The 279,668-nt window shown below is 35.7% G+C and overlaps 26 protein-coding genes, 3 long non-coding RNA genes and 1 other non-coding gene across 66 annotated transcripts; 14 read left to right on the forward strand and 16 right to left on the reverse strand.

Moving 5' to 3' along the window:
• Window positions 1-10,659: 10,659 nt before the first annotated feature.
• On the forward strand, window positions 10,660-86,985 carry Grd (GABA-gated ion channel). 3 transcript variants are annotated; one of them, XM_076520834.1, is made up of 9 exons: window positions 10,660-10,970; window positions 43,235-43,382; window positions 51,585-51,777; window positions 52,302-52,522; window positions 75,874-75,956; window positions 77,284-77,424; window positions 82,617-82,769; window positions 84,656-84,915; window positions 86,124-86,984. In XM_076520834.1, the coding sequence occupies exons 2-9, from the start codon at window positions 43,276-43,278 to the stop codon at window positions 86,514-86,516; spliced, it is 1,551 nt and encodes a 516-aa protein (XP_076376949.1). In that variant the 5' UTR covers window positions 10,660-10,970; window positions 43,235-43,275; the 3' UTR covers window positions 86,517-86,984. The 3 variants fall into 3 exon arrangements, with proteins under 3 accessions (XP_076376949.1, XP_076376950.1, XP_076376951.1); XM_076520835.1 differs by having other exon boundaries at window positions 86,130-86,984; XM_076520836.1 differs by lacking the exon at window positions 10,660-10,970 and having other exon boundaries at window positions 43,258-43,382; window positions 86,130-86,985.
• Window positions 17,930-22,712, reverse strand: LOC143259298 (farnesol dehydrogenase-like). Its single transcript, XM_076520832.1, has 5 exons — window positions 22,383-22,712; window positions 21,201-21,327; window positions 21,007-21,139; window positions 18,851-18,991; window positions 17,930-18,626 (listed from the first exon to the last, which is right to left on the reverse strand). Exons 1-5 carry the CDS (start codon window positions 22,675-22,677, stop codon window positions 18,561-18,563), a joined length of 762 nt encoding a protein of 253 aa, XP_076376947.1. The 5' UTR covers window positions 22,678-22,712; the 3' UTR covers window positions 17,930-18,560.
• Window positions 32,211-39,107, reverse strand: LOC143259299 (uncharacterized). The gene is made up of 5 exons (XM_076520833.1): window positions 36,439-39,107; window positions 36,138-36,372; window positions 34,784-34,992; window positions 33,150-33,463; window positions 32,211-32,566 (listed from the first exon to the last, which is right to left on the reverse strand). Exons 2-5 carry the CDS (start codon window positions 36,282-36,284, stop codon window positions 32,310-32,312), a joined length of 927 nt encoding a protein of 308 aa, XP_076376948.1. The 5' UTR covers window positions 36,285-36,372; window positions 36,439-39,107; the 3' UTR covers window positions 32,211-32,309.
• Window positions 86,986-91,217: 4,232 nt separating the features above from the next.
• LOC143259303 (glycerol-3-phosphate phosphatase) lies at window positions 91,218-94,800 on the reverse strand. The gene is made up of 6 exons (XM_076520844.1): window positions 93,030-94,800; window positions 92,727-92,887; window positions 92,504-92,641; window positions 92,213-92,420; window positions 92,004-92,145; window positions 91,218-91,927 (listed from the first exon to the last, which is right to left on the reverse strand). Exons 1-6 carry the CDS (start codon window positions 93,115-93,117, stop codon window positions 91,741-91,743), a joined length of 924 nt encoding a protein of 307 aa, XP_076376959.1. The 5' UTR covers window positions 93,118-94,800; the 3' UTR covers window positions 91,218-91,740.
• Window positions 94,801-95,620: 820 nt separating this feature from the next.
• Window positions 95,621-97,785, reverse strand: LOC143259302 (glycerol-3-phosphate phosphatase-like). Its single transcript, XM_076520843.1, has 6 exons — window positions 97,632-97,785; window positions 97,471-97,547; window positions 96,880-96,968; window positions 96,564-96,812; window positions 96,232-96,483; window positions 95,621-96,159 (listed from the first exon to the last, which is right to left on the reverse strand). Exons 3-6 carry the CDS (start codon window positions 96,965-96,967, stop codon window positions 95,822-95,824), a joined length of 927 nt encoding a protein of 308 aa, XP_076376958.1. The 5' UTR covers window position 96,968; window positions 97,471-97,547; window positions 97,632-97,785; the 3' UTR covers window positions 95,621-95,821.
• Window positions 97,786-97,985: 200 nt separating this feature from the next.
• Window positions 97,986-113,117, reverse strand: LOC143259301 (uncharacterized). Of its 6 annotated transcripts, XM_076520838.1 has the most exons (13): window positions 112,961-113,038; window positions 112,719-112,839; window positions 111,870-112,056; window positions 110,021-111,772; window positions 109,656-109,932; window positions 109,006-109,421; window positions 108,715-108,938; window positions 107,131-108,630; window positions 106,597-106,760; window positions 106,062-106,252; window positions 102,032-105,980; window positions 101,052-101,134; window positions 97,986-100,979 (listed from the first exon to the last, which is right to left on the reverse strand). In XM_076520838.1, exons 3-13 carry the CDS (start codon window positions 111,969-111,971, stop codon window positions 100,254-100,256), a joined length of 9,384 nt encoding a protein of 3,127 aa, XP_076376953.1. In that variant the 5' UTR covers window positions 111,972-112,056; window positions 112,719-112,839; window positions 112,961-113,038; the 3' UTR covers window positions 97,986-100,253. The 6 variants fall into 6 exon arrangements, with proteins under 6 accessions (XP_076376953.1, XP_076376955.1, XP_076376952.1 ...); XM_076520840.1 differs by lacking the exon at window positions 112,719-112,839 and having other exon boundaries at window positions 112,961-113,117; XM_076520837.1 differs by lacking the exon at window positions 112,961-113,038 and having other exon boundaries at window positions 112,719-112,915.
• Window positions 112,712-113,238, forward strand: LOC143259304 (uncharacterized). Its single transcript, XR_013033115.1, has 2 exons — window positions 112,712-112,831; window positions 112,909-113,238. It is a non-coding gene; the product is annotated as an uncharacterized LOC143259304 (long non-coding RNA).
• A 762-nt stretch (window positions 113,239-114,000) lies between these two features.
• Window positions 114,001-118,205, forward strand: par-6 (partitioning defective protein 6). Of its 4 annotated transcripts, none has more exons than XM_076520865.1 (6): window positions 114,001-114,303; window positions 114,376-114,499; window positions 114,642-114,870; window positions 115,014-115,141; window positions 115,226-115,504; window positions 115,609-118,205. In XM_076520865.1, the coding sequence occupies exons 2-6, from the start codon at window positions 114,440-114,442 to the stop codon at window positions 115,915-115,917; spliced, it is 1,005 nt and encodes a 334-aa protein (XP_076376980.1). In that variant the 5' UTR covers window positions 114,001-114,303; window positions 114,376-114,439; the 3' UTR covers window positions 115,918-118,205. The 4 variants fall into 4 exon arrangements, with proteins under 4 accessions (XP_076376980.1, XP_076376979.1, XP_076376981.1 ...); XM_076520864.1 differs by having other exon boundaries at window positions 114,001-114,287; XM_076520866.1 differs by having other exon boundaries at window positions 114,001-114,238.
• A 128-nt stretch (window positions 118,206-118,333) lies between these two features.
• LOC143259320 (uncharacterized) lies at window positions 118,334-120,602 on the forward strand. The gene is made up of 10 exons (XM_076520875.1): window positions 118,334-118,645; window positions 118,711-118,863; window positions 118,930-119,212; window positions 119,286-119,353; window positions 119,433-119,510; window positions 119,574-119,816; window positions 119,880-119,984; window positions 120,080-120,148; window positions 120,212-120,361; window positions 120,432-120,602. The coding sequence occupies exons 1-10, from the start codon at window positions 118,436-118,438 to the stop codon at window positions 120,600-120,602; spliced, it is 1,530 nt and encodes a 509-aa protein (XP_076376990.1). The 5' UTR covers window positions 118,334-118,435.
• A 107-nt stretch (window positions 120,603-120,709) lies between these two features.
• On the forward strand, window positions 120,710-124,647 carry LOC143259347 (uncharacterized). Its single transcript, XM_076521018.1, is given in 12 exon segments — window positions 120,710-121,040; window positions 121,099-121,223; window positions 121,313-121,532; window positions 121,597-121,863; window positions 121,985-122,393; window positions 122,467-123,034; window positions 123,107-123,388; window positions 123,428-123,631; window positions 123,701-123,881; window positions 123,964-124,111; window positions 124,177-124,258; window positions 124,342-124,647. Coding segments are annotated over 12 exon segments (2,913 nt in total). The 3' UTR covers window positions 124,438-124,647.
• Window positions 124,648-124,703: 56 nt separating this feature from the next.
• Window positions 124,704-129,771, reverse strand: Haspin (haspin). 3 transcript variants are annotated; one of them, XM_076520848.1, is made up of 11 exons: window positions 129,571-129,768; window positions 129,217-129,483; window positions 128,918-129,158; window positions 127,124-128,798; window positions 126,452-126,712; window positions 126,234-126,384; window positions 125,992-126,165; window positions 125,650-125,917; window positions 125,396-125,548; window positions 125,171-125,313; window positions 124,704-125,104 (listed from the first exon to the last, which is right to left on the reverse strand). In XM_076520848.1, exons 2-11 carry the CDS (start codon window positions 129,435-129,437, stop codon window positions 124,834-124,836), a joined length of 3,558 nt encoding a protein of 1,185 aa, XP_076376963.1. In that variant the 5' UTR covers window positions 129,438-129,483; window positions 129,571-129,768; the 3' UTR covers window positions 124,704-124,833. The 3 variants fall into 3 exon arrangements, with proteins under 3 accessions (XP_076376963.1, XP_076376964.1, XP_076376965.1); XM_076520849.1 differs by having other exon boundaries at window positions 126,494-126,712; window positions 129,217-129,769; XM_076520850.1 differs by having other exon boundaries at window positions 124,961-125,104; window positions 125,217-125,313; window positions 129,217-129,771.
• A 219-nt stretch (window positions 129,772-129,990) lies between these two features.
• On the reverse strand, window positions 129,991-131,028 carry LOC143259318 (uncharacterized). 2 transcript variants are annotated; one of them, XR_013033117.1, is made up of 4 exons: window positions 130,911-131,028; window positions 130,618-130,679; window positions 130,389-130,438; window positions 129,991-130,311 (listed from the first exon to the last, which is right to left on the reverse strand). It is a non-coding gene; the product is annotated as an uncharacterized LOC143259318 (long non-coding RNA). The 2 variants fall into 2 exon arrangements; XR_013033118.1 differs by lacking the exon at window positions 130,911-131,028 and having other exon boundaries at window positions 129,991-130,114; window positions 130,237-130,311; window positions 130,618-130,904.
• A 54-nt stretch (window positions 131,029-131,082) lies between these two features.
• Window positions 131,083-133,421, forward strand: Dpck (Dephospho-CoA kinase). Its single transcript, XM_076520872.1, has 3 exons — window positions 131,083-131,896; window positions 132,118-132,409; window positions 132,498-133,421. The coding sequence occupies exons 1-3, from the start codon at window positions 131,785-131,787 to the stop codon at window positions 132,799-132,801; spliced, it is 708 nt and encodes a 235-aa protein (XP_076376987.1). The 5' UTR covers window positions 131,083-131,784; the 3' UTR covers window positions 132,802-133,421.
• Window positions 133,422-134,687: 1,266 nt separating this feature from the next.
• On the reverse strand, window positions 134,688-136,942 carry LOC143259348 (zinc finger CCCH domain-containing protein 10). Its single transcript, XM_076521019.1, has 3 exons — window positions 136,413-136,942; window positions 135,268-135,553; window positions 134,688-135,158 (listed from the first exon to the last, which is right to left on the reverse strand). Exons 1-3 carry the CDS (start codon window positions 136,940-136,942, stop codon window positions 134,688-134,690), a joined length of 1,287 nt encoding a protein of 428 aa, XP_076377134.1.
• Window positions 136,943-137,517: 575 nt separating this feature from the next.
• Slmap (Sarcolemma associated protein) lies at window positions 137,518-148,258 on the reverse strand. Of its 2 annotated transcripts, XR_013033116.1 has the most exons (4): window positions 148,120-148,258; window positions 147,572-147,734; window positions 139,023-142,660; window positions 137,518-137,643 (listed from the first exon to the last, which is right to left on the reverse strand). XR_013033116.1 is itself a non-coding variant. In XM_076520851.1 (3 exons), exon 3 carries the CDS (start codon window positions 141,898-141,900, stop codon window positions 139,525-139,527), a length of 2,376 nt encoding a protein of 791 aa, XP_076376966.1. In that variant the 5' UTR covers window positions 141,901-142,660; window positions 147,572-147,734; window positions 148,120-148,258; the 3' UTR covers window positions 137,835-139,524. The 2 variants fall into 2 exon arrangements, 1 of the variants encoding a protein (XP_076376966.1); XM_076520851.1 differs by lacking the exon at window positions 137,518-137,643 and having other exon boundaries at window positions 137,835-142,660.
• Window positions 142,556-145,506, forward strand: LOC143259314 (G patch domain-containing protein 11). 3 transcript variants are annotated; one of them, XM_076520869.1, is made up of 5 exons: window positions 142,556-142,693; window positions 143,167-143,977; window positions 144,047-144,345; window positions 144,415-144,988; window positions 145,366-145,506. In XM_076520869.1, the coding sequence occupies exons 3-4, from the start codon at window positions 144,060-144,062 to the stop codon at window positions 144,954-144,956; spliced, it is 828 nt and encodes a 275-aa protein (XP_076376984.1). In that variant the 5' UTR covers window positions 142,556-142,693; window positions 143,167-143,977; window positions 144,047-144,059; the 3' UTR covers window positions 144,957-144,988; window positions 145,366-145,506. The 3 variants fall into 3 exon arrangements, with proteins under 3 accessions (XP_076376984.1, XP_076376985.1, XP_076376983.1); XM_076520870.1 differs by lacking the exon at window positions 145,366-145,506 and having other exon boundaries at window positions 144,047-144,102; window positions 144,166-144,345; window positions 144,415-145,016; XM_076520868.1 differs by lacking the exon at window positions 145,366-145,506 and having other exon boundaries at window positions 144,415-145,016.
• Window positions 145,434-148,924, forward strand: Burs (Cuticle-tanning hormone bursicon). Its single transcript, XM_076520876.1, has 6 exons — window positions 145,434-145,567; window positions 145,641-145,765; window positions 145,841-145,995; window positions 147,629-147,740; window positions 148,132-148,257; window positions 148,610-148,924. The coding sequence occupies exons 1-6, from the start codon at window positions 145,447-145,449 to the stop codon at window positions 148,757-148,759; spliced, it is 789 nt and encodes a 262-aa protein (XP_076376991.1). The 5' UTR covers window positions 145,434-145,446; the 3' UTR covers window positions 148,760-148,924.
• Window positions 148,925-149,529: 605 nt separating this feature from the next.
• Eif4g (eukaryotic translation initiation factor 4 gamma) lies at window positions 149,530-193,869 on the reverse strand. 3 transcript variants are annotated; one of them, XM_076520846.1, is made up of 25 exons: window positions 193,098-193,869; window positions 172,633-172,991; window positions 172,004-172,258; window positions 171,692-171,824; window positions 171,406-171,606; window positions 166,571-166,767; window positions 165,097-165,931; window positions 157,360-158,162; window positions 157,177-157,281; window positions 156,675-156,986; window positions 156,341-156,565; window positions 156,178-156,254; window positions 155,888-156,047; window positions 155,449-155,713; window positions 155,144-155,241; window positions 154,902-155,059; window positions 154,641-154,693; window positions 154,214-154,437; window positions 153,745-153,914; window positions 153,272-153,351; window positions 152,851-153,077; window positions 152,627-152,764; window positions 152,478-152,553; window positions 152,236-152,385; window positions 149,530-152,143 (listed from the first exon to the last, which is right to left on the reverse strand). In XM_076520846.1, exons 1-25 carry the CDS (start codon window positions 193,294-193,296, stop codon window positions 151,929-151,931), a joined length of 5,715 nt encoding a protein of 1,904 aa, XP_076376961.1. In that variant the 5' UTR covers window positions 193,297-193,869; the 3' UTR covers window positions 149,530-151,928. The 3 variants fall into 3 exon arrangements, with proteins under 3 accessions (XP_076376961.1, XP_076376962.1, XP_076376960.1); XM_076520847.1 differs by lacking the exon at window positions 193,098-193,869 and adding an exon at window positions 190,284-191,339; XM_076520845.1 differs by lacking the exon at window positions 193,098-193,869 and adding an exon at window positions 178,223-180,499.
• On the reverse strand, window positions 154,000-154,165 carry LOC143259402 (small nucleolar RNA SNORA53). Its single transcript, XR_013033232.1, has one exon. It is a non-coding gene; the product is annotated as a small nucleolar RNA SNORA53 (small nucleolar RNA).
• LOC143259319 (uncharacterized) lies at window positions 173,950-177,703 on the forward strand. 10 transcript variants are annotated; one of them, XR_013033123.1, is made up of 5 exons: window positions 173,950-175,253; window positions 175,331-175,392; window positions 176,326-176,401; window positions 176,520-176,630; window positions 176,719-177,703. It is a non-coding gene; the product is annotated as an uncharacterized LOC143259319 (long non-coding RNA). The 10 variants fall into 10 exon arrangements; XR_013033119.1 differs by having other exon boundaries at window positions 173,950-175,427; XR_013033121.1 differs by having other exon boundaries at window positions 175,331-175,427; window positions 176,520-177,703.
• A 1,085-nt stretch (window positions 193,870-194,954) lies between the features above and the next one.
• On the forward strand, window positions 194,955-197,551 carry LOC143259317 (protein LZIC). 2 transcript variants are annotated; one of them, XM_076520873.1, is made up of 5 exons: window positions 194,956-195,273; window positions 195,343-195,415; window positions 195,479-195,610; window positions 195,672-195,807; window positions 195,894-197,551. In XM_076520873.1, the coding sequence occupies exons 3-5, from the start codon at window positions 195,510-195,512 to the stop codon at window positions 196,236-196,238; spliced, it is 582 nt and encodes a 193-aa protein (XP_076376988.1). In that variant the 5' UTR covers window positions 194,956-195,273; window positions 195,343-195,415; window positions 195,479-195,509; the 3' UTR covers window positions 196,239-197,551. The 2 variants fall into 2 exon arrangements, with proteins under 2 accessions (XP_076376989.1, XP_076376988.1); XM_076520874.1 differs by having other exon boundaries at window positions 194,955-195,415.
• LOC143259309 (zinc finger MYND domain-containing protein 11) lies at window positions 196,658-203,601 on the reverse strand. 5 transcript variants are annotated; one of them, XM_076520855.1, is made up of 8 exons: window positions 203,445-203,601; window positions 199,463-199,873; window positions 199,066-199,393; window positions 198,677-198,990; window positions 198,437-198,469; window positions 197,819-198,322; window positions 197,548-197,730; window positions 196,658-197,470 (listed from the first exon to the last, which is right to left on the reverse strand). In XM_076520855.1, the coding sequence occupies exons 2-8, from the start codon at window positions 199,856-199,858 to the stop codon at window positions 197,348-197,350; spliced, it is 1,881 nt and encodes a 626-aa protein (XP_076376970.1). In that variant the 5' UTR covers window positions 199,859-199,873; window positions 203,445-203,601; the 3' UTR covers window positions 196,658-197,347. The 5 variants fall into 5 exon arrangements, with proteins under 5 accessions (XP_076376970.1, XP_076376968.1, XP_076376971.1 ...); XM_076520853.1 differs by lacking the exon at window positions 203,445-203,601 and adding an exon at window positions 203,224-203,409; XM_076520856.1 differs by lacking the exon at window positions 203,445-203,601 and adding an exon at window positions 203,228-203,408.
• Window positions 203,602-204,077: 476 nt separating this feature from the next.
• On the reverse strand, window positions 204,078-205,794 carry LOC143259315 (putative phosphatase phospho2). The gene is made up of 2 exons (XM_076520871.1): window positions 205,656-205,794; window positions 204,078-204,917 (listed from the first exon to the last, which is right to left on the reverse strand). Exon 2 carries the CDS (start codon window positions 204,915-204,917, stop codon window positions 204,177-204,179), a length of 741 nt encoding a protein of 246 aa, XP_076376986.1. The 5' UTR covers window positions 205,656-205,794; the 3' UTR covers window positions 204,078-204,176.
• Window positions 205,795-205,812: 18 nt separating this feature from the next.
• Window positions 205,813-208,767, forward strand: LOC143259310 (uncharacterized). Of its 4 annotated transcripts, XM_076520858.1 has the most exons (11): window positions 205,813-205,952; window positions 206,170-206,227; window positions 206,448-206,650; window positions 206,836-206,959; window positions 207,059-207,181; window positions 207,252-207,372; window positions 207,437-207,542; window positions 207,612-207,746; window positions 207,814-208,160; window positions 208,235-208,457; window positions 208,529-208,767. In XM_076520858.1, exons 3-11 carry the CDS (start codon window positions 206,570-206,572, stop codon window positions 208,676-208,678), a joined length of 1,410 nt encoding a protein of 469 aa, XP_076376973.1. In that variant the 5' UTR covers window positions 205,813-205,952; window positions 206,170-206,227; window positions 206,448-206,569; the 3' UTR covers window positions 208,679-208,767. The 4 variants fall into 4 exon arrangements, with proteins under 4 accessions (XP_076376973.1, XP_076376975.1, XP_076376976.1 ...); XM_076520860.1 differs by lacking the exon at window positions 206,448-206,650; XM_076520861.1 differs by lacking the exons at window positions 206,170-206,227; window positions 206,448-206,650 and having other exon boundaries at window positions 205,815-205,952.
• Window positions 208,712-212,518, reverse strand: fws (Conserved oligomeric Golgi complex subunit 5 four way stop). Its single transcript, XM_076520852.1, has 14 exons — window positions 212,277-212,518; window positions 212,111-212,203; window positions 211,913-212,037; window positions 211,610-211,829; window positions 211,394-211,536; window positions 211,031-211,297; window positions 210,819-210,939; window positions 210,643-210,760; window positions 210,429-210,569; window positions 209,972-210,355; window positions 209,771-209,896; window positions 209,591-209,699; window positions 209,303-209,524; window positions 208,712-209,190 (listed from the first exon to the last, which is right to left on the reverse strand). The coding sequence occupies exons 1-14, from the start codon at window positions 212,314-212,316 to the stop codon at window positions 209,005-209,007; spliced, it is 2,295 nt and encodes a 764-aa protein (XP_076376967.1). The 5' UTR covers window positions 212,317-212,518; the 3' UTR covers window positions 208,712-209,004.
• A 77-nt stretch (window positions 212,519-212,595) lies between these two features.
• Window positions 212,596-214,816, forward strand: carmine (AP-3 complex subunit carmine). Its single transcript, XM_076520862.1, has 9 exons — window positions 212,596-212,773; window positions 212,957-213,141; window positions 213,220-213,454; window positions 213,538-213,697; window positions 213,778-213,891; window positions 213,961-214,140; window positions 214,206-214,364; window positions 214,434-214,484; window positions 214,562-214,816. Exons 1-9 carry the CDS (start codon window positions 212,739-212,741, stop codon window positions 214,694-214,696), a joined length of 1,254 nt encoding a protein of 417 aa, XP_076376977.1. The 5' UTR covers window positions 212,596-212,738; the 3' UTR covers window positions 214,697-214,816.
• A 146-nt stretch (window positions 214,817-214,962) lies between these two features.
• Window positions 214,963-216,669, reverse strand: LOC143259313 (transcriptional adapter 1). Its single transcript, XM_076520867.1, has 5 exons — window positions 216,365-216,669; window positions 216,154-216,190; window positions 215,874-216,083; window positions 215,290-215,802; window positions 214,963-215,207 (listed from the first exon to the last, which is right to left on the reverse strand). Exons 1-5 carry the CDS (start codon window positions 216,433-216,435, stop codon window positions 215,076-215,078), a joined length of 963 nt encoding a protein of 320 aa, XP_076376982.1. The 5' UTR covers window positions 216,436-216,669; the 3' UTR covers window positions 214,963-215,075.
• Window positions 216,670-217,734: 1,065 nt separating this feature from the next.
• On the forward strand, window positions 217,735-218,659 carry RpL24-like (ribosomal protein L24-like). The gene is made up of 2 exons (XM_076520879.1): window positions 217,735-217,895; window positions 218,017-218,659. The coding sequence occupies exons 1-2, from the start codon at window positions 217,815-217,817 to the stop codon at window positions 218,452-218,454; spliced, it is 519 nt and encodes a 172-aa protein (XP_076376994.1). The 5' UTR covers window positions 217,735-217,814; the 3' UTR covers window positions 218,455-218,659.
• A 332-nt stretch (window positions 218,660-218,991) lies between these two features.
• Window positions 218,992-221,483, forward strand: Dredd (Caspase-8 Dredd). The gene is made up of 6 exons (XM_076520878.1): window positions 218,992-219,834; window positions 219,924-220,183; window positions 220,268-220,460; window positions 220,571-220,696; window positions 220,763-220,894; window positions 220,980-221,483. The coding sequence occupies exons 1-6, from the start codon at window positions 219,282-219,284 to the stop codon at window positions 221,186-221,188; spliced, it is 1,473 nt and encodes a 490-aa protein (XP_076376993.1). The 5' UTR covers window positions 218,992-219,281; the 3' UTR covers window positions 221,189-221,483.
• Window positions 221,244-228,161, reverse strand: LOC143259322 (sodium channel protein Nach). 2 transcript variants are annotated; one of them, XM_076520877.1, is made up of 10 exons: window positions 227,278-228,152; window positions 225,676-225,882; window positions 224,853-225,018; window positions 224,234-224,385; window positions 223,042-223,150; window positions 222,642-222,945; window positions 222,434-222,484; window positions 222,125-222,317; window positions 221,738-221,844; window positions 221,244-221,663 (listed from the first exon to the last, which is right to left on the reverse strand). In XM_076520877.1, exons 1-10 carry the CDS (start codon window positions 227,433-227,435, stop codon window positions 221,518-221,520), a joined length of 1,593 nt encoding a protein of 530 aa, XP_076376992.1. In that variant the 5' UTR covers window positions 227,436-228,152; the 3' UTR covers window positions 221,244-221,517. The 2 variants fall into 2 exon arrangements, 1 of the variants encoding a protein (XP_076376992.1); XR_013033129.1 differs by having other exon boundaries at window positions 221,525-221,663; window positions 222,180-222,317; window positions 227,278-228,161.
• Between the last annotated feature and the right edge of the window lie 51,507 nt (window positions 228,162-279,668).

Consider the following 279,668-nt stretch of genomic DNA (forward strand, 5'->3'; position numbering starts at 1 on the left):
TGACCAATGAGAGGTGAGCGCGACTGGCGTAAGGCGGCTGAGCCAACAAGCGCCCGAGGCACAGTTCCGCTGATTGACTAGGCCGTCTCGTGCCAACCGAGCTCGCCTCTTATTGGTCAATGTTTTTCGTTAATAACTCGTAAACGAAGCCTCGTAGAATATTTTTGCTAAGGAAAGAGTTGCTTCAAATGACCTCAGGAATTACCCATTTGCGGATCGCGAGATATTTTTGGGACATCCTGTACATGTACACGCGATATCTACAATAGACTACGAGAATATATACGCATACATAAATAGAACATACACGTAAATAGATCAAAAATAGCAAATACAAATGCGAACACAAGGAAACTATTAACGTTTGTACGAGTTATTCGAACTGGAGCGAAATAAAATGTGATATAATAACCATAATTTGTGCATGTGGTAGTTGCACTATACTTTTATTGTTGGAGAAGATTCGTAAAGACAATTTCGATGTATATTTTATTACCAGATTTTTTTTATGAAGGTGGAATTCTGAGATAAGAAACCAGGTGACAAGGTCGATTTCAAAAATCCTGGAACGCGTCTCGCGATCAATCCTCACAGAATTATCTCTATTTCGCTAGGCTGCGTTCTCAACTTACGATCGGGGTGTGTGTGTGTGTGTACGTGGGAAATGTGTGGGAGTAGGAGGTTTAGGGGATCGTGGACCACCTGCGAGATAAACGCGGCGAAGAGTTGGAAAAATATAGGCACAAAGAAGATATCAAATCTGGAGACGAATCGACAAGCTTGAAATTTCTGATCTCAGTTACAAAGGAATAGCATTTTCAATATTTCGATATCCAATGTGAAGTAAGATATGTAAATAAATATTTAATAATTAAACTATTCACCGTGAATTTGAACTTTGACCGATTAACTGTGGCGCCTTCTTTTCAGAGCGCGCACCTACATGTGTCGCGAGAATCAAACGATGACGAGTATACTCGACAAATGTTGAAATATTGGATCAAAAAGACGGTTTTATTTCATAAAATTAACAATTTTATTACTAACATTTACTTATTCACTTAAGATCAAAATATACTGCATACATAATAAACGAAAAACCCAGGAGAAATCAAATACTTATAAAAGTAAAATATTCAGCAAAGCAAGGGACGATATAGCACGTAGAACACCACTATTATGATTCTTTTCTAATCTCATTTTTATAACAATGTAAACACCTTCGTGTAGAATTGGCCTCAAAATATTCTAAACATCTTGAAATTTGAGAATATGTTTTTGCTTTCACTAAAATTACAATTTAAATAGCCAATGGTCACTACTTTCTACGCACGACGAGTATACTCGTCGTGACAGGAAATATACGTGACGAATATACTCGTGAAACACAGCTAACTGGTTAAACGATGTATGTCAAGGTAACAGGATACGACGAACCGATATTTTCAGCTATTTTCAGCAGTTTTAATTTCTGCTCTCCTACATTTTAGCTTAATCACGTCGTGTTCCGGTTCGACGTTCTACCGATTACTTCTTGAATCGTAACAGAATAACAACACTGTTACATCAACACGTTCAACACATTTTATCGTGGTTTGCCGAGGTAGTTTTCTGTCAAACGTTCAAGGATTCATTTCGCCAGATGATGAAGCAACCCGGGATTGAGAGTTTCCTGGAAAGTAGAAGACTTTCGTGAGCATCGCGGGCCAAGCAAACATGGAATATTGCAAATTAAACTCGGCTTCGTATCCGGCCTGCCTATACCTTTTTCTTATCCCTCGCGAATGGCGAGAATGTTTATTTATGCGGGCCCATACCATGTCAATTTTTCGTCGCTGACAAGCATCGTTCAGCCTAGGCTTTTCGTCAGAATGACAATATCGTGTATTTAACAATTGCGTGACAAATTATTTCATTGCCAAAACTAGTCCACCACGTGCAATTCACTTCATTTTGTTATATAATATCCCAGAGACATTGTTATTACAACATACCGGAGTACTATCAATTCAATAGAACAATTGAATTAGAAAACATTTTTTGAGGTGAAATAATATTTGAGGAACACGTATGTTAACAACAAACTTGTACATCATTTTGCATGCTATTAATCTTTTCTGGTAGAAAAAAAACATTCTCATTTTGGTAAAAAAGGTATTATCTTTTATTATGCTGTTAATCATACGCGTATCATTATCCTCAGTTAGAATTACCAGAATTTTTGCGATTGTAATAATTTCTCATAATATAAGATAAAAAGAATATGTTTATTGCATGCCTGCGTCAGATATTCACAACGTAGAACCAGAATTTTATTCGGACTTGAAAGTACCGCAAGGGGTTAAGGTCATCACCCTGCGGGATGACGAGGCTTTTACTTATTCATCGATGGCCTTGTGATATTAAAATGTCATCGATTACGGAAGATGGTAGCCTATCGTAAACCATTACCTTTGCATTTATCAAGATCTTCGTGATCGATTAATCTTTGGAGGACGGACATGTTTGAGCATTTCTGGCAGCCGCGGCTAGACCCATTCCAATCTTTACGATTTGTATGTTATTAATTATTAGTATTAATAAAATAAAATAATTAATTTTTCATTAGTTATTATATTAATTATTTATAATAATAATATAATATAATAAAATTATTACTTTTTATTAATTATTATTAATTATTATATTAATATTATATTAACCCTCTGCACTCGAAGCCATTTTAACCGTAAATCTAAAATAATGAAATTGTAATAAATGAAATTGAAATAAATAATGAAATTGAGTCTTGCGATGACTTGTGATGACAGTTACACTTTTAACAATTTTTTAAATTTAAACTTCGTTAATATAAAAATTATCTTGGAACGTGAACTAACAATGTTAGTGGTGCCTCAGAGTCCCCACTCGAATGCAAAGGTTATATTAATAATTAATTATTATATTAATTATAATAATTATTACAATATTATATTAATTATTATATCAAGATTACATTAATTATAATAATAATTATAATATTATTATTTGTATATTATTAAAACCTCTTTGTTGAGCTCAAAGTCGTAACTCTGGGTCGAAATGGACCCGGCGCCCGTCGTCCGAGAATTAATGCTCCAAAAGCCCCCAAAAGCAAAACGACAAAGTAAACAATAAAATCGAATAAACCCGATCCGCTGGAACCGTCGCCGATTCGCGCAGGTAAAATTGTTCCACCGGCGAGAAATAGTTAGGTCAGGTATTACGCCCGTACGGGGACGTGGGTGGCGGGAGGAGGGGGGGGAGGGTATATGCTGACAGCGAATTCCTAAGAAATTTCCAAGTTCATTCCACCGCCGACGACGGGAATCAACGACTGGCGTTACTCTATGCAGGTTAAGAGAGGAATTCTTTCCTTGAAGTTCCGCGGCCGCACCGCCGTCGAAATATAGGTTATCGGGGATGTAAGGCGGAAGAGGAGGGTGGGCTGCGTTGGAGGTCGAAGTCAAAGTGTAGGGGAGGCAGGCAGAGGAAGAGCTAAAAATCGGAAAAGGGAGAGACCGGTGGAAGGGAAAGAGACGGCGAGGGATGGGGAGGACGGTAGGACAAAGAAGATCCTGAATATTGCTGACGGGGCCATCTTGGAGTACTCTTCATGCGGAGTTTCTCCGTTTAACTCGCCGTCCCCTTCTCATCCTTGTTTTTCATCATCCATCTTTTATCGTGGATCACCCGATTCTCGCGACTCTGATTCGATCGCCGATGGAGAGCCACCGAACGCGTGGCTGATCGAGGAACCACGGCGACGCTTCCCCCTCTGGCACACACGCGAACGTACCTTACCGTTTTATGAGCCATTTACGATTATGTTCGACTTATGCGCGCTACGATGGCTCACAGTGAATCTGCGCGCCGTTTGCGGAGAAGTTGATGCCTCGAATTCGGTTGCGAACGAAACGCGTTCTTTATTAACCAGTTGGCTGTGTTTCACGAGTATACTCGTCACGGAGAAGTGGCGATATTTTGTGTCACGACGAGTATACTCGTCGCGCGTAGAAAACAGTGATAATTGGCTAATTTAGATTGTAATTTTAGCGGAAACAAAAACGTATTATCAAATTTGAAGATACTTAGAATATTTTGAGGCCAATTCTCTACACGAAGGTGTTTACATTGTTATAAAAATGAGATTAGAACAGAATTACGATAGTGATGTTCTACGTGCTATATCGTCCCTTGCTTCGCTGAATTTTTAACTTTTATAAGTATTTGATTTTTCCTGGGATTCTTCGTATATTATGTATGCAGTATATATTGTTGTTAAGTGAATAAGTAAATATTAGTAATAAAATTGTTCATTTTATTAAGTAAAACCGTCTTTTTGATTCAATATTTCAACAGCAACGCTTACTCTGTTTCACGAGTATATTCGTCACGGTGAGAGAAGTGGCAATATTTTGTGTCACGACGAGTATACTCGTCGTGCGTAGAAAGCAGTAACCATTGGCTATTTAAATTGTAATTTTAGTGAAAACAAAAACATATTCTCAAATTTTAAGATATTTAGAATATTTTGAGGCCAATTCTCTACACGAAGGTGTTTACATTGTTATAAAAATGAGATTAGAAAAGAATCATAATAGTGGTGTTCTACGTGCTATATCGTCCCTTGCTTCGCTGAATTTGTTACGTTTATAAATATTTGATTTTTCCTGAGATTTTTCGCATATTATGTATGTAGTATATGTTGATGTTAAGTGAATAAGTAAATATTAGTAATAAAATTGTTAATTTTATTAAGTAAAACCGCCTTTTTAATCTAATATTTCAACAGCAACGCTTACTCTGTGCTTGACGAGTATACTCGTCATGGAGAAGTGGCAGTATTTTGTGTCACGACGAGTATACTCGTCGCGCGTAGAAAGCAGTGACCATTGGCTATTTAGATTGTAATTTTAGCGAAAACAAAAACATATTCTCAAATTTTAAGATATTTAGAATATTTTTAATCCAGTCCTACACAAAGATGTTTACATTTCTATGAAAGTAAGATTAGAAAAGAATCGCGATATCGGTTGCTTTGCCGAATACCACTTTACAGCAGCAATTTGAATTTTTAACTTTTATAAGTATTTGATTTTTCCTGCATTTTTCTCTTATTATGTATGCAGTATACGTTAATGTTAAGCGAATAAGTAAATATTAGTGATAAAATTGTTAATTTTATAAAATAAAACCGTTTCTTTGATCCAATATTTTAATAGCCGCGTTTACTTTGTGTTCGACGAGTATACTCGTCAACGCTTGATTCTCGCGACACAAATAGGCGCGCGCTCTGAAAAGGAGGCGCCACAGCTAACTGGTTAAAGTATTGGGTGCTTGTCTGCAAATTTCACGTAAAAGAGAATAGTCCCTTTAATCTATTGACCTTGAGACAAGCAGGCGTTACTGATAATTGCAGAATTGGCGATGATTAGATCCAGTCAGATCCATTGCTAATGAAATGTTATCGATACTTTGATCTTCGTGGGCTGAAACCGATCCGGACATCATTGTTCTGTAAAAAGTTTATCTATCTCTAAACTGGAAAATATCAATTTTTGCATATAAATTAGCAGCGAAATAACAAATTTGAAGTAACAGTTGAATGTCATGATGCACAATGTCCTCCGTTATGATCGAGGACGGATAAGATATCTTTGATACATTGTGATTAAAAAACATAAATTTGGTTAAAAACACACAATAAATTGGTATGCGACGTGAAAGTTACCCCGAACTGCATACGGTAAAAACCGCTTCGGTTAAAAATTGCAAGAATCGTACAAACATATAATTTACGGCCGATATTATCAATTTATTTCGATAAAATAAAGAGAATGTTTCCATTCTTGAAGATTTACAGTGACAATAATCAATTATTGGAGGTGGTTTACGTCACGCGGAAGAACCGATATGTTTTCAATCTCTAACAGCTAACGAACTCGAGCAACCACCCCTTAGTTTCTTCAGGGCCGAAATAACGATGGTGCGATATTTCGACTAGAAACTGGTAGATTATTAATCGAGCGGTCGATGAATTTCTCAATCTCGCGTGACTGATTGAAAAATCAGTCGATTCGAGAAATACTCGGAGGTAGGACGTTTTTAATGGCGTAGTTACTTGAAACGTGACGAAATCCTAAATTACGTCTTGCGGTTTCGCAGTTAAATCTAGCACCAAGCTATCAGCGAAGAAGAAAAATATGATGAAAGTAGATCAGGGTTCTATTTCTTCAGGGACGACAGACGTAAGATCGATTTCTGGATTTAATTACCGATTCCCAGGGACCTTGGTCGAGGTAAAGATGTAAATGTGAGAACATTTTCACCTGCGAGTATTGGTCTCTTGTCGATGATAATGAGCTTAACCCTTTCACGGGCACAATATGAATTTTCAAAAAATTGGAATATTCACTTACCATAATTTTATCATATAGTGATACAACTGTTACTCGTTTTCCTATTATTTTTAATTTTTCACCCCTCAATATTGGGGATGGTGGGACCTATATATAGACTGAACTCTTTCATGAGCACAATATGAATTTTCAAAAAATTGGAATATTCACTTACCATAATTTTATCATATAGTGATACAACTGTTACTCGTTTTCTTGTTATCTTTAATTTTTCACCCTTCAATATTAGGGATGGTGGGACCTTGTATAGACTTAACCCTTTCATGAGCACAATATGAATTTTCAAAAAATTGGAATATTCCCTTACCATAATTTTATCATATAGTGATACAACTGTTACTCGTTTTCCTATTATTTTTAATTTTTCACCCCTCAATATTGGGGATGGTGGGACCTATATATAGACTGAACTCTTTCATGAGCACAATATGAATTTTCAAAAAATTGGAATATTCACTTACCATAATTTTATCATATAGTGATACAACTGTTACTCGTTTTCTTGTTATCTTTAATTTTTCACCCTTCAATATTAGGGATGGTGGGACCTTGTATAGACTTAACCCTTTCATGAGCACAATATGAATTTTCAAAAAATTGGAATATTCACTTACCATAATTTTATCATATAGAGTAATACAGCTGTTATTCGTTTTCCTGTTATTCTTAATTTTTCACCCCTTAATATTAGGGATGGTGAGAGCTTGTATAGATTTAACCCTTTCATGAGCACAATATGAATTTTCAAAAAATTGGAATATTCACTTACCATAATTTTATAATATAGTGATACATTATATTTCCCGTTATCTTTAATTTTTCACCCCTCAATATTAGGGATGGTGGGACCTATATATAGATGGCAGCACATTTCAACGGTGGGAATATTTGAGCCTGGCGTCCATATGCGCACTAAAAGTGGGTGGGAAGCTTAGTTCCCAGTGCCCATGAAAGGGTTAAAATACGTAATCCGACAGTTTAACAGAATTCGATATCATCGCAAATATTTTTGAATATCACTATGACTGTGTCAAGATTAAGAATGCAGCCAAAGTTTCTTTCATCTAATAATTTTGTAGTTTTATAAAGTACATCGTGCATACACTAATTCTACGAAAGTCTCAGAAAATCGTTTTTCGACATTCGCGATGGATCAGGATGTTTTCGAACGAACCTATCCTTGGTCTTCGTCTTCGAGCAAGTACCAGCATACTTGACCAAGGTATTTAACGATTTAATTACATAAAGCGACGGGGAAACGGGCGTCACAAAAGGGTAATGATAAGAGGGCTATTGAGGGGAAAGTAGACAAAAAAAGGATATCAGCGATTTTAGTAGGCGATAACCGCGCTATGAACTATCCAATACTGAAGTAGGTACACCTCTGGCTCGACAATTAGCTTTTAAACTCCTCATAGAAGTTTGTCGAGGAAAAGCAGTTTCAAAATTCCAAAGTTCCAAGTGCTTCTTCGATTCGAGGACCACTTAATGTTTCCGTAAAAATTTCATTCCGAATCGATCTGTTGTCGACGTTCGTCGATGAAAAACGATGCACACAGCCAGAAGAACTTCCCCATAAATGAGTTCGAAATGAATTTTGTTACCAATTAGAGATCTCCGAGTTTCTAGGTGAACCTGAATTACTGGGGCGCAGCAGTATAAATAGAAAATATCCCGACGCCTTACACATGGGTATTAGAACGTTCAGAGACGAGGGAACCTTCGTCGAATAGCAGGGAATGCGAATGACAGAAATTCCGATAATGAGAGATTCTACCGAACCTAAGATTTATACGGCGGACGCTTTTTACCAACGCATTAAACTTCCCATATGAGCTGTTCGGAATCGTCGTCTCAATTTTCAATCGAAGTGTCAGCGGTCCGAAAGTTCAGATTTTTGTTATTTTCTCCTTTTCTCGTTTTTGTTATTCCACGCGATCCTCACTTCCGGGCGAGGTTTGTCCGATCCTAATAACTTCCGTTCAAGGCCTGGTATCGATAATCCCATTGTCGAGTGGGTATCGAGAAAACTCCCGGGTTGAATGGAGTGCGGTAGCACCGCAGGAGACTGCTAATGCACTGTCAACAATGGATCTCGCACCAGGAAATCTCTTCCTACCTCTGCAATGAATTCAAGCTGTACTGACTTCGATTACTCCGCGGCCGGATGTTATGACACTTTCGTGCGGCGCAATTTTCAATGAAATTCCTCGCGCACTTTATACCGGCTCTCTTTCCTAGATCCGCCAATGAATAATTCGCTGTTCCGTCTCGTAAGCTGGCGATTCACTGCAAATTGCGAGCCTTTTCAGCTTTTTTTTCCTTTTTCAATATGACGTCGTCGCACCGCGTAAAATGATATTCGAGTCGACTTCTTTGGAGAAGGTTCTATTCAGTTTACAAAATCGTATTTAATGTAAGTAAATCAGGTTTGCCGTTTTACCATGTTTAGAAAGTGTGTGAACAATTTTCTTGGCGATCGAGCACAAATTGCGAGCATTTTACTTTTTCAAAATAGCGAAGCGTGTTGTATCGTGAGCCATATTATCCGTGTCATGCGATAGTTCTATTGGAAAGTTCTGTTTTCGGAACTACATGTTCGGCTGAAATTATGTTTGTTATTTTGTTATTTGGTTACTTGCTTTAGATTATTATTATTTTGTTATTTGGTTACTTGCTTTAGATTATTATTATTTTGTTATTTGGTTACTTGATTTAGATTATTATTATTTTGTTAATTGGTTACTTGCTTTAGATTATTATTATTTTGTTATTTGGTTACTTTCTTTAGATCATTATTATTTTGTTATTTGGTTACTTGCTTTAGATTATTATTATTTTGTTATTTGGTTACTTGCTTTAGATTATTATTATTTTGTTATTTGGTTACTTGCTTTAGATTATAATTATTTTGTTAATTGGTTACTTACTTTAGATTATTATTATTTTGTTACTTGGTTACTTACTTTAGATTATTATTATTTTGTTACTTGGTTACTTGCTTTAGATTATTATTATTTTGTTAATTGGTTACTTGCTTTAGATTATTATTATTTTGTTAATTGGTTACTTGCTTTAGATTATTATTATTTTGTTACTTGGTTACTTGCTTTAGATTATTATTATTTTGTTAATTGGTTACTTGCTTTAGATTATTATTATTTTGTTACTTGGTTACTTACTTTAGATTATTATTATTTTGTTAATTGGTTACTTGCTTTAGATTATTATTATTTTGTTAATTGGTTACTTGCTTTAGATTATTATTATTTTGTTAATTGGTTACTTGCTTTAGATTATTATTATTTTGTTATTTGCTTACTTACTTTCCATTGTTCAAATTCCTACGTGTCGATTTTCTCTTACTCATTCAGCAACGTAATTCTTTGAAATCGATTTCTCTCTAAAATAAATATTAAATCGTAAACTAAACTCTTAAAATTCGTCGCTATATTTCTTGTAAACATAAAGAATACATAGATATTTCCTAGCCGATCGTATATCTTTTATCGATCCCGTTCTTCAACCAAGATTTTATTTCGTACAAAACAGTCATCCAAACTCACAAATTGACAAACCAATAACAGAAAAATCACACCGAAGAATCGAAAAGACGGCAACAGAAATTACAAGTAGAAGACGAATTAGATGAAAATCTTTCACACTCAAATACCGTAAACTGGTATTTGACGACATAAAGATCGACGAACTGAGAAATCGAAACAAGAATAACAAAAATTACAAATAAAATAGTAAAACATGCGAGATCGAAACAGAAACTGAAGATAATACAATTTAGCAAACATCGACTGCAGAAAGTTTGAAACGGTAACTAAGCCCATCTAAAAACCAGCCGTCGACTGCCCCATTAATTTATTTCGATCGAGGCTTTTTATGACGGCATAAACTACCCGCTCCATCTAGGAAGGAAGAAAAAAAATCTTAAAGCCCCTGATACTTCGCGAACTTCCTCTGTAAGAGGCGCGAAAGCTTTTTGCCTGGGAGACGTTTAACACTTTCGTTATTAGGTGTAGCCGGCCGGAAAGAAATATGTAATTACGAGTGAAATATGTGTTTGATTAACTTCCGAAAACGGAGTGGCGGTAGTGGGGCTCGGCAGTGATAGGGGGTCGGGGATAGTAGGGGGCCGAGCGCGAAGAAGAGGATCAAGGTTCGGGAGAAAGAGGGAAAGCGCAGGGTGGCAAGTGCGGAGTTGCCACCCTTCGTCAGCTGTCCTGTACGAGGCAGTCAGTACGCGTCGTGGCTTCGCCACGTGCTTCTCGTGTCTTCGGAAAGTTCGAAGTTCGGTGTGAACGGCGATCCCGCGATATCTCTTCGGTGATAATAAATTCTACGACATCCTCGGAAGCCCTCGCACCCCCGCCCAAACTTTCTTTTTCCGTGACTTCAGAATGCGACTGATCGAAAGACTGACAATTTTAATGGCATTCGTTATCTCCGCGTCGTGATGAAGGGATCGTTTGAGAGACGTCAATGGAGGCTCGAATGTGCGAAGATCGAGCGTAATCGGTGAGTTTGTTCGATTTTCGTGGACTTCTTAATTTCTGATCCTTCCCGATGACAAATATTTTCGATCGAAGTGTATCTGGAATTTCGTCTTTCATTTGTCAATGGAAGTTAGGCGTTGTTGTCGCTCTTTATAATGATCGTGGTGAACTTTACATCGTTCCATGGTCGTGGGAAAATTATCTTTTTCAATGTGTTCCGATGATCCCCGAAGCTGTTCTTCTGTGGATTACTCTTTTCATTCTAACGTTTTTAATACCGAGAACCTATTAAAAGGATTAATAATAATTGTGTTACATGAAAGGACTTTTTTCCGAATAATAATGCAAAATGAAGTGATTAAATTATGTTATTGAAGATGATTCGTTGACATACGTCAGTTGAAAGAATTTATTAGAAAATCCGTAATTGTCAATCACAGTTTTTAAATACTATTAATTAACCGCTATTGATTACCCGTGCTATGTTGTGCAGTGTAGTCATTATCTATGCTGGTTTGTGCCCAAATTTCGAAATTTGGGTACAGTGTCGATAGTAATTTGAAACTGGAAAGAACGCGTAATTCTGTGTATAAAAGGATAAATCAATAATTAAAATGAGTAGTACTTGAAGAATCGTAACGATCGGAGTTAATCGTCGTAACAGTTGCTGAAAAATTTAATGATGGTGATGAATTACGAATTACATCGAATTCACTTGTTAATTGTTCTGGACAGAGAGCTGGTTAAAAGAGTGAAATGAAGGTTGATTTTTCCGCAATTCGGTATTTGATGTGTAACTCATACAGCAAAGCAAATCGTTTTTGTTTCTTTTGTCGTTATTGTCATGCGAACCACTTGGAAAATTGCAGGGCTCTGCTAGCGAAATTTGTTTAGGATTAATGTAATTTTTATTGTGGTGCTTTTGAAGTTGTCGACGAGTGTCGAAACTATGAAAAACCATCTTTGAGTTTCAAGATAAATTTGCCAATGAAATTTCAAAAACTTCGCACTCGTTTTTGGCGTGGAAATCCGGAAAACGGAATTTCTCCTTTTTTTTTAGGTAACAAAATTTTATTTACAGTTTATACTATGCATACTTCATAGGATACGTCGTAAAATATTTTATATTTGAAAGAAGATTAACACCGTTCGCACCCAAAAGCCTGTTACTAAATTTCTTTTATACAATAACAACGAAAGAAACGATTGATAGTTAATATTGTGGATAAGTATTCTAAATAATACTATAAATAATTTACTGAGATATTATTGGGTTCGTGGAACAAAAAATTGAGCTTATATTTTTTGAAGGAAACAGAATATGGTAGAACTTTGATTACATAGAATCCTTGGTATCCAAATAATCTAGTGTGACACATTGTGCGTTCTACGCTCGCAAAGCATAGAATGTCCCAACTTCCATTAAACTATAGAACTATTTCTAGAATACAATAGCTTGATTTAACTTCGAACAGCTTTATCGTATATACATATAGAATGATCTATACACATATCCGTGCTGTTGCGAGATCTGTTATCTCGAAACACACATCGATAAACAGCCTTTCCAACGTGTCAACTACATCATGATCTAACAAGCAAAAATCGCATTAAATCGAGGAAGCGGAAAGTCTTGAAATATGATCTAATAGTTTCTTCTGAGATTATTATTTAAGTAAAAATTATATCGAGCTTCTTGCTTACATAGTTATTAAAATCATATTATTAAAAATATCGAAGTGTGAAAAATGGCACGCAAAATATAAATACTTAATTCCACGAATTTCACAACACTAACTTTTTGCAAAGTACGGCAGAGACTCTCTTATCTGGAGATTTATTTTTGCAAAATTCGGATACCAAAACATTATATTATCTAAAAATTTCATTCAAATTCTCTACTGAGTGATAATGTATAATATGATTAGAGATAACAGCTTTGTAAAAATAAGCGTTCGGGTAAAAGAGTCTCAATTGTACATAAATTAAACTCTATTTTCAGTAAATACACAAATTCCTTGCTACCTCTATTTTTTTATCTGCGAAATGGTGAAAGTGTAGCGGTTGAAATCTCCTGAATAGCTGAACGCTTACTCCGCCATTTTGAATATGAAGTATCAAAACTTCATACACAAGAAATTCACGCAATGAGACTAAATGTCCTCAAACTATTTCATCGAAATGGAATAGCAGTGAAATGTATTTTCTCTGTTTAGAGCTCTGGTAATATCTAAGTAAAATGTAAATTCATCTATTAACATGTTTATCATAACAAACAATTTATAAACGGTCTGTGATAACAGAAAGTTTCCCTATCGTACACGCACATATACGGAAACATGTGTTCGATTATAATGTAATGTAATGTAATGTTTGCACTTTGAACAATTGCGATTATTAATTTTAGTTTTACCGTTTTAAGCACATTAACGTTTCTTTTGACGTGCACGGTTTCCGTCGTGCACTGATTAGCAATCATTAACACATTTGTCTAGTACACATGTATTCGAATTCACAGCATTTATACAGGATAGAGCATTTGAAACAGTTTTTTTTTTTGAGGTTAACTCGTTTGTCTTGAAACACTTGCGCTGGAAAAACGTGTCACGCACGCCGAGATGACGTTCTGGACAAAAGTTGCTTGGTGACAATAATATATAATATAATATATAATATAATAATAATATATATAAATATATATATAAATATAATATATATAAATAATAATATATAATATATAATATATAATATGGTGACAATAATTTTGTGATGGGTGGAGGCATAGATGACATATAAAGGTCAAACCTATTGCCTTAAATACAATGGTGTACTTTTTATTCTAGAATCTTATTCTACGTGAAAACGGAGTAAAATTTTTGTCCGAAGCATTTTTCTGTAGGAACTTTAGCTTTTATGATATTGATGTTTGATAACACTTTTGTTAATATACTTACACCGACGCTGTTAACGAAGATGTTCAAGTTTGCACCTGTGCCCCTCGATATCATAAAAGCTAAAGCTCCTACAAGAAAATGCTTCGGACAAAAATTACTCCGATTTTACGTAGAATAGGCTTACAGATCAGAAGGTATACCAATGTATTTAAACAATCCCATCACAAAAATATTATTAACATATAATATGCTCCTTGATACCGAGCAACTTTTGTCTGCAACATTTTTTTCTATCGTTAAAGACGAACTCTTTTTTCAGTTATTTAGGTGAGCTAAAATCTGTTTTAAATGACTCACTCTGTATAATATAGTATTATCACTATTTTATGAAATAGAAACGAATGAACGGAGATATTGTAACATATATATATATATATATATATATATATATATATATATATATATCACTAAATTTCATAAAATAGTGATATTATTATATTATACAGAGTGATATATATATAGTTATATTATATTATTATATAATTATTTTATTATTATATATTATATTATACATAGTGATATATATATATATATATATATATATATATATATATATAAAATATAATAATATCACTATTTTATGAAATTTAGTGATATATACATATATGTTACAATATCTCCATCATTCGTTTCTATTTCATAAAATAGTGATATTATATTACATATAAATAATTATACATATGTGTATATGTATAATTAGAACAAACAGTAGATAAACATAGTATAAATAGCACATGAAATGATGGGTGATAATATAGTGTAACTCTTGTAAGTTGGGTGACATAGGCGTCTGTTGCCCCGAAAAGATCATCGAAAATTTGAAGATGGTTGGGGATTATTCATTGGCGACGCTGATGAAATATTGATGGCGTCGAGGCTCGCCTCAGGAAGAAAGAGTGCTATTTAGTTCGTTGTAAACCGGCGCTGATTTATCGTGTCAGGAGTAAAGACGTTTCGTTATGCGAAAAAGAGTGCCACTTAGGTGTTACCAAGCAATTCCCTACGAGACTTATCGTCCTTCGATGCGGTGACAGTAATTCGCCAGAGGGAAATAAATTCGCGGCATCTTCTCCCGTTACACATCGTTCCCGGGGCAAAAAATGACCGAGTGCATGTAAAATATTTTATTAATTCGACTACGCGAGGCACTTTGCTAGCGGCATGCGCTTAATAACGTAACATATTTTCTAAAAGAACGTTGTCCCGAAGACCATTTTAAGATAGATAAATTGTTAACAACACACGGCATCTAGCCTCGCATAATTTCATAGTTATAGGATAAACCTAACTTTATTTTTAACGTTTACTTCGTTGAATTATCGTTCGAATTCGAAATTCATCGTAATTATCGTTCGAACGTTTTCTGAACTTTCTGTTCAAGCACATAGGATTATTATAATTAAATTCCATTAATACGATTGCCGTTATAATTACAAATCCCGCATGAAATGTGTAATAATTAATATTTTGCGGATCAAACGCTTCGAGTTGAAACTCCGATTTTGTTCTATGGAGAACGATCGAATACATTGTGACTATATTATCAATCGATGAAAGGTGGTTCTTTTATACAGTTACGAATAAACTATAGATTTCGAGTATTAATGTCGAAGAAAAGGAAACTACTGTATACATTTCATTATGTACTTTAATTTCGTTCCTAATTGCTCCAAATTAGGAATACAGTAAATTCTCCCCAATCTTCCTTCAGCTTCTAAAGAAAAATGGACAATTTTGGAAGAGGCGATACGATTATTCGAGCCACGCGGCTCACTTTTATAGTTGCCGATTGTTAACAATTATAAAAACCAGTTGCAAGACTCGAATAATCGTATCTTCTCTGACCAAATTGTCATTTTTTGTTTACAAGCTGAGGACAAATTAGAGAGAATTTACTGTACACAAATTCGTTACACGATTAATAAAAACGGATTTAAATTTTCCTAAAAGTTCCTTCAATTTTACTGAATGCTAGTACTGAAAAAGAAACGAAGTTACTTTTCAATTTCTGGGTTAGCGTCTATATGACAACTTTTATCAGGAATAGTATGGAAAATATATACGAACCGCCCGTATTCGGTCAAACGAAACGAAGACGTGGGTTACACCAGTAATTAGAAAGTTTTATTATAAAAGTTGTATTCGCCATTGAGAGATCTTTCTGTATTGTCAAGAATTAGGTCGGGGTACCCTATTCGGTCCCTTCGGCGATCAGTTTTAAAGCGCACTTTTCGCTCGCAACACATCGACGTTGCTCAACCGAACTTTCAGTTTCCATGCAGTTCAATTAAACGACATCGGGACATCCCCCCCTCGCGTTCTAAGATTTTACTGCGATGAATTTCTTTTAATGGACAAAGTTTCCACAATCGTGACGAAATAAACATCCACCAGTTATCTCCGCGTAGGTACATTAATGTGGCCCTCAACTGCGAGCAACGAAAATCTATTTCTGAAACACTTTCCCTGTTCTCTTTTCGGTATACAAATTCTTCCTAATTTTCCTTCAGCTTGTAAACAAAAATCGACAACTTGGGAAGAGGGGATACGATTATTCGAGCCTCGCGAGTCCGTCAAATTATGCAAAATGCTACCTTCTATTCGTTTGTAGGTTTGTAGATAAAATAATTTTTCATGCAGAAAGTCTATTTTATAATTGTTGACGATCGGTAACTATAAAAACAAGCCGCAAGGCTCGAATAATCCTATCTCTTATTTCCAAATTGTCCATTTTTGTGCACGATCTGAGCATCAATTGGGGAGAATTTACTGTAATTGTAGCTATTAAGACTCCAGAAAACAATACGTGTAATAATTCAAACTTACACAATTAACCAATAATTTCGTCTCGAAATCTTTGTAGATTTAATTAAGTTATGATCCTGAAGTTCAAAACAATCGGGTTAGTGAGATACCGTACAATTTTTTCATCGAGTAATTATAAAGAATTGCTAGCAGTTAAATTAGCGTTAGAGTCATTGGCAGGCAATTTCCATGATCGTCAAATTTTTTTAACGATTAACGACACCGTCAGCTTTGTCATATATAAGTAAAATAGGTGGTATACGAATTGTACGATAGTCAGCTTACAGTAAGTTATCAAACGACATTTGGCAATGGACAGTGGAAAGAAAAATTTGTATGTTGCGTCTTATATCGTGTCATCGAACAACATGCGCACGGGATCGGCTGTCGAGGATACAAAAATGGGGACACAAAAATCGATTTATTCACTTCACAAAAACGCAGGAGATGTGAACAATTTGAACGAAAATCCATCCTCAAGCCAAGTACCTACGTTTGATAGTAGGCAAAATACCAGGGAAGCCTTCATAAAGAGGGATATACTACCCATTGTAGCAGTGAACATTGTTCTATCAACTTTAGCTACGGAAACGGTTAAACAATATAATTTAGTCTTGCTGAAACAGTGGCAGCACTGTGAAGCGACTAATTCGGAATTTTATGAATCTGCAAGAAGTAGCCTGCTTAAGTTTTTATCACAGAGGTTTGAGATTTCTCAAAGATTTCTCAAGATTTCTGTTCCAAGCAATTTTCAGTATTTCGAAGCAATTTTATTTGTATACATTAGAATGCAATGCGGTACAAAAAAGGTCCGCCAGGCAACATTTAACATTGCTATCCTCTCTAAACAACTATATTTGTCATCGAACGAACGAGGCGAATGAAATATAATTAACCGATCGAACAAATCTACCAGCGTGTATCTGTTTTATTATTTATATTAATTTAACCTGCAAGAAGCAGTCTCCTTAAGTTTTTATCACAAAGGTTTGAGATTTCTCAAAGATTTCTCCAGATTTCTGTTCCAAGCAATTTTCAGTATTTCGAAGCAATTTTATTTGTATACATTAGAATGCAATGCGGTACAAAAAAGGTCCGCCAGGCATCATTTAACATTGCTATCCTCTCTAAACAACTATATTTGTCATCGAACGAACGAGGCGAATGAAATATAATTAACCGATCGAACAAATCTACCAGCGTGTATCTGTTTTATTATTTATATTAATTTAACCTGCAAGAAGTAGTCTCCTTAAGTTTTTATCACAAAGGTTTGAGATTTCTCAAAGATTTCTCAAGATTTCTGTTCCAAGCAATTTTCAGTATTTCGAAGCAATTTTATTTGTATACATTAAAATGCAATGCGATACAATGAAGTTCGACAGGCAACAAATCTACATGCGTGTATCTGTTTTATTATATTAACGCGCGTATCTTATGGAAGCATGCGTTGTTATATTGTATCGAAAGTGCGTAGTTTTCTTACAATGTGTACAGTAATGTCTCCCTTACTGACGCTCAGATTGTCCACTAAAATGGATACTTTGGGAAGAGGAGATACGATTATTCGAGCCTTACGGCTCGTTTTTATAATTGTGGACAATTTATAACTATAAAAATAAACCGCAAGGCTCGAATAATCGTATCTCCTCTTCCCAAATTCTCCATTTTTGTGGTTAATCTGGACGTCAATTAGAGAGACATTATTGTACATCAAACATGTTATCGCGAAATTGTTTCTTCTCGTAGAAAGATAGATCGGCGCATATTTCGAACTTGCTCCTAATCGTCGAAGTTGTGGAACTGCAACTTAGATAACTGTTATTAAGTCACGTTGAATGATACTTCTAGTTTTATGAAAGTTTAGGTGCTCTTAACATTTTTCTTCCGAGCATCGGCATGATGATAACATCGTAAACCTGCAAAGAATATATATCGTTATTTATTTACTATTACTACCACTACTATTACTACTACTACTTTACTGCTACTGGAACATCGACTATCGTGTATTTATGAATAAATGGTAAACCGAACGTTAATTACTTCGAAGTAAGCGATTAAATTTTGGAAACGAGGGAAGCGTTAGAGAGCCGATGTATTGCAGCTTTTGGGCATTGTTATTTCTTATATTTGCACTTACTTCTGCTAATGGCGAGGTTCCTAACGCATATGTTATTGCATTAACAACGTCGGCGACACGTAAAGTTCTCGCATCGTTAAGATCACGAAGGTCCAATCCCTTTATTAGCATATCAGTCATCACTGGTCCAGGGCTGATATTCTACTCAAATATAAAGAACACATTATACGTAACCTTGACATAACACATTATATCTACTGAAATTCTTATAATATCATAGGTTCTTCTTGAAGTTAGGATATCGGTAGTTGCTACTATAAACTGCGAGAAATACAGTAACGTCTCTCTAATTGACGCTTAGATTGTCCACAAAAGTGGACAATTTAGGGAGGAAGAGATGCGATTATTCTCGATCCTTGCGGGTCATTTTTATAGTCACGAATTGTCAACAACTATAAAAACGAGTTTGCAAGGCTCGAATAATCGTATCTCTTATTCCCAAATTGTCCATTTTTGTGCACAATCTGAGCGTCAGTTAGGGAGATATTACTGTAGATCGAACGTACACAATGCCGAAATATCTTTGATACCCCTCGGAGATGACAGAAACAGCGTTGGTTGAAAACAGTTCGGTATTACGCTACGTTAACGATGAAAGTAAACAAAACAGAGACAGTTCGATCAAATTCGGCGTTTCAGGAGACATCAACCATCGCTACATCCGGTATCTCGAAGAAGGAACTTCGTGATTCAGAATGTTAAAAATGTCAAAACTATGTATACGATGCGTTAAAATGTTGAAAATAATTGAGCAGGAGATTAAATTCGAGCGAGTTCGCCGAACGAATATTAGGAGGATCAAATGAGCTGTTTATTTTGCAAGTGGCATAAGTCACTTTTTTTTTTTTAAATGAAAAGAAACCGTTCAATTGTAATTAGTGTTACCATTAACGCGATTTTTTTGAAAAAGTGACTTATGCCACTTTCAAAATAAACGGCTCAAATATCACGTTAGTTCGCACCGCAGCTTGTTTCCATTTCCTTATGAGCAGAAGACCATTTTACGATGTAATCTTTATGGAAAATGATGGCCAGGGGTTATATGATTGTAATTAATCTATAGCGATTTTGTAATGCTCGTATGAAATGAAATAATTAAGTTCGATTTATTTTCATACACTTTAAATAAGATTTTTAAATAAAACGGCTCAAGATATATTCTGGGATTCTTATTGCGACATATTCGTCAGATAGTACATTTTGATACTGTTGAAACATCTTTTGCAAAAAGTTGCGAACTTCAGGGTCATTCAACAAAATATGTAGCCATAGCCGGTCAACAACTTTGTATACGCGGACATTCACTTATAGAAACAAGAATTTCTTTTATGAAATCATATAAATCTTTTATGCAAATCGATGAATCTTCCTTGACAAATTATTAACCGGTTAGCTGTGGTTGACGAGTATACTCGTCCTGGAGAAATGACAATATTTTGTGACACGACGAGTATACTCGTCGTGCATAAGAAATAGTGACCATTGGCTATTGAAACTGTAATTTTATGGAAAACAAAAACATGTTCTCAAATTTCAAGATGTTCAGAATATTTTTAGGCCAATCCTGCACGAAGTTGTTTACATTGTTATAAAAATAAAATTCGAAAAGAATCAAGGTATCGGTGTTCGACGTGCAAAGTGCCATTATATATTGTTCCTTGCTCTGCTAAATACCACTCTCTCTACAGCAGCAATTTGAATTTTTAACTTTTATAAGTATTCGATTATCCCTGGGTTTTTCGTTTATTATGTATATGGTATATGTTAACGTCAAGTGAATAAGTAAATATTAGTAATAAAATTGTTAATTTTATCAAATAAAACCGTCTTTTTCACCCAATATTTTAACAGCGACACTTACATTGTGTTCGACGAGTATACTCGTCGTCGCTTGATTCTCGCGACACATATAGGTGCCGCGCTCTGAAATGGAGGCGCCACAGCTAACTGGTTAAGGCATTTTGGTCGAAAATTGATTAGCTTAGAAGTTACGATTTTTGTCCCGGATGCTCGTATAAGCGCCGCACTGTGCGCCGACAGCTATTAACGGAACATTTACTGACGACCGGTTGTGCCGGTCTTCTCACTTTGCTTCGATACGTTTTCAGTGAAACAATGAATCCGATCCCATTCGGACAAATGAATTGAAATCTTACCGTTACTTTGATCTTTAAATCAGCCAATTCAATTTCGTGACGAAGTTCGATAGCTAAAGCAGTCAAGGCATATTTACTAGCACAGTACATGCCAACTGGAATCGATACCATCTCCGCATTGTGACCAGCGATGCTAGAAATAGTAACACAGAGATTTGATTTTACGCATTTTTTGTATACGCATCATTACGTACCTACTGATGTTAACGATATGTCCGTCTATACCGCGTTTCTTCATCAATTTTATAGCTTCTCGTGCACAGACACCAGGGGCTACAATATTCGTGTCCAATATTCTGTGATATTCATCCGCAGTCGTGTCTGTAACATAATATTCATTGTTCATTTCGGCGTTCGTCGATCAAAAATTTTCTATCGAAACTGTAAATCTTGCGAATTTTCCACAAACGTTTTCTAGGACACACAGTTTCTATCTTTCGCGGAGGAAATTACATTAACGTCTCTCTAATTGACGCTCACATTGTGCAGAAAAATGGACAATTTGGGAAGAGGAGATACGACTATTCGAGCCTCGCGGCTCGTTTTTGTAGTCGCCGATTGTTAATATACATGAATTTATACCAATGAAAAGACTATATTTATGTAGGCATCTCGCCTTCTGCATTATAATATACACATGGATTAAGATATTTATTGACTCATTTTCTATGAGAGAGCCACTATAGTTTCAGCAACTTTAAAGCAAAAAATGCGAAGATTATGTAGAAGTAATTTTGACAGGCTGGATAGCTTCAGTATTAAAAGAACGGTTGATTGACACCTTAACAGTGGTACGACATGATTAGAGCAATAAGTATCGCTTTGTTTTGGTCCGAACACGTTTTGAACAAAGTGTATACAGTAATGACTCTCTAATTGACGCTCGGATTATCCACAAAACTGGACAATTTGGGAAGAGGAGATACGATTATTCGAGCCTTGCAGTTAGTTTTTATAATTACCGTTTGTCAACAATTATAAAAATCAAGTCGCAAGGCTCGAACAATCGTATCTCCTCTTCCCAAATCGACCATTTTTGTGGACAATCTGAGCGTCAATTAGAGAGACATTACCGTATAGCGACGTCGAGAAATTCGCAAGTTTCGAACGAGGCTGTGCATCCTTGAGTTAAAATGAAGATCATCATCAGTGCAGCGGTTATTGACCGTGACTTCTGCGAAGATGCATCAACCTACGAGCCAATTTGTTATACAGTGTGTCCAGTATCGAACAGCGAAGTTTTGGTAGCAAAAAAGCTTACAATTTCTCCATATTTCACATCTCATCAAATGAAATTCACACTTTCGAAATTTGCGATGCTGAGAAACGATTCGCCGAAATGAAAAGATAGCGATTCGGGGAACGGTGAATTTTACCAATGATCTTCGACACATCGGCAACTCCGGCATTGTTAATCAAGATATCCGCTCCGTCAAGTTTCTCGTCGATCCATTTGAACGCTTTTACGATGTCTTCTTCTTTCCGGAGATCGCACACGATCGGGAAGAATTTATCCTTGCCGAGTTGGTCGGTTAGCTCCTCAAGTCTCTGTCCTCTTCTCGCGAGGCCCACCACCTTGACGGACTCCTTGGTGAGTGCCCTTGAAATCGCAGCCCCTATGCCGGCGCTCGCGCCTGTCACCACCGCTACTTTGCTGGCCCAACGATTCATGCTTCTTGATTCTGTATTACAGACTGTCCAACTCCGCTGTTCATCGACCCGTTTTATGGACACGCCATACTTTCTGAATATCGTGCATCCAACTACTGTCATTGCGTCATTGAGATTACTCATTACGATAAGGGATGTCCGTCAAATTATGCAAAATGCTACCTTCTATTTGTTTGTAGGTTTGTAGATAAAATAATTTTTCATGCAGAAAGACTATTTTATAATTGTTGACGATCGGTAACTATAAAAACGAGCCGTAAGGCTCGAATAATCGTAATCTCCTCTTCCCAAATTGTCCATTTTTGTGCACGATTTGAGCATCAATTAGGGAGAATTTACTGTAATTGTAGCTATTAAGACTCCAGAAAACAATTCGTGTAATAATTCAAACTTACACAATTAACCAATAATTTCGCCTCGAAATCTTTGTAGATTTAATTAAATTATGATCCTGAAGTTCAAAATAATCAAGTTAGTGAAATACCGTACAATTTTTTCATCGAGTAATTATAAAGAATTGCTAGCAGTTAAATTAGCGTTAGAGTCATTGGCAGGCAATTTCCATGATCGTCAAATTTTTTTAACGATTAACGACACCGTCAGCTTTGTCATATATAAATAAAATAGGTGGTATACGAATTGTACGATACTCAGCTTACAGTAAGTTATCGAACGACATTTGGCAATGGACAGTGGAAAGAAAAATTTGTATTGTTGTCTTATAGCGTGTCATCGAACAACATGCACACGGGATCGGCTGTCACGCATTCCTTTGAGTTATTGAAATTACTCTGCGATAAGAGATGGCCGTCAAATTATGCAAAATTCTACCTTCTTATCGCTCACGGGTAAAAATAATCCTGTACAATTTATGCTAATTCCTCAATTTTAATTACTTCATAAATATGAAGATCTACATGATGGAAATACTTTTTTTTTATATCGATAGAAACAGAATCTCCCTAGGATAACAAAATTGTGCGGCTAAAATAGCTAGAACTGTCAACGATCTAAGTGACCATTTTGATAACCTAAATATGAGCCGTTTATTTTGAAAGTGGCATAAGTCACTTTGTTTTTAAGTCGAGATATTTAAGGGTTTGCGTTTTAACACGTTTAAAAATATGGATGCTAACTTTCGAGAAGATTTACTTGTATTTGTTATCTCAGGATACTGATATTTTTCTCAGTATAAATAATTACGTATAAACATTAAAAAATCACCACTTTTCATTACGGTAAAGTGACTTGAGCCGCTTTCAAAATAAATAGTTTAGAAAAATGACTGACATATATTAATTTTGTCCGACGTATTTTACTGAAGTGATGTTTTGAAAGGACAGTGATTTACTAAAATTGTTGAATAAATTACATATATAATAATAATTTATACCATGAACATATTTAATATAAAGGTTTGATTTAAGTATTTTTTATTTTAATATTCATAAAATACAAAAATAATTAGTACATTTTGAAACATAAGTATAAATAATTTATATGAAAATACATCAGTTCAATTTAATTTTCGTCATCAATAGGAGTGATTAAGTCCTCGGAAATCGTGTTTTGTTTCAAATTTTTAAAATAACTGTGGTATATTGGGAGTATATAATTAAGCAAGTCCATCATGTCTTTGTATTTTGCTGAAGAAACAGGACGAGGTGCAGCGTATAACGGATCCATTTCTATTTGTGAATAACGCCTAGGTCTTCCACTTTTTGGTGACAAATCCAACGTTAGAAATTCATCTTTTTTTTCACATCACAACTTTTTTAAAAATACTGAAAATAATTCGAAACAATACTTCACACACGCTTATCACACGTTTCTATTTCTTTTACACTAAGCCCCGCAATTAATTTCCTGAGTACAGCGACTTACGCCACTTTCAAAATAAACATGTTTGTTATACCGTTAATTAGCAAAACTTCTCTCGAACAAATCTGAATAGTTCTCAACTTATTGATTGCAAATTTTTTTTAAATGAAAAGATACCGTTCGATCGTAATTAGCGTTACCATTAACTCGATTTTTTTGAAAAAGTGACTTATGCCACTTTCAAAATAAACGGCTCATATTCCTCTGCCGTGTCTTAGGACCTTATGTATCTCTGTACTGTAAAAGGGTTTACGATGCTCGGAAACGAATAATAATAATTTCTTGCGAAAATCGAATCTCTCGTGACTTGACGATGATGAACATTGGTGACTTGAACATTGGTTAGCCGAATCCGGTATCCATTAATTGAAAAGACCGCAGGACCTCGCCGTTTTCTTTACGACGTAATTGTTCGCGGCTAAGTGTCGTGGCTAAATGCATGGACGATTTCGAGTTTTCCTCATTTCGTCGGTGGCCGCGTGTAAACCGTGCGACGGGCTATTGCGAAAACACAAAAGCCACTCCAGCATCGCGATAAACTGGAGGTCCCCTTTGAAAAGCGCGAAGAAAGTCGGTATCATTATTTACCGCGACATTTTCACGGGGAGAGGGGGAGAGATCTTGTCGGCGACGTAGATTTCGCTTTCTGGAGGATCGTTGTGGCCAAACGATGCATCTTGTGTTCACGAGCGTGCAATGCAATTTCTCGTTGACCCACCTGAGATGTTGTTTCATTTTATGACATTAAAGGGAACGAATTTAAACGGGCAGGCACGCGCGACGAGACTGTCTTGTCGAACGCTTCACACACTGTTCCCCCGCATTCGAACGAACTTTTGTGCAATTCTTCTTCGATTGTGTACATTTTCACGAGTTCCAAAGGTGTACTAAAAATTGGCAAGCGAACCTACGTGAAAGTTTGTAATTCTTATGGTAAAATTTCATCATTTCGTCATTTCGCGTTCTGAATTTATGTTTGCTCTACATTGAAGCATTTTATCCGATCGTTCTTCGGGTATGCACGTTCTGCATCCTGGTAACACACGATCGATTAGGTTCCCGAGTGTATAAAAAATTGTCACCGTCGGAGCTTGCACAACGCTTTTGTTACAAAATTCCAATAATTCTTTCAATTTTACAGGCGTATATTATTTTGTTGCAAATTTATTATTACGTTTCTCTCGCACTTGGAAAATATCTGAAAACCGTCAGTGTAAATTGACTGAGAAAGAATTTAGTAGAGTTTTAATAGTTTGTTATCAGAACAAAAGTGACATTGACATATTGACGTATTGCATATGTCAATGTCACTTTTGTTCTGATAACAAACTATTAAAACTCTACTAAATTCTTTCTCAGTCAATTTACACTGACGGTTTTCAGATATTTTCCAAGTGCGAGAGAAACGTAATAATAAATATAAATTATATATATATATATATATATATATATCTATAATTATATAATTATATCTCCCCTAATTTCACAAGTTTATCGAAATTCTTTATATATATATATAATATAATTATATATATTATTAATTATGTATATTATATATATATAATTATAGATATAATTATATAATATAATAATCAAATTTATTTACAAAAATAGTTCATTACAGCGTACTTAGAGCCAGTACAAGGAAGAAGAATTATACTCTCCTCGTGCTAGTTAGAAAAATCTGCTTCCAATCAATCTAGCAACTAATTTTGTTGGAGGCTAACATCTCGAAAATGTTCATCCGTGTTATCGATCATGTTAGGCCTCGGTTAAAAGAAATCTAGATTTAATGCAAATAGCATGCATGTTGCGAAGCTCCTCTAATGAAATAAAGGGTTCGAGGATTTACACGCGAGAAAAAAAAGGAAGGTGTTGCCGTCGCATTCAATTTAATCTTGTTAGCTGAGAACCGATTAAAAATGAATGGAGACGAGGACGTCTCACTTTCAACGGGGACATTCAAACTTTAATTCAACGACGGCCGCCGCCGGTTCCCGGGCGACGTCTACGTGAATTCTTAATTTTAAATGAAATAAAGCCACACTGGCTCTGTTTTCAGTGAATTATACGGCAACCTGAAACTTTCGCCTGGCTCTTGGCTAACGCGTAACAAAAAAATATCCGGACGTTATGATTTTTTTAGGAACCACGGAGCATGAATTTCGGGTCTATATTCGCAAGGAGATTCTTATTGGCCATTTAGCAACTCCTTCAGCAACTTCATTTTTCATCACAGGGTCTCCTAGGGGTCTCCGGCGGAAGTTACTCTCCTTGCTGAAGGCACCGCGTCGCGGAGAAAAATGTTCTCTTAACCCTTGTAATTCGTGTCTTGCCACTAGAATTACGAGACCCGTCTAAATGACTGACACCAAATCTTTAGTTAACAATGATCGAAATTAAGCAAATATTCCAGCTTCTAGTAGGTCATCTAGCTTCTTCCGAATTTCATAAATTTTAGATAGGATAAATTAGTTCGTTCCAGTTAAAACGAGATAACGAAATAATTTTTAGTTACTGGACAGTAATTTTCGAAACAGCGAATAATGAATGTAAAGCAAGACGATTGCAAATTTTTCATGAATAATGCAAAATAAAGATGCCGATAATTTTCGTTACTAGATAACGAAAAAAGTTCAAGTGCTGCCGAATGCTTCATAGTTTATTTCTGTAGACCTACGAAAAAGTTATAGTTGAACAGAATTCTGTCAGACAAATACAGAGAACGTGGCATTTAATTGTACGGAATATTTTGTGGTTCGTTTTGGATTACATACTTTTCTAAGTTTAATACTACGTGACAGCGAAACGTTTCAAGTGGCAGATCGTTTTAACAAAAAGTTATGTAACGGCGACGATGGTTGATCAGAGTGAATGAATTTAGCGGAGCGGCAGCCGCCAGTAACTCTGCGTTGTTTGGATACAAGCTGTTTGGTGGCAATATAGCTAGAGATATCAGTTTAACAGCGACGATAAATCTGATCGTGCGAAAGCCTCGATACCGAGGATTTATAGAAAGTCTCTGCGTTTTACGATATTGCCGATGCTTTTTCCACCGATTTGAAACTGATCGTCGATATTTTCGCGTAGCTTTTTTGCGAACACAATGAGCCGAAAGTGCTTTTACGCAGTTATTTAGTATTGCCGTGCACAGGATAGTATCGTTCGGAAATCTTTTCACGTTCGATCGATGAACTTTTGGCACGCGATGCGAAGAATTTCGATAAACTTGTGAAATTAGGGGAGATATAATGCCATCGGCTTATATCGACTTCAAATTTATTTACAAAAATACGGTACGCGAATCGCGTGTTCGCGCGGACACCGAAACTATTATATTATTATACTTGTAAAATATTTTACAAGTATATGAAGCCAATAATGTTCTTGCCTTAATTATATAATATTATATTTACAATATTATTCTATCACAATAATGGAACAATGCTTAACCCTTTGCGCTCGGAACAGATTTTGCCAACATTGAGATTTTGTTATGTGGAGTCGAATTGAAAGAAAAATCAGTATACCGTAATTTTATAGGAACTGACAAATAGAAGATTTTGCGTTTTGAATTATGCATTTTACGCGATGACCTTACAGTATGAAGGAAAATTATATTAATTATATTTACAATATTATTCTGTTACAATAATGGAACAATGCTTAACCCTTTGCGCTCGGAACAGATTTTGCAAACATTGAGATTTTGTTATGTAGAGTCGAATTGAAAGAAAAATCAGTATACCGTAATTTTATAGGAAGTGACAAATAGAAGATTTTGCGTTTTGAATTATGCATTTTACGCGATTACCTTACAGTATGATGGAAAATTATATTAATTATATTTACAATATTATTCTGTTACAATAATGGAACGATGCTTAACCCTTTGCGCTCGGAACAGATTTTGCAAACATTGAGATTTTGTTATGCAGAGTCGAATTGAAAGAAAAATCAGTATACCGTAATTTTATAGGAACTGACAAATAGAAGATTTTGCGTTTTGAATTATGCATTTTACGCGATGACCTTACAGTATGAAGGAAAATTATATTAATTATATTTACAATATTATTCTATTACAATAATGTAATAATGCTTAACCCTTTGCGCTCGGAACAGATTTTGCCAACATTGAGATTTTGTTATGCAGAGTCGAATTGAAAGAAAAATCAGTATACCGTAATTTTATAGGAAGTGACAAATAGAAGATTTTGCGTCTTGAATTATGCATTTTACCTTACAGTATGAAGGAAAATAATAATTAAAAAGAGATGTCACTTTGGCATGAATATCCGAGTGCAGAGGATTAAAGCAATAATCAATGCGCGAATGTTTATGCATTTGTATGTAAAAAGGAAAGTATGTAATCCAAGCGAACCACAAAATATACCGTACAATTAAATGCCACGTTCTGTATTTGTCTGACAGAATTCTGTTCAACTATAACTTTTTCGTAGGCCTACAGAAATAAGCTATAAAGCATTCAGCAACACTTGATATAAACAATTACTACAGTATGTACATCAGATCTCATAATCTGTTTATTACATCGTTGCTTCCCTAAACGAATCGAATTAAAAAATCAAAAATAATGATATAAATTCGAAGTGAATGTCAGCTCGACGCGACGACGCACGCACGATCTAATTTTCCCCGCAGGATCTTGAAAGAGGTTGGATGAATGCGCTACTTTTCAAAGATGCTTAACCGAAGCCAAGCAACACGAAGACGAAAAATAAGGGAATCGGAGCAAACGTAAAAAGCCGACTCGGTGGAGAAGCTTTCGAAGTAGTGAAAAGGGGAACTTGCGAGAGAGAAAAAAGGAGAAAGAAGTGGAGAAACATCGAAGCAGCCGTTGTTGATCAACAAATAAAGGAGGACTGGATAGGCGGCAGAGGTCGGGTGGCGATATTCTTATCTTTGCACGGAGGCAACCCTAATGGTCTACCGAGTTGCAATAGCTCTTCGTTTCCCAGCTTTTCTTTTTCTGTGTACACAATTCAACGCTGCGGAAAAATTACGCTCGTTAAAGGCGAGATTATCGCGGAGCAATTTTTCCAACACTTGCGCCGCCGCGCCGCGCCGCGCCGTCGTGGTTTTATTTCGTGTGTCGAACAATAGCTTCGGTATTTGAGAGTTCACGATATTAGTACGGCCAGGAATTTTTTTTCTGTCGAATAATCACAGGCGAATTCGCGCGAGCGAGCGAGCTGAACGAGTTCTAGAAAAATTGTTTTTACCTACCGTCGAACAATGCATATACGTGTAGCCTACGCGGGTATACCGATCTTAAACTGGCTGAAACTGGCTAGGTAATAAATTAGTTTCGCGAGAGCATTGTATGCATACGTGCGTGGCAGAGACATTCTCATTCACGAGATCCTCCGTGTAACAGGATTTCTGTGAGATCTACGAAGTCTTTTGACACGGAATTGTTGGTAATACACTAATGTCTCCCTTACTGACGTTCAGGTTCTGTACAGAAATGGACAACTTGGGAAGAGGAGATACGATTATTCGAACTTTGCGACTCGTTTTTATACAGGGTGTCCCAAAAATGTCTCGCAATACGGAAGTAGGGGACTCCTGAGATCATTTGAAGCAACTTTTTCCTTTGCGAAAATTTTCTCCGAGGCTTCGTTTACGAGTTAGTAACGAAAAACAGTGATCAATAAGAATCGAGTACGGCTGACGCGAGGCGGCCCAGCCGCTCGGCCGCCTCGCGCCAGCTGAGCTGGGATTCGACCACCTCGACCGCTGGCGCCGTTGGCTCGGCCACCTCACGGCAGCTGATCTCGCCTCTCATTGGTCACTGTTTTTCGTTAATAACTCGTAAACGAAGCCTCGGAGAAAATTTTCGCAAAGGAAAAAGTTGCTTCAAATGACCTCAGGAACTTCCCATTTCCGGATTACGAGACATTTTCGGGACACCCTGTAGTTGTTAACCATCGATAACCATAAAAAACGAGCAACAAGGCTTCGAACAATCGTATCTCCTCTTCCCAAATTGTCCATTTTTGGGCACAATCTGTAGTTCTGGTGTCTCGAATGAATAAACTCGTCTTGTAAAAAAAGAGAAGTTTTGAAAAAATTCTGTTTGACAAAAACAGACACAACATTTACAGGTAATAAAAATCCGACGTTCCATGTACGCCAACCTGGTACTAAGAAACGCTAGATTTTCGATAGACCTAATACAGTAATGTCTCCCTAACTGACGCATCAGATTGTGCATAAAAATGGAGAATTTGGGAAGAGAAGATACGATTATTCGAGCCTTGCGGCTCGTTTTTATAATTGTTGACAATTCGAAACTATAAAAACAAATCGCAAGGCTCGAATGGTCGTATCTCCTCTTCCCAAATTCTCCATTTTTCTGCACAATCTGATGCGTCAGTTAGAGAGACATTACTATAGTAATATAGATCTAATAATAATTTCGTCAGTCCTATACTATAATTTTCGATAGACAGATCATCACAGGTAATTAAAGCGTGTCAAACGCGTGTTTCTGCTATCAAAAACAATTCATTGCACCTGTTCTACGGCAGCATCGCGATCTCGTCCGAGCACCCTTTAATATCGGCTTATGGACGACATAAAAATTGTCTGAGTAGCTGATGTGATATACGGTTGTGAAGAGGACGACGAGGAGGTCGCACGTTCCGTGTCGGAGGGAAGTTTCGCAGCGGTGGAAACGCCATTGGCTAAACCGATAAACAGCAGAAAGCTTTAGCGATGCAACTACGTTGAAAAATATTTTGCTTCGAGGCTTCCGGCGGGCTCGAGCTAGAAAAATTCTCGCAGAGGACAGTTTCCGCAATCGTAGATCCGCCGCTGGAGAAGAATCTCCATTCGTCCTATCTGTGATACATTGCTTCGACCCCCTTTGTGCTGTTCCTCCAGCGATTTTTTATTGATCATCGCGAAAGATTCGTCGAGAGACTCATCGATCCTGCGTTACTCTCGTCTCGGAGGTGTCGCGACGTCAAGCGAATGCATTTTCTATGCTGCACGTTTTTCCTATCTTCTTATCCCTTTGTGTTTCGCTGGCGCACGTACGGGGTGTCCTGTGTAAAGTTTCCCACCTAATTACAGTAAATTCTCCCTAATTCGCGCTCAAATAGTCCAATTTTGTACACAATCTGAGCGCGAATTAGGGAGAATTTACTGTATAATCTGAGCGTCAATTAGGGAGAATTTACCGTATTTCCCTCGGTACAGTCCTATTCTAAAAACGTTTCGTAATAAACAGTGTCTCGGGCGACTCGTCTCATGGTAATCGCAAGACTGTTAACGTTCATGCAAAGTGAACATTATTCAAGACTATTGTGAAAAATTATTATATTATATTATATTATATTATATTATATTATATTATATTATATTATATTATATTATATTATATTATATTATATTATATTATATATAATTATTATTTATTATTAAGTTTTAATAATTTCGATATAAGCAGAAAACGCGGTGTAACGATATTATCGAATTCTGTCTTCTCGCAATTTTATATTCTTTGCTATTCATTTTTGCCATAAATGCATAAAATTCGCAGTCTTGCTACGATAGTGGAAACTGCAATGAAGTAACTATAATTAACGAAAATAAACGAAGAAGAAAAGAAGATAGCTGACTCAGAGTAGTAATATAATATAATTGCTTATACATTCCGTACATGAGATCCGAAAGACAAAAACATAATTGTAAATAATGACTTGCGGGGACGAAAAATTTCACAAAGTGCTGCCGCTCGCGCTGTTATCAGGCTCATGCTCGTTCTCCATGTCCTGTTCTGGCAAATCGTTTCGATCAACGGTTCTGTGACCATCGCTGTCATTTTTGCTGCGTTTGACATCTTCGCGAGACCGTTTCGGCTGCAGCTGCTGCGATTGCTGCCGTTGCGGGCTCCGAGTTCGCGAGCACGATCGTCTCTGTACCTTTCCACCGTCGGTGGGCTTGCATTCATGACGCAAGGAGGACTTTTTCTTTGCTGAAAGAAAACGCGATCGTTTTGACGTAAAAATATGTATCTAGTATATAATATTATGATATGTATAGTTATAGAACATTGTGGTAAATTCTCAAATAAAAAGGAAAAAACAATTCGGACCACGAAGGGTTAAATTCTTGAAATAATTTTATATAAAATTTCTTTTACAAACAATTGAAAATATCGAAACAACGATAGGACTTGGTTCACAGAATGTAAACCAAATTTCAAATTTGTATTAGGTTTCTGTTCATTCAAGATTGATATTACAACTGTGTGCTGTAGAAGGCGAACAAGATTAATTAACAAGGTTAATTATTAAGGCTAATTCAAAGCTTCAAGTAATCTAATACGATATTGCAAACTTATATTTCCGTATGTATCTCTGAAACTCAAGATAATTCTTTCGAGCAAAATAATTACTATAATTGTAATTTATTTCAGTTAGAAAAATAAGTTTATTTTATTTTTTATTTTACGTCACATTCGATAAATTCGTTCCGTTCCGTGTGACGACTCGCGGAATGATGGCATCGTTTGCGAACAATTGTAATTAGCTTGATTAGAAAAAAGTATAATATACCTTTAGGTTTTCTGTCTTCGTGCTCGCTATCCGATAAGTCGGAATAGTATTCTTGGTCTTTCGGCTTCGGCTTCCCCCTTTTGTGACCCGAAGAGGACTCCGCATTTCCGATATCAGCTTTCGCGTTGCTATCGGAGATCCTATGACGCGGTGACCGATCTCTTTGTTCATTGTCTTTGCGCTTATACTTTCGCACCGGTCCCATGTCTTCCACCGGGCTATTGCTAGATTCGCTTCGGCGTCTTCGTCTTCTTTGTCGGCTCCGGCTGCGTTTGCGTTTCCTTTCCTGCTGCCGTGGCTTCTTACGTTTCCCGCTGAACAAGTTTACGATTACGCGAAGTGAACCCTTTCATTCTATTTATCACGGTCGAACGGGTTAGAACGGTGCACGGAGTTAATTAATAAAAGTATTTAAACAGCGGAGAAAAATTGTCGCTCCACCGTCATAATGAAAGAAGAATCTGAAGAATCTTTCTTCGATATGTTAGCTGTCTCGTTAGCATTTATAAAAATCCCTCGTACATCATTCCTTGCTAGAAGTAATTAAACAAATGATTTTCGGACGACATTTCGTCGATCGTCTGCTACGTATATTGGCTTGGTCAATTTTGTCTCATTCGCGATTTCCTATCTTGGACAAGCACGTCGCAGTGCATCAGAGAAAAACAAGTGTCGCTATACAGTAAATTCTTCCCAATTGTCCCTCAGCTTGTAAACAAAACTAGACAACTTGAGAAGAGGCTTGCGGCTGGTTTTTATAATTACCGATTGTCAACGATTACAAAAACGAGTCGCGAGGCTCGAATAATCGTATCCCCCCTTCCCAAGTTGTCGGTTCTTTTTTAGAAGCTCAGGGACAATTGAGGAGACTTTACTGTAGTTAGAGAATTAAAAATTGGGATGAAAAATTGATTTTTCATCTGACCGGTGTACGAAAATTAAGAAACGTAATTCACTTCATATATATTTCTATCAAAATTCATACATCAACCCTTTCAATGTTGATCCAATTGATCAAGGTCTACTAAAATCATTATATAATTTATAACGTGCATATAATGCAAGTGCATCTGAAGTGATCTGAATAGCGTTCACATAACAGGAATATAATATAAAGTCACAAAAACAACATCTTATTTCAGTCAACGGTGAAAAGGTTAATTCGGGCAAAGATTTGGATCAGCTTTTCAACTACAATGACAAACAAGATAAAGAGTTCTCCGATTTGGTTGGCCGCTAGCTCAAATATTCTGTTAGATCGGTCCTTTGCAGACATTCGGCTAACTCCGACAATGTTAACCCCGTACTCCGTAGTTAACATCGTTTTAAGAGGACAGGAACTAGCCGTAACTGTATTATCGCGGCGGATATTAATTGGATCGCAGACTCGCGCCGCGGTAAAGTTCCAGATGCGTTGAAGCGTAATTAGACAGAGAGAGAGGGAGAGAGAGAAAGAAAGAGGGAGAGAGAGAGAGAAAGGGGGAGAGAGAGAGAAAAGGAGAGAGGGAGAGAGAGAAAGGGAGAGAGGGAGAGAGAGAGAGAGAGAAAGGGGGAGAGAGGGAGAGAGAGAAAGGGAGAGAGGGAGAGAGAGAGAGAGAAAGGGAGAGAGAGAGAGAGAAAGAGAAAAAGTCTACCTTGTGCTCTCTTTGCGATCCGAGCTGACCTTCCTGGCCGGCTGCTGTTCGCTGTCAAGAGTGGTCGGTTCATCGACCGATTTTTCATCGTTAGTCTCATTCACCGGCTGCTTAGTCGGTGTTGGATTCAGCGTGAACAGTGCCTTGTAACGACCGCTTCTATGCCGCAGAAGACCGGCGTTTACAGCGTGCTTCAACGCCCGGTGAACCTGAATCGTGGATTCTATGTAAAAACTCTTCGACAAGCATTCCACGCAGCATTCTATAATATCATTTCTTTCTTTTAATCCTTCTGGGATTTTTGTTTAAGAAAAACAAAGATGCTGTTTCGTGTAGACCCTTTGCACGTGTGTACTTGGAGCATGCAATACAAGGTCGTGCATAAAGCTCTAGTGCATAAAGCTCTTTGCACTCGAGTGGTGACTCTGAGGCACCACTGAAATTGTTAGTTCACGTTTCAAAATAATTTTTATATTAACGAAGTTCAAATTTAAGAAATTGTTGAAAGTGTAACTGTCATCACAAATCATCGCAAGACTCAATTTCATATGCATAAAATGCACTTTGTCATATAAAATGGAGAAAAATATAAGTCAGAAAAATTATTTTAGATTTACGGTTAAGATGGCTTCGAGTGCAAAGGGTTAAAATACCGTTACACAAAGAGCATGATACTTTAGAATCATTAGATGACATCGCTGTCAGGTTAAATTCTAGATCCAAGCATTTATTAATTTTTTAAACCATATCATCTTTGTCATTTATTTAACAGGAGCGGGTCTGAAAGTACATTTTGGAAGAATAGCGGTATTTTTTATAAAATGTTCGGTTCCGGAGCGTGTCGAGTCATCCGATATTTATTCGAGGATATTTAAAACGATATAACACGATTTACACGAATCATGAACATTTTTAAACGTGAACGGATCGGTTTGAAACCGAATTTAGTACATCGAACTAATTCCTTCTTAATTCGTAGAATTTTAATTGCCCAAAGTTTGGCTCGCTGTACGAAATACTTTCTCCCAGAGATAACACGAAGCGTGGCCTGTATCGTTTATCAAAATGTTCACAAGAAAGAGAATGTTCGAAAAGCCTTGCACCAAGAATGCTAGCCGCGCCGCTGCGTTTCATCGATTACTAAATCGTTCGCAAGTTCCCCGAATACTTGGAATACTTTGACAACTGCTTGCAACCTTGGAAGTGAGAACATTGCAGATTGGCGATCGATTTTTAACAACTAAAGCGCTCCATAATTAATAGAAACTCCGTGGATTGAAAACTCACGGTTGCAATCATTTCGGTGAAAATCATTTAATGATGTTACGTCAACGTTGCAAGTTGACGATGTTACCTGCATCGTCAGATTCCTGTGTGTGCTCTTCGAAGAATGTCGCAGAAAATCGAGGACATCTCGAGCAGTAGATCCTTTACCAACACCGAGAAGCGCCACCGCGTCAACAACGCGATTCATTAGGCGCGGATTCGACGGGTGAATCATGTCGAATGTTTGCACTGTTCTTCATCCAACGAAATTTAAGCTTTTGATTGTCATGTGGGTTATTATGTTGTTCTATGATTCGGTGTTCCTGCAAATTAGTTTACCATAACGAATGTTTTCATAAAAATTGGTCGATGGAAGAATGACAAGTTACCTGTCGATGTTAGACAATTTTGCGGAAAATCTGTCGAAACCGTAATTCCGAGTGTCAAAAGATGCTCATTACTAGATGCAAGGAAAGAGCTTTCCAAAAGGTCGCGGCATGCGACAAATCAGGATTCCCGGAAACCACGAATTTAATCAAAACATTGAATTCAACTCAGACCGCCGGCAAATTAACATGTAACATAAATTCGTTGCCTGGCATCTCTACTGTCTTCTGTTTTCATCTCTCGGTTCATAAAATCGAATATCTAACTTCGTTAGGTTCCGATCAACAGGTCTCATTTCCTGTAAAATTGCCTACAAGGCATATTTCAATTCTGCATTTATGATATATCCTGCTTCTTTTATTCGCAATAGTCTCGATCAAAGAAAAATCAAAGTAGAACGGAACCATCAGTTTTTGGTCAAAATCGTGACAGAACTGCGAGTTTTGCCATCTTTAATTTGTTATAACTTATAACAACGTCACCTGATCTCGATCAAATTTTCAGCACGCGTATAGATTACCGAGATCTGCGAGAGGCATTTTTATAAATTTTCGTTATAGGCTCAGATAAAACAGTTAAAAACGAGAGTTCATTTTTTATTTTTTTTTTTGTCATTCCAAGTAATAGCAAAATTTAAGAAAAGTATTTTGATCATCGTCTGGTAGACAAGTCCCGTTATCAGCTAAAAAAAAATTCAAGTCACTTAGTCCAGTTTCAAAAAAGTTATTGCGTTTTGAAAGGTGTACTTTTGTATGGGCCACTGTATCTCGCGACGTATGTATCTCTTGCGCGATGCCGCGGGCGCGTCATCCCGCGACGCAATACCGTTCGTGCGGTGTCGCAGACGAGTAAACACGCGCTTCTGTTTTTGCTCCGTCTGCGGCCACTTAGCTTGCGCCTCTGTTGTGTCAATAGAGTCAAATTTTTCGAATTAAAGCGTGTTCACTCGCTGTGGCACCGCACGAACTGTATTGCGTCGCGGGATAACCTCATGTCGCGAGATATCTCGTCTGTTACCTTATACAAGTATATATACAGGGTGTCCCAAAATTATGGTATTTCCGGGAAATGAGAGGTTCCTGAGGTTATCCGAAACAACTTTTTCCTTTACAAAAATTTTCTACGAGGCATCGTTAACAAATTATTAACGAAAAACACTGACCAATGAGAGGCGAGCTCGGCAGGCGCGCGGCGGCCAAGCCAACGAGCGGTCGATGCCCAGCTCCGCTTTATTGGCTCGGCCGCCTAGCGCCAAGCGAGCTCGCCCCTCATTGGTCACTGTTTTTCGTTAATAACTCGTGAACGAAGGCTCGTAGAATATTTTCGCTAAGGAAAGAGTTGCTTCAAATCACCTCAGGAATGACCCTGTATATATGACCTTATACAGTATCGACCTTGCGACATAACATATCAGAGAGAGAGAGAGAGAGAGAGAGAGAGAGAGAGAGAGAGAGAGCGAAGCGGTTAAACGCAGGAAACAATTATCCACCATGAAAAAGGGTTAATGGTTCGAACCGGTCTTCACAAGTCGTTTCTTTCCGCCGAAGACGATAGCATAAGTTTCGCATCCTCCATAGACCATTTCGGTAAAATCATGAATGCTCCAGGAACCGGAAGTTAGCATCGAAAAACATTACCAGCGATCCGACACTTAGCCCCCAAGGCTCGGCGAAACCGGGTCTGGCGCAAAAAGCAGCGCTAACAGAATCCGGCTGATCCTTTTACCGGGTTGCTACGAGTCCGTCAGAGTTGGAAAAGAAAATCGGATGTGTCAGGTTAGCGAAGTTTGTCCGTGAGATAATCCGGCTGGCGGATGCCGGGCTCGAACTTAGGAGAGATTCGGCGGCGTGATCAGCCGCGCACTCTTTCCCCCCGGAAACGGTTCGCCGCAATCTCACGCACGGTCGTTTTCTCCGAGCAACTTGGTACCGCGATCGAGAGAACCGGGCAAGCTTGAGAAATAGAGAGGAAGAGGGAGGGGGAAGCGCGCGAGCGTGTCTGTGAAAGTTGATTGCCTGGCGAATCGCGCGTTTAGAGGATGATCCCGGTTCGACGCGGCAGAGAATTTTCGAAGGGCTGCTGCCTGTGCACGCCGTCCTGCTGCGTTTAACGAAGAACGTGGCGCGACGTGGCGTTCGGATGAAAGCGACCTGATTATCGCCGTGAACCGCGGCAAATTAAATTGCAAGTCAAACGCATCCTCGGAAGTACGTTTCTCGTGGGAAGGTTTTGCGTGAGCACCGGTCCGGGCAGGTGTTTGCGAGCCCGACTTGTTTGCCGGAATTGCGGCCTGCTCGTTTCACGACATCCATCCCACACGGCTGCCTCCGAGCCGAGTCAAACCGAGCCGAACCGAACCGGACCGAGCGGCGCGGCGCGGGGAGGAGCGAGGAGAAGCGAGGAGCAGAGTCGAGTCAAGAGTACGCGCTCGATGTTTTGTGTCTCGTTGAACGACGGCGGGACCGAGTTTCCCCTGGAAACGCTGGTTTCCCGCACAAAGGAACACCCGTCACGAACGAATTAGTCCACTAATTCGATTCCTTTCTACGGCAACCGATTGGCCGTACCCGCACGTCCGCCGAACCGCGCACATAAAATAGTATTAATTATCGTCGATCTACCATATAATTGAAGCACCGTCGCCGCCGCCGCCGCCGCGCCACCGGGCTGTTTGCCGTAATGCCAGAGAACGATGTGTTCCGCTGCCGTGAAATTCTATCGGATAGCTGGAGTTTTCTTTGTCGAGCACTTAATGTACGATACTAGTTCTATATTCTCTCGTTGATTTAGAAAACTGTCGATATACGGTAATGTCTCCCTAACTGACGCTCAGATTGTGCACAAAAATGAACAATTTAGAAAGAGGAGATACGATTATACGGGCCTTGTAGCTTGTCTTTTTATAGTTGTTGAGAATTCGTAACTATAATATATTATATATATTACTCATTACGATTAGAGATGTCCGTCAAATTATGCAAAATGCTACCTTCTATTCGTTTGTAGGTTTGTAGGGAAAATAATTTTTCATGCAGAAAGATTATTTTATAACTGTTGACAATCGGTGACTATAAAAACGAGCTGTAAGGCTCGGATAAGCGAATCTTCTCTTCCCAAATTGTACATTTTTGAGGACAATCTGAGCGTCAATTAGAGAGACATTACTGTACCCTCCTGTTCCTCGATATGTTTGTAACAACAACGGAATATTGTATGTTCATAACGTTCAACCGCCAAATTTTGGCGGTGGTGATGCGACCGTGCATCGATTCCCGGGTTAATTAACGCGCGCGTCTTAGTGACGTGATTCGACGATCACGAGCTCCATTAACCTCTAACATACAAATGTCATTTCAGCACTGCAAATTCATTTTTTAAATTATTTTCGCTCGAAGTAATTCGATTTTAATAGTTTATACGGTTTATAACTGTTCTAGACGGCGGACCTTTGTGACAAGAATATAACCGAGCATGCTTAGGATCGTCTGTGATCCTAACCTGATAACATGTATATCGTATGATAACATACGTGTTGTATGATAACATACAAATGTCATTCCAGAACTGCGAATCCATTTTTTAAATTATTTTCGCTCGAAGTAATTCGATTTTAATAGTTTATACGGTTTATAACTGTTTTAAAACGGCGGACCTTTGTGACAAGAATATTTGGCGGTGATTGATGCGGTGACTGAGTTAAGGAGAGGAGAGGGGAAGACGTTTCGTCCGGGACCCGCTAGAAGACTCGTCGGTAAGGCTATCCTAGCGGGCCCTTGCCTTAGACGTTGGGATGTCGGTAGGAAGGACGAAGTCTGTATATATACAAATTTAGGCGGATCGGTTACTTGCGGGAAAAGGAGCCATCTGCTGGCGGGTCTGGAGGTAGCCGCCACATCACTATAATATAATTTACAAAACTGCACTATTCTTTCGCACTTATAAAAATAAGTGTAGTGATCACAACTTTTTTAAAAATACTGAAAATAATTCAAAACAATACTTCACACACACTTATCACACGTTTCTATTTCTTTTACACTAAGCCCCGCAATTAATTTCCTGAGTACAGCGACTTACGCCACTTTCAAAATAAACATGTTTGTTATACCGTTAATTAGCAAAACTTCTCTCGAACAAATCTCAATAGTTCTCAACTTATTGATTGCAAATTTTTAAAAAATGGAAAGATACCATTTTTTTAGTGTTACCATTAACTCGATTTTTTTTTACGAAATGACTTATGCCACTTTCAATTTAAACGGCTCATATACATATACAAATTGAGGCGGATCGGTTACTTGCGGGAAGAGGAGCCATCTGCTGGCGGGTCTGGAGGTAGCCGCCACAAAATATTTAGAAAGATCCGGTGCAATGATCATATCCTGCACAGATCAGAGTTCAATATAGTTTTAAAATCAATACTTGTCGAAGATAGGAAAAGCGGATCACTGAATGTATTATAGTTGTTGTAGCGTTCACTCACTGCCTGATCATGGCATAACTTATCTACTGAATTCAAGAATGAGATCGATGAAATGCTACCTTTCGCAACGCAAATTTTTCGAGGCGCTTTATCAAGAAATAATTTTACGTTTGCGAAAGTATCGTAGAACATTTTAAAAGTAAAGATTGTATTCTTTATTTTTAAATAGTATAATACATATACAATATTAGTACAATATGCAATACAATACAATACAATATACAATATACAATACAATAGTATAATTTACATCAGTATAATGGTCACATCGTGCCATGAATATACAAAAGTTGCATTTATAAATTTATTACGGGAAAACTAAGTAACGTAAGGCTGAAAGCTATTCTCGAATTTTTCATACATGCTGTACTTAATAGCGATTATTATAGACAGATTGATACTGCCTGATCATGGCATACCTTATCTACTGAATTCAAGCATGAGATCGCTGAAATGCTACCTTTCGCAACGCTAATTTTTCGAGGCGCTTTACCAAAAAATAGTTTTACGTTTGCAAAAGTATCGTAGACCATTTTAAAAATAAAGATTGTATTCTTTATTTTTAAATAGTATAATACATATTAATACAATATATAATACAATACAATATACAATACAATAGTATAATTTATATCAGTATAATGGTCACATCACACCACGAATATATAAGTTACATTTATAAATTTATCACGGGAGAACTAAGTAACGTAAGGCTGAAAGCTATTCTCGAATTGTTCATACATGCTGTACTTAATAGCGATTATTATAGACAGCCTTCACTGGCTTTTAATAAAACAAACTTCTTTTAAGAAACTGTCTCAAAGGAAAAAGCAGAAAAAGTTCTCCGAGCGAATGAAATTGTTCATACGATTGAAAATCTATCTTAGTTTTTTAATTCTAGATAATTTATTCCCCGGAGCAACATACCGCCGGAATTCGGGGTCAATTGCATTGGACGCCCCCATTTGGTTAAACGGGTGCAGGAACGCAGCAAATTTTTCGTGAATTACGAAATCCCCTTTTTTTCTTCGAGTGCGTAACACGTAACTCGATTCGACGATTGCGCAACGCGCGTTTTGTTATTTATTCCCTTCGGGCCCAAGCATTTACTTTACTAGTTGTCGCTTGAGAGCTCATCGGACCATCAGCATATCATTCATCGGGTCGCTAACGAACTTTCGATCTGTATTCCTACTCGCTTTTTTCCACGGTTCTTGCACATCGTTCACCACGAAATTTCGAGTGGAATTTCGACCTACATTTTTGCTCGTCGATATAAATCATCATCGATGACTGGCGGAACGAAGTTTCATCGGTCGCATTGTACCCCAAATAACAGAGGCGACGATCAGGGACGTATATCGCGAGCCGAAACCTGCAAAATCATCGTGCAGTGAAAAATTAATTACAGAAAAAAAAAGATTCTAGGATCACTGGTTGGCACGAATTTCGTCGTAAGGAACATATCTTTACCGTTTTCACTGATTAGTTTTGTCTTGTTGTTCATTTCAATCAATGTTTTAGAACAGTTTTGTACAACATGCGAAACAAGGTTCATTCCTTCGCATAGCTTGAATAGGGTATTGGGTATTAACCCTTTGCGCTCGAGTGGTGACTCCGAGGCACCGCTAAAAAATGTTTGTATCACATTCCAAAATAATTCTTACATCGAGAAAATTTCGATTTGAAAAATTGTTAAAAGTATAACTGTTGTATAAGTCACAAGACTCAATTTCGCACGCGTAAAATGCGCTCTGTTATATAAAATACAGGGTGTCCCAAAAATGTCTCGCAATCCGAAAGTAGGGGACTCCCGAGGTCGTTTGAAGCATCTTTTTCCTTAGCGAAAATGCAATCCGCGGCTTCGTTTACGAGTTATTAACGAGTAAACAGTGACCAATCAGAGGCGAGATCATTTGGCGCGAGACTGCCGAGCCAATGAGCGGAACTGGGCTTTGTGCATTCGTTGGCTGGGCCGCCGCGCGCCAACCGAGCTCGCCTCTTATTGGTCAGTGTTTTTCGTTAATAACTCGTAAACGAAGCCTCGGAGAAAATTTTCGCAAAGGAAAAAGTTGCTTCAAATGACCTCAGGAACCTCCCATTTCCAGATTCCGAGACATTTTCGGTACACCCTGTAGAGACAGCGTAGGTCAGAAAAATTATTTTAGATTTACAGTTAAAATGGCTTCGAGTGCAACGAGTTAATGTTTAAATGAGATCTTTGAAAGAGGTGCTTAACCGAAGCAATACGAAATATTATTGGACCACGTGTCTGTAATACGATAATGCTAAACGAATGGTGTTCTCCGTTTCAGAAGCAAAAATCGTGGCAACGCTTGGCGTTTGAAGCGAATTGATGAACGAGCCAGGACACGTTTCAGGCGAGGATCAATCCCAGGACATCATGAAGCAACGAGTCCTACTGGCCCTCGCCAACTTGATCACTTCTTATGCATCTTTCCTGTAAGCACACGTTAAATCCAATTTTTAACAGGTCCCTTAACGACTGTACGCGCATCTGAAACAAATAATAATATATATAATTAATATATATAATATAATTATATATATTATATAAATAATATAATTATAATAATAATAATTTCTTTTGCAATAACAAGCAATTATTAAACTGATTTTTAGAGAATATGACTAGACTCCTAAATTGTTACATAAAGATCTAAGAACAAGCGCCGATGGAAGTATTTCCCTCTTATCGTACCTCTTTAAATTTACCGAATGAAAAACTAACTTATTTTTCTATCAGCATGAGTTAATTGATCTTTTTTACGAGATCACTTTGAATGCTTTTAATTGGACGTTCGTTCACGATTCGCTCCCGCGACTCACAGAGTATCAAGTGTGTTCTGAACGAATCGTTTTAAGTATCATTTCACGGTTCCATTTACCGAAATGTATCGCTATTGAAGCTGAGATTAAAACTGCGCAGCATCTCTCGATGTTCAATTTTCGTAAAAATGCGCCGTCTTCGCCGAAGTCCGTGGAACAGCATCGATTCGCAATCGGTGGCCTATCAAATTCTTCGTATACAAATGCCGAGGACAACGGAAGAGAAACCGTAATCTTAGAATCTCCAATTAAGCCCAGTGCGTGAACAAATGATTAAAATCTGAAATTCAGAAATTCGAACACTCGAATGAGACAAAACTAATTGCTGGAGAAAAAAGAACAAGGCGTCGACAAGAAAGCCGTGCTGGAAGAAAGAACGAGAAGCGAAGAGCCGAACAAAGGAAAAAAAAATTGGACGAGTAGGTTAACGTTAAAAATGAAGCACAGTCTGAAAGAAGGGCGTACAAAGGTATAAGTGGATGGTGCAGATAGAAATGCAGGAACCGTGTGAAGACGTAAGTGCGTCGCAGTATAAGAAGATTGTGAACCAGCGAGGTGGAAAGCAGTGAAATATTATTATGACGAGTGCTCCAATCCGTCGAAGACTCATTAAAAAGTCAGCGTAACTCCTGAGGAGCTCTCCTCGAACTGATTAAGTTGTAGGTGAAGCTCTCCGGGGCTGGAGTGCGAGCCAAAGCGAATTCACCGGCATCCCTTCGCCGTGGAACCATAAATGCACCCATAGAATATTCGACGAAGGACGACCGTCCGAATACAGATCGTCGACAACCGGTTCGATTCGAATCCTCTTGTCAGACAATTAACCCAATTCGAACCGGTTGCTGAACAATCCTTCCTTCTTTGCTGTTCTTGTCATAATTGTTGACTCTCCCGCCGCTGGTACGCGCCGGTAGACTTAATTGAGAGCTTTAAAACGACAAAAACAATCGCACGGTAACTTGCCTCGCCAGCATTTACATGAGAATGGAAACCGGCTGCCTTCATGTTTTATCTCGAGAACGGGCTGACAGCCTTCTGAACTTGAGTCTCATGTACCGCCGTAGTATTCAATCCGCTTTTTTCACGAGCGCTCGAAAGGCTGGCTGATGCTGCGTTAATTGTTCAGGCTGTTTTACAGGTTTTGCCGAAACGTTCTGCAACAAAAAGTCGATCTTCTTTTTCTCGCAAGTTGACCGACTTATGCAATATCAGAATTGTGCGCGTTAATTGCGAGATAAGCGAGCTATGCGTACACAATTATTTCCTTTCTTAATAATTTCGATAATTAAAAATAATATAGCAGCTATTTGGCAGAGATTTAAAATCGAATATGTATGAAATTTTGTGCACTATTTATGCGTAATTAGTATGCGGCTGCATATCTTTTTCGCGGTGTTTAAGGAACATGATCATGTTTTTAGAACCTTGCACATTTCGGCTACCGATTAAGATTTCTGTTTGAAGAAGCAATTGGAATTGAAGTTCTTCAGTTTGTTCACGAAATTGTGCAACAAAAAGTCCATCTTCTTTTTCTCGCAAGTAGACCGACTTATGCAATATCAGAATTGTGCGCGTTAATTGCGAGATAAGCGAGCTATGCGTACACAATTATTTCCTTTCTTAATAATTTCGATAATGAAAAATAATATAGCAGCTATTTGGCAGAGGTTAAAAATCGGATATGTATGAAATTTTGTGCACTATTTGTATGCGTAATTAGTGTGCGGCTGCATATCTTTTTCGCGGTGTTTAAGGAACATGATCATGTCTTTAGAACCTTGCACATTTCGGCCGCCAATTAAGATTTCTATTTGAAGAAGCAATTGGAATTGAAGTTCTTCAGTTTGTTCACGAAATCTTAAGAGTTTACATTTATACCCAATATTGACCGAGTCTCTATCGATACTAGTATAATATCAACGTGTTGTTGATTTTACTGTGGAGCTAATCTTATCGTTATTGACTTTTATAATTAATCCATTTCGAGCATGCATTTCGGTAACTTTGAATGCTGTGTAAATGAAATGCAACATTTATCAGATTTTAGACTCGCTCGGGCCCCAGAGACTTGTCCCTGTTTAAATAAATCAATAGTTCATAGACGAACGGAGCAACACAAACGAACGAATGATTTCTAGCTGATTCCGGAATGAATCAATTAAAACTACCACCTGTGTCGATGATAATTTATCACTCTTGTTCTGCAATGTTTGCTTTGCAATTTTCTTCGTTTCCATGTCAATGTTTACCGAATTGACAAAGGAGAAAAATCATTTCAGAAAGTTTTACGTAAAGAGAAGAAATAATCTAAGAATATATATTTTTTCTATTTATAAATATATTTTTCTAGTAAAATTAGTGTATCTGCTGTCTTTTTACTCATTCGCTATGCTAATCCAATATCGTTTGTTTTTTTTTAGAAAAAAAGTTACTGAAACATGTAATCTAATAAATTTATATATAAATCTGACGAGAAATTTATTTTCTGATGTATAAACAAAGAAATTTTGTTTTTAGTGGAACGCTAAATCCTCAGTTATCCTACAGTTAAATACAGAAGGTGTCGAAATAAATGAAGGGAGCTGGGAGTTTCGTCGCGTTGTCGCGAACAGGTCAGCTGATCTCTAATAAATAGCACATTGTCGCGACTCTAGCATTTGTCCAGGCAGCGTGGACGTATCGTCCGAAGAAACTATTGGACTATCCCACTCGGTGAAGAGGACACGGGAAAGAATCGAGAAGATCGAAAGCCACCGCTGTCAGCAAACAATAGCGGCGACGATATAGGCACACCCGGAAAATAGACTAGGTAGCCCGGCATTGGGCAGACAACGTGTCCGATCAAGCAGCTGTTTTCATCGTGACCTAAAAGTACGCGGGGAGAGGGAACGGTCATTAAAACACCGCTTTATTCCCCTTTAAAAAGAGAAATAAAGTATCCCGTGCCTCAATTTTCGTTCCCCCGTCGAAATTCTCTACCATTCCAATTTCCAGGCCGGCCCCGAGTGTGCACTCCAGGCACGTGTACACATCATACTTGGGCTGTGAAACATAAATAAAACACTGTCGAATGCGCTGCTGAAAAACAATGAAAGGGAGGATGCAGAGGGCCGAAAAAGCTCCGCTGTTTTAACATTCGAAGCGAAAGCCGCGCCGCGCCGCTTCGATTTGCAAAAGTACGAATCTTTCGGGAGGCGTCCTGTTCGCGGAGGCGTTCAGTCGGACCAAATAGGGAATATATGTACGTCGGTATCAAGATGAACGTTGCCCACGTGTTTCTTCTCTTGGAAAGCAGCACGGAGCAAGAATAGCGTCGCCGGAGTTCTCGTTCGTATATGACTTCGATTTTGCTTTTGATTTGTATAATACTTACAGTGACTCGCATTAATATTCGGACACGATATTGTTAAGAGAATTATTGCTCCTTTCTATTGTTTATGATAATATTATTGAATCAGTTGTTTTCTCGTGTAATAAAGCACTTCTTAAAGTAAGTAGAAACATGGATTTTGTTTATTTATTGCACATGTTCTTTTGTATAATAAGCGATAAACAAGATTGTGACCGTAGGTATAGGTGAACTAGTTTTTATCGATGGTATTATGGACAAAATGAAGTATTTGGACATTTAAAAAAAAATTTAATTACAAGTGCTATAAATATGGGTATACGTACAGTTTTAAGTTTTATCTGGACAATGATCCTAAACACAAGGCCAGAATTGTACAGGAATATTTATTATACAATTGTCCGAAAGTACTGCATCCTCCTCCTCGATCGTCTGATTTAAATCCAATTGAAAATTTATGGGATCAATTGGACCGCAAAATTCGTACAACATCTACAAAGACAACAACAGAGATAAAACAACGTTTGTTAGACGAATGGAAACGGATTTCGCCGGATTATTTAAATAAAATCATCTGTAACATGTCCAAACGATTACACGAAGTAATAAAACAAAAGGGTCAACCGACGAAATATTATTATGATAACATGATTAAAAAGATTTTCATTTGATATAAAATTAATGTAATTCATTCACTGTCCGAATATTTTTGCGACGTTAAATTTTGTCACAATCTTGTTTATCGCTTATTATACAAAAGAACATGTGCAATAAATGAACAAAATTTACGTTTCTACTTACTTTAAGAAATGCTTTATTATATGAGAAAACAATTGATTCAACAATACTATCATAAACAATAAAAAGGAGCAATAATTCTTCTAACAATATATTGTGTTCGAATATTAATACGAGTCACTGTATTTTATGGCTCGCGATGGACAATCTTTACCTCCTGGAAGAACAGCATTGCTTGGTTCTATGGTAGAAGCTCGATTATCCGAGCTTCAATAGCAGAATTCTCTTTTGTCCAAATACGCGTCACACGTAATTAGCTCAATCCGAGATGATCCATATGCGAAAGAATTTAGTGTGTAAATCAATGAACATGAAATCTGCTACTGCGACAAAGTAACTATTATTATCGATTTTCTGTCACTGTACTTAGCCCGCATAATCGAAATTTCATGAAGTTGTATGAACTGTATCGTCATTGATTCGAGCGATTATACTATGACAATAGAAGAGAAACTTTTTAGCAATTAATTTCGATTATTAGCTATTGAAATCTAATAAGAGAATTAATATTTGTCAGAGATAGTCAATAAAAGTATAAGCGTACGAGTTTCATTGGCAGCAAATTTTCTATACATTACTATTTCCTTTGTGATTCGCGAAAGGATTTCGCAGCGGGAATCCGATAAAGCGCGCGGACAACAAACAATTTGTCGATACAAATATTCGTCATAAGACTCGAATGACGATGAATATCCTCCAAGCTCCTGATTTACAAAATATAAAAAGGCTGTTGCGTTTTTCATCTGGAACAAATATTATTTACCAGCATCTAAAACTTCAAAATTGCAGTTGAAAAATTGTTTTTATTGCGTTCGTTGCATGCGTTATACATGCGCGACGATCACGATTTTCTGTTTCGCGCGAATTTATTATTTAAAATTGTAACGCACAGCACGATATTCAGAGAATATACAACTTTTCGGTGACAATATTTTTTTGGTATTTTATGAGAGTATTCGTTGCATTTGATAGAATATTGTACCCGTGGAGATCGTTGCCGAAATAAACTCTCGTAACGAACGCGTCGGTTTAGTGAACGTATTTTGCACTAATAAATACGTATGTACATGAACGATTATTTCGATGAACGAGTTAATCGATTCGATTTCGAAATTAATATATCGTGAAATTAATACTAATTAATTGAAATTAATTAATACGATTCTAAACAATAGTTACAGCAAATGTTCTTGGGTACGAGTTCTCTTTCAATTTTGAAGAGGTAAATGGCATTTTATATTTCGAAGAAACACATTATTTCGCAACACGATTTCGAGGGAAATTACACATTTTCAAAGTATTACTGCGGAGAGAAAATGGATGAATTTTCATTGGAGGAACGTACGATGGTTAAGCTAATGGTTCGGGTGACTGGTTCAAATGACTGATCAGTACATGATAACGGCATAATAACACTATTATCATTTCAAGTCGATTCACGAATGCCGGATACACGTGTGCATACCTACATTATGGGCGCAGATAGTACAGAGATCTAAACGACACACCAAATGGAAGTAAAGCTTGTCGGGGGCGTTGGATGAGTTTACACAGGCATACAAGGGTAGGGCACCCGTGCAAATGGATCGAAGGCGTATGACATACCACCGGTACGAGTATCCGAACCACGATCAGCAGCTGGCCGTTCCGTAGACGAAAATCGACCCGTGAAATCAGACCAGCTAAAACAATTCATTGTAATCCCGCAAGTGCCAATTAAAAACACGAAAGCACTCGATCCTTGAAACGTTTCGCGGACCGAAAATATTTATTGCTATTAATTAAGAGGATGATTGGAACGGCGACCAACTGGGTCGTGTAACATTTTCGCTCCGGCGGGCGCGTAAGGCGTTCCGTGTGATAGTAGCTGAAACATCGGACTAATCGCGAAGATATTTTCGAAATTCCGCTTGTTCAAATTTTCTAGGTCACTTCCAATGTCTTGGAAGACTAGCTTCATCGAAATTTATGTGAGATGTAATTCTTGGAGAAATATTGGACCCGCGTCTCTCTCTCTCTCTCTCTCTCTCTCTCTCTCTCTCTCTTGTCGTCAAATAGTCACGATGGTAACCTATGGCAACAAATCAATATTATAGAAATTTAAATGATTCGACTTTGTGGATTTCTTCTTTGAGAATCGCGGAAGTTAGAAAATATAGGAACATAATTTATCGGAAGCTTTAACAATATTATCTCAACATGTTAACGACTAGGTATTAGGTTAATAAATTTTGTTCTAAGTATTAATCTGAAAAATAATTATCATCGGCACTGATAAAGCGAGTCTTGAAGAACCACATTGCTTTTATGTACTTATGATAAGAATGAATGGACGAAAGACACAGTAGTAAAAAATGCCATAAAACTTTGTAGATCTGTAAATGTCACATTGCTTCACGCTACACAAGATTGTTCATAATCTGACACTAACCGTAAATCATTTTTAGCTTCCGCAAAGATCCGCGGACTAACATTGTGCAATAATCAATCCAAATGTGAAGTGTCTTCATAAAATCAGTGCATACGAGACTTAAAGAACAAATAAGTAAATACCATTCGCTGAAAACATCTAAGACTGTTGATTCGATAATATTCTGCAGCTTGTTCCCTGCCTGGTTAAGATCCTTCACAAATACAATAAACGTTTGTTCGACTGACTTAACCCTTAGCGCTCCACGCGTTTCTCGAGTACCGCCTACCAGCAACTCCGGCACACTTTTGGAGCGAAGCGCCTGAGATAAAGGAAGTCTTATTTTGAGCGGAAAAGATTACACGTCCTTGCGAATGCATTTGATTTTATTTATTTTATAAATATACATTTTCCTATTGTAAATAAAAGATAAATTTTAAATTCTGTAATTCACCATGGTGCGATATCTTTGGTAACAATCTCCCATGTGCAGTCTGGGTTTACTTGGACAAGTGTCACAGTATTCGCTTTGCCAAATAGAGTTACCAGATATTTCTTTCAAGTTTAGAATATTTTCTGCGTAATTGTTGGTTTCCTTTATAATTTCATTTACCAATTCGTCCGTGAAAAATAATTTAAAATATTGTATCGGCTGTTCAACGTTTGTAGGAACTTGTGGTCCAATGACCTGTGGCAATACACTAAAAGGTATTCTGTCTGGAATATGTAATTCTTCCGTAACATCGCGCCATTCATCTATGTCTTGCAACGAATCTTCGCTTTCACTTTCAATAATTCTCATTCTTCGTCTCTTTGGTAGTATAATTTCGCTACTACTACTCGAAGTATCAGAATCATAACCAACATTGCCTTCCACGATGTCTTTTAACTCTTCAAAATCAAACACGTCTTCGGTATCGCTCGGCTCTAAATTCTCATCGTAATATTTATTTTTCTCCATGTTGCTAACCATAGAAAAGGTCAAAAAATGGTTTAATCGTAATGGTACAGACTTGGCACGTTTTAACTACAGATAACAATTGCTAACGCCGACGATAACGTATGCTAAAAACATTTGGATCCGCAGCGGAGCCTTCGGAGTTACGGAGCAAATGACAAATGTCTCCGTAGCGGAGCCTTCGGAGCGCTAAGGGTTGAACAATAGCTGCGTTATTCAATCTTAATTAGACGTTTTCAGAGACGGTGCTCGCCTGCGTCTTCTCTGCGTAAAAGGTGGACCGTCTTGTTTATGTTTCAGAGCAGCCACAGGGGCAAAAACCTCCACAAGACAGAGGACACAGAGCAACAATCACAGCAACATCAGCGAGCTGCTGGACAATCTGCTTCGCGGTTACGACAACAGCGTCAGACCAGACTTCGGCGGGCCACCGGCCACCGTTGAGGTCGACATCATGGTGCGCAGCATGGGTCCGATCTCAGAAGTCGATATGGTCCGTATATTTTCCCGTTCGCTTTTGTGTTCGCCTCGCAAAAACATCCGACGCGTAAATTCAACAACTAACGAAAGACTCCTCCGCCGATCTTATCGAGCACGTTCCGAATTCCATTTCGTTCCCTGGCAATTCTCACATGCTTGCTGTTTCCGTTAGCCCTGAACACTATCTTCGCTGAAATTTCATCCTAGGCAACCTTCCCGCGATATCATCGAGAAGATACAACAATGGTAACGCTACATTCTTCGGTATTCGTTCGTGCCTCGATGCAAATCGCAACGTTCGTAGATCATTTTATAGATATCGAAATGGAAATTCGTCGGCTGCGTCTCGTTTCAGAGATCAATCTCGATCAGAATTGATCAGTTTTGTCGGCTTGATTTTAGAGCACGTAAGGAACCTAGTTGCGATCCTAGTCGCGGCTAAATAGATTATTGAAAATTTAGAATAATAATAAGCGAAAAATAATTTCGTTAAAAAGTGAATATGGCACGTTAGATCAATGGAAATCTGTTCCTCAGACATACTCGATGGACTGTTACTTCCGGCAGTCGTGGGTAGACAGACGTCTGGCGTTCCAAGGCGGCATGGAAACACTGGCGCTTAGTATATCGATGCTGGCGAGAATCTGGAAACCGGACACCTACTTTTACAACGGCAAGCACAGCTATCTGCACACTATAACCAGCCCGAATAAATTCGTCAGGCTGTTTCAAGACGGCCGAGTCCTTTACAGCTCTAGGTACGTGAATAATTCATCGGAACAATGCAGTTTCACGGGCCTGCGTTACATCGGGAGATTATAGCGAGATTAAAACGCCGGAGACCCTGGTTTCTGAAACTGAATATTCATATCTTGACTTCGAGACAGCTTCGCGGCTTTTTTTCGTTCCAACATTCCGTCGCGTTTCTTAAATTCCGCCCCGAAACTTCCTGGACGACGAGCGCCGCGAGATGCTTGAAAAGACGAGGATCGGATTAACAATGCGCGAAAGCTGGCACTTTCGTACTTCGCATTCGCGACACATACAATAAAACTAAAAGGAAAGATGAATCGAATGGAAAATATAAATCACGAATGAAGAATAACTTCGCAGCGTGAAAGCCAAGACTTTTCTCGACGATAACTTCCAGACGTTTACCGCGTTATCCGAGTTCTCTGTTTTACTGTCCTTCCAAGCAATCGTCCTACGGTCGATTCGCGATTCGTCGACCATGATATTGCAAACTGTGTCCACCTCCTCCGACTCGGATTCATGTTAAACAAGCATGTCCCGTTTGTGCTGGAAAAACATCGCTATCGCGGCTGAAGAACGATTGATGAATTTTTCCTGTGTCCGCCGCGCTCGGATAGTGTTCAGAAAATCTGTTCAGCTTAGTCACGTGGATTGGCAAGGGAATTTGTTATAATTAGATACAGTTGTCGTGTAAACATTTGAAAAACGAAGAACAATTGTCGCCGACAAAAATTTAACACAAACTATTGGGTTGGCAACTAAGTAATTGCCGATTTCAGTTATAGATGTCTCTCACTCCCATTATTATGATATCCGTAAATGTTATATTATAAAATTATTATTATTATTATTATTATGTTATCTTTTATTATCCGTGAATGTTAGCAACTGGACAAATTGAATGCAGCGGTCAAGGAAAAGCCGCACACGTCTTTGTCCACTCGGCAAAAATTGATGGATATTGGTTGGGAATCAATGTTACACCCACCATATAGCCCTGATCTTGCGCCATCAGATTATCACTTATTTCGATCCCTGGACAACTCCCTTCGTGGTAAAACTTTTAATGATGATGACGCTGTAAAATCTCACTTTACTCAATTTTTGGCCTAAAAGGATCAGACTTTCTACGAGCGTGGAATTTTCAAGTTGTCAGAGAGATGGCAAAAGGTCATCGAACAAAATGGAAAATACATTACAGATTAAACTTCATTCCAAGTAAAAAAAACTTTTTATTTCATTGAACAAATCGGCAATTACTTAGTTGCCAACCCAATATTTTCTATTTATTTCAACTATCTATTTATTTAAAACTTCGCTGTCTACAAACATAAAAGTTCATGCAAATATTACTGCAAATTAACATTAAATTTTAACATGTGCGTATACGATGTACAATTAACTAAAAAGCAACGAAATATTTTTTACGAATTTCTACCGTTCAAGCTTCTAATACCGCTGCAGAAATCTATGAAATAAATGATTTCACGTCTACGAATCGATACCGATCAGTCTCTTTGAGAACAAGGATTATGAAAAGCCCCGGAATCCACCATTAATTTTATATTTCGAGGGTAACATAGCTCCCGATTGTCACCGGCCGAAGCTATAGTAACCAGTTCGCGAAGAAAATGGAAAGTTCATAACCGCTGGAACATGAATAACCGAATAAGTGACCGGATTAATACCTGTGCATACTTCATTATGCAGGCTTTCATTGTCTCTTAAAAAGCTTTCACGTTTCCGTATTAACGAAGATTTCAATAGAAAATTGTATCGCATCGTTTGCGATACCGGACTACAATTAAAAAGATACCGAGTCGATGATCGATTATCACGCGATAAGACCTCACAACACAAACAATTATATCGTCGTTATTTATCTCCATTACGTAAAATGACACAGCAGCTTCTCTCTAATGACGGTGCATGATCATCCGTTTTGAAGGAATGATGGCATTTGATGGAATGAAGGCATTTCATCATCTTCGATCGTTGCATTTCTAAACGCTAAAACTGATTTCACCTGTCTTCGGAATAATTTAACTCGATTAACTTCGTCCACGTGTTACCAGATGTAAAAAATAGTAATTCCTTATTTTTGAGAGTTTTCTCTTATCGAGAAAAGTTGACAATTTCAAACTTGATATAGTAAGTGTAATTGTTGTTCTTTCGATTTAGAGATAAATTATTCGCATATCCATACGATTTTATACGAGGATTAATGTTGTCAGAAATAGTAAATAAAAGTATAAGCGTACGAGTTTCACGAAAATTTGCAAACAATTGTGCTCGATATGTAGACAGCAAATTTTCTATACATTACTATTTCTTTTGTGATTCGTGAAAGAAGGATTTCACAGCGGGAATCCGATAGAACGCGCGGACAACAAACAATTTGTCGATACAAATATTCGTCATCAAGAAAAGTTGACGATTTCGAACTGATATAATAAGTATAATTGTTGTTCTTTCAATTTAGGGAGAAATTATTCACACATCCATACGATTTTATACGAAGATTAATGTTGTCAGAAATAATAAATATAAGTATAAGCGTACGAGTTTCACGAAAATTTGCAAACAATTGTGCTCGATATGTTGACAGCAAATTTTCTATACAGTAATATTTCTTTTGTGATTCGCGAAAGAAGGATTTTGCAGCGGGAATCGGATAGAACGCGCGGACAACAAACAATTTGTCGATACAAATATTCGTCATCAAGAAAAGTTGACTATTTCAAACTGGATATAATAAATGTAATTGTTGTTCTTTCGATTTAGAGATAAATTATTCGCACATCCATACGATTTTATACGAGGATTAATGTTGTCAGAAATAGTAAATAGAAGTATAAGCGTACGAGTTTCACGAAAATTTGCAAACAATTGTGCTCGATATGTTGACAGCAAATTTTCTATACATTACTATTTCTTTTGTGATTCGTGAAAGAAGGATTTCGCAGCGGGAATCCGATAAAACGCGCGGACAACAAACAATTTGTCGATACAAATATTCGTAATCGAGAAAAGTTGACGATTTCGAACTGGATATAATAAATGTAATTGTTGTTCTTTTGATTTGGGGAGAAATTATTCGCACATCCATACGATTTTATACTTCTGTCGCATTCCCATCTCTAAACTCTGCTCTGTCATACCCTCCATGCATACACGCGCATATTTACATTTAGTTCTTCTACCAGGATTTCTTCTATTTCCCCAGTGTATTTCTCGATTCAGCTAACCCGCCTGGTATCTTGCTGCTGATTCCTTCGCATTTCCACACGTTCTTCCATAGTTCCACCTTACCGCCGCATACTCTACAGCTCTCATATTCTTCATCTCTGTACACGCTATTTCCTACATTATCACGCCTAAGCCGGGCCCACTCTTCTCTGTCCTTTCTTTTAGCTCTTTTATCCTTCCAATATGCCTCTTGTCCTAGTTCCTTTTTTCTTTCCTCGTATGTCAAAGACATCGAATATATTGAAAAAGTTTGAGAGCAACTCAAATGTAAATGAAACACGAAGGTAAGCCGAGAAATGAAATAATTTCTAAAAAAAAAGAAACGGAGAACGCAAAATTTGTCATCCGTTGTTTTAACCTTAGCCTACTCGGGGCGTATAGTTCTCAGGTGGGATGTACTTTTTGAAGAACGATTCGTGTCGGACACATGATTCTTAACAAGACCACGGAGAGGCGTACCGGTGTGCACGTGTATAGAGGCACCTTGAGCTCAAGGGTTAATTCTGGCGCGCACAATAGAGCCGATCCAGTAGACTAGGTCAAGAGAAAGGGAATGGCTTAACAAAGGGGAAACGTACATCGCTCGAGTCTCTGCTCCCGTGTATTTCTATTTGTCTTGTCGGACAATTCGGAATAGCCGAATCGTCGAACCTTTCGTCCTGCCAAACCCCAGAAACTTGGCCGTCATATTCCGGCACCCTACGCGACAGAAACACCGACTCTATCGAATGGGTTACTCTTTGTGCCGTTCAATGAAATACTGGAAACGTTTAAAGGCAGCCCGCCGCCGATGCGTGGACCCCGAACGCTTTTGGCAATTCGAAAGTTCGCATTATTTGCGATTCGATCTGGCCATGGCGAAAAATAGCAAAAAGGAAGAGTTTAGCGCGTTCACTGGTACGCTTGGTAATCACACAAAATTAACCCTTTGCACTCGAGCGGCGACTCTAAGGCGCCATTAAAAGTTGTTATTATCACGTTTCAAAGTAATTTTAACATCATCAAATCGCTTTGTACTAAGAAAAAGACTGTAAAATGTATAGCTGTTGCATGGGTCACAAAATTCAATTTCATATGTATAAAATGCACTAGGTTGCATAAAATGGAAATACTATAGATCGAAATAACTATTTCGAATTTCGAGTTAAAATGGCTCCGACTGCAAAGGGTTAAACGAAGTCGGAGCAGTTCATTCAACTCTTTGAGCTTGCTAATACTATGGAAGTATTGCTAGTAATTATGGTATTTGCAGGATCTACAATTTTTATTTCATCAAATCGGTATTAATAGTATCGATATAATTTTACGCTAAAGTCTATTAGTATAGATATTTCTAATCGATATTTTTAATAAATATAATAGATATTTCTATATTAGATATAAATAATTAGATATTTTCAGATATTTTTATTATGCTATATATACATAGTTAGATATTTTTAGATATTTTTATTATACTATATTATATAATATAATTTAATATATAATATAACATATTTATTATACTATATTCTATCAGTCGTAAGGACTACATCGTTTTATATTTTATTTTTCAATATCAGCGGAATTAAATTTTCATGTCCGAACAATAATTTTATCACTAAAATATGGATAGCAAGATGGCCGCTGAAGATAGTCCATCGTTGAATCTTGAACCTCGAATACTGTTAACATTTCTACCAGTGGTGAAATCGTAATCGTGTCATTGCAAGAGTTTGCCTGATCAATGAGATTCTACACTACTTTGGCAATGCACTCGCTGCATTTCTCTGGATCTTGACAATAGGAAACATTGTTGTAGAAGTCCCTATTTAAATTAAAGTTCGAAATTATATACTGTAGAAACTCGATTATCCGGGCCTGCAATATCAGAATATCATCCGTTATTTAAATACTTTTAACCTGTAATCAGCTCGATGAAAGGCGAAACATATAGAAAACGATTTATTGCACGAATCAATAAAGAAGACGTCCGGCACTTGAACTAACAATAAGCAACTGTTCTATTGTCTGTATATTTATGTCACTCCGCTTAGCCTGAATAATCGAGGTTCTACCGTGTATTTACACATTCGCCTAGCTAAACTGAATTTATCATAAAAACTAAACGTAAAATACAATGACATTCACTTTTATCGTTCGTGTTTGACGTTATAATTCGATCGGTTCGGTTACTTTGTGCAATCGCATTGCAAAACGATCATCTAAAAATAATCTCCGACATTAAAACTTTCCACGAGTCCAATTATGAGACGAGTAATCTCACCCAGCGCTCTTGGTACGATCCTGAAAATCGAATTTCTGCGGAAACTTTCCTCGCACCCTCCCGTGGCCGATTGCTAACTATTAAATGTCGATCACGTCGAACTATTTACACAGCACTTTATTAGCTGCTACTACAGCTCTCCGCCAAATATTGACCCAAGCAGCTCCTACTTACTTTGCCGAGATTCAACATAGTTAAGTATTTTTCCTCTCGGTGAAATCTTAGAACAGAGGACCGCGCGCAATTAAATCACCCCTTGCGCCATCTTGAAACCATGAATAGTAAAATTGTGTTCGCAACTTCGTAAACAGCTTTAAATGCTTTATATCTTTCTCAGAAAAATATAATCGTTATTCATGTACAGTAGGTAATATAGATGTTTATATAATACATATAGATAATTAGATATTTTTAGATATTTTTATTATACTATATTATATAATATAATTTAATATATAATATATTTATTTATAATATTATTTATAATATAATATATTTATTATACTATATTATCCAATTATCTATATAGTACATTATATTATACTATATAATTTAATATACTATATAGATAATGATAATAATTATAATAAGAATAATTAATAATAAATAGATAATTAGATAATATATTATATTAGTAGTATAATATATATATTTTTATTATACTATATAATATAATATGCTATATAGATAACTATAATAATTATAATAAGAATAATTAATAACAAATAGATAATTAGATAATATATTATATTAGTAGTATAATATATATATAATATTATATATTAATATTATATATAATTATCTATATAGTATATTACATTATATACTATATAGATAATTAGATATTTCGAAAGTTTACAAACCAAGTAGAGCTTTATATAAAGATGAATAAATAGTACTATTATCTTCTTATTACTGCGACGTAAGAAACTTTTCTCTTGTTTCTGACTTTATAAAATTCAATTCAAACATCTTCAGAATCTGCGAAATAAAATTCTTCTTAAATACTTTTCATTTTCTGAAATTTCTGTTGAAGTATGAGAATTTGCATGAACATCGCCAGAGTCTTTGCAATAATGATTCTGTCGCGTTCGGTATGATAACACCTTAAGAGAATCATTTGTTCCATGCTCTGCCCCGTATAAAAAAATGATGAACGTAAAAGTTTACGAACGCCTTTTTCTACGGATTTAACGCATTCCTGATCGCGCGTGAATCGACCTTGCTTGCTCCGGACGCGCTGGTATGCGTCCATATAACGGCATCGATGCATAAATGGGTCGACCATCTTTTACCTGTAAACTTTGACTTCGTCAGCTCGACCGAGAACTCGTCTGTCCGTTTATCGCGCGCGAAAATGTTTACACACTTATCTCCGTTAGGTTTTTATGATCTGGTACAAGTGGACCGCGGATTTTATCTACTTATGGGATTTTTCATATTTTAAATCTTGATTTACAAGAAGATCTTTGCGCAAACTGCGCGCAAAGATTACAACGAAACTGTCGTGGTGTAATTGCAGAACTATAAACTAATTAGTCGAGTAACTAAATTACTGGAGCAGTGTTACGAATTAGCAAAAAAAAAAAAAAAGAAAAGAAAATCGAATGACCACGTGCTCCAATATCGAGTTTTCGGAACACTCTCTCCAATAATATCATACCGTACACCGAGTCAATTTAATTAAAGGCGATCCAGCGATGTTCGAACGAGACTAAGCTGTTAATTTACCGTGAAAATATCGGGAAGCAAGAGATCGCGGCCTCGTCAAGCAACAGACACATTCCTCGAGGAAATTAAATAAATAGTTTTGCGGTCGAGCTTCTCGATCCTTCGATCCTCGAAACTTTTCGTATGACCTACTTAAGGCAAAGTTTGTTAATAAAGTGCATCGCCTAGCCATACAAAATGAATGATTTTCTGCACGTTATTGATCGCGGCGCCCGGTATTGTGTACCATAGAAATATTACCAAATTGATTGGCACGCGAATACATGGCGCGGACAACACGGCGAGGCAGACCTTTCGCGGGCATGCATATCATTAAGAATATTAAAACACGAACACTTGGGACCGATGCCAGATGCACCCCAAAGTAATGACTCAGACCTAACGCGAGGAGCATTTTTGCATCGCGTTTTATTTTACGGTTCTCAAAATCGATCCGGAACGTATGTACCATAAGTTTTGATAATCGTAGCTCTTCGCTCTAAAAATTAGAAAAATCTAATCCTTTTACGATTTAATTGACTCGTCGATAATAGTTCTTGCAAAATCATGCCGTGTTTCAACTCTGATGCGCTCCTCGATCGAATGACACCTTCGAAACAAGTTTTATTATAATATAATATAATAAATAATAATATATTATTATTATAATATAATATAATATATTATTATTATTATATTATAATAATATATTATATAATATATTATTATTATTATATTATAATAATATATATATTATAATATATTATATTCCCGAAAACTATGTCTAAAAAAAATATGAGAATCTGATAAGATATAATTACGTAAAAATTCCGTTCAATCGCGCCCCGATCGTCTCGTATACTTATTTATGACGCTCGGAGAGATATCCTTTAGCTCTGAATGAATCAAAAATGCCTATTCTTTATCAGCAGTAAAGACTGAAAAATATTTTTAAAAGAGTATAAACATAAAGAATAAAATATATCAGATCTCAATCGCGAAAAGAGAGAGAAAAATATTTAGCTAGCGATAACACGCGGTTACATGCGTTTTTCCCAGCACGTTTGAGAAAAACACCACTTAACCGAACAACGTGTAACTGATAACAAATCCGCCGTTTCACGTTGCACAACCTAACAGCGTGACGGTCGTTGAAGGTTTCGAAGAAATAAAGAGAGAGAGAGAGAGAGAGAGCCACAAATCGAAATTATCGATGTCATGCAATCGCACGAGCTATCCCGACAGTGTACACACGCGTAGAACGTAATTTCGAGTATTATGGTCTTCATAGGAACGTTGTGCCTGGAAACACCTGCAGGATTTTGATCGTTCGCGCGACGAACTCGCGAAATCACGGCACGATTTCACGGATGGCCGGGTAAGTAGTCGGATGTACCCTTGGTGGTAGGGTACTATCCGCTCATTTCCAGACGGAATAGACCTAAAACGCGGTGCTATCCGTCACAGATAATCTGCTGCGTTCCCCGGGATCCGGCAGCCCGGAGGATTCGCCTCGGAAAATCCATGATTTTAGATTCTGCCTACGTGGTACAGGGGAAAACTACGTGATCCGGACCGTTCCGCGGGCCAAAGTAGTTTTAGGATTTCATCGTGTCTGTATGCTAATCGGGTTCGTTATTTTCATGCAAACGAGAGAGAGACCGGCCCGCGAGAGACCGGCTAAAGAATACGTCATAATAAACGCGACCCAACAAAGCTCTCCGCTTTACGAGCCGATGTACAGCGGCTCGTGCACAAGAGCCAGCCAGCGTGTTTCACCAACTTTTCTTTGTCCCGATAATATGCATCGCGGATAGGTACCATTCCGTGGACAATGGCTAATGAAAGCACTCGAACAGTATATCTACGCCGTTATAATTTATTTCTTTTACAAATGCAAAACTTCCGCCGAGTTAACTCGCTTTTTACGCGATTGTGCAGAGGCTCCGGAGCCTCCAGTCCGATTTCTTTCGATTTCGGATACGTTGTACAACCGGTGGGACCCGAGCAAATACGGTAATATCTCCAAAAATTGACGCTCAGATTGTCCACAAAAATGGACAATTTTGGAAGAGGAGATACGATCGTTCGAGCCTCGTGGCTCTTTTGTTATGGTTATCGATTGTCAACAAGTAGAAAAACGAGCTGCAAGGTTCGAATAATCGTATCTCTTCTTCCCAAATTGTGCATTTCTCTGCACAGTCTGAGCGTCAATTAGGAAGACATTACTGTACACACTTTATTCAAAACGTGTTCGGACCAAAACAAAGTGATACTTATTGCTCTAATCACGTCGTACCATTGTTAAGGTAGCAATCAGCCGTTCTTTTAATACTGAAGCTATCCAGCCTGTCAAAATCGCGGGCTTCGCATTTTTTGACCGAAAGTTACTGAAACTATAGAGACTCTCTCATAGAAAATAATTCGATAAATATCTTAATCCATGTGTATATTATAACGAAAATGGCGAGATGCCTGCACAAATACAGTCTTTTCATTGGTATAAATTCATGTATATTAACAATCGGCGACTACAAAAACGAACCGCTTGTATAGTCGTATCTCCTCTTCCCAAATTGTCCATTTTTGTTTACAAGCTGAGCGACAATTGGCGAGAATTTACTGTAATGTGAAATTGTGCAGGATTTAACCAAACTCTGCTTCTTTCGATTAGATCTACCTTGTCAATAATACTGTCATCAGAACGCCTACCAATTTCTCAAAGTATCCGCAAATAAACAAGACGAGAAACTTTGTCTAAAAACTAAGTCGACCGCACCGTTGCAGCGCGGCGGCAACTATTTAGCAGCGGGGAGGGCGGGTCAAGCGCCGGGCCACGAACGCCGTTAGAACGCGTGGATCGGAAGCTTTGAGCATTAGCGTGTGCAAATATAGCCGTCGCGGGTGTTCCAGGAATCCTCGAACCGCTAGAAAAGGGTCGAAACGTCGATCCGCGAAGAAACGGGGATGGGCGGCTGGGGACGCGCGTCTGAGGTAAATGGCGCGATTTCCAAAAAGTAGGTGACGGGTAGAAATTTTCCTTTGAGCCCGGGGGAACAAGTTCGCAAATAGCTAGCCCGAGGAGGAACCGAGGAGCCTGCGAATGCTCCGGCTATCCAGAAGGATGTTGGCAAATGTGAAGGGGCTTCGTAACGCGGAGCATGTGTACACTTCACGCTCGAGATGATTTATACCCTCTTGGACGGAATCGAGGATCTCAAAATGCCGGGGTTGCTGCAGCGTTTCACCCTCGGCCGTGCGTACAACGGGGCAAGGATTCACCGCGCCAGCAGGCAGTTTCCAATATCTCCGCTCGTCTGACCTGCCCCGATGTTTATTCTGACGATTATTCGGGTTACCTGAACTTACGCCGGCATTTAATCAAGTAAATCAGCGCTCGACCGATTCAATCCGCGATTCCCGCGCCCGGCTTCACGGGTCCGCCATTAGACAGACGTTCGCCGAACTGTTTGAACATACTTTGCCCGTAGTATTATCCTACTTTAATAATCGTTCCATTTCTCCTGTAACCCGTGACCATTCGTCTACACTCGCTGGTGAATGGTAGTCGATCAAACAGACCCTCGGCGTTAAGTATTAAATTAATGCGTTACAGCAATGTCTCTCTAATTGACGCTCAGATTGTCCACAAAAATGGACAATTTTGGAAGAGAAGATACGATTGTTCGAGCCTTGTTGCTCGTTCTTTTATGGTTATCGATCGTCAACAACTGTAAAAACGAGTCGCAAGGTTCGTATAATCGTATCTCCTCTTCCCAGATTGTCCATTTCTGTGCACAACCTGAGCGTCAGTAAGGGAGACATTACTGTACTGATAAATGGTACTCGCTATGCGATCGCCAATAAAGTAATGATCATCACATTTCTAAAAGAACCATCTTGAAAACGATGATTTTCCTTGCTAAATTTTGTTATTGCACCGATGAGTTCTATTTTTCTAGGATGTAGAAGATTTTACTGGAGTCATATCGTAGAGGTGCACCGTTGATTTTTTTCAGAATATACAATACATATTTAAGTTTTATCACATTTTGAAGGTTCTCGGTTACGTTCTTTTAGATCTTGTCCATTTCTGTGCACAACCTGAGCGTCAGTATGGGAGACATTTCTGTAGTTCCGTTGCTCATCCTTCAACCACGATTTCATCTTGAAAATAGACAATTGACGTGTACGCTTTGTGTCTTAACTGAAGACATAACGTAGAACACGCGAAGAAGACGTAACGACAAACATTGTACAACAACATTCTTTTCTTCAGTCAATTACGATTCGAAATGTACGTAGAATGAATTTTTCCGACGAATTTAAAATAAAAATTGTTGTATATACGTATCTTGAAATTATCGGGGCGTTATTTACGTTATTTGATTTACATAATCCTCGTTATATAAAGCAAACATATGAAAAAAAATGTCCCCGACGCGCAACGTACGTCATCCCGTATCAATATTTGAACAGCAACAAAAATTTATTCGCGATATCTGCGCTAAAATTTCGCAATTAATTACAATGTTCCGCGTATGGATGAGGACCTGCGGTCAGATTCAATTTCAAACGATCCAGCTGATATACCTGTTGGGTTGGGCAGATATGCTCGACTCTCCACTTCACCCTTGTATATGCGCTTGTCTTGCTCCCTAATACGAGTTGATTTGTGACTGAAGAGATGGACGTTAACCCCGTTACATTCTGAATTAGTGCCGCGCAGCATCGCAGCAAAAATCGCGGTATCTGATCCATCGAGGAAGAAGGAATTCGTTTAAATTGAATAAGAAACAACTGCTATAGTGTTTTTTGAACACTGGTAACAACTGAACCGGTACAATTGTGGATTAAAGTGTGGATGTTCGTGCAGTTATGGCATACGCATATTTCTAAAATATAAAAGAAAATGCGTATCAATTAAAGATGAACGAAAAACTGATTTCTAGATTCGCGAAACTCGAATCCGAAACTCTCGAAATCTGGAATACTTAATCTTTTCTTTTTTTTCTGAGGAGCATTTATTTTGTCAGGAACTAAACACTCGACAGATTCTTTTCAGAAAATCAAATTGTTTATTAGATATTATTAGATGAAAATAAAAACTCTCAAGTCTCACTCTCAACTCGTAAATCTTAAGTGTTATTATCGACACTTCGTGTATAAAAAATGTAGCCGTTGCCGACAACATATTAGAACAACCATTAAACGGTGAACCACCTCGAACAAGATGAAGAAAAGATGAAAGAAAAGAAAAAAAGAATTCAAAAAATACTACAAAATCGTAAAACTTACACATAAATGAATATCCTTAAAGCATTAGTAGATAATGTATCTTTATAATTCGATTTATGACTAATGAAATAGTTAATAGTTCTTTCTCGCAAGCACAATTAACGTATAATTTATAACAATCAACTAATTAACGTTAAGAAATATATATTTTATATGTACAAGTACAAGTACAAGCTTAAATTCCTTTAACTTTGTTAACATCGACGTTTAATCTATGACAATTAATAAAAATGTTGATTAATATAGTACTAATATAAACTATACTAATATAAACATATCAGTATTGTCTCTATTTCTACATTCCTTATACACGAAGTGTCGATAAAAACATTTATCGGTGAAACGAGGATCGATGCAAACATTTGTCAGTAATTTCAACGTGTCGATATATAAACAATGTCGATGAGATGCGGTATCGCTGAAATCGTGTCGATGAAAACATTGTCAGTGAATTCAAGGTAACCCTACGGCATGTGCCGACAAGTTTCAAATAACTAGACTTACGCAAGCAGAGCTGTAACATTAGGCACGTAATAAATTAAGGAAGTATTCGAACGACAGGATTCCGGAGATTCCAGGAAGTCGACTGTTATTTTAGAGCGTAATCTTCTCATTGGTGTCGACGGGAGGTGTCCCATATGATCTCCGAAATCGGCTTTATCTCCGACAACATTAGTTTCTCCAGCACTATTGTCCAGTCTTATTTTATAGCTGACGCAGAGTCCGCTTATCAAGTCCAGAACGATGCCAAATGTCGGAGGCTGCTATACGGATTGGCCAGGAGACGCGAAAACATAGAAACCGCGAGAAGGCCGACAAAGAAAATGCCGTTCTTCTTTTCTCACGGCCTGGTGAACAGGGTGTTCCGTTGCTTTTGATGTTCCAACGAGCTCCTTCCAACTTCCAAAACGTTTCTGGGTTCCGGCGTGGCAATTAAGGCGAAAGTTCGCCGCTATAAACGTCGTTTAATCTTCCGTCAGACGACGCGAGATACGTTTGTAACTGGCACCAGATTCGCCCAACGAACTTTCGGGACGCTGACAGTAAGCAGTTATCGTAGAACAATCATAATTATTAGACGGTGCAGCGCTAAGTAAATTCCTCGGTTCATTTTATGGAAGTCGGAGCAGCGGAAACGTCTTATTTCGTCGGCTGGAAGGCTCTCCGTACGAAAAATGAAACAATATTGCTGCTCGTTTTCTGTGGCGCGAAGGTGCACTCGTGTTTCAAGGATTTGCAAATACCAAGGATCGTCACTTTCGTGAAAATATTTGATGTCAGATAAAATACTCGTTCAAATGTTCAACAAAAGTTAGCGGTTCGATTTTAAAGGAAATGTTTCTTTAACCACTCGAGTGGAAATGACGGGTCTCGCCCGCGAACATTTTGCTGTGCCAAACTCGAATGTTGACGGGCGACGCTCGTCGCATACTTAAATGTTTAAAAACCATATAAATTTCTCCTCACTGTTGAACAAAATTATTACAATATTTGCACATTTTCTCGACTTCTTTTTCTATCTAAACTTATGTCATTATAGGTCTAACGAATGATTATTGTAAATTGAAAAGGACACTTTTCAATTTTTATTTAATACGAGCATTACTTTATTAATCCTTAGCGCTCCGAAGGCTCCGCTACGGAGACATTTGTCATTTGTCCCGTAACTCCGAAGGCTCCGCTGCGGAGCCAAATGTTTTTAGCATCGTTATCGTCGGCGTTAGCAATTATTATCTGTAGTTAAAACGTGCTAAGTCTGTACCATTACGATTGAACCATTTTTTGACCTTTTCTATGGTTAGCAACATGGAGAAAAATAAATATTACGATGAGAATTTAGAGCCGAGCGATACCGAAGACGCATTTGATTTTGAAGAGTTAAAAGACATTGTGGAAGACAATGTTGGTTATGATTTTGACACTTCGAGTAGTGGTAGCGAAATTATACTACCAAAGAGATGAATGGCACGATGTTACGGAAGAATTACATATTCCAGATAGAATACCTTTTAGTGTATTACCACAGGACATTGGACCACAAATTCCTACAAATGTTGAACAGCCGATACAATATTTTAAATTATTTTTCACGGACGAATTGGTAAATGAAATTATAAAGGAAACTGACAATTGCGCAGAAAATGTTCTAAACTCGAAAGAAATATCTAGTAACTCTATTTGGCAAAGTGAATACTGTGACACTTGTCCAAGTAAACCCACCATGGTGAATTACAAAATTTAAAATTGATCTTTTATTTACAATAGGAAAATGTATATTTATAAAATAAATAAAATCAAATGCATTCACAAGGACGTGTAATCTTTTCCGCTGAAAATAAGACTTCCTTTATCTCAGGCGCTCCGCTCCAAAAATGTGCCGGAGTTGCTGGTAGGCAGTACTCGAGAAACTCGCGGAGCACCTAAGGGTTAATCGGTTCTATTGCAAACGAAGTAGAGTGTCCACATTTATATAAATATACTAAATAAAAACTGAAATATTTTAGTTTATTTTGTGATAACTCCTCGCATAGAGTTGCCCTAAACTAAATTGTCTGCACACGCACGTTTCTTTGTTAATAAATCGTAAGACAAGAGTTGTATATGATTGAATGAATTGAATCGGCTCCGGCAAAATGGTAACCGATTCGTGAGAGGATATCAGGCGACAGTAATCGCTTCGGTTTAACGAGCGAAATAGAGAAAAAGATCGTGGTCTATATGTCGACCGGTTTGAATATTTTCCGGAGGTTCGTTTGAATAATACCCAGTATGTTTCGTGTGTGGAACAAGGCGTGAGGCGGAAATAATTTTCACCGTTCATCAGAATGGATTTCATTGTTGACCGTACGCGCGGCTGAAGAGGAGCGTGACGTTTGAATCGTGCTGCAACACGTCGGGAATTATTCGTTTACGAATGCCTCTGAAAAGAGGTGAGACTGTGCAAAAAAATTGCGGCGAGACGCGTGCTCTGCTGCGACGGATTGGAAATTGCATATCGTACAGGACACGTCGCGTCGCCGCGCCTTTCGCTGTATCTGTCAATTGTTAGCTCCTTTATTCGTGCTGTAACGCGGGATTCGATCAAACATAAATAGAATTGATCGACAACATTTTTATTGGACCGATTGCTTTGCCAATAGTACGTTAAAATTACTTTTCTATACAATGCCAACGAATGGTTTGTCTCAAATAGCTGCTTGGATACGGTTTTAGTTTAGGTCATATCCCCTTTACGCAAATTCTTCATTGATCTTTATACAAAATCTTATTTTCATACTTATTTTTATGAAAACGAAAATAGTGGAAATACATTTTCAATTTTTTACAAGATGGGACACTCGAATCCTCGAAAGCCCTCGAAACTGGGAAATTAGGAAGTTTGCACGTCTCGCGGGAAAGAGGGAGAGAGAGAAAGGGAGAGAGAGAGAGAGAGAGAGAGAGAAAGAGACAGAGAAAGAGATGAGAACTGAGAGCTCAGCTCTCAACTCTCAGCTCTCAAATCTTAGCTCTCAGCCCTCAGCTCTCAACTCTCAGCTCTCAAATCTTAGCTCTCAGCTCTCAGCACTCAACTCTCAGAGATCTCAAATCTCAGTTCTCAAATTCCAGCTCTCAACATTTAACTCTCAACTCTCGACGCTTCCTGTATAAAAAACTTAGCCGTTATCGACAACATATTAGAACAGTCATTACACAGTGAACCTCCTCTCAAAATGAAGAAGAAAAGATGAAAATAAAGGAAGAAAGAATTCAAAAAATACTACAAAATCGTGAAACTTACACAGAAATGAATTTCCTTAAAACACTAGCAAATAATGTATCTTTATAATTCGATTTATAACTAATGAAATACTTAATAGTTCTTTCTCGCAAGCACAATTAACGTATTAATTGTATAAATAACACAACGACGTTTAATGTATGACAATTAACAAAAATATTGGTCAATAAATTATTAATATAAACATATCATTATTGTCTCAAATTTCTACATTTCTTGTGTTCGAAGTGTCGATAACAACATTTGCGGTGAAACGGGAATCGATGAAAACATCGTCGATGAAATAATTATTGCTGATTTCAAGATAACCCCATACCGTGGCAGAGTCGCCGCTATCATTAAACCCAATATAAGCAGCAGATTTGTGCTGAAACATCAACTTTTTATCAGTACTTTACGCAAGAGTTCCATTTCTCGAATGTTTAAACAAGGTAAACCTTTGTTATATTTGATATTTAATAATCTGCTGTGTTTGTTAGTATATTGACAAGCCGTGGTTGTGCCTCGAGCTTGAAAAATATGTCACAAGAAATTATTCGTGAGCGGACGCGCGCGTTATCGAAGAGGTTCCGAACACCGTCCGCAAACAGCTAAAGGTCTGACATAATGCGCAAGAGATAATCCTAACTAAACTGCTTACGTTTCAGAACGAAAGCCAAGAATGTGATCGCAGTATATTAGACCTGATGCGGCTTCGAAGTAGACATTAGCTTCGAGCTCTATCTCGATTTATTCTTAATACGATGGGAACCGATATCTTATTTGAGGGGATATGAATTTTGCCGATGGATTACTTCCGTTTCGCGTGATACACTTCCAGCTGATGCACACCGAAACAAAATGAAATATCCTTTCGTTCCCCCGGAACGAAGTCTGCGAAACCTACTCGCTATTTAATTGGAGCTTTCTATCCGCTATCCAATTTAATTAACGAAATGATCAACTTGCATTTATTTCTCTAGCCACTGTCGCTCCTCGTAATACATCGTTTTAGTAGAGAACAGGCTATACAAGCGATAATTATAAAATTGTTATTAACCATTTGCACTCGAGTGGCAACTCTGAGGCGCCACTAAAAATTGATATACTATTTTTCATAATCATTCTGAGAGCATCGGACTCGTTTATACGCAAAAGAAGCTATTAAAATTGCATTGTATTTGCCAATAGGCTCGACTTCATGTGCATAAATCGCAATAAATTATATAAAATAGAAATACCGTAGATCGGAAATCATGTTTTGGATTTCGAATTCAAATAGCTTCGACTGCAAAGGGTTATAATTAACACACGCTCAACACTTTTAGAAATCTGTTCTGTAGGGAAAAAATGTCGAATTCGTAAAGAACATAACGTTTCCACCATTTTCGTAGTCGCCAACGATCAGACCTCGCAAACATCCTCTTTAACAATACGGCTGCTGTTCGATAAACAATCACGTTCATTCGATGGCCCAACGGTTTAAGCGCGTTTGCTACCTCGTCTCGCGAAAAATACATCGATAAATCTTTCAAGCGACCAGAAAACGCCCGTAATCCGGCTCCGCCGCGAAAACGACTTGTTCAGCGGATTTCGAAGTTAATCTGAGCAGCGATATGGCTGCTTGTAAGTTTCGATCGGTTTCCCTGCTGCTACAAATTGACCGATCGAGAGTGTCAGAATGATTGATCCGATTAGTCACGGATCGCGTCGTATTTCGCGGCTTCTCGCGCCCCTTAACTCGGCGAAGTTGAATCGTTCGCCGAGAACGCGGCAACTCGGCCAAACCTTAAATGATTTTCCGCGCTCTCGACGTGTGTCTGTGTGTCTGTTAAAGCGAAAGCTATGCAGAGAGCACGCCAGGATGTGCTAGAATGGCAACTAAATTGAGGGTTGACAGCCATATTTCGCGGCTGTAACGCGGCGGCAAGCTGAGCTGGACGATAGTGGTAGAAAACGCTGAAAAACAGGTTATTCGCTTCATTGTTCTCGTTGTATCTCGTTTTTTGTTCGTTCCAGGCTCCTTCGTGACCGAAACTTTAATTAACAAACATATTATTTCAGCTATTAATCGTATCTTCTTTATCGAACACGAACATATTTCGATTTAATCTTGAATTCATAGAAATATGTGTGCGGTATCGAAAATTATGCGAACGAAGAATCAAATGATGAGATTCGTACTACGGTAAAATTTAATATTGACCGTGGACCAATAATGTCCGCAAAGGTTTAATACTTCCTATGCCCAGAGGCCATCGATGTACCATGGTAAATTCGTCGCATCGTAATAACGTAATAATGATCAAATATCGAAAGCTCGATCGGTTAGGGGTTAACCACGCGGCGAATACATAGACCAATTTTCAAAGTCCATTTGTATCATTAAGCACGTGTTGTTACGTTGTTTAACACTTACAAAAGTTAGACTGCGGTTTCGATGCGTTTTAGGCATTAACATTTCAACCGCGCGCGTAAGAGGATTTATAGGAAATAAAGAGAAACGTAAAGACACAGGGTCCACGAGAATGCTTGATGTTTTATTAATAAATTCTATAAGAAAGGTTTATTATATTAAAGTATATTAAATTCTATAAGAAAGGCTTGTATTCTATAAGACGCGTCTTGTGGGAACGCTATCTTAGCCAGTTAGCTGTGGCGCCTCCATTTCAGAGCGCGCACCTATATGTGTCGCGAGAATCAAGCGATAACAAGTATACTCGTCAAACACAATGTAAGTGTCGCTGTTAAAATGTTGGGTCAAAAAGACGGTTTTATTATTTATTGATAATTATTATTTATTTATTGATAAAATTAACATATTTTATTACCAATATTTACTTATTCGCGTGACGTTAGCATATACCATATACATAATAAACGAAAAACCCAGGGATAATCAAATATTTATAAAAGTTAAAAATTCAAATTGCTGCTGTAGAGAGAGTGGTATTTAGCAAAACAAGGAACAATATACAGGGTGTCCCAGGTTTTAATGTTCAAAAATTTTGTCAGTGTATTCTGTGGCACAAAGTAAGAAAAAAATGTTATGTAAACATAGGTCATATAGAGCTTTATTAAGAAGTTATAACAAAAATTCAGAATAGGAATAGTAACCAACTTGCTGTTACTGCGAGCATTGGCTTGAATAGATCAGCACATGCCGTGTGTTTATGTAAGCTGTGTTTATTAATACATTTCAAAATGTCTACCGTTGTTGACAAATGCATGATTGACATCGATCGAAGATCGAATTTATGACCGTGCGAATTTCGTTTCTATTCTCTTCCATTTCATTGAACGAATTTTTGTTATAACTTCTTAATAAAGCTCTATATGACCTATGTTTGCATAACATTTTTTTCTTACTTTGTGCCATAGAATATACTGACAAAGTTTGAACACTAAAACCTGGGACACCCTGTATAATGGCACTTTGCACGTCGAACACCAATACCGTGATTCTTTTCGAATTTTATTTTCATAACAATGTAAACAACTTCGTGCAGGATTGGCCTCGAAATATTCTGAACATCTTGAAATTTGAGAATATGTTTTTGTTTTCCTTAAAATTACAATTTCAATAGCCAATGATTACTACTTCTTATGCACGACGAGGATACTCGTCGTGTCACAAAATATTGCCATTTCTCCATGACGAGTATACTCGTCAAACACAGCTAACTGGTTAGTTGCTTCAAACATTCGCGTTACAGAATTACTTTTAACATGGCTGATCTACGAAGCTAATAAACAGAATATAATATATAATCAATTCCAAGGAGAAACGTAAACGAAGCATCTCGATTACGAATGCAACGTTTTCGGATACAGAGTGCAGCGAATATGTTTCATATCGGAAAAACAAAAGCTCCGATGCTCGAAGAAATGCTCCAGACCTCCTGCGGTCGCCGAAGAGAACCCCGGGTCTGTTTACAAGTAATTCAAATAAAATCTATCGATCTCTTTTTTTTCCTCGAGATCTTGGGAAGAAATCTTTGATTGTCCGGGAGTCTCGGCGAGGTCTCCCGCAACTTTAAGTCCCGGTTCAAAGCGGTCGTTAGAACAGAGGCTGATCACTTCGAGGAGTATTCCACTGCGATGCCTGAACAATTGTTCTTTATGCCGCGCCACTTGGCTCTGATTCTCCCCCTTCATTAAAATATTGTAAATAGACTGCCGATCCGTATACAAATATAAGTATTTTTCGTATCGTTTTGTGAAAAGCAAGTGTCACAGTCGAACTGCCCCTTTTTTTTGTTTATACTTTGAACGTTTATATTTCGTGAAAATCAGCGGTAGACAGCAATCGAGTCGAGTATCGATCCTCAACACTAAACCTGCCGAACTCTACAAGTGACAATCGTGTTATAAGAAAAATCGATTATAAGAATGACAAGAATTTTCATAATTTCAACGATTCGAAAATGAAAAATGTGAGATCGATTATTTTGAGCGACACACGGTAGGTGTAACGTTAATTCAGGTGATTTTATATTATTAATAATAATTAAATCGGAATAGCTTGTATAAAATTGATTTTGATTGTCTCGCCTTCGATTCTCCCCTGCAATTGTACCGCTCGGCGATGAATAGGTGTAATTCGAATATCTTCACGATTTACGAGACGATTTGGTTTAACATGTATCCGTCATTAGGCTTTTAATATGTATCCTCAACACTAAATCTGTCGAACTCTAAGAGTGACAATTATGTATCGATTATAAGAATAACAGGAATTTTCATAATTTCAACAATTCGAAAATGAAAAATGTGAGATCGATTATTTTGACCGACACATGGTAGGTGTAATGTTAATTCAGGTGATTTTATATTATTAATAATAATTAAATCGAAATAGCTTGTATAAAATTGATTTTAATTGTCTCGCCTTCGATTGTCCCCTTCAACTGTACCGCTCGGCGATGAATAGGTGTAATTCGAATATCTTCACGATTTACGAGACGATTTGGTTTAACATGTATCCGTCATTAGGCTTTTAATATGTATCCTCAACACTAAATCTGTCGAACTCTAAGAGTGACAATTATGTATCGATTATAAGAATAACAGGAATTTTCATAATTTCAACGATTCGAAAATGAAAAATGTGAGATCGATTATTTTGACCGACACATGGTAGGTGTAATGTTAATTCAGGTGATTTTATATTATTAATAATAATTCAATCGAAATAGCTTGTATAAAATTGATTTTAATTGTCTCGCCTTCGATTGTCCCCTTCAACTGTACCGCTCGACGATGAATAGGTGTAATTCGAATATCTTCACGATTTCCGAGACGATTTGGTTTAACATGTATCCGTCATTAGGCTTTTAATATGTATCCTCAACACTAAATCTGTCGATCTCTAAGAGTGACAATTATGTATCGATTATAAGAATAACAGGAATTTTCATAATTTCAAGAATTCGAAAATGAAAAATGTGAGATCGATTATTTTGACCGACACATGGTAGGTGTAATGTTAATTCAGGTGATTTTATATTATTAATAATAATTCAATCGAAATAGCTTGTATAAAATTGATTTTAATTGTCTCGCCTTCGATTGTCCCCTTCAACTGTACCGCTCGGCGATGAATAGGTGTAATTCGAATATCTTCACGATTTCCGAGACGATTTGGTTTAACATGTATCCGTCATTAGGCTTATCCCGTCGTCGCGCCGAACACCGTCAACGGATAGTAGATGGCCAATCGTCTCCGTCGGAGAACCACGTCGAGCAAATGAATTATCCTAATGAATTCGCGATCGATTACGGTGCAGTCTGTTCACCTAAATCGATGTACGAATGAGAGATAAATTAGATCGAAACGGCGTGTTTGCTGCTTTTATTAACGCGAATAAATTGCCGCTATTTGCCCGAAATTACGCGGCGGATGTTTACGCTGGTAAGCATCGCGCGCCGTAGGCGTCAGCCGTAATTATACGTATAGAAAACGCGTTTTCTCCGCGGAACCGACGATCTCGATTAAACTACTTTTAATTTTAGCACGGTATGCTTTTAATATACGTATTCGCATCGGATCGGTATCTCGGAAACGTCATAACAGAGATTGTACGAATTATTATGGTGCAGAAATGAACCGACGAGTGTTTAATGAAGTCACTGCAAATGTTCATCCGCCAGACTCAATAATATAAACAGCCACGTTTATCGGAACACGCGAAATAATTCCCGTATTTGCAAAAGCTATTTTAGGTTTTTATTTGAGATTAGATCGAAACAAACTTGTCGCTTTAAAACGACATCGTGAAATTCTCAGCGAGTTTCATCGAAATATTTCATTGTAGATTTAATATAAATAAAATATTATACGAATATATATTATATAACAAATATATATACAGGCTGTTCCAAAAATGTCTCGCAATCCGAAAATGGGGAGTTCCTGAGGTCATTTGATGTAACTTTTTCCTTAGCAAAAATGCAATTCGCGGCTTTGTTTACTAGTTATTAACGAAAAACAGTGACCAATGAGAGCTGGCGCGAGGCGTCCGAGTCAATTAGCGGAACTGGGATTCGACCGCTCGACCGCTGGCGCCGTTGGCTCGGCCGCCTAGCGCCAGCTGAGCTGGGATTCGACCGCTCGACCGCTGGCGCCGTTGGCTCGGCCGCCTCGCGCCAACTGAGCTGGGATTCGACCGCTCGACCGCTGGCGCCGTTGGCTCGGCCGCCTCGCGCCAACTGAGCTGGGATTCGACCGCTCGACCTCTGGCGCTGTTGGCTCGGCCGCCTAGCGCCAGCTGAGCTCGCCTCTCGTTGGTCACTGTTTTTCGTTAATAACTCGTTAACGGTACCTCGGAGAACATTTTTGTAAAGGAAGAAGCTGCTTCAAATAATCCGAGGAACCCGCCATTTCCGGATTGCGAGACATTTTTGGGACACCCTGTATATATACAGGGACATACATTATACGAATATACAATATTATAAAAATTTCAGAATAAGAAACGTATTTTAAAGCAACGCCTGTCTATCAAACGATTGACGATATCTTTTTACTTTCAGTAATCGAAATCGACAATAATTGCACCGGTGTTTGATTGCAGACTCACCATCAAGGCAGGATGTCCAATGAACCTTGAAAATTTCCCGATGGACACGCAGAGATGTCCGTTACAATTCGGAAGCTGTAAGTGCACATCACGACAAGATTTGCAAATTATTTCAGAGAACCCGAGAATGAAGTTTGCTATCGAAGAATAGGTCTATTCTAGTACTGTTATATTTAGCCTCGGATCTTTGATTTTAAGGTAAGATTTCCTATAAGCGTCAGATGTAAACGACTGAACACATGCTTCGCACATGTCTATTACCAACTATCAGATAGAACGGTCTGCCTAGAGAAGGTGAAAGTAACCATTGTGATGGATCGAAATTAACTTGCACTTTCGCTACTTTTAAAAGAAGACGACGACGATGATGATGAAGAAATTATGTCAAGAATTTTGACGGAAGGAAAAAGAAAGAATATTAGAGATAAGTATACAAAAAGCGGGATGAAAAGAGAGATTATTTTAATAAGAAAACATAACACCGAATAAAAGGGGGAGACTTGTAGACAGCCTTTTTAGATCGAGTAAAGAACAGGTAATTTTTATCTTAACTACCGTTGGCAATAATTCGGACATTTTCATACGTAAACGTTGGAATTCACTACAATGCGTTTGTGTCCAGTCTGCTTTCGAAGCAGACGATCATCGGACGCGTACATTTCCAGCATTTGGAAATCGCTTAGCATTGGTTTTCGTTACATCTGTATAAATGCGTCTGACGCATTTTCGACGGACGCATATAGAAAATCCCGCCTTAGCAGTTGCTGTCACGTCGGATAATCAAAAAGTGTCGCGAGTCGAGCAGCTGAATTCGATTTAACGACGGTGATTGTGATTATCGATGACGATTACGGTGACAGAAAGATCGAGTTCCGCATACCTCGGGGACAGCAACGTAACTACCCCTCTTTTGTGAGAACGTGTTTCTGGGGAAAAATACAGGGGAGAGAGAAAAACAGAGAGAAAGAGAGAGAGAGAGCGTAAGAGAGGGAGAGAGAGAGCGTAATAGAGAGAGAGAGAGAGAGAGAGAGAGAGAGAGAGCGTAAGAGAGAGAGAGAAAGCGTAAGAGAGGAAGAGAGAGCGTAAGAGAGAGAGAGAGAGAAAGCGTAAGAGAGGGAGAGAGAGCGTAAGAGAGAGAGAGCATAAGAGACGGAGAGAGAGCGTAAGAAAGAGAGAGAGCATAAGAGACGGAGAGAGAGCGTTAGAGAGAGAGCGTTAGAGAGAGAGAGAGAGAGAGAGAGAGAGAGAGCGTAAGAGAGATATTTGTGCTCCGTAACAGATACGTACTGCTCCCTTGAGCAGCCTTCTGCCGAAGGAGAAAAGTAGCGCTTATTCGCGAGCGAATTCGTTCTGTTTTACGACTCTTCTGCGACTGCCGAGCAAGAAATATTCTCTTGATTGCAGTCGGTTACACGAAGCGGGACGTGATCTACAAATGGAACAGCGCTCGACAAGTAGCAATCGCCGACGACATGAAATTATCCCAATTCGATTTAGTTGCCAATCCGACTGCAAATTATTCTGCATCGCCGACCCTTCCTCACGGTAAGTTCGGTAACTTCGCTACTCTCTGTAGATCGACACTTCGTGACTTACCGTCGCGCGACCGAGTTTCCGTTGCACTTATTCCATGCTTCCTGTTTTCGATCAGTGAAACGCGGCAAATCAAAAGGAATTAAAAATATCGTTGGAGGAAACACAGTTTTCCAGTGAGGAATCATCGAATGCTCTTTTAAAGAAACGTAATTTTCAGCGAATTAATTATTTCATTATTACGAACATTATGGTACAACGGAATATCACTTAAGCGTGCAAACAATTAGACATCCATAGAAATTATTCATTTAAACTTGCAGTGCTCACTTCGGGATTAATGTTTTTATTTTCTCGTATACCACTACCCATCGGTTGAACATTTGGCTTTATAAAAATTATAATATTTGATCGATGTTCTGTAAAAGTCGCTTTTCTGATTACTGTATATCGACGAAAGGGGGCACAAAGGAATTAAAAATATCGTTGGAGGAAACACAGTTTTCCAGTGAGGAATCATCGAATGCTCTTTTAAAGAAACGTACTTTCCAGCGAATTAATTATTTCATTATTACGAACATTATGGTACAACGAAATATCACTTAAGCGTGCAAACAATTAGACATGCATAGAAATTATTCATTTCAACTTGCAGTGCACACTTCGGGATTAATGTTTTTATTTTCTCGTATACCACCGCCCATCGGTTAAACATTTGGCTTTATAAAAATTATAATATTTGATCGATGTTCTGTAAAAGTCGCTATTTTAAATGACTGTATATCGACGAAAGGGGGAGGCAATTTCTTTGCATCCGATCGGTAAGGTTCGTATAGGTGATATAGAGCTGGTAAGAACATGAAACATAGCTTCTTATAAATATTTTAAGTGCCAGCCAGAAATAGAACGGTCTGTAGACGACAAATGCAGTTATCGAGAATTTATCGCGGCACCGCAAACATAATCTAAAACGATCCAGTGGTTCCGGTTGGAAAAGCTCGTAAATGGCGGAATTGTTCCGCGATAGAACGAAGCAGTTTGATTTCACTTCGTATTCCGGAAACGGAATATTCCTTGGCCGTGTCTACAGAGATCTCGTGGTACAGGCCGCAGGATTAATATCTGCACTCGAAATGCGCGGGAAACGAAGAAGTGGAATAACAATCGTAATGAAATCGTGACTTCTCGTCGCCTCGCATACCGATTATGCTCGTTCCTAATTGCGGCGAATCGTGGATCCGAATCCGTTGTCATTTACGTTTATGGTCCGTCGACTCGATTCCCAAGACTATCGAGAACAGTGTCCAAAAATATCACGTAACAGAAAAAGTTGCATCTCCACAGTGACGATACTCTTGTTGCTTTGGTATCTGTTTGTACGAAAAAAGGGATCGTACGTGCTTCAATTAAGCGCGGTATGTTACGATCGCCGTCGATTGATGTGACACGGTCGATGAAAAATACTTAAAAGTGCACCGTCGCGGTGCAAAAAGCAATAACCCCCGTGAAATAAAAACGGAGGCGGATAGATGGAACCGATGCTTTTCCGAGGGAACAAATTGAAGACGTGCTGCGTACTTTCGATGGCAGGATAAAAAAAATTCAACAATGGTTCGCCCGAGACGAGAGAACGGCTCGCGATCGCCACACGAAAGGACGCAAATGGAAATACAGTAATGTCTCTCCAATTGACGCCCAGATTGACCAGAAAAATGGACAATTTGGGAAGAGGAGATACGATTATTCGAGCCTTGCGGTTTGTTTTTATAGTTATAAATTATCAACAATTATAAAAACGAACCGCAAGGCTCGAATAATCGTATCTCCTCTTCCCAAATTACAGTAATGTCTCCCTTACTGACGCTCAGATTCTGCACAAAAATTGACAATTTGGAAAGAGGGGACACGATTATTCGAGCCTTGCAGCTCGTTTTTATAATTGTTGACAATCAACTGACAATCAATTGTTGACAACTAACTGCAAGGCTCGGATAATCGTATCTCCTCTTCCCAAATTACAGTAATGTCTCCGTTACTGACGCTCAGATTCTGCACAAAAATTGACAATTTGGAAAGAGGGGACACGATTATTCGAGCCTTGCAGCTCGTTTTTATAATTGTTGACAATCAACTGACAATCAATTGTTGACAACTAACTGCAAGGCTCGGATAATCGTATCTCCTCTTCCCAAATTGTCCATTTTTCTGCGCAATCTCAGCGTCAATAAGGGAGACATTACTGTATCCATTTTAGTGGACAATCTAAGCGTCAGTAAGGGAGACATTACTGTATCCATTTTAGTGGACAATCTAAGCGTCGGTACTGTGCATTGTTTGTACAACTGTAGCACACACACACACGCGCGCGCGCGCGCACACACTTGTAGAACTAATTTGCACAATTCGAACTGTAAATGTTTACATCTTATGGAACCTGATGTCGGAAGACATCAGACGGCATTGAAAAATATTTCAAATCGCAGCTAATCGAACTCGATGGTCATACAATTGTTTATAGCCTACGGACGATACAAACTTCTAAATACTTTTAACCGTTTGAGTCCCAAGCAGCGCGATCGCGCTGTTGAGATTTTATGTCGAGAAAACCCAGCACATTTCGAACATTATGGACAACTGACGGTGCGTTACCAATTGTCGAAGCGCGCTCAGATTTACCGAAGCAAGTACATCGCGCAGCTCCTTTTAATGCAAATAGTACATTTTACAATAGGTAGAATATAATACTATAATAATGCAATAATACATTACGAAATAAACATTTTTAATTCATCATTATCGCGCCGCTTGGTATTTCTCGACATAAAATAAAACAAGCGCTATCGCTTTGCTTGAGTCTTTTCGTACTCATTTAGAGAAAGCGCGGTCGCGCTGTTTGGGATTCTTCGACAGTGTTTTTTTTCAATACCCCCTGGGACTCAAACGGTTAATCAAGTCCGCGTGCTTCCCAGTCTATCTATTTATCCGAATGCAGCTACATAGAATCAATGTACAGATAACGATTGGGCGAGATGGATTAAACGGATGAAAGGCAGAGTACGCGGATTCGTTTGTGTGCAGGAAACGCGCGGAACGTTTCGTGGAAACGCGAAAGACATTGGTCGGTGAATTGGAAACGATATCTCATTAGCAAACGCGCCGAGCTGAAGAGACGGCGGGACCGAAGGGAACGTACCGCGTGAGAAGTCGTTTGAGACAAAGAGCCCCGCCGACGAGGGCGAGGGCGAGGGCTTGTTCAGATCGGGCCGGGCGAGGTGTGCAAAAGAGGAGGAATGATCCTATAACGACTGCAAAGAGAGACGGCTCGAAAGTTCGACTGGCTCTGCGGATTCCGCAGGAATATCGGCGCGGGGAATGATGCGGCCCGGAAACGGCGGGTGCAGCGAAGGAGACCGGAAGTGGTGCGGCAGGATTGAAGCCTTGAGGAAGCGGTGCGGGAAATCGAGGGCCGCGAAGAAACGAGCCAGGGCTCCCGACGTTCAACGTTGGCAACGGAGCGACGACTAATTGCAGCATCCATCGGCAGAAAACTCGTTCCACTTGCATTTCCATTCTAGCCCCTCGCCCCGTCGCCCCCTGCCCCTTGGATGGGAAGACGTTCCGCCACGGAGACTTCGACTTTTTAATTGGATTAGCATCGATTAACACTCAACCGACAAACAAGTGTCGCGCCGAGCAATTGTGATTACACGCCGGGGGGAGGGAAACCTCGTTGTGTTTTTAACGTCAACGTGATTACGCGACAGAAGCGCCCTACGCTGTCACGTTTCTTCGTCGCCGAGAGAATAAACAAACAAACACCTCTCGCGATATACAGTCACCTTTAAAAGAGACGTAGGGTTCCCTCGAGGACCAACAAAGGCTCCCTTCAGATGTTCCATAAAGAGTTCAGGAAACGCTTCTGTGATGCTTAGGGATGAAGGACGTTTGCTATCTTTGTCAACATTTCTTTTTTTTTTTTGTAACAGAAACTGTTAATTCTTCGGCAAAAACGGTACTTTTAGTTTTATAGCATACAGCAAATAATATATTATAGCATATAACGTTAAACGAACGTTGAAGTTAAATATATATATTTTCCGATTTTTCTTTCTTGCGTCTTGAAATCGTGCAATTGTGTAGACATTCGCAGTCCGCTGATAATTTTGAACACGTTCAAAACTACGTTGCCCCCCGCGTTCCTGGAAAGGATTTCACGAGATAATGCCGAAAACTAAGAGTGTAGTTCATGTTTCCTTGTAAATTCCTTATTACTTCTAGTTTTATAGTATATAGCGTTAAACGAATGTTGAAGTTAAATAAGCCGTTTATTTTGAAAGTGGCATAAGTCACTTTTTCAAAAAAATCGAATTAATGGTAACACTAATTGCAATTGAACGGTATCTTTTCATTTAAAAAAAAAAAGGAAAAAAGTGACTTATGCCACTTTCAAAATAAACGGCTCAAATATTTTCCAATTTTCCTTTCTTGCGTCTTGAAATCGTGCAATTGTGTAAACATTCGCAGTCCGTTGATAATTTTGAACACGTTAAAAACTACGTTGCCCCTCGCGTTCCTGGAAGGGATTTTACGAGATAATGCCGAAAACTAAGAGAGTAGTTCATGTTTTCTTGTAAATTCCTTATTACTTTTAGTTTTATAGCATATAGCGTTAAACGAACGTTGAAGTTAAATATTTTCCGATTTTTCTTTCTTGCGTCTTGAAATCGTGCAATTGTGTAAAACATTCGTAGTCTGCTGATAATTTTGAACACGTTCAAAACTACGTTGCCCCTCGCGTTCCTGGAAAGGATTTCACGAGATAATGCCGAAAACTAAGAGAGTAGTTCATGTTTTCTTGTAAATTCCTTATTACTTTTAGTTTTATAGCATATAGCGTTAAACGAACGTTGAAGTTAAATATTTTCCGATTTTTCTTTCTTGCGTCTTGAAATCGTGCAATTGTGTAAAACATTCGTAGTCTGCTGATAATTTTGAACACGTTCAAAACTACGTTGCCCCTCGCGTTCCTGGAAAGGATTTCACGAGATAATGCCGAAAACTAAGAGAGTAGTTCGTGTTTCCTTGTAAATTCGGGCCACATCCTTGGATACACCGGCGCACAAACTTTGGAAACCTCGAGCTAAATGATAAAGAAACGTGTCGGGGATCTGCGCGGATAACCGTGAAATATTGTCTGGTTCTAGCTGACTACTCGATGCTGCTGGTATACTTTCATTTACAAAGGCACATGGGTAATTTCCTCATACAAGTGTACGGACCCTGCGTTCTGCTGGTGGTTCTCTCCTGGGTATCATTTTGGTTGAATCGAGAGGCCACCGCTGATCGCGTGTCACTCGGTAAGTTCGTCATCGATTTTAAATCAGTGACATAACGTCCAAATATCTGCTTACTATGTCCTTTGAAGACTTAACGTAGCCTGAACTCTACAGTCTAGGTCGTTTCACGAATACTTTTCACTTATATATTTGCAAGAGTTAATATTGGGTCTGGGAAAAAGTTCGTGGCGTTTTGTTAATAAAATTCAACTGGATTTCTTATATTGTGAAAATGAATTTATTTAAACCAAATATGCTCCGTTATTATCGACAATGTCTCGCCATTTTTCGGGTAGGACCATGATGCCATCGGCGAAGAACTTCTGTGGTTTCTGGTTAAAAAACTGAATCAAGTGGTTTTCGCAGGCTTTTTTTGAAGCCAGTTTAATTCCATTGAGAGAGTTCTGCAGAGATCGGAACAAGTGATAGTCAGAGGGTGCTATGTCTGGACTATAAGGTGGGTGCATCAAAATTTCCCAACCAAACTCTCGTAATTTTTTACGGGTCGTCAAAGAAATGTGTGATCGGGCGTTGTCGTGATAGAAGACAACATTTCTCCTATTATACAATTCGGGCCGTTTTTTTTCAATTGCGTGGCGTAATCTCTCCAGTTGTTCACAGTAGAGTTGAGAATTAATCGTCTGACCAACTGGAAGTACCTCATGGTGGGCGATTCCCTTCCAGTCCTACCATACACACAGCATCACCTTTTTTAGCGTCAATCCTAGCTTCGCGAACGCTTGTGACGTCACACCATCTTTTGTCCACGATCTTTGGCGCTTCCGATCGTCGTACGTGATCCATTTTTCATCACCGGTTATGACACATTTCAGAAATGGCTCGATTTCATTACGTTTCAGCAGCGCATCACAGATGTTGATTCGATTCATCGTGTTTTCCGCGCTCAATTCATGAGAAACCCAAACATCCAGCTTCTGTTTGTATCCAGTTTTGTGTAAATGGTTCAAAACAGTTTTGTGGTCAATGCCTAGTTCCATACCAATATCGACACTGCTAATATGCTTATCTTGCTGGACTTTTTCAACAATTTCATTAGCTTTTTCAGTAACTGGACGACCAGAGCGTGACTCATCTTTCACATCAAAATTACCAGAACAAAAGCGAGCGAACCATTTTCGCGCAGCTGATTTTGATAATGTACCTTCACCATACACAGCACAAATTTGTTCACAAGTCTGCGCAGCGTTCTTCCCTTTGTCGTAATAATATTATAAAATATAGCAAAATTTCTCATTATTTCTCTCCATTTTCAAACGCCAACAACTTTCCAAGTACTGCACCACCACGACGTTTATACGCTCAAAATTACGTTCAATGTGTTACCTTTAAATGAAGCATTTAGTGCAGGGGTGTCAAACATAAAAGCTAACATGGGCCGAATAAACAATGCTTAACTTTAGGTGGGCCGCAAAAAAGAAATCAATGTTCATAGAAACAAATATTTTTATTTTGACTAGTACATCGTAATAAACATATATAAAGTTAAATTATTGTTTACGTCCTGATACTTGACATCAGAAATGTTCATCTCGGGCCGCGAGTTTGACACCCCTGATTTAGTGGTATCGTTGCAATAAGTTGTTCGTGAGTTATTAACAATTGACGACATCTATCGGGAAAACGCCACGAACATTTTCCCAGACCCAATGTATTATGCGATTCGTGAAAAAAGATGTCGCGTTCTTTCGAGAAAATGGTCCCTTTGGAAAGTGCCATTGCCTGCACTTAGGCTGTATATCCTTCTAAGTTCCAAGTTTCAAGTTCAAATGTCAGAGATTTCGTTCGACCACATTATTGAGATACTTTCTGTAACACAATTTCCCTCTGATAATGATCTCCCATTTAGAAGAATGACTATGAAAGAAAGTTGTCCGCGTTTGTTTAAGGAATAACGACCGTGTTGACGATGACATTTTTGGGATTGGAGGCACGAACCGATCTGCCGAAAGTTCCTTACCCCACTGCCCTAGATTTCTTCGTTTTCCTTTCGTTCGCGTTCATATTCGCCACTATTATACAATTCGCGGTGGTCCATTACTTTACGAAGTACGGCTCCGGGGAGTGTTATTTCAGTTCCGACCTGATCGAAAGCGAGAGTTCCAGCGAGGAGGAGGAATCGAATCCACGGCCACTGGAGAAGGAACAGGTAATTTTCAATCTCTAAACTCGAAACTATGACAACGATCATCGTCCCGCCGTTTGTGCCGCGGGCAACATTTTATTTAAAAGATCAAACGTCCGTTCCGTACGTGTTTCATATCAGCTGCAAGTCCTGCTCTTGTTCGAAATCAAAATCGCGTTACAGTAATTTCTCCCGGAAATGCCAAATTTCGGGTTTCTGCGAATTTCCCTGTGCTAGTCCCACGCCTATGTAGTTTATTGCTACGTCGATGCTAAAGATCGAAACCGCGGAGCCACAAGGTACAGTAATGTCTCCCTAATTGTACAAAAGTGGACAATTTGGGAAGAGGAGATACGATTGTTCGAGCCTTGCGGCTCGTTTTTACAATCGTTGACAATCGGTAACTATAAAAACTAACTGCAAGGCTCGAACAATCGTATCTCCTCTTCCCAAATTGTTCACTTTTGTGCAATTAGGGAGACAATTAGGGAGACATGCCACATCGTGGCACGTGGCCTCCGAATTGCCTTCGAATTGTGGCAAAGAAAGAAAATAGAAATAAAAAAGTTAAGTCATCGTGTGCGAGGCTTGAAAAATCCTCGAACATTTCTGGAAGAAATTACTGTATATCGTGACGCATCCCCCGAGTTAATGATCATTCTTTTATTAGCATTGCTGATATCACGTATTGCTTATAGCAGTGCAATAAATGCGAAGCGTACCGTTGCACCTCTTGGAGCATCGTATTGGCAGGGCGACGATTCCAATTTTTGCATTCATAATAGAAATCAAGTTTCCCGATATGACTGTGGGAACGATGCCAAGATAGAAGATGGTAGTCTCGCATAAATCCTTAAGAAGCGCGTCTTCAAGTCGAGCTCCCCGAATTGCGATCTTAGAACATCGAATGAGCCACCGAATTCTCGCAACTTTAATACGTGTATCTACTCGATTATCTTCCGTTAATAAGTGAAACAACCCGAAAACGGGGAACAAGATTTATTACACTGCCGAGGAAAAGAAGCAAAGTCTTCGATCACTGGCTTATTCGATACTTTCTGGAATTTTAGCGTCCTCCGCAATTAAAAAAAATTTCAATTTCCCTCGTCGACGCTCTATTTTCCTTATCTCCTTCTACTCAAGCTGTCGACATCTTCTTGTTCACCTATAAAAGAATGATCCAATTGGCCAAACGCGAGTGAGTGTTAAGTTCGATGAAAAAAGTAATTCAGTTGCAGGCCCCCCAGGTCCATAGAAAAGCCTCGAACGCTCCAGCGGTCAAGGGGCACCCGAATCGGAATTTCACGATGAACGAGGACGGTATGATCGAGGTGATACCGCTGTCAGCAATTCCGCATCCCAACAAGGATCCTGGTGTCGGGAACTGGCAGATGTCCTGCGTGGCCTGCAGTCCGCCCCCGCGACCCCCGTCGCCGGTTCGGAAGACAAACGGCAGAAGACGACGCAGGAGAACGCCGCGATACAACTCGGTCTCGAAGATCGATCAGGCAAGCCGCGTCGTTTTCCCGTTGTTCTTCTTGGCGATCAACGTCTTCTATTGGTGCGCCTACCTGTCGCGCAGCGAACGCATAAACTATTACAACGCGAACTCGAACGGCACGTGAGACCGGCGGTGATCGAACAGAAACAACAAGCCTAATCTCGTCGAGGTGACTCGGGGGAACGTCCGTCTTCGTGGTCGACCAATCTACAATACTTTAAGCGAGCATGTGCGTGATCCGAATTATCCGATTGTTCCGGCGCGGGATGACAGCGAGGCTTGCGAGGGATGATGTTCTCTGCGAGGACGACAATTGCCGTAAAGGGTAGCGACGTAATGAGGGAACACGACACCGGTGAAGACTTAGATCGAGACTCTACAGGGTGTCCCAAAAATGTCTCGCAATCCGAAAGTGGCGGGTTCCTCGGGTCGTTTGAAGCAACTTTTTTCTTTACAACAATTTTCTCCGAGGCACCATTAGCGAGTTATTAACGAGAAACAGTGACCAATGAGAGGCGAGCTCGGCTGGCGCGAGGCGACCGAGCTAATGAGCGGCACTGGGCTTCGTGCGCTGGTTGGCTGGACCGCCTCGCGTCAGCCGTACTCGATCCTTATTGGTCACTGTTTTTCGTTAATAACTCGTTAACGGTGCCTCGGAGAACATTTTTGTAAAGGAAGAAGCTGCTTCAAATGATCTGAGGAACCCGCCATTTCCGAATTGCGATTATTATATATAATATATATATATAATATTATAATATTAATATTATTAATAATTATTATTATAATAATTATTATATATATATATATAAATAATTATAAATATATATTTATATATATATATATAAATATTATATATAAATTATATATATATATATATATATATATATATATATATATAGATATATAATAATTTATATATTATATAGATATATATATAATATTTTTTTGGACACCCTGTATATTGCGGGTCGAGCTCCGCAGAACTCTTGGGTGCAGAACTGCTGCGTAATAACAAGGTATAACGAAGTCGCAAAGTTTGGCTTCGAATAATGTGATCGTATCCGTGCGGCTAAGAACATGGGTAACAGGATATGTCGACTTGGAAAAAAACAAGAGAGATTAACGAGCAAACCTTTCTAGTTAAATTACGTATACGTGATATATTGTATAAGCACAATATGATCATAGCCAGTTAAAGAGGTCGAAACAACCCCTGAGATACGAACGAGGAATGTATTAATTTTGTTCTCTATAGAATATCTGTAGTTACACAGAATCTTCCGCGAATTACGTAATTAATTGGAAGCATAAACATGCTACGGTGTCCCTGAAGAATTGCAAGAATTAACAGGACTATTTACTTTCTTTGATATGGGAAAGCGAAACAGCTAGACAATCCGTCTGCTAATTTGCACACCCACATTAGTAGCTCGAGCAAACAACTTCTTACACGTGTTGGCCCGCTTTAATTATGTATAGATAGCGTCGAAAAATTTCTCTATATCGATTTAGCCGGGTGTTTTCCTACCTCTGTCCATTCAACGGACCTTATGTAAACCTCGTATTAGGGTGGACAGAATCTAAATCCACACACGGTGTCCCTTTATAAACGACCCGAGTTTTATAGGGAAGTTTACGGACAGATTTTCATCTCGAATGTCTAGGACGTTGATCGTAGCGAATTGTGAAAAAGACGTCGGAGATCGTCTGAAAAATTTTACGAGTGCGCTATATCTTGTGCAGTGAGAAGAAGGGCGTAAAATATAGATTATGGATGCATACTTTGTACCGGACGAGGCGTCAGTTCCTTACTGCCATAATATTCTTTATTGACCGCCGGAACCAAACCTCGAGCGAACCTCTATTTCTGGTTCCGTTGGGTGTTTCCTCAATATATCGTTACCATCTAGCAAACAGTCTGTCTAATAAGAGCAGCAGAATCTTTCGCTGGATTTGCTTATACCGCGATGAGTTTCTTGGAAAAATCTGGCAGTTCAACTTTCGAGTTACGATGCACTGTTTGTTGTAATTTTTTCAGCAATTGTTTGACGCGAAGGAACTACGAGTATCGAACTAATTTTGATGATATTTGTTGAGAACGAATGAAAGGTGAATTGTTAGGAAAGATTTAGTCAGGGATCCATCGGAAAATCAGCTTAGCTATGCTATGCTGAAACAGAGTACAGTAATGTCTCCCTAATTGACGCTCGGATTATCCACAAAAATAGACAATTTGGGAAGAGGAGCCTTGCGAATTCGAGCCTTGCGACTTGTTTTTATAGTTACCGATTGTCAACGATTATAAAAACATAGTGCAAAGCCGGAACAATCGTATCTCCTGTTCCCAAATTGTCCATTTTTCTGCACAATCTAAGCGTCAGTTAGGGAGACATTACTGTATTGGGCATTGATTCGATAGAACGACACGGTCTGTTTTTACTTAACATATAACGACTATTATCAGGGATGATAGTTTAAAACGCAGGCACTATTTTTAATTAGAGTGAGAAATAATTGAAAACTCGGAGTAAAATAAATACCTATAAGTGATTTGTAGTAGTTCGAATTATATTTTCGGCACACTCTTATCAGACAGACTAAATTTGTATGTAATTGTGTAGTATGTAGATACGCGTGTATGTGGGGACGATTTTAATCATTACAATGAGGCTTTTGAGGCATGTGTAATTGAGATTCGAACGTGTGGTTCGATGAAAGGAAGTCGAATCTGTTGGATCTTAATAATGACCCGAAAAAAAACATAAAAGTTTGAAGTAACGAAAAGTAAGTTAAAAGAGACAAACTAGTTATCGCCCCCGTACACAAATGAATGTCAACCGAAAGTATGAAATCAAACTTTGCCGAAAGTATTTATCCGTGTTTATACCTAATTATCCGGGTTCGTTTGAACATTGCGCATGGTAATTGTGCACTTGAACTTCGCCGTTTTCTCCATCAACTTGAAGAAACGCCAAAACTAATTCTACAATGTGTTACAACTTTATCTTATCTCAAATTATTCTTTGGAAAACATTTTTTAATTGTCATTTTCTTTGCGATACATCGTAGTCGTCAGTTTCTTAAACAAAACAAACATTCTCAAACGTTCTATTTTATTTAATATTATATTTTATATTTATATTATATATTATATTTTTGCTGTAAATAGTACCATTAAGACGGTTTGTTTCATACTTTCGGCTAATCGCGCGTCCCTAGCGCTAGTATCATCCCTCACTATGTAAACACAGTGTTCAAGTTAGTCGACTATTTTTAAAAAGAATTCAAACTTCAATATTTTCCTGAAAGGTGAAAATTTTGTCATAACAGTAAGTATGAGCTTCGCGAAGAGAAAGAAAATGGTTGCGTTATATCGAGTGTTGTTGAGAAACGTTACATATATTCAAAACAAATACTTGCCAAATGTATGCTTGTGAGAAGACATGTTTAAAGTACAAATGAAGTAACGTGTATGATAAGACTATTAACGTTTTAATTGGGTGTAGTCCAATTATCCGGCATATTTGATTATCCGGCACTATCTCGGTTCCGTGCATGTCGGATAATCGGAATCCTACTGTATTTGAATCTTTTTTTATCAGGGAAATTTAACGGCTAAAGAAATTCTGAAGATATACAAATATTTTAAGAATACAGGTATGTTCGGTTGAATTTTCTTCATCCATATATGTTAAAAACATAAAGAAACGTGCATTATTATCTATTTACAGATAATTCTTTCCGATTTCTCCATAAGAAACTGTGTTAAAAACGGCACGTATTATCTGCTCCGTAAAATAAGGAAAATAACGTCATAACACATGACAGCAAAACATTTAAACCGTTAAACAAAATTAATGTGTAATTTTGTGTACCAGTTTTAGCGTTTCACCACCATATTTCGCTACAAGAGATATCACTGCGGCTGGTGTAATTTACCCTGTCGGTATCATTTGGATAGCACTTTGAGCATTTTGTCATTTACTAATTGGCGCTGTACGGACCCGTGATTATAACTTCCAATTTTCATCACAAGAGGTGTAACTATCGCAAAACTTGGGTTGATCGGTCACGTCAGTCACGTTGTCCAACAATTTGAGCGTTTTGCCACTATATCTAATGGTGTTATTTTTATATTCTAAGCAACAAATGAATCGTACCGGATTTTACATTACACCTTATGGTGAAAATGGCAAGAATCATCCGTTCTCCATATTTACAATAATAAATAAACTTCTTTGGAATGTTATAGATACAGGAGAATTCCTGAACATTTCTATACCTTCAGAATATTTGTTTTCTTTTTTGGCATGGAGTGGGTGCAAACAATTTCCCTGAACATTTCTGTACCCCTGTATGGAAATATTCTTTTAGCTCCTTTATTATATTTTAGTCGAAGTAGTTCTGTATAGTGCTGTAGTCCAATTATCCTGAATATTTGATTATCCGACACTGCCTCAGTTCCGAGCATGTTCGATAATCGGAATTCTATTGTAATTCGATTTTGAAAGAAACCATCAACGAGAGATATGAAATATGTTTTAACCCCTAGAGGAGTGTTTAGTGAATGCAGATAGAAGGTAATGCGTATTAGGTGCGACAATAAAAATCAATTGCAAAAATAGATCTTTGTTATTTCTTGTAAATTTTGTACAAATTATGAAAATTTCAATCCAAAAAAAGACAATGAAATCCTTGCATTATTTTGTATATACATTCAATTTTTTGAGCGCATTTATTTAATTTTCTTCACATTTAGGCAAAGAACAAATAAAGATTTTGCCAGGATTGAATTTACAAAAGTAATTATTAATGTTGCAAGTTACTTTTTTCTTCGTTTATTAACATAATTTTTACATACGTTAATAAATTAATGATTACACGAATTATTAACATTTATCCTTGTTATCTTAATAACTGACTTACATTGTGAATTAATGTAACCGTAATTAATAAAAGCACGCAACAACATTTATTCTTACAAGTTATCCATGTAATGGCTTAATTACCATTCACGGACTTCCTTATACTATTCATCTTTGGCATATATTCAAGACTTCTACGCAGAATTATAAAAATAGAAGAACTGAAAAATAGCATTCAAAAGTATTTTTATGCGTTTGTACTGTATCATTCTGTTTCTAACACAATACTGTTTTATTTAATGGAAGCATAGTTTTATCCACTATTATAGCATTACAATATGGCAATACTCATTTAGATTCAATTATTAGATCAAAGCTTCAACCGATATCGCCATTATAAAACAGAAATTAACGTACACAAGCTACATTTTTACACATATTATATTCACTTTTTATAGAGATGATTTACTCAAATAATTATCAAGATGAATCGATCATTTTTAGTACATCACTCAATTGGTCTGTATAAAAGTCGGGAACTATCAAATCTTTAGGATTCGCGCTGGTTGCATTCATAGCATCCACATCATTCTGCGTTGTAATTCCTGTTAATACAAGCAATGTTTTAAATCCGCAACGTTTTCCAAGAAGAATATCAGTATCACGACTGTAATATAAGAATTGAAATGTGTTAGAGAGCTAATTGGCACAGATTCCTAATATACATAATGTGCAACGCTTACTTGTCACCAATCATTAGTGTCCTTTCAGGACTCAAATTATATTTTTTGACTATATATTCAATCAAGAAAGGCTCTGGTTTTCCAAGCATCACTGCATTTCTATTAGTTGCCGATTCTATTATCTTTATGAAGCAGCCAGTACCTGTACAATTCATACATTTAGTTATGATCTTCAGACTCATTTCAATTAAATAAGCTAATTGTTAAACCTGGGAATTTGTTAGAATTTGGTGAAGGTCTCTCTGTGTCACAATTTGTTCCTATGAAGTGAATATCTGGATCTCGTAAATAAGTAGCAGCTTTCATAAGCTTTGGATAACTAAAATGTTTATCAAATCCCACAACTACTGCTCCTACTTCTGGATCAGGCTTAAAGTTTATGACTGTCTCAACTTCATCACCATTCATAATATCAGGCTGTAATAAGATAACATAAACATTGCAAATTTATCTTAGAAAAGACATAAAACAATAAATGAATTCTTATGTAAAATACTCACTCCAATGCCATAATGTCTTATCCCTTCAGCTTCCAGCTCTTTAGCAATACCCACACTTCCAATTATATATACCTTTTTGTCAAATTTCTTTTCTTTAAGGTATACGGCAGCCAAGAAGGAAGTGCACACTATTTCATCCTAAAATTACAATGATATATTATCATTAATGAATGACTGAAAAATATTAAAATTACATTAAAAATTTGAATTAAATTTTATTCACCACTTCTGCATCATATTTAAGATTTTTACATTTTTCCACAAATTCAGGCCTGGTTTTTGTATTATTATTTGTTATATAAAAGAACTTTTTACCTAACTGTTTAAATTTATTTACAGTTTCAGGTGAGCCTTCTATTACTTCGTTTTCTCTCCATAGTACGCCTAAGGTTTACTGAGATTAAAATACCATTTATAACATTATACACATATAATCATACACTCTATTAATATTTATATTTATTATCAAAAGAGATTATTCATGATTCGTATGATATACATTATTTAATTCAGAATGATTACTCACCATCACAATCAGATAAAATTACATCAATAGATTCTATGAAATTTTTAAATTCTTCTTTAGATAATGATGTTATTTTTTTGGTTGCCATTTTTTAATAATCTATAAGTCGACTTTCTTGTAAAATCTTCTGTCACTCGCACACCGATATGTACTTTATGAATAAATCACTGGGACAGCTCGGGAGACGATATTCAACAGAGTTTGCTTCTAGATGACAGCCACGCATTTGTAACGTGAGTGACCTTGCTTGCGTATTACATAATACGTACATAATAGAGACACTTCATTCACAACTACCAATAAACACAATTGATGATACATGAAGTATATTACGTGTGCAATAGCGGAAACAATACAACATATTTTTTCATTTTTGATAAACTATATTGTCGATTTTGATTACGGACAAACTAACAAAATAAGGTTATACATTAGTACTACATATACATATGTACTGTTCTGTACTGAAATACATACATACAGTGAGTCTCAGGAGTATTCGTACCCTTACAATTTTATGTTATTTATAAAAATTACGATATTCTTATGAAGGGGAATGTATACCGGAATATCTAAGCTTTCAAATTGTCATAAACTATCAATAAAAGAAAATTGTAATTTTATGTACATTATAACGAAATTGGTCTCACAAGAATATTCGTACGGTATGAATTCTTTACGTATAAAATCAAAATATTTACGTATTTAAATGGCCTTGGTGTGATATCTCATTCGACATACTAGACATTACAATAGCCCTCAGTATCGGTTCATCAAAGTCAGTCTGTGTTTCAAATGAGGCAAAAAAGTAGTGAAATTTCAATAGCTGAGAGAAATAATTTATAAATTGCATAATGTGCAGTAAATTCTCTCCAATTGTCCCTTAGCTTATAAACAAAAGTGGACAATTTGGGAAGAGGAGATACGATTATTCGAGTCTCGCGGCTCGTTCTTATAGTCGCCGATTATCCAACTATAAAATTGCACAGCGTGGCTCGAATAATCTTACCAAATTGTTCATTTTTGTTTACAAGCTGAGGGACAATTGGAGATAATTTACTGTAAGTCTTATTTGCAAATTACGAATTTAATTAATCGAAATAAATCAACAATACAATATGTAATAAAAAAAAAATGAAATTAATTGGGATCGCAAAGGAGGTCCAAGAAAGATGATGACTCGAAAAGAAAGAACAATTATCAGTGAAGTCGAGAAAAATTCAAGGATAAGTGCTACAATGTTGACAACATTTGTCTTTAAAAACTTTAATAAACAAGTATCTGCAGAAACTTACATAAGAGTTTTGCGAAGAGAAAATTTCCATGGTAGGGTGGAGAGACAGGAAGAAGTTCTTCATTAACAAGAAAAAGCGAAAGAAATAATTACAATTTGCGAAAAAATATTTTGATAAAATTTTAACTTCTGGGAACGAGTAGTATTCTCAGACGAGAGTAAATTTAATGTATTTAGCTCTGACGGATGCACTATAGTATGGAGGATTGCGAATTTTGAGATGAATTAAAAAATTTGAAAGGTACGAGAAAGGAGCTCTATAGTGGTATGGAGGTGTATGATTGCTAGTAAGGGCCTCGGCGATTTAGTTTTTTGAACAAAATGTCATATCTAAACATTTTACGAAATCATTTGACCTCAAGCACAGTTAAATTGCAACTTGAAGGTAATTATTAATTCAAACACGATAATGACACTAAACGCGCCATTCATGTGTAAAGCAATGGGTCTTGTATAACACGTCACATATCTTAGCAACACCTCCCCCCCTCCCCCCAACCCCGATGTAAACCCTATAGGACATTTATGGGTAAAGGAGATTTCGAAATTTTGAAATAACAAACAAAGAAACACTAAAACAAAAGATTATGGAAATCTGGAGTAATATCAAGCCAGAATATACAAAAGATTAGTTCAGAATACGCCCAATCATTTATAAAGTATTGTAAGATCCAAAGGAGGTCCAACCAAATACTAGTTGTTGTAATATTGTACAATTTGTTATAATATGATCATAATATTGTATAATATTGTATACAAAAATTCTTGTGAGATAAATTTCGTTATAATGTACAAAAAATTACATTTTTGTTATATTGACAGTTAATTTTATATTAAAGTTTATATTAATTTGAAAGCCTAGATATTTCAGTATACATTCCCTTTCATAAGAATATCGTAATTGTTAAAAAATAATAATTATTTAAAATGTAATATTGTAAGGGTATGAATACTCTTGAGATTCACTGTATACATAGGCCTGTAGGCCTTCTAACTTTCTTTCAATGAGATAAACGACATATGTATTTTCATAAAATTCCTCAGATACTAATGCACGTTTAAACGGAATTTATACATTTTCTTTCGAATAAGTATGTAATCAATTTTAATACTTACATTATTTAAAATAAAAAATTATTGATAAAATGTGCTTCGTTATTCATTTTATTTGATAATACTTCTACTTTAGAAAAAGAAAGTAAATATTGATCTGATATATATTATTGCCTCAACAATTTTTAATTGTTGAATGAAATTTCTTTAATTAGCCAAATGTTCTGATGTCCAAAATCATAAATATAGTTTAAATGCACATGAATAAATGCGCAAAATTTTATTAAAATATCTTACATAGTTTACTGAAAAAGAAATTCCAAAATATTCCTTGAAAATAAACAGAGGAACTGAAATAATATCAGAAAATATTATTTTAATTGCGTTAAGTAATATTAAAAAACATTTTCATAGAAAACATGGTCTTTTATGTATATTGCAATGCTTATTTATTTTGATATTTTTGTAAATAGGGTAAAAGATCTCCAATTTCATCAATGTAATAATCAGGAATAAATTTCTTTGTTTCTACACAATTTGATTGTTTCCATCTATTTATATCCTCAACAGTGGTAATTCCTGTTAAGACCAGTAATGTTTTGAAGCCACATCTAGTTCCTAATAATATATCTGTATTATGCCGATCACCAATCATTAATGTACGCTTAGGATCAATTTTAAATCTCTTTATCAGTACATCTGCTATATAAGGTTCTGGTTTTCCCATTACTACAGCTTTCCTTTCTGAACAACTTTCTATGCATCGTACCAAACTTCCAGTACCTACACCAAAACATTTACCTTTTAGTTAAAACAACATATCGAATATATTATCTTAAATTAATTTGTCAATACCTGGTATGATAACATTATTTGCAATAGGAAACCCTTCATCTGTATTTGTTGCAATAAAATGTACATCAGGATCACTTAAATAGGAAGCTGCTTTCACCATTTTAGGGTAACTAAAATGCTCATCAAAACCAACTATAACTGCACCTACTTCAGGATCCTTTATAAATGCGTTATATGGAACATTTGTATTAACAGGATCTGGCCCTACACCGATACTTGAAATTCCAACTTCATATAACTCTTTTGCTATTGCTGTAATACCAATTATTGCTATACTGTAAATTAAAATGAGTTATTAAAATAATATAATACAATAGGACTGTAACTCTTGCCTTCTGAACCTATAACGTAAGCTTTTTTATTAAAACCTAAATCTTGTAAGTAGCAGGCAGACAAATTTGCAGTACATAAAATGTCTTCTTCAGACGCTTCAAAATTTAATATTTTACATTTTGACACAAACTCTTCTCTGGTCTTCTTACTATTATTTGTAACATAGAAGATCCGTTTACCAATGGACGTAAAATTTTTTATTACTTCTGCAGCGTGTGGTAAAGGATTCATATACATCCAAAGTACACCTAAAAAAGTTCATATTAGATTATATTTCAATATTTTTTAAAGGTATGCTTATTCAATGTCACTTACCATCACAATCTGTAAGTACAGTATCGAAAGAATTAAAAAATTCAGTAACTTCATTATAGGTAAGTGTTTTAAAGTTTACTGCAGCCATACTAAAAAATGTTAATATGCATCTCTGTTTAAAATTATTTATAATAAAAAAAGAAGTTAGTACATACATTTTTCATCAAAAAATCAATAAAATTGAATTACAAAACACAATCATATAATATAAATTAATAAGATTTTATGTCTATTAATATAGTAATAAATAACATTTAAATTTGAAATGAACAAAATCCGGAAATGAATCAATTTCCGATTAAACAATTCGAATAAATTTCCTATATTTAACAGGGTTGCCATTATTAGTATTGAAAAAATATATTGTTAAAGTATTCTTAAATTGTTGCATTTTCACTTAAACTACTTACTTATTTGCTTTGAAAATAATGAAATTATTACAGAATCATTTGCGTTTTAGCATACTCTACAATTAATATATAGGTTATATTCGCATAAATGTTTGTAACTCTGATTTAACATTTATATGTTGCTCATTTATAAGTCTTGATAACGTTAACATTGCATATAATATTTACACATAAAACTTACATGTTTATAGAAATTAACTTTGGAAATTGCACTAGAGCTTATAGATCTTTTTTTCTTACTTTGCCGCTGCCGCTTACCTACGAAAATTTAAATTGTAAATTTAAGCAAATATATATTTATATAAAATATCACTATTCACAATTTAATTTTGTAATTATTACCAATTATGAGAATAAATAAAGTTTAGAATTGTAATAGTTGAAACGTGAAAAATGATTTAATAACATGTAAAGTTAAGGCAATGACATTTAGAACTGGTGTAATAGTTGATCATACGATAATAAGCATAAATCTTATCACCGTCACATATCGGTTACATAAATCTTAAATGAACTTCCCCATTTATCAATAATGTAAGACATGAAAATAAAGTATTGCTATATACGTATAAGAATAATGGGTAAAATTATTTTAATGACAGTAAAACTATTAAAAAAAATAGAATGTAATATAATATTGTATTTAGTATTAATCTATCGTATTGTACTGACCCTATTACATAAAAAGAGGCTATAAAATTTTCAAAAAATTTATTATAAAATATACCTTAGTTAAGTACATATTCAACTCTACATACGTGAACAATGCCTACGTATAACAACTACTAATGCAATCAGTCTCTGCCTTATGAGCTGACCGCGAAATAAAAAGGGATTTAAACAACAATGGGAAGTACAAAATAAATCAAACGAACTGACTTAAATCATTATGTGTTACCATTAATAATTGATAAATCAGTTAACAGTTTGCAATCAGATAGCCTGTAGTATGCACACTAAAATTTGAGCGTAGTCGTATGTACATTCTTAAATCACACAAAAATTCGGAGGTCACACGCAAGAGTGAAACGAATATTTACGACATATATCAAAACCTAAAGCTAGGAGATACACTTCGGCTTTTTGCTGGGTAGTGAATGGTTTTTTTTACAGAGACAACTTATATTTGTACACTAAGAAAGAAAACATTGCGTAATACCGAAACATAAGTTATCTCTAAGAACCTTTTACCGCGCAACAAAAAATCATAATGTAGGCCTATTTCCTTATCCCTTTGCGGGCAATAAACTTGTATATGCAATCATGCCTCCAGCAAAAATGACGCATTCAATAAAATTTTATGAAACGTTTTGTCTGTAATTTTGAACTGCGTTGCTCGCAAAGGGTTAAAGCTAAGGGCACATTCATCTTGTTTCTTCTATACTTTCATACAATTACTATTATTTAGCCCACGTAGTTCGACATCACAACCATAAACAAAATTCATTAGAACTGGTATCAATATATCCCTGATCAAAACGAATTCAAATATTCAATAACTGGATTACAATCAGTTCCTTAGCGCGTATTGATTGATAACACAAGTATAATGATTTTATATTCATGTATCAATTTTAATGTAATAAAGAGATTATAATTGAAATATAAAGCTATCTCTGTGTTGCATATAATCAACATTCGATAGCTGTCTCCACACCAATTTTGTAACCGACTTTCACCTGTTGGTTATCGCATATATACATTTTTCTTTAAAATGTTTGCAATTTCGATAAAAATGGCCCTAAGTTATCAGTCTTTTGCTTAAAATTTTGTTAATTTCATTAAAAATAGTTGAGCATATATAAATGTGTGAAGTTCGACGAGGTCTGTAGTTGAATAACAGATGTTGACCATTTAAGATTATTCAGTACTCAGTAGCTAATTTCTTCCAATTATGTATGATATCCTTGCGACGTCATAGGGGCGTAAGGGTAATGAAAATTACATGAAAAACGTTTTTAAATGGTCAAGATCCATTGCTATAATCAAAACATATTAATTACGTTCCACAGCCGATAACTTCAAAAATTCAACTATTATACATCATAATCCACAGAGCATTTTGTTTAAATAACTTTACATTTTGTTACAAAATTATTAAAATTGTCGGCGATAATTTCTTACTGCAAAAATATTAATACAGAACTAAATGTAAACAATAAAAGCAAACAATGAATTGAATATTAAATCAGTTGCATAAAATCTACTTTATTAGATACTACAGCAAGTACTTCTAAAGTGTTTGGTCAGACTTAGCTAATATATTATTAATTGCAAAAGTAAAAATGACACGGAATTGTAATCATTTTTTTCAAAATAATTTTCGTATTTTTAAATAAATATAGATGTAACAGTTTTAAGTATTTGTCTGAAAATTTTCAGATTAAAGTAAAATTACGAGTCCATGAATATATCGTGTACATTATTCAAACAAAGTGCTCGTAATTATCAGACCAATAACTACATTTCTCATTCAAGAAAACATTAACGGGATACTTATATTAAGTATACTACTTTAATATCTACTTGCAAATGTAACTCGCAATGTACTTATACTGTATACTTTAGTAATACTAGTAATAATCTTAACTTTAAGACATATTACATATATAATTAGGGCGTTTGATTATTAAATTATCTACACGTATTGTGACTACCAATTATAAATATCATATATAATTATATATTTTTAAAAATGGACCTCGTACACCTTTTGAATTCAATTAAAATTAAGTAATCATTCATATTTTTTCTTACTCAAACGATTTGCCAGTGAAATAAATAGGAACCAGCCTATGAATTATGAACAAGACACTAATAGGTAAGACCGTTTGGTAAAATATGGCAGTTGAGGCCAGCTTGTAAAATTTTCAAATAGAAATGTATCATTTCCAATTATTTTGAGACATAACGTATTTTATGTATCAGTATCTTAGCGACGATTATCGTAAAGAAAAGAATAAACTAAATCATTACTTTTCTTTTCTTCGCATAAGCCACTTTCACTATATTCACCGTTTCCATTATTAGGGTATCCAGTATGGCCACTGTAAGAACATTTTTTACCGCGAGTTCATCGTGATGGAACTTGGTCCATTCGTCTTCCTCGGCTTGAGCTTCTCTAGCCAATAATTCGTCAACCCTGTCTCTTCGTTTCCTACTCCAACGCATGACCATGTTCTCTCTTTGCAGTTTCGTTTTGAAACCAAACAATGTAGCTACCTCTTTGTTAACATACTCGTTGAGTTCATTTATATTTTTAGGGATTTTCATAGTAGGTTTCGTTTTTACATTTGGCTTTGTCCAACTAGGACCCGGCTTTTCGTATTCGGCTTGGTAGACCTCAGCGATCGTTTCTTTGCACAGATCGAAGAGGAATGTATTGTATATTCTTCTGTCCTTCTTCACAGTCTCATCGTTTTCTTTGGTTAACTCGTAGATCTCCGGAGGAGCCTCTAAATTCATAATATCATCCCCCGCTTCTTTCGCTCTGAATATCAACGCTGTCGCTTTTTCAGTAAACGCTGTGAGTTCTTCTATGTTTGAAGGAACCACAGCTGGAGGAGGAGAAGGTGATCCAAGTGATGCAGAAATTCTTGTATTACCTCCAGGTGGAGTGTACGGTGGAGGTGGTTTGTTAGGTATTTCTCTAACATAGTAAGATACTTCCTCTGCCTCTAATTTCTTAATCTAAAAAGAAATACAGATATCAAATTATATTTTTATATACAAAAATAATATAATGAAAAAATAAATTTTTACTTCTAATTCAATCTGAAGCTGTTCAATGCGTAGTAGTTTCGCTTCCAATTCTGCAACTTCCAGACCCGGTTGTTCCAAGGATGCTGTTTAAAATGAAAATATAATGTAATATGAATCTACAAAGAATTCTGTCAATAAATTATCCAGGAAAAGCAACACGAATCTTTACATTACACTATAGATTCACATCTTACTTTGATTAGGTGCTTTGAGAACTAAACTAAAAAGTTTAAAATATATATATGTTTATATACTTAGATTTTTCCAATGCATTAATAAAATACCATAAAGCTGTGATCAAATTAAATATTCCAAGTAAAATTTATACATAATGAATTATTTCTTATGTCAAAAATTTGAAAGAAATGAAAGGTAAAAGTATTTTATACATGTATGTGTTGCACAATTTTTACAGGCCTTCCTTGTGCATACAGACATTAATAATTAAAGGTCAAGCACACATGCGACACTGATTTGTACAGGAAAACAAGTCAATGTTCATTTTATTCAAAGTTTCGTGTTGTGTTACCTTTAAGTAATTATTATCTCGATTTTGTTTTTCTGAAAATAAACAATATTTGGCTATACGAGACAATGCTTTGCGCAAAAATACACAGCCATTATAAAATTATAACATGTCTCTGTAATATTCGTAAATAAAGTAAAATCAAAATTTAATCACTTGCATTTCATGAAATTAATAATTTCAAATATCTATTTTGTAACATAGTTAACAATAACATTTTTTTAAAACAATGCAATTTCATAATTACAAACTTACACATATGCATAAATAATGAAAATTTTACAAAATTGGAAAAATATTTACAATATACATGTTAAGAAATCCCTAATAAATCATAAAAATATATATGTAAAAATTCATGTGAGGTAAATTCAAATATGAACTATCACAATTATATGTTGTTTACATTTAGTAACAAAATAGAATCTATAAATATTTTATATAAATTAAATACCTTTTAATTTGTCAATCATAACTTCTATATCTTTTTCAGATGTAGCAACGATAGGTGTAGCATGATATGTGTTCTTGCAATCAGTATTTTCATTTTTCATATCAACGTTATTCAATAAATCGTCATTTAAAGCGTCGATATAAAGTCTCGAATCATTTGAATCTCTAGGAGAATCCATATCAATTTCTGATACACCCTTTGGCGTATCTTTGTCTTCACTTGATTCGGACGATGCATCTTCTGTTGCGGCTGTTAAGAATGTCGGAATCTCCAAATTATTTCTAAATAATTGCTCATTTTCCTTATCAATATCTTGATCAGCTTGATTGTTGGTTCTTGAAAGTAAAACATTATCATTTCCAGAAATGTTGGCTTCCAGTGTCCCATCACTTTCTGAGATCTGTTCATGACCTTGAAACTGTTCTTTGTTGTGACCAGAACTTGGAGCTGACTTTTGAGTGATTTCGTCAAGTATTCGCAGTACTTCTTCTGACTTTTGTATAGCCTCATATCGTTCCGGGATAGGAAATGGCTTTTGTACATTAACCAATTTCTGACATTCACTTTTGTCAAAGATTTCAGATACTTCAAGACTTTCTTCAGAAATATCTTCATATTCTGGATCCTTCAGAACATTGAATGTTTTATTTATTAACTCCACAGGCACATTGGATACGTTCACTTCAAAATTATCTACTACTCTAAGATTACATGCAGCTTCAGAACCATCTTCATTCTCCTGACTTTTTGTTCTACATTCTGAAACTTGACTAATTTGAGATTTCTTGACTTCGTGTGATACTTCTTCAGTTTCAGAAACAGAAACTTGCTTTTCTATCATAACCAATCTGCTTTCAGTTACTTCTATCAAATTATCAAGTTGTTCGCCGTCAGAACTTTCTGGTTCTACTATTGGCTCCAATAATTTTTCTTCTTGTACTTCTTGTATTTCCAATTTATCTTCGGATTTTCTTGTTTCTTGATGTTCCTCCTCTACAAATTCTATTTTTGCATCAATCTCTAAATCCGATAAAGTGTCATCTTCTGTACTTCCAGGCTCTAATTCTGTTATTATAATTTCCTGGGCTCTGTCGTCAATATGATGAGTATCTTCGTAATTTTTGTTTTCTTCATGTACATTAAAATCAGCAACAGATTCATTGTGATTGTTAATTGATGTTACTTTATCTTTCTCCACATTGTTATTATCACATTCCAACGTTTCCTTAGTTACATCAAATTCTTCTTTAGCATTTGTTATCAGTTTGTTTTCTAATTCAGGATTATGTGAAACAAATTTACGTTTCTCGGTTACAATACCTTTAATCTCATTTTTACTATCACTAATATGAGAGCGATTCTCGACTATCTCTTTTATTGAATTGTTATCTATACTTTTCTCAACTTTGTCCAATATCTTAGTCACGGAATCGTAAATGGCTTTCTGGAAATCATCGGTTTCTATAGTATGAATAGTATCTTCATGATTTTGGTCCATATCCATAAAAAACATATCATTAATTTTATTATTAGTCCTATTAATATGAAAATCTGATATTGTTTCGTCGAATTTGATCCCATACATGTCAATATTTGTAGATTCTCCTTTGGGAAGAAATAGAGATACATTTTCATTGTCACTTTCTGCTTTCTCTTCAAAATCTTCACTTTCAATGTTATCGTTTAGTTGAGATACATCTTTTGTGTTAATTAATTCATTCGAATCATCGTTCAATGATTTTTTATTTTGACTTGGAGATTTTTCCCATTCAGAATTAACAACATCCTGCTTAATATCCAATGAATCAGATATTGTCCAATTATCTTTGTCAACAGAAGTTCTATCCATACGCATTGGCTTTATTTGGCTCTCACCTTTGCTAACTTCTGTGTTAATAAAACTGATATTGTCCAATATATCTTGTTTAGCTGTTCTAATAGATTTTAATGAAGTATCTTTAAATTCTACATCTTTACCTATTCCAACAAAGTTGTTCTCACTTCTTTGTTTATCTGTTATTAATTTATAATTATCTGCTACTGAAATGGAACGCATACTACTTATATTTTGAGGCTCGTCATCTTCCGTGTAACTTATTACCTCCTCAATTACTTCAGCTTTCTCAATTATATTTAAACCTTGTGGAGAAGTTGGTGTTATCGATAACTTAGTAACAGATTCTGTACCTGCTGTTTCTTTTAGAATATCCTGCGAAAATTTTCCAGAAGTCAAATTAGTGTTACGTTCTGTGTGGCTTTGTATAGCAAGAGCATCGTGTATTGATGAACTACGATCTATATCTGTGTGCAAATTTAATGATTTATCCTTTATAAATAAATTAGATTTTTCTGAAATAATTGGAGATTTTGACGATATTGAATTCTTATTTAATTCCGACGACAGTTGACTTCTTGAATTATGAGAGTCATCTAATCTTTTTTTAGTGTGTCTATTTTCTCTGTGAGAAAGTGTTGCTTCAAAAGCACTTTCTGTTGTACTCTCTTTTGTCTGTGCTGCTTTCAAATAATCCTCAACTAAAGATCTGCTGTATTTTTCTGATGAAGTATTGTGTGAAGCTTTTTCATTTACTTCATACATACTTAACTTTTGACTCAATGTATTCAAACGATTCGAATCATCATCGGTGACTTTAATATGCTCTGATATTATAGATTTCTCGATTTCATTTAAAATTTCTTTACTCCTTGCTTTATAGTCAATTTCTTGTTGAAATTTCGAAAGAGACGTATTATTTTGTGGCATTATCACAGACATTACATTATCAACCTCTACAACATTTTTGTTGTCATTGAAAGTACTCACCGAATTCAATTTTAAAGAGTTAGTTAAGTACTGTAAATGCTGTGGGCTAGTTTCTAATCGATTTAAGTTTTCACTTTTATTTTCATCATTCTTCACAGTTTTCTCTTCTTGAATTTCGCTAATTTTATCAGATTTCGAAAACATATCCGACACATCCTTTGAGGTACTTTTTTCTTCGTTATTCTTCGAATCCCCGATCGATCGTTTACTATAACGTGACATCATTTCCGAAAGTATTTTCAGTTCATTTTCGAGGGAATTTATATCCTCGTCCAAATTCTTATTATGTAAACGTGAGAAATCCAACTTTCGAGAACAGTCAAATTTTTCATTAACGCTTTCAATATCCACTTCTTTATCGGTATTCTTTGTGGTAGATTTTTTGTGTACTTTATCAGCACCGGATTGTGAAGAAATACTTTTTACACCAGACTGTTCAGAAATTGTATGGAAATCTGATTTGTATTCTCCAAAATCAGAGTGACTTGTAAGTTCATCTTTAGACAATTTAGTTTCCGACTGTGTCATTATATTTTCTTCCGATTTCATCGTATTAACTTCAGTTCCAATATCTTCTGAAATGCTGCTCTTTTTACCCTCCAATGAGATTCGTTTACTTTGTATCTCATGTAAATAACTTTTATTTTCGTAAGAAGTATTTCTGTCAGAACAAGCATCATCGGAAGTAACCGAGGAAGCTGAACCAAGCTTATCAGATTCGATGTGTTCTGATATACTTTCATCAAGCACAGATTGAACACTGCGATGAACAGTGTTTATTTTTGCAGAGCTCAATTGTTCCGAAGATTTCACGCTCCTAAATGATGTAGCTACATTTTCCGAATTATTTTTGTTATCCTCAATTTCAATGCTCTCATTCCTCGTTAGACTAATATTTTTAACATGTTCTGTCGTTGGTTTCTTCGTATACAATAAATCGGATTCTGATCTAGACCTTAACAAGTCGCTATTTTTAAATATATCTTGTATTCTCTTCAGAGGAATCTCAGGTACTTTGAAATCTGCTAATGATTTCGATTCTATTGCTAATTTATCACTGTCCTTACTTGTTCCCTTTTTCGATTCCAGCTTTTTACGCATTTCGTGAATGGTAGTATCGTATTTCTATATATATAAAGGAATATATAGAATTATTATCTTCGTATATAACGTCCCAAAAACATAATATGGAATAATATTACTGACCTTAATCTGATTTAATAAATTAGTTTCTAAAGCTCTTAGCTTTTGTTTTGTCTGTTTCCTGGCTTCTCTTTTTAATCGTGACATTTCCACTCGACGTTCTGCTAATTTTTCAGTAAGCAATTCTATTCTTCCTTCTATATCACTTGTATCTGATGAAACAGTCGTGTCCATAAAATGGCAAACGCTTCTTTCTGATAATTATTAAAATCAAAAACATAAATTTATCGGTATTGAATTACTGTTACAAATAATACATAATTTGAAACATATCTGGTCTCCAATGCCCGAGTGTATTAAGTCTATTTTAAAAAGATACAACATTTTATATGTTTACAGTTTTTCTAATCGATATCATTTTGAGTAGTTTAGTTTTTAATATGATATGGAACAAAATTATATTACGCCCATATTCATGTTCTTGTAATACAACAGTGTACAAATTTTGCTTCTCTACACTTTTCTAAAAATTGAGAAAAGTGACTGAATACATTTTGGCTTTGGAGTCCAGATATAGCGTGGACAACATTAAATTCACCTTGTTGAGAAAAAACATTAGACGTTGCAGTCACAAGTTTAAGGGCAGCTTGTTCCATCCGTGCAACACGTTCTTCTTCGGTTCTTAATTTTGCATGCCATGCCATCCACTCTTCCACGCAATTCTTCCGTGACGTAAGTGCGGCTTCACGTGCATTCAATATTCTATAAAACGTAATCGTATCCGATAATAGAAAAGCGTTATCCATAGTAACAGAACGATTATAAACAAACGAGAGTAACGTTCGCAATAATTTAAAATTGTTCTAAAAGATCGTTTAAATCGTGGCGACGCAATCGAATAATCTTCGCTACTGTGAAATACCACAATAACACCGGACTGCAGATCGCCGGTGCAGAGTCTATTTTTACAATGCTTCACTTCACGGTATGAATACACAGTTTATTATTAGACTTTTTGCATGCGCGTGTAGTAATTCGTGATATTATTAATATTAACTTCGAATTGGTAAATTTACAGCAATGAATAATTTACATAGAATGCGCTTACTTATGTACTTATTTATGTACTTACTGTTCGAGTTTTCTTGAAGTTTTCATATTATGATCTTGTGATCTAATAACCACAGATTTGGAATAATTTCTGTCACTTTCTCCACTTCCATGATGAGAAACAGTAAAATTACTGACTTGAGATTTCACAGGGTTATCCAAATTCTGTGTGCTCTTGTCTTCACTACAGAAAGAATTTTCATAAGCTTCTGCATTTTTGTCGAATATTTTCTGACATAAAATATTCTCTTTACTTTCGTAATCGTCTATTCTATCATTCAATAATTTCAAATTCTTATCCTTTGTAAGTTTGGAATGTTTAATTAGAGTTTGATGAGAATTCAAACTTTCATCATGATCTACACAATCCAGAATTGCATTCTCATCAGTTTTATCCGATTGAACGGAATCTTTTTCCACCTTTGTCCGCTTATTGTGATGCTTAGTAAATTCTTCAGATACTTGTGAACTAGATTTAGAACGCAATATATTTTCTGTAAGAATACTAGACGAAGATTTGCTCTTTTGACATTTTGAGCTTCTACGTTTTACATTCGATTTTGATTCAGAACTATATTGAGACTTTTTAGATATATCTGTTGGAATTGATTTACTACTTCTTTTAGAACTTTTTGAGTGCGATTGCAAAAGATCTTCGGAGATTTGGGATGATTTCGATATCTTTGATACTCTCTCTGCATCTTGGCTGACAGTACTTATTTCTTCTGGAACAATTTCGCTATTTATGGTGATAACTTTTGACAAAGATTCTCTTTCTCTCGGGGAGACTAGACTTTGAAAATGATTTTCTGTGACTTGAGAAGGTTTTGATTTCTTTGATAACTCCTCTACAAGAGTGTCAGACTCTGACTTAGCATGCTCGGAGATAGAGTTATCTAAATTCTTTTGCAACAACTCTGAAACGTCTGAAGATTTTGCTGCCTCGAAAAGGTATTTTCCAGATGCATTCATAGAATGACCTCTTACCAATTTCGGATCAATAGAATGTTGATATAATTTCAATTTTAAAACATCTGCTCTTGGCATCTTTTCTTCAAATTTTCTCGACTTTATTTCATACTTCGCCTTGTTCCCATCTTTAGGTTGTTTATAAGGACACTTTTCTTGAGACATACTGCCTTGTATAACTTCATTAGATTTATCAAGTTTTAAGAACGAAGCATTCGATTCTTCAATGAAGTTTGTAAACTTATTACTCTTTGGTAAATCAAGTTTGTGTGTGGAGAAGTGTAACTCGCTCTCTGACAATTGCAAGCGTACATCGGCTTGAGATCGATCGTGTTGAGACTTATCAGAATCAACTAAAGAACTCATGGAACTGTTGCTTCTTATATCGTAACCTTTCATTGGGCCAGATAATCTTCTCGGAGATTGACTATCTGCTCTTCTTTTCAATTTTGTTAAAATATTCTTTGTAGACATTTGTGGGTTAAACATATTTCTTTGTTTTTGCAACATAAGTTTACGTTCTTGACTTGCAATTTTGTGAAGCTCCTTTAATCTGAAAAAGGTATATATAATTACACCCAAAAATTACAAATATGTAATTTTGTAATAACAAAATAAATTCGTGTTAGTCATATACCTATTCATCTCGTCTTTTTCTTGCTGCAATTTTAAAAGTAAAGCTCTTTGTTTCTTCTTTACAGAACTGACACGACTATCTTGACCAGTATCTCTTAATGCACGCTTCTGCTCTTCTAGTTTTACTAATTTTTTTGTTCGATCATTTAAAGTCTTTTCACGGGACTTGAACAGCAATTCAATTTTATCATATCTCTGTTTTTCATCTTTTATTAATTGTGCAATCTGTAAGTACATAATGTACTGAATTATTTCATAACTTTTTATTTACACACAAATATCAATTGATTACCTGTAGATCTAAATATTTGTTAAATGAACAAGTTATATCTCTAGTTGAAACACTAATCTCTGTACCAGTTTCTGTTCGTATGGACGATGTAGTCTCATGCAAACTTATCTCTGACATTGTTCTTAACTTGCTAGGTAATGATATTTCTTCTATTTGATCTAAGTCTTCGAACTGTTCTGCTGAATCTAATGAAAGTTGTGGAACTTCACTGTCCCCAACAAATCCTCTTTCATATGAAATGCCACATATCTCTGAACATCTACTTTGTACATTTCGTCGGAGTGGACGTATTTCAGTTTGCGTTGCTATATCATTCACGGTCTGTGTTTGAACCTCTACTGCCTTCACTGCTGGTTTATTTATTTTACTCTGGTTATCAAAATAGTTTGTCATTGTCTGAGTTGTTGTACAGTGCTCTAAAATTGGAAATAATATATCAATGTTAATAACACTTAAAATAATTCTATAGTCATCAGAGCATCTCATTTAAATATATCCACTCAATTATGTTCTGAAGTATTCATTATTTGAAAAAATGTTCTAAGCAGAACTTATTGAATGGGAGACATTGAATAATTGGGAGACATTGTTTTATGTAAAACTAAAAATGCAACACTCTGTATATTTAAATTAATACATAGATCCCATACTTTTGTCAGTTGCAACATGTTTATGTAACTTGCTAATTTCTGTAGAATGGTCCATGTCGTCCATGTCGTCCATATTTCTTTCGCCTGTTACTTTAAAGAAATTTAATTTTGATTGTTCACTTGGTTGATTATGCTGTAACGACAATTCTTTTCCTTCACCCTGTTTAACATTATATAAACACTTTTCAACATCCATAACTTGCCGCAATGATTCATTAAAAGAATCGAGAAGATGTAATTCAGCTTGAAACTGCATATGCAAAGCAGTAGGATGTAACTACAAATAACAATTTATAAAATAAATCAATGTTGTATGTGTATGTGCAAATATGTGTAAGTATGTGCAAGTATATGTAAGTTCTTACCAATGGTATGCCTTCTTGCTCTGTTTCTGACTTAATTACATTATGTTTTAAACACTTAGAATCATTGTCTACATTGCTATTCTGTATAAATTGTCTTTTTCGTTTAAATCTAGGTACAAGATTCATATCTGGCGTTACTAAATCACAAAATTCTTCTTGTTGTGAATAATTTTCATCTCTGAAAGAAATTCTTCTTGGATCTAGTAAAACATCTGATAAAACACTATCATTTAAATTAGATTCGCTACTATTACTTGTTTGTTTAATTGTAGTGGCAATGCTTTGTGTAAACGATTCTTCTTCTTTCTTTGCATTTGCATTAGTACACTGTTGCAGGACAATGTCGGTGTATTTTGAATCTTCAATAGTTTTATTTGACTTAATATTCTGTACAATTTTTTCAGAATCTTTGATTTTTATTTGTTGCATAGAAGTTGTACTTGGACTTCGAGTTCTTATACTCATATTGCAATCTGATATACTTTCTACATCTTCGAATTCCTTGGAATTTATAGTATAAAGTTTGTCTGTTTTACTTGTAGAAGGTTTTACTTTTTCAGGTACTCTCTTCAACTGATCTTTAAAGTGTATGTTTCCTGCTTTTCCTTGAGTTTGACACGTGACTTTATGCTGTTTTATTTGTCTATTCTCTGATGAAAAAATGTATTTTTGGTCATCTGCTGGCTTTAATGGATGTAAATCATCTTTGTATCTGTAATCAAAATTTTCATACATATTTCTACTTTCTCTAACTGTGATTTTGTCCGTTAATTTTGCAGAACGTTCAGAAAGTGATTCATTACTGCACGTTCTATTCTTTGATTCTAAAGAAGAATCTCTGGATTTTAAAGATCGTGTGCTAAGAGATTTATGCCTTTTGTCGATATCTTTCTTAGCAGTCGATGTTGCAAAATTCTTGGTTTTTGGTTTTGTTAAACCGAAATCACTTTCTCTTGGCATGTGCAATGGTAATATGTCATTTTTCAATTTTGTAACAGATACAGTCTCACTTATATTATCAGAAGAATCTTTTCCAGAAATATGTCTTGGGCTTCGGGACCTTTTTAGAAATTCCTGTCCTGTTTCATCTTGCTTTGGGAACAAACTATCATCTTTCCTGATTCTCTTGGATCTGTTTTCTTTTTCTCTAGAATTTTCTCTGACATATTCTTTCTTCTTTGACAAATTGGAAGATATAGAAATATTTGGTACTTTCAAAGGCTCTATTTCACTGGCAATTATAGAAGAAACATCCGATGTTGAGAAATCTAATTTTCTTTGAACACGTTCAAAACTTTTTGTTGGCTTATCTGTTCTTTCATGAATGAGCTCTTTGGAAGGTGTTTCAAACTTAGATGACATCGATTCTTTTGATACACAATTTTCTCTAGTAGCAAAGTCCAATTTCTTTGCAGAAATTTTTAAATCAGGAACTTTTAATGGTCGTATGAAATCCATTTTTTGTACAATTTCATGTAAATTCTGTATACTATTAGACTTTAATACTGTTATGGCTGGTTCAGCTGCATTCTTATCACTTGTATTATGTACCCTTTTATTAATCTCAGTGCTATTTTCTAAAGCAAGTTTTCGTTTTACAGCACTTATAAACGTGAACGGGTAAGGTTGTACAGGATGATATGACAATAAATTTTCTAAAGCCTTTAAGTCAAATTGAGTCGACAAATTAGGTGGTTGTTCTTTAAGTATTTTTTGTTGACGATGTTCAAGATCTTGTTTAGCTTGAGGTCTCTGAAATTACACATTTTATATTTTATAATTTAAGTAATAAAGAAATATATTGACATGTCTTAAACAGAACATAACAATATGATATAAATTTACTTACTGTTGCAGATGCTTTAGCACGTTGAATGATAACATCTGGATCAGAAAAAAAGACATATTTCTTTTTTACATGAGTATCTTCTTTCTTAGAACTACTTCTCATATTTTTTATACTTGTGTCATATTAATAAATTTACATTTATTTATTTTATATTCACCCATGATTACTTTTGGAGTGCACTATTTCACTGAAAATAAAATATATATATTTACTACTATAAGTGTATAAAAAATAAAATTCTTAACAATATAAAATAAAGTTATAATCTACTACTACTAATAATAATAATAATAATAATAATGATAATAAAATGAAACTTACATTCATACGTTTTATATGATTTAGAACCAACGTATTTAAACTAATGAATTCATAAAAGAACCGTTGAAAATTCTTTTGTATTTATAACCTAATTTAGAACGTTATATTTAACTAATAAATTGTCTAGAATCGATCTGTAACTGTTCGATACAAAATAGCATGCACATTCCAAGATATTTATCGAAAGAAATGTTCTTACACACCATACATTATTCATTGTATAATATTTTCATAACAGAATATCATAGCTCATCATAACGGTCATTTGTAAACGACAATCACGTGGTACTTCACGATTTGTTCCTCGCACGAAATTGAAAACATGACAACAACATGAATGATCGATAAATACGGTCACTATACGCACGATACATATACCAATAATAAAATAAATATAGTTTCTCTTTAAAAAATGGATATATTATTATATGAATATTTATACTTATCATGACAAACATTATAAAACTGTAAACTGAAAGTAATAATAATGGTCAGTAATACTGAATGAAAACATTATTGTCGCTTTACCTAAACAGAATACGTTTTAATTTTTTGCAATTTCTTCGGTCCAAGCAAGATTGATTTCTTACACCGTGAAGCTAGTCATGAACAAAAAGCTTGTCAACGTCACGTATGCATATGTAGGTATCTATAAACATTGTACACACATATATGTATTTATCTTTTCTTTTACTTTTCAAGTGATTACTGATTACAGGATTCTGATTCTGTGATGCTAACACTACAAATCTTATGACATACATACATACTTGTTCAGAGCATTCTTACGGTGGCGAATCTCTGGCGTTTTTCGGTAACCAATTTCTAATGCGCATGCGTCTGCAAATAGATAACCCATGAATACATATAGTTCGGGAACTTTATGTACAAGTGCGCATGCGTACGCAAGTTCATATACCATGAACATAGCTTCAAAATTATACAAAGTACACATATCATACATATGTGCATATAGATGTATAAACTTGTGAATGTATAAAAATATTTAATTGCAATATAATACAATAAAATAATCTTCTGAGCAATATTCACTTCATGAAAATGTCTATACTTGTACCATATCATTTTCTACCATATTATATTTTAAGTATCACCGCTTTCCAACATTTCCAATTTCTCTCGAATAAAATCTCTCCGTTTTATGTTATCTAGTAGGTAAAGATAAATTATGAGGGATAAATATCTCAACTTATAGAAGCTAGAACACCGTTCATATACAGATTTAAAATTTCAAGGTCAGAAACATCAAAGTGTCAAAAATAATAATGTTGCCTGTACAGAAGACTCTATAGTATTTACGAAATGCTATTGAGCAGTATAATGTTTTTATTCGAACAACGGCTATACAACTCTATGATAGATATACGACGGTTTCGATTTTGTGGTCAGACAAAAAGTAGTAGAGTATGTGGTCGATTCAACTGAAACAAAATAATGTACATACGCGATTCTGGAGATATAACGGAAACAGAAGTTGCGCTTACAGCATACATACATATGTATACAATACCTGGAGACCTTGGAGCAGGGCTCGAAATTAACTGCAGATAACAGAGACAGAGCATTTTCGAAGACTGCTCTGAAATGTGCTGCAGTAGAGGTACCGTAAATGAGATTGGATGATGCTACTCTGCAATACATTTCAAAGCTGCTCTGAAAATGCTCTGTCTCTGTTATACGCAGTCAGTCCGAGTCCTGTTCTAAGTAGTTACGTGTCTTTGCGACACTACCGCCACGCTGAATTGAAACGAAGTGTATGCATATACATATGTACATCTAGGTGTACCATCTAGGAAATTGTAGACGCAACAAACAGTATCTAGGGTACTGTAAGAATTTATAATTCGAATACGATCTGTGTTACAATTTCACTTCCACGACAAAATGAATAAAGGCTGATGAAGGAAGAAGTTGTGAAAACAAACTAAATACATTCTCATTGGGAAGTTTGATACACTAATAAAGTAGTGTGCTACACTTCCGTATTCCGTCCATTGTGTTCTGAAAATCTACGGTGACTAGGCCAAGTGCGTTCTACCAAACAGGTGCTTTTGACGTCACGTCGTCGTATTCACGGTTATTCTATCAAAATGTGGTTACTATAAACCGTATTCGACGGTGATTAAATCTTCGACTACTTGATAAATTCGAAAATCAATTTCAGATCACCATTTCGAGTTGTAAATCTGTTTTCTTCAAACATTGCGGGTTGTGTTGAATTAAAAATCATGTCTAAAAGCAAACTTCAGCATCAAGTTGACAGCAGCATTGTCGCGGTGAAAAGCAAAGTAAGCTACTTTCTAATCGCTTTGATATCTGCGCGTCATTATTTTATCATGAAATAAAGATGAAAAAACAGTCTATTCAGACGATCTATCAAAATATTTGTATTTCTTTGCCTTTAATATTTTCAATTCCATTTTCTTTTAGTTTGATGCTGATATTATACGATTTTCAATTAACCGTAATGAAGCTATTAGTTACGAAGATTTCAGAAAATTATTGGCTGAAAGACACGATATAGGCCCAGATCTGAGTTTTCTGATTTGGTATACAGATCCGACTGATGGTGATCTATTACCTATTAATAATGACAATAATTTGGCAAGAGCATTACTTGCTGCAAAACCGCTTCTTAGAATTTTGATACAGAGAAAGGGTAAGATATTAGTTAATATTTTAATTAATTAGTAAATTATTACAAAAATAATTTTGATACTTATCATTTTATGGTATTAGAATATTTATACTTTTATAATGAACTATCATGAACACATGTGATTCAGTTATTTTATACGATAGGGGATGGACTGGAAGACATAAATGGATATGGAACAATGAAACCAAAAAATTTAATATCTAGTATTCTTGGTGGTACACCTGGCAAACCAAAGTCATTGGCTATATCTAATCCGCATGATTTTAGGCAGGTATGTCTTACCTGTTTAGGTTCGGATTAGATCAATTTAGGTACAAATTGTATTTATATTATACATTATTTTTAATAATTATAGGTATCAGCAATAATTGATGTAGATATATTACCAGAAACCTGTCGTCGTGTACGTTTGTTAAAACATGGCTCTGATAAGCCATTAGGATTTTATATTAAGGATGGAGAGAGTTTTCGAATATTATCACCTTCCACAGGTGGTCACGTTGAAAAAGTTCCAGGTGTATTTATTAGTAGATTGGTACCAGGTGGCTTAGCTGAAAGCACGGGGCTTCTAGCAGTGAATGATGAAGTACTTGAAGTGAACGGTATAGAGGTTGCAGGAAAAACTCTTGATCAGGTAAACTATTGATCCAGATATAACTTTCATTTATAAAAGATTAAAATTAATACATATAGAGCAATATACCTATAAAATTTAAATTTACATTTTCACCCCAATAGGTCACAGATATGATGATCGCCAATTCTTCTAATCTAATAATCACAGTAAAGCCTGCAAACCAACGAGCAGCATTAACTGCTCCAAGACGCGGATCATTTTCACGTAATAGTCAATTGTCTTCTGGAAGTCATCAGTCCACACAAAGCGCTGCAACTGGAAGTGACGAAGATGCAGATGAAATTGTAGATTTAACTGGAGTACCTTTGCAGGATGATGCAACAACCTCAACTTCTCAACATCATCACTATCACCACCATCACCATCACCAAAATCATTTTAATCATGATCAGGGTGTGCTACATTTATAAATGGCAAGTAGTGCAAACTCCAGTTTGTACTTTATCATGCTCAATGTGAACATAATTGAATGTTCATACGTAAAAATCGTTTTTAGAAATAAGTAAAAATATATAACATGACAATAAGGAGTTAAATGAAAGGCAGATAAAACATTGCAGAAACATTTCAGTTATCATTTTTATAATTTAGTATATTTTGACACAGAATCAATGTGTTAAGTTACATTTTCACAAAAAAATTATAACTAGAAGCCTTTTAATTGCCTTGAAATCATTATTGAACATAAAGCATTAATTTTTCTTTGGTAATATTCATTTAAAATTAAATGCATTTTAGTACAAATTGGTGAACGTACTGATAATGCTTCATATATTAAATTCTTGCATTGCTATGGAACTAAAAAAAAGCAAGTATATTTTTCTAAATATCAAAGTTATTAGCAATTGTAATCTGTATTTGTTCAATATGTATTCTTTTTTCATAGACAAATATTAATATTAGATGCAAAAAGTATTAAGATATCGAATTTGCTTACAACATACAAAGATATTTATTATTACAAAAACTTAAAAAAAGAAAATGAATACGATTAAGAATAAATAGTATCACTAAAATAAAATTAAGAAACATTAATACTTTGTTATAGATTGTTCACCTAAATGCAAAAATAACACTTTAATCGTTTTATGTGAACTATTTGAGCGAAGTATATACATATATATATATATTTTAAACCAATAAGAAGATAGTGATATAAATATTGACTGTGCATAAAAGTATTATTCGAAGGCAGCAATGTTTTAAAGTATTAAAATATTTTTTAGTACTTAACGTTCGAAACCTAAAGTGTACTTAAATAGTAATGAAATCAGCTAAGGAAGAGCAGTTAAGATTGCAAAAATTTCCTATCTCTTTTATATCATGTTTTACAATTATTACTTAAATTGAAACATGATTTGTAATTATGTCTATTAGGAATTTATTAATTACTTCGTGATGCATTCATCTTTTAACAGATTTTGATGAATTTTTTCATGTATATAATGCAGATAACGAAGTTTAATAACTTAATTTATCGTTATAAATAGAAGTCTTTCTTCAATAATGGAAATGTATATAATAACAATTTAAGAAGGTGGTATACTAATATCAACATTTCATTGTTAATGGAATACAAGAATAAAAAAATCTTGAGTGGCCTTATGTACAGATCATTCCAAATATATTTTGCAAAGTTGCAAAATAGAAACTATTCTATTATAATTCATTCAAACATGTCTACTCGTGTATGTATTCTGTTTATTCCACTGCATGTTTAGAGTGTTGAAGTTTTTGAATTTTAATTCCATTTTTATAAATGTTATTTGTTGTCTAATTGAGCACTAGATATTGAAGTATAATGTACTTTACAAATTTTAGATATAAGTGGAATTTTAAAAGATAAGAAACATATTTATGTACATGTAAAATATTTTCTTTACATAATTGTGCCTTCACCGTTCCGTCTATAACTACAATAATTGGATTGTGACAGATTGTATCGCATTCCATTTACATAGTATTTTTATAGTGCAAGAAAAATACAACTATGTCTCGCTGATATGTATTATTTTTTAAAAAGAGACGTACAGAGCCTTATTAGCTACACGGCGAAACGAGTACACGTTCACTTAATCATACTTCTTTATAAACTGGTAAAGAGAATATATGTAAATATTAAAGAGATATAAATCTTATTATAATACAATTATAAATTTACTTATACCTTCAAATATTTTAGTTGTCAAATCAGAAAAATATATTTCTAAGTTGCAATCATTCTCAAAATTATGAATCCTACACCATATTGAAAGTACCATGTATGCAGAAAATGGAATATAGTATTTTGTATGAGTTGTATTTATCTTGTATAAGTTCATGTACGAAAGATAACATTTTACAATGTTATGAAATGAATTAGTACATAGTCATAAGTAGAAAATTATGTTCATTTCATTTAAAAAAAAAAAGATGTATTCCATTATTATAAATCGGTAGCATTTTGTACTTAAATAAAATATACACGTATTAGTGAATAAATTTGTTATGTCGGTGAGTTCTTAATTGAAGTATATAATAAATCTGATATAATTTCTGTATCTCATGTAATCAAAGTATATTACGAGGTTTACATCGAGTCTACATTGTATTTTGTAACGTCGGTAGAAACTCGGAAATTACAAAACATACTACTTATTTGTAATGACATAACTCTTTTTAATGGCAGCTTATAAAATAAACTATTTTATTGTATAAATAGATGATCCTTATTGGTCACCTTTATATTACATATTATATACTAATAATGTTAAACATTGTTTTCTTATGGTTACTATGGAATATAAATAGATACAATTAAATGAGTAATTACGATATGCTTTGTAAATTGATCTTCTAATTAGCAAATTTTGCTTCCAAGTTATATTTATAGTAATAATAATAAATGTATGAACTGGAAAGAATCAATTAAAGATACGAGTAAAGAAGATGTCGTATGTGGAGCATGGTCCCCGAATATTCTTAACTGGTAGACCTAACACTAGGATACCATTGACATATGGTGATTATGTTTTGCCACGAAAAAGGTTGGAAGGTCGATTAAAGTTACATGATTCTTGTTCAGATATTAGAGCCTGGAGTCCAAATTCTTTGGAGAATTCGCGTTATTTTCGTGAACTTAATGAACATGACTCTTCAGTATGTATTTAATTAAATGCAGAAGTACTATGATTAAAGTTAAATAACATAATTTGTTCTTGCAGATAGGAAAAATAATACCAGTAAATGTAGTTGTTGATAACATAATTAAACTCAATTCATATACACAAACTGAACTCCAAATAGTTAAAAAGGAACTACAGAAATACAAAAGTTTAAAACTTACTGCTAAACAAGAAGAACAATTACTAAATTTAGTGAGCTATTTTCTAAATATCTTTGAGTATTATAATAGTTACTAAAATATCTCATGTTTCTTGTAGAATCGTAATCAAAAGCTAAAGGAACCAGCACAAAGTAATCATACGACGGATTTATTAGTTAATATTACTAAATCAGCACCCATTATTCATTCAAATTCATGTTTATCAATCCATTTACCTATTGAAAGAAATTTAAAAAATGATAAGGATAAGTTAATTTTTGTCAATCAATCTACTCAATTTTACCCTTATTCCTCGAACACATTTGATATACAATCATCCACCAATAATTATGCATTAGTACCACAATTTAAATCTGATGCTAGAAGAGTCCTTACTGAAGGTATAATAAAAAATTATTCACAATTTAGGAACTACTGTTTATAATGTTATTAATGATTTTACTTTAAATTTAGACGTTAATTTCTCAGATCGTATTGAAAGGACACCACAATGGGTTGAATATATTGATATAGCCTTACAGGTATGAAAACTATATTATAATTTTATATTGTAGTTTTCTTATATTAACAAATGTTATTTTTATGAATATTTGATTACAGGTGGAACAAGAAACACGGGATGTAGGAGTACAGTTTGATCAAGTTGACAAATGTTTAAATAAAATTATAACTACATCTGTATGAATATATTTTTAAATTATCCTATTTAAGTAGTGTATTTATAAAAATTCTCTTATGTAGGTAATGTCACAAACATCATTTACATATAAATCTAGCGAGGAGGATAATAATCTACTGGAATCAGATAAAATCAGTTTTCAAACAAATAATGAAGAAGAAAGTTTAGATTGTGACACATCCTATAGTGGAAGTTTCCAAGACATTGGAACTCCGTCAAAGTCTAGTAGTGAATTAACGGAATCTGATAAAAGCATTATTATACAAAAAGACTCTGAAATCATTGCTTTGAAGCATAAGCTCCGTGTATGAATTGTTATAATAATAGATGATTTGTATATTTTATATACCAACATATGTTTTTTAAAGGCATGGGATCTTGAATTGGATGAGATACAAGGCTTTAATAAAAAATTAAAAATTTCTTTGCAAGAAAAGGAAGAGTTTATAAGTACTCAAGAAGAAAATCTTAAAGCAAGTGTATAGGATAGCATATTAAAAATGAATTTAATATAACTCTCCTTCATAAAAGTATTACAGACGATTAATATTTAATGATTCTTAAACAGATATTACATGGTAAATTGACAAAGATAGAATATGATTATAATTGTGAAATAGAAAATTTAAAATCTAAGGTAATATAAACTTTTAACATTATATATTATCGTAAAAATTGTTTGCGCTTTACTTTCTTTTAGCTGCATGGTTGTAAATATCTAATTAGCCAACTTAAACAAGAGTTAAGTAAAAAATGTGAAAGCAACTACTTGCAATCACAGGAAATTAAAAAACTCAAAGTATATGCTAAAGAAGCATCAACGTTAAAGCTGGAACAAGAATTGCTTTTAGTTAGTAATTGCTTGTAATGAATATGTACTTCAATTGTAATATATCTTACTTATTGTATTTACATTATAGCAAAAGTTACAAAAAATGGAACTACTATCCGAAAGCCTTGAAAAACAAAATGATGAGCAAAATTGCATATTTGCAGACCAAGAGAAAGAAATCAAACGATTACTGTCATTGATAAGCAAGAGTAGTGTCACTTATGAGAAGCAGGTACATTTATTTAGTATCATTTACTAATGTAGCTTATTTTTAAAGTACTCTGTCTTATATAGATAGAAAGTTTAAAAACTGAAATTTGTGAGAAAAATATTAAGATTTCTCAGTATGAGCAACAGGTGCATTCAATGAAACAAGAAACAAGTGAATTTGTCAATAATTTAAAGCATGCTTTAAATAACTTGGAAGAATTTAATGGTTTTTGTGAAGACGTTTATAATTGTATGAATTACGACTTTGATGTTACTGCAGAAGCAAATCATCTATTGAGTAATATAAATGTTATGATGACAAGATTTCAAAGTTATAAAATAGAACGTCAGAATCTATTGCAACAAATAGAAAATTTAAAACACTCTGTAGAAGATAATAAACAAAAAATTTATTTCAATCAAAGTTTAAAGAATATGATCTCTGATATTTTGAAATGTGAAGTTGATGCAGATCCAAGAAAAACAGGTAAAATTATAAAATCAATCTTATTTAATCTTTGTTAATAAGTATTTGTTTTATACAGATAAGAAAGATAGTATAATCGTATTAAATGTAAAACAAAATAGATGTAATCCCAACGAAATAGAATATGAGGACATATCCAACTCTGTTAACAGTGAACATTCATCAAATGGAATGACTGATAATGTATTTTCTGCCAAACTTAAAAATTGAACTCTTCCTTGAATTATCTTGGTTTTCTTAGAAAATAAATAATCATACAGTTGTCTTTTCAGGAATATGATAACTACATCATCAAATTAAATAGGAACAACAGCATTAACGAAATTGATGAAGAAATATTTGAATATTTTTCATATTTTATAGTCAAACTACATTCCCTTACTAAAAAGTTGCAAGTATACCTTGAAATTGAACGCCCTCTGATGATTAAACAAATATACAATTTTTATCAAATGCTTCAAGAAACAGAATCAGCTATTAACGGTTCCCAAGGTGTTATTCATTTTTATTTTTACAAAGTATCTATTAATGCACATTATACTATTCTTTTTATCAGATTTAGTCCTGAAGAAACAGCGAATTTCGGAATTAAGTGTTATGTTTAATGAAAGGCAAACGAAATACGAAACTTATATAACACAGTTACCTAATGATTTGTCGCAAATACAAATTAAAATAATCGAATTTATTAAAGCAATTTTAAATCAATTGTTGAATGCAATACTATATGTGGAAAGAAATAATTTATCTGATAAGCAGATTAATCAAGCATTTGAAACATGTTTTCAATCCTACATTACTAAAATGAGTGCAGCTATTCTAGGTACTAATTTTCAATATTTTCGTTTTACTGTACAAACAAAACATTTTTATGAAAACATATAAAAATAATTCTTGTATTAGTAAAAATTAGTAAGATAGTGATTGAAAATGTTATTCAAAAGGTGCTGACAATCAACGCACGCAAATAGTCGAAGAAATAGAAAAACAGCAACGCGAACTGCAGAAGAAAAACAAAGAAATTGTTCATTTGAAGGATGAACTTAAACAGTATGTCAAAAGGGGTGAAGGAGATAATGTACATTCAGGGGAGAGCAATGCACTCCTTAAAGAACAATTAGCAAAAGTAGAAACAGATCTTAAGGCGAAAGATGAACTCTTGCAACAGTTAGAAGAACAACATAAAACTCTTACAAGTGAACTATTTAAATCAAACGAAAATTATAATGTACTGAAATTACAGTATAAGAATTATGAAAAAGAATTAGAAATAAGAATGACAGAATTAAAGGAAATGCAACTTAAACATTTGGATACAACGACCGAACAAAATCTTAAGAAAATAAAAATGGAGTAATATATAAAATTTATACGTATTTATCGGTACTTTTAATTTCAGCTAATTAAGCAAAAATCATTATTATAGGTTTCTGGAATTACAAATTGAGAATAAAGACTTGAAAGATAAGATTAATAAAAGTGAAATTGAAGAAAAGTATCGTGAAATCGGAAGTTTGAAAGATGAGAATGTTATGTTGATAAAAAAATTGAAAGAGGCTGAAAATAAACTTTCAGAAATGAATCAAACAATTTTATCTTTAACTGAAAAAAACAATAAAATAGATATAATATATTTAATGCAAGAAGATCTTGTAAAATTGGATAAAAATGGGAAAAAATTGAAGTCTGAATTTAATCATTTAAAGACGCAACTTATGAATGAACAAAATAAAACTAAAGAAATTGATAGCAGCTTGAATGCAATCGAACATGAAAATGAAATTTTAAAAACGAATATAGCAGACAAGAAAAATGACAATTCTGAACTGTCACTTAAACTTTATACCGAAGCTATTGAAGAAAAATTAAGAAGCAAATTATATACTCTATCCAATAAAGTATGCGAAAGAATATTAAATTTTAACAAAGTGTTTGATTTAGAAGAATGCATATTAAATGAACAACCTGATGAAAGTTTGAAAAATAAATACTTGGTTAGTGAAATAATTTATTATGTAATATTTTCTCTATTTGATTCACATTTAATATGCTTAACTTATTTATAGAAATATGAAAGTAACAATGAAAATTTGAAATCAAATGGAAATCAGAAAAAAATAAAAGAGAATGAAGTAGAAGAAATTCAAAACCAGCAACTGTGTAACAGTACGAATATACTAGGGAGTAAAATATTACAAAATAATTATACAATATTTCAAGAATTAAATCTTCATCATCAGATAGAAATGAAAAATTCTGAAATAAGAGATCTTCAAGATACTATACATCGTTTAGAACAAACAAACGCCAAACTTTGTATTGATCGTGAAGTAGTTATTATATATAATTAATTTCTGATTAATTCTTCACTTGATTATAATACATAGTGTACTCATTCATTTTTATTTAAAAATATTATGTAGTCGCAAATAGAACAATATCAAGGTAAGATAATGTTAATGAAAAAGAACTATGACAGCAGCTTAAATGAACTTCATGAAAGGCACGAAAAATATGTTGATATCTTACAAAAACGATTTGAAGATATTATGAATAGTGAAAGAACATTTGATTCAAAAATCTGGTTACAAGTATGTCATATATCTCTCTATTAAGCGAATAAAATATATAATTAATTAATACAAATCATATGCATTTAGTCATTGGATATGAAGGAATTAACAGAACTCTATGAACACATAACTATGATCATAGACAACAACTCAAATTTTATTCAAATGAAAGATGAACATCAACGATTTTACGAGAATAATGTACATAAAGAATTTTATGAATTAAATGAAACACGACAAAATGTACACAGAAATATGTACCAAAAAGGTAATTCAAATAATGTCTTCAAATAATTTCTTTTATTCATAGAATTCCAATATATTAATTCATACAAGTTTCAATTTAAAAGAAATTCCAAATAAATTGGGTTCAACAATTTTAAGAGAAGAAAATAATTCATACTTACGAAATCAATGGCAATTCATTATTTCAAGTCAAACCCCAAAATATTCAATACGAACACAGAATTACAAATTAAGTTTAGAAGAAAATTATAGGTAATTTATCATTATCACTTCATTTAAAAGGTACTATTTAATAATATTGTCATTTTATATTGTAGGTACGTTGGCAATAATAAGATTCCAGGATTGGAAAATAAATATGAAAAAGAGAAACAAATAATTAAAAAAAAAGATAGTACTGTAAGTTTAATTCTTCATAAAAATCCTAATTTATTTTAATGTTTTATGTGCATTACTATCTATTCGTATACTTTTATTTACAGTTTGATCAGCAAAGATGGAATTTCATTAATCAGTGTAGTGTGTATCACAAAATGGGTAATAATTATGACTGTCCAAAGTCTATTCACACAGACTGAATTTATTAAACAAAAAAATTACTAAATACGTTAAATTTTCTATGAAAATTATCACTTTTTTTTTTTATTTACGATATTTATTGCATTACGATTTGTATACTTTAAGTTTTAATCCTTAACAAAATATTTTTCAATTCAAAACTTATTTTATAAACTTCTAATACAATTAATGAAAACACGAATTTATGAATATAAATTTAATATATTCTAGAGTTTTTAATTTTTAAAATATAATTACATTTTAACAAATTATGTACACGCCATAATAAAAGGAATAAAAATAAAATTTTTATTTTAACGTCAAAGAACAGTCATATAATTTATTTTCGTATATTGTTATTTGCCTTATTTATATTAAATAATGTCGAAAAGTTATAAAGTGTTATGTAATAATCATTACGTAATAATCGTGTCTTTCTTCAAAGCCAATGGAAGTTTGGATCCTGAGACAGTACCTAGCAAGCTTTCAATACTCTGACAATTCGATACAAAATCAAAGGCACTTTTATACGACAAGATCACATTTTTCAATTCTTTCAATTTTATTATTCCATTTTTATGAATTCTCAAATTTCTTTTTCTATACCTAACTGCTGTAATCATTTTATCTAAAGTATAATGTAGCCATAAGATGTTTGTGTATGGTTCAAATTTTGACCAATTATTCCTGAAATAATTCAAGTGTAAGTATTGAGTATAATAATTTCTATAGAGATTATAAACATATACTTACTTAATTTTATCCTTCATCAAACGATATATTTCAAATTGATATTCACCTTGTGCGGTAAAAAGACTAGGATCAGATGCAAGATCATTAAATACGCTACATCCTTGATACGTCACTCTTGAAAGTGTAAAATCTATGATAGACACCTATAACAAAGAACTTCGTATTTGAATCCATTTCATAAAATTCTGTTTTCCAAATAAAAAATAATTATCAATATTAATGTACCTTTACACCTTTACTACCAACACGAATGTGTTTTTTTCCAAGTTTGTAGTGTACATGAGATTCAGTTGTCTGAGATATTAATATGTTACCCCAATGCAAGTCTCTATGCTCAAATTCAACAGCTTTTTCTGCAACTGCTAATGCTAATGCCGCCTATCAATAGTAAATAAATATGTACATTTGATTATAAAATAGATACTAATTGCATATTCGATATTTAAAAAGACAAAGTTAATTTTAAAAAGCATTTGAACCTGTATGAATAAAGCATGAGCTTCATCTGCTGTAGGAAATACAAATGCCTCCAAATCTTGACCGCCATGGCCAAGTTCTAGAATAATATATAATTGGTTTTCGTTAAACATAGATGGGCAATCATTCTCAGAATGTTTCTCTTCATCATAAATAGTCCAAAGATCCACTAGTTTTTTTGGATACTTTCCCTTAAGACATTTAATATTTTTTACTTCTACAAAACCGTCGGTATTATATTTTGTATTATATCTTAAATTCTGCAATTCCCTGAAAATATATTTAATCAAAAATCAATATTAAAATTTGTATTTTTATATATTAGAATTGTACTTTATAAGTACATCGCAATGACAATTTCTGATAATATCTCATGAAACTTCTTCTGCGGCTCTCCATTGACGTATTCATTGCCTTCAATGGGTATAATTTTTATAACAGTCTTTTCATCACAGAGTTCATAAAGAAAAACTTCACCATATACACCTTCACCAATTTTTCGACAATGATCTAAGTACCTAATAAATTACAATTGTTTACTATGTATTAAAGAATTTAAAAAATGTAAGTATATACATATACTTACGAATCTGAAAAATATGTTGAAAATAGTATATAATCTTGTTGTAGGCATCTTTCAAGAATCACTTCTTTTGCTGTTGAGACCACATATTCGTTGGTAATGTGACCATCAATATCATCATTTTCAATATTGCTTACAGAAGACTTTCCTGGATCTGAAAAGGAATATTTGTAATACATTATATTTCTCCTTTAATTGATTAAAATAATGTGTTAACTTACTACTTATTAATGTAAATCTCTGGCTTTTTACAGGGACAATACCATAAACTTCAAGAAATGGGGCATCTTCTATCGATTTTACAGTCTTATTAATTGGAACCACACGAACTGATATCCTTCTGGTAAGACGTCCTAAGCTGATAGAGTCACTGGTCCTGCCTTTCTTATTAGCCAATTCATGTTCACATTTACTGATTGTTTCATCAACCACTTCCAGATTTTTATCACTTTCAGTTTTTCTTATACAGCTTTGGAAAACACCTGTATATCAAAAAAGGTTTTAATAATCATTCTTTTATTTATAAATCTGGGTTATTTGTTCACCAGTTAATTATAAAACATACCCATTTATAAACACTTTTTGCATATTTATATTAAAAATATATATTTATCACAAAATATTTGTTTATGAAAAATACATATAGAAAATATATAACAAGTAAAATATAAATACATATAAGTTTCAATATGAAAAATATTAAAATATTAATGTTACAGGTTAATAAACTACAAATAGAATTTTGTTCTGTCAAATACAAAAAAGAAGTGATATTCGAATGTTTTAGTATGTTATATCCCATCTTTCTAGATACTGCAAATGCAAACTAATTTTTCATGAACTAAAAATTTTGGAATTGTGCAATAATTAGTTTGTACTTATTTTATAATTACCTTTCTTTTGCATATTTAAGATTTCAATAACACTTTGTCTCCACTGTTTTCCTTTTCCAATAGATAATTTTTCTAAATCTGATTCGTCTTGTATAGTGTTCAAAATGGATAATGATCTTGTCCATGATTTTCCCGGCTTTAAATATATAGGTTTCTCTATTTTCTCTGATATATTAACAATAGACGTTTCTGGCACGGTTCCTAATGATTTTAATGTTTTTCTAATTAAATTTGTTCTTTTAATTTCTCTCACTTTCTGCACTGATACCCTAGTTCTTTTTGAACCATGACTATTACTATAATCTTCTAAAATATCAGTTAAGTCAAGTTCCTGCTTACAATATTGTTTTCTTCTTCTTGTAATTCTAAAGGAATCGTGTAGCTGTGTCAAAATTACAATACTATTGTTTGCACTTAATTTATTATCACTGCTACCTAGATCTTTCGTTTCTTTGGATATACTTATATTATTATTTTTAGCATCTATTTCTTTAGTTTTTGACTTACAGTCCTCAGCGTCAACTGAAATATTTATTTTATGCAATTCAATTGCTGGTAATATATCACATGATCTTTCTTCTACCTTATTTTTTATTTCAGTATCACATGTATTTAAAGTTGATGTTTTATCTATTTTGGCAACAGGATATATTGCTTTGTTTAATTTTTTATATGATTCATGTAACATTAAATTACTGGTAGACACTTTAACAAAACTATTTTTACTACTAACATTAGACAATGATCTACCATTATCTTCATTAGTGTTACCAAATAAAGAACGTGATCTTTCTGCATCGATAGAAAAATTTAAATTTTTTTTTGGTACACTATTTGTTATTATCTCTTCAGTTGTTAATAAAGATGGTACATTTAGCAGATCTTTATCTTTCACTTTACTTGGTGACATAGCTTTCTTTATATCATAACACTGTTCAGATGTATCTTGTATTATGCAATCTTGTTTGTAATTACTGTTACAAATAGATCCAACTGAAGGCATGATATTATTTGTCTGCGATCCTTCCAATTCTTCTAAACTACACTTATTGCAATCAGATTTATCTTTTTGATCAATAAATAACAATTTCTTAGTTTCTTCAGTCACAAATTGCTGCAATGTATCGAAGTGTTCACACACATTTGTATTTGTTTGCATATTTCCTGAAGGAACCAAATTTGTATTGCTCACAGTAACCAAACTATTATCTGTGTGTGACACAAGTTTATTTACATTTTCAGAGTATGTAATAGGAATTGGTGATAAAGCAATTATATGAGTCGAAGGTCTTACTGGTTTACCAATAGGTGTGCTACTAAATGCATTTCCAAATTTCCTAGTAGAACGTGAAAGTGGTTTTATAAATGAAAATGTTTCAACTTTTTCTATCTTGACAAAACAATCTCTTATATTCATGTTACTGTATTTTAAATTATTAACGTTTGCTTCAATAATTTCAGTACTTTCTTTTTGTTCTTCTGACACTTTTTTAATGTTATCTGCTTTTTCATGTTTCGTATTAGTATCTTTATCTGCTTTACTTTTGTTAATATTTCTGTGATCCTTAAACTCTAAAGACAGATGTATCGAATGATCATTCGAATGATTAAGCACTGCTTCCTTTTTTATTCTTCCTCTATATACTTTTTTCTTGTAAATATTATGTTCTTTTACCTATTCATTGAAAGATTTTCTTTAATTATTTTTCTCAAACACTAATATATCCACAACATACATTACAGTTCCTTTAAGATTAAAGTAAATTATTATTAGATTCAGTCAATAAAACTTACTCTACTTATTGGTATGCTTTTCTGCATACTTTTCTTTTCATGTTTTATCTTTAATTTTCTGTTTGTCTTCTTTCTTAAAATAGGCTTCACATTAATATCTGATTTCTTAGTATCATTATATAATAATAAATCATTTGTATGATCATTTGTCACAGATACATTATTACTTAAATGAAAACTTTTCTCTTCGTTACTTCTTGATGTTTTAACAATACTTGCTTTAAGTGGTTGTTTTGAATCTCTATAAAGAGAAAAGGCTAGAAACTTAAGTAAACGAAAATACGAATAAAATAAATTACCTTGTATCTTTAAGAAGTCTGTCAAACGTTGTTTCAAATGGATCATGAAATAGAGAATTGTTACAATCATTCTCTTTCTCTGTCAGATTCAATTCTTGGTTTGCAGGAGTGTGAATTTCTTTAGAACTATGTATCTCAGGAATACGTAATTTTTGTAATGAAACTGAAACTTCTTTACATTTACCTCTTCCGTAGGTTCGAATTGGTACTTTACAAAACATTTTAACTTTTATCTCGTAGTGTTTTATAAGACTTGGTTTATTGTTCCTGTTTGAAGATAATATGAAGACTCTTTATTTCTATAAAGCACTTATAAGAATATTTTAGTACACTACAATACTCTAATACTCATACGCTATGAAAATGACGTTAAAGCAAAAAAAACACGTCAATTTGAAGTTTTGTTAAAGTGGAGACTTGGAGACTGGGGACTAAGATCTAAGATTACCGAGACGAGAAGCGCCTCTTTTGAAATCAAAGATGGCGGGCCTCACAAAACAGCGGGAACTCTTAATAAATTATTAGGGCACTGTTTTGACTGTCATCTGAGCTAGCTGCAGCCTTGGACGAAGTAAAATTCAATATGGCGGTTATTCAAATTCTTGATTCTAAAGTCAGAATGTATTAAGTACATTTTTTTCAAAGATAGTTATGTACACCATCATGCAAACTAAAAGAAGCAACATAATGGAGTACATAACCTAATTTCGAAAAAATGTACTTCATATACTATAACACGAAGGAAAGGAAAATAATCATAGTTAAAAACTAATATAGTGAAAAAAAATTTTATTTTCTATGTATAGTGGTATACAGCAAAAAATCCATTTCTAATAAAGTATATACGTACATATGTACGTATGGCTCCGATGTCTTCGCTGAATCAATCTAAGAGAATCTAAGACAAAAATATATGTACCTTAAATACTATTATAAAGATATAAAAGTCTACGAAAAATAAAAATAGATATGCTTAATATATTTGCTCGCTGGATCAACTTGGCTTCCTTGGTTTCGCACCTGTCCGCTCCGTTTCTTTCTTGAATTGAGAGAATGCAGCGAATTGCTGTGCTCTGATTGGTTGACGATTCACAGCTGTTAATGATAGGAAATAGCAAGTGAACAAGACAGTACGACATTAGCACAAACATGTGAAAGGAATCTCATTTTACAGTGCTTGCGATTTCGCCGTTTTCGCGCATCCGTACATCTGGCGCTTCATCTGAAACACACAGCATAATATTCGACTTGTATTCTTCGCATCGTAGGATTCTCGATCAAATTTGACAGCGAATTTGCGAACGATGTTCAATGCACATTGAGATATGTTTCGAATGTATGTGTTTGTAGACAATGTTTTGACAAGTTGAACAGGATATGGTTCAGCGAATTATTACTGACCTGAATATTAGCGCAGGAGAATAAATGTTGCAAGTGAACAGTGTAAACTCTCATATCTTTTTCTGAAAGATGAAATATAGCCCATTTTAATGAATAAATGCCATTTTTAAAGAAATTCTGGTCTTTCGGATGAATAAATGCGTCTATGTAGATTTTAATATTATTTTCGCAAACGAAGTGTTTATTCCATGAAATAAAAATCTGTTGGCGATAAATGACATGATATTACATGATACTTCACAAATATAATTGGATTATGCCACTGGCAATCTACTAGTATCAGCCAATCGTACCGAAGAGGACGAACAAGTTCTGTCACGGAACGGAAGTTCTTGAATAGAATTGTCGGTAGCGAAATGCGCAAGCGCCTACTGCGGGGGTTAGGGAGCGGGGATAGTAGATCGCTCAGTCCGACGACAAGCTTCGACGTGGACTAAGGGTTCTAGAATAGGAAGACCCGCAACGAATTGCGTTACTGCCTACTGCGCAAGATAGGGAATGGCGGATAGGAGACCGGGCTTTATGAAAGTTTGCATTACTTTAGGATTTGTAAAAGAAAAGAATTTAGAACTTTTTAAATATTTCTCTAAGGTGTTCAAGATTCCTCAATACCTATCGTGCTGACAGAATAAATAAAAAAAAAATAGTGATCAATGAAAGACGAGCCGGCGCAATGCGGTCGAGTCAACGAGCAGACCTTGCACCAGCTGATCTCGCCTTTTATTGGCCACTGTTTTTCGTTAATAACTAATAAACGAAGCCGCGGATTGTGTTTTCGTTAAGGAAAAAGTTACTTTAAATGATCTCAGGAACTCCACATTTCCCAGAAGTACCATAATTTTGGGACACCCTGTATGTACATGTACATACCAACACATTCATGCAGCTGTATTCGTCGGTGGTGCGTGTTCTACAGCTGTGATACGACTACATTTTTTTTACACTTTAACACTTTACGCTGTACACAGTAACCTAACAATCAGTAACCCATCTGTCATTGGTGGATATATCTAAAATGTCGTCGAAATTATACAAAGAAAATTTTTTGGTGAAAACCGTCTTATCATGACTAATCTTAAATAGTACACTGCATTTTATAACATTGAATGGCAATGTCCAATTAATTAAAAGGTCTTTTATGACAAACACGTAAATAGATATCGAAAAATGTTTATAGTGGGTTTGACAGGTGGAATAGCTACTGGAAAAAGTAGCGTCGCCGCTGTTTTTCGTGAATGTGGGATACCTGTTATTGATGCTGATCAAATTGCACGAAAAGGTTAGAAGTGAAGTTAAAAACATAATTTTTACTTGTCATGTCAACATGGCATTTATATATTATATAAAATTATTTTATTACACGATCATTTTACTATTCTTATTTTTAGAAATCAGCATTTAATATGTTAAATATTATAATATCAGCATTAATATTATGTTAAATATTATTCGTGTAACATATAAGAATATGAATACATTTTGAAAATTAATTTATTGCAGTTGTGGAGCCAGGAAAACCAGCATGGCACAAAATACGAAAAGAGTTTGGTTCAGAAGTATTTTTAGAGACAAAAGAGCTTAATAGAGCAAAACTTGGTGATTTAATATTTAATGATGTACAAAAAAGGAAAAAATTAAATGCTATAACTCATCCAGATATATATAAAGAAATATACTGGCAAACGTTCAAATATATTTTACAAGGTCATCAGTTTATAGTCATGGATTTGCCACTACTCTTCGAAACAGGACATATGTTGAATTACTTGCATAAAATAATAGTTGTAACATGGTAAGATTTGTAGTGGAATATAGTGTTTAAAAAATATTTAAAAAGAAAATGCTATTAAATATTACAATAGATATCTGTATCATTTTAGTGAAGAGGATTTACAATTGCAAAGATTAATAGAAAGAACAGGCTTCACAGAAGCCAAAGCAAAATTAAGAATTGCTGCACAGATGCCATTGGAAAAAAAAGCAGAAATGGCAAACTTTGTTATTGAAAATTCTGGTACTGAACAGGATACCAGACAACAAACTATTAGAGTCATTAATGTTTTAAGGTCTTCCAAATATCATTGGAAATTGCGTCTTCTAGTTGGATTTTGTTGCACTATTTTACTAGCAGGAGTATACTGGTTAAGAAATAGAAATTTTCGTTCGTTACCAACTGCAGCATAGGTTCGCATATTTGTGCAATACAAATTAGTTTTTCAGGGGTTTTCATGCATATCGCATTTATAGAATTTATAAATGAAGTTATAAATTATAAGTTATTTCAATATGTTGTACAGTTAATTGAATATTATATCTAGAAATTATTAAAGTTGTTAGTATTATTTTCTCAGACTTTCTTATACTTTGTTTTTAAATGTTTAAGATTTTTTTTGTGATATACGGATATTTTGTTTTATTTTAAATTCAAAATATTTATGTCCATAAAAGATTTTAATTAATGTGTTTTATGAATTGTAATAGAACACTATTGGCTGTTATAGATGTGTCGTACAGAATTTATACAGAGCAAAGTGTAGTAGTTATATCAAGTACATTTAAATATGTAGATGATCGTAATAATTAATATGATGGGTGATTGTATTATCATAAATAGCAAATTTAAGAACAGGACAATTTAGGATATAGTACATATATGTGTACGATTAAATTTGTTTAGTATTATTTACACTACTGTATGTCAAAATTATTGTTTCGTATGTAAGGTGTCATAGAAATATAATGATGGAATAAACAATAATATGGAAATACTTCAAAAAATAAAATAGGATTTCGTTTCCAATAAATATTTTCGAAATTTAAATTTCAACAAAAACATCACTACTTTTTACTAAGCATTAAAAGTAAGAGTATCAGTTTAATAAAGTGCTTATTAACATAAAGTTATACATAGAAGGTTATACATTCGTATGCATATATAAAATACAGGAGTACTTATTGCTCAATTTCTTATACTAATTACGCAAAATATATACACATGTATCAACCCATGATTGATAACATGACTTTAAAACAGTTATACATTTATTTGGTTTACAGGGTGCATATTACATCTTCATGCACCTGATTCTTGTATCGTATGGGTCAGGTTTCAATTCTTTCCTAATTCTTGATTTTCACTACCAAGTAATGACTATCTGAACCCAAAACCATTACATTTAAGTATATTGTAAAAACACAAAAGACCACAATAAGTACTTAATTTACTAAAATATTATTATCTTATAACTTATTTCTTAAAAATGGAAGTACAAAATTTTTTCTGACGAAACAAGGAAGCAACAGAATACTATTTACAGCATTTGCGTACAGAACAGTCGTAAGATTCATCACCATTTTCAACGCACCAATAAACCTTAACCTTTGAACTTTTACTATATTTCACTTACATACTTCATTCTCTTTTGTACTTATCTTAACACGTTATCCTAATTTACCTTCTATCCTTTTTGTAATTTACAAATTTATGTTTCCTATTAATATCTGATTATCTTCTTTTTTTAATGATACAAAAAATTTCCTACAAAATTATTTGTATTCTCTACTGTCACTAGGATATTAAGAAAAGGATAAGAGAATATTATTTTAAATCATTTTCTCATGATTCTAAATTTGAATCTTCGTTAGTCTATGTCTATACACACTTTGGACATTATAGTATTTATCATTTATATGATAAATCACTTCAAGAAACGAAATTTCTAGATTCGAGGGACTCCCAATCCGAGTAATATCATTAAAGTTGTACTACTAAAAACAGTCATGGATCGTTACGTTTGTCCTGTACGATAAATTTCTAGAAATTTCTAAGTAAAGATCTATGGATGTAGTATTTGATTAACTACTGTGATATTTTCAACATTGAATCTCACTAAAGAATATACTATTGATCAATTGTAGACATCATCTATTTTATACGTCTACCATTTACACTTAAGAGAAATAGTAGAAATACGTTATTAGTTTGAAAGACTGAATGCAAAACACAGCATCCTTGACTCATCAATGTAGGTATCTGAGGTATTTTTTTACGTTCTTTTCTCGCCTATAATTTATTGCAACACGGGCCTAAGTTCTTGAGTCATTATAGGATAAGAAACAAGCGGTGCAGTCGCACCAGATATTGATAGAGGCAAGCTGGCAGGTTGCTGTGTGTTCTGAGGTTGTTGATTAGTTGCTTGTGGACCTGATCCGCTCATCGTGATAGTTTGCTGCGCCATCGTGACGATGGGTGGCGGTATGGACACCGGTGCCATTGAAACTGCTGCAATAGAAACAGGTGCGACTGTGGCTATACTTACTGGAACAGTCGCAACACTTGCGGTAACAGTACGTAACGTTCCAGCTGCTACTGCTGCATTCACCATTTGTTGAGGTGTTGGAGCTTGCGATGGTGGAACTGTATTTGTAATGGTCACTGCTGGGACTGTAACTGCTGTTACGTTCGCAGTTCTTTTTCCAGACATTCTTAACTGAGCATTTTGATCCAAGAGAAACTCATTAGTTGCTGTTAAGTCACTAACCTGTGTAGTTTGAATAACAAGTAGTTCAAAAGATAATTGCAAGGAGAAATTAAAATGGTACACTCTATATAATAAAATAGTTATTAAACGTTGATTCAATTAAACTAACTTGTTTTTTCAATTCTTCTATCTTTTTCCGTAATAGCGCATTCTCATCTTCCAAAACAATTGCCCTAGCTTCGTTGCGGGGTATCACGGGATAATAATATCCTGGAGTAACTGGTTGAGCTGTATGTTGGCCAACCAACGGCGAAGCTTCGAAATGGACAACTGTTTCACCGGACACTATCCGTCTTTTTGGTTCAGGAGGTCCTATGTAATCAGGGGGGTGTGAAGATGCATTGTAGCCATTGTTTGTTACTAAACTATGCTGATCTTCCATCTGCCAGTGAAAACTGTAAAAATATATAAGCATATAGTTAGTTAGTTGTATGTTCAAAGTTATAATGTTCAATTGTATGTAAGTTATAATGTTTAAAAAGTGTACACAGCATTGTGAAACATTCTTTTCAGTAGTTATTATGGAAGCTATATTATAGTTAACAAAAATAAATAAAAATAAAATTCCAGTACTTAGGATGTACAGAATGAAAGTTCTGCAATATGTTTGAAGGTGTGATAGTGACTCTTAAATTTCGAAAGTTTTATCTGTAATTAATTTGAAAATTTAAATGTGACACCATGTACATTCCCATATTTCGCAAAAGAACAGCTTAAATACGCTCTTCGAACTATTATTCGACCAGAAATTCGTGCTAAAATACCATAGTTGTTAACATCTATCTTTTTTTGCACACTCGCGTTGCAGTTCAAGTTTCCGGGAATACAAAACTGCATGTAACTAAATCGTGAATCATAAAATTTTGTCATCATTTTTGCATTTGGAATTCGTTTAAAAAAAAAGATAGGTGTTCCATATTTCATTGGTATAATTTAATTACAAGCATTTATATGATGCGTTCGTACAAGAACGAATTGAATGAACCAAACCGTTATGACCTGGACACTGTGTATATATCCTCATTCATAATGCTAAAGGAGTGTGCCGGGTTACATAACAGGTTGTCTATTTATATGCAGACATTTATCCTCCACTTAGTCAGCTGAAATTCTATTTGGTATTCGAAGTACATGTACCAATAAACATTCTTTTCTCCCACGGAGACGCATTTACTGACGATGCACGTTTGAATAATGTTTCACGCTAAGAAAAAAAAAAAAATCCTGAGCAGTCTCGGCCGTTGATACACTTACTTTCTATCCTCTTCGTATCTACGATTCTCTCCGTTACTGGTACCATTGAAATTGTGCTGCGGCCTGGACACGCTGTGATGGGAAACCGCGATTAAGTTATGCTGCGGTTCCTCGTTCTTCCAATGCCTGAACTTGCAGTTGGTCCTCTGGCAGCTGCCCTTGATGAAGTCTTTGCACATTGGATACTCGGGCTTCTCATTGTTGTTTTTTAGCCTAGTTAAAATATGTGCAGGCAGCTCCCCGGTCGCTCTGAACCTTTTCTCTTCATTCTCGGTGCAATGGAGGAATTTGCATCCGGGCCAATTACACATTCCGTTTTGGAAATCATGGCAGAACGTGTACTCGTCTATGGGGTCATCCTCCGAACGTTCGTGTAGATATTTGCAACGCTTTCCCCTGTGGCAAACATTCCGCAGAAAGTCTCTGCACACACGGGTGGGCGACACATCGCCGCTCGCATTCAGTGCACCTGCTATCTTGTCCACTAGCCCGCCTCTCGCACTATCCGACTTTCTTTTCAGCTTCTTCATCGATAATACATTGCGATTATACGCTGCAACTATAAAAGAAATCATTACAATGCTGTAATATAAAAATTAACGTGGGATCAATGAAAAAGCACAATAATACATCAATGGTATTATTTGTGCTTCTGATTTCTATCTCTCTAATCGACCAGCAATTGAAAAGACGCCATTGACGTTAATACTTTACATGCCAGCACTTACTCAACAGTCTATTAAAAATCAGTGATTCAGAGTTAATTGTTCAACATCCTGATAAATTCTTTAAAAGCATTTCCCGAGATCACAATCGAATAGAAACTTATTGAAAAAAAAAAATGATTAATATTTTTCTTTTTAATATAACACATCATTTGAACGTCTGTTAATAAGTTTAAATAATTTAATAATTTAGTAGATACGATGAATTGAACATGGACCGTACAATTGGAAAAGCGTTTCAATAAGTGAGAGCTATTCTCGTAAGCACAATGTAAATATTTGCTACATAGATGCCTGAAATAGGTAATTACTTACTATTAGGTAATGATAATTTTTGGTTTTCAAGTAATGAGCAACTTTTGCTATTAATGTAATACAAATTTGAATATTAACATCTGCTATGAAAACATTTCTCAAATAAATTTGTTTTATTCGATTTATTGTCGCACAATTAGATTTATTGTAATTTAAATAATACAATGAAGTACGCCTGTGTCTGTTAATCACTGGAACAAATAAATCATTGAAAACTTTAGTTGTTACAGAAGCTTCGACTTATAGCATAGGATCACAGTTTCACATTTATCAAATACATTAATGTTGTGCCACGGCGCCTAAGTCGAGAACAGAAAAAAAAGAGAATTGGTGCGTCGGTGAACATTCGGTGTTTTTGAACAGGTGAAAACAGTAAAAGGCGTTTCCGTTAAGTTAATTTTTATTTTTTTTTTATATAATGACTATTACATGGGTAGTAAGATTATATCAACAGTTGTTATGTACAGTATTATTCTTATTTGTATAAACCTTCTCGATCTTAATATAATTTCAATCTGCCAAGAAAGTAACGCCCACAACCAGTAGGCCAATGTCCTTTTTTGGAAAATTGATTATACTTTATAATTTTCACGTGTATGGATCAATATTTATGACATCGGAACAGGACAGAAATAGATCGAGTAATGGCACTGTAACTAAACTAATTAGGTTTGAGAAAAATACGGATAATTTCAATCGTATAAAAAGAATCAATAGAAAAGTATAACTAGAACTCCTTTTTAGATATAGACAGATAGCTAGGCCATTTTTTTGCGAAATCGTTTAAAACACCGATTTGAACGAAAGTCATACTCGAAACATTCCCACTGAAATATCGTTTTGTTTTGTATCTCAACATTTATTAGGTCGTTTGTACGGATATGCTTCTATTTTCATGCTACCAATAAAGAGAGGAAACAGTGCAAAGTGCTTCGATAATTCCTACGATACAGTCACAGATTGCTAATTTGAAAGCAGCAAGAATCATCGAAGTACCGGATGCATAACGAAACAGAAATTCGAGAAATGATTAATAAAATAAAATACATTAAACGTCGAATTTTTTTTTATCAACAAATTATTTTTATATATACACAAAACAATATAAAAAAACAGCTGCAATTTGAAATCGATGAATGCTAACATTTAAATAAATTGTTTAATTAAGTTAACGAATTTACAATTGATTCGCGAAAAAGGAAAGCAGAATAATTCGATCTTTGATCTTTTAGAGTTATTTCTTTGAGAAATGAGTAATAATAAATAGATACTAAAGAAATCGAATTACATACAATGCACAAGTATATTCCAATTATTGAAATAAATATCGAGAGTATTCCTCTTTTTTAAAATTCATAGCTTGTTAACGCTAGACGAAATAGTAAAAGCAAATTCGTTAAGATAGTGAATACATCGAGAGATCTTTTTTCTTTATAAAAATTGACCATCATATATAAATATTATTTGTAATTTATATAACAAACATCCAAGTCGCTGGACATGCAACATTGGAAATAATTGCAAAGAATAATGACGCAAAGTGTGCAGTATAGTAAATATAGATTAATACCATATTTTAGGAAGATATGATATTGAGATTGGCAGCATGTTGAACATTTTATGTGGTTTCCCCTATATTTCGCCTAAAATGGTAACATGTTAAAATGGTAACATGGCATATTTCTGCTTCACCTCTGTTATCTGTTAGAGAAGATTCTGTAATTGGTGCTTCAACAATTGTATCGGAAAAATATATACAATTCTTATTATACTTTGTTCATATAAAAATGTTAGAATTTTTGTTGAAACTACACACCTCTTTCATTTGTCTTGCTTACTTGAGAGCTTTTTAACAAACTATGTTTTAGACATTTCATATCTTTATCGCAGTACTACCAATACAAAAGGAAATACAATGTTACTAGTGAAAATTATATGTACATATGATACCAGAGCAAATATGTTAACGGACACCTAATGATGTTGAAAACAAACCACACTGAATTTTGCTAAAATTTATCTGACAAATGAGATACTATTGGACGGCTATAGCCGGTGTGTCTGTCAACATGTTAAAATATCTTTTGTAGTAACACCCATACTAACATAATTGCGATGGGTGCTACATACTGTATTGGTACAGAATAGGTTGTGTTTAATAAATCACCGCATTGTGTTCTAAGAGCTGTATACTTCTTTGAGAGTTCTGCCTTTTCCTCAACAAAGGTATTATATTTCTCCTTTAAAATGACTAACTCCTCATGCAACTCTTGAATTCTTTGAGATTCATTCTTGGCACGATAATATAATTTCTTCAATTTCTCTATTACTTCTTCAGGAGGTTCATTAATTAACCAGCCTTTCAGAGTTTCTAACTCCATTTTTACTGCTTGTTGTGACTCTAAGTTATCTTCCAGTTTTAAAGAATCTAAAGAACTTATTAAGGCTTGTAGTAGGTAGTCTCTTGTGAACAAAGTTTGCTGTGCATCACTTTTAGACATAGGTTTCAATGTTTTAACATAATCTCCCTCCAAATGTTCTCCATCGCATTCTGCATTCAATTCAGTGCTGTCTTTGTCTCCTTCGTCCTTCTTCTTGTGCTGATTAGCTTCTATGGGAACAGACTCGTTTGAAGATTTACTGCTATTCATACTTTCAACCTCAGTTTCTCGTTCTTCACTTTCCTTTTTCTTCAAAGTGGCCTCGAGTTGATGGGAGGCCTCCAATTGATTACTATTTTCTTCGCATGCAAATCGTACTTCCATTTTATAGTAGGGTACAAACATTTCTTCTGCTACTACATAAGTAGGTTCTTCTCTTTTTATTTCTATAACAGATTTCTCACTTGTATCATCGCTGGTAATACTGCATACATCATCTGTTGCATCAGAATTGGTATCAGACTCTGAGTTAATATCTGTATTGTCTATATTTACATTTCCATTAACCAATGTTTTTCGAGATGGTGGTGGCAAAATATATTCTGTTACATTGTCATTGTTAGACAACGAATCATCTAATTGTTCTTTTGTGAAGGAAATATCAGAATTATTTAACTGATTTGTATCAATGTCTTGTGAATTAATTTGATTATCCTGTTCATCTTTCAAAGGACATAAACTAGATTCCATGTCAATCTCCATGTTATTTGCTTGTATAGAATTCAGTTTATTAAGAATAATGTTAATGGCTTCGATTGGATTTTCTTCATCCTTTGTTTCCAAGTTGTCATCTGTAACTTTTTTTTTATTCATATCTTGCAAAATCTGCATATAATTTCTGAGGGCAGTGATCTGTTTATAAATATTAACAGAATCCAATCTGGAATTACGTAACATTGCTTGTAGACATTTCTCAATTCTAGATTGATCTTCAAGTCTTTTTAAAAGTTCTTTCTTCTCTTGCTCTACATTTTGCATCATATCTTTCATTTTCTCTTCAGTCTCATTCAATTTATTTGTAGTTTCCTGAAGTTTTTTCTGCGTGTCTGAGTATTTTCTACTCAGCATTTGAAGTTCAGTTTGAGTATGCTTTCCTATGTTATGAAGACTCTGACACTCCTCTTCCGTTTCATTTAAACGTTCTTGTAATTGAACTTGTCGTTGAGATATCTCCAGTTTTTCTTGTAATAACTTCTGTAATTCTTCTTTTGCCGCGTTTTGGTATTGTGCTTTTTCTTCCAGAAGTTTTACTAACTCATTCCTAATTTTATCTTCTGTATAATTTTTAGAATAAACACTCAATTGGCTTTCAATAGTCTCTACCCAAGACAACAGTCGATCTTCTGCTATCAGTGCTTGCCACGACTGATTAGCTACTATCCGAGTATTTGCCACAAGCTGCTGAAGGTATCCAAGCTTAGATTGAAGTGCTTTCTCTCGTCTCGAAGCTTCTTGCATTACTTGGTTCAACTTATATAAATCCTCAAGGGAAACATTATTAACGGTCGATGGAACCGATGTATTAACACTAGCCTCTTTTTCATCAGGCAAATATAATTTTAGTGTTGCTACTATACACCCATGTTTAAACTTTCTTGCATTTTCCATCACATCCACTCCAAATTGCACTATATCACCCGAATGAACTTCTTTAGGTGCTGATTCCAAACCGGCAGCACTAAGTCTCTGATTATTAATAAATGTACCATTACTACTATGCGTATCTTGTAAGTAAAACTTCCCACTGGAATACCACAACAGTGCATGATTTCTGGATAATACTTTACAATCGAAGATTGCATTATTAGGTGCAGCAGTAGCTCTTGCTACAGAACGACCAATTTTAACTGGTTGTTCCAATGTCAGTGTACGTTCCTGAAAAGGATGGGAATTCTCTCGGCAGATTAAGACACCTTTGGCTGTCATTTTATTGTTCTGCGTAGCGTTTATATTCTGACCGGCAGGAAAACTGGCATTTTGTACCCATCCACCACTGGCTACAACCATAGCCGATAAAAAAACTATTACCACACCAAAATAAAAAGCAAGGTTGAAAATTGAAAGTCACTCGTTTAGTGTCATTGAACGTGGCTGATGTGTCAGTTTATCACGGTACTGTTTATTGTTTACACGGGATCGCGGAATTCAACACAATTACCATTTATAGATTGTTCGAGGCGTAAGATATGTCGGGATAGGCGTGACATACGAATTCACATGTTTCCGCGACAGAGAAAAAAATTCTGTTGTAACTCCAACAGTCTTCTATAATGTTCCTTTTACTACTTGTCATAAATCGGTTCGTAGGAAAGAATACAATTACACTGTATTTGCAAATTAATCAGCTTAAGAACATGTGGATCGACGGAGTTCGAAAATCCGTTGGCTCTGATTTTCCTCGGAGTATAATGAAAATGAGTCTTCCGTACGATTTAAGCACAGCGAAAAGATATGTTTCTCTGCGCAAGTAGCGGTAAGCGTACGCTTTCACACTTTCGTCCTTCGCACCAGTTTCCTTGCACTTTAAAGTCTTCAATTGTACGTTCGAGGAGGTTCATTCGAGAATCATAATACACTCGATGCCGTGATCAACACCCGAACACGATTAAAAGAACAATGTTGCGATCAACTGAACAAATCCAGACCAAAAATATTGTTCTCGGACTATTGCATTACTGTATCGAGATACAAGTGGTCCACGTTCCTGTAACTCAATGCTCTTCAGTTCCGCGTTTCGCTGTTTATCGACCGGCGGCAGTATAGTCATCTATATGAACACAACGGTGTAGCAAATTCAAACGTAGGTATACTTGGGCGTGCTACATCACATCGAATAGTTGAGATATAAAAAGAAGTAATGTATTGATAATTGTATCTTAAAATGTCAACAATAGTTTATTAAAAGTGGCTTAATATAATAAAAGCTACCGTATCTTTTTATGTAAAGTAAAACAGTAACTTTGCAATGGTAATGAAGAGGGGAAGCTAAACGAAAATTTTTTGTTTACGAGAAAAGATACAATATTCATTCAAAGTAAAAATGTAATAAAATAGTAAAATGATACAGAATTTTATTCGTTTTATTCTATTTGATCAATATTATTTACGATATTACTTTTATAGAAGACGAATAAATTTGTTATGAATGTAGACTAAAATATTGATATATCTACTCCAGAGTTTTTATAAAATGCACATTGTGTTAAATTTTTATACTTTATTTTCATCATAAAATTAAACGTGTATGCTATAAAAGCATTTGTTTTCTCGCAGATATTAATGGACATTGTTCATCGCGTCAGTGAGCTCAGATAATTTGCAGAAGAGTGTAATAATGTTGATATAAAAAAAGCTATCTTTCAAAAGTTACCCTATAACAAAGACAGAATAAAAACAACTTTACATATCAGGCATTTATTATGCTTTTAATACTATTAAGATTTAAGTCTTGCTCAATAAAAGTAAATACGATTTATATATAAAATTAACATTTAGCTATTTTCAGCACATAAATACATGCAGGTGCAATAGGAATGGACTTTCATGAACTGTTGTAACATTAGAACAGATACTATTGTATACTTAATCCACAAATTGAAGCGAGACCAGAGAACAGAGTTTTTAATTAATTATTTGTTGCCATATATGAACAACATTTTTGCAAAAAAAAACTTGACGGCTGATTTTATAATTTAACTAACTCTGAGTCGATGTATACTTAATTACATAAATATTAATTATTAATATTGGGCAATACAAAAATAAACATATATCGATATTAACCGCTGCGTGAATATTGCACAACATTAATATTTCGAAGTATTGAGAATTTTGGAATAGATACTATAAGAAGCGTTCTTATGTGAAAACATATGAAGGTCAATGTTTTTTGAGCGACTTACTATACATAACAACGTTGAGAATAACCTAAAAGTCTATAGTGTTGTAAATTTCACAGTATAAAACGTAGTTTGAATAAGTTATGATTTAAAGAAATATTAAACAAAATAGAAGTTTTGTTGAGTTTAATTTGGCTTTATATTATTTCTAGTTTTATTTCAAATTATGTTTCATATATTTATATGTAAGTACATAACCACTCATTGAACATATTTTTGATAAATCGATTAATTAACATTTTGAATTGTGACAGATACTTACATTCCATGAGTTTTAATAATATTTATAACAACGTCAGTTTTAATAAAAGTAAGAAAATACAAATAAAAATGTCAGATGATGATGATTACATGTCAGATAAATTTTTGCAAGGTACTGATAAATCTAGTTCGTCAAGTCTTTTATATAGACATGCAGATAAAAGAAAACTTGATCTAATGAAAAAGAAAATTGAAATGGAGACGAAAATGAAAGAAAAGAATTCTGTAAAATATATGGAACAAGAAAAAAGAGAAGAAGGTCTATCTTCTGCTATTGCTAGTGGCAATAAAGGTTTGTTTTTAAATTTATATTACATACACTTTTTTGTTTGCATAATTTTATATCTTTCTATAATTTTAGGCTTTGAATTACTCATGAAGATGGGATATAAACCTGGTCAAGGAATAGGCAAAACTGAATCAGGGATAACTGAGCCTATTGGTCTTGATGTCAAATTAGATAGGCATGGTTTAGGAAAAGGTGTCAAGAGGAAACAAATAGAAAGTAAAAGCAGTTCGAATAACAGCAAATTAGACAGTAAATCTATGAAAGACTTTCGTGGCAGAATTGCACAAAAGAAAGCTGAACAATTGTCTAAAGCAGATTTTTATAAAAGTCAAAAAATTTGTGAACAGTTGGATATGCAACTAAATATAGAAAAGCCTGAGGAGCCATGGTTTTGGTTACCTCAAGAAACTGAGAAGGATACAGATTCAGAGAATGAAGAAGAAGAGGAAGAAGAAGACGAAGTCAAAGAGCTTTATCAAATTAATGAGAGACTAGGAATTCTTATTAAATATTTAAGACAAAAACATTTCTACTGTATTTGGTGTGGAGTAGCATTCGATAACGAAAATGATTTATTAAGCAATTGTCCTGGAGATACAAGGAACGATCATTAAATATAAATAGTACTATGTTCAAATGAAAGGGTGTAAGTAATAAAAATAATACACTAAGTATGTCTCTGTATTTTTACCTGCATCACATATTTTAACAATCCTGTAAGAAACCATATAAGGTATAAAAGGCTAAGGATCTAGGTAATATTAGTCATGTTACTTTGATACAATCACCTACTGTGCATTGAGACATAAAAAACCCATTAGATTCATGATGCAAAATACTGAAAAAGTAATGTCCCCAAGAAGGAAAAAATCCAATGCTGTATAGAGTAAAAGCAGGGGAAAGTATCCTGATACTATTATGCTATTATATCCTAGCAGGAGTTCAACCACCCCTAGTCACTGTATGTTAGAGGGAAAGCTACGTATAAAAGCATCTGTTTGATTTCCTGTGCTTTCATTTCAGTAAAGTTCTTTGACCACATCTGTATCGCATTAGAAAAAAGTCAAGCAAGAAAGCAAAGATCAATTAAATAGAACAATTAAGATGATTAAATTTTTAATGGTTTCGTTATTAACTGCACTTGTATTTACTAGCAGCACAGTTTCTCAAATGATAGATGATGAAAGCTGTGAAACATTGCAGTCAGATGTACATATTACAAAAGGTCATTCTTTAATAAATTATAGTATTTAACTTAAAAAACGAGTAACTTAAAGAAATCTTTTTCTTTTTTTCAGATGAATATGATGAAATAGGAAATTTGAGAAGAACATGCAGTGGTGATATTCCTGTCACAAAATGTGAAGGATTTTGTAATTCACAAGTGCAACCCAGTGTTGCAAGTACTACAGGTTTTTCGAAAGCAAGTACAAAGATGCTGTAAGCAAAAATTTATAATGTAAATATAAATTGAATAATCCTTTTTTTTTCTTACTAGGAATGTTATTGTTGTCGAGAAAGTTACTTAAAGGAGAGACTAATTACATTACATCACTGTTATGATGCGGATGGCATAAAATTATTAAATGAAGAAGATAGAATAATGGAAATCAAAATACGAGAACCAGCAGACTGTAAATGTATTAAATGCGGCGACATATCTCGATAAATGTAATAAAAATATGAATAAATAATAATGCGAATTGTATCTTAAAATTATATAACAAGAAATATAGGTCTTAAAATAAAATGGAAGTTACAAAAGAAACTCGTAATCAATAATTTCCCTTCTCCTTTAGATTTATGTTCTACTTATGAATAAAATTATTTTAAATTTTATACATTAGTTAAGTTTTGAGAATTAGAATTGGATAAATTCAGTATTAAAAATAATTAAACATTAGTTAAATATTTAATTAGTCACACTAAAGTAAAATTGAAATAGTGATTTCAAATTATATAAATTATTTAAATTTTAAAATAAGATTACGATAGGTTTTATAAATTCAATATATACTATATTCTTGGAGATTGCATACTTCAGTGTTAATCATGTTAATGATGTTGACATATAGTTTTTCAATGATTGATATAAATCAATAAACAAAGTTATTACAGAATAAATAAATTATCTCAGTTATTAAAACATAATGAAGACAAAATTTGATATAGAATTAATTTAATACTTTTTCTATTAATAAAGAATTGATGATTCTTTTGTTAATAGAAAAAATTATAAAATAATGTAATAAGTTCATCATGAATATGCAGTTGCTAATATGATACATATAAATTCTTAATTATTTTTGTTGTATAAAATATTGAAATATCTCAATATTCTAACTTATTACTTCAATCTTATTTAGCTTTGCTTATATTTTCATAGAAAATATGTTTATATAAATAGTAATGAGTAATTTGAGTAACAATAGTAGCTAATACGTTTTATATAAATTATATTATCAATATATTTCTTTTTAAATTTAAACACAATGAAAGATCTGTACACAATAAGTTAAATTTCCATTCATTACTATTTTTTAACAGTTCCTAAAATTCTTATAAATTTATTAAGAATACTTGAAGATACCTAAATCATTAAAGTAAATTTTTATCGATCTATTTAGTGTGAAACATAATAATTGTTCTGTAAATTTTTATTGATCTATTTAGTGGGAAATATAATAATTGTTCTTAGAACAATTTACTTTTTATATGTATGTTGATTAAAATAACATTTATATCTACATTGACTAGAAAAAATTAATTTCAACTGTTATTTATAATTTAATAGAAAAGGTACTTATAGCATCATGTATTTATTTTTTGCCCTATTGCAGTTAGCATAAGCATCTGAAGGGAAGGGAGAATACATGACCACCTACAAGGTATAAAAGGGTACAACATGAAGTCTATAAGCTCAGTAAAGTACTAGATTCAGGAGGAAACGTATCGTGCTGAAACTATGTTCCTGTATCATACTGGTAAATGTGAATAGTTACACTATCGAGATTCTTATAAAGGAAACAATATTGCATTTAAGTGTTTCTTGCAATAGACTCCATCTATAGTATAATTTATATTTGATAAAATACAATCACACAAATATATATTAAGACATTTTAGATTGTTAAAACTCTCTTGATGTATTTATGAGTATACACAGAATATAAATTAAGTGAATCTAGTGCATATAAACATAAGTTCTTTTTGTTTCTCTGTTACTTACGGATGCAATAGCAGTTGGTATCTTAATATGCCTTCTTTTTGGGACTATAAAGGCAATTGTTGATGAATGTCAGGCCACACCGGTTATTCACTTTTTGCAATATCCTGGATGTGTACCAAAACCAATTCCCAGCTATGCATGTAAAGGACGTTGTAGCAGTTACCTGCAGGTAAAACATAATAAGAAAAATGTTTAAAAAAACATTTATTTTCATTGTCATTATATGGTTAACCATTGATCTAAAATTAATTAATTTACCTACACTAAAGTAGTATCATATATTTATTAAATACTACTCTATGTTACTACTTTATACAAGCTATATATATGTATAACCCATATAATAGTAATATAGAAATGATTTATTAAAATTTACACAATGTTTTGTATGTATTTGTCATTACACCATTTGTTATTGTTAAAAATGTGATTTTGAGAAACAGTTTTATATTCACGGTCGTTAAGTTCTACTATAATTTTATTTAGCTGCATGTATATAAAATAAATTTTGAAATACTTGGTATGAATGAACATCGATTTAGTCATACCTGTTTCTACAGGTGTCTGGATCAAAAATTTGGCAAATGGAGAGAAGCTGCATGTGTTGTCAAGAAAGCGGCGAAAGGGAGGCCAGTGTATCCTTATTTTGTCCAAGGGCTAAACCAGGCGAAAAAAAATTCCGGAAGGTTAAAATATTATCTCAACTGAATCACAGGGTCTTGAAGATGTAGGATAAATGTGAAAATTTAATGACGCGTTATCAAGTTAATAACTTGCACACTAAAATCAAGAGCAAAGCTTGTGACACCACGAGTTTTCTACAGCCATATTGTTTTCATCTAACCGACCAGTAGGAAACGCATAAAAAATGAATATTGCGCGCGATTTGAATTAGATTATCTTTCGTGATTCGTTTGTCTAATAAAATTATTGATTTCATCTGCTATATTAATATCTAAAAAAGTGAAAAGTATTTTTTTTTGTAGCCTTTAAAGTTAATATGTACAAAAGGAATATTCCATGTGAATGTTTTCACAGGTAATTACCAAAGCACCTCTGGAGTGTATGTGCAGACCGTGTACTAGTATAGAAGAGTACGCAATTATTCCTCAAGAAATTGCTGGATTCGCTGACGAAGGACCATTCACAACATCTGCTCATTTTAGGAGATCGTCTGACCTACAATAAACATTTTTTTGACTATATGCTGATAATAGTGAATGGAATGAATTGCGGAGAAATATTTATTTGCTTGATATTTAAAATTATAGACGTCAGAAACATTATAAACATTAAAATATTATAATTGTATAGAGAAATTGAAAATATAAAAAATGTTTATTAGAAACATAAGCACAATAGTGATGTAGGTAACAAACAATTGTTTACCCTTCTTTGTGTGTAAAAATTGCTTAAAAAAACATTTCCATTTATTATTCACCAATAAAAAAAATTGATGGTTGTTTAAGAAAATAAGAAGAAAGTTTACTAATATTTTGATGGGTGTACATCAGAAGTCTTATTAGTTTGTTATAAATAATTTCAGTTATATTACATACATATAAAATAACTACATTGTAATAAATATACAATATAGGATATTACGCATATCTAGTGTTTTGAAAATGCGTATTCATGTTACACATTACGATTATAATTATTGCATCTTAACGGTATGTTGCAGCTCATTACATCCTGTCAAGTATACATTATCTACAATCTTTAAATTTCAAGTGCATCAGCTAGTAATTTTAGTTTTAATTCTTTTAATTAATTTCGTTCAAAATCGTATGCTTATAATTCGTTATTATAGATGTACTTTTTACGGTTATGAAGATAATATACGAATGGTGTTACAAAAAAATATACAGATTACTTAATTCAGTGAATATTTCATCTTCGGCGTTGCGATCGATGCATCTAGACAGGCTTATATTCGAGAAAATAATCAACAACAGTTTGACATGGAGTTCTTTTTTATTTTTTTTGTATAGATATGATTTATCATAGAAGTTATGTGTATTTGTGTATCGTGTTCTGGAGTCTTTTTTAGTGATATTTTATTTATATTATGTATATGTATATTAAGGTAGACGTAAGTACACGCAGATATATGTATAAACAGTTAATATACGTGCGTGTCCATACGTAAATTGTCGGCACGTTAACGCTGCATGCACGTGCAACAATTTCGCGACAGCGCAGCGTCGCCATTGCCTTTTATTCCTGCGATCTGTCCATTTTCACTTACAATATTTATTTAGTAAATATTTACAATGTTAACCTTTTTACTTGCAAATCATTTATCGACATGTTTCCAACAATATTTTTTTTTTCATTTTAATCATATATATAAATTATCGTAATTTTATTTGTTTACTGCTTTTCGGGCGTGTTCCAAATTTCATCTCATCGAATGATAAATTCCACAATACAATAGAATGAAACCCTTCAAGGAGATGAGTCTGAAAGATCGTTAAATGTTTCTCGTATTTTTCGCATACTTTTTTCATAATGTTTATGTTATTTTTTACAGTGTGAAAAAATCAATAGCGATGTACTTTTTTTCTTTTTCTTCACCCTCCCTTTACATTTTTTCATTCTTCTTCGTTTGGAAAAAAAATATTCTCAATGTTTATTTTTCACATTTTTAGTGGCAAAATTGATTGAAGTTAAGTAAATAATTCGTTCGATAGACCTGCCTTATTAATGTTCTTTCAATTATTTAATGATCCCATGGCAAAATATGCTACGAATTTGGAATGCAACAAGTTGTATACCGGGGGTATACGAAACCGAAATAAAAATGATTAGACTTTTGAGAATAAGCTATAACGAAATTGTTACTACAAAGGGAGTGTTAAGACTACCACTTTATGAAAACTAAGTATGACCTTTTTTATAAATAATTAAGCATAACATGTACACATACATAGATGGGTATGTATATGTACGTAACAAACATCGAATATAATTATTCAGAAAATTTATAGCCCTTCAGCAACATTTAGTTCATAAAAATTATGAAGAGCAAAACCTTGACTATTAAATCTAGTATTCATGAAGGACTAAATGAAATGTACCTACATTTAAAAGTAGCCGAGTATATTCCATGTTCTCGGTACGAATCAATAATTACAGTTTCTTAAATAAGGAGAGTATATTTAATAACATGAGAAACATTAGACAAAAACAATGTAAAATTGTTTCCTAGAATTAAATAAAAATAATCTTTCGTTATATAACTGCACTCGAGTTTACCTATTTCCTTTTCGTATGTTTAATAGTATATTCAAAGGAAATGTATTTTTCACACTGTACTTTAAATTAGTATAACAATTTTATACAATTTGCTACGGCACCTGCCACCCATGTTACATGCAGTCATTCCATCCCACGCACTATAATCTGTTCTTTCAATGATTATAAATAACTAGTGTTAAAAAATAGTAGCGCCTTAATATGCACACCATTTGTATCCTTCCGTTTACTAGTTTCAACATAATCTACGAACCCTATGTTTCGTAATGTTATGTTACACATTTCACTCTCATTCTTTCTTTTCTTAGTTTACGAACGTGTTTTTTTACCTTTTCTTACAATAGAATACATTATAAGTTCGCAAAGATATAAATTAGTAATTCTGTTTATAATCGTTAGAATAATAGGAAGAACCATCGCCCTTTTATCAGACTTGGTTATTAATAGTTTCCTTCTGCTTACTTTTTCAAATTTAATTTACGTAAAATTGACCTACTTATACACACCTGCGATCTGCAATTCGTTTTATCTAAGCCATACAGCAAACACGTTTTGGTCGCTTCATGGGTATCGCTAGGTGAAAATATTCAAAGCGTTCTTGATGTCTCCAATACTCAAGCGTAAAAGAAAAATCAGAAGTTTCAGTTTTATTCGGGCGATATTCACAAGCTGCAGTGACGCATCTTTCGTAAGACGTATAAGAAATACGATAATGTTCTCAAGTTGTTTTTTTTTTGCTTTATTTAAACTTTAAACCATTTCAATGAATTATATATAATAATTATCTTGCATTTACTTTTGTATCATAATTAATAATTAATCTTTATCTTCATTATGTATAGCGGCCTCAGCCATTGTGTGTCCGTTTTTTTTATATGACATCCTTCTTTTTATTATCGTTCACTTCTTGTCCATCGAAGTTCTAGACTATATTACATAAACCACCGCACTTATTATCACTCCATTGTTTTTCTTCAATATATACCACGTTTTTTTTTTTAAAAAACTGCAATTTGATCTCACTTCGCGTATTTTAACGGGGGAACGTATATTTAAATCTTTTTAACAGACGATAATGCGTCCGACCACGGTATCGTCAACAACGATCTTGATTCACGCCTGTTGACAAGTCTTCTACACTTGAAGCGTCGTCAGCTTCTTGTAAGCCAGTGAAAAACGATGTCAGCGCCATCGTAGCAACACCATGCCACTCGCGTTGGGCTGGTTCAGGACTCTTTTTCCACGTCAGGAACGCGTCGCTCGAAATTATATTATAGTCAGACAAATTTGTCATAATGTTAAACAGGATTCCTACAAAACAAAAAAAATTTTAATATAATTTATCCAATTGTAATAGTTTATACTTTTGTTCCTTAATACACTTTCATGCTTTTGTGACTTACCGGATGGATATTGTAGTTTGTGCAAATGGATTTGAATTGCATAAAGACATTGCAATTCCAAGGATTCACTTGCATCAACAAATCGACGAATTAATTGTTGCAAATTAATAAAAAGGTCTGTTTTTAAACACCATTTGTTATTGGTTGGTTCTGGAAATAGAACAAAGAAAAGTTTATAATTGAGATATTCAAGAAAGATAGTGTAGAATGCATGGCATGTAAATATGATAATTGACACGTACCCATGGACGTCTCTAAAATGGCAGTCGTTAATACTCGAATAAATTCAGGTTCCTTGGCTCGATTACCTACATTTGTCTGGGGGAACATAAACAAAATTGAGCACATGCTATTATGGTAAAATGTGAATAATTATATCGTGTACACTTACAATTATCCAATTACAAATGTCATCGAAACTACTTTCTTTCATGAGTCTTTTAAGTTCATTGTGAATTTGTTGTAACGTGGGTTGATTACTAGTTGAGCCTTTGGAACTATTATAATCACCAGTACAGAAATCCAAGTTCTGAAAATTATGACAATAAATATATTTTTGTTCACAATGTTCATCAAATGGAACAGTTTTAATAAATAATACAAATATAATCTTACATAGTCTTCAACAATTTTTTCAACTTTTTCAAGATTTGTATCAAGTATATTGCTCATCTGAAGTTCACTTTGGTCCCATTTATCTGCGACCCATTTGGGTCCTTTAAGTCGGCATAGTTTAGATAACACTTCTCCAAGAAATTTGCCTACATATCCTCGACTTCTCAAACTATCGAATATAGGTCTTAGTTCTTGTAGAGGGAGTAAATCCTCTTTTATTGGATCCGCTGCAAAAAGATACTAAAGATTAACAATAATTTTTTAAAACACAGTAAACATATTTGACTCTCTAATATCAGGCCTGTTGAGCAAAAAAAACCCGCATGGAAATACCCTATGGTAAAGAATATTCATCATATTATGTAATAAGTTTTTTGTTTTTAGAGAAACAACTTAGACAATATTGTATTTCTATACTTACATAATATATCTGCCAAATATAACCATATTTTAGGTATATCCAACATTAATTCCTCGACTATTTCCAGTATTTCAATGAACCTAAAAATTAAACACTCTTAAATATACTCAAGAAAAATAATTCTCAAATCATTTGCAACAAGATTTAGTTCAGTATCCTTTTGGCTTAATATGTAATATTCAGCATGACAATTTCCTCTGCATAAAAATCTCATCATTTTATTTTTAACATATTGTATGAAGAACACGTATTATAATATATTTTTAAATATAAAAATACGAAACTCTACGTGAAATAATAATTTATAAAATAATATCTTTTAATAATATGACAAAAAATCACAGTATATTAGTATTTAAAGCAATTTGTTTAAATCTTTTCGACGCGAAGTCGTCAAAAATAACTCACATACAATGTGTTAATGTATCAGAGAAGAAAGAAAAATATTTAACTTTTTATTCAATACAACTCACCCATTTCGAAGTTGTTGCAAAGGTAGAACTTTTATTGTAATTAAATGCGATATCAGGTAAGACACTCGCTCTCTATCGAGGGGTGTCTTTTCTAAGACGAAGTTGATCAATTCATGTACGAATTTAGATAACACATTTTCGAATTTTTGTTGAATAGCTAACTCAACAATCTGTAAAATTAAAATATGGTATTTAAATTATTTCGTTATGAATGGTAATTAAGAATCAATGTAAATTTTCAATTTTATGAAAAAAAATGTCCTCTCGTTGGTCACATAAGCAGTGATTCATATAAATTTAGCATCTAAGCTATTTTATAGCACTGATTAGAAAGACCAAAAAGAAGGTATTGCATATTATAGCACACCAATGACTCAAGCATCTCCTAGGAAATAGCAGAAATGGATCTAAGGAATGTGCTAATATTTTTCAAGTAAAAAAAAATAGAAGAATCTTAATAGAAACTTACTTCCATATCAGGATTTTCAAGATAACTCGTCATCATCTCATCAAAAGCTTTCATGAACTCCTCCTCCGACAGTGGAGCTTTATGACTACTAGAGGTAGATTGCGAGGATTTGGCCGGTGCTGGCATAGAGACGCTTTGATTTTGAGAACTATCTAATAACGAACTATCTCGACTTGACGACGAACTGCTTAACTGATGACTACCATTTCGTGAACTCCTACCATCTGTAACATTAAGATCACATGACCTGCTTATTTAAAGATTATACAAGCCACCTGAATGGAAAATAATTTAGTCCATATAACATCAGAATCCTTTTGGCTAACAACATCAAGCCATGCTTTTCAAAAATAAAAAATTTCACATCATTGTGGTATGAACTGTATGATATCAACGTTTGATAAACAATTATTTAAATTATACGCACCATAGGAAGGTTTGTAGTCACGTCCATATTCTCTAGGACCAATGGATCTTGATCTGAAATCAACAAATATAAGACGTTAATTAAAAATGTAAATAACTTTTTATGTACACATGTTGATTTTCTAAATGTCAGATGCGTAAGTGAGATCATGTAAGTTAAATAAGAAGATGTCAGAAACTCTAGCCTAGTAACATAACTTCATCATGTTAATTCTACCGAACACATAATAATATAAACTATAGCAGAGCATAGAAGATTTACCCAGAGAGTTGTGGAGATATCATTCGTTTTTCTTGATCAAAGGGCATGTTTTGTAAACATGCAAATTTGTTTGTATTTATCGTCTTTAAACCGCAGTTTGAAGCCGTTTTCCACATGTACATATTTCTGCTTCCTAACTGCAAATCATCCATTGGAGGCTAGAAAAATAATGATTATTTAGTATTTCATTTTCATAATAGTTACATATAAATGAAATAATAAAACAATAATTATTAACTTACAGGTTTATTTTTTAATTTCGCAGTCTCGACAGTATATGGTTGTCTTGTCCTCGCAACTGGTTGACTCCAACCACCATCATCAGTTTGTCCAACACCACCTGTGTAATCAGAATATCATTCTGTGAGTATAGAATAATTCGTAAAAAGATACAAATGCAAGTTTGTATTAATATATCAGAATGTACTACAATCACTACTTTTTCAGAAACTCTAGTCTGACAATTATGTACAAAAATCATCATGTCGAAACGCATTTGAAACAACATATAACAAGATGTTAAACGACGAAAATAGTCAGTACTTACGATTTCTTTTCCTATCACCAGAACGTTCGTCTTTCCGAGGTGTATTCAAAGGAGCACTGCTCAATTGGCTATCTAGTCTCTCGTTCTCTGCTTCTTTTTGAATTTGATCTATTGTTTTAGGAGTGCTATCGACTCTTCTTGGAACCCATTTATTTGCTCTTAAATCTATGACATCTTGTAGCATGAAACGAATTCTAGAACTAATTTTTCCATTTCCCCGTCGTGAAACAATGCTTTGCATTTTATTGAAATAATCTTGCGTTTCCTAATAAAATAAAAAATGTTTATATAAAAACGTCTTTTTTTTAAATCATTAAATAAATTACTTCCATATTACCGAATTAATAAAAGTAAGCTAAGTAAAGTAAGCTAAGTATAGTAAGCTAAGTAAAGTAAGCTAAGTAAAGTAAAGTTAAAAGTAAGCTAAAAGTAAGCTTACATCTATGCCTCTTTTTGTTTCCAGATCTTTTCCAATTGTTGTTAACAATTTGCATAAGCACTCAAGACTGTCTTCATCAGTTTGATTTAACAACTGTTCTATACAGGCACGCATGATTTTCGTAGTTAGCATTCTTTGCTTATACAGTTCACCAATAAACCTATAAATAAAAGGATAAATATAGTACATTTATTCACATTTTTTCGTATTTCTCAAAACAAGTATATACTTGTAATATACATGTACATATACTTTATATACTTGTAAAATATAAAATACAAATTAATTACCGTATATTTCCTACTGATTTTATTCGTATTCGACGTTCCTCTTCTTCAAACACTGATAGTAACTCTTTCTTCTTCTCCTATTAATAAATAAACATAATCATTAAAATGACTAAATATTATGACTAAATTTATATCTCAAACTCATGATGTAAAGAAAACTTACAGGATCTGGACATTCCTCAATTTGTTTGAGCTTCACATTCCTCGCTTCTTCATTAGATGATTGTTTCTCATATTCCTTTTGGCAGCGATTAATAATGAGTTTTTTGAAACTCTGTGAATTCTCCAGACTCTCCACAGTTTGGTCCGAGCCCCCTGAGACCTCCATCATACTAAGTTCTTTACACATCAATGCATAAGCAACAGAGAAATTTGGTTCATCAACAGCCTGAAAATTATATGTTTGTGTATGAAATTAATTACACAAAGGTGAATTTAACGAACAATTCTTAATAATTCTTAATAAACATCTAAATATCTCAAGAACTTCAGTTTACCTTTTCAAATACTAAATTGATAACACCTTGCAAACGTTCCAGTGTATCAATATTTAATGCTCGCACTTGATCGATTAAAGTATTGAATTTTTGTGGAGTAAGTTTATTCAATACACTCCTGACTCTTTTGTAAAGGGCTTCTGTTTTTGCTTCATCCTCGGTGTGAACCGGAGCTTTTAATCTTGTCGGTTTCCATGCATTTTCAGTTTCTCTCAATTTCACATCTTCTTTCAGAGATAACGACATATGAATAACATTTGTCTTTGAGGGTTTGGATGATTTTCCTGAACGACTCTTGTGATTGGTTGTTAACTAAATAAAGATAAACACGTTTTATTAAAATTTAAACATTCCCAATGACCTAGTAGAAAGTAAGATATATATGTCAGAAGAAAAGATTTCTGTCAAAGTAATTCAGTTCACTACTTTCATTTGTGATAAACATCATTCATTAAAATTCAAAAAAAAGTATAACTGGTATTTCTAAGTATTACCAACTTACCATCGATCGTGAATTTAGAGGTTGTTTTAGGAATCCAGGCATTAGAGCATCGTGGTGTCTAATAGTATTTGAGCTATATGCTCGCATGTCTACAGCAGAGCGTGACTATAGGAATAAAAAATATTATTTAGAAAAATTGCATGTAATATATATAAGAATTAATACAGGAATATGAACTACTACCTTCGCCCCATCTTTCAAAACAACATCTAGATCTGGTAAATTCACAGGTCTGATTTTGCTGCTAGGATCTTCCTGCAACGTTATCAAAAACTCACGATCGTAGACCTTTTTACCGCTTTTATTTATGGGGCTCCATTGGTCGTCCTTATACTTGTATTTCAGAGTTATCTGATTAGTAACATGTGCGTCCGTCTGGGGAGATGGCTCGCTTTCATTTGGTTTCTCTATTACTGAGGGCCCAACTAGTTTTTCTTCGCTGGGTGTCCGGATTGCGGAAACCTTCGAATTTTCTTCATTCTTTTGTGCTACTATTGCTTCTACATCAGACTCTTCTTTCATTTTTGCATGATCAACAACGTCGTTAGGAACTGGTTTTGCTTGCATATTATAGACATTCGATTCATTATTATCTTCTAGCTTCGGCGAGGGTTCCTTTACGGTTTCCTCGTTACTTGGCAGTTTTTCTGTAACAGACGATTGCACAGGTCCGCTCTCCTTCAGAATTTCTGGCGTCAGAGGCGTCACGTGTTTCTCTGTTTTTACAGGAGTAGAAGCGACTTCCTTTTCCTTTTTTGATTCGTAATTAACTTTCTCTTTAACTTCTTTCGTTATCTCTTTGTTCGCTTCCTTGTTGATGTCCTTCGCCGTTAAAGACTCTTTGTTTTCTTGTTTCGTCTCGGTCTTTGTCGGCGGTACAGTATTTACGAAAGCGTCCATATCGGTACCTTCTTTCTCCGCTCCTTTACGGTTAAGTTCACGAGGTTTGAGTTTATTTTTACTCTTTTGCTTCTGCATGGCTTTACCTATAAAAGAAAAGAAAATGTATACGTTAATTGCTCACGATTCTGAGTATTCGTAGCTTAAACCAGAGTTTTGCTAATAAATAAATTCATATGTCATTGATGAAAAAAGAGTCATCAGGCGGCATGGTTATGAATCATAATAATTCATACAAAATTATCATTGCGGCGATAACGGTACACAAGATGCAAGCTGTAAAGAAAAGAGAGTATTTCGGCTATAAGCCAAGTATAATTATAGTTACAGATCGCAGCACACTTTGCTGCGACATTTCTCTTTTTTATTGATATGTTGTACAGATTTTAAAATCTGTAAAAGTCTAATTATTTTATTATTATAATATGCGATGCTATGTTCGCACGACAAAAATGATTATATACATTTTAAAATCATTTTTTAATCAAAAATATATCTACATTCATGTCTGCTTTTTATTCCATTAGAATGGTCTCTAAATAATTAGGATGATGATCAACACTAACGATTAAAAACAAAAAATATATTATGTAAGACATTTCTTAATTTTGTCACGAACATTGAGACTAACCAAATGTTTCAACGCTTTTAACGAAGTCTGACATCGGATATCAAATCTACTCGATATCGTCAAAGGCATCATTTCATCGTGAGAAATTCTATCGCTTAACGATTACGATATTAATTACGATACTATACTAATGTATCGTTGTAAAGATCGAAAGCGGCCTATTGGGAAATCGAGAAGTGGTTCATTGCTAATAAATCTTTCAATACGTGTTTACCAATTTATGCAAATCGTTCTCGAAAAATACAAATTACTTATGTGTACCATGATCTCTGGAACCTCGTCGATTACGACTCCTCGATCGAGAGCTACTGCTGACACGAGCGCTGCCATTTATTCTGCGGTCGCCCATTTTCACAGTATTCGAGATGGTGTTGCGCGCACTGTGCGTTATTTACACGTGTTCGAATGATGGTCTTGGGCCTGTTTTTTCCATAGCAAAAGCATATCGCATATTAACGAGTCACATCCTCACAGCACAAAACTCTTTGTGCGGCTCGAATTTCAATGGCCCGGTGTGTGTGTGTGTGTGTGTGTGTGTGTGTGTGTGTGTGTGTGTGTGTGTGTGTTGCCGCTACACTGCTGCTACTGCACTGAATCAGTATTTATTTATAAACCTGCCAAAAGCTTGCCAAAGTCGGGGTAGATAGAATCATGCTTGCAGATGCAACGTGCAAAGATATTGGCATTTTGAGTTCTTATTATTTTAGCGAACGTGAGAGAATTCACGAAATAGACAAAATTGGGCACGTGAAATTCGCACGAAATTCTTGGCGAACAGTAACCCGGAAACGAGAATTTCGTATAGCGATAAGATTTTTTTGTAACTTGTTTAACGGCTAGACGTTCGATCAAACATCGACAATCACTTCAAGGAAAAGGGGGCCTCTTTCGGAAGCTCCTCTTACGACTTTCGCGCAACTATTTTAACCTGTGAACTGGTGCAAACCAACAGGCACGACACAGGATTTCTTAAATTAGTTCTGTTCGCCGGTTGTGTTCGGGCGCATGCGCAGTGTGGGCCTTCCTGACAACCCAACCCAATACGAGCTCCTCTAAGCGAAATATATCGAACGGAAGAATCTGTGAGTTTTGGAATAATTGCGAACAGGTAAGTGGACAGGCAATTTCAATTGACAATATGAGAATATAACTATAAATTCGACAAAATATACCCTCCAAATGATAATAAAATATTGAAATTTTAAATATATCGATTTCAATGTTTCTTGATGACAATTTTAAATAAAATTAATAAAATAATACAAGTATTTTTAAGTAAACCAAAATTTTAATTTCTATTTTATGTATTTGTACTAAAGAAATGTTTTCAAAATCTTAATTACATCTACGATGATTTGCATATATTGCTGTCCAAACGACGGTTGATATAATGTTTCCCTGAAACAATTTCTAAAACGAAGTACGCTACACTATGAGACAGCAGTTAATTTGATGCATGAAAGTAGCTTGAGTAAGATTTTATAAAAGCAGGTCGAGGTAACAATCTGAAAAGTACATTGAATGATCGCTAAATCTGTACGCAATATTATCTCTGCTTTTAGTGTTATTACCAATTTTGATACTATACAACGAATTTGAACGATAAATCACATGTTTTTCGAGTATTAGTATTATTTCTCGAAACTAATTTGTATGCTCTGTCAAACATGTGTCATTTATATAATATGTATACATATGTAATTGATTTGAATTTTTGATCAAATAATGCAAAACTTTAGGTATTATCCAGATTCAAAAACGCACTCCATTTTTAACCAAGAATCATTTTTTCTTTCGCTATTCAAAAAAATATCAAGAATTAACTTTGAAAGTAAGAGATCTTAAAGAGGTCATTGTTTGATAAAAACAAATATTATTTAATTAATATATATAAAAATAAAATTGCAAACGCGTAATGTTTATAATACATAAATTGCTTTCCTGCACGAAAAATACCTGCAATCTAGAACGATCATTTTTCTAACCAATGAAAACCTTTCACTCGATTGGTGAATGTTCAAGGTTGCCACTGACGCCGAAAGTCTTGAGGTATTTTTTGCACACGCACGACGCGTGCTCTTGTGAAATGACACTAATAGACATCCTAACCATGCATGTAACCCACCCCACACGCGTGACCGTGACCCAACGTGTCTTAATGACCAAAATATGCAAGTATTAATTTTTCACAATAGTATCCACGAAAATGGAAATGAGATATATATATATATATATATTAAGCCCATTAAATCCCTGTTAAATCACGCATTTGGAATTATATAGAAGTTTCCACGTGCGAAAATTCAATGAGAGTCTTATGGTTATAATTTCTTAGACAATTGTTCTAATTTATAACAGAATAGATGACTGCTCTTATGGTTGCTCATAAAAATATAACATAAAACATGCTCATAAATTCATTACGTCTTTTTATTGTTTACGATGCGGAAAATATATATACTATGCTCTTATCAAGAATCATTAACTCTAAATAATAAGCGAAAATAAAGAACATAGATAAGGAAGTGACGACACGCCCACTCAAATCTTCTTGACGACCACGTTCTCATTATATTCAGGAAACCGCACAAGCTTTTCTTCTTTCACATACTTCTATTTATTCACAATTCAATTATGGTGTTCCCAGAAACAAATATTTAAGAAAGATTTTCTAGGTATTCCCGCCATTTCTACATGTTATTTATTTAACCAATATTAAATATTCGAAAATAATTTTTAGTTAACTTGAAAAATTGTGGAAAATATTTTTTCATACACGAACATACGATTCAACTTTATGCGAAGTTGAAAAATATGTATGCGAATGAGCAAGTAAAACTTTTCAGCTATCACACGTAAGAACCAGTGATCAAATATGGAGTACTTCTTTTTCTTGGCTGTTCACAAAATGGCTATGTACGAATATCAGGAATATATCGAATTATCGTCGATTCAATTATATACTTGAAATATAAAAGCAAGTATTACGGTTCAAATTAATAAATATTTCATACAAACAAAAATTTGCTTATTTGATTCAAATAACTTTAAAAGATGTATTTTCATCATGAATTATTCCCAGTGCACGTGGCTAAAGCATGATGGATAGTACTGAATCTTATTTATAAATTACGACAATAATTTTACAATAACTAAATTTTCTAATTTTATTAAAAAGCTCTGAAATCTTTTATTAAATAAATATTATAAGGTCCGTATTAAAAAACTCCGTCGAAATGAAGCATACACCCAGTTTCGTTCTGGGCAGCCATATTTGAACACACTCGTGTATCGACCTTCGAAATTCGTTCATTATTTGCGGCTTCCTTTACGATGAAAACTTCAAGGCAACTACGAAGAAGAATCCGCGGAAGAATAACTAATAGCAAATATTTACTTCAACGTTAAAATATCAGAATATACCGAACTGAATTTCGGGTTCGTGAAATCTTATGAATACAAAATGTCGGAACCACGTTGCGAACGGTAGATATGCCCAAGTCGTGCCTGTTAGGAGCAAGGCAGATCCAAAAAAGGACAAAATAATTTATACATACATTTCGAATTATGATCGTCCTTGGTCGTTGCCGTTGCATCCGCTTGATCACTTTATGTCACAGTAAGAATAATTTACAAAATAAATTCGGGGCGAAAGAAAATCTTCAACTTAAAGCTTTGTCAAGTTTAGCGTGATAAACGTATTTAAAAAAAGGAAATATGTATATATACAATATAAAGAGAGAAACGATGCGTGTAAAGGGCGCCCGTTACGATTAAATAAGTAATATATGTACAAATTCATCGGAATATCGCGAGATATAAGTCTTGTAGGAACGGACTGCAGTAAGACGCAATATAATAAGCGTATTCGTTACGAAGTAGTCTATATAAATTTAAAAGCGAATAAGTATTTAAACAGTAGTGAATTTAAATATTTACTTATGTATAATTACGAATATACAATTCTTGATTAAAAAAATTATAAAAGGAAAAGGGAAATGGGCTAAACAGAGTAAAAATACGCCCGGCTAGCACAGCACGTGCTGGCTACTGGAGGAAATTCGTTGTTCGACGAGGAAAGGAACCGGGATCCTCCCTCCAGCTACACGATCGTCAATGTTCGTGTATCTTCGGTACATTTCGCGCCTTTTCATACGATGATGTCACCGTCTGGCACGAAGCTCCTTTCGGAGCTCCTGTGCCCAGCGTTTCGATCATTGCGGAAAGACCCGTTCACATCGAAGCCGTACATTCCAATAGATTATAAAATGTCTGTATTCTGGTAAATTTTTCCTATTTTTATGAAACTATATTGTGCGAGCAACAACAGCAGTAAAATATGTTGCTGTGACTTCAATATTCTATTTTTTATAAAATACCGTAGTATCTCCGTGAATGAACTCAATCTAGCATACGGTACAAATCCAAATTGTCATATAACAAATATTTAGAGATCGATTAAAGAAATATTTATACCGTATTTGTTATATGATAAGTTCATTTATATGTAGAATGATCGAAGAAAATTCACACTTACGTACACAGATAGTCATAAACTTACCCCTTGCTTTTTTCCCCATTTTGAAGAGTATGCGCGAAGAATTTGATCCGAAATGTTTATTATGTTATTTTATCTTTGCGATTAAAAGTAAAACTGTGGTATTTAGAAATCAATTATTTCTACACGTGTTAATATTCACTGTGCACCTTTGTCTCTGATAAATTTTAGTTCGATAAAATATAAAACTAAGTTCAATCATTTTAAATTAGAAATTAGTGTTACGCATTCGAAATGTTATTCCACTTGCTTGAACAGATGAGTGTGTATCCATGTTAATAATGCATATATGTAAATGTATCATAATGATCTCAGTTAAAAACCATTACTTTATACACTATTTTTAGAAATGTTCAATGTCTTGTATAAATTCTATACTAATAAAGAAATATTCACTGTAGTTAACTGTTCCTAAATTAATGTATTTTGAAGTAGAAAGTCACAAACGACACATCGCGACACAAGAACAATGTTTGAGGCATGTAACGGAAAGTATGAATCTGAGAGGTTAGAATGAAAGCAAATCGTATTGCGATACCACAGAAATATCCAACGACCCCTGTCAGCAATACTCGAACGATACAATTACAGAACGTTATGTATACGAATACAAAGCATTATATATAGAAAAAAGATATTTCGAAACATTCAAGCCATCTGTTCGCACGTGCGTAACTTAAAGATATGTATCACCTGTTATGCGCCCCTATACACGTGTCTATATAAAGGCATCTTCGTGTTCATGCTATGATACCTAACAATTTCAGAACTAGGTGAACACTTAAAATACATATGAAAAAAAAAGTATACCGACTCGTATGGAAAGCTCATGGTCATTTACATGTTGAATTACGGATAACAAGGACTGTTAAAGCTATCATTAAGGCAAAGTTTAAACTACTATGACAAGAGGATGAGTGAGAGAAACTAGCAGATTTTCGACACTTAAATCCTAACCTATACTAACTCAATCTTTTTTTGTATGTTTGAATGTTTAAGATTCTTTCATAAACAAAATAATAAACGTAACAAATGTAGCATTAGAGTACAAAATTAAAGTAATTTTTAAATGATTGCTGCTCGCACAAGTAGTATGTGCATAAATTGATTATGAATATGCACATGTTACCTACGAAGGTTATTTATACAATGTAAAAGGAAGTATTACAAAACTAGTACTGAGCGTGGAAGCAATGAAATATTCATAATTAATAATTAACAATTTTAGAGAGGTATAAATAAAAAAAAACTACCTCATTTATAACCTGAATTATGAAAAAATTCAATATAACTGCAAATAATATATTTAAGATATTTACTCAAAATGTAAGATATTTAAGTAAAGCGTAAGTAAATATGCTACAGTTTTGAAAGTAAACGAAAATATTGAAAGTATTAATCTTTCAACTGCTGTGCCAAAGTCACTGATGATTCATCCTTTTGAGACCCAAATATACAGTTTCGAGAACTAATAATTAATATGCATTACTCAAATATCAAAGACCTCGAAATCGCAGTTCTCAGCGAGTTAAATGTTTGGAAAAGGAATGAATCCATACTTTTGAGTGGCTTAAATAAATCAAATTCCATAAAGATTTATATCTCCCTGATTTCTAGTATACAAAAAGTGTATTTAAAAATTATGTGGCACGATGCAAATTTTCAATTGTATAACAAACACAATGACTACTACAGTGATACAATATTTTTAAAACAAATTTTCTCTGTACACGTTATTGTATAAATATCTTACAACATCCACTAATAAACAATGTGTTGAAACGACACAAGAATAAAAATAAAATGTTTACAACATTTTGAAGGAACTCACCATCAGATGATTTTTGTTGTTGAACTTCACTTCGAGGAGGTTCAGGCTCCGGTTTGTCACCAGTTGCATCTCCATTAGCTTTTAGATGTTGGTCAGTTTGATTGTGGACAGGAGTTGGAGTGACGCCTCTGGAACTGACACTCTTCTCCCTCGTTTTCTTTTCCTTTTGTTCTTTGGCACTCGAATGCAGCTCCGTCGCAGCGGTGGGTTGATTGTGACTGTGAGTCTGAGATTTCCTTCTAGGTGGTGAATTCGATGAATTCTTACTGGATAAATTAGGGAACGGCTCTCTGGCAGGAAGGGGGTTAGCACATGGGGCAGTGGCGGACGGTTTAGGAACCTCCGGAACGTTCGTACTTGGTGTGTTCGTTTGGGGAACTGACACCTGCGTGACAGTAGGTGAAGCACTCGTACTCTTTACCTCCTCTTCAGTAACAGTCATCACTGATAGCTGCGCAGAAATATCATCCTTATTTAAATTACGTGAAGCAGCCGGCGGTGGTTCCTCAATGACCACACTTTTTATTTCGCCACGTGGTTGAAATTCCTTTACAGAAATTTGGAGCGGTTTAGACTCCGTTTTCACCGCACTAGAGTCTACTTGAGCCACGTTACTGGTGGTAACTAACGACGAGTGACTACACAACGCGGTTACGATAGGTGTATTTTGCGTTGGTGAACTGGTATTACACTGACTGTTCGCATCATTACTAGAACTCGTTTGAGAACTTGATAAACTTTGCGCTATGTTTTGTTGCATGGTTGTGTTTGGTACACTACTAGTCGGTACCGTCGAGTCAGAAATAGACTCGGCTTGCACCTCAGCGTCATTGTTCTGTAACAATCACCAATTCTGCGTGATAGATAATGATACAGAGCAATCGAATAAAGATTATGCTTGACAACTAAAAACTGGCTCCAAACTCAAATCATAGGATGAGAAATGAAATCAAATGTACTAGGAGAAATAAAAGAAACGCTGAATACATTATATGCGTCTGTCAACCTTCAGCCATAGCTTTTATTTATTACAATACTTTCATGATAAGAATATTGCATACTAAATTCGTGTTTTTAATTACAAGATTAAAAGACATTAGTATGTGATCTAAGTAATGTTTAAAATTAATGTTCTCAAAAATAGAAGATCCTCTTTGAAATATTTTCAAATAGAATAATAACCACAACTGTTGATTACTTTTGATATACAGTAATATATCAAATATGCTGTTTTACAATTAATTATAAGTATTATTGAAGCTTGAAAATAAAAAATGAGAATTTGAAAACAGAAACATTTTAATAACCATGGCTGTTCGGCACAGATTTTAATAACATAAACAATTGACTAGAAGAGTATATTAATCCCACATTTTTCACCTTTATTATTTATCAAATTTAAAACGAAATTTGATATTATAAATATGATACCCTTATAGCCAATTGTTAACAAATTAATTGCAATACAACTCACCTGTGGCTGAGGAGTTTCACGATTGCTAGATTCTCCACTTGGAATAGTTTCATTATCTTTGTAAATTTCATGACTAATATTTTTACCCGTTGATGGGTCTACTATATCAGTAATAGCATTTTGTCCTCTTGGTTTCCGAGATTTTATCGTACTATTTGCCGTGTTTGTCGCACCACCATTATGACCTGAGTACACGTCTATAAAGTACGAACAATCATTAATTTTCAACACAATACGCAATAAAGAAACAAGGATTGTTCTTTGCAATAATAATACAGTAAATATTCAATAAAATATGTATACCACGAATCACAATATTCTGACGACTTACGAAAGGACCCACCACTATGAATTCGATGTATATTATTCCAAATGTACATTACGTTAAGCTGAATAAATGTTTACTATGAATAAATATTAATCTAGTAGATTCTGTAGCTTTTTATACTTAGAAAGAACAGAAACGATGCAAGAACTTTCAAACAAGATGATTATTCTGGGTGAGCAATTTACCTAAATCTTCATACCTGGACATAGGAAAAACCCTCTGGCCAGGTAAAGACCCTTAACAGAGAATTATCATCATACCTGGACATAGGGATAGGTGAAGACCCTTAACGGAAAATTCTAAGATTTTTAATTGTCAGTGTCGTTAGAACTTTCAAGTCATAAATTATCACTTATAACCTTTATACCATACTTCAGTGCTCCTACGAGATTTATAGTCCCTCTTTCTTAGCTTAGAAATTTCACGAATTACAAATATTTCATTTTACAGCTGTACCGTAATTACCTGGCTCAAGGAACGTTAATTCCAAAATTTACACATTTCCTTTCTTAGCTTAGAAATTTCACGAGGTTCAAATATTTCATTTTACAGCTGTACCGTAATTACCTGGCTCAAGAAACGTTAATTCCGAAATTTAAACTTCTCCTTTCTTAGCTTAGAAATTTCACGAGGTCGACATATTTCATTTTACAACTATACCAAAATGACCTGGCTCAAGGAACGTTAATTCCGAAATTTACACTTCTCCTTTCTTAGCTTAGAAATTTGACGAGGTTCAAATATTTCATTTTTCAGCTATACCGAAATTACCTGGCTCAAGGAACGTTAATTCCGAAATTTACACTTCTCCTTTCTTAGTTTAGAAATTTTACAAGGTTCAAATATTTCATTTTACAGCTGTACCGTAATTACCTGGCTCAAGAAACGTTAATTCCGAAATTTACACTTCTCCTTTCTTAGTTTAGAAATTTTACAAGGTTCAAATATTTCATTTTTCAGCTATACCGAAATTACCTGACTCAAGTAACATTAATACCGAGATTTATATACTCCCCCTTTCTTAGCTTAGAAATTTCACAAGGTCGACATATTTCATTTTACAACTATACCAAAATGACCTGGCTCAAGGAACGTTAATTCCGAAATTTACACTTCTCCTTTCTTAGCTTAGAAATTTGACGAGGTTCAAATATTTCATTTTCCAGCTATACCGAAATTACCTGGCTCAAGGAACGTTAATTCCGAAATTTACACTTCTCCTTTCTTAGCTTAGAAATTTCACGAGGTTCAAATATTTCATTTTACAGCTGTACCGTAATTACCTGGCTCAAGAAACGTTAATTCCGAAATTTACACTTCTCCTTTCTTAGCTTAGAAATTTCACGAGGTTCAAATATTTCATTTTACAGCTGTACCGTAATTACCTGGCTCAAGAAACGTTAATTCCGAAATTTACACTTCTCCTTTCTTAGTTTAGAAATTTTACAAGGTTCAAATATTTCATTTTTCAGCTATACCGAAATTACCTGACTCAAGTAACATTAATTCCGAGATTTATGTACTCCCTCGTTCTTAGCTTAGAAATTTCACAAGGTCGACATATTTCATTTTACAACTATACCAAAATGACCTGGCTCAAGGAACGTTAATTCCGAAATTTACACTTCTCCTTTCTTAGCTTAGAAATTTCACGAGGTACAAATATTTCATTTTACAGCTGTACCGTAATTACCTGGCTCAAGAAACGTTAATTCCGAAATTTAAACTTCTCCTTTCTTAGCTTAGAAATTTCACAAGGTCGACATATTTCATTTTACAACTATACCAAAATGACCTGGCTCAAGGAACGTTAATTCCCAAATTTACACTTCTCCTTTCTTAGCTTAGAAATTTCACGAGGTTCAAATATTTCATTTTACAGTTGTACCGTAATTACCTGGCTCAAGAAACGTTAATTCCGAAATTTACACTTCTCCTTTCTTAGCTTAGAAATTTGACGAGGTTCAAATATTTCATTTTACAACTATACCAAAATGACCTGGCTCAAGGAACGTTAATTCCGAAATTTACACTTCTCCTTTCTTAGCTTAGAAATTTCACGAGGTTCAAATATTTCATTTTACAGCTGTACCGAAATTACCTGGCTCAAGGAACGTTAATTCCGAAATTTACACTTCTCCTTTCTTAGCTTAGAAATTTCACGAGGTTCAAATATTTCATTTTACAGCTGTACCGTAATTACCTGGCTCAAGAAACGTTAATTCCGAAATTTACACTTCTCCTTTCTTAGTTTAGAAATTTTACAAGGTTCAAATATTTCATTTTTCAGCTATACCGAAATTACCTGACTCAAGTAACATTAATTCCGAGATTTATATACTCCCTCTTTCTTAGCTTAGAAATTTCACAAGGTCGACATATTTCATTTTACAACTATACCAAAATGACCTGGCTCAAGGAACGTTAATTCCGAAATTTACACTTCTCTTTTCTTAGCTTAGAAATTTCACGAGGTACAAATATTTCATTGTACAGCTGTACCGTAATTACCTGGCTCAAGAAACGTTAATTCCGAAATTTAAACTTCTCCTTTCTTAGCTTAGAAATTTCACAAGGTCGACATATTTCATTTTACAACTATACCAAAATGACCTGGCTCAAGGAACTGTTAATTCCGAAATTTACACATTTCCTTTCTTAGCTTAGAAATTTCACGAGGTACAAATATTTCATTTTACAGCTGTACCGTAATTACCTGGCTCAAGAAACGTTAATTCCGAAATTTACACTTCTCCTTTCTTAGCTTAGAAATTTGACGAGGTTCAAATATTTCATTTTACAACTATACCAAAATGACCTGGCTCAAGGAACGTTAATTCCCAAATTTACACTTCTCCTTTCTTAGCTTAGAAATTTCACGAGGTACAAATATTTCATTTTACAGCTGTACCGTAATTACCTGGCTCAAGAAACGTTAATTCCGAAATTTAAACTTCTCCTTTCTTAGCTTAGAAATTTCACAAGGTCGACATATTTCATTTTACAACTATACCAAAATGACCTGGCTCAAGGAACTGTTAATTCCGAAATTTACACATTTCCTTTCTTAGCTTAGAAATTTCACGAGGTACAAATATTTCATTTTACAGTTGTACCGTAATTACCTGGCTCAAGAAACGTTAATTCCGAAATTTACACTTCTCCTTTCTTAGCTTAGAAATTTCACAAGGTCGACATATTTCATTTTACAACTATACCAAAATGACCTGGCTCAAGGAACTGTTAATTCCGAAATTTACACATTTCCTTTCTTAGCTTAGAAATTTCACGAGGTACAAATATTTCATTTTACAGTTGTACCGTAATTACCTGGCTCAAGAAACGTTAATTCCGAAATTTACACTTCTCCTTTCTTAGCTTAGAAATTTGACGAGGTTCAAATATTTCATTTTACAACTATACCAAAATGACCTGGCTCAAGGAACGTTAATTCCGAAATTTACACTTCTCCTTTCTTAGCTTAGAAATTTCACGAGGTTCAAATATTTCATTTTACAGCTGTACCGTAATTACCTGGCTCAAGGAATGTTAATTCCGAAATTTACACTTCTCCTTTCTTAGCTTAGAAATTTGACGAGGTTCAAATATTTCATTTTTCAGCTGTACCGAAATTACCTGGCTCAAGGAACGTTAATTCCGAAATTTACACTTCTTTCTTAGCTTAAAAATTTGACGAGGTTCAAATATTTCATTTTACAGCTGTATCGAAATGATCTACTAAGTAACATTAATTCCGAGATCTATACTCCCTCTTTCTTAACTTAGAAATGTATCAAAATCCAAATATTTCATTTTACAGTTGTACCGAAATTACCTGGCTCAAATATCGTTAAGAAACCGTAAATTGCAATGAAGTATTTGCTACAGCTATACATTTAACAATACCAATAGCCTGTTTAGTAACTAGTCTATAGGCATGTAATATTTTCAACTTAGCTAGATTATTATAAGAAAAATGAAATCTTTATTTATCTTCCATATCTTGTTATTGATGAAGAATATTTTTGTTCTACATAAAAATTATCGTTTTAGTTTGAAGTGATATTTGTTTACTCAAAATTATAAAATGAACATTCATTATATTTAGTGTAGTAGTGGTGTAAGTATATTTTCGTTTGTCTCTTGTAGGATAGCAAATGAATTGTCCACGAAAAAGTTTAATAGAAAAATGGTGTAAGTGAAAAGAATATTATATAATATGATTATGTATCTTAATTTTTGAAAGAATTTTCTCCAGAAAAAAATTTACTGTGGTTTACGTAAAAACATGTATTTTTTTATATTATTAGATTATACAAAACTTTTATTTCATATTTCATGATCTCTAAATCCACTATTTCGTCTTACATCACTTTTTTGCTAAGTAGTTTACATATTCAATATATACAGTTCAGCAATGTAACTACTGAGAATTTCATGAAAAACATGTTATCCTATATGAACATATATACTTTCATATTTATGTTGTTAATTGCATATAACTTACCATTCTGTGAAAGAGATATACCCATTGCAGGTAAAGGCTGAGCTTGTTGCGTAGACTGCTGAAGTGTACCTTGTGGTACAACTGGGGCTCCTTGGGCACCGGCCAGCGGGCCTGCAACATGTTGTGCCCCACCAGTGACAGCACTTGCACCTGCTCTACTTAAACTTAATTGTGGATTTGTAGGTTGACCAGGCCAAAAATCTATAAAAACAGTAAATAGTATGTTATATAATAGTATATTATTTCCTGTCAATATACAATTACGTTACGATGTTATAGTACTTACATGGTTGATGAACTGGAGTTGCCGCAGGTGTTCCATATCCAAACATATGTTGTGTCGTAAGAATGGAATTTTGAAACGGTGCAAAATATGATTGATTTTGATGTGTTTGATGCCTCTGAGGTGGGCCACCGAACTAAAAATACAATCAAACTAGTTACGCTTATGATTACTAATGATATTAACTATTACTTTGACCATAAAAGGAGCCATAAAAATATCTTTTTGACATCAAAGCTATATTACCTTCCCTTGTACGAATAACATGAATATGGTACATGGCAAGAAATATATAAAATATCAATGATACGTAACTATTCCTTGAATGGGTATTTGGCTGTTCATGGGGTACACAGACTGCTGATGTGGGCCAGGATGAAGATTTGGTGGGACTTGAAACATTGTCCCAGTTTGAACTGGCAAAGCACCAGGATGATATAGTGCTGTTGGTTGACCCCCACCTCCACCAACACCCGACATCCCCACTACCTGTGCACCGGTACCTCCTTGACCACCTCTGTGACTAATACCTCTTGGTTGTTGTGGCCTTGCACCTTGTGGATAATAACCCTAAAATTTATAAACAATACGTAAATAAATATAATTCCAACTATATGAATTTGGCTCCATGTTCTGTGAGTTGATATTATCACAAGAGTCAGTGTTTTCCAATTATGTAGTTAATATATTAAGCATATTAATTATGTAGGTATAAGTGAACAGAACTTCTATTTGATACCAGATTTATGAAGTACGAAAAACAGCTGTTTTACATTAATTTATAAAAGTAACGATAAGACATTTATTCTGATTTTTAATAAGTATTATTGTAATATTTGCTGTAAGTAACATATAAGTGGAATAAATAACTCATAAATGTGTCTTTACGATATGAATAATCGTAATTTAAAAAATTAGTGACTTGTTTTTTTGACTATACTCACTTGCGAGGTCGGCCTCGTTTGTGTCGGCCCGTATACTTGAGATAGAGGTTGCGACTGGGGTTGCAGATGAGCTTGCTTTCCCATTTCCTGTGGTGATGGAGTATGCACTGGAGGTGTGGTAGTTGGAGCCGGACCTTGCGGCTGTTGTGACTGTACTCCGGGTGCCGGAGTTTGAGATGGTACTTGCCCTCCAGCAGGACCTCCTGGCGGTATACCTGCCGCCGATTGTCCTATGGACTGTAAACCGCCGAGTGGTGGAGGTCCTCTACCCCCAGGTACTCCTACACTACCCCCTCCCCCGCCCACCTGGCCCCCTGGTTGGGTGCCGTAGTTTTGTCCAGACACATGAAAGTCTGATCCTAGAAACATAAGTGATACCAATAAGTTAACATTTTGAAGGCTGATATGTGATTTCATTGAAGCATCGGTTATCTGCCGACGTCACGTATATGTGAGTTCACAGACCTAGCGGTTAACGGCCAATGTCGCGTACATGTGACCCACGCATGTGCTGGTTTTTATGGTATTGCCAGTACAATTTAATTAAATAAATTTACGGATATTTCGAATCAGTTTTAAATATTTTCAAAATATTAAAACTGATTATTGAATAGCGTTGCACAGTAAAATAAAATATACCGATCCATTTCCTCTCCGTTTCGCTCGTATATAGCACTATTTATATAATTAGCACATTTACATATATACGTGGCTATACTAATTGTTTTTAGTAACTATATATAGTGTTACCTTTTTACCCGTATGGAACGATATAACTTGTATTAAATAGAAATCAAAAAATTGTCTGCGCTCTCAAGGTCGCTTTAAAGTTATCGCGAGTTGATTGTTCAACAAGTACTTACGCTAACAAGAGACATATGCGCGTACGTTGCATACGTGACGGTATTAGCATTACAAAATACGAATGCTTCACATTTATTTCACAAAATGAGATAAATACAGACGAATAAAAATTGCCATAGAGAATTTTGATTAATGCTCATAACATATGTATGTTTTCATCGACAATTCATCGACAAAATAAAAGAATTAATTACTTCTGCATTAACCCACCTGATTTAATTATACTTTTCACGAACATGTACATTTAGTTCGTTTAATTATTCTAACGAGCTGTGTACTTGGTATGAAACGAAAAATCTAGGAACAAAAGAGACACTACTACCTTACGTTTAAATGTATTTGAAATATAAACACAAACTTCGTATCTTGTATGTATTTTATCCGCGCTCGAGGTAATCATTCATTGGAATAGCCTCAACGATTGTTACGCAGTAAATAATGACAATAATGCACACATCCTTCATTAGCATAGTGCACCTTACGCGCATTGGATCTATTCATTTCTATAATGCCGAATATATAAAAAAAGAACTGGTTTCTGTTGCGCCGCCAGATTCGTATATGCGTGATATTTTGTTGGCGTGCTGTGCTTGCCGTTCGGCTGTTAAACGAATTACTCGTGAAAGCGATTATGCGTGGAATTGCACGACATCGCTTGACACGTCGTCGCTGTCTAAGAGATGCAGAGAGCGTAATCAGTTAAAAAATACCTTGTCGAATTTATAGTCCTCTGCTACAGGATATCGCAGGATTGGAACAATTAGGCACGCAACCAACGAGAGATTCACGAGGAATACGACAACTGTTTTTTACCACATGCCACAAGCTTATCAAAAATACGTTAAGAGAACAGAGAGACGGAGGAAGGAAAAAATATGGATAGTTCGTCGCTCACCGCTAAAAATCGTCACAGAGCTGGCTATCGTGTTTCGTCACGCAAACCTTTAAACTATTCGAATGAATAGATCTTTACAACGAAGGAACCATGAGATGACAGCAGGGCTTGAACGTTAGCAAAGAAACCGAGAAGACGGCCTCGCGAACGGCCATCTTTGCACATGTGGGCAGGGACCGGAGCAGTGCTGCTATCTGTAGTCCCGTAAGTGCATTGATTGCCACGAAAGGGGGGCGAGGCCGAACTCCATCACCAGGATCGTATTAAGTACCACGAAAACATATAAATTATAGGTTACAGTTACAGAATACCTTCCAGAAATTAGCACATTAGCGCTTATATCTGTGATGAATCAATACAAATCACGTAATCATACATAACGACTGATTGAATATGTAATAAACGAACAAACTGGACAAAATTTTGCATTAACATGTTCTCAAAAATGTTTAACAGATGATACTAAACTTTACTATCTTTGGCATTATTTCATCATTGATAATCTCTTTCTGAAATGTTATTTCCAATATCTACATTAGGTAATCATTACCTAAGAATTATATTAGCACTTTTATGTGTGGCAGAGTCAAATATTGTAATTGTTATTCAATATGTGTTTCTAAGTATGTATTAGTAGGCGAATGTCTATATTTATGATTGCTGATCCATGACATGTGTGTGTATAAACATAGTGAAGGAACGTGGCCTGGAAAATTCAATCCAGAATTCAATACGTCATTTCCGGTGCCAATTCTCTCCCTCTCTGATTCTATCTTTTCCACTCCCCTACTGCCACCAATAAAACTGTAGTGTGCGGACATGATGAGAAGTATATTATCATACTTTAATTTTAACTATAAACGTACAATAGAATTAAACGTTTTCAATATAATTTTAAATATTGTAATTTTACAAAGAGCTGTTGGATCATGATCGCAGATAATGCACGTGAAAGTCGAAGTGAGGTTAGAACGGATCCTACATTGGCCACGTGGCGAGCAGTACGTGCCAACGCTAACGTGTGAAAGTGATAATAGTAAAGTAGAAATATATTCCGATGTTACAAATGAATCTGTGGTTATTATTACGATTTACAATATAAAAAAAAAGCATGACACTAAGAAATTAATTTTTATACACAAATTTCTCTTCTAATACATAAAAAAATTAATAACTTACAGCGAAGTTTGAATCTGGAGTTTAATGAAATATTTCTGTTACGTGACAGATTTCTTATCACTAGATTATCTCAAAATTAAGAATATTGATAGAAATCAACTAGTATATTAACGGCATATGTATTTAATGGTCGAGTATCAATGATAAGTTTTTAAATAAATTATTAGAATTTGTCATCTGTTTACTGAAAATAGATCAAACATATTGTTTTTAAGCATCAATTTACACATTTTTGTATTGTCATATAACTAACATGTACTCGCGTATTTATGAACAGTTATGTGTCTTTTCGTAAAATAATGCTGTCGACACTTAAATTAAGAACGACAAGCGAAAGTAGTACAACTACAATAAAACATCTGAACAAATATGGGGCGTATCTTTCAATGCGGTATTTGTATATTATCTACATAGCTATTTATTCAAATTATATCTCGCCTTCGTGATAGAGAATATTATACGTTATGCACATATATGTTCATTTACTTAAAAAATAACCTTTTTATCAAGATTATCATTATCGGAGCAAATAATAAATTAATTTACGAAATAGACTGAGTATATGTGTTATATCTGGGAAAGTAATTGTCGAATATTGATCAACAATGGGCGACACGAAAATTGTTACGAGGGACGAAAAGTTCGGACGGATAATGTGAAATATAAATTTACTTAAAATATATGCACATGTTCCATTAAAATGGCGATAAATCTGTGAAATAACTAATATCACTCGAATTTCTTAAAACATTTAGACAGAGCAAAGGGCACTGATGGCGAAACGTGTCAAGCAAGAGGAAAGAATCGAACGTACCTTCGCAACTGTACAAGGTAGAAAGCATTTTATCGATTGACCTATTTCGTGAATTGTCTACAATGCCGCTCAGGGGCGCTAAGGACTAACCTAAATACTAAGCTGTCCGATATATCGATACGTAATCATTCGTAGATCACGAGACTGTTTACCATCAGAGACTTTTCTTAGCGACACTGATTACCTAGTTACAAGAACATGGAGTACAATGAAATAAACACAGACTGCAAACCTACATCAATAAAAGTAAGGGAAAAATGTGTAAAACCTATTTATAACCACTTCAGAATTGTATCAACTGACCGGAGTTAATTCAATCCTTTGCAAATCATAGTTTCAGAGGCAATTATAAAAAATTGATAGCCAAGCAAAATCTAAGCGATTCCTTTTTGTTTTCAAAACATTAATAGTCAAAAACAGTTGCCAGTGACCTTTCATGATGTCACTCGATATCACTGGTATAGCATATCTACGAGTGAACTATAAAGAATCTAAACGAAAAAGATACGCTATGAAACTATTGCAAAAGAATAATACATTTGATATTACTATCAGGAGGATTTTGCAAATTTATTTTCGTGAAGATTATTTAGTACAACTCGAGCTTGGCCGTGTGTCCGCAAATAGACTCAAACGGTTCGACTTCTGACAGATAGGGCACCAGGTCAAATTAACTACCTCCAGTGTGCTCGAAAATAACGGGCTGCGTGTATGCACATCTCTTTTACACGCACAGGTGTATGACACTTATATATATCTTGTTACATATGCACACGCACGAAAGAGTGATTTATCGATCGATATAAAATAATGTTGTCGAGAAGTTACCAGTCAAATGGAGTCAAACACGATACAGTTTGAGTCAAATTTTGAAATTTTGATTCCAATGAATTATCTAAAATAACGAGCACTGGTAAAAATATTCAGGATAAATAAAATTGAAGCAAACTGAAATATAAATTCGAGACAGTGCTCCCATTGGTCACGAAAATGTATATCCATAATGGAGCAAATCAAAATTTGACTCTCGCGCGAATGAATTTCATGCAAATATTTATTTAATTATAGCAGCAGGGATGTACAAATTCCTACTGTCCGATACTTAATAAAGAATTTTCTACAAAATGTTAAAAAAAAATTTTATATAATTAACAAAATATAGCACTAGCAAGCGTCAAATTTTCAATATTTTGTAAGTAGAAATAACAAATAAATTGTGAAAAATTCTTAGATGGATAACAAGAAATTAAAAATGCACTGTAAAAAGATAACAGCAAGAATAAAACGAATAAATCTTATGAAAAAGTAGCAAATTTTAATATATGTTTACTTTCATCTAATCTTGGGCAATTGTTAAATAAAAAATTGAACCCTCAAGTAACTATTTAATCAAGTGTTACGATAGATGCGGATATGTAGTAACACGTGTGTCTACTTCGAAAATGTAATTAGCCATCTCCATACTAGAAAAAAAAATATAGTCTACGTGTATCAAGAAGATCAATGTTATGCTTTTCTACGTGCGTTCGGTAACAAATCGTCGTCTAGCGCGCTCAATATTGCCGGGTCATTGATCATTGACGCAATTTGAACCAAAAGTTTACTATCAGTCAAGTCTGATCGATTATATAACAAGATTCCACAGTTCCAGAATCGTATAATAAAGCAGGATTACGAATGATAATTCGACAAACTTCAGAAGCTGTTGTGCGAAAAATAACATACTATGCTCCGGTTTTGGAGAAAATCTTTTCATCTAGATAGGAAACTGTAATTATCTTCGTTAAAAGTGTATCATGATCTTGATCGTGTCGTTGCCTTTCCATACTCGTACTTACTGGCATTCGCAGTGACCACGCGATACTGAGGTGGTGCTTGTTGATGCTGACTTTGTTGCTGTTGTTGTTGCTGATGACTCAGATGGTTAATGTTGACGGTCAGTTGATGGTGGCTCAGCTGATGATTCAAGTGGGGACTCGGCGAGGGTGGTGGTTGATGGACCGGATGCACGTGGTGATTGTGACCCGGCTGCGGATTTTGTGGATGGGGGGCCGAAAGGTGATGATGATGATGGGGTCCCCCGCAATGTGGCAACAGACAATGCATAGGTCCTACGCCAACGGCAACACCCACTGCGCCCTCCTTCGAGACGCCATATCTCGAAACCATTCTTCTCGATGTAGATTTTCTTTTTTATCCAGTGTTAGCGGCGCGTCTTGGCCGAAACAGTTGACCGAATATCAAATGAAATGACGCGTGGATAGCTTTTTCTTTTCAAATAACGAGCATGTCAAGGTTTAACGAACCACTACTTGTGATCGCGCACATTGGCAAACGAGTACGCACGAAAACTAATCTATGAGCGTTGAGAGAATTTTTCTTTTTATGTTCTTTTTCGTTTATTTCGTTTCTGCTGTTATTCCTTCGATCATGTTATTAAATTGCTGCGCGACTATAAAAGCACGCTGCTATCAAGTTACGTAGTAATAATTATTCGTTCGACGTGTTCAGAGAGGTATTGCCACAGCTCTGACGTATTGAGAAAAAAACAAACAGTGCCGAAGGGTTTATCGGTATGTTACCAACACTGTCTCCGTTGTCCATGAAGTTCTCAATCGGCAATGTTGCACCATGATGTCATCGTCCACTTGATCAGCGAACGCAACAAAGACCCTTACAAATGGAGCTTGTGTATCATAATAGTTGAATATGCCCTAGAGTTGACAGGGGTCGTTAAATCTATGAAGACACTGGCAGTTTCGTTGATTCCTTTTCTTTTTAAATATATTCTTAAGTTTCCGTTGAATTTCTCTCGTTTCAATTCAATTCTCTGTTCGATCACTATTGGATTTCGGATTTCACTTGTTTCAACAAGAGGAACGCTCGTAGAACATAATCTTCGTGCTTCGTTTTTTGTTTTCAGAACGAATAATCTCGATGCTTCGAGAAGATAGATCGAATCGTTCGTTGATAAAAATTCAATTGGTTTTGTGCAAAAATTCGAAAACGACAAAATTTTCGTGCAGCGAATGAAAGAAAATAGTATCTTGGGCCAGCATTAATGAGACGATCGATCGATAGTCACCGAATTTTCTTGCCTCAAACGTGTTTTATAGACGAAGTGTCTGTACACACGATGATCCGAGAACAACATTTTCAACGAACACTTTTGCGTTTTAAAAAATCGATATTACAACTTCACACATTGCATACTATCATTGAAAAAACACCGTTCACTGTGTAGTTAATTTTCGGCTCGAATATGCCGCGCCACCATATTGTTTTTGTATCGTGTCGATGCACGCGATATTCCTCTAGACGCACTAACTCTCACATTCAACTGTCAAAACTCGTCAGCATGGAGATGCACAAAGGTAGGAGGACACGTTGGAAACGGACGGACTATCGTACCTCTTGCATGCCAAAATCGATATTTAAGGCTCGACCGGCGTCTCCCTCTTCGCACCGCCCACTCCTACCACGAGAAACTTCCTGTTCATGGAGCGCATACAGGTTATGTCTGACGAGTGTGCACCCGTGAACGAAATCAGCGACTGACTGTACACGAGCCCTGTCGTTTCGCTACCTGGACTCCTCCGAATTTTCTCCTTTGCGCGTCCCTTCTTCCCTACTGGATCGCTAGGGGGGAAGTCTCCGGAGACCGATGATCGGAGGTATTCGGCCGCGTGCCGAAAAGTACCGAGTCCCGCGTTCTATGTAGTTCTCTCCGTAGCGAGATTTACGAGGGCAATAAAAAGCTGTGTAGGGTGAAGAAGTGAAAACCTCTCGCAAGACGATGATCGCGCACACCGGTCCCGTAACACTACAGAAATTCGATGACACGCGCGTCGGACATTCAGAAAATGTATGCAGCTAAGTCAAGCGTATGCAGACTATTGGAACGGCGTCAAGTCGTTCCTAGGTTGCGTGAGATTCTTTCACAGATACACCATGAGGTTTTCCACGATGTTGCCCTTCTGTTTCAAGAATCTTTGTTTCGCGGTAAGACACGAAAACTTTTATGTATATTCAAAGGATGTTTTGTAGTTATGTATTGTGTTAACTCGGATAAGGAAGAAGTAAATCAACGATCGACGTGAAGACGAGCGTACCCTTTTGCAAGGGACGCGGCGTAGACTGATGCAGGCTAGTCCTTCTCGCACGACCTACGAATCGCGACCCGTGGCCCCCTACCCGTTTCGCTCTGCAACTAAGGAGTAACAGGATCGTCTGTTTGCCTCGAATGCACCCTTTGCTATTTTCGAACTTAAAACTCGAATTTGAAGCTCTTCGCTTCGTGAAAGCATGATTAAACTAATTTTCAGCAAACAGAAAAAGAGAATTACATTTTTTTTTATTCAATAGAGATAATACTCGAATGAAGCTTTTTAAATATTATAATAAAAGAAATCTTTATTAATTTTATGCACTACATCTTTAAAAGGAATTTATTGTAGCGGAAAACTTGCTCAGTTATAGATCATTCGTTTAAATGTTTTTATTCACATTGTTGTTTAAGTAATTCATAATTTTCTCGTTGAATTGTAATACCTTTAAATACTGTACATGATGTAAGCTTAGATGTGTACTGGAACATGTCATAATTTTGTCAAGTGAAGTATTTTTCAAAGTGAAATATTATAAATGTTAAGTACTCGTATTACGGTACGGTCCTGGAAAGTAGTCAAACCCACACCGAGTCGAAGGTACAGCCGCGTGCGCAGACTAGTGGACAGAGTGCAAAGCCCTGCGCATGCGTAATGGACGTCGACATGGCAGACCCTTCAACTCGCATGAATGCAGTAGGCGCAGCCCCACGGTTCTCGAGGGTAAGGTGACATGCAGCCTTGTGCATGCGCGCATACAGTCTATTCGCCTTACCGTCGTCACGAGATGTCACACCCGTTTGTTTGTACTTTGTAGTACAGTACAGATAAAATAAGCTGTTAAAATAAAGCATATGCTCTATGTGTACGCTTTAATATTCCTGCAAATTTATATAGTTGTTTTTCAACTTATTTTTTTAGCAATCGTATTTACACTTTATTTTTATTAAATTAATACATTCAACCAATATTTCGTACATAAAAAGTTCAATAAATAATTTAGTATATCCGGAGGAACAATTTAGTTTCCAATGCTTCCAATTAATTAATTGTTCCTTCGAATGTATGAATTGCTAATAAATTTTATAAATTATATTTGGGAGTCGAGTAGAAATTGCTGCACCCTAATTGGACGTCAGTGTAATTCACGTGAATGAAGACGCAATGGCGTAGCAGCTACGTCATACGGTAAAAATTCATATGAAAACGTAATTAATAAAGGAATTTTTTCAGAAAATCTTTTCTGAAAAATAATTAGGGATATCTATCTACATTTGTGTGTTTCGTAAATTAGGCAAGCAAAAATTATCAATGTTGCTGCAGCAATATCTCAACATTATTAACGTCATCAGCGACTAAAATAATAATATTGTGACTCTATTTTAAAATTCTCACAACACTGCACAAATTAGATAACGATAAGAATTCATGCATTAAAATAATTTCCTGAAATTACAGTTTATTCGTTCAATGATTCAGAACAATCTCATAATACTGTTTTCTTTTAGATCGAAAATAGTATTTCATTTAAGGAATACTGAAGATAATAGAACCTTATTTGGGAATATTTGTCTTAATTTATTGCGACCACTAAGTAAACTAAAAAAATATATTTCATGTACAAAACTGAAATATTTCATTTTATGCTTCAGCCAATTAAAAATCAAGATATTTTATTTGCTGAAATTTTGTTTCATATTCAAATTATTGTACAGCAACCAAGATCTCAAGTAATAATTTTAATCATTGGATGGAACTGCCAGTAGTAGCGACTATATTTTCCTTTATCGCCGTAAAGACAAGATGAGATGGATAGAGTCGTACGTTTCTAAACGACAATCAAGAAAACGACGGACAACAACTGAGGAAGCAAGAAAAGAGCGAGAAGTCACGGAGATGCACGAGCGTGTGCCATGTGTGGGCGAAAATGCACGAGCGCGTGGGCTACAGAAACATGAGAGGCGTGCTTGGCTTCGTCGAGACGAGGAACAAGATCCGCGGAATCGTGTGTATAGGTTAGGTGGGTAACCCAGTTTTGCCGGTGCACCAGGCCAGACTGCAGCAACGCCGTTCAACGATCGATACCTATATGCACCCGGCACTGCCCACAGCCTAGATTCGCTTGTCTAGGATAGGTGCAAGAAGGGGTATGCATGACCTACATCTCAGGAGGAGGAAGTGCAACAAAATTATAATTTAGGTGATCAAAAGTCGAAACTTATTCTACTCTGCGCATGAGATATGCGCTAATGATTGCTGTAACACTAGCATGGTATTACACTGATCTCCGCTCTGTATTGAGTTCGGCACGGCCGCCATTAATAAAATTTAATCCCGATATAAACTTTAACGCGTTCAGTGTCACGCGAAGTTTAAGGTTCTCGATAGAGCGATAGAAATAGAAAAAAAAGTGATCGTACCATTTATTACATAAGATTTTGAATTTTTTTTAAATGCTAACTTTCTGAAAGCACAAAAACGACAGTTCAGATAAACCTTTTAGTTAAATATACGACGATCTTTATATGCAAGCAAAATTTCGGGCGATATTCAACATTAAACAAAAGATGAAATGTTGCGCAAAACACGTGCGGAGTTTATTTTAAAGATAGACTAAAGATTAAGAAGAAAAAAATAAGAGACTAATTGAACGCGCAACAACGAAACGTGAATGGCAGAATACCGCCGTAGACGTGTTATTTTAATTTCTATTTCTTTGACCTTTACAAAGCGTTTAGGCATAGAATTTACTAACTACGCACGTTTATTTCGTCGTCGATGCGTGTAGATGTTCTGTCTCTTTGTGTATACACAGAGAATGTCCGACACATATTTTCTAACAGAGAATTGAGGTGGGGGAAGGGTGGAGTCGAAGCTGCAGAAGACAGGAGGAGACGGTTAGGGGATAAAGTAGGGGGGTAACGTCTGGCTGGTTAAGCAGAAGAAAAACCGAAGATTTCGGACTCGAGGGGTGAGCTGTGCGTTGAATACGCACTGAAAGTCTGTAGTCTGATAGGGAAGGGGAGAAGAGCAGTTAGACCTGTAACCTCGGGCAACCTTCAGTTACCTGGGTTTAAACGTTTCAGCTCGGGCAAGACATAGTAGTTCAAAGTCCTCCGGTGAAAACATGGTCGCTGACTCATATTTGCCAGAAGAATTCGAGGAAACCGAGCATGGTCATAAAACTTTCCCAAAGCAGGCAACGACGATTCACTAATTACAACAACCTTGGAGTCTATCCTGAATAATTCTTATTTACTGAGTGATAACGGTAACGCTCGCAATATCATTTCACCGCAAAAATAGTTCCAATAGAAACACGATTCCTACTATTTTTAGTTCTGTATTCTTTACATTACTATTTAACTCTTCAAGTTCGCGATGCTTCAGGCCCGTTTAGATTCTCGCTTATTATTCTTGTTCATCATATATTTAAAGCAATATTTTCAATATGCATTGATCGTTATCTTACATTTTATTAAATAAGCAATAATTTAATTTTGTCGTCGCAAATTGAACGGTTAAATATTTTTGATACGTTTAGGTGTTGTTACGTATAGAGATATCAGGTTTATTGGATACAAACTAAATATTACTAGCGTCTCACAGTTTCTTACAAGCAACCTTACTGCTTCATACTTATGTTTATATCCATGGTCACAATCCTACGGATAAATTTACGCATATACTGTCGAGTACATAATGTGTCTCGCACATTATCGGCATTCTACATTTCTGAGAAGCTTGTATGGCGTAATAAACTAGGAGAATGTCACCGATGCAAATACCGAAAAGAAAGTAGACAGAAGATGGCACGCACACACTGGGGACCATAGAAGTTGGTTTCCAGGGGTCTTTGAGCCATCAAGCCGTTGACCTTGGAAAGGTAGCACGGAGATCTCGTGGTGTAAGAGCAGTAGTACTCTCCTCTCTACGTGGGCGTCGGTAGGAGGTTACAAGCCTGCGAGAGGAAAAAGGCCGGTTGCGATGCGAGGGGAAAGGAGCAACGAGGGGTAACGAATGTCTGGACGGAGACAGAGCCTCCGTGAAGGGAGGGTCGATATTTACCGGCCTTCTCCCTTCTCCCAGTCGGGCAACGACCTACCACCCCTATCTACCCTTCGAACTCGCTTTCCCTCCCTCGCTATGCCTGTCTTTCTTAGATTCACTCCCACTCCTACTACCACCTTCCTCTTACCGCCACCCTTAACGTCGCTGCGCTATACGTTATTGCGTCCTAACCCTGAAACGGCCCAACTTGTGTCCCTTGAGACCGTCCAACTACCGAGAAAGACACCGTGGTCAAGAGCGAGGACCCGACCATAGAATACCGTTGAACACGATTGGGAAAATCTATTTACTTTGAAATTGCATATTGCCATATGTTACCACATTCCCGCGCGTATCCACTGTAGTTAGATCTAAGATATTTCAATTTAAACAACAATTTATTTTATACTTTTTTTTCTCCCCGTATTTAATGTACTGAAGAAATGGTTTATCGAAGTAGACGTGGCATTGTACGTGTTATTATTACATTATGTTTCGCACATTTTTACTAGAAATCTGTATTTGATGCTTATTTATTTAATATATTCTTCTAGTATAAATAGGAAACTATTTTTACGTCGGGACATGTGCTTAATTTTATTTGAAATTATACGAAGCCTAATCTCAAATTTGCGATGGACAAATGAAACCATTCTGAATATGTATTTGCATACCAAAAATGATTGCATGGCTCGGTGAAATTGTTGCGGTATATGTCGCGAAACAGTACACTGCCACCTACACGCAGAAAACTACAAAGAGTTCTAGTGACTCTGTCGGTAAAATAAACATCCTACAGAAATCAATGTTTCAAATTATAAATGTAATAATGATAAATATTGTAGATTGAAAAAATATTGGACAATAATATACCGATCGATAATATATAGCATTTTTCTTCATCTATGCTTTTTACGACTTCAATCGAATGTATCATTCTGATTACTATCTGATTGATCCTACTATCTGATTGATTGATTCTATTGTCTGATTCTGATTCTACTATCTTGAATGAGAAACATCTATAAACTGTTCACAATTTTTCTAAAAAAAGAAAACATGGTTAACGGCAAATCAAAATCTATCTGCTTCTAGTAAAAAGTTGATATCTTGTATTGGAATTTACAGATCTCGGTTAATAATGTTAATAAAATAATATAGATAATGTTAATGTTAATAAAACTGTATGTAATAGATAATGTTAATAAAACTGTATTGACATTCACCATCGTGGTTGTAATAACTCACTTCGGGGAAGTACATAATTGAACATTTGAAAATCGTGCCCTGACTTTATTTTAAGTAACACATACAATATGTTGACAATCTTTAAATATCAGTGTCATCGAAACTCTAATATAATTTGTTGACTACGTAAATAAACGACCTCAGAAAGATCATTCGCAAGATATGTTAATAATTTGTGGTAAAGAATGACGAATTAATTATTTCCATGAATAAGCTGAGGTGTAATAAAGTAAACGCTTCATAAGATTAGAAACGTTTCAAACCGGTCGAATGCGAAAGTTGTGCAGCAGTGGATCTCTTCTGACTAGATAACTACCCTTTGACTCGTCTCAAGAATTTCGAGAACTTCAAAACGGTGTCGCACAATGGCGTACATATCATTGATACTAATGCAACGCAACAAATTTCGCAATTTTTATAAGCTATACTTTCATGAAAACGTGGTAATTTTTCTATAATTCATATTCAAATAAGTAAGAAATGTGATCACAGCTATCACCAAATATAACCATCCAGAACAAAAAACAGAAAAAAAAACTGACAAAATTTTCTTCGAAGTATGTTTTGAAAGTTACTAATTGGCTTTATTGCTGTATCGTTAACGGAGGTAATAAAATGTTGTTTTTCCCACCGAGCACCCAGTATATTAAAGCATTATCGTGTCACGATAAAATTAATTAAACAGTAAAAGGATTAAAATTGACGTCCCCTGGTCATTAATATATCTGTACGAACCCCGGCGGGGGAAAAATTCTTCAATCATGCGTAAAAGTACACTTTCTACCAGGAACTGTCCACGGAGCGGGTTTGCCGGCCAATGCGATATGCGCGTGTTAAATGTCAAAATGTTAATGCACCATAAATTTGTTATTACGTAATCGTACCATGATATGATTTTAATCGAATTTTAAATTATATTATATTATATTATATTATATATTTCACTGCATTTCTTCCATTGACACTTTATACGAATGCATAAACATTCCAGAGTCTAACATAACACGCGGTATGTAGCGAGGCATACAATATCGGAGACAAAATGTATAACATCTGAAAGTGTAGAGCAATTTCTTTGCGAGAATTCAGTAAATTCAAGAGAGGGAGAGCAATTATGTTAGCGAGAAGAAGAGACAATAGTTTCATAAGTCGAGCACAACGTGACCGTAAAAGCACAGTCGTTCAAGGAATGGCAAGATGGGCAAGAGCCGAGCGAAGTACGGTTAGTTTCTCCCCGGATGTCTGATGGCCTCTTTCTTGTACAAGCGGCCTTGTCAGGAATGCACATTTTCCGCCGGTTCTCTACGTTTACTTCAGCTTCGATTCGAATCGATGCACAGACGTCTGCCACCTTTCACCCATCGTTTCCTAATCACGTGACCGAACTTGTTATGAGTTTAACATCGTCATCATCCATGTTGCCGTTGCACGAATCTGTTTGTGTGTGATCGCTTTCATCTCCTCGTTTCTGCAATCGTTCCAGTTTGTCTTTTCGTAATTTTAGCGAAATTTCAGAATATTTCGAGAATGAGTCGAAATGTAAAAATTTCAGTGTACGAATTGTCTCGATGGTTCATAGTATTGAAATTTTGAAAAGAAAATAATAAACGAACGCTCGATAGCATTTTATATAAATATTTAGAATTAAATATTGCGATGATTTACGTAGAACAAAATCATAAATCGTATTCTTCAACCACTTGTATTGTATAAAAGCATATTTAAACTTAAAGGAGATTTTCCTTTATCCTATAAGAATATTAAAGTTTGCACAACAGAATTCACACTATTACTTGTGAAGCCAAAAAACAATGAAATATAAGAAAATGTGTGCAGTATACTGATTTGAGTTTGAAACCATTGAGATTAAGTCTCGACAGCCATTGCGCCCACGTTGGGCAACCATTTATCTGGACTGTTACTCGCGAAACAGAAAGAGAAAGGAAATCTGCGGTGGTGTTTCGACGCAACCAAATAACTGGGTAGCGTATCGAAGAACACTATGAAAGTACAGGGTGTTTTACTTGCTGTTTTCGCTTAGGACAATGTTTTAAAATGAACTTATAAAATAATTCAACGAAAAAATCGCGCGTTAGAAAAAATAAATAATGTCAGTATACGAGATAACTCATTTAACGTGCCCTTGTAAAAGAAACAAGTATTCTTAAAGAAATTCAAAATCAATCTTCACTTCGTTAAATTAATTTTTACAAACGATAATATTACTAGTACTAATATTAATATCATTTACTTTATCGTACAAGAGAATAAATGGAACACCTTGTATATTCTCAAGTCGAGAAGATAATCCGCAACTGTGAATGTCAGCTCTTAATAAGTTGTTCAATACAGTCCGAAAGAATAACGTTCCTGGAATGTATGATAAGCACAATCATGTTGAAGCTTGAAACAAATAAAACGATTTCCCCAGTGAGATCTATCCTTTGTACGATAGAAAATTGATATAACGACGACTTTCGTCGAAATTTCAACTTTATTCGTGCAATTCCAATATCCACATTGTCGCGAAGGTTTGCAGAAGATAATCCAATGATCTGAAATTCGTAGATGGGTTTCCACGTGGATTACGGAATTGGAGAATCTACGTTGTAAAATGTATAATCCAATAACTACTAAATTACGATGCTTGTTTTGTTGCATTTAACCAAAACAGCATGACTTGCGCGATTTGATCCGATAGAAATAAGGTGAATGTGAAAATATACGACGTTATTGTAATATATTTCAGGAAAAACACTCTGCATATAGTACACTTTCCCGGAATATATCGCATCGCAATGACATACGAAAGGTAATTTCTTTGCCGCATTTATATTCGTACGTACTTTTATAGACCTCCCCTCTTCTTTCAAACAAACAGAATTTCCTCAGACATCGCATTACTTTAATAACAATTAGAATAAGAACAAAGATATATATACCCGTCGATATCTACACACTTTTACTATATCATACTAAACACCACGCCAGAAGCTTTTGTACAACGTGCGGTGACTAATGTATAATTAAACATGCATGTACAGTAACAGCGGGATGCGTAGGAAGATATAGGACGTAGATGATGGAGTTATTTTGTGTGTCAAAAATTAAAAGCGTATTCTTGCAGAAGCATGTATTTAAAGAAATGTTAGGATTTATAAATTAGATTAAATTTTAATATTACGTTGACGTTATATGAAACGGTCTGTACAAGCATAAACTTTCCTTGGAATCGCGTTTCACAATCATGAACGCGCGATTCTCAGTTGCCACTTTTACACGAAACCAAGCCGTCAGACAACCACGAAAATGGACACAATTTCGGAAGTTGTATGCAGACATATGGTAATTAATTAATCGTGAATCCCAAAGCGTTGAAACAGTGCAGCTTCATTGGTTGTCCTATGCATTATGCAATTCTGTATGCGATGGCCTTTACGATTAACGGACATTACTCAACAAGACGCGACAGGGGACCTTGACAAACTCGCTGGATTCTTAACCTAACGGATAACTATTTCGTTCATTGCGCACTGGCAAAATTGTGGCGAGATACAAATCTATGAATTACAATCGTCAGATCAATAAATCTTCAAGATTACGGGTTGCTCTGGAAATGAAGTGCAATATTTAATGCACGCAGATCAATGTAACCCACTGTTGGGCCATTTAGATATAATTTACGATGGATATCGATTAAGCGGTATTCGCCACCAGTGGTCATTTAAGCATAATTGTGAAGGATACTGATTAGGCTACGTGATCCAAGAACAGTGGGTTAGTCGGTACTGATTTCTATAGACTTTATTATTTGTCACTAAACTACGCAAGTCGGTGCATATTTGTATATTTCATACTAGAATAAAATTAATAACCTATACTTATTTTTCATGTGTTTAAGTTCTATAAAAATAATTAATTAATTAATCGAGAGACTTAATAATATTGAAATTATTCTACAAATTGCAAAATGATCAAGCAAAAAGTGAGTTCGCCATTTAAAACTGATAAGTTAAATTCCCCTTCACTGTTGCAATTTTATCCTTGCTAAATGTTAGCAACACTGTACACGTGCTTACACATGTTCACTCTCATAGTTGCTATTATCCGTTCGAAAAGTATCGTACGGTGACGAACGTGTAATGACACACGTGACACGACACACGCGAGAAACTAATAATCACCTGACAAATAATTGCAGACTCACGCGACATCTTCCGAAATCCGTCGCAAGCAACTCCGCGCGCAATGTGTCTCAGATTTAAATTTGCCGCGAAAATCGCGAACTCGTGTGCTTCGCACCTGGTAAGTTTTAAATGCGATCCAAAGAACGTCGACGATAATAAATGTCGTTGAAACTGAACAAGCAGCTGAATAAAAAGCGTATTAATCGGTACACGAAACCATCGGTTGTCAAGACATACCAGCGATCTAAAAAACATTCGATCGTATGAACGGAATAACTGCCGCGAACATAATGTGACATTCAACTTACCGACCACTGTGGACATATTTTCGCCTTGTGCGTCGTCCTACGCCTGGTCCAAGCTTTCCTATGACCGTTACGTTAGCGATGGTAAGAAACCGTGACGATCGAGCGCATGTTTAGCGGCGTGATTGTCCGCTCGTGATTCTATCCACTCTCGTTCTCAACATACGAGGCAACACGCACGATCTCTCTCGGTAACGTGGCGGCACGTAGAGAATTTCAAAGACGCGTGGTGGCGCGAATACTTGAGGCACAGTGACGACTGTCCGAACAAACGGAACCGAACGCTCCACGGTCCTCGTAAACGAAAAGACCGCTCGTCGAAATTATATAACCTCTCCACAGCAGCAAAGACGATATGATACTGGTAAGACGATGTTTTCGTGCGAGTTAATAACACCGCGCGGCCCGGGTGATACTACTGCTGGCCACTGTTGCTACTCTATCGTTAACCAACTCGTGCGGCAAATCACGATTCTTTTGAAAGACCGTTACAGATGTTGAATATCAGCCACCATCTTTTCGCACTATATTCTCGCGGACGGTGTACACATATCACGCGACTTTTTACACCAGACACATTCTACTTCTTTAAATGCACACAATTAAAATGCGTTCGAAGGACCATATGCTCATTAAATATAATCTCATTACTTGGAACACAGATAACACAGTTTCCTCTTGCTATTAATGTTTGTGCGCGCGTTTCTTATTTAAATACAAAAAAAACTTGTGACAATGTTTTTGAAAGTAAAAAGCAAAGAGAAAGATTGTTTCTTCTCTGTTTCTTTCTCTTTCAATCAGCCTCTCTCCCTCTCTTTCTTTCTCTGGTCGAGATATTTCGTAGCACAGAATTACGAAGGCAGCCTTGAAAATACTACCCTGTGTAAATGGTGATGACAAATACTTGAACGATACTAGTCACGATACAATGATGTTATCTATTAGTCACGATACAATGTTTAATGTTTCCATCCTTGTAATGAAATAGCGATAGGTTAATTTCACTCTATGCCAAATACTAAAGAAAAAAAGAGAGCGAGAAACGTGTGTACCGTGTGGCTTGATTGCCACATGTACACAGACTACGTGCGACATACAGCCGAACACGCTCTTCGGTTGTTTTCGTAAGCGTTCGGCAAGTTAGCTATGTCGCCTCGTTTCATCCTATTCTCTTTCTCTTTTTCTTTCTCGATTTCTTTCCCTGTTTTCGCCCCAAACACTTCATATATATCCTTTCACACGGCCCATATATAATTAACGATTTAATTATTTATGTAATTAAGTACTTACACGCATGCAAACTATTATTTTTGTTCATGGTTAACAATTTGAGAATAGAAGATCCCATATGGAACAATATCGAACAGTTGATCGATTCAAAGTGGCAACAAAAATGTTAAACGTGACTACATCAAAACCTTCACGCGTCCAGCCCAAGGTGGAGTGCTGAAGACAATAAAAGAAGCATCGCAACATCAATCGATGGCGATTCTTCAATTTTAATTTACGACTTTTCTTTATCGTAAAGCCCAGTTCGAGTTGTCACCGTTGTTTCCAAGGTGGTAAATTCGTCCATCGAACGATCCTTAATTTAGTACGAGGAAACTGTTTCATAAGATTCAACAGATTGCTTCTATCCCCACCCCTCCCCACCCGTCCCATGATTGTTTGCTTATATTTATATATTGTTCCATCGTCCACAACGAAATTTACAATTTTTCGTTTCAAGTTATTCTTTTAGTGTAGTTTTACGGGGGGGGGGGGATAAGATGTATGTATTTGAAAGTACGGATCTCGAGGAAAGCATAAATCGCACACAAAAAGTCGGCCGATTACAATGACGTGATTTAATAACAATGTCAAGTGTCTTCAATGAGGTCATCCCAAGATCGATTTACACTTTAAATTACTAGTGTCTGAGTAAAAAAAGTAAAAAGGAAAAGTGACTTCCTTCTGAAATAATCACTTGCTACATGTTTCCATATTTTACAAGTGAATATTTTCTTAATGTTTTTGCCTAACAAACTGAATCATAGAAAATGCAAAAAATGTACTGAACAGTAATAGTTAATTATCGTAATAGGAAAGATTGAAAAATTTAGGAAGTAGCTAATCCGAAAAAACAGAAGAAAATATTAAAACCTCAAAGACAGAATATATTGGACAGTAGTGGAACTGACATAATTACAATATCTCTTCCATGGCTTCCATAATTCCATTAAGTTCGTTTTCATGTATACGTTTAGCGGTCGATTGTATTGACATGTATTAATATAAAACGATTTAAGTTTTTAGGAAAAGTGTACGAATCAGAAAAAGAATGTTGACAGTTGCAAATTCAGAAATTAACAAAATTTGTCTAATGAAACCAAATGGAAAACATAGCATAAGCAAATTACATAACGACATTTGTAAGAAACAATTTTATATTTTTGCAGAACTTTTAAAATAAATTTGTACAATGATACATTTATGAATAGTAAGAGCCTTATTCGATCGATATATTTAAATAACGTTTCAATAACGTAATACACAGAACCTTGGAATTAAGGTATATGGAGAATAAATGAATGGCTATACGTTGTAAAACGTAAATGCGTAGTTGTAGACATTTTTACAGAATCTTCTTAATAGGTAGCCACATGGACCGCATGGTCGCCCTAACCTCAAAACCTAACCTCGCATCTAGCACAAACGTGCAGCTTAATTTTACCTTATTCAGAAAATACATATAGAAAGAACATCGAGTATTTGCGCTTATTATGCAACAAATACCAAACTAAATAAAAACTGAAATGAATAGTGTATACTACTCACCAGCATTCGGCACAAATCGTGGTGTATTGCCCGTGACCACGGTGCTGTAAGGTTGAGGCGAATGGACACTTGGTTGATTGACGTTCACAAGAAGTTGAGGTTGATGTTGTGCTGGATTGTGGTGGGGCTGTTGCTGTTGCGAATGATGTTGATGATGATGGGACAGGTGGTGATGCTTCCCTTTCGTCGACATGCTCATCACAGGCGGAGGCCTCCCTTCTGTAAACTCTCCACTACCTTCAAAGCTTGTTGCCGTATGTGGCTCTCTGAGGTCCTCATAGGTACGCTATTTTCTCACGCGCGTAGTTAAGCGTAATTTGTTTATTTGCAAAATGACTTGTACAAGGCAAATTTTTCGTGAAAAATCGGACGTCCACAAAATGATGGTTAGCGTTCGGTCACCCGTACGAAACTGATGGCACGTTTACACGCGCGCGCACTTTAGTCACGGTCAATTCATACACACTTCATAATCCTGTTCTTCCGCAGGTTGGTTTTCCTTAAAATAACACTATTTCCCTTTCGTATTCGGTGAAAAATCGTACAACTGTTTCTTACACCGTCTTTGTACGTTGATTCATTCGACTGAAAGTGTTTACGTTCTTATCACTTTCTTTTACTAAAAATTCGCGCGCGGTTGCAGTATTCAACTGCGCACGGTCACGTACTTTTCCACAATACTAATAAATTATTGTCAACAGTCGTACCTATGCCTTTCTACCCGCCTAAAATGTCGCGTAATTTGTCTGACAAACAGTGGCTGACTTGTTTTCTTGTAAGAAAAAAGAAGCGACGCGCACCATACATTGAGCACAACCACAGCACGCCTTTCTTCCCATTTCCTCGTATCTGTATCTAACGCGTCCCAATGGTGATATAAAAGTATTAATTTCTTGCACACTACCACTGTGCTATTCAACACGTATTATAAAATTAATGATAAATAGTATTTATCAAATTAGTAAATCATGACGGTTATATGTGGATTAATTAATTCGTCCGAAAGGTACTATTTTTTTAAACGACGTAAACGGCTTTGTGGTAATGGTAACATAGGGAAACAAAATCGTACCAATGACCAATCATATACTCGGCACGAACTATGTAATGGACACAGAGTAGAGCATGTAACTATTTCATTGGTTGTTAATTGTTATTACGTACGTACATTATACATATGTACTATCTTCTTCACTTTGTTACTATTTTTTTTTACGGTTAATAAGAATATATCAAAAAAGTATGTATAGATAAAAATATTTTAAGTAAGATCTTTTAATATTATTTCTTACCAATGATGCCAAAGTTATTTATTCCACATATATATTATAGATCACTTGATATATATAAAATGTAAAATATAATTATGCTTGATTTTGTATATTTCTTGAATTTATATATTTTATTTTGAAACCTAAAATTTTCTTATCGAATATTTTGTACATATGTACATACATATGTAATTATAAATATAGGATCACTGAAATAATCCTATAAAGATTCTATAAAGATAATTCTATATATGAAATGTGGCGACAAAGATCGCTTTGGGTATTGAGTATTGTACATACATACAACTTATTTCCAGTGTTGTCACTTCTCGTGAACAATATTGCAAAATCCGTCAATATTTGAAGCATAGTATTACAAAATCTATATTTCAAATACAAAAATAATACAATTTCTTTATCAGTTCGAATAAAACATACATATATGTATTAAACTATGGTTTAATATTTTAATACTAAAACTACACATACACATAAATATTATGTATATTGTATTATTGACATAATAGGAGACATATTATAATATTATCTAATCCTATAATTTGTATTTATTAATTGAATGTGCTAGTATACTTACCAGTTACTATACATATGTATGTATGTATGTATGTAATACATACTTTTGAACCTTATTTTTATGTTTAAAAGGAGAATCAAATCACATCCAGTGTGCATATACGCTTTCGACATATGTGTATAATATAACATACATACAGTGTATTTACATATTCTACAATTTATAGTGAAATTCTGAAGCTACATTCATGGAGCATAACATATTTCACGCAAGACGTACATTATGTATGTTTACTGGTTAAAAGACCTGTAATTTGGTCAAACAATCTGTAGCCATCTATAACAAAATAGGGATGCCGCTTCTTGTATCAGTTTGTATCAGTTACTTGGAAAGTAGAAATAAAAATTTAGTGACAAAGTAATGTTATTAAATTTTACAGGCACTGAATTGACAAACTTCTGAAAGAAAACGTGATAAATACATGATAATAAATAGAATTACATATGTATATGGTAGGTGTTATTCTAAACTAATTTGGCATAACCATTAAAATTTTGTTTCATTTTTTGTTCTAGATTTGTAAACTTCCTACTTTCTATTTTAAAAATGGGTTCTCATGGTAAGCTGGAAACTGAAAAGCTAAAGAAGAATTTAGAAGCACAATTGGACAGGCTGGTGCAACAATTAGAAGATATAGAAGAAATTCGGTATATTAGAAATTATTATATTTATTATATACAATATACATATGTTTTATTGTTTTAATAGGAATGAATTAGACGAAGAAGCATATCAAAATGCTATGGAACTTACAAAAGAAGATTTAGAAGAGTTTAATGAAAGTTTGAAAAGAATGATATCTGGCGATACAACGTTAATTGATGAATTAAGTGCTATACAGTTGGTATGTTATAAATATATAACCCGATAAAAGGAACATTATTAGATGTCATAAATAAACATTCATTGAAACATAATTTTAAAAAACAGGCAACAAAGGTAGCAATAAGTAAAGAATTCAAAACTCCTGCAGTTATAAGAATGTTTGGTAAGCAGGAAACAACACAACTTAAAGGACGTTTATCACAAATAGATTGTGATATCAAACTTGGAAAATTAAGTAAAGCAGCCGGTGATCGTCAGCGTAGTGAAGTATTATATGCATTAAGGCAACTTGGAGAAAAATTAGAACCATATGAATTACAGTTATTGGATAAAATGAAATTAACCAATATAGATACCACAGATTATGTACGAGTTAATGAAAATGCAGAAAGAGGTAGAATGGCTATGGCAGTAGTTGGCGATGAAGTCAAAGTAACACAAAATATTTAGGTTCATGAAATTTTTAAATAATTTTAACCATCTTACTTTATGTAGAATTTAATTGTATATACGAGAAATGTAGGAATTTCCTAAGTACTAAAATGAAAGAATAACTATTACGTTTTTTTGTACAAAATGTACAAAAATGTTGTATTTTACACTATTTCAATATTTAGCCTTTACTTGAATGTTGCTAATCTTTTATAAAGTTTTTCTTTACAAGAGTATGTGACCAGGATCAAAAATAATTTTAAGAAAATTGTTTATACAAATTTAGTTTTAAAAATAAAAATTGAAATTTATAATATATTGTATACTATTATGATGAGATATAAATATTATGTATGTAGGTTTTATTACAATATGCATATTTATATGTATATGTAAACACATACACATATGGGAATATATATAAAATATAACATGTATTGGACGTTTTATTCAAATATGTATTTGACTTATTTCATTGTCATACTTACAGACTACGAGGATTATTTACGAAACAACAACGCAAGTAAATAAATTTGTGTACTATATTTCACATTATACTACTTTTGTCAATATGTATACATACACATGTAATATGAATGTTTTGAAAAAATATTTTACGAAGGCAACAATGTTTTTTTTAATTTGTCAAGAATAAACTTCTTTTTCTCTGTACAAACTTTCGTATTAAGAGAAATAATTTAAATCCTTTGCATAATATCTGCTTAAGATTATAGATTCCCATATATACGATTTATATAGGTTTCGTTAGATTATTGCGTTTTATCTTACGACTTGTTTAACTATAAAATGTTGCATTCAATCTGTAATAATATTGCAAAATTTCAAAGCAGAAAAACAAGAACAGCTTCTAAACTCTAAACATTTGCCTGTATACATATTACAAGTGCTTCCATTTAAGAAGAACGTTTTTAAAAGCTTGTCAAATTGGTGTCAAGAATATATTAACGTGCTTTTACAATGTATCTTCTTCTTTTTACAAACATAGGAGATAGATTTAACTTCTTCCGTTGACTCATTTCTTGATTAGAATATATATATATATATATAATATTGCATCTTACATACATATATATATATATGTGTGTGTATATTGTATCTTTTATTAATTAGCGTTTACGTCGACAAACTCTTTTATGTTCTCGTTGCCAATGAACTTGTTGACAATCGGTGCTGCAGTATGCAGTATTCCAACAACAATGGTATATTGCTTCTGCTTCGCAATTGTAACACTAAAATTATAAATCTTATTAGGATGTATGCGTAGTAATTTTTCTATGTATATAAAAAAACATTAAATGATTATTACCCATTGTTTCTTTTTTATCTCGGATATAATCTGTTGATGTCTATCCGTAAGTTGCCGCAATTCTTTCGCATGCTCAGCTTGTAATTTTTCTAACTCTTTACATTTTTCTAGTTCTAATTCTCGACGTAATTTCTCTAGTGTTGTGGTGGTAGGTTGTTCAGAAGTTCTGCGTTCTCTTTTTATCTATAAAAATATAACAGCAATGTATTGCAATAATAAAATTTAAAAATTATAACATTCTTCCCTATAATACGATTTTCACATCTTGTACCTTTGCGGGTAGTGTTTCCGTTTGTATCTGTTCTGTTTGTACAAGAACACATTTAGATCTTGGTTCTTGGGAACTAGATGTGACCATATCTTCTTGTGAACCTTCTTTCTTCAAACCCTGGGGACAGGTACTGGAAATTCCTCTTGCAGGTTCATCTTCTGCCACTGGTAAACAGGGCACTTGTCTTTCTTCGTTTTCGTCTTTACTTACTAGAGATTTGTCTTCAGTTTCCTTTATCTCTTGACTTGGTGGCAGTTCATTGTGGCCATCTGAGCTAAGACGTTCAACTTTGACTCTTAAATCTTTAAAAAGTTGTTTCGCAGAATTAGGATTGTTCGCCGTAAATTTTGAACCTGATGACATATTGCGGATCTTTGTGGGTTTGGGGCCGTCATTATCGTCGCCAATATCCAAGTCCTCGACGCTCTTGCCCAACTTTTGCAGCAAGTTCTGATGATGCTTCAGTTCTTCGAATGCTCTGTTCCAAGCAGTGGATCTTTTTATCTATGAAAGGTAAATTGTGCACGTTTTAAGAAATGTTGATTTCCTTTATGATTGCACAATGAAACGTAGTGGTGAGAAATTAGTTGTACACTTTAGGCTGCTGTATGTGCATACCTTCATTTCTTTCCACTTTCCTTTTTCCGAAGGCTATGCAAGAATTCGTTGTTAACATAATAATATATCTATGCAAGTGCAACAACAATTTCTAAATTTGCGTTCTCTCAACGGTTCTCTTCTATTGTGTCAGTGATACGATATACGGTAAATGGCGTGTACACCTAAACCGAGAATTTCACAGTGTTCGCGTAACAATTTCGCGTGGAACCCCGGATAATATTTGCGGTTTATCTTTACCTGTAAACTTTGAAGACTTGTTGTGATTGGACGTATGAACACCTTTTCGATGTTGGCACGCATGTGATGTCCACCAAAAAACCGGACATCATAAATGTTGCCGTTGGATTGCATAACTTTAGCCGGCCAGTATGGGTATCCCTTTTGTTTTGCATAAACTAGTTGATGCGGCGGGTTACAGGGTATACAAAACCACATTTTTTCGGATTTCTCGTTTGATATCCTGTAACAGTCGGCACAGCGACGTATCTCTTGAAGATCATAGCAGCAGTCTTGGAACATTGTATTGCCCATTTCCCCAATTACGCTATGAGCTAAATATAGAAATTGATTTTTATACTAGTTTACTGTTAGTTTTATATAAGAAATTTAAACTTATCAGTTCATACCTCCATGATACACAATAATATTATGTAATATATTATGTGCATCAGCTTGGAATTCTGCAAGATTATTATATTCTTCCTTTTTAATTTTTGAATCCATTATTGCCAAATCCATATGATTCTTTATGAGAACACTTGGTCGCCACGCGTCTTCACCTTCGCTAATCCAAGTTGGGCCAGAGTACCTACTAGTTGGTGTAATTGGATCATTATTGAAAACAATTGTACGATTTGTGATTTCTGGTGGCAGTTTTGCTTTCAAATGACCACAAGTAAAACTCAGAATATGGTTGAGATCGAGTTTATCAGGGTATGTGTCATTATTTATACTCTGAAACAATCATTTTTATTTTATGTATATACAAACAATGAGAAGTTAATGTCAATATTATATACATACTTCACAAAGATGACATATTTTCAGTTTAGCAGTACTAGGCATGTGGCATTCAGAATGATAAACTCTGTAACACTGCTGACAGCATTCTACTACTCCAGCTTTGTGGCATTTACAACAGTACCAATCATGAGTATCAGTGTTTACAATGTCTGTTGGTAATCTGTAACTCTCTTGCTCTATACCATTTTTTGTTGGTACTTTCTTCAAGAAGACAAGTCCATCATCAACTGCTTTATTTAATTCTTCCTGTGCTTCCTGTTCTGTAATTCCATACACACGTGCAAGGTGTCGTACCATACGATCATTACTGGGTAAACTTCTTTGATGTACAGTTATTTTTATGGCATCCCATATTCGTTGCGTCATAAATGGATCAGTTTTCCGACGTACAGACATTGTAATAAGCAGACACTAGAAAATATAAAAAAAAATAAACACTAAGCTCACATAAAGTTTACATTAATGTAGGAAATTTTTTAAAAAATATTGCTTATTTTTATCAATTAAAAGTTATCTATTTTCTTTCTCTGAGGTCCATTCTTTAGAGTTATGAAAGTCATTAATGTTACTCTTACGAATACTGATAGAATATAGAATCTAGAAAATTATAATTGCAACAAGGAGCTCTTAAAAATTGAGCTTCTAAATTGCATTTTAGGTTCACATGTAGCTAGTACCAGCATTTGTAATTGCATAGATAAATAATCTGCCTGCCCTCATACCCATATCTAAAATGTGCAACAGTTACATAGATACCCCCATACATAATATAGTTTATAGTATAATACCTAAAGTATAATACCCATGCATAAATTTTTATTCATCAGTACCATTTGAAATTCTGTGAAGTACAGGAGGTTTTAAATTAAGTATTAAAGTGTTTGCATTATGTTCTCTATCATTCTCAGTGTAGAGGCATATATGTTATTGTTGTTCAGTTTTATTACAATTGTGATACTATTAAGAAAACAATTTAAACAGCGGATGTATACATCATTATATGTTTTATCTATGTCTGATGTGTTATTTTCGATATTCACAGCAGGTGTATTACTTATTAATTATATGGAGTCAAACATGGAAATGTTTGATGACATTATTTTCATAAACAATAACACATGGAATGGGAAAGATCAGAAGGATACTTTCAGTAAATTGATGAATATTATAAAACAAAATAACTCTAATACAACTCGTGAATGTAATATTATGCATATAATATTACAATATGGAATGTTCCTCATTCCATTCACAAATTCTTTTGTATCTCTGTTAATGTTCTCTGCACAATGCAATTTGAATGTATTTAATTTTAAAAATCAATTCTTTGAATTTGAAAAACATATTGAAGAAGATAATAAGATAAATAAATCTGACCTGCAAAGTATAGAAAAAAGTGAGGAGATCCAATTTGATTCGAAACCTACATTAATTCCATGTTACAAAAGAAAATTAGTAGAAGTTTTACAGTACAATGCACTTAAACGTAATAATAAAATGATTGTTATAATATTTGTAATTAACCAATGGATTATACCAATTGCTGTAACTGGTCTTCTGTATTCAACTAAATATGATAATGCTAATTACACTAAAGGAACAGAAACAACAATATGTTTTGAAAATTATTTTTTGTTCAATGATTTTCATTATGGTGTGAAAACTGTGAATACTACACACAATTATTCCAGTGTCTATGAAATACCTCTGCATAAGAACTATACTGATATTGAATTAATAAGTACATCAAACACAAGTAATGCACAAGTAAATGAAATAATATCCAAAGTGCAAAGCATTGTAAATTCTGCGTTAGATGGCACATATAATACTTCACAGTATGTCAGTCACGAAGAACCTTATAATATGACTGAAGTAGTTAACATGATGAAAGACTTGGAATTTAATACACATACAAGTATTTCGAAATATAGTAATGATAATATTAATAGCACAGAAAGTTTTATGAACAAAACAGTGGAACTAGAATATGAAAGTGCTTTTAATTTAACAAGCTCAAATATGACAAATTTACTAAGTAATATACAATCAGAAAATAATACTACTGAATATGATGAAGAGGAACAGCTATTTAATTATTTAGCGACAAATTCTTCTGAAAATATATCGTTCGAAGAAGATAATTCAGATAATGAAATTATCACCACTGAAACATCAATATCTAATATACTTCAAACAAATATGGAAACTGTCGAAGAACATGAAGAAACAACTATAGAAAATAATGTATCAGTTATCACCAATGATCAGATATATGCTGAAATACTTAAGCGTATTCATAGTGCTGTACATCATACAATGAAAAACAATTATAAGAAACAACCAAAATCAAAAATTTTAGAACAAAATCTCAATAGTAATTCTATGATGAATAAATCAAATGTTTCTTCACTTACCCAATTTATTGCTTATAAAAATAACAATGCTTCAAACAAAACTTCCATATACATTATGGATAAATATTCCATACCAGACAAATTCTTAAAACTATATTTACTTTTGCTTTTATTTATACTATATTTTTTACCAATTTTACTTTGTATGATCTTGCATCAATATGGAAAATTAAATTGTCAACTTCTGATGAACAAACTAAAAGCAAAAAATAAGACCTCAAACACATCCAATGATAATTTAATAAATAATATTAACAGCATAAATTTTGAAGAATCTATAGATCCTAAAGGAGCTTTACCATCGAAGCAAGATTCTATAATTTCTAAAGAAAGTACAAAGGAAATACAGCAAAATGTTGTTGCTCTAGAACAAATAGAAACATTTAATGAAAATTCCATAGACAAAGAAAATAAAATACAAAAAAGTAATGAATCTGGTGAAAGAAGAATGGAATTAAATATGATTATACAAATGGAAAATACTTTGAAACTTTTTGATACCATCAAAATATCTTTATTATGTGGAACAATATTATGGACACCGATACTTTTTGAAATATTATCTGAAGTATTTGCACAAATATCTGTACCAGAATGGTTGTTCAATACTACATACTTAGTTGCCATCATGTTTACGGTCATACGGAATTCATTCAATCTTAAAATGATAAAATTACAAGATATGGATGCAAGTATTACAAAAACAAATAGTATTCATCCCATTATATGAATCATTTCCTTGTTTCACATATACTACTCATTAAAAATAAAGTTCATTCAAAACAAAATTTGTAATTCTTCTTGTAAATGTTATGGTTAAAATTTATTATCATTAATTCCAATTTATGAAACTACTGAAACTTAATGTGTTGTTATTATGCAATTGGAAGTTGTATTTACAAATTATATTTAATATAACAGTACTATCAGAGTAGAAAATAAATATTTTTATTTTAACATTATTGTGATTAATTATTATTTTGCAATCCCTATTGCAACTGCAAAAGAATAGAAATTGATATTTGCTTACCAAAGCTGATACACAAAATTGCTGCTCATGTACTGTTACTTTTCGAATGTGACTAACGATATCTTATACAAGATCACAATTAATTATGAATTAATATTTTGTTGTTATGCAGAAAAACTTGTCCAGAATGAAAGAAAAACTTTCGCCGACGCCCGACAGTAATAATAAGACAATAATTAACAATAGCGACGCGCAACTACGTGCACGTATCGCGCACGTCATAAGTTTAACCTAACCTAAATAATGCGCGCGCATCTTGTGATTTAAAATGTATACAATTGCATACAAATGGCTCTCCTAAAATTTATACGTACATACATTATTTAGTTTAAATATGTTCCCCCCTAGCCTCGCATGTTCAACAAACAATTACAAGTTGTAAAATGATGGATATGCATATGTACTGTTATTTTGACATCGTCTCTATTGGCTGGCAATTTTTTGTTTGACAACTAAAGACAATAACGTAACGACTAATAAAAATACGTATGTTTGTAGAAAAGAACAGGAAGAAATTATATGTATTAGCACGAACATTTATGTGACTGCCCACATGACTATGTTGTATAGTTTGTCTCGTCCTTTCCTCCGTATGTTCATATTCTTCCTCGTAAGCGTTTCATTTGCGAACATATCGCGAATCGCGACACACTCTCTATTGCATATGTACATACATACATGCAGTAAGAGTTCGTTTTGTAAGACTCACCGGCTGCAGCGTACTCCGTTAGCGAGAATAGGAGTAGAAATTGTTTTGCTGTGATTGGCTAACGATTGAATGCTAAGACAGGATTTACTGCGGATTGGATGCGCAGTAAAATATTGGGGATGCTTACAAAACTAAGGGAGGTAGAAAAATCGTGCACATACTTGTTACTAGAATCTCACTTTGCACTTTACATGCGCAAAACATGTTCTATTCACTGGACCGTAAGGTAGCGTCATAAGACAGTATCAAAGCGATACACATTTAAGGAATAGAAACATGAAAAATACGAAGATTAATATATTAAAATGAAACAAATTAATACGTAAAAATAAAACATTATGCTTTTACGATTCTTATTTAAACTATCTGAAAAGTTTGAATTCATTTCTGTCGCACTCATGTGTTCATCGGGTGCATTTGTTTACACCTACTGTTTCGATTCGTCGAACGAAATGTAGGTTGCAATTTTATAATTCATTTTATTGTTACTTATAGATTAGAACTTCCATAGCAATATTATTTAAATCACATTGTTTATAACAATTCTTTGTATTTATATTACAAAGGATTTTGAAATACTTCTTGCTTTAACGTTTCCAGAATTTGCGTGCCATCGCTCCAAGGAAATATGCGAGCTTTCATTTTCGGAATATCCATTTTCTCAGATCCATTCAATATTTTTATAAGCATATAGTTTTGTCGCGGAAATACAAAGTCACGCTCAGTGAGTCGTAAACTTGGACACAAATCGTTTCTTCCGTCCCCAACATACGCTACTCGATCGAAGTGTACTCCTTCATTTTTTCGTTGTTTAATATAACTTTCTAAAATTTGGCCCTTGCATAAATTAACGGTGCTTAGCTTGCACGAATCTTGCACGTGATACATATCTATTCTTAATACACCGTTGGCATCAACTTTCGCTGGATTTGTAAATACCCGAGTGATAACATGATCTAATTTTTTGTTTCTTAACCATTGATCAATAAATAGTGTATTTGAATCGCTAATAATAATAATTTCACAGCCTCGGGAGTGTAACTCTTTTAAAAGTTTTTCGATACCAGGCACCGACGGTATATTGATAATAGCTTTCTCGATTTGTTTAGTATCGATTAAACTGCTGTGCAATAATTCGAATATCTTCGCCATATACGGGATCCAACCAGTAGTACGATACATTTCCTTCACATTGTCCGTTAATTTTTCCTGGGGTAACAGCTTACGAGCGACGACATCGGTATTATCATTGCTAATCGTATGATCGAAGTCGAATACGACGAGCACGGACCGATACATCTATTAAAATGCAAATATATTACAAATAAAAGCTGCTTCGATATTTGACTTGTAGAATATACATACAGTGATTTTGATTAATATTCGGACGCCTTTTTCTTTAGACGATAGAGGGATCAGTCTACTAGATCACAACTGGAATGCTTTTTTTCAATTTTGCTATTGCTTAGAATGACAAAAGAAAATATAAAATCTCATTTTTTTAACTTTTTTATGTGAGCCCATAATGAAAATTTAAAAAATGTGTTTTGTAGATCTCGGTAAGTTAAATGCATATTGAACATTTCATCGAAATTGGTTAACGGAAAGTCAAGTTACAAGTGTTCGCTTGTTCCTCTACCATCTACAAAAAAAATTCAAGTCGTTTAGTCCAGTTCTAAAAAAGTTATTGCGCTTTAAAAGGTATCCGAATATTAATCAGTGTTACTGTATGTATAAGTGGTTTCTGTTTAGCAGATACCTCACAAGTAGCGATAGCGTGTACAGCCTTGTACATTATTGTATATGTCATAGTATTTGCTACCGTTTTTGCGAGTGTGCATATATACATATTGTGTTGGGCTATTTTTAATGTACTTGCGAAAGGTGAAATGGGCAATTTTATCGCCGACAATATAGGAAATTATGTAATATTTAGGATATGAACAAATGTGAATTAAAATAAATAAATATGTAATAAGTAATTTTATTTATAAGAATGCATCAATGCTCATATTAATAGTTACTAACGTCACTTACTGTTGACTGAGTTTTTAAATGTGCATTAAACTGTAATTTTCACTTTGCCAGATATGGAAAGTAATAAAATTGCAACCGAACTCTTGGACGGGTTTCCGGCAACTGTCTCTTTTAGGTTATGCGCTGCACTATAATAAATATTGTACATAGTACATTATATGCATACGTACATATATGGATATAATTCTAATATACATGTGTACACAATATGCATGTATGTAATACATCTTTCTCTGCATCTATAAAATGCAACATACATATACATAACTGTATGGTTAGCTGCATCGCTGCATCTATGTAAGTGCATACATACAATGTACGTACATTTACTTTGCTACTTCTGTAATTAATGTTACAATATCCTGTTTTTATAGCTACATATTTGTAGTGCTTAAAACTTTTAAAATTATTTATACCTTATTAATGTGCAACTATTTATACATTTAACATGTATTTTTATATAAAATAAATTAATTTTTGTTGTTTAATGGTAATTTAAAATTTCATGATTCAGATTTCCATGTATAACACTATTGTACTGTATAATGAAATTCTAAAACCTTCCTGTACAAGTAAGTTGTTTAAAAGTAAATAACAGATAATAATTTTCATTTAAAATTAATTTAAAATAAATTCATTAAAATTCATTCTTATTAATACATTTCTTACAATAGTTATACGTACGTACATTAATAAATGTCAAAATTTATATTTTGTAATCAGTGTCATTGTTTTCATACGAAACACCGATAAAGCATGCTATATCTACATGTACACACTTTACTTACACAGAATACTGCATACCTATTTCTGTGACATATTATACAGATAAAAGCATTGTGTGTCAAGTTCCATCTGTGAAAGAGAAGTCAATGCGGATGTATAATAATTTTATCTGTTAATTTATTATTACAATGAACGATATCTATGCAGAAGCTACTAAAATATCTGTTCCCAATTTGGAAAACGTTGACTACAACTCCTTTCCAATGAAGGTGTAGAAATGTTTTTACTAACCTATAATGATATACCGGCTCTCTTTTTAAATTGTTTTTATGCAAAACTGCTATTAAGTTTATTCAGATTCAAGAAATGCAATATAAATGGATAATTTATTTATAACAATTACTTATCCATGACATGGTTTGTGCAGAATCTAACAAATATTTGCTATTTACAGAAACATCCAGTAGCGAGCATGAATACATGTAATCTAGATCCAGATGAGGATCATATTTTTGAATTTCATGTAAGGAATGCATGTATGTCAAGTCATTTACCAATTATCCAGGAATATCTTGAATGTAATTATTTTTAATTGACAATTTATGATATTGTTAATTTATTTTGTAAAATAAGAATATCATTTACTAATAATTTTGTATAATTTTGTGCATATATAGCACATGATATTAATAACTTTTTATATGATGGTTGGACACTGCTTCTATTTGCTGCATCATATACACAAGCAGAAACTATTCATTATCTTATACAGAGTGGAGCTGATGTTAATAAGCATAAAGGTATATTTCTTCATTGTTCACATGACAGGCAATAATGATATTTCATAAATTGAAATAAACAATATTTCAGATGGATATACTCCATTAATGGCTCTATGCAGTTCTACGAGAGGTACAATAGAAACCAAAATAAAATGTTTAACATTACTTATGAAGGCAAAGGCTAACGTAAATGCTTCTAATAAACAAAGGTAATATATTCACTTTTTTTTTTGTGTCTCTTTTTTATAACTTATTGAATAATCTGTATTATAGACAAACATCTCTGATGTGGGCATGTTCATCGCAAGAACCAGAATTTGTAGAAGAATTACTAAAATATGCAAATAATATAAATGCTTGTGACAGTCGAAATCAAACTGTGAGTCCCTCAATAAAAATAACAATATGATAGTAATATACAAAAATTGATGTATTTATCTAATCATAGGCCTTAATGTATGCAACAATAGCAAACAAACCTGATATAGTAAAAATCTTAATAGAAAAAGGAGTTGATACCACATTGACTGATTATAGTAATTTAACTGCCAAGGAAATAGCTTCATTGAAAGGATATGATGAGGTAAACAATTTTAAGATTATTTATAATTAATTTATAGTATAAAATAATATGTTCATAATTATTATAGATATTGTCATTGTTAAATTTTGACGAAGAAGAAATAGTTACTATTAGTGAAATGTCTAAAATATGTGATTGGACAGATATGTTTCCCGTATTAAGTAATATAAAAACTAGCACTATAGATTTTGATGTATCTACAATATTAAATGCAATGGGTCTAGAACAATATACTCATAATTTTGAAGGGATGAGCCTTAGGGATGTTTTACAATTAAATGAAGACAATCTATGTAATTTAAATATCGATATTAAGGCGCATAGGTCACAGTTTATGCAGCAGCTTCATAAATTTCATAAAAAAAAATGGAACGTGAACAGTATTGGGCTTATTAATACTGCCTTACCATATACGTATGTTTACTTTTGAAAAGTCATAATGTTACAAAATTTGTTTAGAAAGATTTGATTCTTTTTCTCTTTTTCAGAATATATGATGGCATTATCTTCTTGGGTACTATAGCTAAACATATTGCAGTTATAGGTTCCAGTTATCAATATATTAAAAATGGTATATTAGAAGCAAATAATGAAAATATAAACTTTACTTCAAAACAAATATCCAGTTTGGTAAAAATATTGAATAAAACACAAAAGTCTCTTTGTTCACTTAAGAAGGAACTTATATTGTTAAAAGAACTTTCTGAAACGGTAAGTACTGTATACAAAATATATGTATATTATAAAATGCGGAAAGTTTCTAAATATTTTTTTAAACTTAGATAAAAAGGCAAAATGATATCGGTATACCAGCTACATATATAGGTCCAAAAAAACATAATTCGAGGTGGTTACCGTCCATAAGTATTATGACAATTATTGGAATATTCATATTTAAAAGAACATGTATACAGAAATTAATTACTAAGTAAGAAAAAAGTAAGTTTATAAAAATTCTCATAATATTAATTTCGTCGAAATTTATATTTTTATATTACATTAATAAAATACTATACAGAAATGAGTAGTATTATTGCTTATAAATGTGGACAATTCTATATATAAATATGTATATATGCAGTTTTTCATGCAAATACACGCGTTCGTAGTAAGAGACTTCAGTCGAATGCCATTTAAATATTACTTTTAACATATTAAAATTGCTAACATGAAAAATGATAATTTGACTACGAAAGTGTGAATTTGCATGAAAAACTGCAGTCTACGCATAATATTATGTTCATAAATATTACACATTTTAATGATCATCCAAATCGGCCAACTTTTTCATTAATGGAAATAAAGGATGAAATGTTGGAAGATTATGTTGCCTAATAGTTAATTGATAACGTTCTAGTGGACCACTACAAAAAGCTAATCTGTCTCTTTCATTTGGATGTTTATCCAACCACTGGGATAATCGCCCCACTGACCAACTTGCGCTCTGTAACAACAATATGAATTCTGTTCATCAAAATCATGATAGTCTATGATTTACGAATAGCTGTAGAATTTTTTTATATGCAAATCGTTCCAAATTGTGTATGTTATTTTACCTGATGTGGAGATACCAATTCGGGGGGTGCTGTAGAAAATAAATGCAGAAGAACAAGGGAGCGGGGTATTCCGCTTTCTCTTGCTCCATCCACAACTTTTTTAACAATTTCTTCTGGAGTAAGTGGAAGCAACACTTTTAATGCTCGTAATGTTCTATATTGTTGTTGTTCGGACGAACCTAATTGTCCACCTCTACACAAGGGAGCAACAGCTACTTCTATCTAAAGAAAAATGAATTTTATCTTAATGAGCTTCTCCTTCATGCAAGCTGTTCTTCAATAATATACCTGACTGAAGTCAACAATAAGTTTCGCTTTTCCAAAATCTGTTAAAGGCCTTATTATGCAAGCATGTCTTACAAATAGTTCAATACATCGCGAAGCAACCGTCTTACAGCTTAAATAACAGTCAATCAATTAGTATCACGAAATCTATAATATGAAACATTATAACTACAATTTATTTACCATTCAGCAACGACGGTTTGATTCTTGTATGGCACAAGAAATGTGTTTACAGAACGTAAAATAAACCCTTGTAATTCGCGCATATACAAAGAACAGTTAATTTCCTTTCCCAGAGGACTGTTCGGACTGTATTGAAAAAGTTCGTTTTATTTATGAACATGTTTAAAGTAAAAATAAAAATAAATTACTTTGTTCACTTACTCTCGAAACTCCGGATCGTCATGCATGGTTAAAATAATACTTTCAATAGCATCATTAATAGAAGCTAATAATTGTGACAATATATTTTTCGTTAATGTATCTGTTTCCTTCAAAGCCATAGAGATTATATTACTTCCTTCCATTGGCAAACCAGTAGATAAATTCGCTACTACTCGATTTATTTGATTAGAAAGATAATGAAGTAGATTTGCAAGCAACACATTAGTTTGCTGTACAGTGGTAGGTGAATCAATTACTTGACTAGCTTCACCTCCCACATGTAATCCTTGCTCACACTTTAAACAGAAAAGTCTTATAGCTTTGCCCACATTACGAGCAATTACCGTTGAAAGACCATCATCCACTAGTGAGACACTTAGTTCACTAAAAACAAACGATGAAGTAATATATTTTAATGCGTGAATGTAAAAAATCTCAATATCTATTTTCTTTTTACTTTGTCACTGTACGAATCAGGCCATCAATTTCATCTTGAGTAGGTAATCCTTCACCAGAGAACATAGTATGCACTGGATCCAATAAACGTGATACTGAACGCGACAAATATGCATTCTCAAACGGAGACAATACATTATGGCTAATGGAAAGAGCAAATATGTTATTTTGTATAAAAGAAAAAAGTAATTTAGGCAAAATATTTTCTAGCTTACTTAATATTGTAAATGCCAATATTTTGTGATCTTTCCTTTAATCGTTTGCTCAAATCTAGAAAAATCCTCAAAAACTTTGGATACTCGCCTTCTAATGCTTGTTTAACAAATGAGGAACCTATAAATATAAAAGAATTATCTTTAATGTTTCAAAAATGATTTAAATTAATACTTACTTTGAGCACGTTCGACTAATACTTTAGAAAGTAAATCGTTTATTCTATTCCAAAATTTTTGAGATAATTCATTTAAATCTTTTGCATGATACTCTAATAGAATTCTTTGAAGCAACTCAATCTGAAACAACAAGTAGAATTTATACATAAATTGTTATACATCTGTACACAACATTGTACACACAAAAGTTAAGATAATAATTTCCACTTACTTGTAAACATTGTGTATAAAGAGTATCTTGAAATAGTCTTTCAAGATTTTCCCAAATTCGCGTACGTAAGTTTCCAGACGATCCTAGAGAAGGAATAGCTGCTCGTCCAGGTGCTCCTCTTTTTCCAAAATCTTGATTTGTTACTAGAGTCACATCTAAGGATTCTGTAGCAATTTTTTCAATTTCCAATAAAGCAGAATCCATAACATTATCTACTGCTCCTTTAACAATTCCTAAATTTTGAAACACTTGTACTGCAGTACTAACCTGTTTATTAGTTTATTTAATTAGCTAGCTATTATTATTAGCAATTAGCTATTACAAAAATTGTTATACTTCAAAAATTAATATGCAGTTATATACCTTTGCTCCATCCATTGTTTGTAAACCTTGAGATAAAGTATGAGTTGCTATTCTTTGTACTGTTGTTCTATGAGCTTTAACAGCTTGTTGGTCATCAGCAATTACATCCAAACCATTTAAATCCGTGTCCATCATCAGTTGTTCTAAAAATAACAACTGCTTGTATAATATTTTAAAATATTATAGATTTATTCAAGCAATTAATTATTAACTAACCCAGCTCGTGCAGACTGTTAGCAGCTTTTATAATGTCTGGACCCTGTATATTATTTGTCATTTGGGAATATAAACGCTTTGATAAATGTTGCATTCTAGCCACTCTTCGTAATAAATCAGAAGTTTCATGTAATCTTGCTAAAACAACTGTTTGATTTTCAATTCTATTGAATGGATCAACAATCTTTCCACGTAAGCGTTCTACAGCTGATAACAAACTCTAAAATTTGAATGTATTTAACAATTATAAAACCGATGTAACATACTGTAGCATTTTTTCAAATAATATAATTTGATATATACTTGAACATGAGATTGCATTATTGCAAGTACACCTTCTAACTTTTCAACCCATGTTGCTTGTGATAATAAATCTTCATGATTAGCTAAAACTTGCTTCTGTAGTTCTGTATTTAATATTTCAATTGCTAAAATGAATAAAAAAGTACACTATGTAACATATTAATTTTATTCGCCGATTATACTATGTTATTCGTGTACCTTGTCCTAATTTGTTTATTTGCTGTGCTACTGATAACACTTGATTAATATCAGTTTTCTTACATTCAGCATCAAAAAATTGTTTAAAGAAATCTAGAAAACATAAAATTAATTGAGCAAAGAATTATAGACATTGTCATAAAATATATAGTTTACAATAAATTACCGTCTTTTTCTATTCCTTCCCAACTAGTAATTTCATCCATTATTAGGTTATTCAATAGTATGAATAGTATGAAAAATATGTTATACGTATAAAGGGAAAATGTGAAATACCGAATGACACGTCACAAAATTGTATAGGTTGGTAATTGATTATTTTGATTTTCCCTACTATATTATTTCCTATGTCCTAAAAAGCAGAATATAAATTAGATTGTATTTATTTATGCTAAGGAAGTTTTACGAAAACATTGTAAGAATACATATGTTTCAATGCATACAAATCACATACAGTGATATGTACATACACACATACACAGATAACTCGAGAAGGATTTGTGATCAGTGTTGCACAGTTTGTACATATATACACGAGCATGTGTCAAACAGATTTAAAGCATTGAAATAAAATTAAATTAACGTATAATTTTGTTCTCTGTTCTCTGATAAATACCAATTGAAGAAAATGATTCACAGTTTATTTATTATAAATTCTTCAGGGTAAGTAAAAAATTGTATAAGAAGCAAATGTGACATTTAACAAGTATTTGGTTAGAAATATGCGTGTCTTTCTGTTATATACATTCAATATTCCATATAAATATCTTCATTTTGCAGCAAATAAATTTCCTTAATAAAATATTTTTAATTTCCTAAAGTTGAAATGTTTAATTTCATGTGTAGGGATGTATTTATGGAGAAGCATTGGAAAAGTGCTGTTGCTAGATCATTATGTGATTACTTTTTTGACCAACAGCGAAGAGTCTTATCTCCTGAAGATACACCACCTGTAATAGCTACACCTCATCACTATTTAATTAGTATATATCGTTGTAATATGTTCTTTGTTGCAGTTTGTATGACAGAAGGTACCTATCAAATTTTACGTACTTTATTCAAATTAATGGTCTTGTTTTAAATTTTTACATGTCATTTTTACATTACAGTTCCACCGCTATTTGTAATAGAATTTTTACACAGAGTAGTGGACACATTTGAAGACTACTTTAGTGAATGTACAGAAACCATTATAAAAGAAAATTATGTAGTTGTATACGAATTGTTAGATGAAATGTTGGATAATGGTTTTCCATTAGCTACTGAATCTAACATTTTGAAAGAACTTATTAAACCACCAAACATCTTAAGGACTATTGCAAATACTGTTACAGGAAAATCTAAGTCAATATTTGAATTGTTCAATTACAGCAAATATGTGATTGAATACAGTTTTATTTGATCCTAATTATATTTATAAATTATAGTGTGAGTTCAACATTACCAAGTGGACAACTCTCTAATGTTCCTTGGAGAAGAACAGGCGTGAAGTACACAAATAATGAAGCATACTTCGATGTTGTAGAAGAAGTAGATGCTATTATTGATAGAACTGGAGCAACTGTATTTGCAGAAATTCAAGGCTATGTAAGTTACTTGGAAAATTTATATTTACGCAATGGTTTAAATCCGCATCATGTGTCAGCATTGTAAAACTATAATTACAGATTGATTGCTGTATAAAATTAAGTGGTATGCCAGATTTAACACTTTCTTTTATGAATCCTAGATTATTTGATGATGTTAGTTTTCATCCTTGTGTTAGATTTAAAAGATGGGAGGTAAGAATATGTAAAATTTTAAGTAAATTTATTATTTATATCATTAATCAAATATCTACTCTTTTTCAGTCCAAACGAATACTTTCTTTTATTCCACCAGATGGTAACTTCCGACTTCTTTCTTATCATATAGGATCACAGAGTATTGTGGCTATTCCAATATATGTGAGACACAATATTAGTCTTAAAGAACCAGGTGGTGGTAGACTAGATATAACTGTTGGACCAAAACAAACTATTGGCCGAACTGTGTGTATTTATTTGATAGTAACTTTTATACATGTTAATAAAATATTAAAATATATATTTTTTAGGTGGAAAATGTGACGCTAGAAATTCCTATGCCAAAAATAGTGTTGAATTGTACTCTAACTCCAAATCAGGGAAAATATTCATTTGATCCTGTCAGCAAAATACTGTTTTGGGATATTGGAAGAATAGATGTTTCCAAATTACCCAATCTAAAAGGCTCAGTATGTATAGTTTGTACCTGAAATTAAATAAGCAAATACTGAGACAATAAATATGCAAGTATGTTTCAGATTGCAATTCAAAATTCGGCTAGTGTAATGGAATCTAATCCTGCAATTAATGTAAATATACGTTTTCTATACAGGTAGTAGTTCTCATTTATAATATTAAAAATGAAAATTATTAAATCCTGTTTTAGGTACATTTTACAATCAATCAATTAGCAGTATCTGGCTTGAAAGTTAATCGATTAGACATGGATGGAGAGAAGTATAAACCTTTTAAAGGTGTTAAGTACATTACCAAAGCTGGGAAGTTTCAGATAAGAATGTAAATAAGTATCAGTGATTCCATCAAGAAATGAAATATTTTTCATATTTAGAATACTGAATGTCTAATAAAGGTGCAAATAACAAAAAGAAACAAATCAATAAATCCCTATATCATACAGTAAGATTTTTTCCCTGTAATTATAGATATTAAACTTTTTTACGAAAGCATAATATTGCAATCCTTATAATAAATTTTAGTTGTATCTTTAAATGTAAATAATTATGAATATAAAGATAATTGTTTCGATAATGAAAAAGATATCTCAAATTTTTCGAAAAATTAATTTTATTAGTATTTTGTAAAAAACATAAATAATGGATTTAACATTTTTATATAGTTAAGTGATACATGTTAAAAGTAATATTTAGGTACACAAATAGTTATGTCATAGATTGGTGGCACAATATCTTTTTGGCTTCAAAATCTTCCCATGTCGGATGTGTGGTATATGTATATAAACGTTCCATATTTGTAGCATATATAGTATGATTACTGACCAGATTTTTGTACATCTATTTATCAGAAAGAAAAAATTCAATATAAGAAGTATAGAGTGTAACTTAAATGTGTTTAGTAAATTTAATTATTTTTTACCTTAAGAGTGCGCTGTAAATCAGCTGTGCTGACAGGTTTTAATGTGGGAGGTATAGTTTGTGTAGAACATGCATAAGCAAAAGCTGTTGCTTGTTCTGCCTCTTCAAGGTTTGGTTTTATTGAAGGTACTTGGCCGTAAGGATCTACGATTTTTGTTGCAGATTGATCTGATGATTGTAATATGTGAGTGGAATTTCTTTTCCAGGAATTAGGTACAGGTTCTCCAATATTATAAATAAATGTATTTTCTCGTACTGCATATCCCTTTCTTCTAGTAAATATTGCAGTCAGTATATTTTTCAAAAAAATCTGTGTTGCAGCTATAACAATATGTGCAGTATTCTCTTCTGCTCCATCCATATTATTCTCCCATGCTGCAAGCATTAATCTTGCTAATACAAAAGTTCTATCTGGTAATACAAGTTCTTGTGCACTAGAACGATTTGCTCCAATGGGCTCATCTCCAACAGGTGATGATGTTTGATTTAGTACCTCAACGTACATATCTGCAGGCTAAATATAGAAATAAAGATATAATATTATGATAATCAAATAAGTAATTTAATAATATTCATTTGACAAACCTCAAAGTTTGATTTATCAGTTTTATATTTGCGTTTTAATCGTAGTCGTTTCTCTTTTATAACTTTATCTCTATCTATTTTACGATTAGGTGTAGCAGCAGCTAGTCCTCTCACTTTATTAAATAAACATAAAAGAAATTCATTATGAAGACGAACTTGATCTTCTGTCATAATATTTCTTGCTTCACAGTCAAATTCTTCTTTCGTTGTCTGAAACAATAATATTTTAAACACAGTGATAATGGAAATCATAAAGAACTTTTAAATAAAATTAAATTACCTTCATTTGAAACCAAAGTTTCATTTTTTCAAAATATCTGTCAACAAAAATAAATATTATAGAATAATAGTATTTTAAATGGTGTTTAAAAGAATGTTAATTATATGCAAAATTGAAATTAGAAACCATATAGTGTTTGACAAATAACCTTCACTTCAACATTGTATATTCGTAATATTAACTTATCGTTTTAAATCAAAATATGTCTTACACTTTTGCATTCTCTCCAAGGGAGGCTACAAGACTTTTTCTAGCTAAATTCAACTCTTTTGATGTCGTCATTTTTAATTGTACTGTATAATTCGTACATACACATATATTATTCTAATTTAACAATCGCAGAAGCAAATCAAATTTAGCTTCAAGAAAATTAACTAAAATTAAAAGAATCAGTATCGATTGATATCGCGGGGAATGTTTTCAAATTCTAAACTTGATTTCGATGTGCGGCACTTTCCTAAACTTCACATTTGGTACTTTTTACCACAGACGAATCATAGAAGTAGATCTAGCACCCGATGTGTCTTTGTCTGACCCGGAATCTAGATTGCCGCCATTTTAATCATCCCCATCGTCATGATAGCGCGCTTTATTCAAATAACAAATAGCATGAGAACCAGTATAGCAGTACGTAAAATACATGTCTAAAGTACAATTGGTTTAATTTTGTATGGTGGTTGATAAATAATTTGGAACGAATCATTACTGAATAAGAAAGGTTTATTATTAATTTTAATAGTTTTATAATTTCATAAGTTATAATAAGTTTTAATTCTAGTTTATGATAATTTACAGTAAATTAATAGTTATCAACCGTGTAATATCTTTTGAAGCATTTTGGTACATGTAATGGGACTTTACATCTTTTTCACTCCCACGTTGTTTCGCTACGTTTTTTATGTTTTGTACAAACTTTACAGTTATATTTTAACCGAAAGTTTATTGACTGCTAAAATTCGCAGACATATTGGCTATAAAAGTCGGTACCCTTAGACCGCGGCGGGGATTAGCAATGTGTCAAGCTGGTACTTTAGCTATTAATAAAATAATTGAGGACATATAACCCAATGTCATCATTCATCGCCAATGTAACAGCGAGGATATCGACTCCAGGAGCAGAGAGGACGTCACAGCCAGGAGCAGCGAGGACATCGGAACCAGGAGCAGCAGACATCGGAGCGGATAAATCAATGTAATAAACACGTGTACATTATTTACGTCATTATAAATGGATTATTTCCTGTATACCACTATAAAATAGAAAATAAAAAATTTGTTTTTTATATTAGTTTTTAACTTTGATTATTTTGCTTTCCCCTATGTTGTAGTGTATTAAATACATTTTTTCGAAATTAGGTTATGTACACCATTACGTTGCTTCTTTTAGTTTGTATGATAGCGTACATAACTATTTTCGAAAGGAAAAATGTACTTAATACATTCTGGCTCTAGAATCAAGAATTTGGATTACCGCTTATAAACCGCCATATTGAATTTTAGTTCGTCCAAGTGTGCAACTAGTACAGATGGCAGTCAAAATAGTGCCCCCAATTATCCCTAGAGTCGACACTCCCTGAACCAACTGTTACATGTTTTGTGTTTCAGATCCTGATTTCGAATTTCAGCCAGGGTTTTCATAATCTGTCATAACCTTACGAAATATGCGTATAGAAACGTGTTATTTTTGTTCGTCCCGGATTTATCCGGGACATGGAATTCAATTTGTAAGAAATGATTGTAAGGTAAGCATTATGGATGTGATAATGTATAATTCATAGTTTATAAACTATTTATGTTTAGAATATTATTATTTCATATATTATCATCGTGTAGTTTGTGATGTCAAAATTTATTTTCTAATAGATATTCAAGTTTTGTCGGTCGAAATGTCATGCTGCCTTCAAAAAGAAGAAAAATCCAAGAAAAGTCAAATGGACCAAGGCACACAGGAAAACTGTTGGCAAAGAATTGGCTGTGGATCCATCCTTCGAATTTGAAAGGAAGAGGAATATTCCTATTAAATATAATAGAGAATTATGGAATAAGACAATGGATGCAATAAAGAAAGTAGAAACAATCAGACAGAGAAGACAGAATCTACACATAATGCAACGGTTACGTAAAGGGCGTGAATTGGAACAAGAGAGAGACGTGAAAGAGGTTCAGCGTGATTTATCTCTTATAAGGTCTCCTGCTGCTGGTCTTAAGGAAAGAAAGAGATTGGAAGAAACTGTAGAAGAAGACACAAGGATGGAAGAATCCAATGATGAAGAAGAGCCTCAAGAGTTAGAAGTGAACTGATTTAATCTATTGCGTCACATTGGTAGAAATCTTTGATGAAAAACAGTACTTGCTTGTTTACAATATGTGTTTCATAATATTTGGTTTATCACAAATTGTAATTTCTATGAAATTACATTTTTGTAATAGAAAAGTATGGTTTTATATTAACAACTTGTAAATATAACTTGCACGACGCAATGAAAATAAAATGATTATATTTCTATGTTGAGCATTCATCGTTACTATGTTTTGTTAATATGTGTAATGGCGCCATTTTTATATTTTCAGAAACAGAAGATTCATGCCGTTTTTAATTCATTTTTTTATGGAGAGAATAGTAAGCATCATTTGTAAATAGTTGATAATAGATTTTTCTTTATGTTTTTCACACATGGATGCAGGATTTTTAAGATTTTGTTCTCATAGTGTTTATATTTCACATGTGTATACATATGTGCATGCAGTTGAGTTAGGAGGTTCTACCACTATGCGGTGATAGTGTTCTAGAAACATTACAATTCTTGTATTTTTATCCTGTCTTATGATAGGATTTCTATCATGTCTTGTAGTCTGTCACAAGTCACAGTCTGCACGAATTGATGGATATGACGAATTATGGTCATGACGAAATGCTGCATATACATGACATATGTGCATGCATTCATGACTTATATACACGATGTATGTACACACAACTGTACGTGTACATAGTGTACGTATGTACATACATAGAAGTCCACATTTGAAGTGTTAACCTTAAATATGTTTTGTTTATTATTATAATTGTGATTTTTGCTGTATTTTAAGCTGTGATAGTTCAATCTTTATGAAGAAATAACGTAAAAATGGCTTTGGAAAGTGATGCAAGATCAATCGATTTTAAGCGGTTACAATTAGAGGAAAGATTAAATGAAAATATATTAGAGAAAATTGAGGATGATCTTGACATTGAAGAGAAGATATCTCTTTTATTCTTAATGACAAGTAATTATACGCATGGCTTCCAAGATGTTTATCAATTATTGCAGGAACATATGGAACAAAAAACTTATATACTTAAAGCATTTATTGAGATCCATAAGGACAATTGGAGAAATAAGTTATTAGAAGCAGTGTGTATCATTCAAAATCGACAGATTATAAGAAAATTGGGAATATTATACAAAGATTTACAAGTACAATATATGCCACAGTATAGACGATGGTCAAAACATGTACACCAAATTGCAAAGTGTCTGTACCTGTTATGCGAAGAATTAACACAAGAGAAAGCTGTAATGCTATTGCAGTATGTAAAAAGTGATTTGAGCAAATATGAGGAATGTTTAAAGGACACAGATTGCTTAGAGTTGCATATGTTATATTGGATGCAAGAAACATACATTTCAATTAACTTAGGTTTACTTTCTCACAAAATTCTTTTTGATAATTTCTTCCATACGGTGTAATCTTATTATATTACTTTCGATATTATTCTGTTATTTTAGACGATAAAGTGAATGTGAAAAATTTACTTCGGCACTTAAAAAAATTTGATGACTTGATACTTTTTTATGATGACTTGGAAATATATCAAAATCGTCAGAATGTGTTAGATAATCAAAATCTAAGCTTCTCAAGTACACCTCGATTAAAATTTACTACAACTCAAGAAATTTCATTTCCTAATGGTACAGGAGAATCTGTGAAAAGATTGGAAAAAGGACTTTGTATAATTATAAATGAAATGTGCTTTGCAGGTCATAAGGTACTAAAAATTGGCTGAACTTGTCATTTCTGTACAAGAAGCATGTAGATGGATCATATTACAGTCTTTTTATGCAATTTTCAGTACGAGACTCGGTTTGGTACATTGGCAGATTGCACAAAGTTATCAGAAACATTTAAAGGTTTTGGTTTCACTGTTGATAAACTTGAAAACTTGAAAAAACATGAAATATGTAAAACATTGGAAAATATTCCAAAAAAATATGGAATTAGCTATGACTGTTTATTTTTATGTATTTTAAGCCATGGATGTAAAGGTACAAATAATACAGCATTTTATTAAGCTAAAATTTAAATTAAGGTATTGAAATTAATAAGTAATTTACAAATAGAAATGAATAAAATATATAATTAATTAATGTTGAAGGAAATATTATTACATCGGACGAACAAGAAGTTAGCCTAGAAGAAATTGAGCAAATGATTTGTTGTGAACAGTTAAAGGATGTCATTAAAATTGTCATTATACAAGCTTGTCAAGGAACAGTAACAGGTAAATTAAATTTTATGTATCTCATTATCAACATTGAAGTTTATTTATAATAGCATTTTATTGCAGGACAAGTAAATGAGAATTTAACTACGGATAGCCCTATCAAACACAATATTTCAAACATTTTAGCATATAGAAACTTCTGCATATTCATGTCTACAATGCAAGGTTTTGTGTCTGTGCGTCACAAAGAAGAAGGTAACGATTTATGCAATTTTTGTAACTAACGATTCCTAGAATGTACTTTTGAGTTCTTATACTTATTGTAACTTTGTTCATTTAGGATCATGGTTTATACAAGAGATGTGTAACATATTTCAAACTGAAGGATCCAAAATAACGTTTCTGGAAGCTACCCAAAAAGTAATTCAGCGGGTTATGGAAAAGAGAGGAAAATTAAATGGAGCAGATGTCGTTGCTCAATTACCCGAATTACGTACATGCAGGTTGCTTACAAATTTTCAATTTCCAGAATATAAAGCAGACAGATAGCAAAATGTTGATGATGATTGTATAGGAAATGAATCGGCAAATTTATTATTCAGAGTCAAAGTTTTAAACGTGTTTATTTGATAGAGGTTCGGTGTGAACTGTTTCCAACATCGGTTCACCTTTTGCCGAATTCTACAATTGTATTGTTATGTTTGACGTACTGTTGTTAGGGAACAAAGATCTTAAAGATATTTTATATTTATTTTACAAAGTATTTTCTTATGATAAAAAGATGCCATCAAAATGAAAAAATAGGATGTATTCTAAAAGAATTATATACTATTTGTAAATCTTATATCTTTTTGTCATACTTCACCGATTCCTGTTTCCTAATAATTTACGGATACTATGTTTTTCGTGTTATCTCGCTTTGAACATGCGTCTGTTACAATTCTAATAACGAAGAAGTAAATACATTCAAAAATAGACATCAGACTGAAGCCAGCAAATAATCCCAAAAGACCACCGAACGTTGCTGAAATTAACCATTATCTGTTAAAAAAAAAATGTTTCTGATTTTCATTTTATTATTTTATTAACATATCTTACCAAATACGTGACGCCAGCTGTAGCGTATATCTCGTCTGTACTGAATAGACACTAGGTCACCGAAGAATATATGTATTATACTTTGATTGTTCCAGGAATTGTTTTCCCTGAAACACGAATTCAGTGCTAAATATGTGACATTGATATATACATTTTTATAAATTAATTCTTCGACTTAATAGTAAAAATGATTAGAGTGAACCGTAAATTTTATTAAATGAAATTCTTACGTTCCACTGATCATATTACGCTTGATAACTATGCAGAAAGAAATATATATATGGTAGCGAGTATATAAATATAATAGAAACAAATGCTACAAATGTTCTTGTATATACGCTTTTGGATATGGATGGACAATACTGCTGCAGAATAATAATAAATTACCCGTCATAGTTTGAATACTTGAGACCGACATGAGAAACACGGTTGTTAAGTATACCTTCCGACTTTTCTACAGAATAAAGATAAAAATTGCAGTCTGTTTTGCAACTGCAGGGCATCTTCATCATGTTTATGTTTGCGATAGGTAGAATCTTAGGCGAAAGATCTACACCTGGCCAAGCAGTTATGTACCAAACTGAAAATTTTAATTTGTTATTTCTCAATAATTATTGTTCCCACATATTGTTCATGAGATGTTGTCGATCTTAATTATGTTAGACTCGCGTTACAAAACTGTGTGTCTGCACTTACATTTATAAGCTTCCAAACAATCGATATCCTTGAAATTGCACACTCTAGTTTCTGAAATATATCTTCCATTACAGTATACATATGGTTAGAAACGAACAACTTATAATAATTGACAATCATACTTTATAATAGATTTCATATATCCATTCTTAAACTATGTCAAAGTATTAAAACGCTTGTACAACTAAATAATAATGAAATAGCCAACCGTTCTGTGGATAATAGTACGGAACACATCCACACTTTGTTTTAATTACGTTAGCTCGACACTGTGTCAGACAGTTCTGGTAAGAGTATCTAGCAAAAGGGTACATCCGTTCGGAGTAGTATGGTTTTGCTTCTTGCCATTCATCCGCAAACACGCAACGTCTTTCAGACACTGGCAATTCACGAACATTTTCCGTGGCGTACGTCTCCTTTGGTTTAACGGTCAGAAAAGCATATGTCTGTGTAGTTACTAATTCAGCGGACGAGTCGAAGTCTGGATAATCGTACGGATCGTGCAGCATCACCTGCAACAACAATTTTCCATTAACGATCTTTATCCATTTCCATCTTCGGAAAGCATGCAGTAAACGTGTAATGAGATGGCAGAGGGACCATATCACCTTGACTCCTACGGATCCTATGAAACTTGCATGATAATCGTTAGGATTCAGATCAATTAAGAACGTGAGTCCATTTTGATATCCGCAAGAAGTTGTTTTCAGTGGTGACCTGAAAGATAAATGAACGAGAGCTACAATTGTTATTCGATATATGCGAATCATTACAGAAGTCTTACGTATTGTCACTATTTAACTGTAATATTTAATATGATAATACAGTAATGTCACTCTAATTGACGCCCAGATTGCGCACAAAAATGGACAATTTGGGAAAGGGAGATGCGATTTTTCGAGCCTTGTAGCTTGTGTAGTATCGTAATTTAGTGGGTACGTTTAGGACGAGGAGACCGTAGGCTTAGGAGACCGTAGTTTTAAGACTTTGTATTTATGGTAGGCAATAGAAGAGAAACGTTGGCGAAGGGGGACCGGGTCAGATGAAAAAAACCCTTGGCGACGGAGAGCCGGCGGATGCGATTGTCACGTTTTTGGAAAAGGCAGGCAGTGTGTCGAAGGAGCGTGTTTGGAGTGGACAGAGTGTGTTCGGGAGTCGTCGAGTGAGGAGCGTTGCGAGTTGTAGAATTAAGTGAAGTAGTTGTAATCCTAGTTGTAGATACAGTACGCGATATTTCCTGTTTTCATCACGTTTAGTTCTTTCCTAATCAATACATATTCTATATTGTTTAAATATTGAACAATTTCTACACTTGTTTTATAGTTCTTGTCAATTCGTAGCTATAAAAACAAACCGCGAGGCTCGAATAATCGTATCTCCATGTCCCAAACTGTCCATTTTTGTGGACAATCTGAGCGTCAATTAAAGAGACATTACTGCATCGTGACACAAAGTAGTGCCACACTTCTCTATGACGAATATACAGTAATGTCTCGCTAACTGACGCTCAGATTGTGCACAAAAATGAACAATTTGGGAGGAGAAGATACGATTATTCGAGTCTTGCAGTTTATTTTTATAGTTATAAATTGTCCACAATTATAAAAACGAGCCGCAAGGCTCGAATAATCGTATCTCCTCTTCCCGAATTTTGGTGGACAATCTGTGCGTCAGTAAGGGAGACATTACTGTATGCATTCATTTGAGCGATAATCTTCAAGTCTAGTTTATATGTATATATATATATATATATATATATATATATATATATATATATATATATATATATATAATACGTACACTGCATTAGCGATATACTTGTCACGGGTGATATAATTGAAACTGCAACAGAATCCTTCGCGCGAAACGCTTTGTTCGAAGATATTGCTGCAGTCAACGTCGAAAGATCTTAGTTTACACGCTTTCAGTAAGCTCTCACAATTTTTCGTTACCTGAAATCAACAGTTGCTCACCGATTGCTCTTAAGAATTCCTGTACTTATCCACAATATTTTATTAGCACTCGAAAGATGGCTGTCTGTTTCCAGCCAGAAGCGAACTACAGTAATGTCTCCCTAACTGACGCTCAGATTGTGCACAAAAATGGACAATTTGGGAAGAGTAGATACGATTATTCGAGCATTGCAGCTCGTTTTTATAGTTGTTGACAATTCATGACTATAGAAATGAACCACAAGGATCGAATAATCGTGTCCCTTCTCCCTAAATTGTCCATTTAATGTGGACAATCTGAGCGTCAAGTAGAGAGACATTACTGTATTTAATTCCCACTGCAATTCTCAGAGACTCATATCCAAAAATAATTTATAATTGTTATCTCGAGCGAACGTCTTTGCAATACGTACGATTAATACTGTCACATCGAAACTAGCAAACGAATTGTTTAATCAGATACGTACGGCGTTAATGATCGTAGGAATCGACAAGCTATTCCAGTCGAAGATGTACTGCAAACGGGAGAGATTATTCCGAATATTTTCCTCTTGCTGTCCGGGATACAATAACTCGTTCAATAATTTCATCTCGTTCACAATAAATTCCTTCGATACGGACGGCGGCAGTTTTCTATGATAACGGTAAGGATTTATTGTTATTGGAGGAGTACGGAACTAAAATGTCGTAAAAAAAAAGGAGAAATTATACGACTCTTATTCTTCTGTATGGTAACGCTGACACAGTAGGACGGAAGAAGGAGCCGTGCATAATTCCATCTTCCTTGAAAAGCATATCGAGATTAATATTTGCAAAAGATCACCGATTATCGCTAATGATGTATGGCATGCGTTGCTTTCATATGAATAACAAGACTGAATTTATTTGAACATCTTGCTATTTTTATCATGAGATGTGCTTGAGTTAAGAAATTAGAATTTCGACGATTTAAAAATAAAATACGTGGAATGTTGCATTTGGTGTTGAATAAAACAAAAATTGCATATTCATGGATACAGACATTATAATATTACGAGCTACTATAATATAAGTTATGGAAGAAACGTAGAAAAGATAACAAGTTATTTTAAGAATTATTGTTGTAATGATTTTGTTATTCCGTGTTGTCTGCATTTACACCGTTGTTTTCTACAAGAGCAGTCCTTGTCCGCATGCAGAACACGTAATTACCACCTTAGAAGCAGATAAAAAGCGACGCGCACAGCAGATCGGCACAGTGCGAGTGGCTAATTGGAGAGTGCTGTCGGTATCAGGATGATTAAGACTCACAATTTGTCAACCAGCTTTCGTGTCAATTCGAGGGACACGCGATTGATATCGCAGACGGTCACCGCCGGGAACGGATAATTCCAGATCCCTTGATGGGTCGACTTGATGACCGAATAAATGCGGTGCTCGGAGTAATAACCGTAACTAAACTGTATTATCACAACTGCGATGCACAGGGACACGAACACCGTGATTGCCCAAACGATTCTGCGGAAATGAATACGAAATGAGGCGGCCAGCCGATTCTATCGGGTGGAATTTAATTGAAACGGGAACGATAATCCGCGAAACGCTTTTAATTAGTCCACTTATGACGCGTGTAAGAACGATCCATTTACACCCCGCATAAACAGGATTCGTCGGGATATTGTTGCGCGACACAAGCACGAAAAGCTCGTTTATTATAAAATGCTAATTGAACGTTTACTCGCGTTCTGCTAATTAACTGTGACAGGGCAAAAAGAAAAGTGAATTCGCGGATTGTTGGCTTTTCCTATGAATTTGGAACACAATTTTTAACGAACACCGTCATGATCGATATCTATTATAGCGCATTTTTTCGTTGGAAAACATTATTCGTTGGAATAACGTTCTTTAAATTGTTCCAAACGATACGAGACCTACTAAACGCATGCTCAAACTGTATAATTTATTCGATTTATTTATAAGTTATTCGATTTATTTAAAAGCAGTCCTAATCAATATTTATTATAGCGCATTCTTTCGTTGGAATAACATTTTTTAAATTGGTCCAAACGATACGAGACCCACTAAATGCATTCTCAAACTGTACAATCGCGGTCTTTTCAGTTCGTCTAACATCTCAAAAAAACCTCAAGCCATTTGCTCCAACTTTGGAGAAGTTATTCGATTTATTTAAAAGCTGTCATAATCAATATTTATTATAGCGCATTCTTTCGTTGGAAAACATTATTCGTTGGAATAACATTTTTTAAATTGGTCCAAACGATACGAGACCTACTAAACGCATGCTCAAACTGTATAATCGCAGTCTTTTCAGTTCGTCTAACATCGCAAAAAAACTTCAAGCCATTTGCCCCAACTTTGGAGAAGTTATTCGATTTATTTAAAAGCTGTCATAATCAATATTTATTATAGCGCATTCTTTCGTTGGAAAACATTATTCGTTGGAATAACATTTTTTAAATTGGTCCAAACGATACGAGACCTACTAAACGCATGCTCAAACTGTATAATCACAGTCTTTTCAGTTCGTCTAACATCTTAAAAAAACTTCAAGCCATTTGCTCCAACTTTGGAAAAGTTATTCGATTTATTTAAAAGCAGTCCTAATCAATATTTATTATAGCGCATTCTTTCGTTGGAATAACATTTTTTAAATTGGTCCAAACGATACGAGACCCACTAAATGCATTCTCAAACTGTACAATCGCGGTCTTTTCAGTTCGTCTAACATCTTAAAAAAACTTCAAGCCATTTGCTCCAACTTTGGAAAAGTTATTCGATCTATTTAAAAACTGTTCGAGAACTTCCGCGAGCCACTTTAAATAGTTTTCTGCCGAATAATTAAACGAAGATGTATTTTAGATCTTCGTTCTATATAGGAAGGGTACCGCTTACCTGTCTTGCATGAAACGATGGGATTCGCCGATGTATTTGTAGCCGTGTAGTCCGGTGGTGCGACAAAATTCCATGGTGTGCGTCTTTACAATGGTCAAACAGCGTCGCACAGCTGTTTTGAAATTCTCTCGGAACACTTTTCTGTTTCTATTCTCCATGTTTGTATAGAGAATCCACAGAAACGATCGAACTACGATTTCGTAGCTGTCAGCAAATTATTCGGTAATCGGTTCTTCGTCGAGTATCAAAAATTTCCGATTATTTCGATTCGAACGGTCGATATTTTCTGTCAGTATGTAGGTTACCGGGCATTCTTGTGGAAACGTGGGAGGACAAAAAAATCGTTCACCATCGCGACAAAGCGACGGGATCGCGACTGTCGAGCGAACCGTGTAGCATGCGGGTTCTAAGTTATTTAAGAATATGTCGCGCGAACCAGTCGACATCCTATAAAGAATTCATTCGACCTTCCGCCGATTATCCCGTGATAACTGAAAACATAAATTACACATCTACCCGGTTGTTAGTATTGATGCTAGATGGGAATAAATAATTAAAGAAGTCGCGTTTCAATTATATACGGGGTGGTTGAGAAAGAAAATGCGACTAAACGAAGGATTTCAACTACAACTTTCAACTACAAATTTTGTAAAAATTGATTGAGAGATCGATGCAACACCAGCTGCTAAAATGTTTGCTTTCTTGTTTAAAATATAGATCTTTTTTAAAGATAGATTTTCATCGTGACAGTAACATACTTTGCGATCTAATGTTGGTACAAAATGTACAAAACGTCTCGGAGAATAATTGTTCACGCCTAACGGATCGTAATCGTTGTTCAGTGCGAACAAAATACATCCCTTATAATTAATTCAGTATGTTTACCCCGCGGGAGCACGAAGTTCCGCATACATCTACGAAGAAGAGAAATAGTAAGGTCGATGAAATGGTGCAGGACACAAAGATGAAATCGTGTAAACTAGATTCGAACGATCAGATACGGCTACACATTTGCAGTATCGATGCAAAGTTGTACTTTACAATGTACAATATGCGATACTTTTGTTCGAGGATCGATAATCGTCTGAACCACGTTCGCCTTGATAATCCATACTTCCAAGAGTCTATTAACCCTTTGCACTCGAAGCTATTTCAACTGAAAATACAAAATCATTTTTCTAACTTACAGTATTTCTATTTTGTACGAGAAAATGCATTTTATGCATATATGAAAATCGACTCTTGGGACTCGCGCGACAGTTACACTCTTAACAATTTTTCAAATGTAAGCTTTGCTAATATCAAAATTATCTTAAAAGGTGATATAACAAATATTAATGGTGCCTCAGAGTCGCCATTCGAGTGCAAAGGGTTAATCAGTTAGCTGTAGCGCCTCCTTTCCAGAACGCTATTTCAACTGAAAATACAAAATCATTTTTCTAACTTACAGTATTTCTATTTTATACGAGAAAATGCATTTATGCATATATGAAAATCGACTCTTGGGACTCGCTCGACAGTTACACTCATAACAATTTTTCAAATGCAAGCTTTGTTAATATCAAAATTATTCCAAAAGGTGATATAACAAATATTAATGGTGCCTCAGAGTCGCCATTCGAGTGCAAAAGGTTAATCAGTTAGCTGTAGCGCCTCCTTTCCAGAACGCTATTTCAACTGAAAATACAAAATCATTTTTCTAACTTACAGTATTTCTATTTTATACGAGAAAATGCATTTATGCATATATGAAAATCGACTCTTGGGACTCGCGCGACAGTTACACTCTTAACAATTCTTCAAATGTAAACTTTGTTAATATCAAAATTATCTTAAAAGGTGATATAACAAATATTAGCGGTGCCTCGGAGACGCCACCCGAGTGCAAAGAGTTAACCTTCTAGATTCGGTCTCATTAATTAAATTGCTTCGACTTTGTGGGAATTTTAGTGGTCGATTGTGGCCGCTGAACGTGTTAAAGAAGTTCATTAAGAAGTTACAAAACGTGCAACAGTTGTCTACGGTGGTTATTCTATCATAAGCAAGTCTACACGAAGAACGCGATACGTGTACAAGCAATCTTTGTGCTCGGTTTATTATTTTTCAAAGGAATTTCGTCGATTTGCCCTCTACAAGCCGCGCAAAGGTTTTCCTAGCGAAAATCGTTGCACCCAATTTGGCCAATTTTGAAAATTCATTTTCATTGTAAAATATTCGCACGAACTGAATTTGAGTAGGACGTTTCGGATACGGAAGAGTTACTAGCATCATCCACTGTGATAAATTTGAACCTTTTGCACTCGAAGCTATTTCAACTGAAAATACAAAATCATTTTTCTAACTTACAGTATTTCTATTTTATACGAGAAAATGCATTTTATGCATATATGAAAATCGACTCTTGGGACTCGCGCGACAGTTACACTCATAACAATTTTTCAAATGCAAGCTTTGTTAATATCAAAATTATTCCAAAAGGTGATATAACAAATATTAATGGTGCCTCAGAGTCGCCATTCGAGTGCAAAGGGTTAATCAGTTAGCTGTGGCGCCTCCTTTTCAGAACGCGCTCCTGTACGTGTCGCGAGAATCAAGCGGCGACGAGTATACTCGTCAAACACAGAGCAAGTGTCGCTGCTAAAATATTGGATCAAGATGACGGTTTTGTTTTATAAAATTAACAATTTTATTGCTCATATTTACTTATTCAGCTAACATTAACATATGAGCCGTTTATTTTGAAAGTGGCATAAGTCACTTTACCGTGATGAAAAGTGGTGATTTTTTAATGTTTATACGAAATTATTTATACTGAGAAAAATATCAGTATCCTGAGATAACAAATACAAGTAAATCTTCTCGAAAGTTACCACCCATATTTTTAAACGTGTTAAAACGCAAACCCTTAAATATATCGACTTAAAAACAAAGTGACTTATGCCACTTTCAAAATAAACGGCTCATATACTGCATACGTAATGAATGAAAAACACAGGAAAAATCGAATACTTACAAGAGTTAAAAATTCAAATTGCTGCTGTAGAGCGATATTGGGTAAACAAGCAACGATACGTAATGGCGTTTTGCACGTTGAATACCAACATCGTGATATTCTTTTTCAATCTTATTTTTATAACAATGTAAACACCTTCGTGCAGGATCGGCCTCGAAATATTCTAAACATCTTGAAATTTAAGAATGTGTTTTTGTTTTCACTAAAATTACAATTTAAACAGCCGATGGTCGCTACTTTTTAGGCGCGACGAGTATACTCGTCGCGACACAAAAAACACTGCCACTTCTCCATGACGAGTATACTCGTCGAACACAGCTAACTGGTTAACTCGTTGCGGTACAATAATTCTCTCGGCAATGAAAACGATGCGCGATCCGAACCTTTCGGGGGATGTTCCGAATACGAAGCACGGTGTCTCGAATTCTTTGTTTCGCGCTCACCCCCGGCAACCGTTTTCCGTTTCCGTTTTCCACCTTGCACCGCCGGGTTCTCTTCTCGGTGAAAAAGTAGTTCTTTGAAAAGCGGGCCGACCTCGACAAGGTCGGTGCATTAGGCACCCTTAATCGGAAAGCCGCGGTAGTCAGGGTAATGACGTGTGCTCGAGCACACGGCTCACCGGTGTTTAGCACTTTATCTATCTCCTCCAAAGTTATTAATGACACTCGCTGAGTCAGATGCCGCGGCGAAGTGCGGCATCTTCAGAGTTTAATATCCGAAAGAATCGAGTCACTCGGCCGACTACTCGCGGACTCCTTCTACTCCTGGCCTCGAGTGTACACTCGTGGGCCGGGGCATTTCACTTCCAATATCCTTCACCCTGGCCGAATCGAGTGTCCCTGGGCGGCAAACGAGTAGCATCGACGCCTTCATTTCGCGCCAAGTGCCTCGAATAGAAAAAAGAGCTAGGGTAAGTCCAGCTCGATCACTATTTCGGGACACGATCCCGGCGACTTCTGTTCTCCAGGTTTACACTGTTTTCGGCAAACTGGGCAAGGTTTCGAGTAATCTCCGATATGTTCGAATACAGTAATGTCCTCTCTAATTGACGCCCAGATTGGCCACAAAAATGGACAATTTTGGAAAAGGAGATACGATTGTTCGAGCCTTGTGGCTCGTTTTTTTATGGTTATCGATTGTCAATGACTATAAAAACGAGTTGCAAGGCTCGTATAATCGTATCTCCTCTTCCCAAATTGTCCATTTTTGTGCACAATCTGAGCGTCAGTAAGGGAGACATTATTGTACTAGGCTTCTCGTACGCATTTCCTTTGATCACATTTTTAAAATCCGTATGCTTCGACTCTAATTGCATGTCAATAAATGTACCAATCTTATCGTTCGATAAAATAAAATCGATCGTATCGGTGTTACAATAGTTGTTTCAAAACAGAATTTTATAACACTTCGCAACAAATCAATACTTTGCGCAATCCGTTTCGCTTTGAAATCATTTATTTCGAATTCTTTCCCCATAATATCCTCCAGTATTTTAAAATATTTGGTAAATAAATAGAATCGGATTTCTCCATAAAATAGAAAATTGTGCGAGACTTTACGTTTCAATCGTCTCCTTGGGAAAAATACAGCGTCGTTGGATCGGTTGAACGGGGTACGGGCTTCGTGATTCGTGATTCGTGATCAAATAAAATCGATCGTATCGGTGTTACAATAGTTGTTTCAAAACAGAATTTTGTAACACTTCGCAACAAATCAATACTTTGTGCAATCCGTTTCGCTTTGAAATCATTTATTTCGAATTCTTTCCCCATAATATCCTCCAGAATTTTAAAATATTTGGTAAATAAATAGAGTCGGGTTTCCATGAAATAGAAAATTGTGCGAGACTTTACGTTTCAATCGTCTCCTTGGGAAAAATAAAGCGTCGTTGGATCGGTTGAACGGGGTACGGGATACGGGCTTCGTGAAACGTGATTCGTGATTCGCAATGGCAACGATTACTCTATCGCTGTAAAGAAATCGGAGATTTAGTAACCGGCGCGTTACAGATTTCGCGGTATGATATATGTACGCGCGCCCCGTATATTGATATAATCCAATATTAGGGCGTTTTCGCGGCGCCCCCAGCTGAACGACACGAAGAACTTTCGTTTCGCGGAGGGCAAATGTTTTAAATCGACGGGCAAAGAACGAAGGGAAAGAAAGCTGGTATTTTCCACCACCCTCCGACCGTTTCCCGCCGTTTAAACGCTTCGACGGCTGGGAATGGGAGAACTTAACCCGGAGCAATTTTCAAACTATCGCGCCGTTTGTACATCCGCTAGCCGGATAAACGAAAATGTTAATTTCGCTGTAAAAATTTGAATATCACCGGCGAACCCACGCGCTCGTATTTCCCTTTCGTCTTTTCCCCGTGCTAAAATTAAATCCGGCACGTATCCGGAGTCCCGCGTTTCTTGGCTTTGCCTTTTTTTCTTCGTTACGTTCTCTCACGTTTCATTCAGTTTTCAACCCTCGACTCGTATTTTGTACGCTAGCTGGGAATGAAATGCGACGATCTCGTTTCTCTAGAGTTGGATTTACAGATCTTTTGGCACTTTCTATTCGGGGTCTATCATGAGCCCAGCGTACTAGTCATTTTTTGAGAAACTCATCGTACCAGTCAATCCTGATACGTCGCGCAAAAATAATTACAGAGATATACTTTATAAAGTTCCTAGTTTTCTTTTAGTTTTTTATATAGTTTTTATATTTTTATATAGTTCCTTTCGACTTACATCTTAAAGTGAACAATTACGAACGAAAGACGATTAATTGTGCTAAGCAAATACACTGAATTGCAAACAAATCGCACAGAAATTGTCTTTGGAACAGAAAATCAGGATTCGAAATAAATCAACTTTTACGTGTATTTGATTACAAGGAAGTTTTTGGACGCAAAACGAGTGTCTGTAAAATAATGTACGAAAACGTGGGTTCGCGCGACTGCGTAATCTAATTACGCCAGCGTTAATTTCACCGGCAACGATCGAATGACAAACAAGTAGCAAACGGATGAACCGTAACTAAGGGAAAATAAATTCGCCGGGGTTGGTTGTTCGAGTCGTGTGTGCCCGGACGACGCGTTAGGGTGTCGTGATTCCGAGGTGCGTACGTGTAGCACGGTAATTTTAATTATGAGATAGTTCATCCCCCGAACGTCGCGTCGGTTCCGCGTAGAGAAAATTACTGCGCGTGGAAGGGGTGGATCCGGTGGACGGGGTAACAATGTATTATGCGTTCCTCCCTTCGGCCCCTCGCGTTAACCGCAAACCCCTTCTATTCAACCCCCAACAATTCGTTAACTGCTATCGAATTGACTTCAGCCGGCGTAAGTTGAAAGTGCAACCCCGTTACCTCTTGCTGTTGCCGTTGCCGTTGCCGGTGCCGGAGCCAGAGCCATCCGCCTCGGTCGAAAGTTTACGGTCTCCTCGTCGAAATCCGTGTAATCGTGCCTCGTTCGTCCCGAGAATTCCCGAAACAGCCCTCGAAGTAATTAGTTATCTCGAATTAAGATAATCATTTCACGTTCAACGAAAACATTGCGGAAATATCAGACGATCATAGCGGTTTTATTCCCGACGAGGTAACGTAATTCTTAGGACGGAAAAATTAAGAAAGGAAAATCAAATTCTTGGTCGATTGAAATTCTACTCTTCTAGTATCAATATTTAAATACCAGTATAAATAAGATAAGTATAAACTTTCTCGTCCAGAAATTGATTATTGATACAGAGACTGCGGATCTTTGTGCAGAATAAATGGTGACTGGAAATGTACTTTTTTAAATAATTTTAAGAGATAGAAAACAATACGTTGATATTCATAAATTCGTTCAATTATTTTAACGACAAATAAGTGTTAATCGACTTATGCAGTTGTGAATGAAATCGTAGCGCAAGTTCCGCGATGGAAAAATTGAAGTGAAAACGAAACTTTATAAACTTTCTCGTCCAGAAATTGATTATCAATACACAGACTACGGATCTTTGTGCAGAATAAATGGTGACTGCAAATGTACTTTTTTAAATAATTTTAAGAGATAGAAAACAATACGTTGATATTCTTAAATTCGTTCAATCTCTTTCACGATAAACAAGTGTTAATCGACTTATGCAATTGTGAATAAAATCGTAGCGCAAGTTTCGCGATGGGAAAATTGAAGTGAAAACGAAACTTTGTAAACTTCCTCGTCCAGAAATTGATTATCAATACACAGACTGCGGATCTTTATGCAGAATAAATGATGACTGGAAATGTACTTTTTTAAATAATTTTAATAGATAGAAAACAATACGTTGATATTCATAAATTCGTTCAATTATTTTAACGACAAATAAGTGTTAATCGACTTATGCAGTTGTGAATGAAATCGTAGCGCAAGTTCCGCGATGGAAAAATTGAAGTAAAGGATACCGAACTCCGCGATACGATTTAGCTAATTGTCTCTATGCCAATACATGGAGATGTACCAATGTACATCTTCGAGGAATATCGGAATCGTGGCCATTTAATGGCGCCCTCGACAAACTTTCATCGCACGCCAGTGAAATCGAAGTGTCCCCGGGACGTATGCCCGGAAATGGCAATAAAGTTAACCACGTGGGAGGGGGTTCGAAGGGTGAATTGTTTAAAACTACCCTGTCGCGCGAGCCCTCGTTGTCGGGAATGAAAAGAGGTTATAGATATGAAGAGTTCCGGGGGATTTGTAGCCATCTATACGGCATCTGTATTATAGGAACGATTGGAGGGGAGCGACGTATTTCGCGGAACATTGAGCCCCATGGACTTTAAAACACACCCGAAACCGAATCTGTTCCGAAATTCTCCACCCCGATGCGTGGATCCGTCCGCCTTTTCCAATCGCATAACGTTACCCTCCGCCGTTGCAATTTCCGTAAAATGACGCGTTCTCAAATAGACGGAAAATATTTTGCCCTATGCCGTCGCGAAAAATCGAACCGCGCGTTACAGCACTTCTCGTTCAAATTCAGTGGCGAACAATTGAATGATACAACTACTTGACTCGCGACAGTTCATTGTATTCTATCAAATATTTATTTCAATTTCATTTTCTATCGTCTATGCGGAACGTCTCGCTTAGAAATTGGTCGTTCAAAATACTTCAGCTTGACAGTTGCATTATTGCTGGATTGCGAAACGCTTTGCGGACATCGATTTTCATGCTTGATTTGATGGAAAGTCTATTCGGTGAAAAGATTGCCTGTGGTAAAAATGAAAGTATCGTTAACACTAATTTATATCATATAATAAAAGTGACGATAATACATTAATTCGGATATTTAGCGACCTTTTATTGTAATATTTGTTCTAAGCATTATTGAATTAATAACTCATATATGCATCTTTGCAACCTCAATTATCGTAAATTAAGAAATTTGGAACGTGTCGTTTTGACGGGTCCCATCGCCCGATATAATGCATACAAATGCGTAAAGCATCTAATTGCAATCTAATTGCAAATTTGAATGCAGTAAATTCTCTCCAATTTTTCTTCAGCTTGTAAACAAAGATTGCCCAATTTTGGAAGATGAGATACGATTATTCGAGTCTCGCGGCGCGTTTTCATAGTTGCTAATCGTCAACAATTATAAAAACCAGGTACAAGGCTCGAATAATCGTACCTGCTCTTCCCAAATCGTTCATTTTCGTGTACGATCTGAAGGAAAATTCGGGAGAATTTGCTGTACATCTATAATCGCAACAGGAAAAATGATAGAAACGAGACGACGGTTTCCAGTTCGAAAAGATCGCGGAAGGATTCACCCCTTGACGGCCAAGTGTCGACGGTGGAGGTCTGCCTCGGGCCGAGATAACGCTAATGAAAGTTAAAGCTCTATAAAAACTCTTCTGAATATTTTTGATTCGGTGCGTCAATTAAGATAGCAGGTCTTATCTGTTCGCTATGAGCGTTCCTCGCTCGAGGATGCGAGAAAGAAGGGAAGCACATAGAGGGTGGTACATACGACGCACATAGGGGTTTGCACGCCGCGACGGGAGAACTTTATGGGGGCCCCCAAGTATATTTCCTGATTGAGCGGACTAATCCACGCAAAGGAGGTTTTATCGTCGAGGTATACGTAATCGAAGGGGTCTCGTCTGCGCGGATGTCGCATAGGAGGCGAACCAACCCTGAATTGAGACAGTTCCGCCGTTCGGCTCGTTTACGAGCCTCCACTGTTTCCCGGATACCTGGCTCGAGTGGCATCCTCGGCCCTTCCCCTTTCATCTCGATAACCGATTCGATACTTTTCTGAAACATTAGCGGTACGTCCGTTCTCCCCTAATTCAACGATGCCGTACAAACTTTGAAACATTCTACAACAAATTCATACAACATTTCCAAGAGTAATGTTTAACCCTTAGCGTTCCGAACGCTCCGCTACGTCAACCGATTATTAAATAGATATCGACTGTTGGATTGGCAGATAATAAATGGTATTTTGTCATTGATGTTTTAGAATATTTCAATTATATTTTCGCGTTTGCTTGCACCGGACCAGAAACAACAACGCGTCGATGATTCGGAGCGCTGTTTGGAGCTGTTCGAGCGAAATAAAAAGGATTTCTTGCGTCGATATGTGACAATGGATGAAACATGGATCCACCACTATACGCCTGAATCAGAAAGATCGTCGGCTGAGTGGACAGCAGCCGGTGACAGACGTCCAAAGCGACCAAAAACTCAAAAGTCGGCTGGCAAGATTATGGCATCTGTATTTTGGGACGCGCATGGAATTTTGTTCATCAACTATCTTGAGAAAGGCAAAACTATCAATAGTGAACCCTTAGCGCTCCGAAGGCTCCGCTACGGAGACATTTGTCATTTGTTCCGTAACTCCGAAGGCTCCGCTTGCGGTTTCTAGCATACGTTATCGTCGGCGTTAGCAATTGTTATCTGTAGTTAAAACGTGCCAAGTCTCTACCATTACGATTAAACCATTTTTTGACCTTTTCTATGGTTAGCAACATGGAGAAAAATAAATATTACGATGAGAATTTAGAGCCGAGCGATACCGAAGACGTATTTGATTTTGAAGAGTTAAAAGACATCGTGGAAGACAATGTTGGTTACGATTCTGACACTTCGAGTAGTAGTAGCGAAATTATACTACCAAAAAGACGAAGAATGAGAATTATTGAAAGTGAAAGCGAAGATTCGTTGCAAGACTTAGATGAATGGCGCGATGTTACGGAAGAATTACATATTCCAGATAGAATACCTTTTAGTGTATTGCCACAGGTCATTGGACCACAAGTTCCTACAAACGTTGAACAGCCGATACAATATTTTAAATTATTTCTCACGGACGAATTGGTAAATGAAATTATAAAGGAAACCAACAATTGCGCAGAAAATGTTCTAAACTTGAAAGAGATATCTAGTAACTCTATTTGGCAAAGTGAATACTGTGACACTTGTCCAAGTAAACTCAGAATGCACATGGGAGATTGTTACCAAAGATATCGCACCATGGTGAATTACAGAATTTAAAATTTATCTTTTATTTACAATAGGAAAATGTATATTTATAAAATAAATCAAATATCAAATGCATTCGCAAGGACGTGTAATCTTCTCCGCTCAAAATGAGCCGTTTATTTTGAAAGTGGCATAAGTCACTTTGTTTTTAAGTCGATACATTTAAGGGTTTGCGTTTTAACACGTTTAAAAATATGGATGCTAACTTTCGAGAAGATTTACTTGTATTTGTTATCTCAGGATACTGATATTTTTCTCAGTATAAATAATTTCGTATAAACATTAAAAAATCACCACTTTTCATTACGGTAAAGTGACTTATTCCACTTTCAAAATAAACGGCTCAAATAAGACTTCCTTTATCTCAGGCGCTCCGCTCCAAAAATGTGCCGGAGTTGCTGGTAGGCGGTACTCGAGAAACGCGCGGAGCGCTAAGGGTTAATAAGAAAAAAGAAAATCGAAGTATTTAATAGTGCGCTATTTATCGTATTACAAGCGTTATTGGTCGCACAGCGATCGGTTGAGCCGAGTGTCCGAGTCTGAGTCGTGGTGTCGAATTGAAACCAAGCCGAGGAGAAACGCGCGGAGCGTTAAGGGTTAAAATTTAGAATCAGTATCACTAATATTTACAATCGCAGCAATGCCGGCGGAGCTCGCAGACTTTTTCGCTGAAGGATGATCGCGTCGCGTCGCGGTCCGTCTCCCTTTCGCTATTTATGAATCGGCGCATCGTATCGTCTTTCGGGCGAAACGCCTCTCCGCGGCGCGCGGATTCTCGGCGGAGATCAGGGACGATTTGTCTGCGGCGATGTTTACGATAAGCATAAACCTGCGAGGAGAGTTTTCCAGTCACCGGTTCGAGTCCTGGCAGGATCGAGAGGCTCTGGCCCCTCGCCGAATCCCGAGGTCTTTCCAGGAACGGAGAACTCCGGGACTCGAGACACGGGACACGGGACACGGGACACGGCCTGGGCGGGTCCGCCGTGCGGTCTTTTAATCGTAACTTGCGGCCTGATAGTAAACGGGCGAGCTCTATACGGGCAGAGAGGTCTATTTTTATTGTTCCCGCGATAGTAGAGTTGCGAGTCTCGTATTTACGGCGGACTAGAGGCGCGGTGGGTGGAGAAACTGGGAGGAGGCCGGGAGGGTGGAAGAATCGGAGGATCCTCGGAAGGGCTTCTGTATAAACGGTCTAAGGGATTCCTGCTTTCCCTCGTTATTGTCCATTCCGATGGTAACGGAGGCACTTCGATCAGAGAACTCTCGTCAGTCCATCGACGTGTTCCCGTATCTAGATCATCCGATATGATAATTCCGTTCCGCGCCGCCGCTCCCCGCGCCACGCCGGTACGCGTTTCCCGTTCACGGGTAAATCCGGTTCGGCTGGTCACGTCATGTCCACCCTGCTGATTTCTCAGGCTATTTTTTTCAGCCTTTTCAGTTCTTTCAGGACACCAAATGTTACGGCATTTCTGTAAATTCTTGCTCGTAGCTTCGTGCGATTTAGACGTTTACGGAAAGGTCTGTTTCGATTGGAAAGCCAGTGAAGCGTCTCATTAAAATACTTTGTTGTATTCGATGGGTTATGATGCATTCATGTGTTGTATTTTATGGGTTCTAAGCTGCAGTCTGACTAAGCTCCAGTAAATCAAGATTGGGCGAACTATTATCGTAGAATCTACTGCGCAACTGTATCTGAGGACCGTATGAGGGTTAAAGCACAAGCGAAGTTGTACTTCGCTGATGCGACCATGTCCCAAACGCTATGTATCGTGATTAGACCGACGATCTGTGTGCGTAAAATTCGTTTCTTAATCATTTTAACGGAAATGATTCGATTGAATCAATTAATTTATAATTGCAAATAATATAACAGCAATTTAAAATTCTTTGAACGGTTTTACTGTTTCGCAGTCGATCTTACTCACCTCTGCCATAAATGCATCAATTCGCAGTCTAATCGTTACGCAATTGCTTTAGCGAAGATTAAGTTAAATCCTAAAGAATCTGAGAAATTTTCGAAAAAAAGGAACGTAAACCGTATATAAATATATATAATAAATATAGATAATAAACGACATACATATAGTAAAGTATATGTAAAATACATTTATAATAATTCATATTATAATAATATATGTTTATAATATATTTATATATAATATATACACATGTTCAATGTACATATATGGATGTCCCAAAATTATGGTACTTCCGGGACGTGAGGGGTTCCTGAGAACATTTGAAGTAACTTTTTCCTTAGCGAAAATATTCTACGACGCACTGTTCACGAGTTATTGAAGAAAAACGCTGACCAATTAGAGGCGAGTACGCCTAGCGCAAGGCCAATCAGCGGAACTAGGCTTCGACCGCTCGTTGGCTCGGCCGCCTAGCGCCGAGCGAGCTGGCCTCTCATTGGTCAGTGTTTTCCGTTAATAACTCGTGAACGATGCCTCGGAGAACATTTTCGTAAAGGAAAAAGTTACTTCAAATGGCCTGAGCAACCCGCCACTTTCGGATTGCGAGACATTTTTGGGACACCCTGTATATACAGTATCAGACTCTGTACAGTACACATCAGACTCTGCCGTCCAGAGAAATAGCCTCGCGCAGAATTCAGCCGTACCTAAAAGGTTAAAAGAGCGGGCAACAAGTACCTAGATTTTTACGAGGCGAGCTCCGTGTAACCGCGGCGCGGCGCGGCGCGGCTCGTCGCGGCGCACGGAGTGTCCAGCTGATTTTAATCCCTCTTTACACCCCCCGATCAGAAGCGCGCCGTGGGAGTAGATTACACGCGGGCCGCGCGTCTTTCACAATAAAAGCAGCGAAAGGGTCACGGAGGTAAGCGGGAGGGTAAGCGAATGGTCAGCCCGGGGACTGGTTAATGTGTGGACACTTCGTGTTCGCGGGTGTATCAGGGCAAAGAATGAATATTCAACAGTAAACACCGGTACCGCTTGCAAAGGGTTCGCGCCGAGGGTGCACGCCGAGATAGAGGAAGGGGGAGAGCAAGGTGGTTCCCCGTGTACGCCTGTGCTCTGCGCTCTGTGCCCGTGGCTTTCGGTCGGGTCGGGGGCTGGTTTGCGGGCGAGGTTAAAGAGCGGGGACGATATCTCGTCACTTGCGCAGATATAAACGCGGCCTCCGGCCTGAGAGCGGCCCATTGTTTACGATATTACATCTGTAATACTGGTCAAGTGACCAACGCCCGCCAACGTTCCGTAATCTCGTCTACGCCAGGACTTTGTTCCTGGCCAGATACAGCACGTTGAACGGCTCCGGTTTCGTAATGGCGACGGCGACGGTCGACGCGTTAAGGTTTTACAGGTCCGCTTAACGCGTTCCTCAAGTATGCCGCACAGCCTGCACCAACCCTTCATCCTCCGCCCTCCGCCCAACGCCCAACGCCCTCCGCACGTGCAACCTGCAGCTGCGCTATTGTAGCAACCGCTGCCGAATCTACGCCACCTTCCACCAGAATCTGGACGTCTAGCACGTTTAGGCGATCAGCATATTAATTCTGTAATAACGTAATTCGTTTTCCTGCTCGAAATGCTTCTGCTTTTATTTCTCCTCGGCTTGGTTTCAATTCGACACCACGACTCAGACTCGGACACTCGGCTGAACCGATCGCTGTGCCACGAGTAACGCTTGTAGTACGATAAATAGCGCACTATTAAATACTTCGATTTTCTTTTTTCTTATTGACCCTTAGCGCTCCGCGCGTTTCTCGAGTACCGCCTACCCAGCAACTCCGGCACATTTCTGGAGCGGAGCGCCTGAGAAAAAGGAAGTCTTATTTGAGCCGTTTATTTTGAAAGTGGAATAAGTCACTTTACCGTAATGAAAAGTGGTGATTTTTTAATGTTTATACGAAATTATTTATACTGAGAAAAATATCAGTATCCTGAGATAACAAATACAAGTAAATCTTCTCGAAAGTTAGCATCCATATTTTTAAACGTGTTAAAACGCAAACCCTTAAATATATCGACTTAAAAACAAAGTGACTTATGCCACTTTCAAAATAAACGGCTCATTTTGAGCGGAGAAGATTACGCGTCCTTGCGAATGCATTTGATATTTGATTTATTTTATAAATATACATTTTCCTATTGTAAATAAAAGATAAATTTTAAATTCTGTAATTCACCATGGTGCGATATCTTTGGTAACAATCTCCCATGTGCATTCTGGGCTTACTTGGACAAGTGTCACAGTATTCACTTTGCCAAATAGAGTTACTAGATATCTCTTTCAAGTTTAGAACATTTTCTGCGCAATTGTTGGTTTCCTTTATAATTTCATTTACCAATTCGTCCGTGAGAAATAATTTAAAATATTGTATCGGCTGTTCAACGTTTGTAGGAACTCGTGGTCCAATGACCTGTGGCAGTACACTAAAAAGTATTCTATCTGGAATATGCAATTCTTCCGTAACATCGCGCCATTCATCTATGTCTTGCAACGAATCTTCGCTTTCACTTTCAATAATTCTCATTCTTCGTCTCTTTGGTAGTATAATTTCGCTACTACTACTCAAGTGTCAGAATCGTAACCAACATTGTCTTCCACAATGTCTTTTAACTCTTCAAAATCAAATACGTCTTCGGTATTGCTCGGCTCTAAATTCTCATCGTAATATTTATTTTTCTCCATGTTTCTAATCATAGAAAAGGTCAAAAAAAAAGGATTTAATCGTAATGGTACAAACTTGGCACGTTTTAACTACAGACAACAATTGTTAACGCCGACGATAACGTATGCTAAAAACATTTGGCTCCGCAGCGGAGCCTTCGGAGTTACGGAGCAAATGACAAATGTCTCCGTAGCGGAGCCTTCGGAGCGCTAAGGGTTAAACGCATAGTCATTGGCACCTTCCACAACGAAATAACTGTTCTGTAACGAGACCGAACGGTTGTAATGTTTTTGATGCGATGATAGAATGCGTAGAAAAACATTTTCGCAAATTGAAATTCTGATGGAATAACAGAAAAATAAAAGAAAAATAGAAGAGAAATAAAAGGTCCACGATTTGCGCATAGAACGGTTGAACTAATCGCATCTAAAACGATCGCATCTCGGGCAGAGAATTAAAGATGTTGCTCACGGAAGATCGTGGCACTCGTTAAGGACCGCTCCGAGTAATGAATAAGAATCTCGGAGTAATCGAGATTCCAACTTCACCAGTGAGCCGCAATTTACTGTTAATTAATACAGCGATTTCACCGATACCAACTGTCTGCCGCAGAAGTCGCTGGCCGAAGGACAAACATCGCCGTAGCAGGGGAGGACGGTGTTTTGATTCTGGCTGTTATAGGGAAGACATATATCACCGGTCCACCCCATTGCTATAGATGCCAGTAGTTAGGGTGGCGATGCTGGGGGCCGGATGGACATGCGGCGATTTATTGCCGCGTTCGATATATATGATTATTTAAATCTTTTTCAGCTGCCGCACGGTCATCCGACGCTGCCTTCCGCCTTGGTCAAACCTTTTTATACCCCGATCTTGGACTTCCTCGTGAAATCGAAGGATAAGAAAATTTTCGAACACACGCTGGTGCAGCGGGACGATAGAACAATTGCTACTTAATTAGTAACTTTTACGCTGGCTATTACGATTCGACACAGAGCATAAATATTGTTATTCGACTATCCGGTTTCTGATAATTGATTGAAATTTTTGCAGGTCTCGCGAACCGCTTGTCCTACGATTTCTCTCGCAACCGTATCGATCAGCGTGAAACAATTTTTATTCCTTCGAGAGAATAAAATTTTACTTTGATTTAGAAGAAACGAATAACGTCCATACTTCGTAGATCGTTTACGAAGTCTTTATCTGCAGGTCTGACGCGTTAATACAAGGCGAGTGGTTAGGTTAACCCCTTGCCGTACTTTGACGAGTCCGACTCGCTGTGAAAATTTCTAGCAATAACTTATCGAGTATAGATGTTATCCCGTCCTTTAAAATGTAAACAAAATTCTGTGATCTCTTCTCGTCAATATTCAAGCATTCGAGTAAATTTCGGCACGCGATAAACATCAATTTTCTTTCCCCTTCTAAGAAATAATCGCAATCGTACAATTCCGAATCGCCGTGACCGCGAAGAAAATGGTACGTCAAGGGGTTAATTGTCGAGGATAGAGCGGCAGGATGCGAATACTCGAATATCGCCGCACGACGAAACAGGAAATTGGCGAGAGAGAGAAAAAAAAAAGATGGAGGAACTCGAAACGCGGTGAGAATTCAGCCGCCCACGAGATGAATGGCACGTGGCCCGCATGAGATCGAGAACGAGGAATATTCAGCACGGAATCCGCGAGAAATTAGGCGTGAAATACGCCGTGCGCTTCGAATATTTCTGCCACCGACAGATTTCGACTTTCCTGTCAGACACGGGCTTAGACAATCCATCGATCTGCCCGTGTGCCGTGCGGTCGCCGCGCCGCGAACTCGGAATTCGTCGCGGCTCTTCTCTGCAGTGTAACCTGCTTCACCCTCGCTTGTAACCACGGCTGGATTCGGGGCTAAGAATACAATTCGATTCAACCGAGTAAAACGATCCCGATGCAGAAAATCCTGACGCACGATTGTCGCCGTATTACAGTAATGTCTCCCTTACCGACGCTCAGATTGTCCACTAAAATGGACAATTTGGGAAGAGGAGATACGATTATTCGAGCCTTGCGGCTCGTTTTTGTAGTTGTTGACAATTCGTGACTATAAAAATGAACCGCATGGATCGAGAATAATCGTATCTCCTCTCCCTAAATTGTCCATTTTTGTGGACAATCTAAGCGTCGATTAGAGAAACACTACTGTAGTTGTTGTCCATTCTTCTATAGCAGTTGCCTCCGTCCAAGGATAGTGTTTACAAACATTAATTTTGTGAACTGTAGCAAACGGAATGTTTCCATCATTGTCAATGTTTGTAAATAATTGCGGTAGAGAAGTATAGACTAAATTATATAATTATATATAATTATATATAATTATTATTATATTATTATATTATTATATATATATATATATATCATTATTTATTATTTATAATTAGATAATATATAATATATAATTATATATAATTATACATATAATAGAACTAAATTCTTTATAAAGGTGAACAAACTACTTTAAAGTCGATTTTCCCGAAAACGGAAAAATTTTCCCGCTCCGGATACAAAAATGTCACACCAAAATTGTTTTCTTATTTTTTCACGTTTAACCCCTTAACGTGCACGCTCGAGTTAACTCGAGCGCGCTAAAGTGGCCAAACTGTGCACACTCGAGATATTTCGAGCGGCGTTGTACTTTATGTTGCTATAATTTTTCACACTCGAGTGCAATCGAGAATTGAAAATAACAATGTGAAAGCAAAAAAAAACAATCGTTTTATTGATATTTATCATTTACATGGGATTGTATAAGCTATAACACTTACTTATTCAAGTGTAAAATATATCCTTTTTCTACTTATCACTTACGATTTATCTCTTCCTTGTGAGCCGCTTTCCGACAGCGTATTCATATTCAGATTCTGATTCGCTCATTTTTCAATATATATTTTACTAAAATATAATAATAATAACAACAACAACAACAACAACAATAATAATAATAATAATAATAATAGTAATATTCTGAAAATTAGAAATCATACCAATTGTATAAATATTCATTATTTTTGTATTTTTGTAATTTTCTTGCCAAGACAACGTTCAAAATTGTGTTTTTTTACATTAAAAAAAATTGATTCTTTTTGGCCGGCCTTTTAAAAAAAAACTGTGCATTAAGGGGTTAATCATCCCTTGCTCGACTCTCCTACGAATTCCGGTCCACCCTGTACACGAAGTTGCTTTAACGCTTCTCGAACGTATGAATTTTTGCGTACTTAAAAGTGTTTCAATTAATGATACACAATGTTGTTGAAAAAAGATCCCAATTCGACAGTTGCGCGCTCGTATTTAGGAGCGTCGAGTGCGCGCATCGATACAATATTCTGAGAATCGGTAAAGAATCGAAAGAGAGATTTTGCCGCGTAGAAGCGGATCGGGCGATGGAATTGAAAGAAATTCGGATCGTAGACGAATGGCCTTGCGGCTCGTTTTTATAATCGTTGAAAATCGGTAACTATAAAAACGAGTCGCAAGGCTCGAATAATCGTATCTCCTCTTCCCAAATCGTCTATGTCTGTGGACAATCGGAGCGTCGATTAAAGAGACATCACTGTATCATCATCGACACATGGGCGAAAATAATTACAGTTTCGATCGTCGCGTCGGCGCGATGGCGGAATAAGCTGTCAATTTACGGACCCCGACTGACCATCGAAAGCGGTTCGGATAGCCCGGCACAAAGACAAAGGCGAACGTCGATCTCAATAAGTTCGGACAACGGCAGCGCGGCGCGGTACAACACGTATCGTTTCCGTGCTCTCCGTTGTTACGTCCGACGCAACACGCCGCCATTTGTATTCCTCCGGCGAAACCAATCTCCATAACGGAAACGTGTTGCTGGACCTCTCTCGGGTCTCGGGCAGCGTCGACGATTCCTTCGTGTCTACATTTACACGCCTTTCTACTTTTCACGCCGCGGAGCTTGTTCACGCCGACCTAGATATCGCCTTTCGTTGTTGCACGAATCGAGGATTCGACGCCGTTTTTTTTTTCGACGAATATTCTTCCGGCAGACGAAGGTACGTCGATTATATTATCCGTCGTTCTTCCTACACTTTGCGCGTTATTGCGTCCGTTTGCAACGGGGTTTAATCTTTTTCACGAAAGCGTAACTGTACATCGTGCTTACAAATCGTTCACGTACAAATAGAACGGAATTTCATGCGTCCGAAAAATACGATTTAATTCGGCTCAAGTGAACAGTTACGAGCTGAGAAAGAGAATGTTTTATTTTGAAGTTTGGATCACTGATTTCTGGATGCAGCTTTGTTATTGGTACTGTCGAGAGGGTGAGAGGGTGGGGCATCTTGAACATTGTAAACAAACCGGAATCACGAGTGAATAAATAATATAATAATATATTAATCCTTTGCACTCGAGTGGCGACTTTGAGGCACCACTAAAATTTGTTATATCATGTTTTAAGATAATTTTGATATTAACAAAGTTTAGAGATTTAAGAAATTGTTACTAGTGTAACTGTTGTGCGAGTCTCAAGTGTCAATTTCATATGCATAAAATGCATTTTGTCATATAAGGTAGAAATACTATAAGTTAGAAAAATGATTTTATATTTTCAGTTAAAATAGCTTCGAGTGCAAAGGGTTAATAGAATATATAAATAGAATATATATATTCTAAAATATAAAATCATTTTTATAATATATAATATAATATAATTATAAATATAAATGTAATATAAATATAATATATTAATATTTATATTATATATATATTAATATAATAATAAATAATAATAGTAATCTAATAATATCCTGCACGACGTCCACCAAAAGCAGCTCTTGTCGAGTTAGACTCGTCGAAGTCTACAGCGGCGCATGAAATGAATGACGATCCCAACTCGTCATTGTATGTCAAGGGGTTAAGATCATGCACAATTTTATTTCTCGATCTCTCCAACATATTATTTAATATAAAAAATAATATAAAAAAATATCAAAAATATGTTGTCCTCTCTTCTGGACAAGTTCAATTTCCTATAGACCTTTTAACCCCTTGCACTACATTGGCGAAGATTTCATGCGCGATCTACTAAATACAGTAATGTCTCCCTGAGTAGATACGATTATCGGAGCTTTGCGGCTCGCTTTTATATTTACCGATTGTCAACAACTGTAAAGACGAGCTGCAAGGCTCGAATAATCGTACACTAATTTCGAGAGCTGAGATTGCGCACAAAAATGGACAATTTGGGAAGAGTAGATACGATTGTTCAAGCCTTCTGTCCCGCTTTTATAATTGTTGACAATCGCAAGGCCCGAACAATCGTGTCTTCTCTTCCCAAATTGTCCATTTTTGTTCACAAGCTGAAGGAAAATTATGATAAAAGATTATTCTGAACTTGCAAAAACGAATTTTCCGACTATCAAATAACTCGGAGGAAGAATAGGGGACGATTAATTACGAATCTACATGGAAAAGAGATTAGAATGTATTAACCCTTTGCACTCGACTGGTGACTCCGACTCACCGCTTCAAATTGTTGTATAACATTTCAAAATAATTTTAACGTTATCAAATTTGTTTATGTCTTAAAAACTGTCGAAAGCGCAATTGTCGCACGAGTCATAAAAGTCAATTTCATATATACATATATATATATATTTGAGCCGTTTATTTTGAAAGCGGCATAAGTCACTTTGTTTTTAAGTCGATATATTTAAGGGTTTGCGTTTTAACACGTTTAAAAATATGGATGCTATGCTTTCGAGACGATTTACTTGTATTTGTTATCTCAGGATATTTATATTTTTCTCAGTATAAATAATTTCGTATAAACGTTAAAAAAATCACCACTTTTCATTACGGTAAAGTGACTTATGCTACTTTCAAAATAAACGGCTCATTTACCGATTGTCAACAACTATAAAAACGAGCTGCAAGGCTCGGATAATCGTATCTCCTCTTCCCAAATTGTCCATTTTTGTGGACAATCTGAGCGTCGATTAGAGAGACATTGCTGTACGGATGTTTCGTCCGAACCGAAGCGAAATTTGATTCTTCCTTCATGAAGGTCTAGTACTGGAAAGAAAAATTAGTTCCGTCGGGGTGAAACGATCAACGACGAGTAAATTAGTCGATGGTACTTCGATCGATGGTTCTCCGGTTGTTTCGTATTCTTCCGGGATCCATTGGCAACGCTCGGCGATCTCGATGGCCAAGCAAAGGCACTCGTGTCAGCTTTGGAGATATTTCGGTCAGACCGTGCGCGTTGTACTCGGTGTCGTCGGTTCACCCCATATTTCTTTCGGCGGGCCATCTCCCACCCCCTGAGAGCCGGCCACACGCACGCACACCACCCCAGAAATTCATTAGGGGTATCTGATATTTCTGGTGGGTGCTTCGCGCCGGAATAAATCATAGGCTCGACCCGGCGGAAGCGTTTTGCCGGTACGCCGAGCTTCTTTCCCGGTGCATGCGCGATCTATCCGACAGAGATAGAAGATAGAAAGAGAGCGAGAGGGTGAGGGAGAGAGGGGGGGTTTTATCTCGATCGGAAAGAAAGGGGATGACCACGGGACCTTGTATCGAAGCGGCGGTGACGAGCAAAAGGGAACGGGGACAGGGACATGTCCTGCGAAATAGAATCGTCGAAAGCGTTTACGTCGGGGCCGGGCCGCGGAAAGAAGGCTAAACGTTTGAACATGATCCAGGCTTAACCGTTCGCGGACATCGGGCCGAATCTCGTTACCAAGTTGACCGGCCGCAGACTGCACAGCTCCACCCCGCGCTGCTAAAAGCTGGTTTATAGAGACCAGAAGCACCGCGGAGATCTAAGAAGCTTCTCTCTCTGCCATCGGATCCGCTCAATCTTACCGGCATTCGTGGCCGTTCGAGCGTGGCCGGCCGGCTCGCGTCTTACCTCTCCACGAACCACGACGGCCAAATTAATTTCGGTATCGCGCGATTGAAAACTCGATGTATAGGTCGCGGGCCCCGGAGCACCCGCGCGCGCTTTCAAACCATCTCCCCTTCGAGATTACTCGGCTTCTCGCAGCTCGCAGCTCGCCACGGACTCAATCGCTCCGATCCGAGCGAGGAATTAAGAGTTTCTGCGCCGGGTCTCTCCGATCAAAAGGACTCGTCACAATTTTTAGGATTGCGGGTGAACGGTTCTGCTTGCGTTTTAACGGTTTCGAAATGTTTGGGAGCTGCTCGCTGTGTTCAAAGAGTCTGTGTACCTTTGACATCTCGTAGGACATTGATATGTTCTATCGATAATTATTGTCTGTTTTATTGTTTCTTTAGTTGGCCAAATTCTATGCCGCACAAATATTGATAGTCGATGCTTTCTCCAGTTTTCGAGGATTAACCCTTTGCACTCGAGTGGTGACTCTGAGGGACCAGTAAAATTGTTACATCACGTTGCAAGATCATTTTTATATTATCAAAGTTTAGATGTAAAAAATTGTTATAAGTGTAACTGTTGTATGAGTCACAATACTAAATATTTAGGACTGCGGGTGAACAGTTCTGCTTGCGTTTTAACGGTTTTGAAATGTTTGGGAACTGCTCGCTGTGTTCAAAGAGTCTGTGTACCTTTGACATCTCGTAGGACATTGATATGTTCTATCGTTAATTATTGTCTGTTTTATTGTTTCTTTAGTTGGCCAAATTCTATGCCGCACAAATATTGATAGTCGATGCTTTCTCCAGTTTTCGAGGATTAACTCTTTGCACTCGAGTAGTGACTCTGAGGCACCACTAAAATTGTTACATCACGTTCCAAGATCATTTTTATATTATCAAAGTTTAGATGTAAAAAATTGTTTAAAGTCTGACTGTTGTATGAGTCATATGTATATATATGTATGATATATATCTTTCTCCAGTTTTCGAGGATTAACTCTTTGTACTCGAGTGGTGACTCTGAGGCATCACTAAAATTGTTACATCACGTTCCAAGATAATTGTTCTATTATCAAAGTTTAGATATAAAAAATTGTTTAAAGTCTGACTGTTGTATGAATCATATGTATATATATGTATGATATATATTGTATGAATTCATATGCATAAAATGCACTTTGTCATGTAAGCTGAAAGTACCATAAGTCGAAAAAATTGATTTAGATTTACAGTTAAAATGGCTTCGAGTGCAAAGGGTTAATGTGTCCCGTTGAAAGATTAACGTGTCTAGAAGTACCTTAAAAACCTGTATCTAATTAAAATAACTGACAAATAAACTTATAAATAACTCTAAGCGTACTCGATAATATCTTTGTAAAAAGGCCGCCGTTCGAGCGCCAAACGATGCATTATGCAGCACCGCGCGTATGTCTCGCATGATGCGTTAGAACGTGTCGAAAGATCGTTAAAAATTCCAATCGAAAAACAGAAGTGGACCCCGACCGAAATCGGTTCATCCGAACAAAAACGATTTCCTCGACGCGCGAAAAAGGAAGAAAACTTTCGAAGGCACGAAGACTTTTCGACGGTCGCAGTGGCCACGAATAATTCGTACATTACCGAATTCAAATTAATTTCACGCGCGGCACCGTAAATCAAAGCTCTCCGGTCTATAACGGGTGGGCTCTAAATCACGGCACGGTAATTGCGGCACCGCTCGGCCGGATCTGCGCGCGGTATACGTACCGGAACTACCTAACAGATGAGGGTATTGAACGGAACATTTTGTTCCGTTGAAAAGAGATTAAAGACTTCGGACCCTCCTTTTTTCCACGGGGAATCGAGCATTCTCGTAGAAACAAAAAATCGTGATTATTCGAACGCGAACGATCGCGTGATTCTGCTCGACGAAAAAACGCGGATCATTTCGTGCGAGTAATTTCCTATTTTGCATCGAAAGGAGGGCACGATAAATAAGGGCACAGTAAATTCTCCCTAATTTTACATAGAGTCCTTCTCCTAATTTTCCTCATTCCTTTCCTCATTAATATGTAATACAATTTTACAAAAACAATCATTAAATATAAAAATTAAAAATCTCCTATTTAAATGTATTATATAAAATTAAATTTAACTATCTTTATATTAAATTAATTTAAAAATATAATATTTTAATTAATAAATTTTATAATATACTTAAAAATATTTTAAGATATATTACCCTCAAAACAAAATCGAGTCCCGCAGCTCATTTTTAGAGTCGCCGATTGTCAGCAATTATTAAAACTTGGTGCAAAGCTCGAATAATCGTGAATCGTGACTCCTCTCTTCCCAAATTGTTCATCTTTGTGTACAAGCAGAAGGAAAATTAGGGAGAATTTATCGTATACATCTGTGGTAAAGTGGAAGGATCCGAAGGAAAAAATACGTTGTTAGCTGTCGATTCTCCGCAAGGATAAAGGACAGAGGTTTCTGCGCGTTAACAAGGCGAGAAGGTGAAGTTCTGTGTTAAAGCACGTCAACGTATGTTCGATATATTGGACCGGAGCTGGGTCAGTTTAAAGGAAGAAGAAAGAAACGACCGGGAAAGGCGAGAGCATAAAGGGCCGTCTTTCAACAAGGCTAATTTCCCGTGCAACCCCTCTGTATCAAGATCACGTATGCCATTTGCCTCTAGGCACGATTCTGGTGAAAATTCATGCGTCGTATTCCTACCTTCAGACGCGTTTTCTCGATCGGGAAACGATGGGAGAGACGCACGACACGGAAATGTACGTGTTTCTCTTTGGATGTTCTCTAATTTTCATTCTAACATTCGAACGAAAATTCTTCTTGGTTTTCGTGCACCGGATTTCTCGCGGAGAAATCCGACAAGATTTGTCTTCGATCTGTTTCAGATTTTTTTCACGCTCGGTCTCGGCTTTATTTTGTGTCGGTCTCACGGTTTTTGCTCAATCGCGAACCGCAGTTTCAGTTTGGTCAAGCTAAGAAACGTTTAGTCCAAAGCGGTCACGGGAGAGAAAAAATTGTCTATATTACAATAAATGAAAATTCTTTGTTTTTATATTATTGTCTAAAAATCCTACATACTGTGGTTCAATTAACCAGTTAACTGTGGCGATCTCTTTGCAAAGCGCCCACCAGTGTGTGTCGCGATAATTTAGCTAGCTCTCAGGAAGTTGTGAATAAACTAGAATTATTTATAATTTTCATTTGTTTGCTTCATTTCGTCTTGACCTCGAAACATTTTAAACGTATTGAAATTTACGAATATAATTTAGTTTTCGCCAGAATTACAATTTGAATATCAAATTGTAACAAAATTTTACGAATGACGGATATAATCGTCATGGCACAAAATTCTACCGCATCTCCGTGACGGATATAGTCGTCGAACACAGTTAACTGGTTAAGAGCGTTGACTGAAATTTGTTGAAATCGTGAATTGCGGCGTTTCACCTTCCGACGAGGAGAATTGTTGGATGTTCGACGGTTCGGTCGTAACGCTGCGAAATAAGACGCGGTTCATCGGCGTCATTTGTAGGCGCTGAACAAATGTATAGGTGGGTGTGCACGGTACGAAGGCAACAGGATCTAAGGGGACACGTGAACCTCGATCGGTCCAGATATATAAGTATTCCCGAAGGCGAGGGGCAATTTGTCCCGGTCATTTGGCGAGTCCACGGGGACTCCCTGACTGTAATCCAATCACTAGCCACACTCTCCCTCTCCCCCGCTCTCTCTCTTGTATCCTCTGTCTCTCCTTCGCCTCTCCTTCGCGCTCTCTCGCAGGGATTCGCTTTCCGGCCTCCGTCTCTCTCTCTCTCTCTCTCGTATTCTCTGTCTCTCTTTCGCCTCTCCTTCGCGCTCTCTCGCAGGGATTCGCTTTCCTGCCTCCATCTCTCTCTCACTCTCTCTCTCTCTCTCTCTCTCTCTCTCTCTTCCCTTCGATCCGAACCGTATCTCTCCCTCTCTCGCTCATGGCCACCCTCCTTCTCCTCCTAGACATCGCCTCGTCAGTCGTCATTGAGTGGCCGGCAATCCTGACCGAGTGACGACTGCATCGAACTGTGCACGGATTCCGTCCCCCTCCGGTAGCAGGGATGTTTAGCAGTCCACGCAACGTTACCTCGGGAAAGGGAATAAGATTACGCCCGTCGAGAACGTAATTAGACACGAAACTACGCGCAATCGAATTCGTTCTGCCAGGGTTATGCTCTCGACGCCGCTTCTAGATTTCTTTTAGAAAATAATAATATATTCTGCGAAAATATCCGACGCCAACCAAAGGAAGGTCACTCATCGGCTGATCAACCAATCCTTTCAATTTCTCAAAAATCTTCGATTCGATTCAACCGATTATTAAATAGATATCGGCTGTTGGATTGGCAGATAATAAATGATATTTTGTCATTGATGTTTTAGAATATTTCAATTATATTTTCGCGTTTGCTCGCACCGGACCAGAGACAACAACGCGTCGACGATTCGGAGCGCTGTTTGGAGCTGTTCGGCGAAATAAAAAGGATTTCTTGCGTCGGTGTGTGACAATGGATGAAACATGGATCCACCACTACACGCCTGAATCAGAAAGATCGTCGGCTGAGTGGACAGCAGCCGGTGAAAGTCGTCCAAAGCGACCAAAATCTCAAAAGTCGGCCGGCAAGATTATGGCATACGTATTTTGGGACGCGCATGGTATTTTGTTCATCGACTGTCTTGAGAAAGGCAAAACTATCAATAGTGAACCCTTAGCGCTCCGAAGGCTCCGCTACGGAGACATTTGTCATTTGTTCCGTAACTACGAAGGCTCCGCTGCGGAGCCAAATGTTTTTAGCATACGTTATCGTCGGCGTTAGCAATTGTTATCTGTAGTTAAAACGTGCCAAGTCTGTACCATTACGATTAAACCATTTTTTGACCTTTTCTATGGTTAGCAACATGGAGAAAAATAAATATTACGATGAGAATTTAGAGCCGAGCGATACCGAAGACGTATTTGATTTTGAAGAGTTAAAAGACATTGTGGAAGACAATGTTGGTTACGATTCTGACACTTCGAGTAGTAGTAGCGAAATTATACTACCAAAGAGACGAAGAATGAGAATTATTGAAAGTGAAAGCGAAGATTCGTTGCAAGACTTAGATGAATGGCGCGATGTTACGGAAGAATTACATATTCCAGACAGAATACCTTTTAGTGTATTGCTACAGGTCATTGGACCACAAGTTCCTACAAACGTTGAACAGCCGATACAATATTTTAAATTATTTCTCACGGACGAATTGGTAAATGAAATTATAAAGGAAACCATCAATTACGCAGAAAATGTTCTAAACTTGAAAGAGATATCTAGTAACTCTATTTGGAAAAGTGAATACTGTGACACTTGTCCAAGTAAACTCAGAATGCACATGGGAGATTGTTATCAAAGATATCACAGCATGGTGAATTATAGAATTAAAAATTTATCTTTTATTTACAATAGGAAAATGTATATTTATAAAATAAATCAAATCAAATGCATTCGCAAGGACGCGTAATCTTCTTCGCTCAAAATGAGCCGTTTATTTTGAAAGCGGCATAAGTCACTTTGTTTTTAAGTCGATATATTTAAGGGTTTGCGTTTTAACACGTTTAAAAATATGGATGCTAACTTTCGAGAAGATTTACTTGTATTTGTTATCTCAGGATACTGATATTTTTCTCAGTATAAATAATTTCGTATAAACGTTAAAAAATCACCACTTTTCATTACGGTAAAGTGACTTATGCCACTTTCAAAATAAACGGCTCAAATAAGACTTCCTTTATCTCAGGCGCTCCGCTCCAGAAATGTGCCGGAGTTGCTGGTAGACGGTACTCGAGAAACGCGCGAAGCGCTAAGGGTTAATACCTCATTGCATTATTGGATCGATTGAGTGCAGAAATCACGTATTTCACATGCCAATTCGAACAGGCACATCATCTCGCCGAGCATCTTTAGATCGTCGCGGACGAGATACACATCTTCCGCCTCCGTCTTACGTTTATTCGATGTTCGCCAATCCCGCGCGCACAAAAATGGTATACAGCTTCTGTAATTAGAGGGTAGTATCCTCGTAGCGACTCCCGGCCGTCGCGATTTATCTGCGACGGAGGCGACGTCATTAAACAAGGGATGAAATTTACGATGTCCGATCTACCGCGGCAGTGTACTCGATCGGGGACTCGAGGGAAAGTCCTTCCTTCGGTAGTTGATCTGCACGAGGTAACAGCCTCGGGAACGTGTCCACCCTGCAAAGGTGGACGGACACACCTCTCTGATGCGGCAATTTCCACCTGGCTACCCGGTATCCCCTCCCCAGCCCGTCTCACCGACGCTTTTCTTGCCGTAATAACCTGGCGTTTACCCATTGTTTATAGTCCTGGAGGATCGTAAATCGCGCGGCTGGGTAGTTACCGTTACTGCCGGCGTGTGCGTCTTCGGGAATTCGAATTCAGCCGGTCCTGATCGGTCCCGATCGGTCCCGCTCGGCGCGGATCGGGGTGCATCGACGGCGAAGGCAGAGTTGCACCGACACCGACACCGACACCGACCCTCTGCCAATGCTCCGTGATACGGGGGACGGCCGAATGACGGTAACGACTCTCTCAGGGGCTCTGCGAGGACGTCAGGACGCTACCGGCGACGAATCGCTGATGGCCTTTTTACATACTATCCCACTGGTAGTTCTCGCAGCCGAGAAAAAAACTAGCCACCGTTAGCGTCTACCTACAGACGTGTCACATAAACTTCTATGACTCACTCTGTTCGTATAATCGAGGCTGCCAGGGGCCGGCAACACGGCTGCTCGAGGATTCGATGGCGACGCGTGGTGTGCATCGGTTTCCGAATCACCGTACCAGCAAACGTTTCTGCTTATATCAGAATTTTGATATAGTAACTTCTTGCAAATGACTTGAATATTTTTTTCTAGATGTAAGAGCGACTAATTTGCTACGCAACGAGTGCAAAGGTTTTTGCGAGAGTTGCGGTTAGATGGAATGGCGATTGACAATAATGATATAATAATAGAGTTAATAATGATAATATAATAATAAAGTTAATAATAATAATATAATAATAGAGTTAATAATAATAATATAATAATAGAGTTAATAATGATAATCTAATAATAGAGTTAATAATAATAATATAATAATAGAGTTAATAATAATAATATAATAATAGAGTTAATAATAATAATATAATAATAGAGTTAATAATGATAATCTAATAATAGAGTTAATAATAATAATATAATAATAGAGTTAATAATGATAATCTAATAATAGAGTTAATAATAATAATATAATAATAGAGTTAATAATGATAATACAATAATAGAGTTAATAATAATATAATAATAGAGTTAATAATAATAATAATAACAATAGTGTTTTAGATACAGCGTTAAATTAAATCGTTACTGAATTTGACAATAAATAGCATCGCATATGGAGTCACCTTCGGTTTAGCTGTACACATGTGGTTAACAATGGAATCGAGACGTTGGATTTTCTAATGTGTCCGTCTGGCAAAGTCAAATTTATTTTACGAACGAATCCTTCGATTTTCAAATTTTCTTATCTATCCGTACGAACTGGGCTTTTAAAGCCCAAGTCGTTGAAAACCAGCAATTTTAGAGTCGCGTTCGATTACGAACTTGTCAAAAGCCGCGTCTTATCTATCGGATAGAACGAAGATTATTCAGAAGATATGACACGAATTGTCTGAAAATGATCGTATCGATGCTGAATGATCGCTTTCGATCGAGATTGTAAATTGCATTTGCAAATGTCTGGCATTTTCGATGCTATTGAAAATGGGTACTTTGTATGTTTTACGGCCTTGTCCGTGTTTCAGGTGAGACGGCCCTTGCGGGGCCCACCTGCGGGGCACGTGAGCGCTAAACGCGCGTCGACGCGAGTCGAGCAAATTTTGACTCGAAAGTCCGTTACACGCGGTGTGAGAGCGGATTGGTTATTGATGACTGTTGGTATATACAACGATACTCACACACACACACATACACACACACACATGTCTACAGGGGCAATAAATAAAGATAAAAGCCCGAGCTTTATAAATGCAGGTACAAGCCTGAACTTGTTATTATTATTATTATTAACTCTATTATTATATTATTATTATTAACTCTATTACTATATTATTATTATTAACTCTATTATTATATTATTATTATTAACTCTATTATTATATTATTATTATTAACTCTATTATTATATTATTATTATTAACTCTATTATTATATTATTATTATTAACTCTATTACTATATTATTATTATTAACTCTATTATTATATTATTATTATTACAAGGACTACACGTTCCAGTGCGAGACACTACTTCCCATAGAACTACTGAGGCGTTCGTCAGCCTAGAAGACGATCAGTCAGACAGTATCTCCGCGACTTCACATACAGTTACTCTTCTTCACACAAAGTACATTTTATATCCGCTAGGTGCTTTTTTAAACACTGTATCATATTTGTATTGCATTATTAGTAAATAAACAATTACAAATTCCAACAATGACCACTAAGGATTTTCCGACCCACAGCTTGCGTGTCTTCCGCGGTTTTTTAGTCAGTCGTCTGTGTGCAGCTTACGAGCACACTCGTTGTCTCTGAGCTCTTACGAGCAAGCCTGTATATTAGATCTTGTGTGTTCCGTGTGTTCAATAAATATACTTTTACCTAAAACTCTGCCTTGAATTATTTGCAAGCAAATGATCGACAGTATTTGAGAAGAAGAGTCCGGAAAATGCTATAACGATAGATCAGGGAACGGGGGTATCTTCTTTAGGCATAGTTAAGGTACCAGCAGCGATTAGTTCGGCCATTAAAGAAAACGGAAGCCGAGGAACGTTTATTAGCCAGCAGGAATCCGGCGCGTTATCTCCGCGGTCAATTAGACCCGTAAAGAATCGCGAGCAGATCCTCTTGGCTCATTGATCCCCTTTGCTTCGGGACGCAGTCGATCGACCCATCCGCATTTTTCGCCGCGCGACCCGGCCTCTCCTTTCTCCTATAAAATATTATACTAATTTGACACCTTCCGCGGAGACCTGACAAAGAAACCTATCCGCGACGGTGTCGTAACGATTGCGTTCACAGACAGAACTACTGCTATTATCTGGAACGGTATCACGATGGGAGTCGTATATTCGAGTGCTCGTATTTGTCTTTAATCGTCTCTTAAAAGTTGAAGAACACTTTTAATCGTTGCCTTACAATTCAACTCGCGGCTTTCAGAATGGAACGCGTTCCTGGAATATCAAATATTTTGTCCATGTTTAAAGATCGTGTGAAATTGTTACGTTGCTATTAGCCGCGTTGGTTTCGGATGAACAATTCAACTTTCAGAACACAACGCGTTCCTGGTATATAAAATATTATAAATATAAAAATTAAATATATAAATATTAAATATATAAAATATTTTGTCCATGTTTAAAAATCGCGTCAAATTGTTACGTTGCTATTAGCCGCGTTGGTTTCGGATGAACAATTCAACTTTCAGAACACAACGCGTTCCTGGTATATAAAATATTATAAATATAAAAATTAAATATATAAAATATTTTGTCCATGTTTAAAAATCGTGTAAAATTGTAACGTTGCTATTAGGCGCGTTGATTTCGGATGAAGAATTCAACTTTCAGAATACAACGCGTTCCTGGTATATCAAATATTATAAATATAAAAATTAAATATAAAAAATATTTTGTCCATGTTTAAAAATCGCGTCAAATTGTTACGTTGCTATTAGGCGCGTTGGTTTCGGATGAACAATTCAACTTTCAGAATACAACGCGTTCCTGGTATATCAAATATCATAAATATAAAAATTAAATATATACATATTAAATATAAAAAATATTTTGTCCATGTTTAAAAATCGTGTAAAATTGTTACGTTGCTATTAGGCGCGTTGGTTTCGTATAAACAGTTCGAAATAGTTACCGATTTTCAACGACTATAAAAACGAGCCGCAAGGCTCGAATAATCGTATCTCCTGTTCTCAAATTGTCCATTTGTTTTTGCACAATCTGAACGTCAATTAAGAAGAATTTACTGTAATCAGGTTCGACATCTGAAATCTATAACGTCTCTGAGAAAACGCAGTCACAAAGAAGTTAACGCTGAAATATTTGACAGGAGAAAAGTAGCATGTTTCATAACAGAGCGACTAAAAACTGTCCAGCAATGGCTCTATTTATGCGGTGCAATAATTCTCGGCTGTCGAAGGGAGATTCGTAGGAACGGTGAAGCATCGAAATCGAGGAGATAACGCTGTCCGACAAAATCAAACTCTTTTTCTGGGTTCCGACAGCCACTATGAAATTCTTGAAGAGCTTCACTACCTGAACAAGAATCCGAAAACCGAATTGCTCCATCGCCCTCAGCTTTTTAAATAAACGAATTTGTGTAAAAACCCAAAATTTTCGACAAAAATGAGGTATCGCATGAAAAGTACAAACGTTAGAAAGTTCAAATTGATGTTAAAAGATAGAGGAGAGTTTCCCGAATATAGTGGCACGCAATTTATTAATTATTTTTGGTCCTAAATAGCAATAAATTAATGAGAGAGAAGAAGCGAGCAGCGAAGCTCATGGCGGCAAAACGTCGTGTACATGTTGCCGTCGAACATTTCCTCGATCTACTCGAAATGCATATCGTTCCGACACTTTTAACGGGCCATATCTTCTTCAGAAATGTCTACAGAATCCGATCCTGGGTAGAGTTTTCGCGCCGAACAAAAAACTTTTCGTAAAAATACAAAAATATTGCGCAGAAACTGCTCACGTCGACACTTTTTTAAACTTTGACATCAATTCATTGCTATTTAGGACCAAAAACAATGAATAAATTGCATGCCACTATCTTCGGGAAACTCTCCTCTATCTTTCAACGCCAATTAGAACTTTCTAACGTTTGTACTTTTCATGCGATACCTCATTTTTATCGAAAATTTTGAGTTTCTACAAAAGTTCGTTTATTTAAAAAACTGAGGGTGAGATGGAGCAATTCGGTTTTCGGAGTCTCTTGTTCAGGGAGCGAAGCTCTACAAGAATTTCATAGTGGCTATAGGAACCCAAAAATCGTGTCGAACAGTGTAATCGGACGTTGTGAATCGAATTCACCGGACGATATCTTGGAATCGCGCCGCTCCTCTCCGCGCCGATCCGAAGCCTCGGATAAAGTCGCGACAGGCTTCGACGAAATCGGACAGGGGTCGAGGATATTACAAATCATCGTTATCCAATCAGCAGGGCGAGGAACCAGGCCGAGGCAATTAAGTCGCGATGTCCGTTCTTCTTGGACGGGGGAGGATTTACGGCTGTTTAACCCCCGGCAACTTCTTCGATAAATAAGCTATAGAACGGTCGCGCGTCGGCGAGCCGAGCCGAGCCGAGGCGAGGCGTCCATGGGCAGAGGAGTAGGCGGAGTAGAAGAGGAGAGCAGAGAGACGCAGATGCGAAGAAGAGAGAGTTTGTTGTCCCAACAGAGGCGATCTGATTGCCCGTTAGCGGAGTCGAGTTAGCACCAGTTCTGACTTTCACGAGTCCTCACGAGCACGAGCGAACGCGGCGCGGCGCGGCGCGGAGCGGCGAAGCTCCACCGGAGGGTGTGTAGATCTTGCCGAGGAGTTGCTCGAAGAGAGAACCGGCCTCGTTTCGCTCGAGAGGGGCGAGTGCAAGCTCCTGATTAGTAGCCTTCGACGGTCCTTCGGAGCGAACAATCGTCGTCTAATTTACCAGCCGATTCGATCTCCTTCGTCCACTTAAGAGTTCTTCTATCGCGACTCCGCCGATCGTTCTTTCCTATTTTTGTTTCTCCCTTGGCACGCGGATCGTGGCCTCGGCAATTACCCGATTCAACCGATAAACGAGAACTTCGTGATCTACATGCGAATCTTTAATTGTCGTCTCGGCCGTGCGAGGCTGTTCAATCGTCGCACGGTCGTTCGAAAAAATTGACGATTTCGCTGTAAAAACGCCGAGAAACAACGACAAGAAACAGTACAGACGCTGTGAAACGCCGGAAATGCGCGTAAAAAACCCGTTTTTGTCGCGTGAAATGATCTGGGAACGTGGAAGATCTGTCGAAATAAGCACGAACATATCGCACAATTTCGGGCAAACGTCGCACACGATAGGTCAAATTAAAGGGTTAAAATGGTTAGTGCCTTTGTCCTGTTATCAAACATCGAATGATACGGCGTGAAGAGAAATTTAGGAAGATCGGGGGGGGGGGGCACGTTCGAGTAAAGAGTAGAGAAGTGTTTCGACGAGTGCCTGGCAATTAATCAGACAATGTTGGACGATTTTTCATCGGTCGCCGTTTTATCTTCCAGTGTTTTTGTTTTGTCTCGATCCTACTGGGACCTAGTTCCCCAAGGTGCATTACTTAATTGCTTTCATAATGATCTTCCGGCAGAGTGGCTACTAGAGGGGTCGTTACTCTTCGACTAGCAGGGATTGCGCTCTTTGCTGTTAATATATCTGCAACGTTATTCTGGATCGACGCGAATGCAAATATTTACCAGTTCTGTACTCTTCGAATCAGAACGTGAAGAAGAATATACGGTAAATTCGCCCTAATTGTCGCTCAGATTGTGCAGAAAAATGGACAATTTGGGAAAAGGAGATACAGTAATTTCTCCCCAATTCGCGCTCAGTATGCGCATAAAGATGGACAATTTGGGAATAGGAGATACGATTATTCGAGTCCTGAGTGTTGTTTTTATAATTGTTGACAAACGGCAACTATAAAAGTGAGCCACAAAGCTCCGATAATTCGTGTCTACTCTTCCCAAATTTTCCATTTTTGTGCGCAATCTGAGCTCGAATTAGGGAGAAATTAGGATTACGATTATTCGAGCCTTGCAGCTTGTTTTTACAGTTGTTGAAATCGGTAATTATAAAAGCGAGCCGCAAAGCTTCGATAATTGTATCTACTCTTCCCAAATTGTCCATTTTTTTGTGCGCAATCTGAGCGCGAATTAGGGAGAAATTAGGATTACGATTATTCGAGCCTTGCAGTTCGTTTTTATAATTGTTGACAATCGGTAATTATAAAAGCGAGCCGCAAAACTCCGATAATTGTATCTACTCTTCCCAAATTGTCCATTTTTGTGCGCAATCTGAGCGCGAATTAGGGAGAAATTAGGATTACGATTATTCGAGCCTTGCAGCTCGTTTTTATAGTTGTTGACAATCGGTAATTATAAAAGCGAGCCGCAAAGCTCCGATAATTGTATCTACTCTTCCCAAATTGTCCATTTTTGTGCGCAATCTGAGCGCGAATTAGGGAGAAATTAGGATTACGATTATTCGAGCCTTGTAGCTCGTTTTTATAGTTGTTGACAATCGGTAACTATAAAAGTGAGCCACAAAGCTCCGTTAATTCGTATCTACTCTTCCCAAATTTTCCATTTTTGTGCGCAATCTTAGCGCGAATTAGGGAGAAATTAGGATTACGATTATTCGAGCCTTGCAGCTCGTTTTTACAGTTGTTGAAATCGGTATCTATAAAAGCGAGCCGCAAAGCTCCGATAATCTACTCTTCCCAAATTGCCATTTTTCTGTACAATCTGAGCGTCGATTAGGAAGAATTTACAGTAACTAGAAAATTATTCAATGACGAAGCAATTGTCTTTAAGCTTTTCTTACGGCGCGTTACACATTTTAGCAGTGAAACGATATCAGGCTTACCAGAGGATACAGGCGACGAACGTGTCATTTTAGACGCGCGGTTGTTGTCACAGTCGATCCCTGCTTTTGGCAATCGATGCACGAAGATCCGACGCGAACGATGACAAACGCGTAAACAAACTGACCAAATTATTGTATAATACTGAAAAGATGTTTCGCCGTCGTCGTCACAGGAAACGCATAAAAATCGTCGCTCGCCGAGCCAGAGCGTTGTCGGATCAATTGGAATGTTCTGTCGGTGTAAACGTCAGCGTGCAAGTTATATCCCCGCGATCGAAGCAGCAGCGTACCTTGCAACCGTTACGGTACGCAACAATGTGCAACGTTCCTGGAACGACTCGATGGCGCGATTAAGACCGTACCTAGCATCGTTACCCGGCTCTCGTTACGCGCAAACTATAAAAGAGTCGTCGATAACGTGGAAAAATAGAACGTGGCATGAGACGCGGGATCGCCGCCGACCGAAACTCCTTCGGATCGCGAGCTGAAATATGTCTGGAGCAGTAAATCCTATCTCGCTATCCCGTCCCCGAATTTCAGCCCCCCTCGTCGCCCTTCTCGGACCCGGTGAAATCGTATGGCTGCGCAAAAAGGAGGGTCGACGAAGACGCGACGCATCCCCGAGAAAAAGGGCGAGACCGTGTAGAGGGCCTTAAAACTCGTCTGTAGCCTTCAGACCGGTTTAATATGGTCGCAGTCAACTTCGCTTCGGGAATCTAGTAATTCATAAGGGGTTGCGATCTTCTACCGGGCCAGCTGACTCTTCGAAAACGAGAGTCGGATAAAAAAAAGTTGCGATCTTCGATCTCGCCTCGTCTCGCCTCGCCTCGCCTTGCCTCGCCTCGCGCCGCGGACATTTAATATATGCGAAAACTTTTAATGAGAATATCGGGGAAACAGGACGGCTTGCGGTACATTTATTTAACCCTCTCGGTTGGCTCGATTTCGCCCAACGGCAGACCTTCGACCTATCTGCTGTTCCACGTTGCACCGATTTTTGCAATAAACGCTTGGAAACCGCGGTCTAGCACTAATGGTCCGCACTTGACTTACAGAATTAATCGTTACTAGACGTTCCGGAAACTATTGGGTTGGCAACTAAGTAATTGCCGATTTGTTCAATGAAATAAAAAATTTTTTTTTACTTGGAATGAAGTTTAATCTGTAATGTATTTTCCATTTTGTTCGATGACCTTTTGCCATCTCTCTGGCAACTTGAAAATTCCACGCTCGGAGAAAGTCTGATCCTTTTCGGCCAGAAACTGAATTAAGTGAGATTTTACAGCGTCATCATCATTAAAAGTTTTACCACGAAGGGAGTTGTCCAGGGATCGAAATAAGTGGTAATCCGATGGCGCGAGATCAGGGCTATATGGTGGGTGTAACATCGATTCCCAACCAATATCCATCAATTTTTGCCGAGTGGACAAAGACGTGTGCGGCCTAGCATTGTTCTGGTGGAAAATGATACCTTTACGATTGACCAATTCTGGTCGTTTTTTTCCTTGACCGCTGCATTCAATTTGTCCAGTTGCTAACATTCACGGATAATAAAAAATAACATAATAATAATAATAATAATAATAATAATAATAATAATAATAATAATAATAATAATAATAATAATAATAATTTTATAATATAACATTTACGGATATCATAAAAATGGGAGAGAGATATCTATAACTGAAATCGGCAATTACTTAGTTGCCAACCCAATACATTTTGTTCGGCAGAAAAATCAAATTTTATTTTCATTCAGAAGAGACGAAGAATGTTTGCGTTTAATGGATTGCGTATAAAATCTTCATCACGAGCCCGACTCGTTGTTATAGTGCAAAGGGTTAAAATACCATTAATACAGTAGAGTATATTATTAAAATACCATTAATATAATAGAGTAACTTTTTCCTCAGTGAAAATGCAATCCGCGGCTTTGTTTACGAGTTATTAACGAAAAACAATGACCAATGAGAGGCGAGATTAGCTGGCGCTAGGCGGACGAGCCAATCAGCGGAACTGGACTTCGTGTGCTCGTTGGCACGAGCGTCTCGCGCCAATCAAGCTCGCCTCTGATTGGTCAGTGTTTTTCGTTAATAACTCGTAAACGAAGCCGCGAATTGCATTTTCGCTAAGGAAAAAGTTACTTCAAATAACCTCAGGAACCCCTCGTTTTTCGCTTGTACAATAATTTTTGGGACACCCATTACGACACGCATTTGCGAGACATTTTTGGGACACCCTGTATTTCAGATCTTTCAATTTGAAATGTTGCTCGTTCGACGGCCCGATTTCGATTCTTCGATTGTCCGTTGATAACACTCTTCCTTGGCAACCCCTATCTTCCATTATTTCTTAACCTTTTAGGTACGACTGAATTCTGCGCGAGGAATTTCTCTGGACGGCAGAGTCTGATATGTACTGTACAGAGTCTGACACTGTATATTCTGTCTGCATATATAGGGTATCCCAAAAATGTCTCGCAATCCGAAAGTGGCGGGTTCCTCAGGCCATTTGAAGCAACTTTTTCCTTTACAAAATTGTTCTCCGAGGCACCGTTAACGAGTTTTTAACGAAAAACAGTGACCAATGAGAGGCGAGCTCGGCTGGCGCGAGGCGATCGAGCCAATGAGCGGAACTGGGCTTCGTGCGCTGGTTGGCTGGGCCATCTCGCGTCAGCCGTACTCGACTCTTATTGGTCACTGTTTTTCGTTAATAACTCGTTAACGGTGCCTCGGAGAACATTTTTGTAAAGGAAGAAGTTGCTTCAAATGATCCGAGGAACCCGCCATTTCCGGATTGCGAGACATTTTTCGGACACCCTGTAGACTGTTGTAAATCGATGTGAAGACGAAAGAAGTGTGAAACAATGCATATGAAGACGATTATTTGGTTCAAACGATGATCGAGTGAGCTACTAGAGCAAAGCCACTATAGTGGCGCGTCGTCCAGAGAGATGACATCCGCGAAAGCCACTATAGTGGCGCGTCGTGCCTAAAAGGTTAAGGAGTTGTTCACAACAGGGCAGTTTCACATTACAGCGACTCGATTCGGACAAGTCGCCGTAACAATATCGTTCGTCTTAGCCCGGATATTGTTCGGGCAAACGTGATCCGATCGACGTTTAGCGTCAGCGCGGGGAGGAGGAGCGGCTGCTGGTTCGTCGATTCCGCGATCGTGGAGCAGGGGCGGTTTCGCGAGGAGTTGCAAATCGTTTTGATCGGTAGACCGGGCTCGAGTTGTGTCGACACTCGGAAGCGGAAGCCCGATCCGCGCGATTCGGCTCGGAAACAATACGACCAGCGATTTCTGCTGGCGATAGAATAGGCGAGCCGCGCCGCACCTCCTCGGGGTCGCAGGGGCCGGGGCCGGGGCCGGGGGCGGGGGCATGGGGCGGGGTGGACTGCATGAATTTCAATCGACATCTTATCTGGTACACGAGCCAGCCTCGAGTGCCGGTGGATCGTGATCAAGTGGACCTCCATGGCGAGGACAATACACGCTGCGCGGCCGGCAAGTGACAATACGCTATCAGGGTCGTTCGAAGCGTATTGCTCTTTTGTCCGAGCCACTACACCTGCCATACGTACTTGAACAAGTTCATGGAAAGTGTCAAGACTGACCCGGCCGTGGATTACCGGTTGAGGATCGCACGAGGGCTGTTCAAAGCCGTCGTGAAGAGAACGGTGCCGCAGGTATTAGCGCCGATAAGATATTCGATCGGACCCGCCGGAAATTTTATTCCGAGATCCTGCGACCGATGCTGTAACGGATTCTTCTCTTTTTCTTTTTTCTTTTCGTCCTTCGATCTCGGTCGTCATCGAGATTCCGACCGGGAGATCCGCGCTCGGATCTTGACAACAGACTCGCATGATTGAAACGCGAAGATGCCCACGAGGCGGAATAGACGGTGCTCCGATTAATTCTTCGTGTAATTATTATTGGGAGCAGGTTATAGAGTCTTCCTGATTCCTCGATGCTCTTTATAGCTTAGGGGAATTTGAAGTGTTGCACGATTATCGTCGACCCTCGTAAAGCGGACGTTTTTGACAATAATTGTTGAAGTATCGGTTTTTCTAAAACAGATATTGTTTTATGAGATTCTTCGGGGTACACTTTGTCTGACTGAACAGCTGGCAATTTAAATGATTAATGTACCCATGAAACTCTGGGTTACGATAAACCTTGGTATCACTGCAAAAGGGTTAATCGATGGCGTTGGAACTATCTCGATTTGGAAATAAATAACTGAATTTTGTACACTGGGTAAAATTTAGAAACAAGGCAAGAAATATACCTTCTAAATTTGTATCAAACGATTGTCACTTATTTGCGTGAAAATCATCGAACCCTTAACGTGCCACTTCATTCACAGTTACGATGAACCGAACTTTTTCGACCTTAATAATTTCTTAAAAAAGAAAGAAAATATATACATTTATTATACACATCTACATTTACACGAATGCTTAACACGTTGAATTCCACACCGGTTTTACGGAAATTGTCCGCGGCGCCACGATGAATTTTCTTTTACGTGATACATATAATGTTGAAATATTATCTGCAATAGATAAGTTACAGTGTATAACCATGTTTGACATGTTAATTGCGACGGTGATCACTGTTTGAATCGACGACGGTAATAATACAAAATTTTAGATATTGACATTTGTTTGAAATTATACATATTTCTATCAATCTGGGCGCGCCGGTCACCGGTGGCTCCCATGGCGTCACCGCCAAGTTAAGTGCCGGCCACCGGTGACCCCCATGGCATTCAACGTGTTAAATATCGACGGAAAGGGACTAAAATTTTCTTCCGACATGAAAGAACATCATAACAGAAAATCGCTAGGAATCTCCATGACGAGTCCGACTCGTAAAACTATGTCAAGGTATTAAATAAGGGTTAAAAAAAGAAAAATGATTCCACTTCAAAGAGTGTCCGACAATTTTTACGAAACGAAACGTTCCACGAACAATTCTGACTGACATTTCTACGAAACGCAGGAATCGAATCGTCGAAAGATTCCCCGGTGTCTCAAATTGGCCCGTGCTCGACGCGACAATGTCGCTCGGCCATGCAAATCGGCGATAAGAAGGTCCCAAGGACCCGGTTGCTCCGTAAATCCGGGCAACCGGTCGGCGAAGGAACGTCGCCGGAAATTAGTTTCAATCGTCGCGGGTCGGAACGTCGCGTCTAAAGAAATTGTTCCGGCCCCATCGGCGTTCCGTAAACGATTCGATTTCGGCGGACCGAGTTATCCAACAGACGTGGAAGTGGCCCGATAACGATTTACGTCGGGCCACTCCGGTCGACGAACGATCGATCAAAAAACAGAGAGAAACGGTCGCGGCACGCCGCGCCGCGCCGCGCCGAGTTTACGTGGAGAGGAAAGAAGATGGGTGGACCCGTTCCCGGGGTCGCGAAAACGAAAAGGAACGAGTAAACGAGAAGCCCGTGGAACCGGATGGGTGGACGAACGGGTGGCCTAGGAACGGGTGTCCGTGGAATGGGTGGCCGGGAAGAGGGGGTGGATCACTCCTTTTCTTTCTTGCCCGTCCCCGAGGAGTAACTAACTGAACGAGAGTCGGGATAGAGGGTGTTAAGGTAATGCCCCATTAGTATGTGGCCCCCGTACCAGCGCCGTAACACCACCGCACAGTGGTCAAACCGTGGTTTCTCTCGTCCTCGTGTGTCCCCTTTCCTGCGCGCACCCAACCCACCCGCCCGCGCTCCCTTGGCCCTATCTCGGACCTCCTCTCGTCGAGTACACACACCGGCACACAGAATCCTCGGGGTTGACACGGGGAAAGCGGCCGCACCTACACCTACGTGCCGCGCGTATCTAACCGGCCGCACGAGGAACGGGAACGAGAACGGGAACGAGACCTGTCAATAGCCGGCTTGTTACCGCGACAATGATCGGCTTAACCAACGGGAAAGATCCACCCAGACGTACTGGATTTTCGGAGCATGGAGACCACGGGATAGCGTGTCAACATCGTTTCCCTTCGTCCCCGCCAAGGGAGGAGATACCGTCTCTGATTCGAGTCGTCGTCGCCGTCGTCGTCGTCGTCGTCGTCGCCGTTCCAGCGAATTTATTAGCACTCGAGCACCCGGACCAGACTTATTGGCGGGATTAGAGAGGCTCGTGTAATCGTGAATATTTGGGGCGGGGGTGGTCTTCCTGGAATCGAAGGGGGCGAGGGGCGTTAGGGGTTGGTCAATTGTTGCTGCTGGTCGGTGGTGGACGACTTTGATTCTTCAGCTCGATTTGGGTGACAGATGGACGTTACACCAGTCCAGAAGTGTCCTGAAAGTTGTGTTTAATGCAAAAGCTGGGTACAGTAAATTCTCTCTAATTGGAGCTTAGATGGTACATAAAAATGGACAATTTTTATAGTTGTCGATAACTGGTAAAATGCGAGCCGCAAGGTTAATGGTATCTCCTGTTCCTAAATTGTCCATTTTTGTGCACGATCTGAGCGGCAATTAGGGAGGATTTTTACTGTAATTCGATTAACTCTATCGACCAGTCTGACTCGTGATGGAAATTTATAGTAATCACGGTAATCGTCTGTCAAGTATGAAATTACTCCGTTCTTTTAAATCGCGATAAAATTCTGTTTTCTTTTTTATAGATATATTAATTATATTATAATTATAATTGTAATTATAATTATATTATTAATAGGTATGAAATCTTTAGATATAAATTAACAACGAGTTTACAGTGTTTAATAACGATGAATTTACTTTGATGAGTGCAACAAGATTTACAAATTGCCGACGCACGACATCGTTGGCTATGAAGAAGAAACAAGAGAACAAGAGATAATGATGCGACTAAAGATTCAACGAAATTAAAAAGACATTGATAAATCAATAATCGTATCTCCTCTTCCCAAATTGTCCATTTTTGTGCACGATCTGGGCGGCAATTAGGGAGAACTTTTACTGTAATTCGATTAACTCTATCGACCAGTCTGACTCGTGATGGAAATTTATAGTAATCGCAGCAATCATCTGTCAAGTATGAGATTACTCCGTGCTTTTAAATCGCGATAAAATTCTATTTTCATTTTTTATTCACCGATGTTTAAACGTACGAATAAATGCAGCCGCGCGATAAGATAATTTTTAAATGTAAAAATAAAAAGAAATTTTCTTTCTCTACTAAGAAACAATTACGATCGAGAGAATCGGAATCATTGTCACCGCGAAGAAAATGATACTCCATTAGGACAATGAAGTGATTTTATAGCATCTTCTAGAGATGCTGGTTTATGCCAATAATATACGAGATATCGTACACACAGGGTTTCTCTTTGTCTCCTCTTGAACTTGCATATTTAATCTTGTGAAACCAATCGAAAAAGTTCTACTGGTTTTTTAACTCGCTGTGCTTCTTTGTATATCGTAAGGTTTGAAATAATTCGATTATTTTCGCAACGCAATCGGCTCGGGTATGATGTTGCAAGATAGTTACACAGTGGCAACAAATTCGTCCGATACGAGGCGCTGCGAACAATGAAACGGGAGATGTTACGTGTATGCGAGCTGCAAAATCACAGAGACGCATCGTGCGATCATTATTTTCTTAGAGTTGACAGCGATTGTGTTCTAGGTCCATGGGTCACATGAGACGTGTGCGTGACGAAAACCTAATCTGGTTATCATGCAGAGACATCGGCTACCGTGAAACCAACGCTGTGCCTCTCTCTGTCGCACTTTTTCTGAGAACCGTGTACGTAATGTACACATACCAGCGAAATATGTTGCACAGGAGATGCCAAATAGTTCCTCGGTTTTACTTTACTGTTTAGAATTCGCGCGTTATATTGTCACATTCGTCTTGGGTACAAAATTGGATTACTTTTTAACCCCCTATTGTAGACGACAGTTTCATATCAGTTGAATTTCTATTGTCATAATTATAAGTAATAATCATAAATTATATATATATATAATTCCTATTATTAATATATATATATAAATATATAAATAAAAAAAAAATATATATATATGTATATATATATATATTCTCTCTCTCTCTCTCTCTCTCTTTCTCTCTCTCTGTCTATTTATATCTAAAGATTGCATACCTATTATTACCTATTATTTAGAGAGAGAGAGAGAGAGAGAGAGAGAGAGCGAGAGAGAGAGAAATATATATATATAATTTAAGATTATTATTTATAATTATAATGATAGAAATAATTATATATATTATTAATAGGTATATTAATTATATTATTATTATAATTATAATTATATTATTAATAGGTATGAGATCTTTAGATATAAATTAACAACGAGTTTACAATGTTTAATAACGATGAATTTATTCTGACGCGTGTAACAAGATTTGCAAATTGCGACGCACGACATCGTCGGCTATGAAGAAGAAACAAGAGAACAAGAGATAATGATGCGGCTGAAGATGAATCGAAATTAAAAAAAAACATTGATAAATCAGTATGTGACTGGAAAGTCACGGTCAGCTATAAATGGTTAACGATGAACGAATTTAACGTATTTAAATTCGGAATAAACAAGCGAATAAAGAATTTCGAAATAAAATCGATTTACCAACTTTTTAGCATTTAATAGCTAAAGCCGCGAACCTTCGAAGCTCTCTTATTTGTTCGTAATCTCGTGCGAAACTTTCGTGGCTGTGACGCATCGATAAAGTTCAGCAGAACAGCCGATATTATTCGAAAGTTATTCGGTAAAAAAAAAATGTAACGTCGATCAAAGTAGATTCTTTCAGGTATCCCAGCCACTTATCTCAGTTCGGCAACAAGGATGCAAGTCATCCGCCCCGGGCGGTAGGAAGACGTTGATGTGAATTAATGGCGGCTTAAGTCATAGTTAGTGCCCAAGTGTTGCGCTTACAGGGGGTGCCGGTAGAGCAGTATTAATTAACGCGACCCCAAAATCTCTTCTTAACCCCTGAACTCCCGTCTAAACGGCACTGTATCATGTTGATGCCCCGGTAAAAGGGGCTTGCCCGTGATTCTCGAGCCAGTACCCCATAAATATTATATGTTCCTCCTTCGATATAAATATGCGTGTCTGTTGTGCAACGATAGCCGATTAAAACGTTCCATTCGATCTATTCCCATTGAACACCTCCAACAGAAACTCTTTGTCTAAGTCGTCTACAAATGAGCCGTTTATTTTGAAAGTGGCATAAGTCGCTTTACCGTAATGAAAAGTGGTGATTTTTTAATGTTTATACGAAATTATTTATACCGAGAAAAATATCAGTATCCTGAGATGACAAATACAAGTAAATCTTCTCGAAAGTTAGCATCCATATTTTTAAACGTGTTAAAACGCAAACCCTTAAATATATCGACTTAAAAACAAAGTGACTCATGCCACTTTCAAAATAAACGGCTCAAATAGCTGCCTCTCGTTATCAATTTTTCTCGCTTCTTCGCATTCTGTTCCATTTACAAAGACACCAGAAATCATTGTACGCAAACGTGCTAAGCACGAAAAATGACTTACGCGCTTACTTATAAAAAATAACAACATTGAATTCGTTCTGATTTCGCACGATTTGCGGTACAGTGATCTGTGCTCGAATTGCGAATTTCGTTCAATTATTTCGCGTAGAAAAAGTCTTCTAATTTTCGAGATTGTAAAATAAAATACGCAGAATTCAGCGAAATGATTGATGATCGATGCGAGTGGCTAGAAAAATATGGAGTGGACGATAGAAATAACGGAGGAAAGAAAGTAAAATAAATGTGAAACAGTTATGCGTTTTGGTTGTTACGAAAGAAAGAAATATTTCTTATATTCTAGTCGATGAGAGAGTAGAATAAAAGGCGAGAATAATTAGAATTAGATCTTTCCGTATTCGGAAAGATTTACGATTTCAAAGAAGAATAATATAAAATTAACGTTTTAAAGAAACCGCAACAATTTCGGGATAATTGTAGAACTCGTGCCGATTTACAATCGACCGCGAACGAGATCAATAAATCTCGAATAAAGTTACGAAATCATTTCTCCCCCTGGCCGAAATGCTCACCCTCGCCGGGGTAACTTTCTTTCCGAGCGGGAGAGAGAAAATAACTAAACCGTAGATCTTGGAATTTGTTCGGAAGACGAATGGCAGGATCGGGCTCTCCGATCGGAGAGGAAATCTCAGGTAGGGAAATGGAATCTGGTAGGGCGAGGTGTCGGTTGTAAAAAGCGAAATTTATAATCCGTAAAAACAATTATAGAGCCCGCGGTTGGTGTCTCGCAATCGTCCACCACCCCCGTACCCGACAAAAACGGCCAATATCTCCCGTTTGATTTATGCGATCCGACACGGTGTCCGTCGCCTACCGTTCCTATGGATATAGAGTTATAGAGGGCATAGGGATCGTTCATATTAAATAGAATATTAAGGACTCGCCGCGATAGACAACACCGAGAGAATTTCAATTTTTTTCGACTAATCCGAAAAGCTCGTTGACATCGTTGTACAGCGACAACAATTTACGTGAATTAACCCACGCACGTTTTCGGGGACAATTTAGATTTTTTAAATTTAATTTACAATTTTTTTTAGATCAATTATTTCATTGTTTCAATCGACACATATTTTTTTGTACCGCGAATTTATCGCTCCTGACATTTTGTTTATTTAACTGTTCGAATCATTACCGAACCGAATAATTAAAGTCATTGAGAATAAAGGCAGTTATACTAATATTACATTATAATTTTGACTGTGTTTCTAAAATAAATTTATACAGGGTGTCCCGAAAATGTCTCGCAGTACGGAAACGTGGGGTAGCTGAGGTCATTCTAAGTAACTTTTTCCTTTGCGAAAATGCAATCTGCGGCTTTGTTTACGAGTTATTAACGAAAAACACTGATCAATGAGAGGCGAGGGCGCGAAGTTCGAGAGTGCTATTATTTCGTCCCTTGTGTTTACGCGTTATTCCGATAAACTACGAAATCAGTGAGAACGATCTTGTTTACTATGTTCCTTCCTTTCGTGTTGCAAGCTTTAAATACTATAATTTACATTTGACAAATTTCACGTAGTTTTCGAGAGATTAAAGATAGCGCATATGTGCTATCTTTTTGTTCAGGACTGTATCAACTCGAAAAATTCGCACAATATCAAAATCATTTAATTGATAAAACCGAAAGCAGAAAGTGAAAATTTTCCATAGAAAATATTAGTTCAGCTATTTTCTATTCCACAAATCCTAGTAACATTCAATTTGTTCAATGAATTACAATAAAAATGAATTTCAAAAACCTGGTTAAAAATTAGTGTCACCCATACGCGACTGACACGGCACTGAACGTGTTGACAAGAAAATACCGCGATTTTCACTCTAACATGTCAAAATGATGTTCCGTGAGCCTAGTGCTAAAAGTATCATTTTATGTTTAATATTTTAAGATGATTTACAAGAAGACTGAATAAAATTTTACTTAATGTGTTGCGCGTCGTTCAAAGTCGTCGATTGAAACGCGACGATATAGTCGACGTACAGTAATGTCTCTCTAATTGACGCTCAGATTGTCCGCAAAAATGGACAATTTGGGAACGATTGTTCGAGCCTTACAGCTCGTTTCTATAATCGTTGACAATCGGTAACTATAAAAACAAAGCTGCACGGCTCGAATAATCGTATCTCCTCTTCCCAAATTGTCCATTTTTATGCACAATCTGAGCGTCAGTTAGGGAGACATTACTGTCTGTCAGAGCTGTAGCAGGGTGTTCGATATTAAACAGAATACTAAAGATTTACTACGAGACAAGTTCGAGAGACCTACGAGACAAATTCCCCTTCTGTCTCCGCGCTACTTCGCTCCCCCCCACCCCTCCGCCAAATGCGAGAAGTTACGTTCACCGCGTGCGTGCGCATATACGTACGTATAAATGTCCGCACTCATATGCCGTGGAGGAGCAAAGAACTGTTCCGGGGTGGACGAGGCCAAGCCGCCCGTTTCAATAAACTGACCGCCATAAATTGTGTGCGCGACGCGACGTACTGCCGCGTACGCGCACTTATTTCCATGTGTAGCCGTGGCCGTAGCCGCCGCCGCCGCCGCTGCCGCCGCCGGCGTCGTTTGCCTCTACCCTGTTCACGTTCTACAAGTTGTCTCCGATGCCGGATTTCTGCAGAAGCCGCCGTTGTTGCTGTTCCTCCGCCTACCGGAATCGCGGCGCAATTAAACGCGAGCGAAGGTTCGGCGGTTTTGTAAACTAAAAGGAGGATATTTCAGTCAATTGCGATGGTTGTATGGTTGCAACCATTGTCAAATTTCTGTGGATCTTTATATTATATCTAATATATTATATTATATCTTTATATTATAGAGCGTAAGTCCTAATTATGTTATATTCAACTGATAAAATTATCGTCTTTTAACACGTTCAACGCCGCTTCGGTCAAATACGGGCGACACTAATTTCCGGCCAATTTTGAAAATTCATTTTATTGTAAAATATTCGCACGAACTGAATTTGAGTAGGACGTTTCGGATGCGGAAGTGTTACTAGCACCATCCACTATGATAAATTTGAACCCTTTGCACTCGAAGCTATTTCAACTGAAAGTATAAAATCATTTTTCTAACTTACAGTATTTCTATTTTATATGGGAAAATGCATTTTATGCATATATGAAAATTGACTATTGGGAGTCGCGCAACAGTTACACTCTTCACAATTTTTCAAATGTAAGCTTTGTTAATATCAAAATTATCTTAAAAGCTGATATAACAAATATCAGTGATGCCTCGGAGTCGCTACTCGAGTGCAAAGAGTTAACCTTCTAGATTCGGTCTCATTAATTAAATTGCTTCGACTTTGTGGGAATTTTAGTGGTCGATTGTGGCCGTTGAAAACGTGTTAAAGAGGTTCATTAAGAAGTTACAAAACGTGCAACAGTTGTCTACGGGGGTTGTTCCACATAAGCAAGTCGACATGAAGAACACGATTCAGTAATGTCTCCCTAACTGACGCTCAGATCGCGCACAAAAAATGAACAATTCGGGAAAAGGAGACACAATTATTCGTGCCTTGCAGCTCGTTTTTATAATTGTCGATAATTCGTAACTATAAAAATGAACCGCAGGACTCGAATAATCGTATCTCGATTGTTTCGTCCATTTTCCACAAATTGTCCATTTTTATGGACAATCTGAGCGTCGATTAGAGAGACATTACTGCACGTGTACAAGCAATCATTGTGCTCGATTTATCGTTGTTCAAAGAAATTTCGTCGATTTGCCCTCTACAAGCCGCGCAAAGGTTTTCCTAGCGAAAATCGTCGCACCCAATTTGAGCGAGTTATGCGAGTTATGCGAGTTATGTTATGTAGACCATACTCAGTTATGTAGTCAAACTCAAAAGCAAACTTGGGTCAAATAAACAATGCTTAACTTTAGGTGGGCCGCAAAAAAAAAAAAGAAATCAATGCTCATAGAAACAAATATGTTTATTTTGACTAGTACATTGTAATAAACATATATAAAGTTAAATTATTGTTTACGTCCTGATACTTGACATCTCTTCTCTGATACTATCTTTCCTATTTCGGGAGAAATTTTATTGGCCGAGACTACTTTCAAAATTTCTAATTCACGTTTCTATTTTATTTTCACTTTGCGTCGGATATATTGATTGGGCCGCAAAAATGCTCATCTCGGGCCGCGAGTTTGACACCCCTGTTGTAGACACTTTAGAACGCAATTGTCCGAGTGTCCGTGATTCGCGGCAGCCGAATTGTGGCGGCGATGTCGTAGCAACGACTTCAAGGGCCCAACAACGTTGCCGCAGGTTCGAAGCTAGCACGCATCTATTACGATATCTCTTGATCTCGCCACGTTACGAATCGCCGTATCACGGAAGTGTCTCTCGCTTTTATACGGCCACAGTTTTTTACACCTCGAGTCCCTGTCCCGGCGTCTTTTCCACGAACGAATCCCCTTTGCGGTCAAGTAATAAAATTGGACTGCGGGCAGTTTCGTCCAGCCGGGGCGAACGCCTTATTGCATGTAAAACATTTATGCCCCGTGGATATTGGCGAACCTCTACGTGCCGTTCCACGCTCTGCGTGCGCCTGCCTCCTCCTCCAGGATAACAATATTCTATGGAAATCAGCGTTGCGCCACGTATTTGTCAATGGTGTCGTTAACCTTTTAGGCACGACGCGCCACTACAGTGGCTTGCTCTAGTAGCTCACTCGCACATCGTTTGAACCCAATAATCGTCTTCATATGCATTGTTTCACACTTCTTTTGCCTTCACATCGATTTACAACAGTCTACAGGATGTCCCAAAAATGTCTCGCAATCCGGAAATGGCGGGTTCCTCGGATCATTTGAAGCAACTTCTTCCTTTACAAAAATTTTCTCCGAGGCACCGTTAACGAGTTATTAACGAAAAACAGTGACCAATAAGAATCGAGTACGGCTGACGCGAGGCGGCCCAGCCAACCAGCACGCGAAGCCCAGTTCCGCTCATTGGCTCGGTCGCCTTGCGCCAGCTGAGCTCGCCTCTCATTGGTCACTGTTTTTCGTTAATAACTCGTTAACGGTGCCTCGGAGAACATTTTTGTAAAGGAAAAAGTTGCTTCGAATGACCTGAGGAACCCGCCACTTTCGGATTGCGAGACATTTTTGGGACACTCTGTATATACAGACAGAATATACAGTGTCAGACTCTGTACAGTACATAGCAGACTCTGCCGTCCACAGAAATAGCGTCGCGCAGAATTCTCCAGTTTTCGAGGATTAACCCTTTGCACTCGAGTGGTGACTCTGAGGCACCACTAAAAAAATTGTTACATCACGTTCCAAGATAATTTTTATATTATCAAAGTTTAGATATAAAAAATTGTTATAAGTCTAACTGTTGTACGAGTCACAAGACTAAATTTCATATGCATAAAGTGCACTTTGTCATGCAAAATGGAAATACCATAAGTAAAAAAAAATTAATTTAGATTTACAGTTAAAATAGTTTCGATTGCAAAGGGTGAATAGTTTCTAACAAATGCCTATCCTGACTTCTCGATTGAAAGTTCTAATTTCGGGAAAACAATAATACCCGGCTACTGTGCGGACTCCCCTAACGAAGTCTCGGTAGAAGGAACGTTAAATTTCCATGGTCTAGGACAGGGCACACACGCATCACACAGGATTCTAACGAACGGTTTGACGGCACGGTCTCGTTGCCGCGGAACGTAACGCGGTCCGTCAACGTGACGTTCAACAGTTGTATCGCGTTCCCCGAAGCGCGACATTAATAACGCGTCGCAACCCGGACGTGACACCGGGTAGCGGAGGCCTGGGCCTGGTCGGTTCGTGACGAGCGTATTAGCCTCGTTAAGGGTGGCCACGGTGTTTCTCTGATTCTTCCTTTTCCACGCCATCCAGCCAGCCACCGAGCCACCGTCCACCACTCCAAAGCCACCCTCAACCTCCCTCGTTCGCTCTCTCTCTCCCTCTCTCTCTTCCTCTCTCTCTCTCTCTCTCTTCCTCTCTCTCTCCCTCTTTCTCTCTCTCTCTTTCTCTCTCTCTCTCTCCCTCTCATCGGTTACGCACCGTGACGCGCCTCTCTACCATCCATTTACGTCCGCGCGTGCAACGTCATGCGTGCAATTGAATTTTTGTATTGCAACATGCTCCGCGTGTCGCGGCTGTCCGACAATTTCCGGCGGATTTCGACTCGCGTGAAAATCGCTATTCGAATCAACTGCGCTCGCTGTTTCTACCTTCTTCGAGGGTTATTCTAATCATCGTCCCTCTTTTCTCGCAGCCACGAGGCTGCGAGAAAATGTTTTCGCGAACTCGGTAGGCTTGCTTTATAAGCAAGAAGATATACATTTTAATGTTCGCTTCTATATTTCTGTAACATGCGTCGATCCGACACATTTCTCACCGATTTCTAAGGAACAGCAAAGTCCTACGGTTCCTTTAATTATTTGCAAGAGAGATATTAAAACTTCGCGTGCGAGTGGTGACCCCGAGGCACCATGAAAAAATGTTTATATCACATTCCAAAATAATTCTTACATCGAGAAAATTTGGATTTGAAGAATCGTTAAAAGTATAAACTGTTGTGTAAGTCACGAAGACACAATTTCGCACGCATAAAATGCGCTCTGTCACATGAAATAGAGACAGCGAGTGCAAAAGGTTATATATAATCTCGGTTAAAACTTAAACGAGAGCTTAAACTCGATTGAAAAGGAAGGATTTATAAAGTGAATTATTAATCCGTCCATAACATTGATTTTCCGTCGTTGTGTCAATTTGATATCAAGGAACAAATTAAGTGAGGAAAAGTGAGGGATCGATGACGATTAAATGCAGAAACATTTCATTCGACCTAGAATATTTTCATTGTGCCCTATGTTTTTAACAACTTATTTAAAACGAACAGTATTTTAAAAATTGTTTTGAATTGTAATATGGTAAGTTTTAGCGGCGCCATTCGAATGAAAAAGGAAATGAGGGATTTCTGAGGTGATTTGAAGCAGCTTTTTCCTTAGCGAAAATTCAATCCGCGG

The sequence above is a fragment of the Megalopta genalis genome, chromosome 4, assembly GCF_051020955.1.
Source record: "Megalopta genalis isolate 19385.01 chromosome 4, iyMegGena1_principal, whole genome shotgun sequence".
In the NCBI taxonomy this organism is placed as follows: Eukaryota; Metazoa; Arthropoda; class Insecta; order Hymenoptera; family Halictidae; genus Megalopta; species Megalopta genalis.

Coding starts and splice junctions, on each gene's coding strand:
- LOC143259298 (XM_076520832.1), bottom strand. CDS start 22,677: ATGAATCGTTGGGCCAGCAAAGTAGCGGTGGTGACAGGCGCGAGCGCC. Junction 21,328..22,382: donor CGATGTGTCGAAGATCATTG/GTAAAATTCACC, acceptor ATTATGTTACAG/ACACGACTGCGGATGAATAT. Junction 18,627..18,850: donor GAACCTCGCCATTAGCAGAA/GTAAGTGCAAAT, acceptor TATTCTTTGCAG/GTTTACGATGTTATCATCAT.
- LOC143259299 (XM_076520833.1), bottom strand. CDS start 36,284: ATGATTCACCCGTCGAATCCGCGCCTAATGAATCGCGTTGTTGACGCG. Junction 34,993..36,137: donor ACAGGAATCTGACGATGCAG/GTAACATCGTCA, acceptor TCCACGATTCAG/GTTCACCGGGCGTTGAAGCA. Junction 32,567..33,149: donor CGAAGACAGAAAACCTAAAG/GTATATTATACT, acceptor GTTTTCTTTCAG/CAAAGAAAAAGTCCTCCTTG.
- Grd (XM_076520834.1), top strand. CDS start 43,276: ATGAACGAGCCAGGACACGTTTCAGGCGAGGATCAATCCCAGGACATC. Junction 77,425..82,616: donor ATCGCCGACCCTTCCTCACG/GTAAGTTCGGTA, acceptor GTCTGGTTCTAG/CTGACTACTCGATGCTGCTG. Junction 82,770..84,655: donor CGCTGATCGCGTGTCACTCG/GTAAGTTCGTCA, acceptor CGTTTGTTTAAG/GAATAACGACCGTGTTGACG.
- LOC143259303 (XM_076520844.1), bottom strand. CDS start 93,117: ATGGCAACCAAAAAAATAACATCATTATCTAAAGAAGAATTTAAAAAT. Junction 92,421..92,503: donor TAAGACATTATGGCATTGGA/GTGAGTATTTTA, acceptor ATCTTATTACAG/CCTGATATTATGAATGGTGA. Junction 92,146..92,212: donor AAATTCTAACAAATTCCCAG/GTTTAACAATTA, acceptor TGAATTGTACAG/GTACTGGCTGCTTCATAAAG.
- LOC143259302 (XM_076520843.1), bottom strand. CDS start 96,967: ATGGCTGCAGTAAACTTTAAAACACTTACCTATAATGAAGTTACTGAA. Junction 96,813..96,879: donor TGTACTTACAGATTGTGATG/GTAAGTGACATT, acceptor GAACTTTTTTAG/GTGTACTTTGGATGTATATG. Junction 96,484..96,563: donor TTACGTTATAGGTTCAGAAG/GCAAGAGTTACA, acceptor TTGGTATTACAG/CAATAGCAAAAGAGTTATAT.
- LOC143259301 (XM_076520840.1), bottom strand. CDS start 111,971: ATGAGAAGTAGTTCTAAGAAAGAAGATACTCATGTAAAAAAGAAATAT. Junction 111,773..111,869: donor GTGCTAAAGCATCTGCAACA/GTAAGTAAATTT, acceptor GTGTAATTTCAG/AGACCTCAAGCTAAACAAGA. Junction 108,939..109,005: donor ACAAATATTTAGATCTACAG/GTAATCAATTGA, acceptor ATGTACTTACAG/ATTGCACAATTAATAAAAGA.
- par-6 (XM_076520865.1), top strand. CDS start 114,440: ATGTCTAAAAGCAAACTTCAGCATCAAGTTGACAGCAGCATTGTCGCG. Junction 114,500..114,641: donor TTGTCGCGGTGAAAAGCAAA/GTAAGCTACTTT, acceptor ATTTTCTTTTAG/TTTGATGCTGATATTATACG. Junction 114,871..115,013: donor AATTTTGATACAGAGAAAGG/GTAAGATATTAG, acceptor TTTATACGATAG/GGGATGGACTGGAAGACATA.
- LOC143259320 (XM_076520875.1), top strand. CDS start 118,436: ATGTCGTATGTGGAGCATGGTCCCCGAATATTCTTAACTGGTAGACCT. Junction 120,149..120,211: donor TAGAAAATTTAAAATCTAAG/GTAATATAAACT, acceptor ACTTTCTTTTAG/CTGCATGGTTGTAAATATCT. Junction 120,362..120,431: donor TGGAACAAGAATTGCTTTTA/GTTAGTAATTGC, acceptor TTTACATTATAG/CAAAAGTTACAAAAAATGGA.
- Haspin (XM_076520848.1), bottom strand. CDS start 129,437: ATGTTTTGTAAAGTACCAATTCGAACCTACGGAAGAGGTAAATGTAAA. Junction 128,799..128,917: donor AAAGCATACCAATAAGTAGA/GTAAGTTTTATT, acceptor TTCAATGAATAG/GTAAAAGAACATAATATTTA. Junction 125,105..125,170: donor TTGATGAAGGATAAAATTAA/GTAAGTATATGT, acceptor GAATTATTTCAG/GAATAATTGGTCAAAATTTG.
- Dpck (XM_076520872.1), top strand. CDS start 131,785: ATGTTTATAGTGGGTTTGACAGGTGGAATAGCTACTGGAAAAAGTAGC. Junction 131,897..132,117: donor TGATCAAATTGCACGAAAAG/GTTAGAAGTGAA, acceptor AATTTATTGCAG/TTGTGGAGCCAGGAAAACCA. Junction 132,410..132,497: donor AAAATAATAGTTGTAACATG/GTAAGATTTGTA, acceptor GTATCATTTTAG/TGAAGAGGATTTACAATTGC.
- LOC143259348 (XM_076521019.1), bottom strand. CDS start 136,942: ATGAAGAAGCTGAAAAGAAAGTCGGATAGTGCGAGAGGCGGGCTAGTG. Junction 135,554..136,412: donor AGATACGAAGAGGATAGAAA/GTAAGTGTATCA, acceptor ATATTTTTACAG/TTTTCACTGGCAGATGGAAG. Junction 135,159..135,267: donor TAGAAGAATTGAAAAAACAA/GTTAGTTTAATT, acceptor CAAACTACACAG/GTTAGTGACTTAACAGCAAC.
- Slmap (XM_076520851.1), bottom strand. CDS start 141,900: ATGGTTGTAGCCAGTGGTGGATGGGTACAAAATGCCAGTTTTCCTGCC.
- LOC143259314 (XM_076520869.1), top strand. CDS start 144,060: ATGAGTTTTAATAATATTTATAACAACGTCAGTTTTAATAAAAGTAAG. Junction 144,346..144,414: donor TATTGCTAGTGGCAATAAAG/GTTTGTTTTTAA, acceptor CTATAATTTTAG/GCTTTGAATTACTCATGAAG.
- Burs (XM_076520876.1), top strand. CDS start 145,447: ATGATTAAATTTTTAATGGTTTCGTTATTAACTGCACTTGTATTTACT. Junction 145,568..145,640: donor AGATGTACATATTACAAAAG/GTCATTCTTTAA, acceptor TCTTTTTTTCAG/ATGAATATGATGAAATAGGA. Junction 147,741..148,131: donor GTTGTAGCAGTTACCTGCAG/GTAAAACATAAT, acceptor CTGTTTCTACAG/GTGTCTGGATCAAAAATTTG.
- Eif4g (XM_076520845.1), bottom strand. CDS start 178,553: ATGGTTTCGAGATATGGCGTCTCGAAGGAGGGCGCAGTGGGTGTTGCC. Junction 155,060..155,143: donor CGAAATTAAAAAATAAACCT/GTAAGTTAATAA, acceptor TTATTTTTCTAG/CCTCCAATGGATGATTTGCA. Junction 154,438..154,640: donor TGACTACAAACCTTCCTATG/GTGCGTATAATT, acceptor TTAATGTTACAG/ATGGTAGGAGTTCACGAAAT.
- LOC143259317 (XM_076520874.1), top strand. CDS start 195,510: ATGGGTTCTCATGGTAAGCTGGAAACTGAAAAGCTAAAGAAGAATTTA. Junction 195,611..195,671: donor GAAGATATAGAAGAAATTCG/GTATATTAGAAA, acceptor TTGTTTTAATAG/GAATGAATTAGACGAAGAAG. Junction 195,808..195,893: donor AATTAAGTGCTATACAGTTG/GTATGTTATAAA, acceptor TTTAAAAAACAG/GCAACAAAGGTAGCAATAAG.
- LOC143259309 (XM_076520853.1), bottom strand. Junction 197,731..197,818: donor CGGAAACACTACCCGCAAAG/GTACAAGATGTG, acceptor ATATTTTTATAG/ATAAAAAGAGAACGCAGAAC. Junction 197,471..197,547: donor AGATAAAAAAGAAACAATGG/GTAATAATCATT, acceptor TTATAATTTTAG/TGTTACAATTGCGAAGCAGA.
- LOC143259315 (XM_076520871.1), bottom strand. CDS start 204,917: ATGTATCGGTCCGTGCTCGTCGTATTCGACTTCGATCATACGATTAGC.
- LOC143259310 (XM_076520858.1), top strand. CDS start 206,570: ATGAACGATATCTATGCAGAAGCTACTAAAATATCTGTTCCCAATTTG. Junction 206,651..206,835: donor ACAACTCCTTTCCAATGAAG/GTGTAGAAATGT, acceptor TGCTATTTACAG/AAACATCCAGTAGCGAGCAT. Junction 208,458..208,528: donor TAAAAGAACTTTCTGAAACG/GTAAGTACTGTA, acceptor TTTTAAACTTAG/ATAAAAAGGCAAAATGATAT.
- fws (XM_076520852.1), bottom strand. CDS start 212,316: ATGGATGAAATTACTAGTTGGGAAGGAATAGAAAAAGACG. Junction 212,038..212,110: donor AATAAACAAATTAGGACAAG/GTACACGAATAA, acceptor TATTCATTTTAG/CAATTGAAATATTAAATACA. Junction 210,570..210,642: donor ATTGGCATTTACAATATTAA/GTAAGCTAGAAA, acceptor TCTTTCCATTAG/CCATAATGTATTGTCTCCGT.
- carmine (XM_076520862.1), top strand. CDS start 212,739: ATGATTCACAGTTTATTTATTATAAATTCTTCAGG. Junction 213,455..213,537: donor ACTGTTACAGGAAAATCTAA/GTCAATATTTGA, acceptor TATAAATTATAG/TGTGAGTTCAACATTACCAA. Junction 213,698..213,777: donor TTGCAGAAATTCAAGGCTAT/GTAAGTTACTTG, acceptor CTATAATTACAG/ATTGATTGCTGTATAAAATT.
- LOC143259313 (XM_076520867.1), bottom strand. CDS start 216,435: ATGACGACATCAAAAGAGTTGAATTTAGCTAGAAAAAGTCTTGTAGCC. Junction 216,084..216,153: donor AACTTTGGTTTCAAATGAAG/GTAATTTAATTT, acceptor TTATTGTTTCAG/ACAACGAAAGAAGAATTTGA. Junction 215,208..215,289: donor ATTTACAGCGCACTCTTAAG/GTAAAAAATAAT, acceptor TCTGATAAATAG/ATGTACAAAAATCTGGTCAG.
- RpL24-like (XM_076520879.1), top strand. CDS start 217,815: ATGCGTATAGAAACGTGTTATTTTTGTTCGTCCCGGATTTATCCGGGA. Junction 217,896..218,016: donor TTGTAAGAAATGATTGTAAG/GTAAGCATTATG, acceptor ATTTTCTAATAG/ATATTCAAGTTTTGTCGGTC.
- Dredd (XM_076520878.1), top strand. CDS start 219,282: ATGGCTTTGGAAAGTGATGCAAGATCAATCGATTTTAAGCGGTTACAA. Junction 219,835..219,923: donor ATACATTTCAATTAACTTAG/GTTTACTTTCTC, acceptor CTGTTATTTTAG/ACGATAAAGTGAATGTGAAA. Junction 220,184..220,267: donor TGTGCTTTGCAGGTCATAAG/GTACTAAAAATT, acceptor TGCAATTTTCAG/TACGAGACTCGGTTTGGTAC.
- LOC143259322 (XM_076520877.1), bottom strand. CDS start 227,435: ATGGAGAATAGAAACAGAAAAGTGTTCCGAGAGAATTTCAAAACAGCT. Junction 224,386..224,852: donor TTCCTACGATCATTAACGCC/GTACGTATCTGA, acceptor TGTTGATTTCAG/GTAACGAAAAATTGTGAGAG. Junction 223,151..224,233: donor AAGTATATCGCTAATGCAGT/GTACGTATTATA, acceptor TTTATCTTTCAG/GTCACCACTGAAAACAACTT.